We start from the raw sequence: 288,358 nt of genomic DNA on the forward strand, positions 1-288,358 counted from the left end.
AAACAATAGGAGGGAGTTAAATGGACACCCCTGGACTGGAGGGAAATCTATTGTATTAGTGTGATAGGAGTTCTGGGACTGGGTACACAGCAGAGGTGTAAATTCGGCAAGGGATCTGAGATCCCCTGTCTTCCTCCCCCTGCCATGTCAAAATGTGCTCCTGCTGTTTGTGGAGCCAGAAGCAGCTACAATGATCAATGCTATGATCCAGATCATCAGATAAAAACAGGGGGAAGAGACACTGCATTCCCCACTTCCTGCGTGTAGAAAATAGCCTTACCAGAGGCACAGGGAGGATGGAGAATTTGATTAAGCAGAAAAACTGTTCAAAAAATGAACTGTGGGAGACAGGTTTGACTGAGTATTTCTCCTCAGATACAGTGCAAAGAGGTGAAAATTAGACATGCTCAACAGGCATCATCGGCCATAACAAAAACAACTACCAGAAGCAGTGAGGCCCCCCAAAAAATGTATTTCCAGCCTTTGTCCTATCCAAGTCTAAACAAGTATTTCATCTTCTAGCTGGCTTTTTATGATTCCGGTAAAACCATATTCCATAGTTGAAGAATTTTTATTTCAAATTATTTTAATTGATTTGACTAGGATTATAAATTCTCATGTAAAGTCAAACATAGAGGACGGCACCTACATTGTAACTCTAGGGAGGCCAGGGCAGGAGGAACTCCATTGAGATGACAAAGTGAAAAACCCTTTTGGAAAAATGAGACAAAGCCATCATGAAGGAAGACAACTGTACACTATGCTATTTCTGAGAATTACCTTTTAAGTTGAAGAAATTTTTGGGGTTGCGTTTACCAGATATTGGAAAAATATTTTCCTCTGTCTTTTTTTCTTTTTTTTTTTTTTTGCAATGGAGCTATGATTTTTTCGCAGTTCACTTTACTGTTTTTTAGCACATGGTTCTTAGAATTTTGAAAACTGGCCACTACTGTACAACTACAAGCACTTCTTTAACGCTTAGCCCTGCCAGCAGCTCACTTGTTTTCTGTCCCTACAGTTTTATATTTTCAGGAATGTCATATTAACAGAGTATAGAATATGTGCCATTTATGAGTCTCATTTTTTGTTCTTAGAAAATGCATTTGAATGGAGTCCATGCATTTGCAGAAATTTGTCATTTTACTTTGTGCAGCTATGAAGTAGTGTATTACCTACATACATAATCATACACATACCAAATTTCATCTCTCTGCTATTTAAAGGATACTTCATTGTTTTCTGTCTTTGGATATTGTGCATAAACCTAGAACAAGTATTTACACAGGCTACATGTGTCAGTACATGCTTTTACAATATTTTAATTTTCCTTGTAATGATGTGCAGATTGAACTGTGCACTTGTGCACATGAGTGTAGTGCCTGTGCAGTTCAGAAAAGGACATTAGGTTATCTGGCACTGGAGTAACAAGCAGTTGTCAAACAGTTGCTGTACCTGGGTGCTGTGAACTGAACTCAGTTCTCTGTAAGAGTAGTATGTACTGCTGAACCATCTTTCCAGCCTCTCAAGAACAGCTTTTATTTCTTTTGAGTAAATAACCAAGATGGAAATGCTGGGTCGTATGGTAGATGTGTTTAACTTGAGAAGAAACCACCAATTCTTTTTGAAACTGGCTGTACTATTTAGCATTTCCATAAGCAACATGATTCTCAATGTGCTATTTAAAATTGCTATGCTAATTGGTATTTTGTGTCATTTTATGTTGCTTTTAGGTTGCATTTGCTTCATGAATAATCATATAAAATTCATGAGATTTTTACACATTTCTCTGTCATTTGTAGTACTGGGATTGAACCTAGGACCTTAAGCAAGTGCTCTGCCATTATGCCCCCAAGCAGACATTTCTTTTTAAATACTGGGAATTATTTCCCACTGCCACATGCATGCCAAATTTTATCACTGAGCTACATCTTTAGTCTGCTTTTGTTATAGAGTATTATTTTAAGATGTGTTACATTTATTAATGCTGTGGAACATTTGTTTAATGATGCAAAGATATGTTGCTTTCTTTATGTTGCATTTGTTTAACTCTGTGAAGCTGTGTCACTTTGTCTAAAACTCCTGATTGGTCGAATAAGGAGCTGAATGGCCAATAGCAAGGAAAAGGGGAAAGGATAAGTGGGGCTAGCAGGCAGAGAAGAAATGGGAGGAGAAATCTGAGGACAAGAAGATAGAGAGGCAGGATAGGGGGAGGACTCCAGGGAAAAGCCATCCAGCTACCCAGGAAGCCATGAACTAAGAAGAAAAGAAAGGTATACATACAGAAATAGAGAAAGATAAAAGCACATAGGCAAAAGTTAGATGGGGTAATTTAAGTAAAGCTGTCTAGAAACAAGCCAAACTAAGGCTGAGCATTTATAAGAAAGAATAAATCTCTGTGTGTATTTATTTGGGATATGGGTGGCAAGTTCTCCAAAGAAGCAAAGAGTACAAACAGCCAACTACACACTTTTTTAACTTTTTATTTTGAGACAAGATCTTGCTACCTTGCACAGGTCAGCTTTGAACTTGTAATACCCCAGTGTCAACATCTACAGTAGCTAGAATTGTATAACTACACTACAAGACCCAGATATATTTATGTATCACTTTTGGTAAACAGCAATAAATGTTTTACTCATTTTATATTTATGTTATTATTCTGGATATATTTCCTTTGTTACATATGCATTTTGCAAATATTTTACTGTATGTAGCTTGTCTTTTCATTTCTATACTTAATCTTAGCTAAAAGGCTCAGGAGAGGTGTCTTTTCACTTCTCAGTGTAGCTTGTTAATTCTGACGATATCTAGTTTATTCTTCATAGATTGTGGTTTGTGTATCTTCCCTAAAAACATGCATGCTTAGCACAGGGGAGAAAAGTGTCTTTTTTGAGGTTATCTTCAGAAAGTTTTCCATTTTTTTCTTTGTTGAAGTCTGTCTTGCATTTTCCTTTCCCTTTGGTATGTGGCTTGTTGTACTGACCTAACAAATGCAGAGGTTATGCTGAAAGATGGGCAAAGAGAGGAAAGAAAACCCTTTTAAAGGTTAGGGAGAGGAAGACAGACTGAAGTGAAAATATCCTGTGTGTTTCATTTTACTGGCATTTTGATGGAAGCAACACTCTATCTTACTCAAGTAAGCAGTAAAGGAGTATCTGTCAGAGGAAAGAAAATAGCAAGTAGAAATGCAAAATAATGAATATAAAGCAAGATAGGAACACAAAACAAAAGATACTAGACTTCATGTTATATTTGAGTGGATGGATATTTTCCATTAGAATATAGAACAGTCCCCAGAAGATGCAGAAGATGTCCCATCAGAGTTGTTTATTCACTACCACGAGTTGTATTTCTCCTTGAATTCCAATGAACCTTGACTTATTTGTTCTATATCCGAAGACTATATACAAGTGTGGCAGATAGCAGAGACATTTATAATGATGAAGACCCTAAAGGAAGTGTGGATCCAGAAGTAAAAGGATCCTAGTTATGTCTGCACTTGTGATTTTAGATCCCTTTTGATTTCCTCTCAAACTGAAATGGATTTCTCCCTGATTTGAGACACATACTTGGTTTAGTTAGCTATCTCACTACAATAGATGCCACCAATAATGTCATAGCCTACACAGTAGATGTTTTCTAAATTTTAATTGATGATACTTAATTCTATGAAGATACAAACTTTTATTTATATTTTCTGTTGGAAATGTCTAGTGACAAACCCAGGTCTAAGGTAGCTTTTGAAATGAACGGTATTATGTGTGATTACTTTTCTTCTTAAGCTATATCCCTACGTTTTTCAGACTCTCAAGTAAAGGCCAGAGTGAATAAAGAATCCAACCAAGTGAGAGAGGTGTCTGAGCTATGAAGAGGAAATATTGCAAGATATCATTTTCATTCAAGGATTAGATGAGATTCAAGTTACACAGATTCCTACTTAAAGACCCTCTCACTTGACTTTCCAGGATGCACATTGTGAAGCAGCCTCCTCTTGATTTCATCAATTAAGACTACATGTTCCCCTTGATCTCCTTTTGTTATCTTAATTGCTCTATCAAGAACTTCAAGTACAATATTAAACAGATATGGAGAGAGTGGACAGCCTTGTCTTGTTCCTGATTTTAGAGGAGTCACCCTGACTCCTCTAGTATTATGTTGGCTGTTGGCTTGCTGTATATTGCTTTTATTATGTTTAGGTATGTTCCTGTTATCCCTGATCTCTCCAAGATCTTTATCATGTAGGAATTTTGGAAGAGGAGTGGAACAAGATGAATGGATGGGGATGGTGTGAGGGGAGAGACTGGGAGGAAAGGAGGCAAAACTGGGGTCAAGATGTAAAAGCAAGCAAGCAAGTAAATAAATAAATGAAATACACAGATAAAAACCTTGGAGTTTTCATCATACAGGTCTTTTTCTTGCTTGGAGTTACCCCAAGGTATATTATGTGTGGCTATTGTGAAGGGTGTTGTTTCACTGAGTTTTTTCTTAATCTGTTTGTCATTTGTATATAGGAAGACTACTTTTTTTTTTGTATTTATCATGTATCCAGTCACTTTGCTGAAGTCATTTATCAGCTATAGGCGTTCCCTGGTAGAATTTTTGGGGTCACTTATGTAGTATTAATATCATCTGCAAATAGCAATACTTTGACATCTTCCAAATTGTATCACCTTGATCTCCTTTAAGTAGTCTTATTGTTCTTGCTAGAACTTTGAGTACAATATTGAGCAGATATGGAGAGAGTGGACAGCCTTGTCTTGTTCCTGATGTTGGTCGAGTTGCTTTGAGTTTCTCTCCACTTAATTTGATGTTGACTATAGGCTTGCTGTAAATTGCCTTTATTATGTTTAGGTATGTTCCTGATCTCTATAAGACTTTTATCATGAAGGAGTGTTGGATTTTTGTTGAAGGCTTTTTCAACATCTAATGAGATGATCATGTCATGTTTTTTTTTTCAGTTTGTTTATATGGTGGATTATGTTGACAGATTTTTATATGTTGAACCATCCTGGCATCTCTGGAATGAAGCCTACTTGATCTTGGTGGATGATTTTTCTGATGTGCTCTTGGATTTAGTTTGTGAGTATTTTATTGGATGCTTCTGCCTCAATATTCATGACAGAAATTGGTCTGTAATTCTCTTTCTCTGTTGAATCTGTGTGTGGTTTGGGTATCAGAGTAACTGTGGCCTCATAAAATGAATTTGATAATGTTCCTTCTGTTCCTATTTTGTGGAATAATTTGAGGCATATTGGTATTAGCTCTTCTTTGAAAGTCTGGTAGAAGTATGTGCTACAAACCATTTGGCCCCGGGGCCTTTTTGGTTGGGAGAATGTTAATGATTGCTTCTATTTCCTTGGGGGTTATAGGTCTATTGAAATTATTTATATGATCTTGATTTAACTTGCAATAAGTGGTATCTATCAAGAAAATTGTCAAGAAGGGCAAAGGGACAGGATCTCCTCAGCTAATTGGGAGCATGGGGGAGGGGAAAAGGGAGTTAGGAGAAAGAGAAGGGGAGAAGAGGAGGGGACAGGAGGGCATAAGAGAACAGGAAGATAGAGTCAGGGGAAGAATAGAGGAGAGCAAGGAAAGAGATACCATAATAGAGAGAACCATTATAGGTTTAAAGAGAAATCTGGTACTAGGGAAATATCCAGGGGCTACAAGATTGATCCCAACTAACAATTTAAGCAATAGTGGAGAGGCTACCTTAAATGCCCTTCTCTGATAATGAGATTGATAACTACCTTATATGCCATCCTAGAGCCTTCATCCAGTAGCTGATGGAAGCAGAAGCAGACACCCACAGCTAAACACTGAGCAGAACTCCTGGAATCCACAGAGGGAGGAGTGATGAGCAAAGGGGTCAATACCAGGCTAGAGAAACCCACAGAAACAGCTGACCTGAACAAGGGGGGAGGGCTCATGGACCCCAGATGGATAGCTGGGAAACCAGCATAGGACTGTTCCAGATCCTCTGAACAAGGATGTCAGTTTGGAGGTCTGGTTAATCTATGGGGACTCTGGTAGTGGATCAGTATTTTTCCCTAGTATACAAATGGACTTTGGGCGTCTACTCCACATAGAGGGATACTCTCTCAGCCTAGACACACAGGGGAGGGTCTAGGCCTTGTTACAAATGACAGACTTTGACGATCCCCCATGAAAGACCTTACCCTCCCAGGTGAGCAGAAAGGGGATAGGATAGGCCGTGGTTGGGGTCAGAGGAGGAGGGGAGGGAGAGGGAACTGGGATTGACATGTAAAACAAGCTTGATCCTAATTTAAATTTTAAAAAGGGGGAAATAATGAATAAATTATACATTATCAAAATAAAAATGGTTCTAGAAATGATATCTAAAACATAAAGTCAAGTTTCAGATGGGTAGAAAATATTCAGAATATATGTAATTGACAAACTACTTTTCACCTCAATGCAAACAAGTTAATAATATAACTTTGGAATGACAACACAAAGAAGATGTAAGAAAATTGTCCATTTCTTTTATAATTTCCAATTCTGTGGAGTACAGTTTTTTAGGTATGACCTAATGATTGACTAGATTTCCTAAGTGTCTACTGTTATTTCCCTTTTCATTTCTGATTTTGTTAATTTGGATATTGTATGTCTGCCTTTCAGTTAGTTTGGATAAGGGTTTGTTTACCTTATTGATATTCTCAATGAACCAACCCTTTGTTTCAATGATTCTTTGTATTCTTCTCTTTTTTCTGTTTCTTTTTTTAATTATAGCCCTCAGTTTGATTATTTACTACCTACTACTCCTCTTGGATGTGTTTGCTTCTTTTTGTTCTAGAGTATTTCAGGTGTGTTTTAAAGTTGCTAATATGAGATTTCTCCAATTTCTTTATGAAGTCATATAATGCAATAATTTTTCCTCTTAGCACCGCTTTCATTTTGCTCTGTAAGTTTGGGTATATTTTCCATTCATTTTCACCGAATTATAAGAAGTCTTTAATTTTTTTCATTATATCAGTATTGACCCAGCAGTCATTCAGTTTTACTTGCTCAGTTTCCATGAGTTTGTAGGCTTTCTGTTATTTCTGTTGTTGAAATGTAGCTTTAATCCATGGTGTGATAAGTTACAAGGGGTTATTTCAATTTTCTTGTATATGTTGAGACTTGTTTTGTGACTGACTATATAGTCAATTTTGGAGAATGTTTCATAAGGTGCTGAGAAGGTACATTCTTTTGTGTTTGGGTGAAATGTTCTTAGATATCTTTTAGGTCCATTTTAGTCATAATGTGTGTTAGCTCCATTATTTCTCTTCTAAGTTTCTGTCTGGATGACCTGTCCATTGGTGAGAGTGTGGTGTTGAGGTCTCCCATTATTAATATGTGAAGATCAATGTGTTATTTAAGTTTTAGTAATGTTTCTTTTACAAATGTGGGTGCCCATGTGTCTGGAGCATAGATGTTAAGAACTGAAATTTCATCTTGGTGGATTTCTTCCTTTGATGAGTATGAAATGTCCTTCTCCAATTCTTTTGATTAATTTTGGTTGGAAGTCTATTTTGTTAGACATCAGAATAGCTATACTACCTTGCTTCTTGGGTCCATTTGCTTGGAAAATCTTTACTCTGAGGTAATGTCTATCATTGATGTTGATGTGTGCTTTTTGTATGCAACAGAAGGATGGGTCCTGTTTTTGTATCCATTCTGTTAGCATGTCCTTTTATTGGCAAATTGAGTTGGTTGATATGTTGATATTGAGAGGTGTTAATGACCAATAATTGTTACTTCATGTTATTTTGTTATTGTTGGTGGTGGTAATGATAGTGTGTGTGTGTGTGTGTGTGTGTGTGTGTGTGTGTGTGTGTGTGCGCTTCCCTTTTTGTGTTTTGATGGTGTGAGATTATTTATATTGCCTGTATTTTCATGGGGGGGGTATTCAGTCTTCCTGGATTGGAGTTTTTCTTCTAGTACCTTCTGTAGGCCTGGATTTATGGATAGATTTCATTTAAATTTGACTTTATCAAGGAATATCTTGTTTTCTCCATCTATAATGATTGAAAGTTTTGCTTGTTTTGGTAGTCTGGGCTGGCATCCATGGTGTTTTAGTGTTTGTCTCTTAGAGTCTGCAAGATATCTGTCCAGGACCTTCTGGCTTTTAGAGTCTCCATTGAGAAGCCAGGTGTGATTCTAATAGGTCTGCCTTTACATAATCACTCTAAACCCAGATGTCTAAACAACAGTGTAGGAATACAAGAACAGCCAGGGCAACATGGCCTTTCTTGCAGGAGGGAGTCTCTGCCTGAGTTGGGGGGAGTGGGATATGGTGATGAGGATGAGGAGGGGGATGGGGTTTGGGGACAATGAGTGAGTGGATATGGTCCTCTGATAGGCTGCTTATCTGTGGTTCTGGTGGCAGGTGTGGTCTCTGTTCCAGCAGGGAGTCTCTGCCTGAGTTTGCCTATCTATCTTTCTAGCTTGCTTGGAGTGGTGACATTTTGTTTATGATCTAACAAATAAAGCTTGCCAGAAGATCAGAGTGCAAAACTAGCCACACTAGTTAGCCATAGAGGCCAGACAGTGGTGGTACACACCTTTAATCTCAATACTCAGGATACAGAGGCAGATGGATCTCTGTGAGTTCAAGGCTAGCCTGGTCTACATGAGAGTGAATCATTCTAAAAGAGAAACAGCTCATACCTTTGATCTCAACACTAGGGGGGAATATAAGCAGGAGGGGACAGATGTGGTCAGATTCAACTGAGGATTAGTGGAGACAGGATCACCCATTTTGGTCTGTATAGAGGAGGGAGCTAGTGGCTTGGCTGCTGCTTTGCTTTTCTAATCTTCAGTCTTAACCCCAATATTATTCATGGTATATCCTGACCTGTACCTGTTCTTCAAACTGTTATGGCCTGCACTAGTTCTTCTGATTGGCATGACCTTCTCCTATTCAGCAGAGTTGGGGCTTGGGGCCAGCAGCAGGAGGGAACAGTGGTGGGGAAGGATAGGGGACAGTGGAATGGGTCTTTGGGATAATCTGGGGAGTGGGGTAGTTCAGGTGGCAGGCATATCACTTACCTGATCATTGTCTGCATCTGAGCAGTGGAAGTCAACAGGAGTTGGGGACAGGGGCCCAGCAGTGGGGTAGGTGATGAGGTGGGGGTGGATGGGATGGACTTTGGGAACTGAATCTAGGGAATAGGGAACTTCGCTGGCAGGTAGGTAACTCACCTGGTTGCTGTGGCCTGCATCCAAGCAGTGGAAGTCAGCAGGAATTAGGGGCAGGGACCTGGCAATGGGGCAGCTGGTGGGGTGGGAGGTGGAATAGTCTTTTGGGAACCAAATATAGGGAGTGGTGCAGTTCAGCTGGCAGACAGGTCACTCACCTGTTCTTCTTAAGAAGACTTCATTTTTAAATGAATTTTTGAACGTCCTAGAAAAGCTTTCAAATATTGAAATTTGTCTTGGAAAAACTGATAAAGTTAGCATGTTCTGCTATATTACTATCTCATATGATTGTTCTCTGGCATACTCATGCAGTATCTTTTTAATTAGTCAGGATTCCTGGCTTTGAGTGACAGAAATACGTCTCAAATATGCTTTAGCAGACTAGATTATCTATTAGCTCATACAACCTTGGGTGGCCAAGAGTGACCCAAGTCCCAAACTTTAAATTAATCTCATTCAGTTCTGATTTTGCTTTCCACCTCCACTTCTTTAGAGCTGGCTGGGGTCAGGCAAGCCTCTGGCACATGGTTTTCACTAGCTGCCTGGGTGCTTACAGGTTCAGAAGAGATCTTACCTGTCTGCCTATGAATTCCTGAGAAAGACTTGACTCTGGCTTCATTTGTTCAATCCAAATCATTGACCAACTGTAGTGAAGTGTATACTCCTAACAGAGGGGACACAGAACAGTGGCATGGTGGCTTGTCTCATCACTGGGACACTAGAAATTTCCAAAAGAAAATATGCAGACAACTAAACTAACAGAAACTTGGAAGACTTTACCTTTGACTTCACTGTTCTACAGGTCTCAGGGGAGTAACTTATGCGGATCTGTTTTTGTCTAGTATATTGAGCACTTACTGGCCCCTTTTGAGTTGGAAACCTATCCTTCCTTTCTGGCCTTTTGTCCTATATTTCCTTACTGAAGGCAAGGATTCTACATTGTAAATTGCATTGTCAGTGTTTTCTACTATGGGTTTGAAATTCAGCTCTCTTTCTAAGTTTCCACGGAAATGTTTTCTAGCTTCCAAGATTGCATGGCTGTTTTTCCCCTTACAGTTATTTTTTTATGAAGGTTTGCATATTAAAAATTTTTATTGTTGTTTTACTGGAGTTTTAGGAGGAAGTAAAAGCAAATGTGGGCGTTTGATTCATCATCATTAATGAAAAGTCCCACACATTTATATTTTTAAGTAAGTTCATTCTATACCGACTGTTCTATAATCTGCTTTTATCATCAAACTCTGGTGAATATTTATATTTTTTCTTGTCAATAAATAGAAGTCTACACAAGCAGTTCTTAAGCTTGGCTGCATAGTAGAATCAGTAGGTGGTAGGGGTGGGGAGAGCTTTAAAAAGTCCTGATGTCTGAGTCCCACCTCCAGAAGTCCTAATTTAAAAGATTTGAGGTGTAACTGGCACTATAAACTGAAATGTCTTAGGTGACTAAGAAATACAGCTATGATCTACCCTGTTGTTCATCATAATGATCCAATAGCCCTTGGCTAATTTGCACTGCACTTCATTTAAAGCAACCCCTTTCTGAATCCATATTACCTCCTATTATTTGGTATAAGAAAAATTCTCTTATGAACATCTTTGGATATAAAACATTGTCTGCATTTTTTAATTACTTTATTGGCTATATTCCTAGAAGTAGAATCAGTGTGTTTAAGTACATGAATATTTATAAGACTTTTGGGTACAATTGACTATCTTTCTCTCTAAAGTGGTTTGAACAATTTAGATCACCCCTCCTCCAGTGCATGTAAAAATCTGTTTTCTTCATATTCAGAAATACCATGGACCACCATCAACAACATGCATCAAAAGTTTAAATTGTAGCAAGCTTAAATTTCTAAAAATGAATGGAGTGCTCCCCCCAGGTTGAATGTGGTAAAAATATATATAGCAAAAATGAACTGTCTTTGCCATTTTAACTGTACAGTTCAGGGGCATCAGGGACATTCACACTGTTATACAACCATCATCATCCTAAATTTCCAAAAGTCTTTCTTCTTTTCCATCTGAAATTCTGTACCTATTAAACAATGGCTCCCTATTCATCTCTAGCTGTTGTGGAGTATGACTTTAACTAGGCAAAGATATGTTACAGTCGTTTCTGCTGTGAAATATTGCTTTAACTGTGTAAAGGTGTGTTACATTTGCTTATGCTGCATTTGTTTACTGGTGTAAGGATACATGTTTAATTATGTAAAGATGTGTTTCATTTGTTTGTGCTACATTTGTTTAATTATGTAACTATATTTTGCATTTGTTTCACTTTGCCTGCCTAAGGCATCTGTTTGGTCTAATAAAAAGCTGAATGGCCAATAACTAGGCAGAGAGAGGGATAGGTGGGCCTGACAGGCAGAGGGAATGAATGAGAGGAGAAATCTAGGCTCAAGAGAGAAGAAAAGAAGGAGGAAAGACCAAGGGAGAAAGAGAGTGACACACCTGGTGTAAGAAGCCAGGCAGCCACCAGTCATGAGCCTGACATGAGAAGCAGTAAGACATACAGAATGAAAAAAAGTAAAAATCACTGATGCAAAGGTAGATAAAGAGACACAGGTTAAGTTAAAAGAGCTAACCAGAAATTAGCCTAGGCTAGATGGAGCATAGAAAACTAATAATAATTCTCCAAATCATGGTTTGGGAGCTGGTTGGTAGCCTAAAAGAAAAAGTCTGCAAAATCTACCCACCAGTCTCTAGCTACCATTATTCTTTCTCTATAATCTGCAACATGGTAGGGAGACTATGAAAGTGAAATCAAGCATGATTAGATCCTTTTTGCCTGGATTCTTTCACTTTGAATGCTTTTAAGCTTGATATTTTGTTGTCAGTGATATTTTGTTGTCATACATAAGGTTAAAATCAATGAGTAGAGATCTTCATTATTGCATAGGAGGGGATTAGTAGAACATTTGGCTTATGGGACTATAGAGGTTTGTGAGTGTTATGATCTGCCATCTACAAGCTGGAAGCTCAGGAAAAGCCAATGTTGTAATTGAGCCAAGGTCCTACAGCTGGAGAAGCAGATACTTTTTCCTTCTGTTTGGTTTAGAGCCTTCAAAGTTGAATGTCCCCACTTGCATTGGTGAAAGCAATCCTTTTATTTAGTCTGTTGACTTCAGTGCTACTCTTTCCCTGAACAAACCTTTCCAGAAACATCCAGAAGTAACTTTTATCAGGTATTTGGTACAATCAGGTTGCTACAAAGAATTCAGCATCACAGAAATAAAATAATATTTTTTTCTTATTTTTGTGTGTTGATTGCTTAGTCATAGGAGAAGGATTGACATGAAATGGTCGTTGTTGTAAAGTATAAGAAACCCAAAAAATTATATTTTCTTCACAAAAACGAGTATCTTGATGTAAAAGTTGCTGGTATTGGTCTTGTGACTCAAAGCTAATTATCCTAGCTTTAATCACCCTTTCTTTGTCCAAAGCAGGAAGAAGGGAGCAAATAAGAAATGTGCTATCTGTTTAATCAACAAAACAAAGTTTCCTAGAAGTTCTCCTCCCCCATCACACTGTACCACATAAGTATATACTATTGGGATGTGTTTAGAAAAGTTAAAAGAGGAGCTGGAGACATTGTTCAGTGAGGAAAGGCACTTGCCACCAATCTTTATGATATGAATTTGTTCTCAGGATCCCCACATTGTGGAAGGAAGGAGAAGACACTGTCTTCTGAACTCCAAACATGTCCCGTGGCATATATGGGCTTCCTCCACCTCCAAAAGAAATGATTGATCGAATGAATAAATAAATACAAAAGAAAGTTAAAAGTTAAATAAATATAGAATTAAAGAAGATGTCACTGTTCACTGCCTTGATTTCATCATCACCTCTTATATAGGTAAGACATTTTCTTTCAGTGTTTTGCTTAATATAACACTTGTATATAGTGTGATGAGTAAAACTGTTCATAAATCTGTACAATTATAACATAATGGAAACTCTCCATTTTTCAGTGGAAACTTGTTACACTTACCTCTGTATAATTATCTCAGTGACATGTAAAAAAGTTCATACTGCCAATATACAAAAGACTTTAAAGGTCAACACAGAAAGGTGATCTGATAAATACATCGGTAAAGGATCATGCAATTATTGGCTAACCCATCAATTTATTTTACTTTTTTTTTTTGAGACAAGGTTTCTCTGTGTCTTTGGAGGCTGTTCTGGAACTAGCTCTTGTAGACCAGGCTGGTCTCGAACTCACAGAGATCCGCCTGCCTCTGCCTCCCAATTGCTGGGATTAAAGGCGTGCACCACCAACGCCCTGCCATTATTTTACTTATTAACTTTACTTTGTGTATAACATATTTTAAACAAATGTTTCCAGGCTTTCTTGTTTGCAATTTTTTGTTTCAACATGCAAAAGATTTATATTTTGCTATGTTCATAAATTCTTGGTTTCATGTTTTGTTTTCTGCTTGTAAAAACCTAGTCCATTCTTAGAAAATACTAATAATCTTTCATACTTCCTTCTTGACCTTTCATTGCTTTATTTTGTCTTTTTTTTTTTTTTTTTGATTTTTCGAGACAGGGTTTCTCTGTATAGCTTTGGAGCCTATCCTGGCACTCTCTCTGGAGACAAGACTGGGCTCCAACTCACAGAGATCTGCCTGCCTCTGCCTCCCAAGTGCTGGGATTTAGAGGCGTGTGCCAACGCTGGCTGGCTTCATTGTTTTATTTTCATTGAAACTAGCTGGCCTTTCAAGATAGCTCAGAGGGTTAACATACTTGCTGTCAAGCCTGATGATCATAATTATTTCCAGGGCCACATGGTAGAAAGAGATAACAGACTCCTACAGGTTGTCATCTGACTTCTACTCACAGCTGTGGAATGTCCCAACACCCCACCCTGACACACACGTGCACACAGAATGAATAATAAGGTAGCCGGAATGATATCCTGTTTGATTTCTGAGAATGGGAAAATAGTGATTCAAAGGAATAAGGGAAGCACATTTAATCTTCTACTCCTAAACATAAAAAAAGCAAAGAGATCTTTGCCAACTATTGAACAAATCATGTCATGTTAAATTTGTCTTGGTGAATGGTGGTGGCAGCTGGGTGAAGTGGGCTCACAGGGGTCTGTTTAAAAGCAGGAAAGTTTGGTGGTAAGCAAACCTCAAACAGTTCTTGGAGAGACTAGCAAACAGTGCCACTGGTTTGCTTTCAAACATTAGAGGTAAGTATGAACATATACATGCTTACACAACAAAGAACTGAATTTTGAGATCTGTTGTGTCATATAAAACCCTGGAAGCCTCCCATAGAGTCCAGAGGTTGCTAAGAATGGAAAGAGGGTGGTGTGGCTGAACTGCTCTCAGCATATGGGTCAGAAGTAGATTTAAGAAGGGAAGAGAAAAACCCTGCCCGCTTATGAAGCTGTTTGCTATATTGTTTTTCCAGAGGGTTAATGTAGGACTGGATAGTCATTATGTTCCAGATGAAATTGCTTTGAAGTGGCAGCCAAGTTACAGCCTATCCCTGTAAAATAATGGGAAACTATAGAAAAATACAAGATATCCGACACTGGGGAAAAAATCCTTCTCCATATGTTTCTATCTAATTCCATCTGGCAAAGGATGATGACAAACTGAAATTTAGAATGAACTTTCCAAATTGCTTTTTTTTTTTTTACTCCTAATAGAAACTATGGAATTACCTAGAGAATAACCTGTGGGACTCCAACCCTAGCATGAAACACAATGTTGTCATTTCTTCCCAGTGAGCCTGAAACTGCAAGATCCCACGTGCAGAATTAATTGTGTGATGTTGCAGTATTCTCCCCACCTTTTGAAGGTCTTTTCTGGATTGGGTCTATTGTTTGTCACTTGGACTCATGGTTGCTTTGATATAGATTAAAAGTTCACCTTTCAAAGGGACTTATGAGTTTAATCATCCATTTGCATATATATATACATATATATATATATATATATATATATGTATATATATATATATTGTCTGTGTGTCTGCATGAACACAGGCAGGTGCTCCACAGCACAAGTGTGGAGGTCAAAGGACAACTTTCCAGAGTTCTTTCTCTCCTTCTACCATATGGGTTCTAGGGATCCAACATAGGTCATTAGGAACTTTACCCCTGAGCCATCTCACCAGCCTCTATTTGCTCACTGCAAATCAATTAGTCACTGTATGCCATGCCATTGCCCTTTCTTTAAGACTTCAGTTCACTTCAAAGTTACTTGCTCATCAAAGTCGACTAGTAAACTCTGAAACTGTATCCATATTACTAATTTCTCTGCAACTGACCTTTTGGAACATCACTTCCTCAGGAACTAGGTTGAGCTTCTTGCCACATTTTGAACCAAATATGTTTCTTTCTATTGGACTGACTCCATTAACATCAGTTAATTCCAGTAAAGTGTATGCACTGAGAGATTTGTTCATAACTTTGATCTTTGGATTAAAAAATCACACATTTTCACTTTGCTTTTCTTAATAGTCCTTGAGAAGTTGACGTCATACTACGTATGTGCTTTTCTCACAGGATGCTATGAGTGATTGACATTACAGGCTTTAAATACTTTACTTTTTTTCTGCCTTTGTTCTAATAGTTGTTTCAGTCACAGATAGAGCCAAATCAGTGGCTTAACGTGACTTCCACGTACAACACATCATTTTCATCTGTATATGGGGGTGGGGTAGGTTAGTTAAAACACTTAATGAATGAACTTATAACAGAGAAAATTGGGATTTAAGATTTATTAAGGTTTTAGCAGCAAATTTCCTTAAGCCTGGTTTTTATCAAATATGTCAACAAACCCTGTTTTAGTTTTGTCTTGGTAAACTAATTTTGATAAATCTTTCAGTGTCACTTGTGGAGCTTATCTCCACAGAGCATTTTCAATTGTGGAGTCAAGTGGCTCTTCCTTCAATGAGCACATTTGCACAGAAATTGGACATGTCCCAAGTGGCGCTAATAAAACTCTACAAGATCTCTCTCTCTCTCTCTCTCTCTCTCTCTCTCTCTCTCTCTCTCTCTCTCTCTCTCCCTCCCTTACCTCCCTCCTTCACCTCCCTCCATTCATTAGATCCACAAACTTGGAACCCATTTGCCATTTGCTGCCTTGGGACTTTGGAAAAGGTAGTACAATGGCTTAAAGTGACTCCATACTGTTAATTGATAAACTAGGATCACAGTCCATACTGTTAATTGATAAAATTAGGATCACAGCTTTTAAAATACAACCTTTGACTTAGCATCTTCTTATACTATTAGTATCATGCCCTAGCAATATGAAAATAACTTTCCATTTTGTATGGTGTGTTCTACCAGCAGCATTAAAGAGATCATGCATTAACAATGCTGCAACAACATGGCAAATCTCCTGTGAGATGACATGGGGGTAATATTTGATTAGAAGAGAGCTGAGGCTTCTTAAAATTTCTGTTTGTATTCATGACCTTCTTTGCAAAGATGCTATGGTATTGATTCATTCTATATAACCATGGGAGAAACAACAGAAAGCCTCATGGTGATGGATGGGTACTTCAAGATGATAGACACTACAAGCCTGGTTTGATAGCATTCTTCCTAATGGCTTCAATTGTCCTCAGGCTTACTTGGCAATGGTTTTGAGCTCTAGGGAAAACAAGAGGGGAGGGAGGAGGAAGCTTGAGAGACAGATCAGTGGCCAAGTTTCACTAAGGTCGTACTTCAAAGCTATAATGAATGCAGATAGTGGATACATGCTGAAGAACCATATGTGATCACAATCATATGAAAAATACATACTGCAAAACAAGGGAAAAATTTATGAAAATGATAAAAGTAGTTGTATTGTGGGTGGAAATAAAGTGACTGGCTTTTTCTTATCTCTTTTGCATTTTCTCATGTTATGTATGCTGATTATGGTGTTATTTTATAACTGAGAATGTTTTTCTAAATTACAAATTTAAAGAAAAATGTTTTCCACATCCCAAGACAGATTTACTTGTTGTCTTAATATAAATATACTACATTGTGAAAATAATTACTAATATGTCCTGTGGTTTAGAGTAAACAATACCAAATTTTTGCATTAATTAGCACTGTTTAAGACAAACAAGCATTGGTACATCTCTGACTTTAACCCAAACTAGTATTTCATAAGAAATTTGAGAAGCCAGGCAGTGATGGTGCACACCTTTAATCCCAGCACTTGGGAGGCAGAGGCAGGCAGATCTCTGTGAGTTTGAGGCCAGCCTGGTCTAGTTCCAGGACAGGCTTCAAAACAATACAGAGAAACACTGTCTTAAAAAAAACAAAACAACAACAAAAAAAAACCACACACACAATAAAAGAAATTTGAGAAATCCTGTAGTAAAAATACTTAGCACTGAATGCCTCTTCAGATGTGCTAGTTGGAGAAAAAAATCCCATGTTTATTTGTACCAATTTTATTGAAATACGATTTATATCCCACGTGCATCTCTCTGTGGAATTAAATGGCTCTTTATTATATTAACAAAACTGTGAAAAATATCATAACAATCACTTATATAACAGTTTTATTATTATTAAAAGAAATCCAGTGTCCAGTGGCTATCACACCCTATTTCTCTAAATTCCAATTTCCTCATCTACAATAATATACCTAATTAAATAAAAGAAAACAAGTTTTCCCTTGCTTTTCTTATAAAAAGGAATCCCATAATCTGTGATCTCCCATTTATTTCTTCTTCTACTTCTTTTCATGTTTTTTATGTCCATGCACATTTTAGGAAGATTAGTACCATACCTAATCTTTTTTTTTTTTTATGAGACACAGTTTTACCATGTAACCCTGGGTGTCCTGGAACTCACTATGTAGAACATGCTGGCCTCAAACTTACCTATAAATCTTCCTGCCTCTGACTCCAGAGTGTTGGGATTAAGGGCATGTGCCACAGCACCCAGCAAATACTTAATATTTTAATAGTATAGTACCTATATTAATATGCTGTAGGGATATGTTGCATTTTTACAAATCTCTTTCTCAGTTGGTAGATATTGCACTCGCTTCTACCTTGCAGAAATATGATAATAATGCTATGAACATTAGCACATAAGTACTTGTAAGAATGCTTATTTTCATTCTTTTCTAGTATACACCAAGGAGTGGAATTTCCCAGAGTATTGGTATGTTGTGTGTTCATTTTTATACAATGGCCAGGCCCTCTGACAAAGCAGCTCTATCATTTTGTATCCAAACTAGCAGTGTCTAAAAGTTCTAATTTCTCCACATTTTCATTTACAGTTGTTAGTAACTATCGTTTCAATTACAACTTTCTCAGTTCTACGTAGAAGTCCACAGCAGAAGTCCAATTTCATTCTTGGAAAAGAGGTCACAAATGTAATGGAAGGTTTAAGAAATGATGTGCCATCTTGGTTCATTTTGTATGTACTCTTGTGGTGGCTGATAATACCGGATATTTTTTCACATTCCCCTTGGCCATTAATGTGGCATTACTGCAGAGTTTCTTCTTGAGCTTTTGAGTAATAAAAAGGGTTTGGAGCTGTAGAATACTGAATGTGAAGTGAATCTCAACACTGACTGACTTTGAGTAGAAGCACTTATTTTTTTATCATTTTTTATTTGAATTAGAAACAAGATTGATTTACATGACAATCCCAGTTCCCTTCTCTCTCCTGTCCTCCTCCAACTAAAACCCTACCTATCACAAATCCTTTCTTCTAATCTACACCTGACTCAACCTTTCTGCTCCCTCATGACCTCTGCATCCTTCCTCTTCTTCCCTTCTCAGTCTCCTAGCTCCCTCCCCCCTCTTCCCATGCTCTCAATTTTCTCAGGGAATCATGACCCTTTCCCCTTCTCCAGGGGACAATGTTTGTCTCTTTTAGGGTCCTCCTTGTTTACTAGTTTCTCTGGCAGTGTGGATTGTAGGCTGGCAATCCTTTGCTCTATATCTAAAATCCACATATGAATGAGTACATATCATGTTTGTCTTTTTGTGATTGGGTTACCTCGCTCAGAATGGTTTCTTCGAGTTCCATCCATTTTCCTGCAAATTTCAAGATTCCATTGTTTTATTTTATTTTATTTTATTTTATTAGTTCTAGTTAGGGAACAAGCTTATTTCAAGTCCCTTCTCCCTCTCCCTCCCCTCACCCCCAACCCTCCTCCCCCACCCCCAGCCACCCCCCACCCCATCCACCCACCACTCCCCAGGCAGGGTAGGGCCCTCAACAGGGGCTCTGCAAAGTCCACCAAGTCTTCCTATGCTGGTCCTGGGACCTTCCCCATGCAGGGCCAGAGTGTAACCCTTCACGTGGGATGGTCTCTCAAAGTCCCTTCTTGCACCAGGGAAAAATACTAATCCACCACCAGAGGCTCCCTGGAGTGCAGAGGCCTCCTTATTGACATCCATGTTCAGGGGTCTGGATCCATTGTTTTTTCTGCTGAGGAGTACCCCATTGTGTAAATGTACCACATTTTCTCTATCCATTCTTCGGTAGAGGGGCATTTAGGCTGCTTCCAGTTTCTGGCTATTACAAATAGTGCTGCTATGAACATCGTTGAACAGATGTCCTTGTTGTATGAATGTGCTTCTTTTGGGTATATGCCTAGGAGTGGAATTGCTGGATCTTGTGGTAGACTGATTCCCATTTTTTTGAGGAGTCGCCATACTGATTTCCAAAGTGGCTGTACAAGTTGGCACTCCCACCAGCAGTGGAGAAGTGTTCCCCTTTCTCCACATCCTCTCCAGCACAAACTGTCATTGGTCTTTTTGATTTTAGCCATTCTAACAGGAGTAAGATGATATCTCAGAGATGTTTTGATTTGCATTTCCCTGATGGCTAAGGATGTTGAACACTTTCTTATGTGTCTTTCAGCCATTTTAGATTCCTCTATTGAGAATTGTCTATTTAGTTCTGTACCCCACTTTTTAATTGGATTGTTTGGTGTTTTGGAGACTAGCTTCTTGAGTTCTTTGTATATTTTGGAGATCAGCCCTCTGTCAGATGTGGGGTTGGTGAATATCTTTTCCCAGTCTGTGGGCTGCCGTTTTGTCTTGCTGACTGTGTCCTTTGCCTTACAGAAGCTTCTCAGTTTCAGGAGGTCCCATTTATCAATTGTTGATCTCAGTGTTTGTGCTACTGGTGTTATGTTCAGGAAGCGGTCTCCTGTACCAATTAATTTAAGGTTATTTCCCACTTTATCTTCTAGTAAGTTCAGTGTGGTTGGGTTTATGTTGAGGTCTTTGATCCATTTTGACTTAAGTTTTGTGCAGGGCGAAAGGCCTGGGTCTATCTGTAGTCTTCTACATGTCTGCATCCAGTTATGCCAGCACCATTGTTGAAGATGTTCTCTTTGTTCCAGCATATAAATTTGGATTGTTTATCAAAATTCAGATATTTGTAGGGGTGTGTGTTAATATCAGGGTTTGGTATTAGCACAAAAATAGAAGCACTTATTGAGAACTGTTTTTGCTATTCACCTTGAGCTGTAGGGACCTGAATGGTTGGCTGAGGGAGGATCCATGGCTGTTCTCTGGAAAGGAATCCATGTTTGTTCGTGATGATATTTTCCCTAATTTCAATTTATTCTTTTGTCCAAAAGTTAGAATTTTATAAAATGCCTCATGTCTTTTCTATACTTGATTGAACAGTGAATATGGACTTTGATTTATTTCTTAATACATGGCTCTCAGAAGATCACAGCTTGTATTATATTTGTAGTCTTGGGGATTTGAGGTACACCATCTCCTATGGCTTCAGAGTTTTTAGTCTCTGATTTGGGTCCATTTTTTAGCAAACCTACTTCTCGTTCCTTCTTTCCTTCCTTGGTGTTTCTGATCTGTGTGCTACTTTAGAAAGAGAGTAAGGTTATAAGGGGAAACCAGGTAAGAAAACGGCTGACTATCACACACAATTCAAAAGAATAACTCTGAATTCAAAGGCCAGAGGTTAGCTTCCTCACCTATGGCCCACTAAAGTGCACAGCTTTTGTTATGACTGTTTCATTGAAGGCTCAGGGCCATTTTAACTCTCTTTCAAAGTGCAGTCTAAGCCTGTAATGTTTGAAGTTATACTGCCCGCCAAATGGAATGTTATTCATTCTATATTTAATAAGAGTTTCTGCTTTATTTTCAGTTGTCCTTCAAGGTAATGGGTGAACTTCGAAGTTCAACGTAACCTAGGATTACATGTAAAGTAACATTTTGTATAAAAATTAAAAACATCCACACATATCACACATACTCCAAATCTTCCAACCTAAACAGACTCCCTAAACTGTCTCTTAGATGGAAGGAACTATTTAATTTTATTTTTTCATATATTCAAATGCACCTGTCCAAAGGTAAATCATTTTGGCTTCCCAATGAAAACAATTACCTTCCAAGTACTTATTCAGATGGTTGGGTCAGCTCAGAAATCTTTGTGGAAATGAATACTTCTTCCATCCAACACTATTCATCCTTTATCTGAGTAATATGCACTCCAATAGAAAGCATTTTAAGTGACAACAGTTCCAAAGGGTGGACTAGGACCCTGTTCATCATGAAAGGGTTAATTGCACTGAATAGGGCTTCCTAATCAGACTATCGATTTGTGGGAAGCTTATGCTTTCAGGGATGGGCTGGCCTGTGTCAGATCCTACACTGTAAGGGTTAATCTGTTCGGAATAGTTTTCAAGGATTATAGGGTTATGGTTTTGGTCATGAGAAACAAGCTTGAGAATTTTCTGACAGTTGTAGGAGATGTGAGGCTTACTAAGGAAGCCTATGGAATGCAAAGGGAACTTGGCCTGGGATATTTCTGAAACCAGGTGTCACATCCCTTGGGGGAAATTGTGACCTGTAGGGTCAATCGCTGGCACCAGCTTGCCTGGAGTGAGTATAGCTGCAGGCAGGATTTGGCCTGAGTGACCCCACAGCTGAAATCCTGACCTACCAGAGAGGTATCTGGGGCAGGGATGATTTAAGGGAGCAGTGTCTATTAGGAGGGCATTCTCTCTGGGTGGTTACTCGAAGAGTTGGCTACCAAGAAGTTTATGTCCCAATGTAGCAGGCACACTATTCTAGGTCCTTTTACTGTTTTACCCGATCTCATTGGGATTCGCTATTTCAGACCCCACAGCATCAGAGAATATTGCTGTGGTAGGCTAGGTCTCAATTTTATTTAGTTTTGGCCTGTTGCATGTATGTGCTATCTCTTTACTTTTTGGTATTTCTGGGACTCAAACCCATGGCCTCACATACAGTTGGAAAGCACTCTAAAATTGACCTACATCTCCAGCTTTCTATTCTTGTTTCGGATCTCCCATTTGTACTTGCTACAGGAAATCTGGTACTTTTGGATCCCTTAAGCACCTTTTCAGGATCTGATGCAAAAATCAGGTTTTATGTTCTAGTTCACTGTAGCTGCTATTCTGCTCCTGCTGTTGCAGCGTCTGTGGCTGCTCAGATGGCTGCTGCTTTTGCCCTTTGTGTGTGTGATCCTCTCCTAATGCTGTACTATTCATCCAAAAGGCGAGCTTAGGTTCTATATTCTTTTGGAGAAACCATATCCTCAGTTGTGTATCTACAGGGTCCCACTCTCACGGGAACACTGTTTTCTGCCCTGGGTCCTGCTTTGTCCAGGTGCCACTGGCTGAGCCGTGTACCCTCCTGGCTTGTCTTGCTCCCTCACCGGACATCCCAGCCTTGAAAACTGCTGACTTCCATGAAGCTCTGTTTCCCACCACAATCCGCCTCTGTTTGTTGGACTCAGCTTTTCATCTTCCCCATGGTTTTAGCCAGGAAGGAACAGCAGCTTCTGGGCAGCATGCCATGAGCAAGACTATTCCCTCAGGAGCACTGCTTTTTCTGTTTCTCATTTTCCAATGCTCCTGCTTTACATCTTTTTCTTACCCAGCACTGCACACGGGTTACACTCTGGTTTGCCTTCCTGCCTACATCAGTGACTAGTAGTACATATATACCTCAGACACAAATCTTCCTGAGAGATAGCAGTATAAGCATAACTACTGTACTGGGAAAAATAAAGCAAATTAACAAATGAAGAACAAAGGATTTTCTGACCGATTTTAAGAATCTTGATCTGGAATGAGTTATACTGCAACACTCCTGGAAAATAACACCCAGAAATGAATGCAGGACTGTGACTAAAATGCACTAAATCTGTTAAGATGAGAGCCCAAATACTTAATACAAGAAACTCTAGATTTTCCCTGCAGCCTGTTGGATGAACATTCTGTAGATAGTTACTGAAAAGAAACCAGTAGAAAGATTTTGCTTTTTTATTTCATTAGTAAGGTTTTAGTGCATACAACTGTTAAAATCAACACACAATGGCAGCTTAAAATTGCTACTAAATACAGAGGTCTCTCACTTCGCAAATCATGTGCTTTCCTGCAAAGCTTTGTGTAGATACACTTTTGGAAAATCTAGTCACATCTTAAGGGCAGTGAGGGAGCAAGCTATTTAAAGGAACTCTGTATGCAGCAAACATTTTTTTTTTACAATGTGAAAGAGTTCCATCTATATTCTGAATCATCTTTTCTTTAAGGGATTGGCCCCTACTTTTTTGTTTTATGCTAACACCGTAACACAGTACACTGGAAAACCTATTTCATTTTTAATTCTTTGTTGACTGATGCAGAAGCTGATGTGCATAATCATGCCTAAACAAAGCAGTGTGCAGCAGGAAAGAACAGCCGGCCATTTAAGAGAATCCATCAGCAGCAGACATTGGCACGGAGCTTTCTCTTTGGTGAACTGTCTTAAGATCTCCAAGACGTTCGGACTACTCTCAAAAATCGAATTCTTTACTACCTCAACTGGAGTTTTGCTGCAGGAGATGAAACAAAACAAAGCAAAACTTTTAATGGAAAGCTTTTGAATTGGCCATGATAGTGTAACTCAAATGCAAAGAGGAAGGGGATGTTCTTAACATACAACCAAGTACACACAGGTTTATGCACAGACACAATTCACACTTGAAATTTTAACTTCTGAGTCATGAACTCATTTAACAAATATTTATTTGACATGCAATAGACACTTTTTATATCAGTTCCCCTCTTCTCCACATGCATATAGCAATACAATCCTACTGAATGATCGATTTGATGCCACTCTCTATGTACCTGTCTGTACACCTCTCCTTCTCTCCTTCAACTCCAGCCCTACACTTGTGTTTTCTTCTGCCTCTCTGTCTTTCGATATATTATACTTGGACAATATTACATTATTTGAACAGTTTCAATTGTGTTTTCTCAAATGCTGTTATTCCATACAAATTCCAATTCCAATATAATGAAGGTTATGCCAATGTAGTGATGTCAACCTCAGATTTTAGAATATTTTGTGAAGTGTCTAAAATAATGGACAGGAGAGCTCATGTTACCTGTTATATAAGTAAGAGCTGAGGAAGACAAGAAGACATATTTCTAAGCACTTTGTATTTATGAAGCAATACAGAAAGTTGTGAAACAAACCAGTGCACAAAAAAAATCTCGTATGAATGGGGGAAGGTGGTAGAAAATGTGTGGATGGGACAGGATAATTAATAAACTAAAATTTAGATGTAAGAGAATTAAAATATAATGGAGAGGAATTACAGAGAATATTGACAACTCTTTCAGTAGATGTTCCTGAAAAAAGATATAAAGTTTCATTGATCAAGGTTTATAATTCCCATGATCTTCAGCAAATTTAATATTTAAGTCTTACAGTCTACCAGACTCATTAATGTTTAAATACTGTACAGTAGCATTGTCCAAAATAAAAATAAAAATATGACATAAGCCTCATGTACAAAGAAAGCTATTTAGCTACTTGAATAAAGTAAAAATGAAAATGAAATTAAAAGTATGCTTCACTTGAAGAAGTATTTTAAAAAGCATGGGAGGCAGGCCAGTCTCTGCAAGTTTGATAACCTGGTCTACATACGAAGTTTCAGGCCAGCCAGGGCTACACAACAAGACCCTGTCTCATAAAGTTATTCATAATATATTTGACATTCATTTTTATATTAATTTGATGTATAATTTATATTAATTTGATGTATAATTTACTGGTAACACATATCACTTGAGCTACTAACTTGTCATATGAAAAATAGTCATTTAAATCAATAAAAATTAGAGTATATAAATGTAAACCAATTAAATAAAATATAGTAGAATTACTTAAACATAGTTTTCAAGTTCTCAAAAGTGCATGACATTATGTACATTACATTTGACAGTGCTATCCTTCCAGATATGGGGCCTGAGCTGCAAATCAATGCAAATGTTATCTAGAAAACAAGTTTGTGATGCTATTAACATTATCCCTTCAGTGGAGTAACAAAATACTCTTCCCAAAAATATATTCCTCAGTCTAAAGTTCCCAGACCTCTAAATGCTGACTTTTTGAATCTTTTACAATCTCTGCTGGAAAATCTTCAAAAATTTAAGATACAAACTGCAGTAGTAGAAATGTACCACAAGAGGACCTGCAAAGACAAGTTGAGCTCAAATTACAGCTTTGCCCCTCTTAATAAACTGAAGCATAATTAGCAAAACCTCTCATAGTCAGTATTAACATGCTAGTTTGATTACAATCTAAAAAGGTGATTTTTTTCTAATCTAATTTGAAAAATTTTCCCATGGTGTTGGGATATTATCAATAACTTGCAGCCACAAGAAGTACCATTTTAGCAAGAACTAGGAGAGGTTATGAAGTGATGGAGATCATGGAGTGTGAAGCCACATAGTCCCAACCGAAAACCCTGCTTCTGTCCCACATGACCTTCATGACCTCATTGAATTCCTTGATTATACAGTAAAGTCAATCATAGTACTACACCCTAAGATTTGTTGGGTATTAATGGGATGATATATTTAAAGTGCTTTTCACAATGTACATTATGAAGTGCTTAAGAATACCATTGATTCTGATGGTAATTGATTGTTACTAACCCTATCCCCTGCAGAATTCTAACAGTTTTTTGATAGGGAAGGAACACTATTTTTCAGATTGATAGATTTTCCTCCTATATAAATAGTGACCGGAACATACACACAGCATGGTCTATTTATTATGACAAGAAGGGATCATATTATTTATCTGAAGGTCCCAGCACTGCCTAGTTTTAGTTTATAATTACAATTCCTAGAATTCAATCCAAATCATGTTCTTTGAGTCCTTCCAAGTACCTATTTCTGTCCCTGGCTATTCTCTATAGTTTATACTCACACTTCTATTAGAATTGTGTACTTTTGAAGTTTGATGCTGGATACCAGTTTCTCTGCTGTGAATAGTCGGCCTTCGATTCTTTCTGTCTTCCTCATCTAAGCACCTTTCCCAGGTTCACCTGGCATCTAATTACTGAGGCTGATCTCCTTTAGAACTTATCCCATACTCCTCATCTGTGAGCAAGTTCTTGTTCTAAGAGCCATAAAGAGTTCTGTCAATCAAATGCCCATTAGGGTAGTTAGAACAAAATTTTTAAGTGAGTAGTAAGATATCTTCAAAATTGGTTGTAAGTCCATTATGATATGCAAAATATCCAAATATATGAATATATTATATTCTCTTAAATATGATATATTCAGTTTAATGTAATTATGCTCATTCCTACATAAATGACTCCAAACACTTAATAAATATTTTTAATATTAATTTTTCTTTGTTCTCAAGCATCTCATCCATGTATATCACCTGCCCCCTATTTCCCTGTCTAAATTCCTCCAGATTCACCCAAATACAGTCTCCTCCTAACTTTGTGTCCCCTCTTTCTTGTATTGTTTTTATTTAAAAATGTTTTCTGTAATATATTTTATCATATTTACCCTTCTTCAACTCCTTCAAGATCCCACCCACCTCCTTACCCACCCAACTTTATCTTCTTTCCCTCTTCACACACCAAACCCTACCAAAACAAATGAAAAATAGAAAGACAAAACCCACCAAAACAAAATGAAACAGAAGGCCTGTCTGAACCCCACACAAAATCCCCCACAGAGTGGGATTTGCATTGGCTAATTGCTCTTGGGTATGGGGCCTGCCATGGAGTTTGGTTGATATACTCCATCGGAGAAAGCTGATTTTCCATTTACCGGCAGGAATCAGTTTCAAACAGCTTCTTGGTTTGGGATAGGACTTTGTGCTACTTCTTATTGCTGGAATTTTATCTGGTTTGGATTTGTACAGTTCTCTCTGACTTCATGTGTGCATGACCCTATTTGGCCTGTTTCTTTTGAATCATCCACTACCTCTGGCTCTTAAAATCTTTCTGTCTCCTCTTCCATATAGATTCCTGAGCCTTAGGGTGAAAGACTTTGTGTATGATATCAGAATTAGGGCTAAGTGCACCAAAGTCTCTCATTCTCTGCATGTTGTCCAGTTGTAGTTTCTGTGCTAGTTCCCAACTATTGCAAGAAGAAGTTTCTTTGGGGTCGAGCAGTGCACTGATCTATGTGTATAGTAATAAGCCATTAGTAGTCATTTTATTGCTATGTCTTTTAGCAGAGTGATAGTACTAGGTATCATGTTTTCCCCAAGGCCCATGATCTACGTAGTGCCAGATTCTTGACCACTTTTGTCTGTGTCAGGTATGGATTCTATCTCATTGAGTATGCCTTAAATCCAATAAAAAAGTGGTTGATTATTTCTATTGCATGGGTGCCACTATTACACCATCGTATCTTGCAGTCAGGTCACTGCTGTGGGGTAGTAGGCTTTGTAAATGATTGATATTGATGGCAACCTTTCTCCTCTGTAACTGTGCAGAGTACCTTCCAGTGCCATGAACACTGGTCAGTAGATGTGAAGCTAGTTGGGCACCAGCTGGACTTCTCCATGTTTGGTGACATAAGCAAGTGTTGTCCTCAGCAATACGGCCTTGCAATAAGGTTGTAGAGAGTAACTAGTGTCTATGACAATAACCTATAATGTTTGGGATGTCTATAGGGCGCCTGTGGCCAAGAACTCTATAAGATAAAAACCATTCCTGGCACTGGAGGTTTTACTTTGTGGCATAAGATGTCTAGATGAGGCATTCTTTCCCCCATTATATGGTGATTCCATTTAAATTCCTTTCATATATGTAAATATTTTAAGGAACCCTCTGCAGTACTGGCTTTTCATATGGTTTTTCAAAAGTCCTTTATATTGTTAGATTTCCCTTCCCATATTCATTCCTTTACCTTGTCCTCTCTTCCCTCTCTCCACTTAATGCTCCTCTTCTCGTTCCCCTTTGTCTCCTTGTAACACTATATTCTATTTTTCTTTCATTGGAATGTCCCCTCATTCTCTCTGGTCTTGAGAAATTAGTGCAAGTATACAATGAAACATAATCATATCTGCCCCTGTCTAAATATCGCCAAATTCAACCCAACATGGTCCCCTCCATACTTTGTGTCTTTTAACACTTTTTGATAACACAGTAAGTCCAATTATTGCTGCCACATTGAGGGCCAAGACAAGGATCCCAATTATGTAGATTCAAATCTTATATTCATACCTTCAATGACAGCGCTCCCATTATTTCTTCTTCCACCATCCATATACCATCATGGCTAAGCTGGTTGGCTAATAAAGTCTTCTTTACATTTTGAAACTCTAGGACTATAGGTCAGGTAATAGACACTATTTCCTGAGGAGTAGTGGTAGAAATGAAATTTCATCCAGTTTTGATGTTTATATGGAAGGAATCATGTGGTTCACAATTATTATTCTGTTTTCTGATAACATCTTATTTCATCAAATTTTATGTTTTTAGATTCATCCACATTGATGTATGTAGCTATAATTTGTTTCATAACTGTCAAGTATTCTGTGGTTTGAAAATAACATTTTAATCATACATTTAATTGTTAATGAGTGGTACAAAACACACTGCAGATGCACTTTGGACATATCTTTTAGTACCTATGTGCAAAACTTTCCAGCACATATATTAACACAGATGCATCCTGACTAATATCAGGTATAGGTTGACATCTCCTCTAATTTGTTGGTGTCTAGTATTGTTTGGGAATAGTTTTTGTGGGTTCTTTAGATATCTATGTTCTGGATAATTGGTTTCCATGTGTATGTGTTTAGGTTTGGAACCTTTGAATTATACATCATAGAATAATGTGAATAGGTTATGAGGGAACCACCCTCAGAAATCACTAAAACAGGTCTCCTCAGACTGAGTAGTTCTTGTAAGACTTGGTTGTTAATAGAAGAATTTGAAACATTGTTTGAAAATTTCTTTCATGAACTCCTGCCATTGTGATATCATCTACCACTAAGCTCTTACCATGGTTAAGAAGAAGCTGGTGCCATGGCATTGAGCCTCTAGGAAACTTTTCTTCACAATGTGCTAGTGCTTTGAATATTTTGTGGTGAAACCAGAAAAAGTGCTGTGATACTGCCTATAACTGGCTGTTAAATAATTTAATGTTACCTATAACTGTGTCTAAGAATAGAATTAGTGCATATGCACATACTTGAACAGCCAAATTGTTTTAAATTATAATTACAGCAACTTTTACTTCTGCATCTATAAAGATTCTGTTGTTTGTATGTGACCATTATCTCAGAATTGGTAAACAGTGACTGTGGTCATCCCAAAGAGAAAAACATTTGTATTAGTGTAATTTTAATTTGTACTACTCTGGCTACCAATGTAGTTCAGTAACTTCTATTGCTCATCTTCTTTTTTCATCCGTGAAATCTCTGTGTATATATTTTAGTATTTTTTATTTTCCTTTAATTTCTCTTTAGCAATCATTTGTTGGATATGCCTATTGATAACATATTTTGATTTTTCTGGATTATTTCATCAATGTCTTCATTTTAAAATTGTCAAGTATATTTTTTATATTCTGACTATTTCTGCCTTGTTTAACAAATCTTGCTTTATACCACAATTTGAAGTATATGTTTTTTGTATTATTTCTGGAAGTTTTAAAGTTAGGTCTTTCAGATTTAAGTTCTTGGAGCATCTGGAGTTGATTTTTATATGGTGTGAGGTAGAGGTTCAATTTCACTATTTCCCCATATGGATAACACATTATTGTAGCAACTCTTATGGAAGAGCCTTTTTATTCCCTTTGCCATCATGAAATGTCAGTTTTGTTATATGTCAAGTTTCCACATGTGCAATGGGTTATTTCTGTACTCTTTACAGAATTCCATTGGCCTACTTGTCATTCCTTGTGTTAGCACTTCACAATTTCTATGATTTCACAATTGATATTGGTTTCTAAGAGGCAAATTATAATGGTTGTGAACCATATTCTTTGAAAAATAATTTCAATTGCTTGTTGATTACTCCTTAAGATGGATGGACTGGAAGGATAGTATTAAATTTAGTATGATGCTCAAGTCATCTCTTTGAGAAAGCATTCAGTTATGCCCAAAGCAAAAGTATTAACACTTCAATTGTGTTAATACTGATAAGTGATTTTGGCAATTAGTAATTTACAAATATTTTGAGTACTAGTATAGTCTAATAGTTTGGTTTATTTATTAATTTGTGTTTATCTTCCTTTCTTCTGTCATTAATTTATCAAATTTTATCAATTCCATTCTATATACATAGTCTAGTATATAAAGTAGATACTATAATGAAGGATATGTATTAAATATATAATATTGGTAACTGTGTAATGACAGGTAACATCTACATAGTACATAATTTACATGTATATAGTATTTGTTGTTTTAATTTTAGATCTATTATAATAATGCTTAGATTATTGAATAAGATGAATAAAGCACAGATGAATTAAAAAAAAATCCAGAGTAGTTTTTCAACAGCCTGAGCTAAGATAACTTGGTTTTGGTGAGCAGATTACTGTTAGAACAAAATACCTAAACACATGGAGGCAACTGGGGAATGGGGCAGCAATTAGAGATCAGAAGAGTTTTGAATGCATGTTAGAAGATCCTTAGATGGACATTAATAATCTGTCAAGGACAATAGTGAGAAAAAAGGAAAGAGAAAATTTATTTTTAAAAAGAGGAGAAAAAGCAAAAGGCTGAATCTTCTCAGAGAATACCTAAGTAATCCTGAAGAGAATGATGGTGGAATTAAAAGCCAGTCTGATAAAAATCTCCAAAAGAAAATTAGAAACATGTGATTTGTAGCTAGACAGGCCATTTTTGTTATAACACAACAAAGAAATTGACTTGTGCTTGTGTTCTAGTGCTTTGTTTAAGGTAGCATTTTTGAGTGATGAAATTGACTATTGAGCTGACAATATTTCAAGAAGCATATTGAAAGTGCATCTTTGCTATTCTTAACAGTGATAGTAAAGCTTGTGTGAGAAAAAATGACTTGAAGAATAAATTATTATCATGAAAAAGAAGCAATAATATGAAAGATGTGGAAAATTCTCTGCCAATCCACATTAAAACAGTGAGGAAGTGATGTCAAGAAAGAATACTAAGCAGACAGCCCAATGACTTTTTGATGAGAACATTAATGCAAGAGAGAACTATAAATTTCAGTCATCACATCAGGTAAACTTCCATTTTGACACAAAAGGGAGAGACATTAGAAAGAATATAGGAAGGGCTTTGAATTTCCTGTAGGATGGGGCCATACAGCTTTTGGTCAGAAGTCACTTCAAGTGTAATTGTTAATTGCTTTCTACTTATTCTTTGAGACAGGGTCTTACTGACCAGGATCTTACCAAATAGATTAGGCTGGATAGGCAGCAAGATACACCTGTTTCCACCTCCCCAGTGCCTGGGATTACAGACACATGTCACCACATCTGGCTGTTTACAGTTTTTGTTGGTACTAGGGATGGAATTTTCTCATGTTTGTGCAATTTACTCACTGACCTAGTTCCCCAGACCCATGGAGAAATATTTATCATTGTTGTATGTATATTTCTCATCTCTCTTTCTCCCTCCCCGTTCTGTTTTGTGTTGTTGTTGTTGTTGTTGTTGGTGGTGGTGTGTGTGTGTGTGTGTGTGTGTGTGTGTGTGTGTGTGTGTGTGTGCATCTGGGTATTTAATGTGCCAAACCATGCCTGTGTAGGTTAGATTTGGGATATTTTTGTTTTAGTTTCATCTAATAGGTACTCTGTAGTTGTACAAAAGTTTTTTAGGCTTGGTTTCTTAATCATTTTTTAGAGTTCTTGAAAGTTAATGCTTGTGATTTTGTTTTATTTATAGCCATATGATTGTAATACATGTCTTCAAACCCTAATTTATTATTCTGATAGATCTAGCCTGCTGGTGTTGCTTTCCACTGAGTTTTCTTAGTGAATTTTTCATCTATAAAATTTCCAGGTTTGTGAGAATCTGCTTGATGAATTTCTCATCCAAATCTTGAATGACTTCTTCACTCATCTTTTTATTATCTTTGATCTCGTTGACAATTTTAAAATTAGTTTAGAATTTCCTGCTCAACATTTAAAGCAATTTAATGTCTTTGGATTTGGTTGTTGAAAAGTTGTGAAATTTTGGAGGAATCATTTTTCCTTGATTTTCTATTTTTGAGGAGGTTTCCTCCATCTTGTAACTTTTTCATGTGTTGGGCTAGATGCTAGATACCGTTTACATGAGTCTTATCTTAGTGGATGGTTTTCTATTTGTGCATTCATGGGTGCGAAAGTGCATGTGTATGTGCTGGTGCATGGAGGCACACTTGTATGCACATTGATGTGGTGGTTAGAGGACAGCCTTGGGCGTCATCTGCAGTCCTTTTATTGTCCTGATTATCAATAGTTAGGCTTTGCTAACTATTGAGCGAGCACCACAGATTTGTCTGTTTCTACTTCCCCAATGATGAAATTGCAAGACTATCATGTCTGCATTTTAATGTGAATTCTGGGCATTGAACTCAGGTCTTCATACTTGTAAGACAAGAACTTTATCTATTGAGTCATCCTGCCAAACTCTCTTGTAGTGGCAAATCCCTTTACTACTTGGTAGGGAGAAAGTAGACCACAATAGAATGACACAAAAACTCTAAATGCTTACTACTGCAGTACACAATTGGGAATGTGCCAATCCCAATTAAGATAGAATGGAAAGGAGCCAAGATAATATAAACAAAGATGTTAAAGATTAACAAAAGGGAAAGTATTAATAAGTTGGCAATCAAATATGGGATAGGTAGCAGACCATAGAAAAGTGTGAAAAATAATAGCGAAGGAAAGCAAAACAAATAAGATCTCAGTCAACAGTTTCTCCTTGCTGAGGGGCTGAAGCTAGAGATAACCTACTTTCCCCCAAACTTTGATGTTTGCCAAATATGTGTGTAAAGGGTACAATGAGCACTTCTTTCTTTCATATAGGTTAAACTAGGAAGGGCTGTATGGAGACTGAACCCCATTCCAATGTGCCCACTTGAGTAGTAGCTAAACAATATCCTATGCTTATTCTCAATCCATGCCAGTGATATTGGTACATGAATCTTGGAAAAGAACAAATGCAAGGACAACACTGAAGCATTTTTTTTAACAGCAGAGCTTATAGAATCCCTAGCTGGATCCACCCCCCCCACACACACACATGCACACACATTCTACAGGCACTCTGCCAGTGCACTTGTGAGTATCAGAAATGTTCAAGAAATATTTTTGTCTGCATTAAATGTTTCTGAGGCTCTGGGTGTGGAAAGGGTAATCCAACTAATCAGTCTGGGATGTGGCTGGAGCACAGGTTTGGAGCAATACTTCCTGCCTTAGCCGCTCACATCTCTGACTCAGCCCCCACTTGTAGCTGATCTACTTTCTCTCCCCATACACTAGACCGTTCCCAAATTGAAGCACCGTCTGCTGTTTATTGCAGCCCGGCCCACACCTCCCAGCAAGCACACTTGTTTCCATGAATCTGTGTCCAAATTACACCTAATTTCTACTCTCAAGGTGGTCTCTCACACAGCAGGGAGAGGGGAGGAAGGGGGGAAGTAGGAGGGGAAGGGAAAGAGGGAAAGGATAAGGCTGGTAGTTCTTAAATATGTAATGTACAGACCTATACCCCATTATATGACTTCATTCTAAGATCCCCAACTAAAGTGATTTCTCACCATTCAAGCACTCACCACTGGATAAACTGAACATTTTAATGATAGATTCTTTTCTGTCTCTTACTGCTTGAAGGCAAAGTTTTATGAAATCAGGGATTTTTTCTTTACAGTTTTTTAAAATTTAAATTAGAAACAAATGTGTTTTACATGTCAATACCAGTTCTCTTTCCGTTCCCTCCTCCTCTGTCCCCCAGGAACCTCCTATTCCATCCTCTTTCTGCTGCACCAGGAGGGTGAGGCCTTCCATGGGGATCTTTAAAGTCTGTCACATCATTTGGAGCAGGGTATAGGCCCTCCCCCATGTGTCTAGGCTGAGAAAGTATCCCTTTATGTGGAATGTGCTCCCAAAGTTCATTCATGTACTAGGGATAAATAGTGATCCACTGTCAGAGGCCCATAGACTGCCCAGGCCTCCTAACTGACACCCACGATCAGGGCATCTGAGAGCTCAGTCCCATGCTGGTTTCCTACCTATCAGTCGGGGGTCCATGTGCTCCCCCTTGTTCAGGTCAGCTGTTTCTGTGGGTTTCTCCAACCTGGTCCTGATCCCTTTGCTCATCACTCCTTCCTCTCTGCAACTGGATTCCAGGAATTCAGCTCAGTGTTAAGCTATGGGTGTCTATTTCTGTTTTCATCAGGTAGTGAATGAAGGCTGTAGAATGGCATATAAGGTAGTCATCAATCGCATTATTGAGCAAAGCCATTTAAGGTAGCCTCTCTACTATTGCTTGGATTGTTTGTTGGTGTCATCCTTGTAGATCTCTTGACATTTCCCTAGTGCCAGATTTCTCTTTAAACCTATAACGGCTCCCTCTATTATGGTATCTCTTTTCTTGCTCTCCTCTACTCTTCCCCCTACTCAACCTTCCTGCTCCCTCATGTCCTCTTCTCCCCTACTTTTCCCTATCTCCTAACTCCTTCTTCCCTCCCCCCATGTTCCCAATTTGCTCAGGAGATCTTGTCCCTTTCTCTCTTCCAGGGAACCATGTATGTCTCTCTTAGTGTCCTCCTTGTTTCCTTGTTTCCAGCTTTTCTGGTGGTGTGGATTGTAGGCTGGTGATCCTTGTTACAATAAATCTTTCCACCAAAAGCCGCCTGAGCCCTGCTGCCACATGTGAGCTTTACGCAAGCTGCCTGCCCGAGTTAGGGCCCAAATGAATTCACAGAAACTTGTATTAGGTACAATGCTGCTTGGCCAATGACTAGGATTCTCATCTGCTAGCTCAGTCTCAATTATCATACATCTATATATTTTATAAGACTTATCTTATCGGACGCCTTATTGGCGTCCCTCCTAGCTGGTGGATCACATTGTGTCGCTGGGAAAAGAGGACCCTTCCTGTTTCTCCTTCACTTAAATATGAGTCTTCTTGGTATGTCACTCCCTGCCTGGATCAGCACTTCTCTACTACATTTCCCAGAATCCTCTTTGACTCCTAGTCCCGTCTCATTGGCCAAACAGTATTTTATTTAACAATCAAAAAGATAAACATACACAGTACATTCCCCATCAGATCCTTTGCTATATGTCTAAAATCCATATATGATGAGAGAGTACAGACCATATTTGTCCTTTGGGACTTGGTTACCTCATTCAGGATGGCTTCTAGTACATCTCTTTGCCTGTGAATTTCAAGATTTCATTGTTTTTTTTTTCCTGCTGAGTAGTACTCCATTGTGTAAATGTACCACATTTTCTGTATCCGTTCTTCAGTTGAGGGTTATCTAGGTGGCCTCTGGTTTCTGGCTGTTACAAATAATGCTGCTATGAACATCATTATACAGATGTCTTTATTGTATGAATGTGCATCTTTTTGGTATATGCCTAAGAGTAGAATTGCTAGATCTTGTAGTAGACTGATTCCCATTTTCCTGAGGAAACTCCATAATCATTTCCCAAAGTGGCTGTATGAGTTTGCACTCCCACCAGCAGTGGAGAAGTGTTCCCCCTTTCTCCACATCCTCTCCAGCATAAACTGCCATTGGTGTTTTTGAGTTTAGCCATTCTGACAGGAGCAAGATGGTATCTCAGAGTTGTTTTGATTTGCATTTCCCTGATGGCTAAGGATGTTGAACACTTTCTTAAGTGTCTATCAGCCATTTTAGATTCCTCTATTGAGAATTCTATTTACTTCTGTCCCCCATTTTTAATTGGATTATTTGGTGTTTTGGTGACTAGCTTCTTGAGTTCTTTTGGAAATCAGCGCTCAATCAGATATGGGGTTGGTGAGTATATTTTCCCATTCTGTGGGCTGTTGTTTTGTCTTGCTGACTGTGTCCTTTGCATTACAGAAGCTTCTCAGTTTCAGGAGGTCCCATTTATTGTCAATCTCAGTGTCTGTCCTACTGGTGTTATGTTCAGGAAGCAGTCTCCTGTACCATTTCATTCAAGGGTACTTCCCACTTTCTCTTCTAAGAGGTTCAGTGTGGATGGATTTATGTTGAGGTCTTTGATCCATTTGGACTTAAGTTTTTTGCTTGGCGATAGGCATGGTTCTACCTGCAGTCTTCTATATGCCAGCTTCCAGTTATGCCAGCACCATTTGTTGAAGATGCTTTATTTTTCCATTGTATAACTTTAGCTTCTTTGTCAAAAGTTAGGTGTTCTTAGGTGTGCGGGTTAATATCAGGGTTTTCAATTTGATTCCATTGGTCTGCCTGTCTACTTTTGTGCCAATACCAAGCTGTTTTCAGGACTAGAGCTCTATAATAGAACTTGAAGTCAGGGATGGTGATGTCTCCTGAAGTTCCTTTATTGTACAGGGTTGTTTTGGCTATCCTGGGTCTTTTGTTTTCCCATATAAAATTGATTATTTTTCTTTCAAGCTCTGTGAAGAATTGTGCTTGTTTGGTTACTGTTACCCCAAGATATTTTTTGTTGTTTGTGGCTATTGTAAAGGGTGATGTTTCTCTGATTTCTTTCTCAGCCCTTTTATCGTCTGTATATAGGAGGGCTAGTGATTATTTTGAGTTAATCGTGTATCCTGCTACTTTCCTGAAGGTGTTTGTCAGGTGAAGGAGTCCCCTGATAGAGTTTTTCAGGTCAGTTATGTAAACTCTCATATCATCTGCAAATAGTGAAAATTTGAATTCTTCCTTTCCAATTTGTATCCCCTTGATCTCCTTTTGTTGTCTTATTGTTCTAGCTAGAACTTCAAGTACAATACTGAAGAGCTATGGAGAGAATGGACAGCCTTGTCTTGTTCTGATTTTAGAAGAATTGCACTGAGTTTCTCTCCCTTTAGTTTGATGTTGGCTGTTGGTTTGCTGTATATTGCTTTTATCATGTTTAGGTATGTTCCTGTTTTCCCTGATGTCTCCAAGACCTTTATCCTGAAAGGGTGTTGGATTTTGTCAAAGGCATCTAGTGAGATGATCATGAGGTTTTTCTTTTTCCCTGCATCCCTGGAATGAAGCCTACTTGACCATGGATCAGGGATTTTTTTTTCTGTTTTGTTCATAGCTATATCTCTAGTGCCTAGAGTAGTCACTGACAGAAGTTAGCAAATCCACAAATAATTGGTGGATGAATATTATATGCTGATAAAACAGGGTGTATCAGCAGAGGGCTATAAATATCCAGAGTTCTTAGTGATATGAAAGAAAGAAGATTAAATGAACAAGAGTAGAATAAACTAAAAACCTCAAATATATAGCAGAACACTGAGGAAGCAAGAGCCACTCCAAATTTAGAGTCAGTAAATGATGGTAGAAGGTAGATGGGGTTCTGGCACAAACCACCAAGGAAATTAACTAAAATGCTGAATTGTAACTACAGGCATAGCTTTTCTTCTTTCCCCAACTCTTCCTCTTCTTTCTGCGTTGAAGCCTGTCATACACTTAACTATGGAGGTAGGGGTAGGGGCAATAAGGAAATAATACCTTAAAAAAAAAGTAAGCACACACATTGAACTCTTTCTTAACTATCAACCTCAACTACCTAGCTCAAGTTCTATTTTATAGATGGTCTGTGACTTATAATATCTTGGCTTTTGTTCATTTTACAATAGTGTAAAATGCTGTGGTAGTGTAAGTGAAAAGTATCACCCATACGCTCATGTATTTGAACACATGCTCCTAGGTTGGTGGGGCTTCTGAGGGAGATTAGGAACTTTTAGGAGGTGCAATCTTGCTGGACACAGTATGTCATTGAGGGGGGCATTGAGGATTTATAGCCTTGCCCCATTTTTTGTTTGTGTGTTTGAATGGAAATGTGGTCAGAAAGTCTCCTGCTCCTACCAGCATGCCTTCCCCACATTTATGAAGAAATCTCACAACCTGGAGCAATATCCCCAAATAAAGTCTTCTACAAAGTTATTTTTGGTCATGCTATTTTATCACAGCAATGGAAAAGTAACTAATACAAGTGCTAGGAGTGGTATTATCTATTTTTGTTGATGAACACTTGTAGAAAGATGGGATTAATGCCATATCTTTTTTTATACAGCTCATGGAGAACATATACATATAAAACTATAAATAAAAAATGCAACCCATGTCCAAAATCTTGCTCTGGACAAGAATTAAACAACAAGACATGGAAAACAATTAACCCCTCCAACCAGCCTAAGATAAACATTTTAAGATAAAAGAGACATGTTCAATCATGCTTGGAAGTCAAATTTCCATGTAGTAAGAGACAAGATGAGTATTAAGAGGGAATGAACAACTTAAGAGATTTAAAATCATATTTTTTCTCAAACTGAAAAAGACAGGGATTTTGAGCTTAAAAAGAGATATCCAGTGATGAGAAGGATCTATATTAAAGATCCACAAATGGTCATACTTTTATAGATTTCAATTCTCAAGCATAAAAGAAAATCCCAGAAGCTTCCAAGGAGACAGAGAGAAAAAACCACAAAGCTTGTACTCTAATGGCTTATGCCTTTATTCCCTGAACTTCAGTGACTGAGACAGGAAGTGCACAGTGAGTCTAAGGCCAGAGGCTAGCCCTCCAGATTGTGACTCATGAAGCACAGTGACTCTAAGGCTGGAGGGCAGAGGCAAACCTAGGATGTGAGTTTCTGGAGCATAGTGACTGAGGCCAGAGTACGGCCTGGGTTGTGAGTTTCTGTAGCACAATGACTGAGGCCAGGGGCCATCTTGGGCTGTGAGTTTCTGGGACAGCACAAATTATACAATAGCACCCTGTTTTAAAGGTGAATGAAAAATATCAGAAAGTGGTATCTGAATCAGCAAAGATTATTTTTATATATAAAGCGTAGGGGACGAAGTTCTGAAAGACAATTGGTTTTAACAAGATTCTGTGTTTGGTCAAGATAATATTCTTGTGAATGAAAAGTTTATCATATCATTTAAATAAAATCTAGAACTAAAATCCAGATCACTATAAGGTCAACGGAAAGACAAGATTGGATGCTAAAAACATATTTTTCTGAGGAAGTTTTTAAATAATTATTAGTTTTATGTAAAGTAAGAAAAATACTTTTCAATTTTTTGATGAATATAAAAATTGTCATGTGAACAAAATGACACAGAGAAGTTGAAAATAAGGGATTGTGTAAAAATCACAGATAAAAGTATGGATAAAAGTCTAAGTCCAGAGAATTTTTTAGATATTTTCAGGGAGTGAAAGGTAGAAGAAAAGAGAGTTCTTTAGGCTGTAGGAAAGAAAAATAGAGGGAGTTTGGCCAGAGCACAAATTTTGGGGAATCCAGAGAACAGGGCCCTCCAACCATTTTCTCCTTCTCAGGCTCCAGCAGTCATAAAGCAAATGATGGAGACACATTCTCATGTCTGGTGCATTTGCCATCTTCCTGAGTTTCTTGTCTTGGCATAAAGAAGCTCCATTTTTTTCAGCACTCTCATTCATGTTGTACAAGCAATGTGCTACTAAACCTTGGGGCTTTAAAGTAACAAAAGACATCCCAAGGATACGTGTTTTGCCCAGGGACATATTTCATGGTTCCATTGTGCCTGACCACTTTAGAAATTTCTGGAATATAAATATCATTCCAAGGAAAGAAGTGGACCTCATTAACTGAGATTGCATTGATCACATGCCAGTGAAATAGATCTCAAAATAAAAACAAATTTGTATTGTAAAATACCAAGCAAAATATTTCTGGCACATCTGTCTTTGGAATGAAGAGTCATACCTAGTATAAAATTATGAATAATTTCAGCTATTAATTAATATTAGCAATCTACTTGATCAAGTGAGAAAAAATAAAGATATATTTTTACAACAGGAAAACAAACTGAATTCAAGTATCATATGTTGTGTAAATATTTTAAATATCAGTAGAATAGTATTTTTCTCTAGATACTTAAATGATCATATGCAAATTCAATTGCTTTTGCAGTGAAGTTCAGCATCACTCTCTTGAATCAATTGGGTACAGACATGCTTGAATTAATGAAGCATCAGAATTTTAGACAACTTTCCAATACTTGTATCTTGGGCTCATCAATTACAAATTGTGTGACCACGAATGCATTAAAGCCTCTGAGTTTATTTCCTTAGCACTGGCGTTCTTATAACAATCTCTATTTTACATGTTGTTTTGAAGATTAAATGTGAAAATGCTTGTAAGAGAATCTAGCATGAAGCAATCACTCAGTAAACGTTACTTCCTTTTCATGTTTTGCTGAATGTGAACTTAATGAAAATACTTTGGTTTGTCTGAGTCCAATGGAAAACTTAAAGCCCCCAAATGATATAAATGTTAAGAAGAGAGTTCCATACCACAAATGGAAAATTGAAAACTAAGCTCTTGTCTTTGAGTTTTAAAGCCATCATTTAGTCTGATGATACTTTTTATGTATTTTTGATTTTCTGTTTAGTATGTGACTATTAAATTGACTTGGAGAGGGATAGAAATGTTTATTAAGTAAAAAATGCATGATTCATTTTAAACTTAGGTGATGACAGGAAAAAATAGCCAAGTAACTTGTTTAAACTCTCAAAAGGTTTCACCCACAGTGCTAAATAGCATGGTTTCAGCTTGTTGTCCATGACATGCTGTTATCATGGTGAATTGTGTAGAACATTTAAACTCATCTTTTGCTATAAGGTTATAGACACAGGAAAGAATATTTAATACTCTGTGATGAGTGTCACATGTACCCATATTTTAAAAATTTAGTAATAAAATGAGTTTTATTAGGAAAAGAAATTTGATACTAAAATCTGTGAGATTTATGTTCTTAAGCAAATTACATTCAGAAAGTTTTGAAATACTACTAAATTTAAATTTCAAAGCTCTTAATTTATGCAGTGAAGACAATACAATAATAATACCTGGTAATTGCTGAATGTCATATATGTGCAGGGTACTAAAAAGTAGTCCCTTTTCATGTGCATCTGGAAGGATAAATTTTTCTGAGGTGATCTTGATCTTATTTTACTCCTTTCATATTAGAGAAAATAATTTAGAACAAGAAATTGATGATTTCAAAGCTAATTGTGGAGCCATTGCTAGGTAGGTAAGTTTAATTGCTCAACTATCCCTAACTCCCATCCTATGTTTAACACTGTCTTTTCCTATAGCTTTCTCCTTAAATTCTTTCCAATTAGTATTTAGTGGGAAATGACAGAATTTAAGAAGGTTCAGTGATTTAGGAAATAATATATTGAGATCTTTCAAACAATTCAATATGGCCTAATTATACTATGGCGAGAATAAGAAGATGCATGCAAACACTACACATATTATAAAGAAGCACTCATGCAAACATAAATAGCAACTTTAACTCAGTGTGCCTTGAATGTTATATGGTGCTTTAGAAAGTGGGGGGGGGTGATTTGTTAGATTTCCTTTTTAAATAATCTCTGGGTAGCCGAATGATTCCTTATTCATATTTTTCAGTGATAAAGATGTTGGTAGTACTAGTGGTGGGCTTAGGTTTAGAGAACAGAAGGTCACTCCCTAAGTAAAGACTCTAGTATTGCAGAGTTGAGGAAGGGAGGGAAAAAATAAAAAGAAGTGTGGATTCACTTACAATGGTACATTTGATGATGCCTAGCTGCAAGGATGGGTGATTATATTATGTTTTCCAGAGGTGATACGAATAAAAAAGAGTAACAATAAGATGAAGAGGAAGAAGGAGGAGGAGGAGGAGGAGAAGTTGATCGTAGTTGAGCTGAGAACAGCAAGAAAAAGAAGCTAATAGATTGTGTATTCAGGAGTGATTTTACCAGAAAAAGGAGATCCTTGTAAAGGAGAAGGCTGACTATGACACCAGAAATCACACCCCCCCACCCGAACCCTGTGTGATATTCTCTCCATTGTGCATACCAGATAAAAGCAGCAGTAGCAATGCAGTTTTCAAGTTATGCTGCATATAATGATAATAATGATATGTGTTCATATATCTCTGTGATGCATCCATGGTAATCTCCTTGAAAGATAGTATGATATATGATATATGAAATATAGGAGATAGTATGAAAACTTGGTGCATTCAGGAAGTTGTCTCCAGTTTGCAGTGAGAAAACAGACACCCAGGCAGTAAAATAACACGTATTAGATCACGAGGTAATATTGGTTACAGTAGGACTAGAACCCTGGTCTGCAGATTCCAGATGTATGTTAGTTACTTCATATATTTCTCATATCATAGAGGAAAGAGATGATAGGTATCCTGTTCCATTGCTTCTGACATTTCTAGACTTTCTTTACATTCTTAAATTTGTTTTTCTTTCTAAAGGTTATCTTATTCATATTATCATTTAAATTCCATTTCTTCCCACTCCCTGTCATCTTTCTCCTCCTTTTCCCCTTTCTCCTTCTTATTCTTTCAATTCTGTCACTTTGATCTTCATTTTGGAATTATGAGCATAAAAGAAAAGAAACTCCTTTTCTCCACCGCCTCTCTCTTCCAAGATAATCTCTCCTTCAAAGAGAGAGCTCCATTCACTGTAGCCATGCTATTCACATGTTAATTCATTTCAATGAAGCTTTCACTAAACATGCCATAGACTTCCTCATTGCCAAATCCAACAGCCCCTTTTCAGCCTCCATTCTATTGAATCTTTATGTAGATTTGGCACTACACCATTGACTATCTTAATTCTTGAAATTCTTTAGCATGCATGACGTCAGTTTTCCTATGTTTGTTAATTTTCATCTTCAGTCTCATTCAGTGACTTTCTTCTTTCTTGCCCATAGTTTAATATATGGATGTGTTAAAGTATAACTGTCTGTCTGATCCTTCTCTCTTCATATGACTACCTTTTATCCCATGGATCTAACTTTCATACTTGAACCTCAAGGTATCTCTTGAGATTCAGAGATCTATTTGGTACTAACTTTCTATTTTATATCTTTGCTTAAACAGACAGTGTGAAAACATCCCCTGATTCTCCCAACTAGATACACTTTTCTTCTGTTAGCAAACCAGTAGGATTTTGTTTTTAGCTCTTAGTCCTCACTTCGTGATCAACAGTCCTAACTCTCATCAAATGAAACTGTTTCATTGCCTTATTTCTTTTAATAGACGGTGAGACCCTTGTAGGTCAGAACCAATGCATTTTTTAGAATCAAAATTCATTTCTTTGTAATAAGAGGGTAATCTATATTTATTGACATTAACTTCATCTAAGCACTAGTACCTGATCACCTTCTTGGAAGTCATAGCCTAGAAATTCTCAAATCTGCGGCCCTTTATACTTATACACTCTGCTTTACAGCACTAGGAAGGAGCATTGGGATGGATTTCACTATCTAAAGAGGAGATCCTTCACTTGCATCCTCTTTGCTTATTGCCTACATACCTGCCTAACATTGCTCGCATTTCCCTGATGCCTTCCCATGAACCTGGCCATTGGTTTGTTAGCTATGTACTGGCCTATAGAGAACTTATATTCTCCTATTAGAAGAAAAGAAGGATTTATGGTTACTTGTCTTCCTGACAGATTTATATTTCTGGCATTCCTCGATACTATTATTTACTTATCACTTATTATTTGCCTTGTATTAAATATAGCTAATTAATTTCAGTATTCCATTTTCTCATTACTGAAAGTATGTCTTGGAATTCACTATAGTACAAATTGATGAGTGAATGACTAGGAAATGTAAAACAAAAATCAAAACAAAGATATAAATGAAAAACAAAAGTGTTAAAGAGAAATCCCTGATATTTGGCATGACAGCTTGGCACTCACAGCTCAGGCATCTTATTCTACTGTTCATCGTAAACAGCTTCTTAGAGCACTAACATCAGATAGTAACTCTGAGACATTGACAAAATAAAATAAAGGCATGTTAAAAGTTTGTCAAAGAATAAACAAAACAAACTTGTTTCCTGCAAAATACTGAACATCTTCCTGTCTGCTGGATGATAAGTGCTTCTTCACAATTGCAGCTTTAACTTAGCAATCCAAATATGCTGCATTTTGAGCTAAAATCTAATTCCTACTATAGATTATTTTAACACCTTCTTACTGAGATAATCTAGGATAACCGTGGAATGTGTTTAAATTCACAGAAATGAATATAAAGCCCATTTGCTTAACTGCAGGTGTGTTTGTGGTTATAGTTTTCTTGAAAACATTGGCACTGACAATAAATCAGTGGTAATATAGTATGTATATTATATATTATACACACATAAATAAATATATAATATATATTATATACTCTATATACACATAATGGTGAGGGAAAGCAATGAATAGTGATACAAGAGCAAAGCTACAGAAGATTGTAAAGATCCAAAATACATAAAAGTCTTGATTATATTTGGAAGTTGATAGACTATGAAAGTCCAAGGCATAGTATAATTCCATATAATGTGCATATCTAAGTGCTTGTCATCATTAGTCTTTGTTGTCAACTTGACTGGATCTGGAAAGGCAAGCTTCTGGGCATTATTGTAAGAGACTTTCTCATTAAGATTGTTTGAGGTGGGCAGATCAACCCTAAATGTGGATTGTACATTCTAGTAGCATCCCAGATAATAAAATATAAGATGGTAACTTAATTTATTATTATTATTATTTATTATTATTATTATCTGGTTCATCTTTACTCTCATTGGCAAATTAATGTATCCTGCTGCTTCTACTACTTTATTCCTTTGCTGATATTAAAAGCAACTTCTCTGGGTTTCCAATATAGACAGAAGGCCAGTAGTTCTCCTGGAACCCTCTAGGTTTTCAGTGCCGGATGAGGATTTCTGAGACATCCAACTTTGTAGATTCTCAGCCTCTCCAGTATGAGAAAACCATCGTTGGACTACTGGGGTCATATTGTGTAACTTATTTTCCCTTAAATGTGAATTTATTGTTTAATTATCCTTAGTTCTAATTTTAAAAAATAAAAATGTAATTATTTTTCCTTCTCCAATTCTTCCCATGTACTTTCCCTAGAACTCATGACCTCTTTTTCTTTAATTGTTAATAATACATCAATCTCTCCCTCCTCTCTCTCTCTCTCTCTCTCTATATATATATATATATATATATATATGTGTGTGTGTGTGTGTGTGTGTGTGTGTGTGTGTGTGTGTGTGTAAATACTAGTATATAAATACTAGTTTCACAGTCTGTTTGGTGTTCTTTGTATGTATATGATTTCATATGTATATGTAACTTGGTGTTGCATAACCAGTCCCTGAGATGAGTATTTCTCCTACTCTCAGCAGTCATTACTTAACTGTAGTTATTTGTCTACAGGTGGGACCCTGTGATATTTGTCCCATCTATTTTAGCACATCTATTGATATTATCATTATTCAGGTTGGGTTTAGACAGCTATACTGTTGAGGTATCATGGGTGGAACTTCCCTGAAATTCACAGGAGATACAATCTCAAAGCAAATTTTCTAGTCTTCTGGCTCCTATAATCTCCTGTTCCCTGTTCTGTGATGTTTCGTGAGCTTTAGTTGTAGGAGTTGCGTTGTTGAATAAACAAATGACAGAGGAATATTAGTAGAGAATTTTCAAAGAGAAGCAAAAGGAGTTGTTATTGTTAAGCAGAGGAGTTATTTTTTGTCTTGTTAATTCAGCAACATGATCCATTTAATCTTAGGGATTTCCCTAAAACTTCCTGACATTTATTGTTATCCTATTATATATTTTTTAATGTAGTTCAAATCTCTCACTAGTATTCTCATCACTGATTTTTTTTTGGAAAACAGCAAAAATAATCTGGACAACTTGTGAAATGATTTATTTCATATTTTGATAAATGTCTTTAGTGTCCTCCTTGGGCAACAATTCCTATTTATGAAACTGTCACAGTGTTGTCATTTGGCTCAGTAAAGAACTTTATGACAAACTGAATTGGCCATTAAAAGACTGGATTGCTTCAGAATTTATTGATTTCACCAACACTGGAGAGCTGTTCATGCAGAGGCTAGCCAAGCTCTGATAGGAATAACCCTTTTGCATTAGTTAAATTATCAACCATCATTTTAAAGATTCTTAGAGCATCTAGGACTCTAAGAATGCACAGCCAAATAATACAATTTCATATCTGAAAAGCAATTGTGTTTCCAATGCTGTTAGTTTCATATTTTCAACTGGCATAAGATATCTAATATTAATGAAATAAATCTAGACTTTGGCAACAATGTCATATGTAGGGAATTTATATAATAACTAGTCATGTAGTCTTTACTAAGATTAGAAAGGGGAGATAGGAAGGGGGAGGGGAAAGGGAGAGAGAGAACATGAATTGTTTATTTGCTTTCTGCTGACCAGTTGGAATTCCATCTTACCATCCAGAAGCTTTGGAGTTAGAAATTTTCTTTGAAAAAGAGTTACCATCAGGAAGCTGTATATTTTTCCAGTGGAACATAAAATTCTGACTGTTCTCTTGAAGTAGTTGAGAGATTTATTGTTTGGGGAGCCTGTTTTGTCAATTTCACTGGATCATTTTAGCAATATAAAGTGACTGGCTTTCCAGAAAAGCCTATTGTCAGCTAGCTTCTAGGTGGCTGGTGATAAGAGCACTGTGAAATTAATATGCACATGTGACCAAGGGAAAGTTAGCAAGAAGGCCATATTGTGGGCACCTTTTCTAGTTCCAACTGAATAGGCACCATCTAGTCTTAGAACAGTCTTTGCCAAAAGCTATAATCTCGATCCCTGGTTACTATTTGGAGGAAAGATTTGATGGGGGAATTAGGGGTATTATGGTAGGGCTTTACTAATCTAAGTGTTATCCTTAACATGTTCCAGAATCTACAATGACTTAATTCTCGGTATATTGCTGCACCTACATTATAGGCTCTCCTAATACTGATTGGACAAACTTGATATCATTGTTGTAATTCTATGGTAGGAAAAACTGATGTTCATTCTGATAAGTAACTTGCTCAAGGCCCCACAGATATACCTAAGCTCTAATATTTTAATCCTTTTCTATTTGGCTCTAAAGATAAGCTTTTAGTATACTTGTTCATAAATTAATTAGGTATGGTTCTAATGATGCTTTTATTCATTTAAGTCACTGTGTTCATTATTATTAATTGATTAAATTTATTGGATAATTTTGTATGTATATGCATATATGCCCATATATATGTGCATATATATATATATATATATGTGCATAAATGTATACACATGTCCATGTGGGAAAGAGGAGCATCTGATAAGCAAACTAGTTACAGGACCAATGACAGTAGTTGTAATATGTATTGATTTGCAACTGTACTTTCTGAATGCAGAAAGCATTGCACCCAAAAGTCTAATCTTTGAAACTAAATTGACTTTGGAATGAGAAACCAATCAAATGACAAAACAGAGTGAATTATCTTGAGTATTTTGGTCCTGAAAGCAGACATATATATAGTTAAGTCAGCAGCTTCTTCTGGTACTGAATGATATGTTTTGAAATTTTAACTGTGCCAAAGAGATGGAGGATAAGAAAAAGCTGATGAGAGCATTCTTCTCAGTCTAAATTACAAAGCCATTTCAATCATTGCCTCTATAACTGAGAATAGAACCATATCTAAAAAATGGTCAACTGTACACATAACCACTTGCTGTCACTGGAGTTTTTCTGAATAGTAATTGGATGTCCCAAAGGAACAAATATGCTTATCCAAATCAGGGAGGATAATTCCAGGATGAAAACCAAGTAAAGAGAGTGGGATGCAAACTAAATGATATCACTGGAAAGTTGTGTGAATGAGATAGTGTGGAATGGTGCTGTGAATGAAGGTAATTGGGTTACATTTGATGATAAAGTGTTTCTTTCTGCTTGATACATTAGTGTCCATATTCTGAAGTTTTAGATTTAGGAGTTCCATAAAAAAGTACTTCCAGTATTTAACCTATAACAGAGCCCTTACAGATTTCATATAGCTAAAGATACAGTTCAAAATTGAAAGAGAATTGAAGAAAAAGAAATGAATTTAGAAATAAGATTAAAATTACATATGGTTTTTGAAAAGACATATACTCAGCATATGAGGGTGTTCTAGCTTGCTTTTCTGTTGCTGTCATAAAATATTGACCAAAAGCAACTTGGGAGAGGAAAGTGTTTACTTGGCTTACACTTTCATGCCATAGTCTATCAATGAGGGAAGTCAGGGCAAGACCTTAAAGCAGAAACCTGTAGGCAGGACATTGAAGTAGATACTATGGAGGAAAACTGATTGCTGTCATCCTGCCCCTGGCTTGCTCAGCTACCTTGCCCAGATAGCAGTGGGTTTCAACCAGCAAGTATGAAAATATCCTCCCAGCTATGCCCAGTGGCCAATATGATGGTGATAATTCCTCAATTGGTGTTTCTCCTCCCAGAGAACTCTAGTTTGTGTCAATTGACATAACTAACCATCACATTCTTACCCTTTGTAGGGCCCAAGAGAACTTTGTGCAGACCACATATTACTTCCTCTAAATATTTAGAAGTTATAAACCACAGCAATACTGTTAAGTGAAATATGTGCTACCTTGCATACTTGACAAAACACCTTCATAACAATTTTGAATGCCAAGAACCAATTCTTCATGCTTACACTAAGAGCTTTGCATCAAAAAGTGGAAGTAAACTGTCTTCTCTTTCTAGCTTACCCTCCCACCCAGAGGAATCTCATGAAAGATCGTGTCCACAACCTAGGCTATATATTCAAGTCCACTCCAAAAGGCTGTGCCTTGGTGAACTCTCATTCATGGGGATTTAGATGTGTTAAGATGTGTTCTGTTCTAGGAAGAGAGATCTCAAGGAGATGCCTGAATAGGTTGTGGAATTATGCTAAAGAGTTCTTGGAATGCTTGCCAAAACTGGTAGCTAAAAGACTTGATGGTGATCCCTAGAGGATATGTATACTCTTTGCTTCATGGGCTTTCATTTCTGGGAAAGGATGTAAAGAAAGGATTGCCAGGGAAGGGTTTGTTGTGGAAATCAGGATGATGCATGGGCAAGGCACAATGAAAAACAGGCCACGACTCTGGCATACTTAACTATAAGATTTGGATTTTTCTTATCTGGATCTTCTAAAATGATTTAGGCACGATATACGTAAGTGTCATGCACTGTCCAAGCTAGGTAAGGAGCACATCTGCCTCAACATCTGATGAGGAAAGCAAATACAAGTTGAGAACAGATGAGTCCTCCCAGATTCTCCTAGCTGTAAGCCCCACTGAGACAGGTGGGCATCACTCTTAATAGCACCTAGACAACTGAAGGAGGAGCTCGGCTCGTGTCCAGAGTCTCCTATAAAATTGAAGTAGTCCTTGATTTGAACCAGAGAGGCCCACTGGGACTCATCTCAGGTAGTGTTGTGTCATTATCACCTAAGAATGGCTTCTGAATGCAGATAGAGAAATGTGAGTGTTCCACAAAAAAGGTTTTGTCAGGGTGGCTTCAAGGAGATTTTGTTGGAAGAAATAGGCTCTGGCATCTGCAGACATCAGTGATGCTCCTAAGGTATACCTAGGGATTCAGAGTTCATTTCTGAAGCCTAGAGCACGTAGTCCAGCAACTAAGCCAGTCTTTTTGCTATCATTTTCTACTGAAAAACCTTCCTGGCACCTCATTACTAGTGAGGCCACACATGTCAATCAAAAAGGAGAGAGCTGTTTCCTCCACAGAGCAGGAATCCATGGGTTTCTGCTTTATTAATGAGCTTCATTGACCTGAATTGTGTCCTGAGAGGATGACAGATTTTGAGAAATTTGATTTTTCCCCTATAAATACATTTAATAACTAAACAAAGCCACAGTTAAAGAGGTAAAGGGCTGTACTTATTCAGGCAAACAAACTATATTTTTTCAGACCAAGCAATTAACTTTATAGCTTATCATTTAATTGGCAAAATGATATCACATCAAAGACTAATATTATGCCCTATGTCATTTTTAGGATATTTGTTTCATAGTAAACATTACTGTCTAAAATGGCAGGAAAGAAGAGCCAACATATATTTTCTTTTTATTTAATATTTTAAACTCATTCTTTGACTATTTCATAAATAAATATGTGTTTAATCATATCCATCCTAACTTCCCCCTCCTACAATACTTGTTCCTTGCCCCTTCATGTCTCCTTCCTCTTTTTCTTAACTCACTAGGTCCAAGTAACGTTCACTGCATGAGCATGTGCAAACTCAGTGGTTACACCCCTGAAGAAAAATGGCTCCCCCTTCACCAAGAAGGCATCAATTGTCAATGGCACCTTAGATGGCGGAGAGGGGATGTGCTCATGTGTACACCCACTAACCATATTGGAATTGACTGGCTTAATCTTGCAAACATTTTGGTCAGGTAACTACGGCTATTTTGAGATCATGAGTACAATGACCATGTTATTTATGTTCTCCATCCTCCGGCTCTTACAATATTTCTGCCTACCTTTTCTGTGATGTCTTTTGAGCCTTGCGAGGGTCGCTATAGATGTCTCATTCAGAGTTGAGCACTCATCAGTCTCTTTTTCTCAGTACTTTGACCAGTTTATGAGTCTCCATATGGACTGCCAACCAATGCAAAAAAGGTTTTGCTGACTAAGTATGAAAGCAGCACTAATCTATGGATATAAACACAAATATTTAGAAGGCAGTTTGACAGCATGAACAATAAGCAAAGCAACTATGATTGGTTCCCCCCTAGGACATATGACACCAAGAGAGAAATTTTAAAATCAGGGTTACAGTATCTGGATCACTTCACTTAGTATAATTATTTTCTATTAATCTGTTTACCTGAAAAATCTCATAATTTCATCTTTCTTAACACCCAAATAAATTCCATTATGTATTAGATCCATAGTTTCATTTTTCTACTCATCAGTTGATAAACATCTAGAATGATTTCATTTTCTTGCTATTGTGAACAGAGTAGCAATGAAAGTAGATTTGCAAGTGTGTGGATATAGAGCTCTTTGAGCAGATACCTAGGAATGGTATAGCTGGCTTGTATGGTAGTTATATTTTAGCTTTTGTAGAGACCTCCATGCTGACTTCAATAGTAGTCACACCAATTAATACTCCAACCAATGTTGCAGAAGAGTTCTCCTTTCAAAGTGCATGCACTAGGGATAAATGCTGGTGCCACTGTCAGAGGCCCCATAGAGACTGCCCAGGCCTCCCAACTGACACTCACATACAGTGGGCCTGGTTCACTCTTATGCTGGCTCCCCAGCCATCAGACTGGGGTCTCTCTCAACCTAGATAAACAGGGGAGGGCCTAAGTCCTGCCCCAAATGATGTGACAGACTGTGATGGTTCCCCCGTGGGAGGCCTCACCCTCCCTGACAAATTGATGGGGGGTGAGATGGGGAGTTGGTGAGGGGAATGGGAGAACAGGAAAGAGGAAACTGGGATCGGTATGTGAAATAAGATTGTTTTTAATTTGAATAAAAATTAATTTAAAAGAAGAGTTCTCCTTCCCCCTCATCCTCACCTCATTTGTTTTCTTGATGATAGCCTTTTTCACTGGCCTGAGATGTAATGTCAAAGAATGTTTAATTTGCATTTTGCTGATGGCTAATCATGTTGAACACTTAAAATTGTTTATTAGTTTATGGAGATGTGCAAAAGAGGATGCAGAAAATTGTAAGAGCCAGAAGGAATGGATGACACCAAGGAAGCAGTGTCTTCCAGATACAACAGGATTCATAAAGACTGTGGTACCATGCACAAGGCCTGCAGAGAGGTTCAAGCCAAATGGGCTCCTAGTGCTGAGAGGAGAAATTGGATACAGGCTCCCATCTCTAACCAAGAAGATATCTGTAATTGGCTCCTGCTTTCAAAGGAAAAATGAGTTTTCTCCAATGGAGTCTCACTTGGTATATTAACCACACTTAAGGGCAGGACTTCCCAGTAGTAAATGATCAACATAAAATGAACTCAATGATATTTTTGTAGACTTTTTTTGTCTCATATTGTTTTGTTGGGCATTTTCTTCATTTTGTCTTTAGGGTATTTTGCTTGTATATTATGGTGTCTATGTGTTCTCTCTCTCTCTCTCTCTCTCTCTCTCTCTGTGTGTGTGTCTGCATGTATGAGTGTGTGTGTGTGTGTGTGTGTGTGTGTGAGAGAGAGAGAGAGAGAGAGAGAGAGAGAGAGAGAGAGAGAGGGAGAGAGAGAGGGAGCGGGAGGGAGAGAGAGAGAGAAAGGGCATTGAAGTGGGTTGGTGGGGATGTGTGGAGAACCTGAAAAGAGTTAGAGGAAGGAAAACCATGATCAGAATGTATTGTAGAAAAATTTTTTCCAATAAACATGTTTATTAGCCATTTATATTTCTTTTTTTCAGAACTGTCTGTTCAGTCCCATAGCCTATTTCTAATTTGGTTGTTTAACTTCTTGATATTTAATTTCCTGAATGCTTTTTTATATCCAATATAATAATCCCCCGTCAGATGTATAGCTGGCAAAGATTTTCTATTATGTGGGCTGCCTTTTTACTCTGTTGACAGTTTCATTTGCTGTACAGAAGCTTTTAAATTTCACAAGGGCTGGAAGGATGGTTCAGTGGTCAAGTGCATTGGCTGATCTTCCAGAGGGCCTAAGTTCAATTCCAAGTACCTACTTGGCAGCTCACAACTGTCTGTAACTGTAGCCCCATGGGAACTGATGCCTTTTTCTGGTGTGCATACATACAAAAAACACTCATACACATAAAATGATATTTTAAAAATGAATGAGATCTAATTTGTCAGTTATTGTCTTCTTTCCTGAACAATTAAGTTCCTATTCAGAGAGTCCCTACCTACAACTATATCTTGGTGTGTACTCCTTATTTTTTTCTAGTAGGTTTCAGGACTTAGGTTGATGTCCTTGATCTTTATGTAGTATGAGATATAAGGATGTAGTTTCATTCATTTACATGAAGATATTTTCACCAAAACCATTTATTGAAGAGGCTGTCTTTTCCCCCACATGTAATTGTGTCTTTGTTAGTTGAATGTGCTTGTATGTCATCCATTGCATTCCATTGATATACATATCTGGTTTTTGCCAGTATTATGCTATTTTATTACTGTGACTTTGTAATACAATTTGAAGTGAGGCCTGGCTGTACCTACAGCAGGATTCTTCTTACTCAGGGCTACTCTGGCTATCTGGGGTGCTTTGTGCTTCCACATGAGTCTTAAGATTTTTTCAAATTTATGAAGACTATTTCAAGAAACATGAATGAGAATAAATGGAATCTGTAGATTGCTTTTATTTTTGTTTTGTTTTGAAACTGGGTTTCTCTGTGTAACAACCCTAGCTGTCCTAGTACTACCTTTGTAAGCCAGGCTGGCTTCAGACTCACAGAGATCCTCCTGCATCTGCCTTCCAAGTGCTGGGATTAAAGGTGTGTGCTACTACTGCCTGGAAAAATCCATGAGTATGAGATGCCTATCCATCATCTACTGTCTCCATCAATTTCTTTCTTCAGTGTTTTAAAATTTGAATTGTAGAGATCTGATGCATCCTTGCTTAGTTTTATTGGAAGGGCCTTGAGGTACAACATTAACTTATGAAATTGACATTTCTCTGTGTAGCTTCTTAGCCTCAGGAACTTCTCTCTTAGGATTGTTTTCATTGCACCTCATAAATTTTGTTATGCTGTGTTTTATATTTTTATTTACTTCTAGGAATTTTAAGGTATATCTTTTGTGTTCTTCAAGAACTCATTCATCTTTCAATAGTGTATTTAATATACATGAGTTGTGTATGTTCTGGGGTTTCTTTTATTGTTAATTTGTAGTCTTATTCCATTGGGGTCAGACAGAATACAAGGAATTATTTCAATTTTCCTGTAATTCTTAAGACTTTCTTTGTGTTATGTGACTGATTTTAGTGAGACTTTTGTGGACTGCTGAGAAAGAGGTTACCCTGAAGCATTTAGATGGAGTATTCTATAGATGTCTGTAAAGTCTATTTAATATATGATATCATTTACTATATATCTGTCTATATTTTGTGTGGAAGAACTGCCAGTTGGTGAGCTACCAATATACTAAGATTAATCCTTGGCATTACATCTAAGAGTATTTAATTTTTTCACTTTATTTCACCATTCTTCTCACTTGTTTTCCATTTTTTATTTGAATTAGAAACAAGATAGTTTTACATGTCAATCCCTGTTCTCTCTCCCTCCCCTCCTCACCTGCCACCCCCCCAACTAAAACCCTACCTATCACATACCCTTTCTGCTCCCCAGAGTGGTTGAGGCCTTCCATAGGGGGTCTTCAGAGTCTGTCATATCCTTTGGGATAGGGCTTAGGCTCACCCCGTGTGTCTTGCCTCAGGTAGTATCCCTCTATATGGGATGGGCTCCCAAAGTCCATACTTATGCTAGGGATAAATACTGATCTACTCCAGGAGGCCCCCTGGATTTCTGAGGTCTCTTCACTGACACCCACATTCAGGGGGTCTGGAATAGTGCCATGCTGCTTTCCCAGCTATCAGTCTGGGGTCCAAGAGCTCCCCCTTGTTCAGGTCGGCTGTTTCTGTGAGCTCCACCAGCCTGGTCTGGACCCCTTTGCTCATTACTCCTCCTTCTCTGCACCTGGATTCCAGTTCATTTCAGTGTTTAGCTGTGGGTGTCTGCTTCTACTTCTACCAGCTGCTGGATGAAGGCTATAGGATGGCATATAAGTTAGTCATCAATCTCATTATCAGGGGAGGACATTTAAGGTAGCCTCACCTCTGTTGCTTAGTTTGTTAGTTGGTGTCATCTTTGTAGATCTCCAGACATTTCTCTAGTGCCTGATTTGTCTTTAAACCTATAATGTCTTCCTCTATTATGTGTTCAACATCCTTAGGCATCAGGGAAATGAAAATTAAAACAACTATGAGATACAATCTTACTCCTGTCAGAATGGCTAAATTAAAATAAAAACACCAATGGTAACTTATGCTGGAGAGGATGTGGAGAAAGGGGAACACTCCTCCACAGCTGGTGCGAGTGCCAATTCATACAGTCACTTTGGAAATCATTATGGCGATTCCTCCGAAAAATGGGAATCAATCTACCACAAGACTCAACAATTCCTCTCTTAGGCATATACCCAAAATAAGCACATTCATACAACAAGGACATCTGTTCAATGATGTTCATCGACACATTATTTGTAATAGCCAGAAACTGGAAGCAGCCTAGATGCCCCTCAACTGAACAATGAATAAAGAAAATGTGGTACATTTACACAGTGGAGTACTACTCAGTGGAAAAAAAAAACAATGGCATCTTGAAATTCGCAGGCAAATGGATGGAACTAGAAGAAACCATTCTGAGCGAGGTAAATCAGTCGCAAAAAGGCAAATGTGGTATGTACTCACTCATATATGGATTTTACACATAGAGCAAATGATTATAAGCCTAAAATCCACACCGCCAGAGAAGCTAAGAAACAAGGAGTACTCTAAGAGAGTCATACATGGTCCTCCGGAGAAGGGGAAATGGACAAGATCTTCTGAGCAAATTGGGAGCATGGGGGGAGGGGAGAGGGAGCTAGGAGAGTGAGAAGAGGAGAAAAGGAGGGGTGAGGAGGATATGATAGTATTCATTTTATATAATTGGGCACACCTATTTTCAGGGTGTCCATGTTCAGAATCATGATGTCCCATTAATTTGTTATTACCTTAATTTCTTGAAGGCAGCAAATAGATGGTTCCTGAGTTTTGATCCAATCTACTAGTCTCAGTCTTTTGATTGGAGAATTCAGATCTTAAGATTGGAAAATCCAGATATTAAGAGTCATTATTCAAAGATGTGCATTGATTTATGTCATTTGTTGATTTTTGTAGCATTTGGTTATCATTGTTCATCTCTTGCTTTCTTATTATTCTAGTGTGGCTTTGTGGACTGATTTATGTTTTATATGCCTGAAGGATTCCTTCAAATAACTTCTGGTGATAAGAGCCTTCACTCTGTTTTTATCATGGAAAGTTTTCACTTTTCTTTCAATTATTGAAGAAAAGTAGCTTTCCTGGGTATAGTAGTCTGTTTTGGCAGTTGCTATCTTTTGGAACTTAAAATATATTATTCTAAGACATAACTTTTAAAACTTCAGCTGCATAACTGCTGTTATTCTGCTAGGTCTGTCTTTGTATCTGACTTACTGTTGCTCCCTTGCTGCTTTCAATAACACTGTCCTTGCTCTGTGTGTATTTAGTGTTTTATTTATAGTATTATGAGGAGATGTTCTTTTCTGGTCTCATTTCTTTGGAGTCCTAAGTGCCTCATGGTTCTCAATTGGCATCTGTTTCCTAACTGAAAAGTTTTTCTGTTGTGATTCTTTTCAAAATGTTTTCTATGCCTTTAGAACTCCATTCTTCTCCTATTACCTGTAGAATTCATCTTTTAAGAATGTCATGTTTGTCTTCCTACTGCCATCTTCTTATTATTCTATGTTGTCTTTGTAAGACTGTTCTAGTTCCTCACCCTGGTCTTCAAGCTCAGAGATTCTGTACTGTCCTTGATTCATTTTACTAATGAGACTGCATTTCAGAGTGTTGTTTACTTAGCATTTCTATATCTCTGCAGAAATCCTCATTCATGTTTTATATTCCCTTCCTTATTTTATTTAGCTGATTGTGTTCTTAATATGGAGTATTTTCCACATTGATTTCTTTGTACTTAATATCATCATTTTGAGTTTTCTGTCTTTCATCTAATGTACTCTTACTAGATTCCATTATTGTGGAATGAGTAGTTTATGGAGGATTTATGTTGTCTTGTATTTTATGTTTATGTCACTGTGTTGGGATTTACACACCAGGGCTTACTTTGTTTCTTGGGATTTGTTTTCATCTGCTGCATTCTTTTAGTTGAACTATTTTCAGTGTTCAAGAGGGACTTGGATATTTTAGAGTTGAGGTGCTAGTTCAGATAATAGTTCCTCAGTCCAAGAGACTAGGGTGCCTTTTGAGAGCTTCATATTATTCCCTGAGTAGAATGTTAACTGTGAGAACAACCACAGCTGCTGGATATTACCACTATGCAAATGTGTACTAGCCAATTAACAACAATGGCCCCTTTGACTTCAATAACTGTTGGAGGATAAATAACTGAGGATAGTATGAAGTATACTGGGATTGTAGTTAATAAGGTTAGGGGTGGGAGGAAAAGGAAGTGTGTGAGAATAGGAATTAAATTTAGATTGACTTTTTAAATGAAAAAATATCAAAGTGTGTCAGATAGCTGGAAGGGATAACATTAGGGTTTTTTTAAAATTTTAGATATTGCTAAAGCTACAGAAAATTGTAAATAAGAAGTGAAAATAGAAGGGGAAAAGATGAAGAGATTTAAGAGTAACAGGTGACAAATAAAAGACACTGGTGAAAGATATGATCAAAGAAGCATACACAGCAATCCTAAAACCTAACTAAGAAACCTACAGTTGAAAAAGCATCCTGAGACATTTATGCAGGAGTGATAGTAAATAATCAAAACCAAGAAATAAAAAGTTTGTGTAGCAAGTTAACTGCTGGCATAGCTGCCCTGAGTTGAAAGATGAGGGTCTTATATATTCTCATGAATACATGATCACACTCAACATGCAAGGGTCTCTACTTAAATTCCTACACTTCAGAAGGAATTGGATAATAGGTAGGCAGGATCCTGATTTTCAAAGAGTATAGAAAAATTGGGAAATTTAATGGGAACTGAAAAGTAAAAGAACCCCTCACTCTGGAGTTTAATATGTAGTTTTTAGCTGACTGTGTCAAGAATTTCGACACAATTGAAACAATATGCTAAAACAAACTGTTGTGAAGATTGCTGCTGGAAAAAGTACTCTGATAAAACGGGGTTTTTGAGTGAACAAATATGAGTTCCAACCCTGGTTCTTCCCTGTCATCACTTGATTTTGCCATCTCTTTCCCTTTCTCTTTAACCTCATGCTTCTTTCTCCTTCCATTTATTCTTCCTCTCTGCTCTCCTCTCCACTAAATCTCTCTGCTTCCTTTTCTTGTCCCACTTGTGTTTCCATTCATTTCCCTTCAGTTACATTGGTTACTCTCTTCTTCTTCAATACCATTTCCGTCCTTTTGTTTCCTTTTATTTCTCTAGAATTCCTTGCTAAAGTTAATATCCAGAGTGTCTAAATCTTAAAGTGTTTGAATCTGATATATGTTAGTATTTCCAACAGAACCTGGTTTTCTTTTCAATCACAGACTTTCCTATAATGACACAAACACAAAGAAAACAAATATTTCCAAAGAAGCATTAGCTTGAAGCTTGCTGCTCCCATTCCCCACCCTGAGCCCCAGGGACAAACTCTCCTCTGCTAGCTTACACCATACATTTTGCCTTTCAGCTTTAACCCATTTTCTTCCTCTCAGTTCTAGACGAGGCCTCATGGGGGAGCTGCTCTCTCACTGTAGATATGCCAGATCTGTCGTCTCTAACAAGGACTGACCTTTATGGATTGGAATGAAACATGACTTTTGCTTCAGAGACAAAGGTTTCCTATTGCTATTTTCCTGCAAATGTCTTTATTTTGTTTTCCTCAAGGAACCAGAATTTAAGTCTACATTTTACTTTAGCAAAATAAAATTCCCAAATAAAATCCAAGTTGTTTGTTGGTAAAGCTTTTCCTTGTTCAACATTGAAATAAAGGATAATTTCAAGTATTCCTCCCACAGATGGGTTTTCCATGTAATGTCTTTAGAAAGAGTTCATTGTCACTAATTCTGTTATGATAACAGCATCTGATTTATGATCTTAAAATGTTGCCAGGATCAGAAAAATTCAAATGAATCCTGTGGCTAAACTGCAAATTGATTTATAAACACAAATCCCTTCGGTTCATTTTTAAAAATGAAGTACCAGGAGAAAACAAATAGAAGCTAAATTGGTTGGTGTACCTTTCTGCTGCAGATTGATCTGCCATTCAATCGCTTAGAAATTTCTATGAATCACGTTGGTGCAGCTCGAAGACAGTGAAGATTGCTGCTCTTATCGATGACCCAAAGCATCAAAGAGCCTCACAGTACCCACTGGATCCTACAGAAGAAACAACAGGTTAGCCTAAATTGAGCCTTAACTTTAAGCATGTCACTTCTCTGGGCCAATCTATGTTTTCTATATGATTTACCCATTTAAATAGAACCTTTCATAAGATTGCAGACTACCTGGCTTGTGCCCTTCTATTTCTCATTGGCAAAACTGAAATCTAGGAAGGGAAATGAGTTTTTCTAGGGTTAACCAGTTGGATAGCTGTGTTTATGGAGCATGAAGGACATACTTTCTGGGACACCATCAAGATAGCCTTATTGAGTGATCTGACTTAGTTCTGTTTCAAGTAGTACATGTCTGTGAAGACAAACTGTTCATGGAATATTAAGTTAGCATAGTTATATACTAATATTTAGTTTCTTGTCATCCTAAGTTATTTGAATCTCTGAGCCAACACAGATTGTGGAATTACTTCTATCATAAGATGAAAAGATTTATGTGGATCAGTAAGATGACTCAGTGGGTGAGGACACTTGCTGCTAAGGCTGATGCTCTGAGTTTGATTCCCAAGACCAATATGGTATAAAGAACAAACTCTAGCAGGTTCTCCTCTGGTTTCCACATGTGTGCCATGGCATACTCCATTACTAATGGATAAATAAATAAGTAAATAATATAATAAAATTAAAATAAAGAAATGTAGAAATGATCATTCTTTCCTTAAGACTTAGTCCTCCCTCAGCCTTAGTGCTCCAGAGCAAAGATTGAGCTATTATTTGAGAAGTCCTTACCATGAAAAGAAAGAAACACTTTCTAAATGGATTTCTGAAAGAGAAGGGAAACTTGTAACACAAATAATAAAAAACCCTGAGACAGATATTGGGGTTCTAGCTGAAGATCAGAGAAGCAAAGCAGCCGGTAGCTCTTCTACCAAGGCTGAAATGGAGATCTTGTCTGAAACTGAATCTCAAATAAGACCCTTTGCTTCTTCCTTATATTCTCTCTAGCACTGGGACTAAAGGTGTGAGCTCTGTTACTCTTTTGGACTCATTCACTCTCATGTAGGCCAGGTTGGTCTTGGACTCACAGAGATCCATCTGCCTCTATCTCCTGAGTACTGTGATTAATGCTGTGTGACACCACTGCCCAGCCTCTATAGCTAACTAGTGTGTCTAGCTTTGCATTCTGATCTCCAGTTGCTTTATTAGGTCATAAGAAACAGATGCACCAGGATCGGAGTCTATGAGCTTGACTTCCTTCTATAGAAGTTCAAGCGCTAGAGTTGGGAAGCTATTACATAATCAAAACCATAAAGCACAGTACCTTTTTACCTCTTTACTTGTTTTGAGCATTGCAGGTAGTGCAGAGGCCGTAGCCCAGCAGCACCAGAGGAAGGCAGATAATAGATAAACTTGTCTTTCCATTGTCTGCATATGGAATGTGTCAGGTCCAGAAATTTCCAGATATTTCCTGTTCTGGATAGTTTTATGTCAACTTGACACAGGCTAGAGTCATCTGAGAGGAGGAAACCTCAAGAAAATTCATCTATAAGACCTTGCTGTAAGCAAGCCTGTAAGGCATTTTATTAATTAGTGATTGATGGAGATGTCCCAGCCATTGTGGGTGGTGCCATCCCAGGGCTCTTAGTCTTGGGTTTTATAAAAAAGCAGACTGAGCAAGCCATGGGGAACAAGTCAGTGAGCAGCACCCTCCATGGCCTCTGCATCAGGTCCTGCCTCCAGGTTCCTGCCCTGTTTGAGTTCCTATCCTGATTTCCTTCAGTGATGAACTGTGATGTGGAAATGTAAGCTGAATAAACCCTTTCCCCCCAACTTGTTTATTGGTAATGGTGTTTTGTTGCAGCAATAGAAACTCTAAGATTTACCCCATTTAGAAAGGTCTGACTGTAGAGGTGTTTATAGGTAGCGACTTGGAGATGGTATCACAATAAATATAGGGTGTAATTATTTCTTTGGTATGGTGCCTGAATTCATTTCTTATGAGTGTATAGCATGGCTATCTCTCATTGTCATGAAGTATATTTATGATGATCTAGGAGGGAAGGGGGCTCAAAGGTTCTAAACAAAAAGGAATGATAATAAGCATTTGGTGTGTAGCTAAAAGTTACAACAGTTACCTAGTATTTACAAAGTATTAGTTTCATTCCTAGTACATACGCACACACACACACACACACACACACACACACACACACACACACTGATTTGTTCAGTACAAACTGTATGTGTGTATTGAAATTTCACCCTTCAATCCATTAATATATAATTGTCATATGCTAGGAAAAGGAAATTTTATATTTTAAAATTATATTGCACTTATGTTTTGTGTGTGTGTGTGTGTGTGTGTGTGTGTGTGTGTGTGTGTGTGTGTGTGTGTGTGCACTCGCATGTCTATGTGTGTGTACTGAGTTAGTCAGAAGACAAATTTCATTATTTGGTTCTCACCTACCATGTGGATCCTAGGAATTGAACTCAGATTGTCAGGCTTGGCAGCAAGTACCTTCCCATAATGATCCATCTTGCTGGCTTCAGAAATTAAATGAAAAGAAAAGAAATACCAGTCACTTTGATGATTAACAGGTCCCTTGCTCTGTATACAGCATCAATAACCAAATCCTAGAATTTTAGAACTCCAGTGTTCAAGTAGATGGAATAAACTCTTTGGTGTAAATGGACCAGACTACAAATGGCGCTGTTCATTAGATAAAGAAATGCAATAGTACACGAGAACAAAGGGAAATAACAACTAGACTGCAGTAATTAGCAATTAGGTGTGGAACTCAAAATACAAAATTCTTGCTGAAGTGACCTTAACAATTCAGAGTATGATGTGAAGGTATAACTGAGAAATTGAAACTATGTCTTCTGTACTGTGAAACCATACATAGAGAAGTAACACTTTTAGTAGATGGGAACAGAGTGAGCATAGATTCAGAGCAAAGGGAACTCCATAATATTTATGCTGTGTCATAAGCTGTCATGGCTTAATGCTACTTGGACCAAGATAATTATTACTTTTTAGGGCTCCAGGGTCCAGATAAGACTGTAGAGCCATGACCTCCTCCAACCCTGCAGAACTTAGCTTCAGCTCAAGCTGGCCTCACTGGTTCATTGCCACAAAGTTGCTTCAGAGAGTCTAGTCACCCTGCAAATGAGGAAATTGCATCTTCACAGTCTTTAAGTTATAGGTCCTCAGGGATATACTGGGTTTCTGATGGATGATTTCACAATATCCAAGGCTATGAGCAAACTTTTTCTCTTTGTGTCTTATCCAATCTATCTTGAGCTGCTCTGTACTCTAGCTTTAGTGTCAGAGGATTTGCTTTATCCTTCTGTGGACTTATAACTGTACCTGTGACTCCTTTCCTGCTAATATCAATAGATAGCTCCTAGCTTTCCTTTATTCAGGGCACTTTGATACAGGGCCTCTTGTTAGGATGGTAGCATGTATTTGAGTCAGTAATTATTCAGGCAATTCAATTTGTTCTGCTGGAATTACATTCAATATATGACCTTAGTAGAAATGGTACCTCCTAAATAGGTGACACCTTATGTGCTATTATGTACAGATATTTTCCCCCAAATTTACATGTTGAAATTTTAATCTCTACTACTGCTAGGTATAACCATGTAGTCATCCCTCAACATCTCTAGGGCATTGGTTATAGGATCCTGATTTATTGTAAAATCTACAGATGTTCATGTTGCTTATGTATAATCACACCATGCTTGCACAGCATCTCTGAGTATCCTCCTGTGGGAGTCTTGTCATTTCTAGATTAGTTATAGTATGTAACAAAAAGTTAGTGTAATTCATTTTACTGTTTCATAATGGCCAAAAAAGTCTGTATGTATTAAGTATGCAAGTATAAAAACAAACAAAATTTTAATCCTTGAAATTTGTAAGTTCCTAATCCAATTTTTGTTTGTTTGTTTGTTTTTCGAGACAGGGTTTCTCTGTGTAGCTTTGGAGCCTATCCTGGCACTCGCTCTGGAGACCAGACTGTCCTAATCCAATATTAATACTGCCTTTATAAGAAGAAAATTTGAAGACAGGCATAGGTGGCGCACACTTTAATCTCAGCACCCAGGAGGCAGAAGCAGGTGGATCTCTGTGAGTTTGAGACCAGCCTGGTCTACAAGAACTAGTTCCAGGACAGCCTCAAAGCCACAGAGAAACCCCATCTCGACAAACCAAAAATAAAGAAGAAACTTTGAAGTAGCTCTGATAAATTAGTCAGACGTGGCTAGCCAGGCATCACCTTCACCCTTTTCCATGCCATTCTCATCCATCCCATCAAGTGCTTCATCTATAGGTTGGAAGTCATATTTCTAGGTATAATACTATTTATCACTGAAAATTCTATTGGGCTACCTTATTCTTAAATGATTTAATATGTCAACAATCAACAAAAGTTATAGAAAGGGGAAAGTTGAAAGTTGAGGCGAGGGGAGGGAAATGTAGGATAGACAAATTTGACTATTTACAGAGGGTTGGGATGGATAACTGGATACTAAGAGGTATGAATATCATCCATGCACATGGATAACAAAGGTCAGAGAAGCCAGAGGTATATTTTGTTATGAATTAGATCTGTTTTTAGACAATTTCACACATGTACACAATACATATGGGCTATACTATTCCACTTTCCTACCACCTGTCAATCCTCTCTCCTCTTCATAAATTTCTCTCCTTTCCATGATTAAGAAGCCAGAATTTATTTACTGCTTTCATGAGATGCAGGTCACCAAGGGTACACCTATCATAAACTAGAGATGCCCTTGCCCAGTGTGGCCCTGTCTGGCTTTGGAGGAAGACCATTAGCTTTGTGGCACTGGTTCTTATAAAATAGAATAATGTTTTTTTGTTCTAAACTTATATGTCACTGATGCCATGGTGTGGCTTTGGAAAGAGGTGATGAAGGTTATCTTAGCCAGGGAGTGTCACAATAAGCATGGATGTCCTAAATGCCAATGTTCCTTTTTCTGGTATCACTTCAAGAAGTCAGTACCTCCTAGTACATACATTTGTAGCAACCTAGTTTTTTTCTGCCATAAAACATTTGCAATTATAATGCATCATATTTTTGTTCATCCCTCTAACCGTCTAGATTATAAATTCTATTAAGATCAATAAGGTAATTGTCATATAATGCATACTTATTCAGTGATGACTGTGTGAAACCTTTCACTACATATTTCCATAGTTTGTTTAACAAACTACAGCTCCTAAAATATACCTGCAGTATTTGGATCATGGGTTCTCCACCATATCACTTAATTTCATCTTTCATTGTCTGATTCTGACACTGGGGCTTTCCTCTTTCACACCTAAATGTTATTGTTATTTCATTAGCCACACCCATATAATACAGAACATGAAATGCCAATATTAAAATCCTTAGTCACATCTACAGAAAATCTTTTTGTCAAATGACATAATGAAGTCACAAATTTGGGGGTATTATAAAATACAGACATCTTTGGAAAGGGGGAAGTGACATACTTTTAACCACAGATGATTTACAAAAACTATAGATCTGATGTGATCTTCATTTTAAGATGCAAAGTATGGGGCTGAAGATAGATAGCTTCTCAACTAAGTCAAAGGTGCTCCTGCAGTCCTTGAAAAATAGTTATGTAGCAAAGGCAGCTGGACAATGGCCAATAAGAATCAGGAGGCAGAGGTCTAGGGTTAGGACTGAGATGACACATTGCCGTAATATTTTGTTTCAGAAACTGTTTTGAAAGCAAAAAGCAATTTTAGGAATGTTTGTTGAACATCTAGAAATACCCAGATGTTTGGTTAAAAGAAAGACTGTCACAATCTGGCCAACTGAGAGTGTATAAAATCATCTTCCAGAGAAACTAAAGGGCAAAACAAGATGTGTTGGCAGACAAGACCCAGAAGATTGCATACAAAGGTGACATGGAGTTTTCTGGGTATATAATAAAGGTTCTTCCTGACCAAGTTGGTCTTGGTCTGCCTGCCACAGACAAAGAATGTACTTTGCTCTCACATTACTGGTGGGGGTGGTGGTTACCTTAGATGTCTGTTTCAACTGGCTTTAGGCATTCCTACATACCTGCAACATTAAGTCATGAGATGGAGATTCTCTTCCTTTCTCATCTGTGTCCCATATTCTTCTCTGGTCTGTATAACCAAAATAGGAAATTTTCACTTTGTTCCAGAATTCTGTTTCCCTTGTTTTTTTCCTGAACACAATTGGATATAGGACTAAATTGCTTCTCATTTCTCTCAATGGATTTACTTTCATAAATGAGTGTAATGACAACTTTAGTTAAAATTTCATAGCAAACATATAAGAGGGCATTTATAACATAAATCTGCAGCAAAATATGAAATATTAGGATTTCCAGGCTGTCTTGCCCCTGAACGTGGGAAAGAAACCATCTTTCTTGATGCAAAAAAGAAAAAAAGAATAGGATGATTAAATATCTCAGGTACTCTGCAAAGTCCACCACATCATCCTGGGCTGGGTCTAGGCCCTTCTCCATGTGTCCAGGGCAAGAGTGCATCCTTTCACATGGCATGGGATCTCAAAGTCCCTTCTTATACCAGGGAAAAATACTAATCTACTACCAGTGGCCTCCTAAAGTGCAAAGGCCTCCTCATTGACATCCATGTTCAGGGGTCTGTATCAGTCCTCTACTGGTCTCCCAGATAGCATCTGGGGTCATTCTGTTCCCCCTTGTTCAGGCCCCATTGAGGGAGGGCCCTACCCTGCCTGGGGAGTGGAGGGTGGATGGGGTGGAGGGTAGATCTGGGTGGGGTAGGAGGGATGAGGGTGAGGGGAGGGAGAGGGAGAAGGGATTGACATGTGAAACAAGCTTGTTCCTAATTTGAACTAATAAAAAATATCTCAGGTACAAATTTGACATATTAGAAAGTGACCAGTTCTAAATGCAGTCCCATGGAAAAATACAGTCAGAGGTTCAGGAGCCATGCAGAATAATGGCAGCAGACTAAACAGAAAACTCAAGTGTCATCTCATAAAGATAGGCAGGAAGATAGACTAGAAATTCATCTTGCCTTGCTCAGGCAAAATGACTAAGAAATAAAAATCTAGATGAAAGGCAAGCATATAAGTCTTAGATTCTCTCATATATATGTGTGTATATATCTATATCATTTGAAAATTAAGGATAAAATCTTCATGGAACTAATAAATAGAGATGTTAATAATAGCTCTTATGAAAGTGACAGGAAAATGACAGCTGATGGAATAGGCAAAAAGCAATGACATTTTGAACCTGTCTTCTCTCTATGGTCTATCCTGAATTATCCCCAACAAGAACACTATACCAGATTGCACGATATATCATGTTATCTAGCAATTTCTAATAGAAAAAAAGTACCCTTGTTAAGGAGATAGTTGTGTTTACTCCTTTAAAATAGAAAGCACTATGGCAACAGAAAAATATGGTTTGCAATAACCTTGTATCTATGACTATTTGGATAAACACACCAGGGAATAAAAATAGATAAAAGTATGGGGTGTGTTATCAATGCATTTGAAGCCTAATATGAATCCATCTCAACATTTTATAATAGTCTCTCTTCAATTTAATTACAATCTTTTATATTGCTTAAAAATATGAGGCTGAGCTTCCAAAGCCCATTTGTGCACTAGGGATAAATACTAGTTCCATTGCCAGAGGCCCCATAGACTGCACAAGCCTCCTAACTGACACCCACGTTCAGCGGGCCTGATTAGGTCTTAATGTTGGTTCCCCAGCTGTCAGACTGAGGGTCTGTGAGCTCCCACTTGCTCATGCCAGCTGTTTCTGCGGGTTTCCTCAGCATAGTCTTGACCCTTTGTTCATCCCTCCTCCCTCTCTGCAACTGGATTCCACGAGTTCAGTTCAGTGCTAAGCTGTAGGTGTCTGCTTCTTCTTCCATCAGTTGCTGGATGAAGGCTCTAGAATGGCATATAAGGTAGTCATCAATCTCATTATAGGGGAAGGGCATTTAAGGTAGCATCTCCACTATTGCTTAGAGTGTTAGTTGGGGTCATTCTTGTAGATCTCTGGACATTTCCCTAGTGCCATATTTTCTAGTGCACGAATGGGCTTTGGGAGCCCATTCCCTATGGAGGGAAACTCTATCAGCCTAGATACAGGAGAAGGGCCTAAGTCCTGCCCCAAATGATGTGATAGACTTTGCTGATCCCTCATTGGAAGGCCTCACTCTCCCTGGGGAGTGGATGGGGGGTGGGGTGGAGGTTGGTGGGGGGAGTGGGAGGATGGGAGAGGGAACTTGGATTGGTATGTAAATTAAGATTTTTTAATTTAAATAAAAATTAATTTTAAAATGTGAGGCTGAAATAGAAATTCAGCAAGTCGGTCAAGGCCTCAGATGTGGCTGCTGAACAATCATGAACAATTCCTCAATAATCTCAAAGTAACTCTTTGCCTTTAGACACGTGAATACGATAGAAACTTTCTACAGACAAATCTGTCTGATGACTCCAGATTGTGAGCAATAGTAGCAGTTTGGTAACAGTAGTAGCTATTTTGAAAGTCAGTTAAAAGTTATTTAAAAGTAAGACCATCCCAGGACTTATAATAGCTGTGTATAGGGGTTACTGAATCACTGTTGGGGCTATTTTTCCACAAAAATGAGTGCACTCTGGACCTCCTAGGCATTGATTGCTTAGTTGTTGAAGCCAAGGTTGGTGAACTATGTGGAGCATAAGGACACACTTGAGAGTAAAGGCTTCCAGAGTGAGGGTATGCATACTGAGGAAGTCGAGGCCCTATTTTCTACTTACAACAATTCCTGTCTAACTGGAATGGACTTAGGCTCCTAGAAAATGCAGAAGGTAGTCCAGCTAAGCTAAACTGAGTTGTTTTCTTTTCTTGAAACTTTATTTACTTTTCTTCTTTGATGAGCTGAACTGGGAAATCCTGGAAGGAAAGCATGCTTCTCTTCTTTCTTTGTCTCGTTTACCGTTTAATCTCTGGGAGTTAAGAGAGAACAACATGGGCCTTGGAGAAGACAAGGCCCAGAGTTCGGTTTTCAGAACTGGCAATTCAGGCTAAAGACGACAAAGACTGCCAGTCCAGAGAATTCAGCTCTGCAGCATCTTCTCTCTCAGCTTGTGCTACTGTTCTATCTTCACTGCCTTAGATTAAACATGCTTCTGGAAGACAGTCCCTTTCTCACAAAGCTAAGAGAATAAGAGAGAGAGAAGTCACCATTACTTCCTCCCTTTAGCTTCAAGTAATTCTTTGCTGAAGTCTTCCCTGAAAAAGGCCCCATGGAACCACAAAATTCTGGAAGCCCTCTGGTGGCATAAAGGACTTGACAACATGACTGGGTACTCTGTATCTATCAGGAGTGGGACTCAAAACTTTACCTGGTCTCAAATTCTAGCATTCTGCATTTGTAGCCATTTGATAGTTCCCAGAAGAATCTGGAATTGGGTAAATTTCAAATTATTCCAGGTAAATCCAGCCTCATCATATTTTGCTCATAGTTTGGAACAACCTAAGAGAAAGATTACAAATTGAAATTTTAAAGTTGATTTTCATTCCATCTGTTGGAAGTGTACAGTTGTTTCACTTACACATTTCTCCAGGGAAGCAAACTAAGTAATTTGAAAAAAAGCCCTCTTTTTAAAATTAATTTCACTGTAACTTACCATTAAACACATAGGGAGTACTACTTAAACCATTAAATAAAGATAAACACTCCAGAGAAAATGGAAACATCCAATGGAATATCTGGCTTAATTCAGAAAAAAGTCTGTAATACCACAATTGCCTGCCTTAATTAGACTGAAGCAAAACTAATAGTATTAGTTCCATAAATCAGTTTCATTCATTGTAAGCCCAGGCCTGCCCAAGACATATACCAGTGTTTGTTAATGAGAGCATTTCACTATACACAGAATTTCTTAGCCACTGTACTATGCTATAAAGTTAAGTGTTGGTTAGAAAATTAAGGTGGCTACAGGCCAAAAGGACTTCACTGCTAAGAGAGGTATGGTGGGCCATACCTTTGAGTTTTTTAAGACATAGCAGTGAGCTTTGCATCTGCTTTCTACAAAATACTCCAAGAAACTCCATTTCTTTTCATATGTGGATTTTGGATAAGGGCCTCAAAGATATCCTGCCTTAATTTCAAGGCCAGGACATTCTATTATTTCTCTCCAAAGTTTCTACTTGGAATATTAATTGGAAAAACTTAACCAGAAAAAAAAAAAAAACGTTCCAGGTAAGTGTTACTTGTTTGCCAGACTGTTTTGTATTCTCTCTGAAAGTTTGTTCATAGTACATTTGGCTATAATGCGCTGTATCAAAGTTCTTCCTGACTTGTCTTTTTTGTCCTTAGGAACAGAGTCTCACTGATGTATTCCTAGATTTTATATAACACTTTGTACCAATTTAACAGAACAAGATTAGTAAGAAAGTCCACTTTGGTATGTGTCTCTTGTTCTTCTCTTCATTTTTCTTTACTTTTACTTTTTCTTTCTTTGTTCCTTTGTTTCTTTGGATAGGTTATACAATACCAAATCATTGAACATATGCATATATGAGCAACACTAAATGAGCTCAGCTAGTTGAATTTAATATATATATATATATATATAATATATATTATATATATATGTAACAATGATGAAGGAAAGATCATGGATTTAAGGGATAGTAGGGGGACATGGAAGGAGTTGGAGGTGTAAAGGATAGAGAAGAAATGATATAAATGAAGTAGTTATTTATGAAATTCTAAAAAATAAAATAAAGAGCATACATAATGCCCAGTATCTAAACTTTCTTGAGATAAAAAATTGTCACAGAGAAAAATTACAGAAGAGTGAATTGTAGATTGAGAAAACAATATGGAAAAAGACAGAGTTGGACAAGTGTATTCAAATAACTCTGATGCATTTACAACTTGTTTAGAAAATAGGATTAAATTATGAAATAATTTGCTAAAATTGTTGAGGAATTTTAGTCTCATTCTGGAAAATAAATTAATTCTGTCTATATATGGGGGAGTCAAACTATGGTTCCTGAGCCAAGTTGTGTTGGATCCTTATTTTTGCAAATAAAATTGTATAATACAGTGAAGCTCATAAATTTTCATAGTGTCTATGGCCATTTTAATGCTAAGAACAGCAGAAATGAGCAATTATGATACAAGCTTTATGGCCCATAAAGCTCAGAATATTTGCCATGTGGCTATTTACAGAAAATATTCTGTAATAGGAAGTTGAAAATGTTTGAGAAGAGGTGTGACAAGTTCAATATTATAACTGATGATGATTATTATAGAAGTTACAGACAGGAAATTTAAGACTGAATGATTGGAAAACTTTTGAGTAAATCAGGATTTTGGAAATTGAGGCAGAGACAATGGAACATAGGAAACATTTACAAGGCATTGTATACTTAGGATCAATTCAGCTTCACAATATTTGGCATGTGGAAGATTTTAAAAGGAGAGTAAGACCATTGGAATTTTATTTCTGAATCACTAGCTGTTCATTGCTGTGAATCATAATAGGTCATATAGTAAGACCATCAGATTTAAGAAGCAATGACCATGTCACTTAATGTGTTGGCTTTAGTATGTCAATAAAGTGCCAAGGCAAAATGTCTGATGTGCATGAATCTAAAGCTCATAAAAGAGAAGAGGATCAGATACTAGGAATTGAAAGTTATCAATATGTAACAATATCTGTTTGTGCCAACACATATTAATTATATAAATTAATGGGCATCTTTGTGAAAAATTTCACACATACTTATAACCCTTTTAGTTACTTTAGCCCCTATTATATTATTATTCTCCACTGTCTTCCTACTACATTTTTCTTCCTTCCTCTAGATTATAAAAATGAGCACAATCTTTTAATATGTGTATTTTTAAATCTAGCTTACTTTATTTAATGTAATGAATCCAATGTAATTCCATGTATTTCCTACAAATGATGTAACTATGTTCTTTTAAATAAATGAATATTCCTCCTTTGTCATCCTGAAAATTCTTTTGTGATTGGCATCTAAGCTGATCTCATTAATTGACTTCTGTATATAGTGCAACAATAATTATGGGTATGCTAGTTTCTCTATTGCATGGTGACTTTGATGCCTTCAGGTATATTCTCAGCATGATATAACTATATCATATAGCAGTTCTATATTTAGTTTTTAAAGGAACATGAATACTAATTTTCATAGCAGTAAAACTAATTTATTTGCATTCTTATCAATAGTGTATTAGTTTCTATCCCACTTATTCTTAAAAACATGATTTTTTTCCTTGACTTTAGCCATTTTCCTTAGGGCGAAATGTTATATCAATATAATTTTCATTTACATTTGCTTAATAACCCAAGAAGTTGAATATTTTTAAAAATAAATTTATTAGCTATTTGCACTTCTTTGTTGAGACAGTTATGCTTTTAATTCATTTGTCCATTTATTGATTGAACATCTTGTTCTTTTGATGCTAATCATTTTTAGTTCTTTATATATTCTAGATGTTAATTTTCTACTTTCCAAAGTGCAAAGAAGACTATGTTTGACAAATTTATAGTCAACATCATTCTGAATGGGTATGAATTGAAAACATTTCTCCAAAATTCAGGAATTAGATAAGGGTGTCTATTCTCATTTTTATTCAATAAAATACATGAATTTTAAACCAAAATAGATATGCAAGAGAAAGAAATAAAAAAGAATAAAAGCAGGAAAAGGACTTAAAATTATCCCCACTTGCAAATAATATGATCCACTACTAAAAAGACCCCAAAGAGTCCATCAGAAGAGTCTGCGATGTTTGTACTTTTAGTGAGGTATAGAATACAGGTTCAATACAAGGAAAGAGCAACTTTACTGCACACTAATTACAAATGTGCTGAGAAAAAAATCAGGAAAGCAACCTCATTAATTATAGTCTCAAAAACATACAAAAAACTTGGAATAAACTTAACCAAGTCAAAGAACTCTACAGTAAAACCTACAAAATAAGAAAGAAATTGAAGAAGACAGTAAACGTTCAAAAGACCTCCCATGCTCATGCACTGGAAAAATTAATATTGTGGCAGTGGGTGTATTATAAAAAGTTATCTAGATTCTATGCAATTTTTACTGAAGTTCCAATAGTTTTCTTTGTTGAAATAGACAAAACAATCCTAAAATTTCTATAGAGGCACGAAAAACCCTAAAAAGCCCAAGCAATCTATAGCTAAACAATCCTAGACACAGAGAACAATGCTGGAAAAAGTACAGTACCTGACTTCAAATTATACTCCAGAGTTTAAGGAATGAAAATGGTACTGAGATAAATACATACAAAAGACTCCTGAAGCCAAAGGACAAATGTCTGTATTCTGAGAAGGGAATATTAGAGTTTAACCACATTTGAAATATTATAGAAAAGGAAACAATGCAAATAAATCAAAGTGGCCCAAGAGTTTAAAGACAATACAATGATAGAAAATGTTCAGGAAGCTAAAAAAAGCCACAAAAGCATGGTATCTTGTCAACAGAGACAGAAGCTTCAGAAATGTGTGGGAACATGAGGAATGAGATACTAAGTTTGGAGTTTGCTTAAGTCATAGACTTTCAGAGAATGGATTTGGTGAAAACAAACATAAGTCAGGCACTCACAGACATTTGATTATATGGCCAAGAAAAGGAAGTTTCATTGCCTGGAATGCCAATAAGACACATTTAAAGAATGATGGCAGGCTTCTAAAACTCCATATGTGTACTCAAGGTGAAAAAGACTTCCGCTTATCAATCAAGTACCTCGCCCAACTCTGGCATACACAGAGGTGCAGCAGAAGGCAATGAAAACTGAGCTTGTGCATAAGAAGACTGGGCCTGTCAAGCATCCCTCTTCCAAGAAACTCCTACATTGCAGGGTTCTAGAGCTGTATTCATTTTGTAATTTTGTGAAATATCACTTGTTTATTGCATCTACTGGAAAAAGCTGATTTTTCTAATCCGCCTCACTCAAAGGCCAGTTGGGTCAGATTGCATTGTGCTGGTCACTTGAGAACAAGAAAGAATCAGTTGGGCCATACAAAAGCAGACAGCATAAACTGTCATTATGCAGCATAAATTAAAGTTGCAGAAGTTATGAGGAAATGATCACATGGGAGGCATAAGACAGCTGAATTTATATTCCAAACTCAGATATTTTCCTGGCTTTAAAATTGGAATGTCTGAAGACTGTCTGAATATTTCTCCAGAGAGTCAAACCAGGACTGATGGGGCGAGAAGGCGGGGGAGTTACAGGGAAGCAGAATTTCAGCTCACCATATGGAAGAGCTTTTAGGCTTCTAGGACACACTATTCCAGGAATTACTTAAGCATACTAATTGGAAAGCTTGTGGTGACTTAAGCTTTGGTGTGCTTGTGCAGAGCCAGGCACAAGAAGAACATGGTGCTGGGAGTCAGGGTTATTAGCTAGACAGGGTTATCCGCCTTTCTCTGGACCCATTTCCTTGTTTGTAATTTGAAGACATTATATTAAATGACCCTGGAAAGCCCTCGAGCTCTTATAACTCATGATTCAGTTTTGTTGGCAAGACACAGTAGTATAATGCTTGGGGGGATGGGGAGCACACCAGTTGGATTCTGATATATCAATCATTTTTCTTCTTAAGAGTAATTTTATAAGGAAAGATGTTTCTGTACCTCTTCCATTAAAGCTTCAAAATCAAGGAATTTGACATAGTATAGAATAATGGAAACTTCCTTTTCTGTTTCTGTGAAAGATAAAGATAGACAAAAACAATATGAAATAGGTAAGACTCCAGGTTTGAAGTACTTCTGGGTTAGAATACTGTCCCCCACTCCTCACAGCTATATAACCTTGGACAACCTGCTTACTTCTAAAGAGCCTCAGTTTATTTATAGGAGCATTTGAGACAATAACCATCCCTACATGTAAACCTTTTCTGAAAAAGGATAATCATGCCTAAGGGTCCCTGGGCAGTTTCATTCTTTCTGGTGCTTAGAGCTCATTTCTCTATAGAAAAATGCGTGTGAACTACTCAGCTCAGCACCCAGAAACACTAAAAACTAAGCAGATGTTAATTGCTATTATCCTTCTTATTTAAGTAACAGATTTTTGACATGCATATAAATCACCAGGAGATCTTGGTCATGCAGATTAAGGTTCAATAACTCTGGGGGGGTGCATTTTTCTTTTCTAAGAAGCTCTTCAGAGATATAATGCTGTGATTTTACCAGAATGGGAGCTGCCAGGGCAGGCCTAGAGGATCTGTATTCTTTAGCCTGCTTACCATCTTTCCCTTTTAGGAGAAAGTGACTTTCACTGTGACAGAATTTACACTCCTATGCTTCCCTGGTCTATAGCCCTAGGATAGATAAGTGAGATACAAGGACCTATCACTTATTGGTCTATTTACACCCAGGACTTGTTCAGAGAAGCCAGCATTCAGTTTTGTTGGCTCGGTGACAATGTTTTCACGGGGAAACTGACCTGAATTACACAAAGGAGATGGGCTTTGGCTTGTACCTCACTGACTAGGACATTGTAAATGAAGCATTAAATAAGGTTGCAGCACTCACTTTGTGTGAGCTTACTCCTATTTACACACTCCTGTGTATTTGTCTCCAGCTGCTCATGAGAGGGGTGTTATGTCTGGCCTTCCTGCCTCTTTCTGTTAACCATGGTTTATGCACAGTTTCAGATCACACTGGATCTCACACTTTACTCTGAACTTTCTTTAGCCCACTGCAATTTGTTTCTGTGTCTGATCTTCTTGGCAGTTTACTTGCAATTCCCTTTCCCATTCCTTTCATTCCTTTGTTCCTGGACTTGGAGGATGAAAAGCTCCATAAAGCAGTCTATTAAAAGAAGGTGCTGGGTGCCCCGAAGTGTCCCGTTCTTGGCACACTGCCTAGTCCAGTTGTGGGTGTTAACGACCATCTATTACAAGATGAAGCTTCTCTCATGAGGCTCATCTCTGGGTATAGTAAGAAAAAATAGGATCAAAATTTATTGTATGAGTAAAGCACTTTTTTGAAAGAGAAAAAGAGAAGTAGGTGATCTGGAAATGTGTGCTCATTGAGTGACTGTTAAGCAGTGTTGTTGAGAGACAGGGCTAAGCCTGTGGCAGAACTTGCTTAGGTGAGACTTGGCTTCCAAGACATAAATGGGAAGGAAGTGGGAAGGAGGGCAGTAGTGAAACCATCTTCCTGCTAACGACCTTAAGCATAATTGCAAACACTTGTTCTCTCCATTCTTTTGAGTTGGCTGGATAGTAAGCTCCAAATAGTAGGGTTAAAGAGGAAGGACTACAAATGGAGTGTTCTGGGCTCAAGTTCCAAACTACAGCATGCCACTTCCCCTTCTGTGGTCTTATTCCCTCATTTAAATGAAGAGGGATTATTTCTCTACTGCTGTCTTGGTGGTCCGTTTCAATGATAACAGTACAGGACTAAACAGCCATGGAGACACAGTCTGCTGATCTACATTTTAAAGATCACATTTCCTTAGGTGGCTTGACTTCAAGGTGAGTGATGGTGCTTAGGTTTACCCCAAGTCCATTAGCTTTGCTAATCTGCCAGTGTACCTACAAACAAACAGATTGATTGACTTTTTTCCCTAAAAGTTTTGTGAAGAATGTTTTAAGGGCACAAGTATTTTGTATCATCATTTACCAAATACTTCGTGTTGAAACTTATTAAATTCCAAAATGGTTTCAGCAACCACTTAATTTCTTCCGTTAATTCAAATATTGATTTTACTTTATCTAGAGACAAGAAATAGATGGCATGTGGTTTTATCTAAGAGATTTAGAATGCTTTACACTTTCTCAATTAGAGCTCTCTCTATTAATTAAAAAGTAGTTATACTGAGTTAGATGGGGTGAATTTATGGACCCAAACTGCTTTTCTTCTTTCCTTTTTTGATTCCTACTTTGCTTCTGAGTATAGGGAATGAACATATCGAGCAATTACTATGGGTTAAGGTTTGTATTAGATGCTTTATCATGCATTACTTATCACAAAACGTTTTTTCTGTGATTTAAATGGAATTTATTAAAGTATCCTTATCACTGTTTTACAGATAATAAAACTGAGGGTCACTGAAGTTAAGTGACTTATTCAGAGTCATATGCTAATTGTATCCTTCTTTTCTAAGCCCTCTTACCCAGGTGCAACCCTCTACGAGAAGTCCCATTACTGTCTTCTCTACTACACAACAGTCAGATAAGGGATTTCCCCTGAATATATGCTTAGAATGGACTTGAGCTTAGGCTCAGCCTAAGTTTGATAGTAATGGAAACTTGGTTTTGTTAAATAATAAATTTATATTGCAGGAAAAGAGAAAGGGATAGTTCATGTATTGTTTATCTTCAGCAATTCAGCAGATGTCAGTATTTAGTAAACTATAAATCTTATAACACAGTAGTGATTGATTATGTGCTGAGTGCTGTCTTGGAAGGATATTCAAGCTTGACCTCTAAATAGTTGCCCCATTTGTAGTTTCAAATGCACAGAAGGGAATCAGACAAGTTTCCACAGTCTTTGGTCAAGGTGAAGCATATAAGTTATGACCTATTTTGCCACCAACTTCGGAAAGATCTAGTCTCTTGCATAAGCCCACTGGATTTCTGATTTGTAGCTGTAAAGTCCTCTAATTATATGAAAATTTTCATTTGAATACTTAGGCAGGTACATGAAGCTAGCTCATAATTTGGTGGCTTTTGAGAACAGAGACTATGGGAGACAGATGGCTAGTGTGCATGACTCAAGTCTAAACCTGTGCAGGCTTCAGGGAGGGTAAACCTCTCCCTGCCTCAAACATGAGTCTGTTCTCCATCAGCCAAGAACCTGGTTGTTTGGGGAATGTTTCTAAGGGTAAATTATATCTGAATTAAGCGCAAATTGATTTTAAAAGATCATTATGTTTAAAATTATTAAAAATATATGTTCACTTTGAACAAATAAAACTAATACATTGAGATATTAAAAGTCAAAACAAAACAGCTTTTCATTGTACTCTAACTCTCCAAAAATAAACTTGTCTTGATTGTCTGATGGGTACACTTGAAAATTGTTAGCAAAGTGTAGATATAAAATATATGTTCACTTTTTACTGATATATGCCATTCATAAAGTGAAATATATATATTATATATATATATATATATATATATATATATATATATTTGTATACCTACAAAAGCACTACTTGGATCAAGACTAAAACCATTTGTATAGCTGGGCATCGGTGGTGCATGCCTTTAATCCCAGCACTCGGGAGGCAGAGGCAGGCAAATCTCTGTGAGTTCGAGGCCATCCTGGTCTACAGAGCTAGTGCCAGGATAGGCTCCAAAGCTACACAGAGAAATCCTGTCTTGAAACACCAAAAAATCCTCATTTGTATAGTTTCTCATTTTAGTTTTTAAGGATAATGTGATATATTGCTTTCTGTGTTAATCTTATTCATTTAGCATAATGACTAAAGTATTTGCTCTAGTTTTTGCATACATCAGTTTTTAATTTTTACATTGTAGGATATTTTGCTGTATATTTGGTTATACTAAAGTATTATTAGTCAGTGGAGGAATATTTGAGTTTTAGCCTACATTTTTGCTTTCCTGAATAACGCTGCTGTGAGTGTTCATAAGCATACAAGTTATGTTGGTGAATACATATGTAACACTTGCTTTCAATTCTTTTGAGTACATATGACTAGGCATGTATTTACAATCATATCTCTGCATTCCTGAGTTCTGCATCCATGGGTATCTGCAACCACAGATAAACATCATTTCAAATTGTGTTCCAAAGTGTTTGTGCCACTTTAAAATACCACCAACGATGTATCAGGGTACCAATTCTTCCATATTCTGTTATTTTCCACTTAAAAAATCAACCATCTGGTGAGTGTGAACTGGTATCTCGTTTTGATTTGCATTTTTCTATGACTAATGATGTTGAGTCTTTATTAAAATATTCTCAAGTAGACTTTAGTTATTATTTATTCACTTAATACTTACCGCCTTCTACTTTGGATACACGTTTCTAATACTTGTATATAGTCTATAATTTCCCAATTAAATCATGAATTCTTGGAGAGCAAAATGCAAGGCATGTGTTACCCTATCTCAAATGCTTTCCTGTTTGGGCAAAATAGAAGTATGAATCACTGGACATGGGAATTTATTGGAGATATACTAAGCAAGCAGTTCTTAAGCATCTAATTTAAATGTGACCATTGTCTATATGACACCTTAATGATGGGCAGATTCAAGTTTAAAAAGTGATCTCTAATGGGTTTACTGTTTACTTTGCTTGGTGTAACTCTGACAAGGGCTCTGCTTGTGTCTGGATCTAAAGAAATGTGGGACTCATAAACACACTGTAAAAGGAAAACACGCCCTTGCTGCATGGTTCAGTGAGTCAGCCTGCCCCCTACTGGGAAATACTGAGAGACCTGTGCTATTCCTGACAATTGGCAGTGTATGTCTGGATATTGAAACTCTTGGCATTTCTTGTGTTAATGGATCGTAGAGGAGAGTGTTTTGTGTTTTAAGTGCCTTCACTTCTGCCAAGAATAAGCGTACTCATTCTTGGATAAATTACCAAAATGATTCTGGTGATTTTCATCTGTTTTTATTGGGAAAAGATGTGTATATTTAATATACACTCTCACCATTCTGTCAGAATGTGGAGCAAAATAATATTGACTTTTTTTTAAAGCTTTAACTTTATTGAAAAGGTATAAATTATGTTGAAAATTGGAAAGATTTTGTTTATAAATATCATTTATGTCTTGCTTAAGATATTTTATGCCCTTATTCTCTATTCATTATATGCCATAACTGATTAAACATAGTTAGAAAGGTCATGTGAACTTGTGGGAAGAACATGAGCCTTCAAATGACTTGACTCACATCTGTCTCTGTTCCTTTCTAAATAAGTGGTTTTGTGTAATGTGTTAGGCAAAATAATGTTCCCCTCAAAAGTGCACAAGCCCTAATCCCTAGAAACTAAATATTCTCTTCTATGACGGAGTCAACTTCATACATGTAATTTAGGCTGTAGTGCTTGTGTTGGAGAAAGTAGCTGAGATTATACAGGTAGATCCAATTTAATTAAATAAACCCTTCAAAAGAGACTTCTCCAGATGAAGTCAGAACAATGCAAGGGAAGACATGACAGTAGTGGTAGTTAGAGAAATTTAAATCATAAAGGACTACATTGGCTGTTACAGGCTTGGAAAGATGAAGGAGCTGAGAGAAGCTCTGAATGATAACCAGCAAGGAAATGGACTTTTAGACTCATAACTACAAGCAACATAACCCTGTCAACACTGTGAACATGAAAGTTGATTCTCTTCTAGAGTCTCCAATATGAAAAACAGCCTTACCAGCATCTTGGGGGGAGCCAGGTAGCCTATTCTGTACCTGGATTCCGATCTATAGAACTGTACAGTTATGAATAGATGTGGTTTTAAGCCACTAAATTTATTATTTTGTTATATCAGCAGTAGAAAAGTTACAGAGTTGAGGATTACTCTGCCTATAATGAATAAAAGATTAGAAATTATACAGATTCAGATAGGTTGTTTATAAGACTTCATGTGTTAGAAACCTAGCCTTCAGTTTGAAAGGATCTAATAAAATGTGAAGTGGTCATAGGATCTAATAAAATGTGGTTATGTCACTGGTTGTGGGGGATCCCATCAGAAGGTACTAATATCATTTTCTTGGGAAATTGATGATTTAATTTTTGAGAAAGCAGGTTATTTCAAAAAGAATAAAACTGGTTTCTCCACTGAACTGAACTCCTATAATCCAGTTGCAGAGAGAGAGGAGTGATGAGCAAAGGGGTCAAGACCAGGCTGGAGAAACCCACAGAAAGAGCTGACCTGAACAAGGGGAAGCTCATGGACCCCAGACTGATAGCTGGGAAACCACCATAGGACCAACCCAGACCCCCTGAGTGAGGATGACAGTTTAGAAGCAATCTATGGAGCCTCTGGCAGTGGATCAGTATTTATCCCTAATAAACTAATGGACTTTGGGAGCCCATTCCACATAGAGGGATACTCTCTCAGCCTAGACACACAGGGGAGGGCCTAGGCCCTGCTCCAAATGTTATGACAGACTTTGAAGATCCCCCATGGAAGGCCTAACCCTCCCTGGGGAGCAGAAAGGGAACAGGCTAGGGGTTGATGGAGGGGAGGGGAGTAGAGGAAGGAGTAGGAACTGGGATTGACATGTAAAAAAAATGCTTGTTTCTAATTTAAATAAAAAGAAAGCAAAACCCAGAAATTTAGTTCTAAGTACATGTTACTTAGAAAAAGAGATTTTCTTCTTGTTTCCACAGAAAGTGAAAAGTTGTGTATTCCTTCCAGACTAATATGGTTTGATGAAGGAAGACCCCTGAAGCAGTGGCCCAGGTGATTCAACATCCACGACACCTGGGGCAATGCAGCCTTGAAGACTACTACAGCCAGGATTTGGACAGGTTTCTGTGTTTTCTCATGATCCCCATGGTTTTGATAGTGCCCCCAAACAGCAGGAAATAGTTTGGAGGGAACAATTCCCAAATATTGTTTATAAATGTTTGTTTTCATTTAACTGGGGTTGTTTATAATTGGTTAATGATCAGAGGCAATCTCTTTTTAAAGGAAAAAATGGATTATGATATAGAAATGAATACTTTGCATTGAATTTTGATTTATTGATACAAATTTAAGGGAAGTTTTGTTATATGTATATTTCTCCTCTTGTTTAGATATTGTGTTTATATAGCTCATTTAAAAATGGAATGTATAATTAAATACAAATTATATATAGTCACCAATAATAGTCAAAACTTATAGTCAGGTTAATTAGGTTTTCTAGATATATAGATATATATTTCTTTTTTAAAAAAAAGAAAATTATTTTACATGTCAATCCCAGGTCCCTTTCCCTCCTCTCCTCCCCTGCCCCCCCCAACTAACACCCTACCTGTCCCATACCCTTTCTGCTCTCAAGGGAAGGTGAGGCCTTCCACAATGGGTCTTCAAAGTGTGTCTTACTCTTTGGGATAGGGCCTAGGTCAACCCCCTTGTGTCTAGGCTCAGGGAGTATCCCTCCATGTGGGATGGGCTCCCAAAGTCCATTCCTATGCTAGGTATAATTAGATCCGCTACAAGAGGTCCCATAGATTTCCAAGGTCTCCTCACTGACACCCACATTCAGGGAGTCTGGATTAGTCCCATGCTGGTTTCCAGGTAACAGTCTGGGGACCAAGAGCTCTCCCTTGTTCAGTTAATCTGTTTCTGTGGGTTTCACCAGCCTGGTGTGGACCCCTTTGCTCATCAGTCCTCCTTCTCTGCAACTGGATTCCAGTTCAGTTCAAGGTTTACCTGTGGGTGTCTGTTTCTACTTCCACCAGCTGCTGGATGAAGGCTATACGATGTCATATGAATTGGTCATCACTCTGATTATCCGGAGAGGGCATTTAAGGCAGCATCTCCGCTGTTGCTTATATTGTTAGCTGGTGTCATCTTTGTATCTCTCCAGACATTTCCCTAGTGCCTGATTTCTCTTTAAAACTATAATGTCTCCCTTTATTATATTATCTCTTATCTTGCTCTCTTCTGTTCTTCCTCCAACTCAAACTCCCTGCCCAATCATGTCCTCCACACCCTTCTATTCTCCCCTTCTCATTCTCCTAGTTCCCTCTCCCCTCCCTCCATGCTCCCAATTTGATCAGGAGATCTTGTCCCTTTTCCCTTCTCCAGGGGACCATGTGTGTCTCTCTTAGGGTCCTCCTTGTTTACTAGCTTCTCTGGCTGTGTGGATTGTAGGCTGGTAATCCATTACTTGATGTCTAAAATCTGCATATGAGTGAGTACATACCATGTTTGTCTTTTTGTGACTGGGTTACCTCACTCAGAATGGTTTCTTCTAGTTCCATCCATTTGCCTGCAAATTTCAATATTCTACTTTTATCCTGCTGAGTACTGCTCCATTGTGTAAATATACCACTTTTCTCTATTAATTCTTCAGTTGAGGGGCATCTAGGTTGCTTCCAGTTTCTGGCTATTACAAATAATGCTGCTATGAACATCGTTGAACAGATGTCCTTGGTGTATGAATGTGCTTCCTTGGGTATATGCCTAAGAGTGGAATTGCTGGATTTTGTGGTAGACTGATTCCCATTTTCCTGATAAATCGCCATACAGATTTCCAAAGTGGCTGTACAAGTTGGCACTCCCACCAGCAGTGGAGGAATGTTCCCCTTTCTCTGCATCCTCTCCAACATGAACTGTCAATTGTGTTTTTGATTTTAGCCATTCTGACAGGTATGAGGTGTTATCCCAGAGTTGTTTTGATTTGCATTTCCCTGATGGCTATGGATGTTGAGCACTTTCTTATGTGTCTTTCAGCCATTTTAGATTCCTCTATTGAGAATTTTCTATTATTTCTGTACCCCAATTTTTAATTGGAGTATTTGGTGTTTTGGAGAATAGCTTCTTGAGTTCTTTGTAAATTTTGGAGATCAGCCCTCTGTTGGATGTGGGGTTGGTGAATATCTTTTCACATTCATTGGGCTGTTGTTTTGTCTTGTTGACTGTGTCCTTTGACTTACAGAAGCCTCTCAGTTTCAGGAGGTCCCATTTATTAATTGTTGATCTCAGTGTCTGTGCTACTGGTGTTATTTTCAGGAAGTGGTAACTTGTACCAATTCCTTCAAGGTATTTCCTACTTTCTCTTCTAATAAGTTCAGTGTGGCTGGATTTATTTTGAGATCTTTGATCCATTTGGACTTAAGTTTTGTGCATGGCGATAGACATGGATCTATCTGCAGTCTTGTACATGCCAGCATCCAGTTATGCCAACACCATTTGTTGAAGATGCTTTGTTTATTTGAATGTATAGCTTTAGCTTCTTTGTCAAAATTCAGGTGTTCATAGGTGTGCAGGTTAATATCAGGGTTTTCAACTGGATTCCATTGGTCTACCTGTCTATTGTTGCGCCAATACCAAGCTGTTTTCAGGACTATAGCTCTATAATAGAACTTGAAGTCAGGGATGGTGATGCCTCCAGAAGTTCTGTTATTGTACAGGGGTGTTTTGGCTATCCTAGGTCTTTTGTTTTTCCATATAAAGTTGAGAATTGTTTTTTTTTTCGAGGTCTGTGAAGAAGTGTGCTGGGATTTTGATAGGGATTGGGTTGAATCTGTAGAGTGCTTTAGGCAAGATTGCCATTTGATTGTGTTGATTCTACGTATCCAAGAACATGGTAGATCATTCCATTGTCTGGTATCTTCTTTGATTTCTTTCTTTAAAGACTCAAAATTCTTATGATACAGATCTTTCACTGTTTTGGTTAGCATTACCCCAAGGTATTTTATGTTGTCTGTGATGTTTCTCTGATTTCTTTCTCAGGTATTTTTTGTTTTGTTTTGTTTTGTTTTTTTAGTTAGTCTTGTATCCTGCCACTTTGCCGAAGGTGTTTATCAGCTGTAGGAGTTCCCTGTTAGAGTTTTTTGGTTCAGTTATGTAGACTATCATATGATCTGCAAACAGTGAAAGATTGATTTCTTCCTTTCCAATTTGTATCCCCTTGATCTCCTTTTGTTGTCTTATTGCTCTAGCTAGAACTTCAAGGACAACATTGAAGAGATATGGAGAGAGTGGACAGCCTTGTCTTGTTCCTGATTTTAGAGGAATAGCTTTGAGTTTCTCTCCATTCAGTTTGATGTTGGCTGTTGGCTTATTGTATATTGTTTTTATTATTTTCATGTATGGTTCCTATTATTCCTGATCTCTCCAGGACCTTTATCATGAAGGGGTGTTAGATTTTGTCAAACGCTTTTTCATCATCTAGTGAGATGATCATGTGGTTTTTCTTCTTCAGTTGGTTCATATGGTGGATGACATTGATAGATTTTCTAATGTTGAACCAACCCTGCATCCTGGTGATGAAGCCTACTTGATCATGCTGGATGATTTTTTTCTGATGTGTTCTTGGATCCGGTTTGCCAGTATTTTATTGAGTACTTTTGCATCCATGTTCATGAGGGATGTTGGTCTGTGGTTCTCTTTCTTAGTTGTGTCTTTGTGTGGCTTGGGTAACAAGGTAATTGTAGCCTCATAAAAAGTGTTTTGCAATGAACCTTATGCTTCTATTGTGTGCAACAATTTGAGGAGTATTGGTGTTAGCTCTTCTTTGAATTTCTGGTAGAATTCTGCACTGAAGCCATCTGGACCTGGGCTTTTTTGGTTGGGAGAATTTTGGTGCCTGCTTCTATTTCCATAGAGGTTATAGGTCTGGTTAAGTTGCTTATCTGTTTTTGATTCAATTTTTGTAAGTGATATCTGTCCAGAAAATTATCCATTTCCTTTAAATTTTCCAATTTTGTGGAGTACAGGTTTTCAAAGTATGACCTGATGATTCTCTAGATTTCCTCACTGTCCATTGTTATATCCTCCTTTTCACTCCCGATTTTGTTAATTTGCATGTTCTCTCTCTGCCTTTTGGTTAGTTTGGATAAAGGTTGGCTATCTTGTTGATTTTGTAGAAGAACCAACTCTTTGTTACATTGATTTTTTGAATTGTTTTCTTTGTTTCATCTTTATTGATTTCTACCCTCAGTTTGATTTTTTCCTGGCCTCTACTCATCCAGGGTGAATTTGCTTCCATTTGTTCTAGAGCTTTCAGCTGTGCTGTCAACCCTCTGGTGTGACTATTCTCTAGTTTTTTCATGTGACCACTTAAAGCTATGAACTTTCCTCTTAGAACTACTTTATAGTGTGCCATAAGTTTGGGTATGTTTTGTCTATATTTCCATTGAATTCTAGGGAGTCTTTAATTTCTTTCTTTATTGCTTCCTTGATCCAGGAATGGTGCAATTGCATGTTGTTCAATTTCCACGAGTTGGTAAGTTTTCTGTAATTTGTGTTGTTTTTGAATTCTAAGTTTAAGGCATGGTGGTCTGATAAGACACGGGTGGTTATTCCAATTTTTTGTACCTGTTGAGGTTTGCTATATTGCTGAGTATGTGGTCCATTTTCGACAAGGATCCATTTGATACTGAAAAGAAGGTATATTCTTTTGTGTTTGAATGGAAAGTTCTATAGATGTCTATTAAACCCAGGTGTTCTCACACTACTGCTAACAACCAGTAACCAAAGTAATAGACATCAGCTCATCAGAAGTAGCCTTATCTATGAACAGAGTCCCATTTTTCTTTCTGATTCTCATTCTGGTGTCTCACATATGAAGCTATGAGTTATTAACTACATATTCCATGCCATATTTTTACATGTTGCAATAGTATATTTTCTCTTTATGTAATACAACTTTTGAAGATGTGGTTTCATAGACAACACAGATTTATTTCACTTACTTTTCAAGACTAAGAGACCAAGATTTCTCAACATCTTCAAGTTGACCTCTCTTGAGATTCTCATGGTACACGGCATTACAACAAGAGAAAAGAGAGGAAAGAGAACTGAAAGAATATTATTCAGAGAGATAAAGAGAAATTTACAAGGAAAGGAAGATAGAGAAGATGGAGAAACCAGGTTTTTTGTATTTTTCTTTTCAGATTTTTAAATTTTAAATTAGAAACAAGCTTGTTTTACATGTCAATCCCGGTTTCCTCTCCCTCCCCTCCCCCTGTGCCCTCCATCAAACCCCTATCCCATCACCTTTCTGTTCCCCAGGGAGAGCGAGGCCTTCCATGGGGAATCTTAAAAGTCTGCTATATCATTTGGAGCAGGGCCTAGGCCCTCCCATGTGTGTTTAGGCTGAGAGAGTATCCCAGTGTAAAATGGGTTCTCAAGGCCCATTCATATACTAGAAATAAATACTGATCCTGTAACAGAGAGCCTATAGATTGCCCAGGCCTCCTAACTGGCACCCACATTCAGGGGGTCTGGGTCATTCCTATTCTGGTTTCCAAGCTATCATTCTGGGGTCCATGAGCTGCCCCTTGTTCGGCTCAGCTGTTTTTGTGGGATTCTCCAACCTCATCTTGACCCCTTTGCTCATCACTCCTCCCTCTCTGCAACTGGATTCTAGGAGTTCAGTTCAGTGTTTATCTGTGGGTGTCTGCTTCTGCTTCCATCAGCCACTGGATGAAGGCTCTAGGATGGCTTAAAAGATAGTCATCAATCTCATTATTGGAGTAGGGCATTTAAGGCAGCCTATCACGTTTTCTTGGATTGTTAGGTGGGATCATCCTTGTAGATCACTGGACATTTCCCTAGTTCCAGATTTCTTTTTAAACCTATAATGACTCCCTCTATTATGGTATCTCTTTTCTTGCTCTCCTCTATTCTTCCCCTGACTCAATCTTCCTCCTTCCTCATGTCCTCCTCTCTCCTCCTCTGCTCCCCTTCTGTGTCTCTTGGTACATGAGACCGCTTCCTGAACATAACACCAGTAGCACAGGCACTGAGATTGATAATTAAGAAATGGGACCTCCTGAGCCAGGTGTTGGTGTCACACGCCTTTAATCCTAGCACTCGGGAGGCAGAGGCAGTTGCATCTTTGTGAGTTCGAGGCCAGCCTGGTCTCCAGAGTGAGTGCCAGGATAGGCTCCAAAGCTACACAGAGAAACCCTGTCTTGAAAAACCAAAAAGAAAGAAAGAAAACGGACCTCCTGAAACTGAGAAGCTTCTGTAAAGCAAAGGACAGATTCAACAAGACAAAATGACAGCTCACAGAATGGGAAAAGATATTCACCAACCCCACATCTGACAGAGGGCTGATCTTAAAAATATACAAGGAACTCAAGAAACTAGTCATCAAAACACACAAAAAATAATCTAATTAACAAGTAGGGTACAAGCTAGAGAGATGCCTCAGCTGTTAAAGGCTAGGCTCACAACCAAAGATATAAAAATTAGGGTATAGAACTAAATAGAGAATTCTCAATAGAGGAATCTAAAATGGCTGAAAAACACATAGTGCTCAAAATATTTAGCCATCAAGGAAATGCAAATCAAAACAATTCTGAGATACCAACTTAATCCTGTCCAAATGGCAAAAATCAAAAACACCAATGACACTATATGCTGGCGAGGATGTGGAGAAAGTGGAACAACTTGTACAGCCACTTTGGGAATCAGTATGGTGATTCCTCAGGAAAAAAAATGGGAATCAGTCTACCACGAGATCCAGCAATTCCATTCCTGGGCATATACCCAAAAGATGTACATTCATACAACAAGGACATATGTTCAACTATGTTTATAGCAGCATTATTTGTAATAGCCAGAACCTGGATGTAACCTAAATGCCCCTCACTGAAGAATAGATAAAGAAAATGTGGTACATTATACAATGGAGTACTACTCAATGGAAAAAAATGGAATCTTGAAATTCACAGGCAAATGGATGGAACTTAAAGGAACCAGCCTAAGTGAGGTAACCCAGTCATGAAAAGATAAACATGTTATGTACTCACTCATATATGAATTTTAGACATAGAACAAAGATTACCAGCCTACAATCCACACTGCCAGAGAATCTAGGACACAAGGAGGGCCCTAAGAGAGACATACATGGTCCCAAGGAGCAGGGGAAAGGGACAAGATCTCCTAAAAAGATTGGGAGCATGGGAGGAGGGAGGAGGGAGTTAGGAGAAAGAGAGGGGGAGAAGAGGAGGGGAGAGGAGGACATGAGGGAGCAGAAAGATTGATTCAGGGGAAGAATAGAGGACAGCAAGAAGAGAGATACCATAATAGAGGAAGAGGCTACCTTAAATGCCCTTCTGTGATAATTAGATTGATGACTACCTTATATGCTGACCTGTACAAGGGGCAGCTCATGGACCCCAGATTCATAGCTGGGAAACCAGCATGAGTCTGATCCAGACCCCCTGAATGTTGTTGTCAGTTAGGAGGCCTGGAAAGCATATGGCGCCTCTTTTAGTGAATCAGTATTTGTCCCTGGTGTACAAATGGACTTTGGGAGCCCATTCCACATAGAGAGATAGATGTTCATGTTGTTTTTTTGTTTTTCTTCAGTTTGTTTATATGGTGGACTACATTGATGGATTTTTGTATGTTGAACCATCCTTGCATCCCTGGGATGAAGCCTACTTGATCATGGTGGATGATTTCTGTGATGTGTTCTTGGGTTCTATTTGCTAGTATTTTATTGAGAATTTTTTCATCAATGTTAATGAAGGATATTGGTCTGTAGTTACTGATGATTTACCCACCTTTTGTGTTCCCAGCCTTCCCTCAGATTGTGTGTGTGCGTTTTTTTAAATTGTATCTATTTCAGCTTTTTTTTAACTTAAATGTCAACACATTTATTTCCAAGAAAATAATATCAGAAACACATCTTTCAGTGTTTTAGGATTCAGAGATAGTATACTTATTTGTAAATATGAAGAAAGCATCCCTTGACTCCTCCTGTATTAATTAAGAGACAGGTAACCTGTCCAATCATCCAGGTCTCACTGCAGCATATTTGACATTATGTATACATGCTTTTCTGTCAAAATTTCTTTTTCTAAACTTTTTAAAATTTGAATTAGAAACATGATTGTTTTACATGACAATCCCAGTTCCCTTTTCCCTCCTGTCCTCCCTTACCACTCCCCCAACTAAAACCCTATCTATCACATATCCTTTCTGCTCCCCCTCGAGGCCTTCCATAGGGTGTCATCAGAGTCTATCGTATCCTTTGGGATAGGGCTTAGGCCCACCCCCGTGTGTCTTGGCTCAGGGAGTATTCCTCTGTATGGAATGGGCTCCCAAAATCTACAACTATTCTAGGGATAAGTACTGAACTACTATAGAAATCTATAGTCCCATAGATTTCCAAGGATTCTGCACAGAAACCCATGTTCCTGGGGTCTGGATCAGTTCCATGCTGGTATTCCATCTATCAGACTGGGGAGCAAGAATTCCCCGATGTTCAGGTCAACTGTTTCTGTGGGTTTCACCAGCTTTGTTTGGACCCCTTTACTCTTCACTTGTCTTTCTCTACATCTGGGTTCCAGTTCAGTTGTCTGATTAGTTGTCTGCTTCTACTTCCACCAGCTGCTGGATGAAGGCTACAGGATGGCATATAAGTCAGGCATCAATCTCATTATCAGGGGAGGGCATTAAAGGTACACTCTCCTCTGTTGCTTAGATTGTTAGCTGATGTCATCTTTGTAGATTTCCAGACATTTCCCTAGTGCCTGATTTGTCTGTAAACCTAAAATGTCTCCAGCTATTATGGTATCTCCATTCTTGTTATCATCTATTCTTCCCCTGACTCAAACTTTCTGCTCCCTCATTTCCTGTTTATCCCTCCTCTTCTCCCCTTCTCATTCTCCTAGCTCCCTCCTCCCTCTTCCCCTGCTCCCAATTTGCTCCAGGGATGTTAACCCTTTCCTGTTCTCCAGGGGACCATGTATGTCTCTCTTAGGGTCCTCCTTGTTTACTAGCTTCTCTGGCAGTGTGGATTGTAGGCTGGTAATTCTTTATGTCTAAAATCCGCATATGAGTGAGTACATACCATGTTTGTCTTTTTGTGATTGGGTAACCTTGCTCAGAAGGTGTCTTCTAGTTCCATCCATTTGCCTGCAAATTTCAAGATTCCATTGTTTTTTCCCCCACTGAGTAGTAGTCCATTGTGTAAATGTACCACATTTTCTCTATCCATTCTTTAGTTGAGGGGCATCTAGGCTGCTACCAGTTCATGGCTATTACAAATAGTGCTGCTATGAACATCGTTGAACAGATGTCCTTGTTGTATGAATATGCTTTTTTGGGTATATGCCTAAGAGTGGAATTGCTGGATCTTGTGGTAGAATCCTACAGCTGATAAACACCTTCAGCAAAGTGGCAGGATACAAGATTTACTCAAAAAATCTGTAGCCCTACTATATACCAATGACACATTGGTGGAGAAAGAAATCAGAGAAACATCAGCCTTTACAGTTGCCACAAACAACATAACATATCTCAGAGTAACACTAACCAAAATTGAAAGACCTGTACCACAAGAATTTTGAGTCTCTAAAGAAAGAAATTAAAGAAGATACCAGAAAATGGAAAGATCTCCCATGCTCTTGGATAGGTAGAATCAACATAGTAAAAATGGCAATCTTTCCAAAAGCAATCTACAGATTCAAAATCCCAGCACAATTCTTCACAGAACTTGTAAGAATAATACTCAACTTTATATGGAGAAACAAAAGACCCAGGATAGCCAAAACAACCCTGTACAATAAAGGAACTCTGGAGGCATCACCATCCCTGACTTCAAGCTCTACTATAGAGCCATAGTTCTGAAAACAGCCGGGTATTAGCATAAAAATAGACAGGTAAACCAATGGAATAGAGTTGAAAACCCTGATATTAACCCATATACCTATGAACAGCTAATTTTTGACAAACAATCTATTTCAGCTTTCAAACCTTGAACTGTTTGAATTTTTTCTTGCATTTCCATTTCTTGAATTTTTTGCTCGTTTTTTTTCTTCCATTTCTTTATGGAATTTTCTCATTTCCTCATTGAGGGTCTCTATCATCTTCATATAGTTGTTTTTAGAGTTGTTGTCTTCTGCTTCATCTGTGTTGGGGTGTTATATCTTGCTGGTGTGGAGTCCCTAGACTCTGGTGGTGTCACATTGGTCTTTCTGTTGTTGAATGTGTTCTTATACTGTTGTCTTCCCATCCCTTCTTCCAGTGGCTACCAGTGGTTTCTCTCCCTCTCCTAGTGGGTACAGGACCAAGGTTCCCTTCTGGTGGGCACAAGCAGGTCCAATACTCCAATGTCTCTCCTCTTCAACTCCAAGATTTGGAGGTGGGACTAATACTGAGATGTTGGTAGACTCTGGATGTGCTGTTCTGCAGGGACAGGTTCCCCCATGTGCAGGCCCCAAGCATTTGTCTTTCTCTCTCCCTTCCTCCTTCCCCTTTTATAAGGATTCACTGTTAATATTCTGTTTTTAAAGTAAAAATCATTTCTCCTTATTACAAGAACGATGCATAAAAGTGGCCACTCATGGCTAACATTTCCAACTCACCCTTGTTACCATTATACTTTTAGATGAACTATTAACATTAAGTAATATTTATCTTTTTGGTTCTTTGTCTATTATTAAATTCTACCTTCACATTAGTTTCTCCCAAATACATAATAGACAAAGAACATGAGTACAATACCAGAAGTTTCTTAGTTGCTGAGAGCTTCTGAGAAATGTATACCAATAAATAATATTTGAGCTGCTTCTTTCCAGACTGTAATACATTTTCAACCTGTTAAAAGTAGTTATTTTCTTTTTTCCCTGTTTTTCATTCAGATTTTTTATTTGAATTAGAAACAAGATTGTTTTATATGACAATCCCAGTTCCTTTCTCCCTCCCCTCCTCCCCAAAAGCAGTGGTTTTCATATCTGTTAACATCAAAACAATCTTAGTTGATTAACAATATATAATTGATTAACATTTTCTGTTATAAATTTTGAACCTGTTAAAAGCAGTGGTTTTCATATCTGTCAACATCCAAACAACCCTGCTTGATTCAAAAGATATTTTTGGTCACACATTTCATTTCATTTAAACTAAGAAGGAAATAAAATTTTCTATCTGTTCACAGATTGGTACCTTCCTGAAACCAGAACATAAATGTTTAGTTGTCTTTGAGCCATCAGACAATTTTTGTTAGATTTCATATTGCATTTTTATAGTAATAAATAATGATAGAACCAAATTAATCCAAATGTTTGTATGAAAGTTGGTTTCATTCTTTCCTTAAATAATGTTCAAATGCAAAGATTAATATAAAAATTAATATAATCACTTATGTTGCTTTATAGGTTCATTGTAGTAATGAATATTTTAAATTCATCTTGTATGAGTCAGCTCTGAACTGCTAGCTCTATGAGGTAAATTAATCTATTTTTTCTGTCAATGCTTATACACTTTATATTAATGTTAGGAGACCCTTTCATAGAAGTATTATGTTCTTATTTTTAATATGCTAGAAACCCTGCCAAGGAGATAATAGAGCTTGCACCAATGCCAGTGAAAGAATGGAAAAGCTGTAGTTGGAATTTTTTAATTATTTAAAAAGAGCGATAGTGTTGAGACTGTCACCAAGATAAACTCCAAAAGCTATTTTTCTTCCTTTATAAAAGATGAAAATACACAATGTAAGATATACCACAAATTCTTCAGCATCAAGAATTATTTTAACTATCTATACTGCATAGTCTCTTTCTTCTGTCTTCCTTCCTTTCTTTATTTCCTCATTCTCTCCCTCTGTCCCTCCCTCCCTCCATTCCTCCCTCCCTCTCTCCCTTCCTTCCTTCCTTCCTTCCTTCTTTCCTTCCTTCCTTTATTTCCCCTTCCTTCATTTTCTTCCTTTCCCCCTTTCTCTTTCTTTATTTTCTCCTGTTAAACTAGTTTATACCAATTGCACAAAACAAATTTCGTTGTGATACCATGTGAGTGATTTTCTTAGTTTCATTTGCATTGCTGTGGAGAGACACCAGGACCATGGCAACTCTTATGAAGGAAAACATTTAATTGCAGCTGGCTTATATATAACTTCAGAGGTTTAGTTCATTATTATCATGGCAAGAAGCATAGTGACACATAGGCAGACATGGTGCTGGAGAGGCAACAGGGAGTTCTACATATGGATCATCAGGCAGAAGAAAGTGAATGTGAGCCACTAGGCCTGGCTTGAGTATTTGAGACCTCAAAGCCCACTTCTAGTGACATACTTCCCCTACAAGGCCATATATTTTTATAGTGCCAATTCCTATGAGACTCTTTGGGCCATTTTCATCCAAACCACCACAGTGATCAGGTTTGTGAGTGCACGTGTGTGTGTGTGTGTGTGTGTGTGTGTGTGTGTGTGTGTGTGTGTATGTACACACGCATGTGTGTGCACATGGGAGACTTCAGGGATTGTTGAGATGAGGTTTATCTGTGAAACCTGGGGCTTCACAATTAGGCTAGGTTACCTAGCCTATGAGCTCCAGCGATCCACCTGTATTTGCATTCTTAGCACTAGGATTATAATCATGTTCCACCAGGCCTGGGTGGACTCAAGTCCACATGATTTCAAGGCAATGAACTGAGCAACTTAGACACATACTGTGACAACTGCATATATTCATATACCATAATTTGATAATATTCATGTCATCTATTTCCCTCACACTTCTTACTTCCCCCTTCCTATCCTGCATCCCCTTCGTTTTCTTTATCAGTACTCGCTTAACCTTTATGTCTTTTTTGTTGGTTAGATTCTTCCTATGGAAAAAAGTTAATACTTGTATTTCTGTGTCTAACATATTTTGCTTTCCATGATGTCTCAGAGTACCATCCATTTTTCTGCAAAATAGCATGGTATCACTCTCCTTTTTGTTTAATAATCACATGGTGTGTGCATGTGTGTGTGAGAGAGAGATGCGGGGGAGGGAGGAAGGGACGGAGGGAGGGAACGAGGGAACGAGGGAACGAGGGAGATGGGGAGTTTAATCTAGTCTTCTGTTGCTAGGCATGAATACTGGTTCTGTATCTTGGCTATTATGAGAAGTGAAGAAACAGACATGTATGAAAGTTTCTCTGTAGTAAGCTGGGATTATTCAAATGGATGCCCAGAAGCAGTAGAATTCTATCATAAGGTAGCTATAACTCTAATTTTTTGAGGACCCCCCCCTAATGATTTCCATAGTGGCCATATTAATTTACTTTCCTGCCTACAGTCTACATTTCCTGTAGCTTACAAGGTTTCCTTTTTTTTGCCTTTTAATGACCATTTGTTGTCTGTTTTCTTGATGCTAGTCATGCAGACTTGGATGTGGTGGAGTTTCATCACGGTTTTTATTTGTATTACTTTTGTTTCTAGGATGGTGCATACTTTTTGAGATATTTATTGATCATTTTTATTTCTTATTTTGAAAACTTAGTTCATTTGCCTATTTATTATTTGAATGATTTATGAATTTTTGGTGTTTAGTGTTTTGATTTCTCCATATTTTCTAGATAATTTTTTATTAAATATGAACTCAGGAGAGATTTTCTTCTATTATGTAGCCTCTCTTTTCACTCTAGTCATGATTTCATTTGATGGAGAATGACATTTTATTTTCATGCAGGTCTGTTTGTCAATTCTTGCTGTTATTTCCTGAGCTAAAGGAATCGTATTTAGAAAGTTCTGTGGAGATTTGTTCATCACATATGTAGTGAGGGATGATAATGATGACTTGGTATTGTTTGGGATAGAAACTATAGGAGAAAGTAGTTTTACTGAGAGTTATATTCAAGTAGTGTTTTTTTACTTGACCATGAATTGATGAGATACTAGAAACATCTTTCCTTCTACTTATATCTGTGCGAAAGAAACTAGGAAAAAAAGGCAAGTTGGCTCACTGGGTAAAAGCACTTTCTATGGAATCCTGACAACTTGTGTTCAATCCCTGGAGCCCATGTAAAGGTGGAAATGTGATAACTTTCAATAATGTAAGAATTTCTAATAATATAAAAGCAAAAAGTAAAAGGAACATCTAAAAAAGAATGATGTCACTTTATGCTGTGAGTTGCTGAGTTATTGAAGGTACAATAAAACATTTCTTCAGGAACATGATATATTAAACATTAGTAAAAAGAATAATTTACTTTACCATTTCTTGGTGAATCTGTTTCCTTATTTGTAAAACAAGGTTGGCTAAACTCAGAAATCTTTTGACATATCTATTAATAGTAATGAATTGAACTTATTTTGCTATTTCTAAACTTGAAACATAAGTGTAATAAAATAGATAAGATGAAAATCATGTTCAAACGTGTTATACATATCTATTCTATGCAGGCTACTAGGTTATGAACAATAATACATAGAGATTTATATTTGGAATTGAAAACAACTATAAAATGCATATGTAAGATCTTTCAGAGGAATTCTGGCATCAGGGATTAACTCTCTTTAGCACCACCAAATGTTTGGCAAATTGCTAATACTGATCAATTTGGGGAATACTCAAGATTTTTTCCAGTTTTTCATTAAAATAAACTTTTTCTTGGAAACAAGCATTTATGCAAATTGTCAGTGTATAAATCTTTAATGAAATAAACAACTCAAGAACTATTTCTTGTACTTTGGTATTATATAATAGATTTGTTTATTTGGGGAAGGAAGAAAGAGTTGGAATGTATGAAGGACAAAAGTTGGTCTCTATATATGAGTGGTGGTTTGTGATCTTCTGAGAATGAACTGAGAATGGACAGCAAAAATTAGTTGCTACAGTTTGTCCTCACCCTTTCTGAAATACAATTGAGATGTGAGTCACTAAGGGAAGTAAGACTGATCCCCAAATGAGGCAACTGAAGATTGTTGCAGCGGAAAGGAATGTGGCATGGAACAATGAAACAAGATACTCTTAATCTTTTCACAAAATCATCAGAACAATTGTACAGTCCATTAAATGTTGGAATGTTACCAACCCCATCTAGACACCCAGTAAGCCAATTGTCATCTGTCACCAAGGACATTTTGTCCTAGATACCCCAACACAACACCATGCATTTATGGAAGTCTTAATGACAAAGAATGTAGGTAAAATGATACAATATCCATGGAAAACAGGGTTAAACAGATATACTTACTGCTATTCATGAAAGTTTATTTCCAACATATTAGAGTATTTATTAGAAGCCAATTAGAAGTTACTTATAAGTCCTAGTATTGGATTCTTCTCATTTTATAATATAGCTCACCGGGAAACAGACTTGCCCAAAGATGCTGAAGAAATTTGTTTTCTAGTGTGATGACTTTTACTACTATAGAGTATGGTTCACTTGACGCAACATATAACATGTGAACTGCATGTGAGGAAGAAAATCATTATGGCCACCATGGCCATAAAAATACTTTCCTTAGGTTGGTACAGTAACCATAACAACAACAAAAAACCCAGAAAACAAATGTAAAACTAAAATAACAGCCTTATTGACAAAATGAGCTGACCTGGCTCATTATAGGACAATATTAATCAACTAGATGTATTCCTTCTCATTTTTATCATACCATTTAAGAGTTCTCAATGAAAACTGTCTCACAAAAACCAAATATCATCTGTCATACCAATCACTTGTAATTGGAGTCGTATCAAAGGTTACATAATATTAACTGCATTTTCATCCCTTTCCTAAAGGAAAACAGCAGTTAACAGTAAGCATGTTGGTAGATATTTGCTTTCTTAAGTATATTATTTCTATAAGAATAGTTGTTATTTTGTGGGCATCAGGGCCTGCAATAATGTTTCCTTGATACTGAAGCTGCTACTGATTTCCCAGTAATTCTTTTCCAATTCCCAAATAGTCTTTGCTGTCTTTATGGTTATGATAACTATTCTTGGTTTGTCAACTTAACGATATCTGGAATTAACTAGAATAAAAAATGGGGGCCACACTTGTGAGGGATTTTTGCTTAATTTAAAGTAGGAATATCTACTTCTAATCCAGATCTTGAGACACACTTCTAATCTGGGCCACACTTTCTGCTGGAAACCTATGTAAGGACATGGAATAAGGAAGCTTGCACTCTTTGCCTGCTTGCCCTCATCTTTGCTAGCAAGTCCATTCCTTCACTAGGATTAGAACCTACTTCTTCTGGACTGAGCAACTACTGGGTTCTTGGACTTGCTATTCACATTCAGCCATTGTTTGACTCACTAGACCATAGCCTTTAAGTCAGCAGTCCTCAACCTGTGGGTTGTGAGCCCTTTGGCAAAACTCTGTCTCCAAAAATATTTACATTACAATTTATAACAGTAACAAGAGTATAGTTATGAAGTAGCGACAAAAGCAATTTTATGTTTGGATCATCACAACATGAGGAACTATATTAAAGGGTCACAATTTTATGAAGGTTGAGAACTACTGCTATAAGTTTTTCTAATAAATTCTCTCTCTCTCTCTCTCTCTCTCTCTCTCTCTCTATATATATATATATATATACATATATATATGTTTATCTGTAGATTTATTCTATAAGTTCTGTAACTCTAGAGAAATCTGACTAATATAATGGTCTCCAATTAATTTCCTCATCTCTTTCCCTTTCTATTCCCAAAGCCTTGTAAAGTATCTGTTTTATTATGTAAGTCCATAGTAATGCAGCAATTGGGACCTAACCCCCAGATAATTGTTTTGATTTAGGATGAACTTGTCATACACAGACTCAGTTAATAGCTTCATGAGATGAATGATATACAGGAACTGCTTTTCTGTCCACTTTCCAAGGTTATGGTCCATAAGCACAAAATACATTAAATTTTTGTTCCTTATTTCAAATTTCAGTAGTAATTTTATAATTCACAGAAGTCATTCACTTTCCTCATAGTACCTAGTATATCAAATTTTGGTTGAAAAATGAACTATTTCCTATGTGGCTGTCACTTAAATGCCAAAGTGTCACTTGACTATATCTTTCTATACTGAACATAGAAGGCCACACTAGCCCTTTCTTCAACATTTCAGGGTGAAAAAGACCATCAGTGAGTTTGTGTACTTATACAGTGTTCTCCTCAGGAACTATTAAGAGAGTCACTTGCCAACTCATACCCAAGGGGCCTAGACTGTTACTCTGAGCATCTGATACCTGCCTTGGAAATTCTTTCTCTGTCATGTTTTATTAACTTAGAGAAACTATTGTTCTTTTTCATTGTACTAATCTCTTCCTGCTTTCCTTCTTCCCTGCACAATCTCCTTATACTTCCTTTCCCCATACTTTGCAAACCATCTTTTAGATTACTAATTGATGTTTGTACATGTTTGTATATTATTGAGTGGGAAACCATCTAATATTTTTGATGTGTTAGAGATAGATCTAGTATAAAGAGTTTAACTCTCTACCAGAGATAGAAACATACAGCACTATAAAAATAATCACAAGTGTCATTTTGCACATATTATACATTGTTTTATGAGTTTAACTTCAGAGCCTGGGTTGAGGAATGAAAATCACCATGAGCCATGTGAGAAAATTTTGTTTCTAAATTTAAAAAGCAAAAAGACAAAAAGCACTTGTAATACTATTTTAGCCAAATCACTGTAGAAGATTTTCATTTAGCATCCAATTAATATAAAATGACACTTCTAAAAATTAAGATGTTTTAACATGCCTTACAAATCAACTCTTCATTTACACTTAATAGTCTTCTCGTTTCCTAACACAAATGTCTAATGGGTGTTTTTGGAAACTGTGTGACATCAGGATCTATCTGATACAATTAACCTATCTGCAAATATTTCCTGGTAATATCATAAGAACATCTTAAAGAAAAATTCTTAATTCATAATCTACTGGGTATGTATGTATGATAATTTTATCAGAGTTCAGCTGAAGTTTGCAATCTGATCTCTCTGTGCAGAAAGGTTTTGCTTGGCACATTTGCCATATAAATCAGATCACAGGAGGCATGCTTAATCTACTTAAGAGTATTAAGTATTTCTGGAGCTTTAGCACAACATTTATGAATGTAAAAATATTCTGCTATGCCTAGCAGATTGTCCTATATCCATTAAAGGACAACTAACAAAGTGACCTTTCCTGGGACAATTATTATTATTATACTGCTTTTAAAGAGATTTGTATGTTGAATTTCTTCCAGGGGTGTCCAAAACTTGACTTTTAAAATATTTTATATAGGTCTTACTGAAATTAAATAAAACTTAACATTCTGAACATGTTCTATGTTGAATTTAAATGTGAAAATATTGTGAAGTTTTGATTCAAGGTGATTGCATACACAGTAATGAAGTTGAAATAAGTCATCTCATAAACTAAAAAAAAGTCTTATGCATATTATTTAACACAGGAAATATTTTAACACTGTGTAAAGCAGGCCTTGTGCTAGATATTAGGGCCATATAGCTGTGAACCATAGTGAAATGAGCAGTCAATTTAAGGAGCACAAGAAGCAACATGGCAGAGGAATAACACAAGAGAACATAAGATAACCATATAAACCATATAACTCTGATAACTGGAGGGCTGGTCAGTAAAACCTTCTGGAAGAAGTGGCATCTAGGCAGACTTAAAGTTGTACAATTTTCAAGATATGAAATGGAGAGATTGAAGTAGTTTGGCAAATAAAAGTAGTTTTGTGAAACTGAAATGGAAAATTCAAATGAGAGATGGAACCATAATGAAGGCCAGCAGTAGCTCGGTCATGAAGGATATAAGGAATTTGGACTTTGTTTATCTTACCAATATGTGGTGTAGGGGAGTGACATGATCTGCCTCTGTTGCTTTGCCTGTTGTGTAGATTAAGGGCTTTCAGAGAGTGGGAGTGGGAGCCATGAGATCAGTGAGGCTTTGTCTTGGGAGGATTCATAGTCTACACCAAGGCAGTCAACGGAGGGAGGCAAAATTTGCTATCTTGGATGTAGAAACAGTAAGTAATGGTGATTGATAGGACATGGTAGGACAGGGGTGAGGAAGAGCAATTTGGGCAGCAGGATAAATAGTGCTACTTGTCAATTACTAAAAATATAGAAAACTTGAAGTAAAATAGATTAGAGCTTTAGGGAAGGGGGAAATTGAGGTCATCTGTGGTTGTACTGTAGCTGGTTCCCCATAGCATTCTCTAAGAAGTGGTATCTCAGTTAGTTGAATAAATATGTAACCAGCATCAACTGAGATGCATTAAATTTGAAATTTAAATGGAAATGTTCATATTACATCCTACATGCAGTGAGAGTCTTTCATATGTTTCTATGGATTCTTGAGGGATTATTAATGTTTTCTCTCATGCCTTTAGACCTCAGTTCTGTACTTGCAGAATTACTTTTCCTGATGGATCATCTTCCTGTTTTGATTTCGTGTCACAATATTCCAGCTGTTGAACTAAGGCCCCCTTCTATAATTTTCATAAAAATCTCAACCCGAAACCCAACAAAACAAGGCCACTGTGTAGGGAGCATGCTTGACTCATGATTTTGTGGAGATGAAAACGACTTGGGCAGCAGCAATGAACTATAATTTATAAAACAATAGCCAGTATCCTTGTTCCTAAGCCCTTAGCCATTTCTGCCAACCTGAATTCCAGCATCGTTTTGAATGACTCTACCCTCTCCCTTTTCCCTTTCACAGTGCCTCCTAGCAACACCAAGAGACAAACAAAAGCCAATGATAACAAAATAAAAAAATAAAACAAGCCTCCTACAGTGTTAAGCTTTAAATTTTATTACAATTCTGGTCTTCAAAATATGTTCACATATCCAGATTTGATGATGTGCTCTGCTCCCCATGATATGTATCTTCTTGGTATACAGATATATGTTCTGGGAGAATTTTAGACAGCTATTTCACTGATCACATGAGTGATACAACCTAGGAAGCAAGGGGAACGGTTATGATTTTAAATATCCATTGGGTTCCCTTCATGACACATGCATGTGCCCCTTGAGAAGCTTTGGATGGCATTCACTAACAAATCTTTTGATAGTCGTGGTATGAGGAAATGATTACACAGAAAGAAAAGAAGATGGTCTATGATAGAACCTGATGTACATTAGTATTTCGTCTGCAGTATAAAGGGAGTTGGGGAGGAAATAGAAAATGAGAAGGAAATGCAGAGTAATGTATTCTCATGGAAGGAAGATTACATTTTGTATTAGATATCCCCTGGAATGTATGACTTTGTAATTGAGTGTTTGGTTGAGTTCTTGAGTTTCTTATGTGCTTATAAGAAGAGGTCAAATTGAATCAGGTAACCTGGCTATTATGAGTTCACAACAGTTACTCTTCTTGTGTTTCAGACTTACAAAGTTTATCTGCCTTCCTAGCTCTTAACACATTACTTGCTCAAGCTCCCCTGAAAAAGTGTTCTTTCAACTTCCTTTTTCTCATGTATGGAAACCAGTATTTGTTTCTGTAAGTGTCCATTTCATCTTTCTCTTTATTCCCCTGTGCCTTAGAGAAACAGATGTCTTCTCTCTTTTGCCAAGGTTTACTTCAATGTCTACCACCTGTTCTTTTTGAGAGAGCTCTTGTTTGTGATTTCAAGATGTTCTAATGAGCAGTTAACCTTGATTCAGAAAACACCGAGCCCCGTTATTCTTAAAAATCAGTTAGGAAACTACATTTTAAAACATTTTCGGGGGAGTGGTGCTAGTGAATGGAGGGGGAAATGCAACTGGCTTCTGATGATAAAACGTTGAGCACATTTGGTCCATCTCACCTGTTTACTTCATTTCAAAGAGAAACTTATGGAAAGATTATTTGCCACACCTCACTTGTGCTAAATCCCTTATAGTTGCATGCCTGTTGACAAAATTCCTCTGCAAAGAATTTGACTTGTTAAAAAATGATTTCCTTACACTCTCTTCTCTCAGTCTTCAGTGAACCTTTCTTATTTGCTTCATTGACATTCCGTTAAATAGTTTCCCTTTTTTGACTCTCTTATAAAAACTTACCTTCTAATACCACTGTTTTCTAACTACATACTGATTTTTCAGCTACAGGCTTGCATTTTTATCTGTCTCCTGAACATGCAAACTAAACTTATTTTGAAATCTATACCTAAAAGTGAACTCATATTTGATTGCACCTTTGTTAAAAACAGAGCTATAAAGTATATTCTTAGATAAAATTGCATGTGTACTAAATATGCTATCAAAGATTATTATAAATTGTTTTGAACTTTTATATTTGTGTCTATTAAATGAAGATATTTAACTTTTAAAATACTGCCACTGGGTGTTAAAACAGAAATAATAGCCAAGTAGTGAGCATACTATTGTTTTTTGGTTCTTCAACATTTACTATTTCATAAAAAGTGCCCCTGACTGCCCTATTAACAGTTGACACTGAGCACAGCTCTGGGGGTGATGGTCATCATCTCTATATGTCTCTTTTCTAATGGCACCATACTTCCTGATTTGGAACTTCATTTCTTTCTTTTCTTCTACTTCCATTATCCTCTAGAAAGAATTTTTCTAGCAGACAGCAAGTCATTTTTAGGAAAGCTTAACTTAGAGTCAATGATTAGGCATCTTTTTCATATGGTTGACAATAGATTAGTAAACTTTCATTGAACACGAATTTTGTGTCTCTGTGCTTGTCTTTCAGAACTGGATTAGAAGTGAGGCTTATGGTTTCCTTCTCAAGAATAGATACTGGCTTCAGGGAGCCATGGGATCCATAGCTTCAACCAGATATATGTCCCTATATGTGCAAAGGTTTTGTCATCTTCAAGTAAAAGCAGCATGGTTTTTCTGCTCTAACACAATAATATCTCCTACCTTCAGTGTTGGTTCTCAGTCTCCTAAACCATAGAATGTTATCTTCTGGACATCTTTCATGCCTTTGTCAATATGAACTTCTAAAGTCTTGTTTTTCTAGACTAACGTTCTTACATTGCAGCTTTTAGATCTGTCTTTAGGACTGATCTGTTCTCCATGATCCTACGACTCCCTGAACATATATCAAATTTACTGAAGCATTTCAGGTCCTATTTGATGAGTTTTATTTACATGTCAGTACCTCTGTATTTGTAACAACATTCTACTGCTTCTTTCTTATCACTTTCACCTTCACTTTTGTTACAAATGAAATTCTTTTGCTGAGACAGTTTTCTTTTGCACTATTATATAAGTCATCTATGGTTGCTGAGGATCTACACACACCATTTTTACCCTTTATCCCAATTTTCTCTCAGATTCTTTCCTTCTCCAAAGAACATATCAAAGATGTCTATTACCCACTTGAAGTTCCTGTTCCCCTACGATGTCACATAATCTCCCCATCCCTTTGCTTTAGAATCAGATAGCAATCTCTCAGTTTAAGAAATCTGTTTAGATTTTATTCCCTCATTCGAATTGTATAAAAATCACTAAAAATTTTACAAGGTGAAGTTTTGTCAATTCCTTTATTTGAGACTCAGATTAAGATTTTTACCTTTAAAATGTGCACTCCAACTTTGATAACTGATTCATAAAATATTTCAGTTTTATATGACTCCTAGGTGGGTTTTAAAGTAAGTTTTGCAAAATATTAAAATTACATAAAATGTAGTCCAAGATGGCCATCAAGTTTAGAAAACACATATTGGCATTTGAATACTTTTGTATTGAAATTAGCTTATTGACAAAAGTATTTGATATATAATTAGGTATAGATAAAATATTTGTACATTTAAAAGTGTGTGTGATAGAGAGGTGGCTCAGCAGTTAAGAAAACCTACTGTTTTTACAGAAGACCCCAGTTTGGTTCTACACATACACAATGGGTGGTAGGCAACTACCTGTAATTCCAGCTCCTGGGAATGTGAAAACTCTTCTTGCCTCGATGTGCACCACCTTCACTCACATGCTGTATGTACATACACAAGAATAACTTAAAAACCTTTAAAATTTGCAGTATCTCTTTTAGTGGGTAGGCCTCCACTTCTGTTAATTGAATATGCACTACAGATCAAAGTAAGTTTCTGCTCAGCAGGCTTCTTCTTAAGTTTATTAAACTAATGTATTTACAGTGACACTGAGATTTTGCCATTTTCTGTTTGTATTGCTAGTTTGAAAAAACATGCTTAGATATCGATTTTAATGTTAAAATTTAATTAAATGGATATATGCTTTGTTATCAACATCCAAAGTGGTTTTTAAATCTCATGAATTAGATCAAGAAAATCAAATAATTATTGGATATTCTCTTTGAAGCGTCAGATGACCCAGTTATTACAAGCATCTTTTAATTCTCTGATTAGTTCTTCTACTAATGGAACAAACACATTAAGAGCTGTGGCTTTATTTTTCCCCAAAGTACTAGAAAATTTGGAACAAGAAGAGGTAAATTAATTATGACCAGGCATTTTGTCTAAATGAATGACATGCTTCACAGAATCACGTATAGGCATACTTTCTGAAACTAAACATTTTCATTGAGGAGATTCTTCATAAAATAAATGTTCAGTTTCAAGGAGATACTCATGCTTTCTAGAACTAATTACATTAATTTCCATTTACTTTTTATATTTTTTGAGATTGTAATATAATTACATCATTTCTTCCTTCTGTTTCTTTCTTCCAAACCCCTCCATGTACTACTGTACCTCTCTCTTTTTTTTTGCTTTCTTTTATTTCATGGTCTCTTTTTCTTTATTGTTAATACATATATCTAAATATATAAATACAACATGCTCATTCTGCATAATGTTACGTGTGTGTGTGTGTGTGTGTGTGTGTGTGTGTGTGTGTGTGTGTGTGTGTGTGTGTGTATGTGCATGTGTTCAGAGCTGACCATTTGGTATTTGGATAACCAGTTGGTGTGCTCTTTCCTGCGGAAAAATGATTTCTCCCACTCTGAGCATTCCTTAAATGCCTGTTGTTCCATTTGTAGGGTTGAGGCTCTGTGGTCTTTTCTCCATCCACTATGGCATGTTTACTTTTTCTGCCCTTGTTCAGCTCATGTTTAGGCAGTCAGGTTGGTGACGCTTAATAGGTGCCACTGCTGCTGTTCCTAGGAGACACAATTTAACAGCCCACTCCCTGATCCTCTGGTTCTTACAAAGTTTCTGCTTCCTCTTCTGAGTTTTAGGTGTAGGAGTTATTTTGTAGATGTATCCATTAGAACTGTGCTTTGCAGCTTGTCATTTTGATTGGTTGAAGTTTTTTTTTTTTTTTCCCAATGATCTCCATCTATTGCAAGAGAAGTTTTCTTGACAAGGGATGGAAACTATGTCCTTGTGTATGAGGACACATATTTCTGAAGGCATGGGTGTAATGATTTCACTAGACACAAGATAAATGATAAATGGGAGTTTCGTTGGGGAACAACTTACATAGAACAATAAAGAACCACCACAGCAGTTCTCTGCCCTTCCAATCTGATCTGCAACCTGGAGGTGGAGAGAGAGAGAGAGAGAGAGAGAGAGAGAGAGAGAGAGAGAGAGAGAGAGAGAGAGAGAGAGAGAGAGAATGCCTCACGTTTTCCTCCTGCTTCCTTCCACACCCTGAAGCCATGCCCAAAGGTGTGTGGCCACTGCTACAGGTTCACAGGCAAGATGCCACTACATATTTCTAATGTAGTTAGATATTATGCTGAGTAAGTAAATTGGTGGCTGTAGGTTTTCCTCTGAGAACCATGAATTCTCTATCCCTGGGTATTTGGCCAGCTTTAGATGAATGACTCTTACATCCTGTTAGAGAGCTATTGGTTCCTGCCAAGGTATTCATGTCACTACTGTACCCTTAGGATTATCATGCTATGTTGGTCATTATTGTGATTCAAAGTCATTCTTTTTGGTGTAACCATTGTTTTCTTCCCTATTTTGGAAACTTGTATGGTCCCCTCTGGTACCATGAGAGCTAGTACTTAAGGAGGAGGCTTTCAGGTCAGATCCAGCTCTTGGGTTTCTGGTTCCTGTATCCAAAGTATATGGTGTCTTCAGCAATAGGGACTCCTTCCATCTCTGGGAAGTAACCACGGGTAAATCAATAGACGATGCTGTTTTAGAAGTCTCCCACTTGCACCATTGATGACAATGTTGGTTTGTGATTTTCGTTTTTTAGATGCTGGACCAAGCCAAATAAGCTCAGAAGTACGAGCTTCATAAGGATAAATTGTGAACTTTGAGAGGAGGAAAACAGTGGAATAAAGATAAGAGAGACAAAGATGCAACTGATACAGTCATTAAGGGGATGGCCATTTCTACTCTGCTGTGGTGCTAAAACCCACATAATTCTCAAATGCTGTCCCAAACTGACTTCTGATGACACTACTCTGCCACTAATGGAGAGTGGAAAACCTGCCTATCCTCATTTCCATGTATATGATAGGTAATGTTTAAATTTTTTGATTCCTGCTACTGATATAGGTATTAACAGAATAAGGAGAATGTAGCACATTTTCTCTACATTCTGATAATTCCTTATCCCATAATTCCCAGAATACCTGTTGGAACTGTGACCTTTTTGCCCATTTCTTTTGGCATCTACTGAGATGGATACCTAAGAGCTGCCCTCTTTCAGCCTGCTTTTGTGTGAATAGAATCATTGCTAAAGACATTCTTGTGCACGATTTCATAAGTATATGCTGGTATCTTACATAGACAAGTGGAATAACATTGATGAAAGGAATAAGAGATTTGCATTTACAAAACAGCTATGTCACCTGAGAAAATTCATTTCCCTTTTCAGGAACTTGGGATTATCATTTACTAAGGAATTATGTGACCATGTGACCCTGTGACCCCTTACCCAAACTCTTGAGGTTACTCACAAGTAAGAATTCATAATTTCCTAGAATGCTAGAAATGGTATATTTATATGATATAACAACTTCAACAAGGAATGAGATAGATGACTTATATTAGTCAAACACATTAATATTTCACTAGCAAAATATATGAATATAAACACCAAGTAGGATAAAGGCTATAAAATCCTACTTTTGGATCACGTTGGAGTTTTCCTCTCAGAAGAAAGAGCATTTGTTTTGAGACATTAATGACAAGATATCAACTGCCATGTGAAGATCAGCAAAAGAATCAGTCTGGTGGACAGTAAAACTAGGTCATATTTGTGAGATGAGAATGCACTTGACATATGTGGAAGAAAAAAATCAGACAGTATAGCTATAGGGAAGTTGCAAGATGGATAGTCACATGAGGAAATTACCTTTAGATCACAGGTCTTGCTGGCGTATATTAGAATTTGGGATTCCATGCTAAGCACAAAAAATAGTTTTGAAGTCTTCAGGCAGGAGAGTAACAATTTGGACTAACTCTTGTTAAAGTATTTACTGTCTGGTGTGTGAAGACTATTGATGAGAAAAGAGAGACCCAGGGGTGAGCAGAAACCCAGGAGCTAAAGCTAAGGTAGTCTTAAGAACAAAAAATAAATTTTGAGGATGCTGTAGCCAACTGTGCTAAAAACTGATGAAGAAATCAGAAAAGATCACTGGGCTTGGCCTTAAGAAATTAATGATTCCTCAGATATAATCTCAGATATAGGAATGAAGGCCAAAGGTTTCTTAGAAGGAGTTGAAGAAATGAAGGTAAGCTGTACAAGGGAACAGAGAAGTAAGTCTATGGCAGGAGATGTGGGTAAGTGCTGTGGTCTCAATGCAGACCCAGGTTAGGGGTCAGATTTGCTTAGAAAACTAGTTAGAGGCAACAGACTAGCTTTGGAAGGAATTACATATCTTGGGCCTGATATAAAATAATGTGACCAGCCACAGGTGATAGACTCCAGACCCAGTTGATGCTGCTAGGACTGCCAATAATAATTTATGCCAGCTCAAAACTGTGCTGCAGGCTTTCTCTTGTAAATGTAACTGGGGTTGTGCTAATTAAAAGCATTTGGGAAAATGTCAATGTCTGAAGACAAATGCTTCCCAGCTCATCAATCCATGAGGTCATCTCTTCCCTTGGCCAGTTTTTATCTGAGGTAATTTATCTGTTACTTAAATTTCCCCAAACTTATCTTAAACCTGGCTGGTTTTCTGCTTTGCTCATGTTTTCAAAGCTCATCTTTATGAAATTAGAATAACCTGGCACTTCTCAAAGGTTACCAGCAGGCTCCAGGATTCTTTCTCTGGGAGACATTAAGAATTGAAGGCATTCGGTTCTCCCTAGGTATGATAAAAGCCAGAGCAACTGCATTACAACTGCTTTTCTTAGCCAACTCTTTGCCTAGCTGGGTACATCATAGCCATGTCCAAGTATTTCGCCATGCAAAACTGTGGGGTGTTTGCCAGTGAGGAAGTGCTGCTGGGTATGCCCTTCAAAAGATTTTTGTGTTTTTGGAGACATGACTATCACTACCACCATGTGCCAGGAATTCTGCTGAGTGGACTTCCCACACGATGTTACTCAGATTTGTCTGCTAAGTACATTATTTTAGCATTTTGCTTTGCAGATAAGAAAACAGAATCATGGCGCTAAAATAACTTGCCCCCAAATACACAGGAAATGTTAGAGCCCCAATTTGGAGGTAGCATTGTTTGATAGTAGTTTTGGCAGTGAAAGTCTGTACTGGACAGCAAGTCATTAGCTACATGCAACTATTGAATAGGATAAATGTTGCTGTGTGACCGAGGAACTGTGTTTTGAATTTTAATTATTATGAATGCATCCCTAGAGTGTTGAATGTAATCTATAGTCCTTAGCATACCTGGTAAGCAAAGAAAATTATGACAAAAAAGCAAACCTGAAGCTGAGAAATGATTTAATGACTATGGCAGTGGTTCTCACCCTTCCTAACACTGTGACCCTTAAAAAAGTTCCTTATGTGGTGACCCCAGCCATAAAATTATTTTTGTTGCTACTTCATCGTTGTAATGTTGCTACTGTTATGAATCATAATGCAAATATCAGTGTTTTCCAATGGTCTTAGGTGAGCCCTATGAAACGGACATTTGACCTCATAGGGATCATGACCCATAGACTGAGAACCAATTAGCTATGGTGATTAGTGTAGCAGTTGGTCTTCATCGTCAACCAGAATATTAAAGACTATAAGAAGTTGTGCATTGCCTAAGCAGACTTGACCTTCGTAGTAAGTAGTATTGCATAGATCCTTCTTGCTTACTAATGCTCAGGGCTAGCATAATCAGAATTCCTAATTCCTCTTCCAGTTCTTAACAATTCCTAGGCCTCCACTTATATTAGGGTTCTTAAGAGTGTCAAATATCCACCATTGCTGAGCAGAACAAAGACTTCTATTTGCAGGTCAGGATCATAAGCTGTCTTTCTATGACAGCTTTTTGGTACATGCCTGTCATGTACCAAAGAGGAAAGCATACTTGATTTCTACCTCTCTTTTGTTTGAAGACATTTGTCCTTTAGTTTGTGACTAAGATGTTAATGATTTCATGGTATCCTCACTAAAGCAATGAGAATTCTGTGCTTTTGTTGTTTGTTTTTAGATAGGCTCTCTATGTAGCCCAGGTTTACCTGGCATAAGCAATCCTTCTGTGGCCGATTCCCAAGTGTTAGGATTTCAGGCATGTACCTAGCAATAAAGCACTATTTATATTGATACATCTTCTTGGTTTGTCTTTAGGGTGTATTTAGGAGAAAGTATTTCCCTAAGGTCTTTACAATGCTCTTTTTTATTCAGGGTCTTCAAATGGAACTCATTCCCCAGAAGCAGTGCTGTGGCATCTGGGTGGTATTTTCTCTGGGCTCTCCAAGTGCTGTGTAACAGAGCCTACATACCAGATATTTTGCTTGCTTGCTTTTACCACCAAGGGCCAGAATTTTAAACAATGTGGTTCTTGACCTACTTCCTGATCATTTCTGTGATTTAAAGGGGGCTGTGCAGCCTCCTTGTTTTAATCACCTTACTGTGACTCACTTTGTTTCCTTCTGTTTGCACATTCCCACTCAGAATCCACATATTCACATTCTGTTTGCTAACTTGCACCCAGATTCTTCCTGTCTGATTTATCACATATGGGGCCAATTTTCTCCACTAGTTTTGTTTGGGGCAAAATATAGTTTCTGTGGCTGGCATTCCTCCTTTCTGCCCAGTCTTTACTATTTGACCATGGAAAATATCCTTTCAACCACGGAATAGATGTATGTTTTCAAAAGTTGGCCAGCCTGACTCCTAAAATTAACACCCAAAGTTCTCTGCATATAGAAGTCTCTCTATACTCACTCTGACACAGGCGTTTGTCAAGAAATAAAGGGTAAATCTTGTGGTATCATTACTAATAGGGTCATAGTCATGTATCTAATATATGATATTTCTTGTCCTCTCCCAATACCTTGGAATTGTGGCCACAAAATTTACTTTGTAGGCTAAAAATTAAGTAGTCTTGATTTTTTTTACTTAAGCCTAGTGAAGTATTTTCAACAGTGAGTAACTCTCAACATCCTTTCCTTTTACTTAGTGGCTGAATGCTCCATATAGGCATTTAAATTTGATGTCTATGTGAATAATAGAGGACTAAGTATAGCCATTAAATGCTAAAATACGAGCCTGTGCACATGGACTTATCACTATCTTAACATATGATCACTTTTTGAAGAAGTATGGGAAAAACCCGAGGAAGCACTTCTTCCTACCATCCGAATTTTACATTTTTTGTTCTCCTTCTTCTGTTCTCATTCCATGCAGTTGCAGTGTGAATTCTAGTTTTTTTTAACTTAAAAACCCAGAGCAGATACAGGGGTTAATCATTAAAGATCAGAGAATCAAAATAGTCAGCCACTAGTTCTTACCTCTACTGAATCCTCAGACCAAAGAGGTGATCCTGTTCCTAGGAAATCCTCAGAGTGAATGTAATGACCTCCTGTCTCCTCAAGCCTTGTATTTCTCTCTCTGCCAAGCCATATTACTCCTGTCTCCACCTTCCTGTGCTGGGATTAAAATTGTGTGACTCACAAGTATTAGGATTAAAGGTATGTGCCACGACTTGGCTCTGTTTCTCTTCTAAACTGAATTAATCTTGTGTAGTCCAGAGTGGCCTTGAGTTCACAGAAATCTTCCTGCCTCTGCTGGGATTAAAGTGTGTGGGATTAAAGTGCTGGGATTAAAGGTGTGTTCCACCATTGCCTAATCTATATGGCTAACTAGTGTGGCCAACTCTGCACTCTGATCTTCAGGCAAGTTTTATTTGTTAAAGCGCAAACAAAATACCACCACAAAGCAGGGATGGTACACGTCTTATTTATGTATGAGCACTTATCCATTAGCCATTCTACATATTACTTGATTGCTTTTCTGCTGATTACAACATGATAACTTTGAGTCATGTCTAGTGCAGATAACCAATCTATTCTATGTATCCCAACAGCATCACCCCCAAATCCTAAATGATAGAATCATTTCTTCACTGGGAACAGTAACTTTTAAAAGTTAATTTTGATGATTTCATACATTTATACAATAAATTTTGATTACTGTCTATTCTCACCCTCCCCATCTCTCTTCTATTCCTACCAATGCCACCTCTTTACTATGGAAAACTTTCTCATATTTATAACTTTTGGTTTGGTTTTGTGACCCGTTTTTGTTTAACCAGGGTCATCTTGGCGACCATTGGATTGGGACTATTATTGGAGCTTGGTAGGGTAACCAGTAGATATTTAGCTGAAGACAACAACTCCCCTTTTACTTGAATGTATCAGTACCAAATAATTCAGCAGTAAGATGTAGGGTCATTTTGCCTCTTTCTCCATACATGCATCACTGTTTACATATTCATTTTTGACCTAGTGTAGGTTTCTTCAGCTGTTGTGAGTTCATGCTTACAGTTGTTATCTCTTGCCCAAACTATGACATTTCAAAGCCCTTTTCTCTATCATCCAATTTTTATATTCTTTCTTTTCCTTCTCCTGAAATATTGTTTGTGCCATACAGGGATTGCACACATGTCTTATTTAGGGCTGAGAACTTTCTGATTACTTATTTTCAGCATCTTGTGAAACCATGGTTCTGCACTCACTTCCCTTCACTGGAAACAGAGGCTTCTCTGATTAAGGCACTCAGTTGAATTGATCTATGAATATAAACATCAATATTTAGAAAGGAGTTTTAGGCTGTATCAATTTGGCTAAATAATAGCCTTCAGTTCAGTCCTCTCCTAGGACCTATGACCTCCCTTGTAGGTTTACAGAACCAGAGGTTGGTTATCTCCATTAGAGTAGTGCTGTTTTTGCATAAATGGGTACATCTTGTATAGTATGTTAGTCTTGCAGTTTGTAGGATTCACATCTGGGTAACATCATTGGTCGGTGTCCTTTTTCCCTCTCTTAAATAACAGACTTTTCCTGGAGAGACAACATACTCTTCTAATCACCTCAGAGAAGGAGCCCATGAGAGAACAAAGCAATGATTGCACCAGTGTCCAATGTGGTGAGTCAATGAGATTTGAAAATTGGGATTACTAACAGAAAAATGGGTGAAAAACTGCTTACAAGGAGAAGAGATAATTCAAGGCAGCTTCATTACAGACAGCCCACTCCAACCGTAGTAACCACTCAGGAAAACTACAAGCTTGGATTCTCTATGCAGCTTGCAGAAAGCTCCAGAGTCACAACATCTTTCTTTCTGATACTGGCTAGCCATAATCTCCACCCCCAACAACTGACTACTCCCTTTAATATAGTTGGTAGGGACCTGCAAGAATCTTTCAAACTTCTATTATTAGCAGACATGCAACCTTTTGTTTATATTCTGTTTGCAACTGGAGGTTTGAGAATCTGAATATTCTTCCTAGGGCAAATGTTTCACTTTGGAGATAATATTGCAATTCAGAGGAACAAGCCCAACAACATCCTCACATCAGCATGCATATCACCCTTTTGTGACTATGAAAGCAGGACCACACGAAAAGATTCCAATTCACATAAAGGTGACACAATATAATTTATGGTATACTAAATAGCCCAATGTTTTAAGATGCAACAGTAGAATTTAGTTGTCTCTATGATAACTCAGACTTGTGATTTATTTGGTAATCTTGTAGTTATTTGTACTTCAGAATGTGAGAACTTTTTGTGTTAATTCTCAAAGAAGAAATAAATGTTTAATAACTGAGTATCCCGTGGGTGTTGGTGGTGCATGTCTTTAAACCCAGCACTCGGGAGGCAGAGGCAGAGGCAGGCAGATCTCTGTGAGTTCGAGACCAGCCTGGTTTACAGAGTGAGTTCCAGGGCAGGCTCCAAAATGATGCAGAGAAACCTTGCCTCAAACCACCCCCCAAAAAACCTGATTATCCAGTGAACATGGAGAAGTTGAGATGGTGCCTGTACAGGGACTTTGCCCTACATTCTAGTATCTTTGATACAGGAAGGTACTCTGCATACTACCAAAGGAAAAACATAAATGACAACACAGCCACAAAACATTTGATCTACAGTCATGTCCTGCCTGTAAGATAGGGTAGGTCAATGGTGGCACAAAATTTGTGCAAGTAATCAACCTATATCTGATTTAACTTAAGGACTACTCCACAAAGTAGCACCCATACCCAATACTGCTTGGGTAGCAAAGAACCTGAGACTAGATAGCCCAGGAACCTAGGGGAAAACCAAATAATACTGGTCTGAGAAATATACGCAATAAAATGACTTCTAGTGGCATTCTGCTATACTCATATATAAGTGCCTTGCTCAGCCATCATCAGAGAAGCTGCCTCCTGCAACAGATGGGAAAAATACAGAGACCCACAGAAATCATTTTATTTTGTTATCATCCCTTAGAAGTTTGTTTATTTTATAATGTGAGACAGAAAAAAAAAGTAGATCCGGATTTTGGAAGGAATTGGGAGGAGAAACCATTATGGGGGGGTATATTACATAAGAAAAAGTCCATTTTCAAAAAAGGAAAAATTATTAAAAATTAGGGAAAATGTATATATATGTACTCAACAAAAAGAATGAACCAGAATAGGGATATGTGATCATTAACATTATTACAAAGCAGCATGTCCAGCAGTACAGGAGTGTTCGCCTAAATAAGCAGAAGATATGTAACTGTTGGAAGCATCATCCAAACCCTGTCATCAGATGACGGTTCCTAAGCTTGTTATCAAAGCCATTCTTTCATTAGAGATGGATTAGATAACCACAATAATTTGAAAACATTATATATTTCATTCATATAATGCCTTCATCAAATTTGGGGTCTACTCTTGCTTTGTATCTTTCTGATTCTGGTTTTGCCTCCTGGGAATCAGCCTCTAGCACCCCAGGGAATTTATTTTGAGATCAGTAAAAATATAGATGTGTAGGTCTTACTACAAGGATTCTGGCTAAATTGATCTGGGAAAAAGCCTGAGCTTTAGGTTGTCAAAGCAGCTCTTACAACCACAGTTACAAATCACTGGCTTATTAGAAAAGAATATACAGTTCAATAGACTGATGGTGTGCAGTGTCCTGTGGCAGGCAAGGTAACAAGTATGAATCCCATAAACTCAGAAGTACTGTAAATATAAAATTCTCTTTATTTTGCCACAGCTATAATACCATCTTTTTACTTTTTAATTTTTATTATTTTAATTACACATATTTACATATCCATCCCCCCATTCCCTTACCCTCCCCTCCTCCCATGTTTCCCACCCAACCCACCCCAACCCACCCCCAAGTCTTCTCCAGGGATAGCGAGGCCCTCTACCAAGGACCTTCAAAGTCTGTCCTATCGTTTGGGGGAGGGCCTAGACCCTCCGTGCTGTATCTGGGCTGCAATAGTATCTCTCCATAGGGAATGGACTCCCAAAGTCCATTTGTGCTCTAGGGATAAAGACTGGCTCCACTGTTAGAGGCCCCATAGACTGTCTTGGCCTCCTAGCTGGCACCCACATTCAGAGGGCTTGGTTTGGTCCAATGCTGTTTCCCCAGCTTTATGACTAGGATCTCCATTCTATCAGTAGGTCAGGTCCACTGTTTCTGCAGGACTCTCCATCCCTGTCTTGGCTCCTTTGCTCAACCCTCTTCCCTCTCCTCAACTGAATTCCAGTGGTATGGTTCAGTAATTAGCTATGGGTACCTGTTTCTGCTTTGAACAGAAACTGGATGAAGACTCTCCTTCCTCTCGCTGCCCCCAGGCTCCAATTTGGTCAGGGGTTCTTGTCTCCATCCCCTTCTTCAAGGGACTATACAATCTTCTCTTGGGTTCCTCCTTGTTTCCTGGCTCCTCTGGCAGTGTGGAATGTAGGCTAGTGATCCTTTGCTCTATGTCTAAAAATCAAAAATGAGTGAGTACATACCATGTGTATATTTTTGTGATTGGGTTACCTCACTGAGGATGGTTTCTTCTAGTTTAATCCATTTGCCTGCGAATTTCAAGATTCCATTGTTTTTTTCCCACTGAGTAGTACTCCATTGTGTAAATATACTACATTTTCTCTATCCATTCTTCAGTTGAGGGGCATCTAGGTTGTTTCCAGGTTCTGGCTATTACAAATAATGCATATTTGAACATATGTCCTTATTGTATGAGTGTGCATTATTTGGGTATATGCCCAAGAAAGGGATTGCTGAATCTTGAGGTAGACTGATTCCTGTTTTCCAGAGAAACCGCCATACTGCTTTCCAAAATGGCTGTACAAGTTTGCACTCCCACCAGAAATGGAGGAGAGTTCCTCTTTCTCTACTTCCTCTCCAGCATAGATTGTCATTAGTGTTTTTGATTTTAGACATTCTGACAGGTGTAAGATGGTATCTCAGAGTGATTTTGAGTTGCATCTCCCTGATGGCTAAGCATGTTGAGCACTTTCTCAAGTGTCTTTAAGCCATTTTGGATTCCTCTGTTGAGAATTCTCTATTTAGTTCTGCACTCCAGGTTTTAATTTCATTGTTTGGTGTTTTGGTGGCTAGTTTCTTGAGTTCATTATATATTTTGGAAATCAGGCCTTTGTCAGATGTGGGGTTGGTGAAGATCTTTTCCCATTCTGTGGGCTGGCATTTTGTCTTGCTAACTGTATCCTTTGCTTTACAGAAGCTTCTCAGTTTCAGGAGGTCCTATTTATTGATTGTCGATCTCAAAGTCTGTGCTACTGGTGTAATATTCAGGAAACAGTCTCCTGTACCAATTTGTTCAAGGCTACCACCTACCTTCTCTTCTAGGAGGCTCAGTGTGGCTGAATTCATGTTGAGGTCTTTGATCAATTTGGATTTAAGTTTAATGCATGGTGATAGATATGGATCAATTTGCAATATTCTACATGTCAGAATCCAGTTATGCCAGCACCATTTGTTGAAGATGCTTTCTTTCTTCCATTGTGTAAATTTAGATTCTTTGTAAAAAATCAGGTGTTCATAGGTGTGTGACTTAATATCAAGGTTTTCAATTTGATTCCATGGTCAACCTGTCTATTTTTGTGACAATACCAAACTGTTTTTAGGAGTATGGCTCTATAATAGAACTTAAAGTCAGGGATGGTGATGCCTCCAGAAGTTTCTCTATTGTACATGCTGGATATCCTGTGTTTTTTCCCTTTCCATATGCAGTTGAGTAATGTTCTTTCAAGGTCTGTGAAGAATTGTGTTGGGATTTCTATGGGAACTGCATTGAATCTGTAGATTGCTTTTGGCAAGATTGCCATTTTTACTATGTTGATCCTACCTATCCAAGAGCATGGGAGAACTTTCCATTTTCTAGTATATTCTTTAATTTCTTTCTTTAAAGACTCAAAGTTCTTAATATACAGGCCTTTCTCATTTCTGGTTAGTGTTACTCCAAGATATTCTATGTTATTAGTTGCTATTGTAAAGGGTGATGTTTCTCTGATTTCTTTCTCAGCACATTCATCTTCTGTATATAGTAGCGCTACTGATTTTTTTGAGTTAATCTTGTATTCTGCACCTTTGCTGAAGGTGTTTATCAGCTGTAGCAGTTCCCTGGTAGAGTTTTTCGGATCATTTATATAAACTATCATATCATCTGCAAATAGTGAAAGTTTGACTTCTTCCTTTCCAATTTGTATTCCCTTGATATCCTTTTGTAGTCTTATTGCTCTAGCTAGGACTTCAAGTACAATATTGAAGAGTTATGGAGAGAGTGGACAGCCTTGTCTTGTTTCTGATATTAGAGGAATAGCCTCAAATTTCTCTCCCTTTAGTTTGATGTTGGCTGTTGGTTTGCTGTATATTGCTTTTATCATGTTTAGGTATGTTCCTGTTATTCCTGATCTCTCCAAGACCATTATCATGAAGGGATGTTGGATTTTTGTCAAAGGCTTTTAAAGCATCCAGAAAAATGATTATGTGGTTTTTCTTTTTCAGTTTGTTTGTATGGTGGATTACATTGATGGATTTTTGTATGTTGAAGCATCCCTGCATTCCTGGGTTAAAGCCGACTTTGTCATCGTGGATGATTTCTCTGATGGGTTTTCGATTTGATTTGCCAGTATTTTGTTGAATATATTTGTGTCAATGTTCATGAAGGATATTGGTCTGTAATTCTCCTTTTTCGTTTTGTCTTTGAGTGGGTTGCATATCAAGGTAATTGTAGCCTCATACAATGAGATTGGCAATGTCCCTTCTGCTGGTATTGTGTGGAACAATGTGAGCAGTACTGGTATTAGCTCTTGTTTGAATTTCTGGTAAAATTCTGCAGTGAAGCCATCTGGCCCTGGGCTTTTTTTAGTTGGTAGATTTTTTGATGACTGCTTGTATTTCATTAGGGTTTATAGGTCTGTTTAGCTTGCTTATCTGTTCTTGATTTAATTTTGGTAAGTGATATCTATCCAGAAAATTGTTCATTTCCTTTAGATTTTCGAATTTTGTGGAGTACAGGTTTTCAAAATCTGACCTATGATTCTCTGGATTTCTTCAGTGTCCATTGTTATGTCCCCATTTTCATTTCTGATTTTGTTAATTAGTATGCTCTCTCTCTGCCTTTAGGTTAGCTTGGGTAAATGTTTGGCTATTTTGTTGACTTTCTCGAAGAACCTACTCTTTGTTTCATTGAATCTTTGTAGTGTTTTCCTAGTTTCTACTTTATTGATTTCAGCCCCCAGTTAGATTACTTCCTGTCGTCTACTCCTCCGGGGAGTGTTTGCTTCCTTTTGTTCTAGAGCTTTTAGTTGCACTGTTAATTCTCTAGTGTGACTATTCTCCAGTTTCTTCATGTGGTCACTTAGTGCTATGGTCTTTCCTCTTAGCACTGCTTTCAAAGTGTCCCATAGGTTTGGGTATGTTGTGTCTTCATTCTCATTGAATTCTCGGAAGTCTTTAATTTCTTTTTTTATTTCTTCCTCATTATTTAATTTCCATGAGTTTGTAGGAATTCTGCAATTTGTGTTGTTGTTGAATTCTAACTTTAAAGCATAGCGGTCTGATAAGATACAGGGGGTTATTCCATTTTTTTGTATCTTTGTAGGTTTGCTACGTTGCCGAGTATGTGGTCAATTTCAGAGAAGTTCCATGTGGCTTTGAGAAGAAGGTATATTCTTTTGTGTTCAGATGGAATGTTGTATAGATATCTGTTAAACCCAATTGGGTAAGAACATTTGTTAGTTCTTTTGTTTCTGTGTTAAATTTTTATCTGGTGGTCCTATCTATTGGCAAGAGCAGGGTGTTGAAGTTTCCAACTATAAGTGTGGGTGGTTTTATGTGTGATTTGAGCTTTAGTAATGTTTTTTTACAAATGTGGGTGCCTTTCTATTTGGGGCATAGATGTTCAGGATTGAGACTTCATCTTGATGGACTTTTCTGTGATGAGTATGAAATGCCCTTATTCATCTTTTGATTGATTTCAGTTTGAAGTCTAATTTGTTAGATATTAGGATAGCTACCCCAGCTTGTTTCTTGACCCAATTTGATTGGAAAATCTTTTCCCAACCCTTTATTCTGAGGTACCATCTGTCTTTGAAATTAAGATGTGTTTCTTGTATGCAGCAGAAGGATGGATTCTGTCTTCGTATTCATTCTGTTAGCCTGTATCTTTTTATAGGCAGGTAAAGACCGTAGATATTGAGGGATATTATTGTTCATTCTTGTTTGTTTTCTATTTGGTGGTGGTGGTGTTATTGTGTGTAGATTTCCCCACTTTTTTGGTGTTGGTAAAGTGGAATTATGTATTGCCTATGGTTTTTTGGGTGTAGTTATCTTCATTACATTGGAGTTTTCCTTCCATTAATTTCTGTAGTGCTGGATTTGTGTATATGTATTGCTTAAATCTGGTTTTGTCATGGAATATCTTGTTTTCTCCATCTATAGTGATTGAAAGCTTTGCTGGATACAGTAGTCTGGGATGACATCCATGTTCCCTTAGAGTTTGTAGATCTTCTGGCTTTCAAAGTTTCTATTGAGAAGTCAGGTGTAATTCTGATAGGTCTGCCTTTGTATGTTACTTGTACTTTTCCTTTTGCTGCTCTTAATATCTTTTCTTTATTCTGTAAGTTTGATGCTTTGTTTATTATGTGGTGAGAGGACTTCTTTTTGTGAACCAATCTATTTGGTGTTCTGTAAGCTTCTTGTACTTTCATAGGCATATCCTTCTTTAGGTTGGGGAAGTTTTCTTCGATGATTTTGTTGAATAAGTTTTCTGTGCCTTGGAGCTGAATTTCTTCACCTTCTTCTTTACCTATTATTTTTAAGTTTGGTCTTTCCACGGTGTCCCATATTTCCTGGATATTTTGTGTTAGGGATATGTTGGACTTGAGATTTTCTTTGGTCGATGACTGTATATCCTCTAGCGAGTCTTTAACACCTGAGATTCTGTCTTCCATTCCTTGTATTCTATTGTTTATACTCACATCTTTAGTTCCTGATTGTTTATCCAGCCTTTCTATTTCCAGCATCGCTTCATTTTGTGTTTTCTTTATTGTTTCTAATTTTGCTTTCAAACCATGAATTGTTTGCATTGTTTCCTTCACTTATTTGGTTGTTTTTTCTTGGTTTTCTTTAGATTCCTTAAGGGATTTGTTTATTTCTCGAATTTTTTGGTTGGTCTTTTCCTCCATTTCATGTTATTTTTTGCTTGTTTTTTTTTTCTTCTATTTCTTTAAGGGATTTTCTTGTTTCCTCTTTAATGGTCTCTATCATCTTCATAAGATAATTTTTAAGGTCCATCTCTTCTTCGTCCTCTATGTTGGGCTTTTCAGTTCTTGTTGTTGTGGATTCCCTAGATTCTGGTGGTGTCATATGAGTCTTTCTGTTGTTGAATGTGTTCTTACTCTGCTGTCTTCCTATCTCTTTTTCCAATGGGTGCAGGTGGGGTCTCGCCCTCTCTCAGGTGGCAGGCGGAGGGCTTAAGCTCAGTAGGCAGCCAGAGGGCAGAGGGCAGTGGGGGGAGAAGGGTGAGGTGTGTTCAGAGTCAGGGTGGGACTTCTTATAATACCATCTTATTTTGCAGACCTTCTTCCTTTCCCAGAGTGGTTACGTTGGTGAGAATATATTTTTGTGATGTATTCGGATCCATGACACGAGTTTCATGTTACTTTGTAGCAACCTAAAGATCCTCATTCTCATCTAGTCACTTGTCATCAGTGAACATGCAAATCACGACCATATTTTCTGATTATTATTGATCACAAATCATTGTCATTCTCTTGTTTGTCTCTATTGTATCTGTGTAGATGTCAGAAACACAAGAAATAGTCTACTTTGAACTTCAGGATGCTCTGTGAACCTTTCATAAGACTAAATAGAGACCTCACCATTCATAAATTTCTACCTTATAGTTACCACAATATTAGTAGATATTTTATGGGGTATCCTCTATTCTTAAATTCCCTTAATAATATTTAAATTATAATTTCGTTTCTTTGACTCTGTAGCACACCCAAATAAAGCAGGCACAAGGTCAGTTATTCATGGACACCAAAATACAATTTCTCATCTATCCTTGGAGCACCACTCATCAATGTAGTGTTCACCATTACAACTCTGCTCCTCCTTTTTCATATTCCAATTTTTCATGTCAAGGCTTTTAAAAATAATATACTTTTATTTATATTGCATGTTTGTGTACACGCACGCATGTGTGCATGCACCAAAAGATTGTGTCAGATCTCCTGCAACTGTAGTGACAAGTGGGGAGCCACCCATCCAATAAGGGTTCTGAAAATCTAAATCTTGTCCTTTGTATGAGCAGAAAGATCTCTTAACTGTTGTGTCATTTCTTCAGTCTCTAAACATAGTATTTCATAGTCAAAGCCAAGAACTGGCTTCTCCGTTCTAGTCCATCATCTTTTCCATGAAGAAAATGGTGCTATTCTAGCTGCTGGTGTATTGTTGAAAATGCCAGAGAAATAAGTAGAGATTATTTTTTAAAAAATATTGTATTGTGGGGCTGGAGAGATGGCTCACTGGTTAAGAGCACTGACTGCTCTTCCAGAGGTCCTGAGTTGATTCCAACAACCACATGAAGTCTCACAGCTGTCTGTCTGTACCTCCAGTTTCAGAGGATCTGGTGCCATCTTCTGGCCTCCAAGGGTACCCGGCACAGACATGATGCACAGGCATACATGCTGGCAATACATTCATACACATAAAAATATTGCCTTGCTAAAACTCTAACAATTATTTTCAGTTTCGATCTGGAGTCTTGGGGGAAATTCATGGGCAAGGCAGTAACCTGGACTGGCCTAGAATTTAAAATGGAAACTAAGCTGGCCTCAGTCTTATAATCCTACTACTTCAACTTCCTGAAGGCTGTACTGTTTAGATTTTGTGTTTGCATACTTACACCAGTGATTCTTACAGTTATTGGCATCATTAATGGACCTTTTAAGGAATCTACCCAGCTGACTCAGAAAAATGCAAGAGTCACAAGTTGTGCACAGCATTTACAGAAAAGCAGTGGAATCATGTGAGTTCAAAGTCTCTAGATTAAAAATTCCTTCTTCAAAGACTCAAAATTCTTGTCGTATATCCCAACTTGAGACCCATTCCATGAGAGAGAGCCCATGCCTAACACTGCCTGGAGTCAATGCCATGATTGACCAGAGACCATAGGATAGACCCAAAGATGATTGGCAAAAACAAAACAAAACAAAACAAAATAAAACAAAAAACCCACAAAAACAGTCAATGTAATGATGGCTGAGGATATTCTGCTATAGACCTAGATTGATGCCCAATACTCGTCAGAAAGGGTTCATCCAGCAAATGAAGGAAAGAGATACAGAGAGCCATGGCCAAACTTTCATCTGAACTCAGGATATCCTACTGACGAGAGGGGGCAAGGATTGTATTAGCCAGAGGGGTCAAGGGCATCAAAAGAAAACCCAATCAACCTTGGCTCATAGGTGCTCATAGATACTGAAGCAGCAACCGTGGAGCTTGCATGCGCCTGACTTAGGTACTCTGCACTTTTGTTACAGTTGTGTAACTTGGTCTTCTTGTGGGACTCCTAAAAGTGGGAACAGAGGCAGTCTCTGACTCTTTTTCTGGCTTTTGGAACCCTATTCTTCACAAGGTCTTGTCCAGCCTTAATAGGAGGCGAGTTGCCTAGTCTTATTGCAACTTGATATATCATGTTTTGTTGATATCAATGGGAAAAGGCCTGTTCTTTTCTGAATAGAAATGGAAAAGTGAGTGCGAGGTGCCAGAGGGCAGGTGTGGGGAGGGACTTTGAGGAGAGGAGGGAGTGGAAACTGTGATACAGATACAAACAGTAATAATAATAATAATAATAATAATAATAATAATAATAATAATAAAGAATTCCTGAAATTTGAGAAGCCTGACCACCATTTCCAAGCCTGGGGGGCTGGGCACCACTATGATGAACAAGTATGTGATGGAGACAGGAGAGTGCAAGTGAAGCAGAGCTGTTTGTGCATGATAAAAAGAGGCAGAACTGGGACTGCAATGGCATGAGGAAAAGCTTGATGTGAGTGGCCGATGGTACCAACTGAGGTCATGGTGATGTATAGGCCCATGCTGCCACAGAGGGCCATGTAGGAATCTGTGATCCTATTGAAGCCAGGAATCTGTGTTGATGTCTATGGCCCATGTTACCACCAAAGGCCAAGCATATGTCTGTGGTCTGGGCTGCTGTCTGAAGCCATGTTGATATCCAACAGCCAAGCTGAGTTGGTCCAGCCCCTTGCCTGGACATGGCAGTAAAACTGGCCCCTAAGGCATGGGTATAGGAGATCTGGTGGGCTGTAAACCTCAGTTACCACCCAGGTCCAGACTCAGGGCTTGGAATTGGCCCACCCCAACATCTTTCCCATCTATGAGATGCTGGGACATGTGTAAGACCGGTCCTCAGATCCATAGCTGCAGAATCTTCATGACTCTGGGCAACAGCAAAATACTCGAATCTTGGTGGGTGTTCTATATTGATGGTGTGGCAGAAGCCAGAGGCCTTGAACCAGAACAGTGACTCCTTGCAATGAACTTTTGCAAATAAGGCTGTTGGGCAATAGGGTATACTTCGTGACATGCCACAGCTTCCACTTCCACTCTGATAAGCAAATATATGATGGCGAGGTAGGAAAGATGGAAGAACAGAATGGTACATGCACGGTGCTAGTGGAGGAGCAGGCCATGCCTGGAGGAGTCAATGAGATTATGTTTTTCATTTTTATTTTCCTTTGTGGGGAAAGTTACAAAGGTGGAGAGAAGATTTGGAGGATATGGTGGGACTAGTAAATAAGTGGGATTGGGGTGCATGATATGAAATTCCCTCAAAAATCAATAAAAATATGTAAAAAAGATTCCTGACATTTTAGGAAGTACTAGGTCAGTCAGCCAGTGAATATTGTCAACTTCATGGTAATATTTACCATAAGTAAATAATTGTTCACTATGCCTTTTATACAGCAGTGTTATGAACTTGATCACTACAACTCCAGTTCTGAGAATGAAAGTTACTCACTCCTTGTTATCTAACTGAGCAAGTTCCTATGTTTGCAAATTGACAGACTGCTCAGAAGTTAGACTAAATACTATATGGTATCTACAAAGTCTTATATTTTGGCTTATAGCTCCAGGAGGTACAGCAGAGTCAGAGATAGCTTATCATATTACATCCATAGCTAGGAAGATGAAATCAGTGAATTCTTATTTTTAAGCCCATTTCTCTTTGTACTCAGTCCAGGACTGCAGTCCGTAAAATGGTGCCACTCACACTTAGGGTGGGTCCCCTAACATCAATTAACCTAATCTAGAAAATCTCACAGATATATACAGAGCTACATTTCCATAATGTGATGATTCGAATCGGAATTATCTCCATAAGTTCAAACTTTGGAATATCTCATCAGCAATTGCTGGAAGTATTTGGGGAAGATTAGGATTCAGGCAGTTTTGGAGGAGGAGTTTTACTGGAGGTGGGCTATGAGGTTTCACAAGACTTTAGCCATTCCCAGTGTGCCTCTCAGGCTCCTACTTCAAGACCAAGATGCGAGCTCTCAGGCATCTGTGCCTTTGCTCTGCCATCATGGACTCTAATCCTCTGAAATCTTAAGCCCAAGGAAATATTCTATTTTATAAATTGTCTTGGTCATGGGTTTTGTCACAGCAAGAGAAAAGCTAACTAAGATACACAGATGCTCTAAATCCAAGTTTATATACAAGATTAACTATCACAAACTACCAAGGACAGACCCCTGCTGACTATAACTTAACAGAACCAATACTGTCTATTTGTGTGATAAAGGCTTAGTGTAGCCGAGACACATCCATTCATTTATGCATCATTCATAGCCACTTTCCCAATTATGCTAGCAGAAATCAGTAGTTGTTACAGAGTTTATGTGACATTCAAAGCCTTACATATTTATTTGGTCCTTTACAGTAAAGAAGGTTGCTTCTCGAACATTCATATGCCTGTGCATTATCAAGACATCCTGTTGAAATTCAGCTTCTGAATCAGTAAGACTGTGTATTGTTGAGCTATTCACTGGGTGAGTGTTCCCGTGAATCTGAAGAAGGTCCAGTAAGACAGTTTCTTAGCCTCACAACAGGCAGACTATGTATCTGGCAGAGTTGTTGATTGGAAATAACAAGCCCAGGGTGTCTTACATATAGTTGTCATCATAAATACCAAGTGGTACAATAGATAGGATACTTATTTTTCCTTTTATTAAAAATAGATGTTTTTATCACATAATGTATCCTGATTACAGCCACCACTTCACTTCTCCTAGTTCTTCCCTACTTCTCCTCCTATCTGGATCCATCCCTTTATATCTCATTAGAAAACAAAGAGAGCTTTAATAAATCATAAACAATATATCACAATTCTCCTTTTTTGTCTACTACAAAAAGAAAAGGCTACAACTAACATAAGAACAATAATACACAATAATTACAATAAGTATATACAATATAAAAGGCAATAAGTATATTAACAATGTCTACTCCTGCATTTGAAAAATTCAGAGAAAATATCTATTCCATTTGCATTTGACAAATTCAGAGAAAATAGTTCATTATCTATCCCATCTTGGGGAGTCCAAAGTCTTGTACCTAATTTACTTTCTATTCTAATTTGCATCATCAAATTATATTTTAATGTCTCTCAAACTATTTACACTTTATATATTGTTAGTGAGTTTCTTTACTGAGTCTGACTGTACTATCTAGTCTTCAACTCCCTCGGAGACCCGAGAAGGAAATAATATTAACTAAGTAAACAGGAAGTGCAAGCAACTAACTTCCAAACATTGTGAGAAATGACAAAAACAGCTGGCTGCCTGGACAGTCACCCAAGGTTCTTCTGCAATGTTGTGGCATCCATCTTTGGCCTACAGGCCTAGCCTATCTGACATGGTGGCACACATCTTTAATCCCAGAACTTTGATGGCAGTGGCAGGCAGATCTCTGTGAGTTTGATGCCATCCTGGTCTACAAAGTGAGTTCCAGAATTTCAGGACAGACAGCTACACAGAGAAACCCTGTCTCAAAAAAAAAAAAAACCAAGAATTTTCTGAGAGATAATAATAAAATAAAACAAAGCAAAAACTAACATGTTGGAGTTAGACAAAGCAAACAGGGATATCCCAAGAAACAAAGGCCTACATGCCTGCACACTCAGGAAACCCATAAAAACACTAAGCTGGAAGCGTATATGTATATGTATATGTATATGTATATGTATATGTATATGTATATGTATATGTATATGTATATGTATATATCCTGTGAAGACCCTGCGCATGCTGCCCTCAGTCTATGTGAGTTCATGTGAAATTTCATCATGTTAATTTGGAGGGTCTTATTTCCTTAGTGTCCTCCATCTCCTCTGGCTCTTATACTATATTTGCCTCCTCTTCCTTAATATTCCCTGAACCCTGAGTGGAGGGATTTGATGGAAACATCCCGTTTAGGGCTGAAATTTCCATCATCTCTCATTCTCTGCCTTCTGTGGATCTTTGTATTTTTTACCATCTGCTGCTGGAAGAAGCTTCTCTGATGATGGCTGGTCAAGGCACTGATCTATGAGTATAGCCTAAACAAGGTTAGATTATTTTTTACCTTGGTTCTTCAACCACAGCTTTGTTATAGTTCCTTGCTAAATTGTCTATCTTCTGCATTGGCTATATGAACAAATCAAAACCTTTATAGGCATATCCTTAGTTCCTAGCTAATAGTTATACATGGCAAATGGTCAATAGATATTTGTTGAAAGAATGTCTGTTTTATATTTGTCTTCTCTCCTAGACTACAAATTCTTAGAGGACAAGGGCTTGACTATCAGAGAGCCTGATTCAATATTTTTAATATGCTAACTAAAAACTTTTCTCTTTTCGGAGAATAATATTCTGCTCTCAAGATCCTTTTCCTTTGTCTTGAGAATGTCTTTTTTACAAGATCTTGCTCTACTATCACCTCTATTATATGACTTTGTTGGATATCCCCAGGCAGAGCCAAATTAGTTGCTGTCATTTCCTATCTGCACTATTGCAGAGCTCACTCTAGTCAGGACACCTAATCTGTGCCTTTCACAGAGCACTGCCCTTTGAAGGACACCTCACATGCTTTAATGCTCTGATATCATAGTTTAAAAACACATAATTAGTTTGGGATAAGAAGCCCTGGTCTAGCTTTCTTTTGGTTGCTATAATAAACACCACAGTCAACAGGAACTTGGGGAGTAAAGGGTTTATGTCATCTTAAGCTTCTAGGTCACAGTCTGTATTTGAGGCACTTCAGGGCAGGTACTCCTCAGGAGCAGAAGCAAGAGCTGTGAAGAAAAAACTGCTTACATATTTGCTCTTTGGCTTTTTTATGCAGCCCAGGCCCAGTTTCCTAGGATTGTGTCAGTCCCAGACAGCTGGGCCCACCCATATTACTCTTGGCCATATTGGAAATTTCAAAGCACTAAACTAATGTATGTGGATGATGGTGGTGGTAGTGACAACAACGTGGCCTTGATATTAACACACGAACGTTACTGACTGAAAACCCTTGGCCACATTAATTGTGTTCTCTAATTTCTAGGGAAATGAAACTCACTTTCTTTTCACAACTACTCTGTGGAGATATTCTTAGAGAAATTGAAAGGAAAAGTTGAAAAGGTATAAACAAATTGTAAAGTATAAACACTGCAATATGATTAGCTTAGGAGAAAATGGTATAAAATTTCAGAAAAACATGAATTATGAACATGAAGGAAATCAACTTGGTCTTAGACCAGTAGATGTTACCTCTATCCAGGTGAAATGGAAATCCTATCTCCACAAATCCTTAGAGGCAAAAGGCTCTGAATTCCTGTCTCCTCCTCCTTATATTCCTCTCTGCACTCAACTGTATCACTCCTGTCTCCACCTCCCTGGTGCTGGGATTATAGGTGTGGGATCCCAAGTGTTGGGATCACCTTTGTGTGAGTTCTGTTTTTCTTTTAGACTGTATCAATTTTGTGTGGCCTTGAACTAATAGAGATCCATTTACCTCTTAATCCTGAGTCCTTCAAATAAAGGTGTGTGCCTGGCTTCTATTTCTAACTAGTATGACTGCTTTGCTATTTTGATCTCCAGTGGCTTCAATAAATCTTAACCAATATATCACCATAGTGAAAGTTGAAAGTTTTGTTAAGACTTAACTATGGTCTGACATCCCAAATGAAGTGCCTCATTGATTCAGGCACTCTTGAGGGTGATGTCTTTTGCACTGAGAAACATGACCCACATTTTTTAAATGTAATTTTTTATTGATTACATTTGTTTTTTGACTACTTACTCTTTCCTCCCATTCTGTGCCTTCCCCACAGATCTCCTTCCAACATTCAAGCCTTTCTGTTTTGTTTTGTGACATATTGGTTTTAGCCAGGTTACTGGTTTAGAATGATCTTTTGGAGCCTGATGGGCTCACTGTTGAGAAGCTGGAGGCAATGATTGTCCCTCTTTCAGAATCCATCATTTGCCAATAGATCATCCATGAACAGTACAGTCACATGGCCACCTTCACCATCTGAGGTTGGTTATTGACAGGCCCAGTTGTGGACAGGCCCACTGCAGGCAACTAAAGCTGCTGTGACATCATTGTTGGGACAACTGAGTCATGGAGCCTGTATTGTCTTGCTATTGGAAAAAATGTGTAGAGTTAAACCATTAAATTCCTTTCTGTCACCAAAATAAGAGCATACAATTGGATGGGTATTATCACATGGTCTTTTGCATGATCCTCACTTATCACTTTAGAACCTAGCCAAAAATGGGGAAAAATCCTGCCTTCTCTGTCCACCATTTTCTACTGTTGAGAACCACCACAAAAAGCTTAAATCTGTTTGGAAGACTTGCTTCTGCTTATTTTGCTTACCATATGAAGGTGATGCATGGGCACATCCTAGTGTCCAGTGTTCTTACATATAAGAGGTCATAGTCAATATATTTCTCCAATGCCAGCTCTAGGGATGTAGGTATATGAAATACTATATAATAAAACTGAGAAGGTATTTTCTCTCTAGCATCAATTTAGTAGGAAGTAGCTTGCAGCTTCTCTTTCCTAAATGTCTCTCAAATCTATCCCCTCTTCAACCTTCTGTCAGTCTTTGTCATTCACGTGTGGTTACATCAAGAGCCATCCCATTGTACTCCTCATTTCTCCATAGCAACTTTGCAGGATATTCTATATCTACCAGTCAGGGTATCCCTTAATCCCTTTCATGGAGGAATTGTGTTCCTCATCTCAAAACTTTGTGATGGCTCCTGATGAACAGCAATTTGCCATTCTATATTATATATGGTGTGATATGTAGCATCCTCTAGAATATATTTCTTTCATTATCCATCTTAAGTGGAGTAATAAGCTGTTAGTTGGCACTAGTTGTCTTTGGTCCTCTTGATTTGAAAGGTAGTTCCTTTTTAAAATCATTTCTCATTTATTTTCCTTCTTTATAAGAGTTGCTTCTCAACTTCGTCTCCTTTCCTTCATTTACCTACTTTCCCAGTTTTATCTTTTATTTCCCTTGCCTGTTGCATTTGCTCTGTGATTAGCTTATTAGCTAGCGGTCTAAAGTGCCAGTTATAAAATACTATTGGAAAAATGTTAGGTAGGTATGATAGCATATGTCTATAATTTAATTTCAATACTTTCAATACTGAAACAGTAGGATTGCTGTAAATTGAAGGTAATTATGGGTTATATAGTGAACTTAAGATCAGCCTGAGATAGAGAATAAGATCATTCACACATACACAAACACTCAGATATAAACATCACAGACACAGACAGACAGACAGACAGACAGACAGACAGACAGACAGACAGAGAGTCAGACAGAACCAACGAAAAGGGAAAAGAAAAGTAAGGAAGAAAGAAGGGAAAGAAGAGAGGGAAGAAGTGGTGTTCTAGCTTTTTTAAAAAGGCAAATAGAAGGATGTCTTCCTTCTCATCTTAGAAAAGTGCAATTCTATTATCTTTGTCAGGAAAAACTTTAAAGAAATTTCATCTATTTGAAAGCTGTCATAAAGATGGATAGATTTGCATTTTATTTATCTATTGTTGCAGAACAAAACACACCCCAAATGTAGCAGTTTAGCAGTATTGTTACTTGTCTTCATTCTGTGGGATAAGTTACTGTAGGTTATGTATTCTTCTACTGCAAGTTGTTTGTGGGGGTTTGTTGCTCATGCAGCTACAGTCAAGTGGATACAAAATGTCTTTAATTCAGCATTTTGACACCTTAGTGGGAATGGCTTTAGAGACAGACTAACTGGAATCAGGGTAAAATTAGAGCACTCCTACATTCAGATTTTTAAATAAAGTTTTATTATCGTACTAGTTAGATTCCTTGCATGTTATGTCAGCATATTAAAGATCATAGGATCCAAAGATTTTCTTCCAGACCAGTCATGGCATGACTTCTGCTGTATAATATTGATTAAAATCAGAATTAGGGTGAAGCAGACTCAGTGTGATAGGGAGTCATGTTTCATTTGGAGCCATTTTTGAAGATTCGCATAGTTTTCGTACTCTCAAGTATTGCTCCGAGATGGCTCAGTGGTCTATTTCCTAGACTCCCTCATTTCCTCTTCTGATCATTGACTAATTCTTAAAATGGAATAGGAGTAGATATGATGTACACCACAAAGGAGCCAAGACATTTGAAAACTGTGTGTTTTTCATAAGCTGTTTGAGATATAATTGATATATAAAATTTCACACTTAATGTATCTGTTTTTATGAATTTGTATTTTAAGCATGGATCTGAGTCCAGAGGACATCCATTGAAATCTCCGGGTTCTTGTGACTTGTAACAAAGAAGTTTTCAGGATCACATAGATAATTATAGAAATAGAGACTATATATTAAGAAAGAACAAGGCACTCCCAAGAATGTTAGTGGCAAAAGATCAGGGGAAGGTTAGATGCTCTGTGATCTCCAACTATGGTCGAAAATCTCCATGAGTGCTTTTAGATAGCATCCCCCCTCTTTGGCATTTATAAATCCTGCATGCTCAGTTTAGTTACACATAACCAGCAGTGGTAAGTAATGGATGTGTTTGGGAATTCCAATCTTCCTTTTTACTTTCATATTTAAAAATTTTGATGCTTCTTTGTCTACCCTCTATTTTTCTGACATGTTTGAGCACGTGTAAACACTAATGACACCATTACCATAATCAAGGTACTTAAACAAATCCATCTACTGATATCAGCATATCTCAGGGTTTGGTAGGCACCCCAGAAGGTTTCCAATTTCCTGTGTCTTGGAACAAGGGACACATACAGATAGTAGCAGTACCAGAAACCACTTATTAGAAGAAAACACACTAGGGAAATGTCTGGAGATCTACAAAGATGACACCAACTAGCAATCTAAGCAACAGAGGAGAGGCTACCTTAAATGTCCTCACCTAATAATGAGATTGATGACTGACTTATATGCCATCCTAAAGCCTTCATCCAGCAGCTGGTGGAAGTAGAAGCAGACAGCCACAGCTAAACACTGAACTGAACTGGAATCCAGTTGCAGAGAAGGAGGAATGATGAGCAAAGGGGTCCAGACCAGGCTGGTGAAATCCACCGAAAAAGCTGTCCTGAACAAGGGGGAGCTCTTGGTCCCCAGACTGATAGCTGGATACCAGCATGGGACTGATCCAAACCCCAGGAACGTGGATGTCAATGAGGAGATCTTGGAAATCTATGGGACCTCCTGTAGTAGATCAGTAGTTATCCCTAGCATAGGTGTGGACTTTGGGAGCCTATTCCACATAGAGGGATACTCCCTGATCCAAGACACATGGGGGTGGGTCTAGGCCCTATCCCAAAGGATATGATAGACTCTGATGACCCCCTATGGAAGGCCTCACCCTCCCTGGGGAGCAGAAAAGATATGTGATAGGTAGGGCTTTAGTTGGGGGGAGGATGGTAGGGGAGGAGTGGAGGGAGAGGGAAGTGTGATTGACATGTAAAACAATCTAATTTCTAATTCAAATAAAAAAAGAAAACACACATCCCAATGAGAATAAAAGTTGGAGCAGAGAAATAGTTTAGAGTACAAAGAATTTTTGGGTCATTTTCATAGCCTGGGATTTCTGAAATATCCTCACATTTAATTATGTATACAATTTCATGTATCACGTGTCTCATTAGCATTTTAAATTTCCACTTGGTGCTGGAGGACGGTGGTGGAAGCTTATAGGATGGACCTTCTCCCCATAATTAGCCTTGGACTCCACCTCCTGTTTCCCTGTTAACACATTTATTTTTTAATAAATTGAAAAAAATCTTACAATGTGTCCCTCCTTAATATTTGAAATATTAAAAAAACAGGGAGGAGTTTAGAGGTAGTTGGTCTTTCTTCAAGCCTATTTCAAGGCAAAGATATTTACTCCTGGAAAGTATGAAGAATTTTATAGATTTATTTTTATTTAATTTTAAAAATCTACTGTGTTGTTTGATTTTTGCCAGAATATTGGGATTTAAGCTATATTTCTGTCCCTGGATAACAACATAACATTATAAAGTTGCCAAAAGATTAGAATATCACAAAACATCCTATTGTCTATTCCCTTAAGAATTAATCCAAATGGGCCTGTCAATCACCTGGACAAGAAAACACCGCTCAAAGAGCCATAACTGAAAGAAACATGATATACATGAAGACCAGCTAAGGGTATGAAGGAATAAGTATGCCTTTAATGATACATACACAGAGTAACCTATCTGTCCATGACTAAAGCTCCCCACTTTCTAACTCAGGAAATATAACTGCTTCTTTTCCTCTTTCTATTTCCCTTTTTCAGATAATAGCTAAAATGTTAAACTCTCTCTCTGTGTGTACCACCCTGGGCATTCTTATTCCTTTTATGAAGATCCCCTCTCTCTAATAAGTTGCTCCCAGGTTTCCATAGGAAAATCTGCCTAATTCTTTGACTTCTAACTTAGAAAACCCATTTTCCTCATCTCCTCCTCCCTCCTGACAGGTACTAAGATCTCCAGCTTGTCTGCCTTGTTTTTTCTGTTAATCTCTCGCAAAATTGTTGAGTTGCCCCAAGAGTCTGTTTTGAAATTCTTTTGTTTATGAGAATGAACCTACAAGAATGGACCCTGTGTTCCATGGTGCATTTGTAGGAAAATTCAACATAGTTAAAGGCATAGATGTAGAAAAATGGAACATTATTTCCAGGAACTGGAGAAAAGTGAATTACTGCCCAATTGGTATATGCATCAGCTATACAAGAATAACTGAATTCTGAATATCTGCTGCATAACATAGCACATTATCAGACACAATTAAATATACTTATTTCATTTGAGTATTTCAGACGATATTAAAACATGGGCATATAGTACATTACTTGTATTCTTAACAGTGATACTGTTATGTTTTTTTTTATGAAATTGCTATCAAATATTGAAAACTTTGTAAATGAGAATACCTTCATTCTAAGAGAAGTAAAATGTAGATGTCATCATGGATGCATTAGTATTTATTATTAATGTATTCCAGAGTCGAAGCAACTTTACAGAGACTGTGCAGCTTTTAAAATAATAAGGCTAACCACATTGCAGGAACGCATTATACATGTAATAAAAATTGAATTTACTTTAGTGAGCTTTTTTCATGCCTCCCTTTAAAAATTATTCCAGAAGAAAAATTATTTGATTGATTTCTGTCATTAAAAAGGTAATAAATTTGAGGAATTTGGATCATGCTTCCTAATATTGTTTGTAGTGTTTGGCACTTTTTTTTAATCACAAAAGAATAATTGCATCTTAGGTCTGCGAATATGTGACCTAGTCCAATAGATAATTTATGTGTAATGTGTCAAATGTGGTTATATATATGAAAAAGTTTAGTGTGATTTAATAGTCCATGTAAGATTTGATAACAGTTATCTGTAGGGGAAAGCGAGCACTTCTTTACTTTTTGATGTAGTGGTTAAATATTCAGAATTTGGTAGGTACTGAATAAATATTTGTTAAGTAAAAGAAATGTTAAAGGATGTAATGAAAATTGAAAGATACTGTATTTACTGTCACATGGCACAAATGACATGCTTGGTGACCTTGGAGTCATTAATTATCTAAGGTTTAGGTCTCTTTCAAGATAAAAGAGGGAACTAAAAATACTTCCTTCACAGAGTTGTGCTATACACAGAAGCATTGAAATGTATAGCACCATGTATGGAAAAAGTAGTGATTCTATACAAATTAATTGTAACTGTTACTTTTGTTGCTACTATAAGCATTGTATCTGTGATGATTAAGAACTGGTATGTATTTTAGTTTTGTAGGATGGAATCTGTTGAAGTGCTCGGCTATGCTGCAGTAATGAATTAGCTCTTAAATCTAATGCAAGTTGGAGGAATCTGATGTGCACATGTATACTCTGAGATGACTAAGTAATCACACTGTCCATTATCTGATTCTGCCACTTCAGCTGCATATACTTTATAATGAGATGCTATGGGAAGGAAGGCCTAGAGAATCATGTAAGTGCTTTTTAGTGCCTGAGTCTACAGGTGACAAAACCCACTCTTACTCATATTTCATTTATTTTTAACTAGTTTGCATGTTCTACCTTTAATATAAAGGTAATGAAAAGTGCATTCTTCTCCATAATGTAAGCGTAATGAAAAGGAGGAATGACTGCAGGTATGCTTCATCAATCTTCCCCATGGGATTATTATAGAGTATAAATTTACAGATTACTTAATTGACGATTAATGACTATTAAGTAATGCTTTGCTTAATAACAGGGATATGGCCTGAAAAAATATACCATTTGACAAGGTCACTGTTGTGAAAACATTATAAAAAATTTATATACACAAACTAAGGCAGAAACAGTGTCATCAAGTAAAATAATTTTATGAACCACTGTTGTAAATGTGGTCCATCTTGTTTGAAACATCATTATATTTATAAATAAATTATAAATATGGCTGTATTTATTCCTGTGTGTATTAATTTCTGTTGTAGTTGGTCTCTGAACATTTGAGTGATATTCAGGGTTAAAGCTAAGATTGCAGTATTTTCCAATATGATCAGTAAAGTGTATCTTATTTTTCTTTGTGTTTTTTCTACATTTGTGTTTGTTGGACAATAACAATGAATAAAAACTGTTCAAGGATTGACTTTAAATAGACATTCCTTTCTTTTTATTAATTAATTTTTTCATTTATTTTACATCCCTATCACAGTTTCCCTTCCCTCCTCTCCTCCAATTCCCTCCCCTGCCTCCCCGCTGCCACCCCCATCCATTCCTCCACTGTCTCCCTTCAGAAAGGGGCAGGCCTCCTATGAGCATCAACAAAGCATGGCAACATCAAGTTGAAGCAGGACCAAGCTGCCTCCCCCACCTGTATCAAGGCTGGGAAAGGGTTCCCACAAGTCAGCTCAAGTGCCAGAGACAAACAAACCAAGTTACACTATTGTCACACACATGCAGAGAGCATAGGTAGGTCCCATGCTGGCTTCCTAGCTGTTGGTACAGAGTCCCACCCCCAACCTGCCCAACCCAAACTCCCCTACTCCCATTTCCCCATGCCCCTCACCCTGCCCCCAGATTAACCAGGAGATGTCATCTATTTCTCCTTCCCAGGGAAATCTTTTTGGGCCCACTTGCTACCTGGATTCTCTGGGACTGCAGATTATATCATGATTTTCCATGCTTTATACAATTTAATATCCAGTCATGAGTGAGTACATAGATCCATTGCATAATTTTTGGCTTCTTTTATTCTGCATGGTGACATCCAGTTATGCCAGCACCATTTGTTGAAGATGCTTTCTATTTTCCGTTGCATAATATTTGGCTTCTTTTAAAAGATTAGGTGTACGGGGTTGTGGGTTGTTTTGGATATCCTGGGTACTTTGTTTTTCCATATAAAGTTGAGAATTGTTTTCTAATGTCTGGAAGAATTGTACTGGGATTTTGATGGGGATTGCATCGGATCAGTAGATTGCTTTTGGCAAGATTGCCATTTTTACTATGTTGATCCTACCTATCCAACAGCATGGGAGATCCTTCCATTTTCTTGTATCATCTTTAATTTCTTTCTTTAAAGAGTAAGCCTAGCTTCCACTGGATGGCCCTACACCAATGCACATACTGATAGCACTATTTGGACTTTGTGATTACAAAACTGTACATGGAATTGGGAAAGAGAAAGGGATTATTTTGGGAGCAGTTAGATGTGGGGAATGGGTGTGTGGATTACATCAAAACTGTGTACCTATATAAAATTCTCTAATAAAAATTAAAATATCTGATGGCCAAGGATTTTGAGCACTTTCTTAAGTGTCTGTCAGCCATTTTAGATTCCTCTGTTGAGAATTCTCTATTTAGTTCTGGACCCCGATTTAATTTCATTGTTTGGTGTTTTGGTGGCTAGCTTCTTGAGTTCTTAGTATATTTTGGAAATTAGCCCTCTGTCAGATGTGGGGTTGGTGAAGATCTTTTCTCATTCTGTGGGCTGGCATTTTGTCTTATTGAATGTGTCCTTTGCCTTACAGAAGCTTCTCAGTTTCAGGAGGTCCCACTTATTAATTGTAGATATCAATGTCTGTGCTACTGGTGTAATGTTTAGGAAGCAGTCTCCTGTGCCAATTCATTCGAGGGTATCTCCCACTTTCTCTTCTAGAAGACTCACTGTGGCTAGATTTATCTTTGATCCATTTGCACTTAAGTTTTGTGCATGGTGACAGGTATGGATCTATCTGAAATTTTCTGAATATCCAAATCCAATTGTACCAGCACCATTTGTTGAAGATGCTATCTTTTTTCCATTGTATAGATTTAGCATCTTTGTCAAAAATAAGGTGTTCATAGGTGCGTTGGTTAATATCAGGGTTTTCAATTTGATTCCATTGGTCTATCTGTCTATTTTTGTGCCAATACCAGGCTGTTTTCAGAACTATGGCTCTATAATAGAGCTTGAAGTCAGGGATGGTGATGCCTCCAGAAGTTCCTTTATTGTACAGTTGTTTTGGCTATCATGGGTTTTTTGTTTTTCCATATAAAGTTGAGTATTGTTCTTTCCAGGTCTGTGAAGAATTGTGTTGGGATTTTGATAGGGATTGCGTTGAATCTGTAGATTACTTTTGGCAAGATTGCCATTTTTACTATGTTGATTCTCCCTATCCAAGAGCATGGGAGATCTTTCCATTTTCTTTCTTTAAAGACTCAAAGTTCTTACTGTACAGGTCTTGCTTAAATTTTTGGCTACCAGAGAAGTGCAACTCAATACAACTCTGAGATACCATCTTACACTGACCAGAATGGCTAAAGTGAAAAACACCAATGACAGTCTATGCTGGAGAGGATGTGGAGGAAAAGGAACACTCCTCCATTGCTGGTGGGGGTGCAAACTTGTAAGACCACTTTGGAAATCTGTGTGGAGGTTCCTCAGAAAAATGGGAATCAGTCTACCTCAAGATCCAGCAATTCCTCTCTTGGGTATATACCCAAATAATGCACATTCTTACAATAAGGACATATGTTCACCCATGTTCATAGCAGCATTATTTGTAACATCCAGAACCTAGAAGCAACCTAGATGCCCCTCATCTGAAGAATGAATTGAGAAAATGTGGTACATTTATACAATGGAGTACTACTCAGCAGAAAAAAAGCAATGGAATCTTGAAATTCGCAGGCAAATGGATGGAACTAGAAGAAACCATCCTGAGTGAGGTAACCCACTCACAAAAAGACAAACATGGCATGTATTCACTCATATATGAATTTTAGACATGGAGCCTACAATCTTCTTCTCCAAAGAAACTAGGAAACAAGAAGGACTCTAAGAGAAAAATGCATGGACCCCAGAGAATGGAAAGGGGCCAGATCTCATGAGCTAATTGGGAGCATGAGAGGAGGAAAAGAGGAGGGGAGAAGAGGAAATGGAGGACCAGAAATGTTGAGTTTGGGGAAGAATAGAGGACAGCAGGATGAGAGATAACATATTAGAGGGAGCCATTATAGGTCTGAGGAGATATCTGGCACTAGGGAGATTTTCAGAGACCTACAAGGATGACACAAACTGACAATCCAGGCAATGGTGGAGAGGATAACCTAAATTCCCTTCCCCTATAATGAGATTGATGACTACTTTTTATGCCATTCTAGAGCTCTCATCCTGTGGCTGATGGAAGCAAAGGCAGACATCCACAGATATACACTGAACTGAACTCTGGAACCTAGTTGCAGAGAGGGAGGAATGAAGATCAAAGGGGTTGGTACCAGCCTGGCGAAACCCACAGAATCATCTGGCCTGAACAAGGGGGAGCACATGGATCCCAGACTGCAGCCTGGGAGGCTAGCACAGGACTGAATGTGACCCCTGAACATGGATGTCAATGAGGAGGCCTCTGCACTCTAGGGGGCCCCTGGAAGTGGATTACTATTTTTCCGTGGTGTAAGAAGGGACTTTGAGAGCCCATCCCATGTGAAGGGATGCACTCTGGGCCTGGACACCTGGGGGAGGGCCTAGGTCCGGCCCAGGATGATGCTGTGTACTTTGGGGAGCCCAGTTGAGGGCCCTACACTGCCTGGGGAGTGCAGGGTGGATGGGGTGGTGTATAGGTGGGGGTTGAGGGGAGGGTTTGGGTGGGAGGGGAGGGAGAAGGATTTGACATGTGAAACAAGCTTGTTCCTAATTATAACTAATAAAAATTAAAATATCAGAGACACCCTGTCTCGAAAAACCAAAAAATAATATTTTAAAATAATTTATAAAAATGACATACTAGTAAATATAATTTAGATGTGAATCTCAATATAGTTAATTTATACATAAAAATTAAAATATATTTAACGGATTAAGAGTCATGTCTGAAGAAAATATTTAATTTACCTTTGAGTTAAATTAAGTAATTCCTATTTATTTTCAGAGAACACTTTTAAGATTAATTTTTCTTTAAAATTACCTTCTTAAAATAATGAGACCAAAAGATTGTGCAGTATTAGGCAGATGTTTCGGTGAAGACACATAGTATTAGAGGGTGGGCTTGAAATTCAAGGGTTCAATTTCCCTTCAATATTAGATGAAAATATGCTGCATTTTTTAATTTGTATTCTTTAAACCATACTGGGATTTTTATAATTTAGGTACCTCAAAATTATTCCTTTACCAATATAGATAGCTAAGGAAGAATATTTTCTTACAATCTCTGAATCCTCCTTTTTTTTTTTAGAATTGAGGTGACTAGATTTGTATTTTAAATATGACCAAATGGAAGAGAAAAATAACATCTAATAGTTTGTATCAAGCTCTTTTTGATGGCAGTTCTCAGAAGTGATTTTAGGGCATCAGTTTCTGTAACCTGTATCTTACCAATGCATGTAAATATTTGTTCAATGTAAGCATATAATATTTGATATTTAGGTAAATACCCAAGATATTTTACTTATCCACTATTCATATTGATACTCTGAAACTACTTTCAGAGATGGGTTCTGAGTCCTACCAATAATATTTTGAATTATTGTGTAATTGTTGCAATAGCTTCATAAAATTAATTTACTTTCCATTTTACAGATAAATAACAGAGTAAAATGACTCGAAGAGGGTTCAACTAGAATTCTGGTTCCTACAAAATCATAGTTTCTTCAAACTAGTCCATATGAGTAATATGTTTGATTATTATTTGGAGACAATGGGAACCACTTCTATATTAATATTTATTTAGAGAGAGTTTTAATGTGATAATCACCTATTTTACAATATGACCAGACATATGAAAAGAAATGGTCTTGGTATTATGGCACACTAAGTAATGCTTATAATCAGGCATTAGACAAGGCATAGGCTGATGGATGTTATCATTAGAACTTTGACCCTCTTACCACATGAATTTTATTGTTCTGAAAAATCACAATGATTCTCAGTTGTCCTTTCTTTGTATCACTCCAACATGAGCATCCTTCTACCTGTTTGGTGAAGACTTGGCCTAAATGAGACATTTAAAACTTTACTTGTAATGGAGTAATGCATTAAGTGATGACATGCATAATTTTCACTGTGATCCAAATTAAATCACCATGTAATTAGGGAAATTGAGCCCCAAATGTCACCAACTGAATCCTCTAGTACTGTGAATGGGTTACAACTAATTGAGTTATTGGCTAAAGGAATCCCATGGGAATCCCCAAACAACCCAGATTACTTTCAAGACTATAGGCTGCTCTCTACAAACTGACAGCAAGGTCCCATTGCTGAAGCCAACACCTATACAACTCACTGACATGGAATATTGAGCAGGTGTCTACCTAGAAACTTCACCCCTTTAGGCTAGTGTTCTGGTCACCTAAAGTTACTATGCATGCTGCCAAAGGAGAAACTGAAACACAAACCCAGACACAAACACTTTTATCTACAATGGTGTCCTGCCTGTAAGATATACTAGAGCAATAATGGCGTAAAACTTGTGGGACTAACCAACAAATAATTGATCTGATGTACACTCCCGAGATGGAACCCATTTTCTACAATGCTTGAGTGACCAAGAACCTGAGACTAGATAGCCCAGGGACCTAGGGACCTGGGGTAAAACAAATACCTCTGTTGTCTAAAGATATGTAACAACAAAATGACTCTTAAGTCTTTTTGTTATATTTATAGATTAATGCCTTGCTCAGTGAGAGAACTTAGAACCCTTAGCTTTAAACAGGATGTCTCTGAAAAATCCCCTGCCTCATGGCTAAGGGAATCTCGAAGAAGAGGAAACAGAAAGAGTGTAAGAGCCACAGGGGATGAGGGACACCAAGGAAACAAGGCCTTCTAAACACAGCAGGACTGGTGTACAATTGAACTCACAGAGATTGAGACAACATGAACAGACCTGCATGGGTCTACACCAGATAACATTCTCAACTTGAAAGAAGTGGACACATGCTCCTATCCCTAACCCAGAAGCTTTCTCCAATTGATACCCACTTGCAAGTCAATGTTTAGTTTTCTCCAAGGGAGTTTCAATGGGGAAACAAACTACACTTACAGGTAAACTATATGTGCAGCAATAGATAGTCAATAGAAAACAAACTCAAGAGCATCTTTGGAGGGTCCTTGTTTCATCATGTCATGTCAGGACTTTTCCTTTATTTATTTATGTTTCAAACTTTAGCATTTTAACATTTCTTTTTTTAAGACATGGAATATTTTATTTAAAACCCATCAGTGAAATGGACAGCTTGGGTCTATGACAAGTGATTCGTATTTTAAACCATAAGTCAGTAACTGTATGAAAGCACACATTGCTGCACACAAATTAACTTATCAGACCACAACTTTCTTTGTTGGAACAGAATAAACTTCCCTGTAAAAGCATCACCTTTGTGACAATTAATTTACTATTCATTTCCTTCTTCCTCACCCTCTCCTTCAAGAGAATCCACACCCACCTCCCCCTAATCCTTCTCTAGGGCAGACATGTTCTCACGGGCCTCAGAGAACTCCCCCTCCTCCATACCCTCACCCACATACCAGTGCACAAAGGTATGCTTGGCATACAGAATGATCAAACTTCTCATCTAGGTGAGCCCAGGCCTTAGCAATGCCTGTGGTGTTGCTCAGCATGCACAGCACTCTCTGGACCTTGGCCAGGTCTCCACCAGGTACCACAGTGGGAGGCTGGTAATTAATGCCAACCTTGAAGCCAGTGGGACACCAGTCTACAAACTGGATGGTACACTTGGTCTTGATGGTGGCAATAGCAGCATTGACATCTTTGGGAACCACATCCTCACGGTACAGCAGGCAGCAAGCCATGTATTTACCATGGTGAGGGTCACATTTCACCATCTGGTTGGCTGGCTCAAAGCAAGCATTGATGATCTCTGCTACAGAAAGATGCGTACGGTAGGCTTTCTCAGCAGAGATGACAGGGGCATATGTGGCCAGAGGGAAATGGATGTTAGGGTAGAGTACCAGGTTGGTCTGGAATTCTGTCAGGTCAACATTCAGGGCTCCATCAAATCTGAGGGAAGCAGTGATGGAAGACACAATTTGACCTATCAACCTATTTAGGTTAGTGTAGATTGGACGCTCAATGTCAAGGTTTCTACGACAGATGACATAGATGGCCTCGTTGTCTACCATGAAGGCACAATCAGCGTGCTCCAGGATGGTGTGGGTGGTGAGGTTGGGGTTGTAGGGCTCAAGCACAGCAGTGGAAACCTGGGGTGCTGGGTAGATGGAGAACTCCAGCTTGGACTTCTTTCCATAACCAAAGAGAGCCGCTCCATCAGCAGGGAGGTGAACCCAGAGCTAGAAAAGGGTGGATCTGGATAGGAGGGATGTGGGTAGGGACTGGGAGGAATAGAGGGGGGGAAACAATAATCAGGATATAGTCCATGAAAAAATTCTATTTCAATAAAAGAAAAAACAGAAAAGAATCATCCACATATTTCTTGAGATTAACGTTCCACAGCTGAATGCAAGAACCACTAAATCAGCCTCAGTGTTCTGGATTTGTATAGGTATTAAGAAAGCTGCCCCTCTCGAGCTGCAGCATTCAGGAGAGTGAGCCTGCAATTTGCCTAGCCAACCCTGTTGGTGTGTGTGTGTGTGTGTGTGTGTGTGTGTGTGTGTGTGTGTGTGTGTGTGTGTGTGTGTGTGTGTGTGTGTGTGTGTGTGTGGTGTGTGTGTGTGTGGTGTGTGTGTGTGTGTGTGAGTGTGTGTGTGTGTGTGTGTGTGTGTGTGTGAGTGTGTGTGTGTGTGTGTGTGTGTGTGTGTGTGTGTGCGCGCGTGCGCACACGAATGCACATGTACATGCCTGCCCAAGGGGATTGGGATGCATGATGTGAAATCCACAAGTAATCGATAATTTTGTTTTCTTAAAAGCACCCTTGGTGGTTATTACCATCTGGTAAATCAGCACAGATTCCTACACATCATCCACAAACAAGGCTGACCAAGCAAGTTTCTGATATTTCCAGCCCTTCTGATGGAGAAGTGTACCAAGCCTCAAATGGAGGGACTTCCCATATATTGGAAACTTTTTGTTGGGCTCTAAAAAAGAAAGAGCAAAGCCAATTACATTTATGTGTGGCTTTGCTATAGACACCTGTGTGTCAACTCTCTATGTGAAATATTAGCATACAGCCATTCCAAGAAAATTACATTGCTGCTGCTTTGTCTCTGTTATTGTTTACACAGAGGAAAAAAGAAGGAACTTAACATGAAGTGGTGATTCAGGACTGCTAATGAGCTCTGGAGTGCCGCTCTGCTTTTGATCACATTTTGAGAGCAAGGAGCTGAACCTGAATTTAGCCCTCAAGAAAGATGATAACATAAACATGATAAAAACTCAACTGTATCTTGGATAATTAGCATAAAAATATACTTTGGTTGTTTCCCAGTATTGCTATGTCTAGATTATGAATGATATTTAGGAATTAAAATACCTTAGAGGATTGCATTCTTCTAGGATGGCTCCTTTGAGGATCTGTTATCTTCCTTTACTTGGAGTTTAATTTACTTGTTTTATGTTTTCTGAAATAGCTTTTCTGCAGAATTCAGTCTGTATTTCTCCAACTGAGTGTGCTAATTCTTCACTTGCATAAGGTGTAAGTTGTTACAAAGCATTCCGATTTCAGCTGAGTTTGAACATAAATGTGTATTTCTTCATTCAGAAAGAAAACATTCTACATCCTCATATCCAATCAATTAACTTTCGATAGTGGCAGTTTTAGGAGTCCACGCTCTCGTATAATTCCTTGTAAATCAGGTAATGCTAATAGCACATTTCAGGTCCCAATCACAAGACTTATTCAACTAAGTTTGATAATAGTTAGAAACAAATGTGGTTTCTCTTTCCATATCACCAAGGGAGAAATCATCAATGATTCTCATTCCAACTTTGTGCAAAGCTGTATGTTGGAAGTCAGTGAGTTTCTGATAATAACTTTTGTTCAATTTGTCATCAGTAACATTTCTAGTCATTCACACATCATAAGTTGCTCTCTAGGGCCCCCCAGGAGATTGCTAGACAATGCTTTCATAAAAGCACCCAATGTAAAAGGACTAACTTGAGTATATAGATAGTAAGGAAAACTCTTGTCTGATAACAGTTATGTTTTTGTTATGAAAACATTATTATTAGATGACACAGGGTCCTAGTTAGTAGTTGAAACATCTTTACATAGTTAGACCTTTATATAGAACAAACAGATTCATTACAGTGAATGACACACCATTTATTTAATGCTCTTTTCTGGTGACCTGTGATTTGTGGTGTCTGCTGGAGCCTTTGGTTTGCTAGGTCAGGTTAAAGGGAACAAGAAAATTGGAATGAGTATTGTCACTTTTTTTCTAAAGGAAACTAGCAGGGAAAGAAGAGTAGTGATATGATTTACAGTCAAAAGGTGTGTCTGAGACAATTGACTGGTGGTACTGATACCTAATCATCCTGCAGCAAAAGTTTGGGACTCCTTGATAGCATAGCCTCAATGAGCTGTTGTAGGCATACCTCCCTGGTCAATAACATGGCTCTTTGCTAACACTTCTTGATGGATGTCAAAGTTCTATCAAAAGTTCCCCCTTTGCTTTTTGGAATAAGGATGAATTTACACATAATACATTTTCAATTTATAATTAATTTCTATAATGATAAAATGTGTCATAGTGTCATTAAATGAGGTTTGGGCTAGAATAAGTGTATATTTCTGTGAATAGACAGATGGCAAATACTTCAGACTTTCTAGATTATATACTTTTAATTTTGGTTGTTATGGGTATTAATCAGCTTCTCATTGTTATGATAAAACAAATGAGATGTACAACTTAAAAAATAAAAGTTCTGTTTTGGCTCATAGTCTCTGAAATTTTTATCTGTGGTTGCTTGGAAATGTGGCAAAGCAGTACATGAAGATGGAAGCATATGGCACAGGAAACTGCTCATCTTGTAGTAAGCAGGAAGCAAGGAAAGGGAAGAGAAGAGTCTGAGGTATAAAAATTATCTCCAAGGACATTCCCTTGCTGATCACACTTTCCTCCAGTAGTCTAGAAATACAGATTGTATCACCTCTCAATGTTGTTATAAGGCAAGGGATATTGATCTAAATCATAGTATGGTATATAAACCAGCATTTACAAAAGCATTCACCTAACCTAAAATTCAAAACAGAACTGTAACACAATCATACATATAGTGCTTATGGCACAGTCATACACATAGTGATTATAATGTAATTGATTCAAGAGACTTCAGATCTAGGTTCATGTTGAAGCTGTGTGACATTTGGAACTTCAGTTGTTTAAAACTTCTTTTAATTACAAGACTATACCTACTTTATAGGCCTGGTGTGAAAAAAATTATAATGTATACAAATAAAATAGGATTAATAGTAGTTTCCGTCTACTGATAAATGATAAGAAATATGTGGGCTATTTGTATCCATCATCTAATTGTATTCACACATGGAAAGAAAAGTTGTATATGGTATTTACTATTAGTAATAATCAAAATTATAAAATTCCTTATAGAATGCTTATTACCAACTTTGTGCCTTTTGTATAACAACAATGATCACATTTGATGTTCACAACCAATTTGATAGCTGTTATTATTAACTTTAATTTGCACATATTAAGGTTAGCATATGTATCTGCTTAGGAAATGGAAGTAGTATAAACCATGACTCCTGGAAAAATGTACACATCTCATTTTCCCCTAATTTTATAGGAGCATTCCCTTTGAAATTTAATTACACTAGGAATGTGTTGCTATAATCTCCCCCTCCAGCTCTGAGCATACACACCATCCTCCTCACTTTCCTCTCTCTTTTTATTATTGATTATGTTATTGTATATTGGTTGTAATGACTTACCACATTAATTAAATTCATGCAGTGTAGAATGTACTCATGTTTTCCTGAACAGTCTAGCTATTGCAGATTGAAGGACAAGTAGGCTTACTACCTCCAAGCTTTGACTGGATAGTTTCAAAGTCAAGACAATGGTAACAACAGAGCCTATGGGATGAAATCAACTCTCAGTTTTCATATACCTTCAGGACATTATTGTTTATTTTTCTGTATTCATATCCATTTTCCTAGCCACAGGCTCAATAATTTTTCATAGTTCAAATATGGTATCATATTTTTGAACTTGGAGCACAAAATCTCACTTAACATAGCTTTCTTTCCTTATTATCTCCATGATAACATGCAATTACCTTCACTGATTAGTTCAAATATTAAACATTTAGACAGCACCAGGATAGAATTAACTGGATGCTGAACTAGACCTAAAAGAATCTTTCAAGCAAAGGAAAAAATATAAAAGGCTGCTGGAAAAAATAAAGACACAAGACTTTTGAGATATTGCAATAATATTTGTGTTCAGAAACAAGGAGAATGGCCAGATAGGAAACAGCTATAAAAAGTTCTAGGTTTTATTCTTATTCTGATGAGGGATCATTGGATCCCATGCATAAGAGTCATGGCTGACTAATATGACCTAGGTTTGAAAATAATCAGTCTAGACATTATATTCAAGAAACAAATGATAATAAAGGTAAAAATTGGGTGTGTCCATGTCAACAATACACATTCACTCAGGAATCACTCCTTGGGTCTTTCTCCACTCCTTAAATGTTTACCTTAGGAGAAGAAAATCAAATTGGTCTCCAAGTAGTTTTCCTCATTGTGTTATTGACTCCACTTTTCCTTATTATAATAGTTAACATATGATCTGTCAAAAGTATTCCATCCCTAGGAAGATTTATAAATAAATATTTTACCTTAGTAAGATTACAGATTTTATGTCTTTGACTCTTCCTCTTCATCTACAACTAGATATGTATCAGTCTAGGAAGTAATTCAAAAGGGAAATCTAAACTATAAGTATAGGGCCATTCAAAAAGCAATTGTAGCCTTGTAAGTTGTTCAAATGATGAATAACATTTTTCAAAAAGTGACAATTGGAAGCCTATGAATTTTGCTTTAATGCAGGCTATCTAACAAATGATGTTTAATCTCATTCCTCCTTTTCTTCTTTTGTACTGGGGACTGTAACCAGTTTCTTAAAAATACTAGGTAAGAGTCCTACCAGTAAGCAGCACCTTATACCTCCCATTCCATCTACTTTTATTTTTCACCCCATCTTCAAGAATCAATCCACTGTGCATTCACTGATCATCATCCATGCACATTTTGTCATGGCAGTGGATCAGAAGTACAGTCATTAGAAGATACCTAGATCATATATTCAGTGATAGAGAATTTTCCTAAGCATCAAGTGCAGTCAATAGCTTGCCATAGGCACTAAAACTGGTAAATCAAATCAGAGGACACACACTGATTTAAGACACTCACCTTTATAATTAACTTCAAATTTTTGCATATAGTATAATTTGATCATATACTTTCCCATCTCTCAGCCCTCTATAGCATCCTCACCACTCCCCACCTACCCACTTCATATTCTCTTTCCCACGCTCTTAAAAAGGTAAAAACCAACCAAAAAGTACAAAGATGAAGAATAACAAATAAAACCAAGACAAACAAAAGCATATCAGAAACATGGAGTTCAACTGTTCCAGAGCTTGGGGACTTCCCTGGAGTATGGGTTATCTATCCAATATCACTTTATTGGAGAAAACAGAGTATTCCCTCTCAGAGCAGGTATCAGTTGTAAATAGTTTCTTGACTAGGGATGGGACTTCATGCCTACTTCCCCTTCTCCACATGTCCATTGATTGTTGGTTCTTGTTTGTTTTGGATTTATTGTTGGTGGTGTCATTGTGTGAGTATTTCACCCTCCTGTTTATTTTCGTGTTTGGTAAAATTGTATTATCGGTTGTCCATGTTTTTGTGAGTGTAGTTATCTTCGCTGCGTTGGAGTTTTCCTTCTAGAACGTTCTGTAATCTGGATTTGTGGATATGCATTCTTTAAATTTGCTTGTGTCATGGAATATCTTGTTTTCTCCATCTATAGTGATTGAAAGCTTTGCTGGGTACAGTAGTCTGAGTTGGCATCCATGCTCCCTTAGTGTTTGTAGGTTATCCATCAAAGACCTTCTTGCTTTTAAAGTTTCCATTGTGAAGTTGGGTGTGATTCTGAGAGGTCTGCCTTTATATGTTACTTGGCCTTTTCCTTTGCTGCTCTTAATATTTTCTCTTTATTCTGAAGGTTTGGTGTTTTGATTATTAGGTGTCGGGGGGACTTCTTTTTGTGGTCCAGTCTGTTTGGTGTTCTGTAATCTTCTTGGACTTTCAAAGGCATAGCCTTCTTTAGGTTGGGGAAGTTTTATTCTATGATTTTGTTGAATATGTTTTCTGTACCTTTGAGATGTATTTCTTCACCTTCTTTCTATACCTATTATTCTTAGGCTTGGCCATTTCATGCTGTCCCATATTTCCTGGATATTTTGTGTTAGGGACTTGAGGTTTTCTTTGGTCAATGACTGTATATCCTCTAGAGAGTCTTCAACAACTGAGATTCTCTCTTCCATCTCTTGAATTCTATTGGTTATATTCACATCTTTAGTTCCTGGTCATTTATCCAGCCTTTCTATTTCCAGCATTGCCTCATTCTGTGTTTTCTTTATTGTTTCTGTTTCAGCTTTCATGCCTTGAACTGTTTCGAGTGCTTACTTCACTTGCTTGGTTGTTTTTTCTTGGCTTTCTTTAGATTCTTTAAGGGATTTGTTTACTTCTTGAATATTTTGCTTTGTCTTTTCCTCCATCTCATGTAATTTTTGCTTCTTTTTTCTTGTATTTCTTTAAGGGATTTTCTTGTTTCCTCTTTAAAGGACTCTATCATCTTCCTAAGTTAATTTTTGAGGTCCATCTCTTCTTCATCCTCTGTGTTGGGCTTTTCAGGTCTTGCTGGTGTGGAGTCCCTGGATTCCAGTGGTATCATACTGGTTTTTCTATTGTTGAGTGTGTTCTTACTCTGTCTTCTTCCCATCCCTTCTTCCACTGAGTGCAGGTTGGGACCATCTCTCTCTCTCAGGTGGCTGGTGGAGGGCTGTAGGGAAAGCTGTAGCCACGCCTTCTTAGGGGCTGGCTACAGGTGTGCCTGACCAGGCTTGTGAGGGCATGGTCAGAGTGACTTGGTGGGACTGCGTTTTCGGTTTTGGTTTCTCTTTGCTTCTTGCTGTACAGGATACTGCCACGCCATCTGGCTAGGTCGCTCTGTAAGTAAGTCTTTTCCCTATTAAATACCCTTATATTTCTACCTGAAAAAAAAATCTTCACAGGAAAACTCATCTTCAGAAGGCAAAGGACACTGCATGGGTAGATGCTTAAGAAGAAAAGGTAGCTATAACCATCAAACAAAAGGAACGTGCCATACGGTAAACTTTACAGCTGTCTCTCAGAGAACTCTATTTCTCTTTATTTCCTAGTCCCTATTCAACTAAAGCAATGCTGGATTTAGAGGTGGATTTGGCTTTCCTCCTCTAAAATCCAAGCACGTTATTTAACTAAACTTTAGTGTTTCTGTGTTGTACCAAGAAGCCAATTGATGTAATACAGAATAAAAGAAGAATTTGGGGACTGCCTTTGTCTTTTCTTGGATCTTTCTCTCAAGGTGTACACCCTCTCATAATTGTTATGCTCTCATGGTTGCATTCCTCAGCATGTGTACAACACAAGCAAACATTTCTCTGCTAACTGTTTATGTTTGAGTCCCACACAGCCAATGAAGACCTGCCTGACAGCAATCCCTGGACACCCTGGAAAGAAAATGGGCCACACCTCCTCGACTGCACTGGATCCAACTTGCTCCATTTCAATGGACACTCCGGCCAGAGGTTCGGGTACTGACTTCAATCAAGTTGAGGATTTCAAGCGAGATCTTCAATCAAGTGAATCCCATCTAACATGGACTGGATACTAACATTTTCTTCCTACAGGACCCCACATGACTATCATCGTCCCATTTCAGCAGGAAGTAACTTGGAGAATGCTACGCCCCCTTCTCCCATTGTTGTCACTTAGGATAGTGTATATACCTAGTTAGGGATAGCTTCCTATTGTTTTTGGTTGGAATTGGAATGAGGTGTTCAGGCTTGGATACCTCTGTCAGATGACTTTAGGGTTTAGTTAAAATAGATAGTTAGGATGTGACATAAGCAGATTGTTGTATCTTCTTATATTTTACCTTTATGATCGTTAATTTTGGATACTTTATACTGTTAAGTTTTAATGCTCTTTTAGACTAAAAGGGGAATTGTAGGAAAAGCTGTAGCCACGCCTTCTTAGGGGCTGGCTACAGGTGTGCCTGACCAGGCTTGTGAGGGCATGGTCAGAGTGACGTAGTGGGACTGCATTTTCGGTTTCGGTTTCTCTTTGCTTCTTGCTGTACAGGATACTGCCACGCCATCTGGCTAGGTCGATCTGTAAGTAAGGCTTTTCCCTATTAAATACCCTTATATTTCTACCTGACTCCGTATTGGTAATTTCCCACAATAGAGGGCTCAGGTTCTGGTGGCACTGGGGTGGCAGAGGGTGTTGTGTGGACCAGGGTGGGGTGTGTCCAGACTCAGGGTGGGCCTTCCTGGTCTGGGCAGGTCCACTCTTGCCTGGGTGGGCTCAGGCAGAAGCAAGCTGTGCTTGATGTGGGAGGTTGGAGAACAGAACAATGCCCAGATTCACCTGAGGCTCGGGTGCCCTCAGCATGTCAGAGGGCAGAGCGTAGACAGGGGTGAGGTGTGTCTGGACACAGGGTGAGCCTTCCTGTCTGCGCAGGTCCATTCTTGTCGGGGGGGGGGTTTCAGGCAGAAGCGAGCAGGGGTTGAAGGGGGAGGTTGGGGGCAGGCAGAGCAACACCCAGACTCACCTGAGGCTAGGGTGCCCGACGAGGACAGAGGGCAGAGTGTAGACAGAGGTGAGGTCTCCTATAGTCTTTCTACCTGCTCTTCTGCATAGATTCTTGAGGCATGAGGGGATGGATTTTACTGGCTATCTTATGTCAACTTGACACAAGTTATAGTTATCCGAAAGGAGGGAATTTTAATTCAGAAAAATGCCTCCATAACATCCAGCTGTAAGGCATTTTACTAATTATGGATTGATTGGGGAGAGCCAAGCCCATTGTGAGTGGTACCATCCCTGGTCTGGTAGTCCTGGGTTCCATAAAAGATCAGGGTGAGTAAGCCGTGGGAGCAAGCCAGGAAGCAGCACTCCATCCATGGCCTCTGCATCAGCTCCTGTCTCCAGGTTCCTGCCCTGTTTGAGTTCCCGTGCTGACTTCCTTCACTGATGAACTACGATGTGGAAGTATAAGTCCAAGCAACCCTTTCCTCCCCAACTTTCCTTTTGGTCATGATGTTTTGTCTCAGCAATAGAAATCCTAACCAAGTTGGTACCAGGATAATGGGGTATTCCTGTGACAGAGCTGACCATGTGTTTTGGGGGCAAGGATTGTAGAAGGACTTTGGGACTTTGGGCTAGAAATGTCATTGTTTGGAACAGTGCAGATGAGGTAGGCCTGGATTGTGAAATATCAAAGGGAAGCAAAAACTCTACCAGACATTTCGTGTAAAGACTCCTTGGTTCTGGTTAACTGGGGCTGAAGAATCAGCTGCAATTAACAAGATACCAGAACCAAAGCAAGACACCAAACCTTTCCTTTGCTAGTTGGCTGGAGATGAGTATTTAGCAGTGATTAAGAAGATACCAGCACTCTGCCCTCTGCTTCAGGTGAGTGTGGGCTCTGCTCCATCCCCAACTCCCACCATCTCCCCCTCCTTGGCCTGCTCTATACTTAGAGTGGACCCTCCCTGGCAGGAGGGACCATCATGAGTCTGGCTACACCTCAGTCTTGGCCCAAGCCCCACCCTCTGCTCTCTGCTCTAGGTGAGTGTGGGCTCTGTTCAGGGACCAACTCCCACCACCTCCCCCTCCTTGGATCTTCCTGGGCCTGCTCTATGAATAGAGTGGACCCATCTCAGCAAGAGGGACCACCCTGAGTCTGGCCCCACCACACTCTTGGACCCCAATGAGCCCTCTGTCCTACACCCTCCACTTGAGTGAGGAGAACGCCACGAGAGGCCAGACCATCCAGAGTAGCAGACTTTGAAGTCTTGGCCCACCTACACCACCAGGAGACTAGAGGAGAGGTATAGGACCCACCTGAATATTCTCAAAGACGGGATGGGAAGATGATAATATAAGAACACATTCAACATCAGAAAGATCAATATGATACCACCAGAATCCAGGGACTCCACCCCAGCAAGACCTGAAAAACCTAATGCAGATGAAGCAGAGGAGAAGGACCTTAAAAACTATTAATGAAGATGATAGAGACCCTCTTAAAGAGGAAACAAGAAAATTCCTTAAAGAAATAGAAGAAAAAACAAAAAATACATGAAATGGAGGACAGACAAACAAAAAGTTTCAAGAAATAAACAAATCTCTTAAAGAATCTAAAGAAAGCCAAGAAAAAAACCAAACAAGTGAAGGAAACAATACAAACAGTTCAAGTTCAAGACTTGAAAGCTGGAATAGAAACAATAAAGAAAACACAGAATGAGGGGAAGCTGAAAATAGAAAAGCTGGGTAAATAATCAGGAACTACAGATGTAAGTATAACCAATAGAATACAAGAGATAGAAGAGAGAATTTCAGGTGTTGAAGACTCACTAGAGGATATACAGTCATAGACCAAGGGAAATCTCAAGTCCTACAAATCCCTAACACAAAATATCCAGGAAATATGGGACATCATGAAATGGCCAAACCTAAGAATAATAGGTATAGAAGAATGTGAAGAAATACAGCTCAAAGGTACAGAAAAGATATTCAACAAAATCATAGAAGAAAACTTAAGCTATAGAAGGATATGCCTATGAAAGTCCAAGAAGCTTACAGAACACCAAATAGACTGGATCACAGAAAGAAGTCCCCTTGACACATAGTAATCAAAACACCAAACCTTCAGAATAAAGAGAAAATATTAAGAGCAGAAAAGGAAAAAGGCCAAGTAATATACAAAGGCAGACCTGTCAGAATCACACCTGACTTCTCAATGGAAATTTTGAAAGCAAGAAGGTCCTGGATAGATGTACTAGTAACGCTAAGGGAGCATGGATGCCAACCCAGACTACTGTACCCAGCAAAGCTTTCAATCACTATAGATGGAGAAAACAAGATATTCCATGACACAAGCAGATTTAAACAATACATTTCCACATATCCAGTCCTACAGAAATTACTAGAAGGAAAACTCCAGCCCAGTGAAGACAACTATACTCACAAAAACATAGGCAGCAGATAATTCCATTTTACCAACACCAAAAGAAAAAAGAGGGGGAAATCAATACACAATAACACCACCAAAAACAAATCCCAAACAAACAAGGCTAAACAATCAATGGCCATTAATATCCCTAAATGTCAATGGTCTTATCTTAACTATAAAAAGAAACAGGCTAACAGAATGGATACAAAGACAAAATCCACCCTAATGCTGCATACAAGAAACACATCTCAATGTCAAAGACAGATGTTACCTCAGAGTAAAGGGTTGGGAAAAGATTTTCCATTCAAATGGACCCAAGAAACAAGCTGGTGTAGCAATTTTAATATCTAAAAATATAGACTTCAAACTAAAATCAATAAAAACAGATGAAGAAAGGCATTTCATATTCATCACAGGAAAAGTCCATCAAGATGAAGTCTCAATTCTGAACATCTATGCCGCAAATACTAAGGCACCCACATTCGTAAAAGAAACATTAGGAAAGCTCAAATTACACATAAAACCTCACACACTTATAGTGGGAGACTTTAACACCACACTCTCACCACTAGACTAGACCACCAGACTGAAACTTAACAAAGAAACAAAGGAGCTAATTGGAGTTAAGACCCAATCGGGTTTGACAGACATTTAAAGAACATTCCATCCAAAGACATAAGAATATGCCTTCTTCTCAGTGCCACATGGAACCTTCTAAAAAATCGACCATATACTCAGCAGCATAGCAAACCTCCACAGACACAAAACAATTGGAATAACCCCCTGGATCCTATGGGATCACCATGGTTTAAAGTTAGAATACAAAAAAAAAAAAAAAAAAACACAAATTGCAAAAACCCTAAAAACTCATGGAAATTGAACAATGTGAAATTTCACCATTCCTGGGTCAAGTAACAAATAAAAGAAAGAAATTAAAGACTTCCTAGAATTCAACGAGAATGTAGACACAACATATCAAAACTTATGGGACACGTTGAAAGCAGTACTCAGACAAAAGTTCATAGCACTAAGTGCCCACATGAAGAAACTGGAGAATAGTTATACTAGGGAATAAACAGCACAACTGAAAGCTCTAGAACAAAAAGAAGCAAAGTCACCCCGGAGGAGTAGATGACAGGAAATAATCAAATTGAGGGCTGAAATCAATGAAGTAGAAACGAGGAAAACAATACAAAGAATCAATGTAAGAAAGAGCTGGTTCTTTGAGAAAATCAACAAGAAGACAAACTTTTATGTAAACTAACCAAAAGGAAGAGAGAAAATATGCTAATTAACAAAATCAGAAATTAAAAAGGGCACATAACAACTGACACTGGGGACATCCAGATAACTTTCAGGTCATACATTGAAAACCTGTATATAATCATATGTAAACGGTGACTCACCAATATGATTAAGGTATTTTATTAGGGAACATGCCTTACTTACTGAGCACCTAGCCAGCCAGAATGATACATAGTAAGCAGCACACGCCAATAAAGCAGGGACAAAAAAGGGGCTCCCGTGGGTGTTCCCTAACTCTTAAAGTCTCTCCACATCAAGTCAAACTCTCAGTATTTGCAGATGATATGCTAGTTTACATAAGTGACCCAAAAAAACTCTACCATGGAACTCCTACACCTGATAAACACCTTCAGGAAATTTGCAGGACACATAATTAATTTTTAAAAAATCAGTAGCCCTACTATATATAGATGATAAATGGGCTGAGAAAGAAATCAGAAAAACACAAGCCTTTACAATAGCCACAAACAACAAAAAGTATCTTGGAGTAAGGCTAACCAAACAAGTGAAAGACTTGTATAGTAAGAAGTTTGAGTTTTTAAAGAAAGAAATTAAAGAAGATACCAGAAAACAGAAAGACCTCCCATACTCTTGTATAGGTAGGATAAACATAGTAACAATGGAAATCTTGCCAAAAGCAATCTACAGAGTCAATGCAGTCCCCATCAGAACCCCAACACAATTCTTCACAGAACTTGAAAGAATAATACTCAACTTTATATGGAAAAACAAAAGACTCAGGATAGTCAAAACAACCCTGTACAATAAAGGAACTTCCGGAGGCATCACCATCCCTGACTTGAAGCTCTATTATAGAGCTATAGTCCTGAAAACAGCTTGGTATTAGCACAAAAGTAGACACATAGACCAGTGGAATTGAATTGAAAACTCTGATATGGACCCACACACATACAAACACCTGATTTTTGAAAAAGAAGCTAAAGTTATACAATGGAAAAAAGAAAGCAGTTTCAACAAATGGTGCTTGCACAATTGGAATCTGGTATGTAGAAGACTGCAGACAGATACATGCCTATCACCACGGAAAAAAACTTAAGCCCAAATGGATGAAAGACCTCAACAAAAATCCATCCACACTGAACCTCTTAGAAGAGAAAGTGAAAAGTACCCTTGAATGAATTGGTGCAGGAGACTGCTTCCTGAACACAACACCAGTAGCACAGACATTGAGATCGACAATTAATAAATGGGACCTCTTGAAACTGAGAAGCTTCTGCAAGGCATAGGACACAGTCAACAAGACAATATGGCAGCCCACAAAATGCAAAAAGTTCTTCACCAACCCCACATCTGACAGAGTGCTGATTTCCTAAATATATAGTGAACTTAAGAAGCTAGCCACCAAAACACCAAACAATGAAATTAAAAAGTGGGGTGCAGAACTAAATAGAGAATTCTCAGTAGAGGAATCTGAAATGGCTGAAAGACACTTAAGAAAGTGCTCAGCATCCTTAGCCATCAGGGAAATGCAAATCGAAACAACTCAGTGATACCATCTTGCAGATTTATGAATGGCTAAAATGAAATACACCAAGGACAGTGTATGCTAGAGCAGATGTGGAGAAAGAGGAACACTCTTCCATTCCTGTTGGAAGTGCAAGCTTGTAAAGTCACTTTGGAAATCTATATGGTGGTATCTCATGTAAATGGGAATCAGTCTACCTCAAGATCCAGCAATTCCTCTCTTGGGCATATACCCAAAGAATGCACATTCACACAACAAGGACGTATGTTCAACTATGCTCATAACAGCATTATTTGTAATAGCTAGAACCTGGAAGCAACCTAGATGCCCCTCAACCAAGAAGGGCAGCAGCAGTGGAGTGAAGCCAGTGGGAGCCTGGAAGACAAGATGTGTGTGCTACAAAGAGCAGAGTCAGAGAAATGATCCAAGACCTGTGGAGGAATCTAGAATTTATGACTGGATCCCAGACATTGCATGATTAGAATTGGATTTTGCTTTGATTTGATTGTGACTGAGCCATGATTTTTCCCTCTTGAAGTAAGAAATTGTTTGTTTTTGATTTTACTGGAGTCCACAGTTTTTTTAACTTAATTTTTATAAAACTAAAATTTCACATGTCAATCCCTTCTGCTCTCACCCACCTCCAGCCCAACCACCCGTTCCTCTCCCCCCTTTGCTCCCCATGGAGGGTAGGGCCCTCCACAGGGGCTCCCCAAATTCCACAATATCATCCTGGGCCTGCTTAGGACCTCCCCCATGTGTCCAGGCCCAGAGAGCATCCCTTCACGTGGAATGGCTCTCGAAGTCCCTTCCACTACCAGAGGCTGCATACGGTGCCATGCTGAGGCCTTCTCATTGGCTTCCACCTTCAGAGGTCAGGATCAGTCCCATGCTGGCCTCCCAAAAAGCAGTCTGGGGTTCATGTGCTCCCCCTTGTTCAGGTCAGCTGTTTCTGTGGGATTCACAAGCCTGGTCCAGACCCCTTTGACCTTCATTTCTCCCTCTCTGCAATTGGGTTCCAGAGTTCAGTTCAGTGTATAGCTGTGAATGTCTGCCTCTGCTTCCATCAGCCACTGGATGAGGGCTCTAGGATGGCATATAAAGCAGTCATCAATTTCATTATGTGGGAAGGGCATTTAGGGTAGCCTCTCCACCATTGCCTAGACTGTCAGTTGGTGTCATCCTGGTAGATCTCTGGAAATCTCCCTAGTGCCAGATCTCTCCTCGGACCTACAATGGCTCCCTCTCTTATGATATCTCTCATCCTGCTCTCCTCTATTCTTCCCCAACTCAACCTTGCTGCTCCTTCATTTCCTCCTCTCCCCTACTCTTCTCCTCCTCAAAGTTGTTTTGGCTATCCTGGGTCTTTTGTTTCTCATTATAAAGTTGAGTATTGTTCTTTCAATGTCTGTGAAGAACTGTGCAAATATTTTGATGGGGATTGCATTGAATCTGTAGATTGCTTTTGGCAAGATTTCCATTGTTACTATGTTGATCCTACCTATCCAAGAGTATGGGAAGTCTTTCCATTTTCTGGTATCTTCTTAAGATTCATTCTTTAAAGACTCAAAGTTGTTGTCATGCAGGTTTTTCATTTCTTTGGTTATGGTTACCCCAAGATATTTTATGTTGTTTGTGGCTATTGTAAAGGCTTATGTTTTTCTGATTTCTTTCTCAGTCCATTTATTTTCTGAATATAGTAGGGCTACTTCATTCCTACACACAACATGGGCCAAGGAGTATTCAGTCTCCTAAGATAAATCCTGTTTGCCCCATGGTGCAATAGCAGTCCACATCTTACTATAGGGAACTTGGTGCTTCACGTTTCTTGATGCTCTGTTCATGATATCTGGAAATTAGTGACTCCCTAGATGTTCAGCAGCTGAAGAATGAACAATGATAATGTGGTAATTTTACAAAATGGAATTGTATTCACATATTAAGAAAAATGAATTCTGAAATTTGCAGTTAAGTTGTAGGAGCTAGAAAAAATCATCATGAGTTAGTTAAACCTAGACCCAGAGAGACAAATATTGAATGTTTTCTATTACATGTGAATGTTAGCCTTTAAGCTTTAGACAAGTGTGTTTCATTTAGAATATTCAGAATAAAGTAGCTCATGAATCCCCCGGGTGATGAGGGGATCTTCCAAGGAAGTGGGAATAAAATATGGTATTACAGGGAGATAAAGGGGAAACTAGAATAGGATGATTAATTTGGGAGTGGGTGGGATGGCAGGGTATAAAAAGGGAATATGGGGAAGGACAACTAAAAGTAAAGGTCATGTGAAAATCCACATGGAAGACTATTACTGTAGAAGCTTCTAAAATATACACACATATGAAAGGATTTTAAATTGAGTTACCATATAATGGGGGGTATACTGCCACAAGTAGACAACTTATGCTACCAAGTGAAATGACTAGTACTGGCAATGGCTCACATCTTGCTGAGTTGTTGACTAAAGGGGTCTCCTAAATACGATAGAATATTGACAAGATGGCCACTTTAAAATATCATATGCTTTCTCCACGGCTTGTTTTAATTGCTAGCATATGCTGTTGGCAGTGTAGAGTCTTATGCAGCATGTTTCTTTAGCTGGCTACATACAGTTTGGTAGCAAATGCCACTGTTTTACCCTTGACTTAGAGGATAAAAAGAGTTGGATGTTTTAATCAGCAATGTATAGGAATGCATTTTATCTTTCCCAAGTTTAGAATGAAGACAGAGCTAATGCTCTGGCAATTGGCAAGTATTTGATAATACTGTTGATCTATCCATATATTCCCATAGGAAAGAGACTAGTGAAGGTCAACTAAGTACTGAATTAAAAATAATTTCTTAAAGTAAGTACAGAAATAAACTGAGTGGCTGTGTTTTACTAAGCAGGTAGGAATATACATAGAATCAAGGATTAAACCCATGAAAACTTTCATGCTTGTCAACTTCACTCACAACCACTGAAATATATCCCTGGCCTCTTTCTTACTTTTTCATTGTATTTGAGACAGAATCTCACCATATGAATAGGAAGTATTAATCATAGAAAGACATGAGTTTCATATTGGCATGCTTATACATGAATATAATGGTCTTTTATCATATTAACCTCCCTGCTGTCCTTTCTTGTAGCCCCAGAAGTACCTTTCTCCTTCCTTAGAGTTTCATGTCATCTTTTCCTGTTTAGATTTTACATATAAGCAAAAGTCTTTGATAGTTATCTTTCTGATTCTAGAGAAGTTTACTTAATATCATGATCTTCAATTTTGCCCATTGTCTGCAAACATTTTTATTCATTTTATGGTGGAATAAAAATCCATTGTGTATATATGACACATTTTCTTTATTTGCTAACCTGTTCATTAACATCTAGGTTGATTATATATTTTTGAGTATTGTGAATAGTGCTGAAATTATCATGGATTTGCAAGTATCTGTATGGTATGCCAGCTTAGATTCCTTCAAATACCTAGGAAGGGTATAGCTGTGTCATATGTAGCCAATTTTATTTATTATTTTATGCACCCTACACTGATATTTACAGGGGGATACACCAGATTACATTTTAGTACTATACATCAGGGTTCCAAATTCTTTTTTTCATGGTTTGCCAGTTGTTCTAAGATTAGAGAGATAATCCCTATTCATATCAGCCTATGCATATGGTAAGGCCCAATATAACTTTTTACAAGGTTCAGTCATAGGAAAAAATTCATCAGCATAGATTAATTTTCCAGGAACTGGACTGAATAACAGAGTGAACCCAGCAGTGGTACTTTGCTCTAATGTGTCTTTTTTGTTACTATGAAATAAAATATGCTACTTTTCAATTATACCAGTTAGACAAGAAGCAAAACCACTTTTGTAACTCAGAGATATACTCAAGAAATTTTAAAGCCTGTGTATCATCTGAAAATGGTATGATTTTCTTACAGGCATTCATTAGAATGGCATATTGCAACTTTAAAAAATGGAGTTTAGAGAAATCTTTCAGCAGTTAACAGGCACTTATCACTGAGCTTGATAATATAAGTTGGACACAAGAAACCCATATGATGGAGAGAACTGACTCCTGAAATTTCATATCACCTCCCTCCACATACTAGCTGTGGCACTAATGTGTCTGTGCTCATGCACATATATGTACATACACACACACATGTGAGTGCACACACACACACACACACACACAAAATAATAAACAAACAAATGTAAGAAAGTATTTTAAAATATATTTTCAGTTGTTTATTCTTAATTTTGCATTTCATTACGGGTATGTATAGAAATTTAATTATATTCAGTTTTTACTTGAAGAACACATTTTTTGGCATAAAGCACACCAGGGGCTCTTGAGAATACCATAGTTGCTATATAGAACTGGCAGTAGGAATATTTGTTGCTGTGTGACCAGGTATTTGACAGAAACAACTCAAGGGAAGATGGATACACTTTTGAATGTGGTTTTAGAGATTTAGTGCACAGCTGTTGTCTCTGTTCATGCCGATGAAGTAGAAAACATTGTGTTGGTGAGAACATGTGAAGGGAGCGGACAGGTACAGGAATAGGTCAGGTACAAGGACCCCAGAAAACTACATTTCACAGTCAATTCTTTCAGAATAGTTCCCCAAAATAGCTCTATACCAGATGTTCACAGCATGTGTGCATGGGGAACATCATATATTGAAGCCATAGCAGCATATGGTATGAAATTGTAAAGTTACTAGAAAAACCACAGGGGGAAATCTCTAAACCAGGATCCTCAAAGCACAAGCAAGCATAACAAACATGAGATATCAACTAAATTAAACAAAAACAACAACAACAAAACCAGAAACCAAACCAAAACAAAACATACAGCAGTGGAACAGTCAATAAAGTGAAGAGACAACCTATAAAATGTGAGAAAATATAAACTATTAAAAAAGAATTACATTAAATCTTATCGATTTGTTTGATTTACAATCAACACAGACACACATTTCTTGGTGGATCTGAGAGGTTTTCTAGAAAGGTTTGAAAGAAAAGGAATAATTTGCCCTGAATTTGTAGCACCACAACATGAGCTAGATTCCTAGACTAAATAAAAGGAAGAAGTGAGTTGAGCTCCAATATTCAGCTCTGTCAGTATCCGGACAGCTTATATAATGGGACCAGCTGAAACAGTGAGTCAAAATAAATTCTTAATCCCTAATCTGCTTATCTTAGGTGTTTTGATACAGCAATGAGGAAGGAACTAATATAGAAGGACACTTAGAATTATAAAATAGACTTGATTCTCTAGCAATTCAAATAAGCAAAAGACCTGGACAAGACATATATATATATATATATATATATATATATATATATTATATATATATATATATTTTATTTGGGTATATGGGTCCAGAGGGGTAAGGTCAATAATGGAGGAGACAGCTTAATAGCAGACAGATGACATAGCAGCTGGAGCTGGAAGCTAAGAGCTGAGAGATGACATCTTGAAACTTAATTAGAAATCCTAGAAAGCAGACTTGAAATGATATAGGGTTTGGAAATCTAAAAGCCCACCCCAAATTATATACCCCCAGCAAGGCCACACCTCCTAAAAATACTCAAAGAGTGCCATATACTTGGGGACAAGTTTTCAATTAACTGAGCCTATGGGAAGAATTCGCATTCAAATTACCACGGGGAGGTAGCAGGTAAAAATAATAACAATGGAATAGTATTCAGCTCTAAAGAAGAAGATGAATAAGAACATCACGTGTGCTACAGCATAGATGGGAAATAAGCCAAATATTCTGGTTTCATATCTATTGCTGTGATAAAACACTGACCAAAAGCATCCCACAGAGTTTATTTGAGTGACAATTCTAGGTCACAGTCCATTATTGAAGGGAAGTGAAGATGGCAAGAACTTGAATTTGGTAAATCGAGAAGTAGAGAGAAATGAATATATCCATGCTGCTGGGTTTTGTTTTTGTTTTTTTTTTTTTTTTTTTTGCTTTCATCTTGCTTTCTCCTGTATTGTGTGGTTCAGAACCACCTGTTGAAGAAATGGTATTACCTAAAATGCATTAGGTTTCCTTCCTCTTCATTCTCCTACTTTGTTGATGTAAGTTTTCTGGCCTAGCAGGGGTCACACTGTTCTGGAGCCCAAAATAAACACAGGAAATGCCATATTAATTATAATTCTGTTTCCTGATGACTAGGACTTCTTATTGGCTAGCTCTATCTTAATTAACCCATTTCTGTCAATCTATGCATTGCCACGAGGCTGTGGCTTACCTGGTAATTCCCCAGCATGTTGATACTCTTTCTGCAGCATCAGGATTCTGTGTTCTGGGCTCACTCCATCTACCTTTCCTAGAATTCTCCTTATCTCCTAGACCTGCCTATCTTCCTGCCTCATTGGCCAAACAGTGTTTTGTTTTATTCATTAACCAATAAGAGAGGCATATATACAGGAGGATATCCCCATGACTCCTTCTCTTCTTTTCTTCTTTTCCTCTAACTGACATTTCTTTTCTTTGTTTTTGTTTCATACTTTTCCCTTTTTACTGAAAATAGATTTTTTTCTCACACAATATATCCTGATTATGGTTTTCCCTCAGTCTACTCCTCTCAGTTCCTTCCCACTTTCCCTCCCATCCAGATCTACTCCTTTCTCCTTTCTGTCTCTCATTAGAAAACAAACAGGCAGGCTTCGAAAGGATACTAGTATAATTGATATCATATAAATTATATAATATAAAACTATAAAACAACAACTAACACATTGGAATTGGAAAAACATGAGAAAAAGAGCCCAAGAGAAGGCACAAGAATCAGAGACCCACTCAATCACAAACTCAGGAGTCCCATAAAAACACTAAACTGGAAGCCATAAAACATATGCAGAGGATGTGGTACAGACCCTTTCAGGCCATATGCATGCTGATTTAGTCTCTGTGAGTTCATATGAGCTTTGATCATGTCCATTTGGAGGGTCTGGTTTTCTTGGTGTCCTCCATCTCTTCTGGCTCTTATACTCCTTTGACTTCCACTTAAGTAGTCGCCCTTGAGACCTGAGGGGAGGAATTTGAAGGAGACATTCCATTTGGGGATGAATGTTCCAATGTTTGTCACTATTTGTATATTTTTATGACTGTGGATCTCTGTATTTGTTCCCATCTGGGGCATCTGATGATGGCTGAGCAAGGCACTGATCTATGAGTATAGCAGAATGTCATTAGGAGTCATTTTATTGCTACTTTTTGTTGCTGTCTTATATTTTGTTGTTGGTGGTGGTGTTTTTTTTTTCTTTTTGATGTTGTTCTGAGCAGTAATATTTGATTTTGACCATAGGTACTGGAACATGTAGTCTCAGGAATGACGGGTTATCTAGTCTCAAGAATGATCACCCAAGCAGGGTCAGGTATGTGTTCCATCTTGTGCAGTGGCCTAAAGAATATATACAAATGGCTAACATGTATGAAAAGTTTTTCAGCACTACATATCAACAGGGAAAATGTTAAGTAAAAATAAACTCACATGTGTGAATTCACACCTGTGAAGATGGCCATAATCATGGATAAGAGATAAGTTTTATTAAAGAGTTGAGCCCTTGTTTAGGCAGAAATTTCTAGGAAATACTACAGAGAACTAGTGACTGCTAAGAGAAGAAAATTTAGCCTTTCCCAGGGATAAGCTCCCTAATTTGTTATCCAATACAAAATTATCAGCAATAAAATCTTATATACATAAAAACAAAAAAACAGACTCAGAAGGATGTATTTATGTATTATGTATACAGTTTTCTGCCTACATTTATGCCTGAAGGCCAGAGGAGGGCACCAGATCTCATTACAGATGATTCGGAGCTACAATATGGGTGCTGGTAATTGAACTCAGGACTTTGGAACACCAGGCAATGTACTTAACCGCTGAACCATCTCTGCAGCACCTAAAATAATTTAATATGCTATGTTTTAAATATTTGTAATTAGAACGTTTTAAAAGTGTCTGCAAAATAAAAGCCTTTTCTTTTCTTCAGCTCCTACCCAATGGTATAATCATAGACAAATGAGTAATTGCTGCCATCATCAGACCTACCTGGGGCATGTATTCATATGCTGACATTGCCTTTCTTTATTTTACGGCTTTGGACAGGCTAGGCACACAAAAATTGTAGCTCAGTACATTGAACAATGTTCCTGAAACTGGATGTTGATGGTATTGAAAAATTACCTTTTCAACCAAGAATGTTGAAAAAATATACGGAAGAATGAGTGCTTCTGCTCATGTCTGCTTTTAAGGAGATTTTCAAAGTTAATTTATTCCCTGGGTATTTTATACATGCATGTAATCATTGTGGTCTACTTATTCTCCCTCTTGTTATGCTCCTCAACTACATTGCTCCATATTAAGACTGAGAAGATTGATCTCTTTAATATTGAGAAAAGGCAAAGGAAGTTTTACCAAATTTCAGTTTTATAGGGTGGAATGTAGTTGCAACTTTGTTTTAACATTTAAAAATCTGTGTATATATGCAAGCCACATGTGTGCAAGTAATGTTCAGTCCCCAAAAGGGCATTAGATTCCTTGGAGCTGGAATTTCAGGTGGTTGTGAACCACTAGATTTGGGTGCTGGAAACTGAACTTGGCTCTGATCCATTTAACAATAATCTCTCCAGCTACAGATACAACTTCTGATTTAGCAGAAGAAACAATGATTAGGATGCTCAAGGGGAATTTCATGGTAAATGTGGGATCAGAAAATACATGCAGAGTTTCCACGATAGGAATCTAGGTACTGCCACAGCATATGATATACTAATATTGCAACACCCATTCTATTATTTCATAATTTTCACTCAGTTCAGAGTATTTATCATAGAGATGATAATTTATGGATATACACTGTAATAAATTTTTGTCTGTGCTTTGTACTACCAAAGTGTCATATAGTACATACAAAATCATAATTAACATTGAATTCAACAATAGTGACTAACTTCAAATCCAAAATAAAGTACTAACATTGCTTTTAATTCAGAATATAGGAGGACTGTCAATTTATGACTTGAAAGTCATTTTAGGCGAATGTATTTGTAGGGAGTCATTAATCAAATAGGTTCTAATTCATCAAGAGAGCTATTCCTCATGAATTAGAGATAGAATTGGACACTTTGGCTAATTCTTTATAATACGAATAGTTAATAGGAGCAGAGTTGTGGTCAATAAGCAGTCTTGATAACTGAGTCTTAAGCTTCTGAATTTGTCAACAATAATAAAGTGTGCAATTAGAAAGTAGCTAGGGAAATAATAGTTGTGCCTTTGGTAAAGACTGAAAGCTTTTATAAACTCTCTGTAATTAGGTTTTGTGTGCTAGCAAATCTTTCTTGAGCTAGTGAATCTTTTTGGAGCCCTACAAAATTATGGGCCTTATCATATTTGAATGTTATTGATGCCTCTATTTCAGATACTGAAAAATTAAGAATGATAACATAAAAAAGAAATATTGGAGAGGTAAAATTAGAGATAATTGCAAACAGTGCATAATCATTTACATTGTTCAAAAAGTTGATAATGAGATCCAACATGTATCTATTATTTTTCATGTCACTTTGTGACCCAATACCAGCTCAGTCAATGGAAGATATTATCCATCATAATGAGCTTAATGTCCCTCATAATCAGAATCACTGCAGGAAGTTAGATGAAGGCTGATAAGTTCCTGAAAAATTCAAACACTATTATTGAAAATATTAATGATGTGTATATCATATCATGAATTCAGCCAGTTGCTTTGCTTTTATTTAATATGAACAATGACCTCATATCTGCACAGCACTTTATGAAGAAACAAATCATAATTAAAGCAGTTAATTAAGTGTACAACGTTTGATTTTCATAGCAACTTGGGAACATTAGCAGGTTAGAGTTCTCAACACTTATTTGTTAGGTGATGACTCTAGCAAAATAATGAGATGAAGCAGGACATTCCATACCTTTTAATTATCTTCTGTTGCTGATTTTTATCTGCCACCAAATATATATTTTAAGCTACAATTGAGTCATTGATTCTATTATACATCAAATGATTTACTCTTCTATACAGATTCATATTCATCTATTATCTGCCAAATATCTGTATTTTTATGAGTTTAAATATGACTTTATCTACACACACTTTAGCTACTAAGGAAAATTCTGATTTATAAGGTTCATGATTGTTGAATGACATATCTTAGGGATTACTCTTGGCTTCCGGAAGGTTATTTTTTTACATTTATGCTTTAATTTGGATGGATTTTCAAAACCTTTCCTTCAGCTCAATGGAAACAACAGAATTATCTTAGTGGACATCTAAAGTTATTAATTTTTATTTTTGATAATTTCATACATTTACACAAAATAATATTATATGGAGTACCATTTCTTCCTCAAGCTTCCTTCCATATATCTATAAAGCCTAACACCTCCCAACTTCATGTCTTTTAATTTTGATAACATTATAAGTTCAGTTAGTACTGGCTACATGTTCGTGGGTATGAGGCTATCTTCTGGAACACAGAAAATCTAAAGAATGATTCTTTCTCCCCTAGAAACTATTCTCTGCTAATAGCTCCCCAGTAAGGAGTGGATCCTATAAATTATCTCCTCTACTCCAGGATTTGGCTAACTTGATCATGTGTAGGTTATTTAATGGAACTAGATTTCACACTAAACACCATTTCTCCAGGGTTACAACATTAAAACCAATTTGAATATTCACATAAATCAATATTGAGGTCTGAAGTGTTGATAAGACTGTGAATGATCAGAGCCAGGGAATATTATTTAAATAAATTTAACCCCAAAGGAAAAATTATAGAAATGGGCTACATAATAGCATTTACATATATTTTATTTAGCTAAATAATGAAGACTATTTATTGGCAACGTCAGCTCAGCTGAAAAAAGTGCAGTTGAAACAGTATCTTCTTTATACTGAAGGTTTCTTGGCTATCATGAACCAAAATTTCTCAAAACTCAAGTTCTTCCTGAGAAATTTTCATTTCCCTGTAATTTAGATTTACTCAGTCTGGCCTGAAACTCATAAACAGACTGTTCTTGATGGAAATATCACCCATTATAGCTTTATAAGTGAATACCTTGCATTGTGTAGAAACAGTTTCTGCCCTAGATCTCATAGAAAACATAACACCATGAAGTGTGATTTCTGATAAGACTGAGAAAGGCTTAGAATAGTACATTGGGTTCGGTGTAGTTTATTACATCATCCTACTGATTGGTTTTTTATTCAACTGAATGGGCATACTAATTGAATTGAGCCCACCTCTTTGTTTCTCAATTTTCTTATCGGATAGTGGGGACAATATTTCCTGATGTGCCCTATTTCTGAAGTTAAATAAATATTACTACACATTTCTTGAGCAGTCGCTGTGCCCTAGACACTATTTTATATTCCTTTAATTAATTAGCAAAGACGTAGGAACACATCTGGCTTTCTTGAACTTTACATTTTAGACAAAATGAGGATGGTAGGTTAATGAGAATGTAAAGAAGAAGTCATAATTAATGAACACATTGCATACTGGGAGATGATAACAGCTACAGAAAAACTGAACAGATTAAGAGGAATCATAAATTTGTAGAAATGTTTGAATCAGTTACAACAACAGGATGATCAGTAGAGCCCTATGGAGTTGGTGAGAACTGAATATAGAATTCAAGGAGATAATGGAAGGAATCAAGAGATATTTAATGTAAGAGTATTTTAAATTGAGACAGTGATGTTTGTTTTCTTCTGCTGCAGCCAAAAAGTCTAATTTCTGAAATGTTTACAAATATACTTAGGTTTTAACTATATTACATGGGTATCATATACTCTCACAAGTATTTTATCATCTCTTTTCTTTCAATTTAATTGTACACATTGATAATCTATCAGGGCAAAAATATTTTTCTCTTTAGGAAATTATTTCAAGATTCTAGAGGATAAAAGAAAAATAAGCTTATTTGACCTTGCTCCCTCCTTTAAATCCTTCAAGTACCCTTGATTTCCAAATCCTTTGGGACAAATCACTCATAATACTTTTATTACTGATGGACTTTTATTTTGCTGTATATACCTGGAGAAGTGCAACATGCTACCTTGTTATCATGATTACTTTACATAAATTTCATGATTGATAATGTGTACCTGTTTTCATATTTGGGATATTGAATTTCAGATTCCAAAACTAATTTCTAGCAAGATGTATCTATGTGACCAACTACAAATATAAACCTCCATCCCTGGGGTTTACATGGAAGTCCTGGTTTGATTTCTGTTGCTATAATAAACAACATGAGAAGACAACTTGATATTAATTTGGCTTACATTTTTGCATCATTGAGGGAAATCAGGGCAGAAACTCAAGCAAGACTGGAATCTGGAGGCGAGAATGAAAATAGGTATCATGGAGAACTGCTGCCTACTGGCTTGGTTTCCATGGCTTGTTCAGCCTACTCTTTTATACAATCTGTGATCATGTCCCCAGGGACAGTGTCATTCACAGTAGGCTGGGCATTCCCACATCAATCATCAGTCAAGAAAATGCTCCCATAGGCTTGCATACATGCCAATCTGATGGAGGCATTTTTTTCCAAATTGAAGTTCCCTCTTCCCAAGTGACTCTAGTTTGTGCCAACTTGACAAAAGCCAGCCAGTACAATGGGTTTGTGTTTTGGCAGATTCATTCTACAGTTGTGTTTGTAGTAGTTTACAGCTAGAATCAAAAGACCTGTGTTGTCCAGCTTTGGATTAGGAAAGACTTCAGAATCTTAGCTGTACTTCTCTGGACTCTGTCAATATGTATATTTTTTGTTGCTTTTTCTCTGACTTTTGCTTTAATAAATCTTAACACTAAGTATAATATGTTACTAAATTAAGATTATTTTAGCCACACAAGGAATTTAATGAGGTTTGGAGACCAGGTGCAGTCTACTAGATTGAAAGTAAACACATAATTTTGCATGATAAAATAGCAACAAAACCAATGCCCGTGGCATGAAATGCATAAGGGGCACAGGAATAGTAAATATGTTAAGTGGTGATGGGGATCCAGATTATGTAGGGCTTGGTAAATCTTAATGAGATGGGAAACCTTGAGAAGGTTTGGAACAAAAACATGATGAAATCTAACAAGTTTGAAAAGAGTTTAGTTTGGGTAAGTAGAAATGGGAATACCCATTAAAAGAGTAGCAGAATAATCTAGGTAAGTGGTAATGGGGAACTAGCCAAGTAGCAGCAGTGGAGGTGGTAAGATCTTGTCAAAAATTTGGCATATGAAGAAAGATGCCTTTTTAGAATTGAGTGCATGAATGTGTGTGTGTGTGTGTGTGTGTGTGTGTGTGTGTGTGTGTGTGTGTGTGTGTATGAAAGACTCATTTATCTGTTTATGTACCACTGTACAAAGATGAGTGATTATGAATTTTGCATATAACCACAAACTAAAAATCCAAAAGAATAGTGAAATCTCCTTTTGCCCAAGTTAAAGTGGGATTTTTCAGGCCATGTATGAATCAAAGCACAAGCCTTTTTAGAGGAGATCTCCCCAACATACAGATAAATAATGATGTTTTCTCAGTTTCTTTGTAGTCACAGCTAAGCTCCAAAAAAAGAGAGAAATTCCTTTCCTTCTCCACTTTCCAGGGGGCCTGATTTAATTGAAAAACATTTCTCTAAGTCTATCTGCATTTTAGGATACAGGATTTATTTTACTTTTATTCACAGGCAGACAAGTCACCAGAGTGACCTCAAGTGTGAGTGATTTTCTATTTATGATCACTAATCACACATACCAATGTCACTTGTATTCTAGAGCCAGATTCAGGGGTTGGATTACCAGAAATGATTATTGCCTATGTCCCAATCTGGTTTCTTAGTGATTCTCTTATGTTCTCATTCTTTTTCCCTACCCTCCAATTTAAACTCAAACACAAATCTAAACTTCATCAATGTTTATAAAGATGTTATTCCCTTTTGTCATCAGATTAGACCTCTAACTCATATGCAAAAGAGATATTTGAGTTGAATTGTCTCTTTTGTTTGTGTGCTAAAAATATTACTTCCTACTTATCTTATGTGTGTAGGAAATATGTGGCTTTATTTCTACATAACAGATGCAAAAGCAATTCAGGTAAAGCAGTAAACCCCAGGTGTGAATGAATTTTGATGTGCTTATAATTGCCGCAATTAGAAAGATACCTCTCAATATAAGACCCAGAGCTAATTATACAAGGCGAAGTCAGGAAGTTGGTTTAACAAAGAGAATCTGTGATAATATCCCTGTTGACAATTGGATCGGGGGATGTTCCCTGTTCTCTGTGGTTCACCAATTGTTTTTCTACAAATCATTAGCAAAATGTAAAACAGGCTCTTTTGTTCTTTATGTTAAAAAAAAAGACAGATTCTTTAGGAATCTGAGTACACTGCACCAAAACCAGCACATGTATTTAGGAAGCTACATGGCCAGCAAGTTGCTTTGCTACCTTACTCATGAGACTTCTACTTACTATAGCTGGATAAGGCAACGTGTATAATGAAATATACTACTTGGACTGCTTCCAAAGGAAAAAAAATACACTTTTGTGAAAATGGTATTGATCACCATCCTCATTCATTCTGTGCTGTTATCACAGAATATTAGAGACCGAGCAATTAAATTAATCAATGGTACTATAGAATTATTTATTATGCACCACAGTTCTGGAATTAGGGATGTCAAAAGACTAGGGAGCTCTATCTGTTGAGGACTTATATCTTGGGTCTTTTCATAATGGAAGTTGTCACATAGACAAGACAAACAGCAGGATAGGGTGTTGCATGTTTTTCGGGAGGGAGATTTGAAAGAAGTATCTCTTAGTGTCAGAGAGGGCACCAATAACACACCACAGAAACAATCGCACCCAGTCAAGCTTGATAAAGGTATGAATTGATCTGGTTTACTTATAGAATCATGGGTAGAATTATGTACAGCAGTGTGGCTGACTCTGTATCAGTTGAATCACCAGACACTTCCAACCTAGTATGGGTGATGGCCTCTTGAGAGCTGTATAGACGGAGTGCTCCACACACACCTACATATGTCTTTCAGGTAACCTTCTACCTCATAGATTCTAATATTTTCTGAAACCAGGTTGTGGCTATGTGCCCTCCCAACCTACTCTTTCTATGAAATAATATTGATAGGTTTGATGTTGTAAGAGTACTATGCAAGCAATCACAATTGCTCTGATTGCAAGATGGTAACTGCCTTGTCATGAATAGTGTTCCCCAACAGGTGGTTAAATTCTAAGAAACTTGCTTTGAACATAATGAATCTATTCTCACTGTAAGCCCTCATCCATTCATGAGGACAGATATCTAGCTCTTGACCTATCCTTTCTTAACTGTCTTCCTTCTCAACATGATCTCACTGGGGCTTAAGTTCACACTGCATGAACTATTGAGGACACATGGAAAACATTAACAAGGACGTGTAGAAAAGTTTACATTTGAACCATGTGCATGACTGTTTTTTGATTGATAAAGAGTAGCAATGACCTAAAGTCTTTATAATGTATGGGGACCGATTAAGAAAGAAGAAACTTTTGAATTATAACCTCTGTCAAAAGTAAAGTGGGTAGAATGAAAGGAAAGGAAATATGAAATGATTTTTATTCTTTTATTTGGATATGCAGTATTAATATGGACTATATTTGGGTTCTAGTCATAGTTGCTGCTAACAGAATATGTCACTTCCAGGAAGATATTGAACTTTTTAGTTGTTTTTTTTTTCTCTTGGGGTGGCTGCCACCCAGCTCCCAAATAAACAACACAGAGGCTTATTCTTTCTTACGAATGCAGAGTCTTAGCTTGGCTTCTTTCTAGCCAGCTTTTCTAACTTAAATTATCCCATTTCTCTTTTGCCTCTGGGCTTTTACATTTGGGTATTTCTGTACATCTTTTTCTTTTCTTCTTATCCTGTGTATGGCTGCATGGTTGAGTGGCAGGTTACTGACATCATCCTCTCCTTTTCTTGCTCCTGCAAACTCTCCATCCACATTTCTCCTCATGTTTCATTCTCTCTGCCTGACAGCCCCACATATCCTTTCTTTTGCTTTATGATTGGCTATTCAGCACTTTATTAGACCAATCAGGTGTTTAGACTTTGCAGTAACACAGCTTCACAGAATTAAAGAAATGCAACCTAAAAATGCAACACAGCTTTGCATCATTAGGCAATTGTTCCACAGAATAAACAAGTATAATTCATCTTCAAATAAAAGTCTACAACAGAACTCCTTAGTATCCTTGACAAAAAAGTTATTATTATTTGACATTACTATGCAACAAGTGTTTATTGAGTAGCTGATATGTATTGGATACTTGGTTGTATTAGAATAGGCAAAGACCTCTGTCCTCATGCAATTTCCACTCTGAGCATGGGAACAAACCTAATCAATAAGAAGATGCTTAACTTGATTGAGGAGTAATGTCATAAAGAAAAATGAAGTGCCATTTTTATCAATAGGGTCTTACCATCAAGTTCTGGTGGGCAACCTAGAAGAATGGCAAAAACCTATACCATTTGTTGGAGGGTTTTTGGTGCTTCTCTGACCAAAACACCACAAGGAAGTATCTAACACTTGGCACTGGATTTGTTTAATCATCTTTGGATTTTAGGAGCAGCATTATTGGAAAGCACCATCCTTTAAGCAAATACATTGCCATCTTAATCAGATTAGCTGAATCTGATTGTTGTCTGTTGAGTTCCCTAAGAAAAGGAGAGTAATAATAGCTGTGAATGCAGGCTCATTGCTGTTCTAGGTACTGATAGAAAGTGGTGGTTTAGTGCTTAGCCCTGAAGAGGACCTTATACTACTTCATTTGAGGGTCAGGTAAGACTGTGGAAGAGAGGAAATAAAAGATGCAAGATTCAGAAGACAGGGATTAGGGCTGCATTGTAGTGATGACACAGTCACTATGATCATCATAGCGATAGACACAGGAGACATTGTTATCCATATTCCACCTACATAAGAGTGGGTCTTTTATTATTCAGTCATGGACTTTGGAAGAGCTCATGGGTACTTATCATACTCTGGTGAACTATTGGCAAGTGGTTAATTTGTGCGAGGGAGCAGTCAGTCATTATCTCCAATAGAGTGAGCCGTTGTTGAACAGACGAAGCTTCCATGCATAAATAGTTGAACAGATGGTTCTGGTTAAATTCAGTGGGTCACAAAACAACAGCAAAAGGACAGAAATGTGAGAAAGGTATCTGGAAAGAGAATGATGGGTTGAGAAGGGTTAGAGAGTATATGAATTTCATTTTCTATTGCAGTGATAAACACCACGATCAAAAGCAACTTGGTGAGGAAAGGGTTTATTTCATCTTACAACCCACAGCTTTCATCTGCTGGATCTGAAGCAGAGGCCATGCAAGAATGTTATTTACTGGATTTGTGGCTTGCTCATCTTGATTTTTATACCACCCAGGATTATTTACCTAGGGATGGCATTGCCCCTAGTTGCTTGTGTGCTCCAATATCAACCATTAATGAAGAAAATACCCTTAATACTTGCCTACAGGCAATTTAATGGAGACATTTTATCACTTGATGTTCACTCTTTCCAGAGAACTGTAACTTGTATCAAATTGACAAAACAAATAAAAAAACAAAACACTTAATCAGAACACACAGAGAGAGATGGGGTGGGGGAACAGGAGAGGCTATATGTGGAGCAGATAATAACCAGAATTCATTATATATGTTTGTGAAATTGTCAAAGAACCAGTTTAATTCAGTAAAGTAGATTTGTATTAATGTTGTATTAGTGGGGAACAAAAACATATTACCACTTCATTACAAAACTACCATACTATTAGACATGTAAATACTGTATAATATCAGTCTTCCTTGAAAAGTCATTAATCATTTCCTCATTGTATGGGGCATATAAGACTCATTTATTGAATAGTCAAGCAGTGGAATTACTAAATCTAATTTCTGTAAACTGCCTATTGTTTTATAATGTGTTTCTGAAGGTTATTTATATAGCTATCCAAGTGAGGAAATAGAAATGGGCACTAATTTGTTTGGCAAGATCCAAACATAAGCAAAATATGTGTCCATCTGCCTAGGTTCAAAAATGGAATGTTGTTCACAATTGTTGGATGTTTAATTTGAAGCTATTGAGGATGTGGGTTGGCTAATATCAGAGACTGAATTACAAAAAATGTATTAGTTACTTTTCTTGTTGCTGTTATAAAATGTCCTGACAAAAACAGTTTAGTGAAGGAAAGATTATGTTGACTTACAATTTCAGGGTTTGGTTTCTCATGGTGAAGAAATAACAGTGGCAAAATTTGTTATACTTTATTCATGTTCAAGAGCAGAGTTTGCTTGTCATAAACTCACTTTTTCCTTTTTATAGTCCAGGATTTCATTCCAGGTAATAGTACCACCCACAGTAGACAGACCATCAAACCTTGATTAATCTTATAAATATAATTCCTCACAGGCATGCCAAAAGATTCCTCTCTCAAGTGATTCTAGTTCTGATCAAGGTGTTAATTTAAATTAACTGTGACCAAAGGGTTGGAATATAAGCCAAACTTTTTATTTAGTGAAGGTTAAGATAAATAAACCTTAGAACTCTGAATCATTGTAATGTATGTTTACAGATATATAAAAAGAGGGAATACTAGTACTGAACTCCTACAGGAGGTCCCGTAGATTTCCAAGGTTTCCTCATAGAAAGCCATGTTCCTAGGTTCTGGATCAGTCCCAGCTATCAGTCTGGGGAGCACGAGTTCCCCTATGTTCAGGTCAACTGTTTCTGTGGGTTTTAGCAGCCTGGCCTGGACCCCTTTGCTCTTCACTTCCTTCTCTGTATCTGGGTTCCAGGTCAGACACAGGGGGGTTGGCCTAGGCCCTATCCCAAAGGATACAGTAGACTCTGATGACACCCTATGGAAGGCCTCACCATCCAGGGGGAGCAGAAAGGATATGTGATAGATAGGGTTTTAGTTGGGGGGGGTAGGGGAGGACGGGAGGGAGAAGGGAACTGTGATTGTCATGTAAAGCAATCCTGTTTCTAATTCAAATAAAAAAGTTGAAAAATAAATAAATAAATAAATAAATAAATAATCACGGAAACTAAAAATGGACTCGAGATAGGTAAAACAAAGAAATGAATGTCAGCTGTGCATGGTGACAGGTGACTTTAATCTCAGTGTTCAGGAGGCAAAAGCAGGTGGACTTCTGTATTTTCAAGTCCAGCCCGGTCTATATAGTGAGATCCAGGCCATCTAGGGCTATACAGACTCAAAGAAGAAGAGAAGAAGGAAAATGAAAGTCAATTTGATAACTATAATGGCTGTGTGGATGTATTCTAGGTGTTATTTTATAATATGTATGCATAAATAGAAACACAAGTGAGGTGACAGAGGCAGGCAGATCTCTGTGAGTTCGAGACCAGCTAGTTCCAGGACAGGCTCCAAAGCCACAGAGAAACCCTGTCTCAAAAAACCAAAACAAGCAAACACACACACAAAAAAAACAAGTGAGGTGACATGTCCCTTGGTTATTTCTATGAAACAAGAAATACTCAATAGACAAAATAATAGGATCAACCCAATATTAGCAGTAGCTGGGATAGGGTCTAAAAGAAGGCTGACAAGATGTTTGTGTTGTCACAAGTGGGAGAAAGGAATATTGGAATATATTACCTGTGTGTCATTCTGTATATACTTGAGATTATCTCTAATAAAAGCAACTTAATGCTTGCCTCAAAAAAAAAAAAAAAAAAGCCTGAGGGAATACTACGGTGACACTGAAACCAGTGGCTGAATGAACGGTTACCACGGAAAGTATGTAAGTAGTATCTGGAATCATGCCAGAATCTGGGTCATGGTTACAATGACATGTTGTAACTAAGTGTATTCAAATTACAGAGTTGGAGGTTTATGGAGTCAAAGAAATAGATAGGCCATTACATATTTTATATAACATAAATAAGACCAAGTTGATTATATAAATATAAGTTTTGTTTAATGGCATACAATCACATTCATAGTCTGTGGGAAGTTGTTCATGACCCCATCTAGAAGTGAAACATAGAATTTCACTTACATTCCACTATAAGAGTTCACTTACATGGCTATACTTACCTGCAAGAGAGGCCATGAAGAAGAGTTTGCATGTTATAAGAACAGATAAGGCTTAATGGATAGCCATTGTCTTCCAATTTCTAATGAAGTTTGCAAGGAAGATTACATAATAGATGCCTAATAAATGTCACGCAGTAATGAAATCAACAAGCTTTTCTATGAAGTTTTGATAGAGTATTATCTTATTTTTAACATTTATTTATTATTCGTATTTTTGTATGTATGGGCATATGTTATATGGCATGTTGTTGAGATGGACTCAACTGTCTATTCTGGGTATCACTGGCCTATACCATATTTGATCATATTGAGGCTCTTGCTGGAAATAATCAGCCTCCAAACATATTCAGTCTGTGGGAGAACTCAGTTTCTTCTTGCAGTTGGCAACAAACTTCTACAGTTTTGAGGTATCAATGTGAGGTCCATTCCATGTTTTATATCTTTCTCTATTAGCCTGATATAGCTTTCTGTTTTCTGGCCAGTTTTTACAGACTCAATGACATGCATTATTGATGTGCTTATTGATATGTTGGACCCAGCCAGATAATTCAGGGCTATCTTCTAATCTTGAAATCATCTGCAAAATCCTTTTTGCCATGTATTAGCATATTTATAAATGACATCATTGAATGAGTGTTACAGGAACAAGATTTAGTTTACCACATATAGAGTTGTGTAAAACTATGGAATGAACAAGTCAAAGAACAAACAACTATAGCTTGTTTGGAGTAGATTTTCTGTACCATAGAGGCTAGTTTCACCCTTACAATTGAGGTCCTGAAATTGACTTATATTTTGACTATTACATGTACACAATTGAGACTTAATCAAGACAATAGGGGAAGAGGCCATGTGTGAGATATCCCTTTTGATTTTTGAGAATTGGAGCAATATCAGCATTATTCTAGAAACAAAAGTTGAAGTAGAGACTTCTGGATTATTGAGACAGCTATAACAGGGAACAGCAAATAAACCAAGTGCTTCCTAATTGCTTTTCAAATACAGAGATTGATTATCTATAGAATATCTTTTTTTTATTCATTTATTTAGCTCATAAATAAAGTCATGCACAATTATGATACACAATATAGTATGTTCACAATGGCATGGCTAAATTAAACCAAGTAACATGTTATATCACACATATTCATCATTTTTGTTTTGAGAACACTTAAAGTATACTATCTCACAACTTTTAAAAGATAGCATATTGTTATCAACCATATTTCTCATGCTCTCAGTAGACCTCAAAACTTCACAGAGTCCATGCCTCTTGTCCAACTGCAGTTTTATATCCTTAAACCAATCGTTTCCCCATTGTTAAAAGACCCACATTGAAGCCTAATAGCCACAATTCTGCTCTCTGTTCCCATAAGTTCATCATTTCTAGGTTACACATTTCTAAGTTACAATTGAAATTATGTGACATTTGTCTTCCAGTGTGTCACTTATTTTTTTTTTTTTGGCAAGCATGTAATTTTACTACTTACTAAAGATGAAATCAAATTTGCATGCACAGGTGAGCACTCACTGAAACACCTTGGATTCATCATATATTTGAGTTTCAATTAATATATATATGAGCAATAATGGCAATATGTTATTCATCAATAGCAGCAACAGCTTTTCCAGGTTTTGCAGTCATTTGAACAAAATTGTAGAGACATCCAGCACACTCCATTTAAAAACAACAACAACAACAAAACAAAAACAAAAACAAAAAACAAACAACAACAAAGAAGTAAAAAACAAAATCACGGAAAACAGCACAGTTCTGTTACTCTTGTGGTACTTGGAACCATTTTTATAAAATTAGCTTCTACTCATCATCTGGGAGGAAAGCATTCTGAGCAACATCATTAAAAACAGCTCTGATAAAGCATGGTCACTACTATGTATCATAAGCAGGTCCACATATGCGTGAGTACATATCATGTTTGTCTTTTTGTGATTGGGTTACCTTGCTCAGAATGGTTTCTTTGAGTTCCATCCATTTTCCTGCAAATGTCAAGATTCCATTGTCTTTTTCTGCTGAGTAGTACTCCATTGTGTAAATGTACCACATTTTCTGTATCCATTCTTTGGTTGAGGGGCATCTAGGCTGCTTCCAGTTTCTGGCTATTACAAATAATGCTGCTATGAACATGGTTGAACATGTCCTTGTTATATGAATGTGCTTCTTTTGGGTATATGCCTAGGAGTGGAATTACTGGATCTTGTGGTAGACTCATTCCCATTTTCTTGAGGAGTCGCCATACTGATTTCCACAGTGGCTGTACAAGTTGGCACTCCCACCAGCAGTGGAGGAGTGTTCCTCTTTCTTTGAATCCTCTCCAGCATAAACTGTCATTGGTATTTTTGATTTTAGCCATTCTGACATGAGTAAGATGGTATCTCAGAGTTGTTTTGATTTGCATTTCCCTGATGACTAAGGATGTTGAAAACTTTCTCATGTGTCTTTCAGCCATTTTAGAGTCCTCTATTGAGAATTGTCTATTTAGTTCTGTACCCCACTTTTTAATTGGATTGTTTGGTGTTTGGGGGACTAGCTTCTTGAGTTCTTTGTATATTTTGGAGATCAGCCCTCTGTCAGATGTGGGGTTGATGAATATCTTTTCCCAGTCTGTGGGCTGCCGTTTTGTCTTGCTGACTGTCTCCTTTGCCTTACAGAAGCTTCTCAGTTTCAGGAGGTCCCATTTATCAATTGTTGACCTCAGTATCTGTGCTACTGGTGTAATGTTCAGGAAGCGGTCTCCTGTACTGATTAATTCAAGGGTATTTCCCACTTTGTCTTCTAATAGGTTCAGTGTAACTGGATTTATGTTGAGATCTTTGATCCATTTTGACTTAAGTTTTGTGCAAGTCGATAGGCTTGGGTATAACTGCAGTCTTCTACATGTCTGCAACCAGTTATGCCAGCACCATTTGTTGAAGATGTTCTCTTTGTTCCATCGTATAAATAGGATTGTTTGTCAAAAATGAGGTGTTCATAGGTGTATGGGTTAATATCGGGGTTTTCAATTCTCTTCCATTGGTCTACCTGTCTATTTTTGTGCCAATACCAAGCTATTTTCAGGACTATAGCTCTGTAATAGAGTTTGAAGTCAGGGATGGTGATGCCTCCTGAAGTTCCTTTATTGTATAGGGATGTTTTGGCTATCCTGGGTCTTTTGTTTCTCCATATAAATTTGAGAATTGTTCTTTCAAGGTCTGTGAAGAATTGTGTTTGGATTTGATGGGGATTGCATTGAATCGTTAGGTTGCTTTTGGCAAGATTGCCATTTTTACTATGTTGATCCTGCCTATCCAAGAGCATGGCAGATCTTTCCATTTTCTGGTATCTTCTTTAATTTCTTTCTTTAGAGACTTGAAACTCTTATGATACAGGTCTTTCACATTTTTGGTTAGTGTTACCCCAAGGTACTTTATGTTGTTTGTGGCAATTGTAAAGGGTGATGTTACTCTGATTTCTTTCTCCACCAATGTGTCATCAGTGTATAGTAGGGCTATGAATTTTTTGAGTTAATCTTGTATCCAGCCAATTTGCTGAAGGTGTTTATCAGCTGTAGGAGTTCCCTCATAGAGTTTTTTGGGTCACTAATGTAGACGATCATATCGTCTGCAAATAGTGAGAGTTTGACTTCTTCCTTTCCCATTTGTATTCCCTTGATCTCCTTTTGTTGTCTTATTGCTCTAGCTAGGACTTCAATGACAATATTGAAGAGGTATGGAGAGAGTGGACAGCCTTGTCTTGTCCCAGATTTTACAGGAATTGGATCGAGTTTCTCTCCATTTAATTTGATGTTGGCTGTTGGCTTGCTGTATATTGCTTTTATTACATTGAGGTATGTTCCTGTTATCCCTGATTTCTTCAAGACCTTTATCATGAAGGGGTGTTGGAGTTTGTCAAAGGCTTTTTCGGCATCTAGTGAGATGATCATGTGTTTTTTTTTTTTTTCTCAGTCTGTTTATGTGGTGGATTACATTGATAGATTTTTGTATGTTGATCCAACCTTGCATCCCTGGGATGAAGCCTACTTGATAATGGTGGATGATTTCTCTGATATGATCTTGTATTCGATTTGCTATGATTTTATTGAGAATTTTTGCATCAATGTTCATGAGGGATATTGGTCTGTAGTTCTCTTTCTTAGTTGTGTCTTTGTGTGGCTTGGGTATCAAGGTTATTGTAGCCTCGTAAAAAGAGTTTGGCAATGTCCCTTCTGCTTTTATTTTGTGGAACAATTTGAGGAGTATTGGTATTAACACTTCTTTGAATTTCTGGTAGAATTCTGCAGTGAATCCATCTGGCCCCGGGCTTTTTTCGGTTGGGAGACTTTTGATAACTGCTTCTATTTCCTTAGAGGTTATAGGTTTGTTTAAGTTGCTTATCTGTTCTTGATTTAATTTTGGTAAGTAATAACTGTCCAGAAAATTGTCCATTTCCTTTAAATTTTCCAATTTTGTGGAGTACAGGTTTTCAAAGTATGACCTGAAGATTCTCTGGATTTCTTCAGTTTCTGTTGTTATGTCCCCCTTTTCATTTCTGATTTTGTTAATTTGCATGATCTCTCTCTGCCTTTTGGTTAATTTAGATAACGTTTTGTCTATTTTGATGATTTTCTCAAAGAACCAACTCTTTGTTATATTGATTCTTTGAATTGTTTTCTTGGTTTCGACTTTATTGATTTCTGCCCTCAATTTGATTATTTCACGGCATTTGCTCCTCTGTGGTGAATTTGCTTCCATTTTTTTCTAGAGCTTTCAGCTGTGATGTCAAATCTCTGGTGTGGCTATTCTCTAGTTTCTTCATGTGAGCACTTAGAGCTATGAACTTTCCTCTGAGTACTGCTTTCAAAGTGTCCCATAAGTTTGGGTATGTTGTGTCAACATTTTCATTGAATTCTAGGAAGTCTTTAATTTCTTTCTTTATTTCTTCCTTGACCCAGGAATGTTGCAAATGCATGTTGTTCAATTTCCATGAGTTGGTAGGTTTTTTGCACTTTGATTTGTTTTTGATTTCTATCTTTAAAGTATGGTGGTCTGATAAGACACAGGGGATTATTCCAATTTTTTGTAGCTGTTGAGGTTTGCTATGTTGCCGAGAATGTAGTCTATTTTTGAGAAGGTTCCATGTGATGCTGAAAAGAAGGTATATTCCTTTGTGTTTGGATTGAAAGTTCTATAAATGTCTGTTAATCCCAATTGGGTCATAACTTCTGTTAGTTCCTTTGTCTCTTTATTAAGATTCTGTCTGGTGGTCCTGTCCAGTGGTGACAGTGGGGTGTTGAAGTCTCCCACTATAACTGTGTGAGACCTTATTTGTGATTTGAGTTTTAATAATATTTCTTTTATGAATGTTGGTGCCTTTGTATTTGGGGCATAGATGTTTAGAATTGAGACTTCTTCCTGATGGATTTTTCCTGTGATGAATATGAAATGCCCTTCTTCATCTCTTTTGATTGATTTTAGTTTGAAATTTATCTTGTTAAATACAAGGATAGCTACCCCAGCTCGTTTCTTGGGTCCATTTGATTGGAGTATCTTATCCCAACCCTTTACGCTGAGGTAATGTCTGTCTTTGAATTCCAGGTGTGTTTCTTGTATGCAGCAGAAGGATGGATTCTGTCTTGGTATCCAGTCTGGTAGCCTGTGTCTTTTTATAGGTGAGTTAAGACGATTAATATTGAGGGAAATTAAGGTCCATTGAGTGTTTGTACTTGTTTGTTTTTTATTTGATTTTGGTAGTGGTATTGTATGTGGATTTACCCTGCTTTTTCTTTTGGGTTTTTGTAAAGTGGGATTATCTATTGCCTATGTTTATGTGAGTGTAGTAGTTATTTTCCTTAGGTTGGAGTTTTCCTTCCAGTACTTTCTGTAGGGCTGGATTATTGGTTTCATATTGTTTAAATCTGGTTTTGTCGTAGAATATCTTGTTTTCTCCATTTATAGTGATTTAAAGCTTTGCTGGGTATAGTAGTCTGGGCTGGCATCCATGTTCTCTCAGAGTTGGGAGAATATCTACCCAGGTCCTTCTGACTTTCAGAGTTTCCGTGGAGAAGTCTGGTGTAATTCTGATAGGTTTGCCTTTATATGTTACTTGGCCTTTTTCCCTTGCTGCTCTTAATATTTTTTCTTTATTCTGTACGTTTGGTGTTTTAATTATTACGTGATAAGGGGATTTTCTTTTGTGGTCCACTCTATTTGGTGTTCTGTAGGCTTCTTGTACTTTCATTGGCATGTCTTTCTTTAGGTTGGGAAAGTTTTCTTCTATGATTTTGTTGAATATGTTTTCTGCACCTTTGAGTTGGGTTTCTTCACCTTCTTCTATACCTATTATCCTTAGGTTTGTTCTTTTCACGGTTTCCGAAATTTTCTGAATATTTTGTGTTATGGTTTTGTTAGACTTCAGATTTTCTTTGCTTGACAATTTTATTTCCTCTAGTTTGTCTTCAGCATCTGAGATTCTGTCTTCCATCTCTTGTATTCTATTGGTTATGCTTGCATCTGTGGTTCCTGATTGTTTACTAAGCTTTTCCACTTCCAGCATTGCCTCAGTTTGTGTTTTTTTATTGTCTCTAATTCAGTTTTCAGGTCCTGAACTGTTCTCTTCAGCTGTTTAATTGTATTTTCTTGGCTTTTTTGGCTTTCCTTGATTTCTTGCATCTTCTGGTTTGTCTTTTCTTCCATTTCTCTGAGGGATTTTCTGATTTCCTCTCTTAGATTCTCTATCATTCCCATGAAGTTTTTTTAAGGTTGCTCTCTTCTGCTTCTTCTATGTTAGGATGTTCATGTGTTCATGTCTTGCTGGCGTAGAGTCCCTAGGCTCTGGTGGTGTCATATTGTTTTTTACTGTTGTTGGATGTTTTCTTATATTGTCATCTTCCCATCTCTTGTTCCAGTGGGTACAGTTGGTGTCACTTCCTTTCCTGGTGTTCTCTTCGGGTGTGTGCAATTGACTTTGATAATCTGATGGGTTTCAAGTTGGGTGCAGCCACAGGCTCCAGGTGGGTGAGAGAGATGTCACTGGCTCAGAGATGTCAACAGACTCTGGGTTACTTGGTCCTCAGGGTTCCAGTCATCCTGTTGAAGATTCCTGGGGAGGGTTTGCCAAGGTGGGCAGATGGAAGTTGGGCCCAAGTTAGGGGCCAAATCAGCTCACCTCTGCACTCTCTGCTCTCTGTGGGGGGTGGATTGGCCCAACGATCTCAGCAGAGACAGGATCCCAGGGTCCTCAGGGACCAATTCCTCTATAGAATATCTTATATGGAGCTTGAAAGTTTCAAAGACTGCCTGATTCAATAGAAGGAGTGGTATCCCCATTTTGAAGACTGGAGGAAAAGAGAATCAGTAAGATTTTGAAACGAGCTCTGTGATATGAAAATAAGCCAGAGATTCCATTTCAGAGTTGTTCTGATTGTATGTCAACTAGCAATGTGGCAATATTTTCTATTCCTCCTCCTCTTCCCCTTTCTTTTCCCTGTTCACCTTCCTTGAAATATTGTAAAGAGTTTCTTTTAACATATTTAATTCTTCAAGAATTTCAGAGTTCCAGATAAGATTTCATAGTCCCTCGTAGAAGGGAAGGGGGACAAAAACCCATGAGGAAAGTGGGAGCATGGGGGATGGAGAGAAAGGAGGTGAGAAGGGAAGAAGTGGAAGGGGAGGAGAACAAGAGGACTGAGACAGGGGAGGAATAGAAGAGGGCAAGAAAGGAGGTGCTTTGATAGGGTGAGACAGTACAGGTTTGGAGGGAGGTCTGGAACAGGGAAAATGTTAGGGGATCCACAGGAATGACCCCAACTAAGAATCCAGGCAGTGGTGGAGAAGACGCCATTGATGCCCTTCCCCTATAATGAGATTGGTGTCTACCTTGGTTACCATTCCTAGAGCCTTCGTCCAGTAGCGGTTCGAAGCAGAAACAGGCACCCACAGCTAAGCACTGAACCATACTGCTGGAATCAAGTTATGGAGAGGGAGAAGGGATGAGCAAAGGAGCCAAGATCATTTCTTCCTTCCTTCCTTGTCCCACGCTAACCGCCTCGCCAGCAAAAACGACACGGGGACACTCCTCAGGATCCTTCTGCAGTAAAGCTTTAATGCCTCTTGAGAGGAAGAGGATAAGCTTACAAAATGGGGACCCTGAACGCCCCAAAACCCCTCCTTATATAGGCTGGCAACCGTCGCCTCAGGAGCGTTACACTCTAACTGGCTGAAACCCTCGGACCATGTGACGTCAGCTGATCGAACCATATGACGTCACGGGAGGGGCGGAGACTAAGGGCAGGAAAGTTACAAAGTTAGCCATTGTGCATGCGCACAGCTTCCAACGGCTCCTTACATACGCACCGGCTCCTAACACTTCCTTTCCATTTTTCTTTCTTTTTTACCCACTTAAAATGAATTCAAGGCTTGTTTTTTCATTAATTGTTATTGCGTGCATATATATATATATATATATATATATATATCAGACTCAGCTGGCATAATCTTACTAGTTTGTATGTTTTCATGGTTGAAAATATGAGGGCAAATGCTGGTGTGGATATGCTGAAAGAGGAACACCTATTCACTGGAAGTGGAAGTGCAAAGATGGTACAGCCACTAGGAAATTTGGGTTAGGATGCTTCAAAAAGCTGAGAACTACTGAACTCCAGGAGCTCAACCCAGTGCATGAGTGTGGGTCACTGTATTCGCTCCCATCAGTTACTGGATGTAGGTTCTATGATGTCAATTAGGCAGTCACTAACCTGATTAAAGGGAAAGGCCCATTCAGAGTCCATCTCCACCATTCCTAGGAGTCTTAGTTAGAATCATCCTTGTGGATTTCTGAGAATTCTCTAGTACCAGGTTTCCAGGTTTCTCCCTAACCCCTAATGGCTCCCTCTATCAAGATATCTCTTTCTTTGCTCTCCCCCTCCATCCCTCCCACAACTCAGTCTTCTTGATCCTTCAGTTCTCATGCCCTATCCCCTCCCTTTTACCCTTGCTCCCAGTTTACCCAGGAGATCTCAACTATTTTCCCCTCCTGGGACTCTCCATGTGTGTCCCTCTTAGGGCACTCTGTTCTACCTGGCTTCTCTGGGGTTGTGGATTGTGTACTGGTTATCCTTTGCTTTACATCTAATATTTACTTATGAGTGAATACACGACATTTGTCTTTCTGGGTCTGGGGTGGTTTCTTTTAGTTCCATGGAGTTCAGTTTAAAAGGAGGAGGAAAGATCATATGAACAAGGTGTGGGAGGTCAAGACCAATGATTGGGAAAGTCACAGAGAAAATTGACCCTAGCTAGTGGGAGCTCATGGACTATGTATGGATTGACATTTGGGAAACCTGCATGGGACTGAACAAGGCTCTCTGAATGTGGGTGTCAGTTATGTGACTTAATCTGTTGGTGGGGACCCTGGCAGTGGCAACAGGACATATCCCAGGTGCATGAACTGGTATTTTTGGAGTCCACTTCCTATGGTGAGATACCTTGCCCAGCCTTGATCCAGGGGGCATTGGCTTGGTCCTGCCTCAATTTGGTATCTCAGAGTTGAGGACTGGATGGTGGTGGGGAGGGTGAAGCAGGGGTGGGGGCAGGAGAAGGGGAGGTAGGGGAACCAGGGTTGGTATGTAAAATGAAAAGTATTTTTTAATAAAAAATGGTGAGAACAGTTCTGTCACATGATCCAGCCATTCCACTCTTGGGCTTATACCAAAAGGACTGTATATTCTATTATAAGGATTGTTGTTCTTCCATGTTTATTGGTGCCCTATTTATAACTATCATGAAATAGAAACCTTCTGAGTATCAATCAACTGACTAATAGATAATGAATCTATGGTCTATTTATACTGGAATGTTCATCTATTAAGAAAAATGGAACTATAAATTTTAAAAGTAAAACAGATGGAGCTAGAGACAATCATTTTGAGTGAGGTACACATTTTCTTTTATTTGTGGATATTGACTTGGAATATTTATATGAAACTAGTAAGAGACAATGGATGAGTTCCTTTTTAAGGGAGAATAGACAGAAAATGGTAGAATAAAAGTTAACAGGGGATTAGTGAATTAGGGAACTGTTTAATTATGGTGTAGGATGGGAAGGAAGGGAAGAAGAGGGAATACTTGAAGGACTAAATAACTAATGGTCTTATTATATTTGTTTGAATTTCACTACCTCTTAGCTCTCCCTCCTCTTACTTGTGAGTGGTTACCTTGCCTTCTTACCTTTTCAGTTAAAAATTGTCTAAGTGAAGTTTTAAAAACTCTACACTTTCTGAGTTAGGAACATAGGAATGTACTGAATGCAACATGTCAAAATGTGAAGACAACATGAGTGACACCATCTGTCACAATATTTTTTTTTAGTTAACTTTAACTGAGCAAAAGATTTAAATTCTTTATGAGTCCTTGCATCTTCAAGAAGGAACTTATTAAAGCACTAGTTGAATTTTGCCATACCCTTTTATGTCTCCCTAACTCATCAGCATTAAATGAGTCTATGAATCATCTAAGAATTAAAAGATGTTTAGGAAAAGAATACTTGAAAATCAGTAGAATTCTTTGCTGTTTTACTTTCCTGTTATTATTATGCTGAATCATAAAAGCTTAGTGACTGAAACAAATTTGTATGACAGTTCAAATGAGTCTTATTGGATATCTGTAGTGGTGCTTTCTCTTGTAGAGAGGCTAAACTCGACCAGGCATATCAAACCTGTAGCCTGTGGAATGCATGAATCTCAGGATAGCTGTGAATGAGGCTCAAGATATTTGTGATGATATGTGACAACATCATATTTCAATTTTAGGCTTTTGGACAATCCTGTGACTCTATCAACTGTAATGGACTAAGGCAAACACTTTGCTGTCCTTAGCTTCTAAAGACCTTGCCTGTTGTTGGTTTGTAGTCCCTTCTAGCTTCCTACATCTTTAAAGTCAGTAACACTCCATCTCTGAAAGAAAGGGTGTTGTTAAAATACACAATGAATGATCTGTAAAGTCAGAAAATAAGTGTTAGCTAGAAATCTGTTGCAGTGTTAAGTTCTGTTCAATTCAGAACTGTTAGGTTTCACAGGTCTTTCTCAAAGTAACTGCCCAGTTTCCCACTTATTTTTTTATCAATAAACACCCTCTACCATAACATTTGTTTGTTTCAGTAAATCTGACTTATTTTCTGTTGCATCAAACGTGTGGTTAAGAATTGGGAATCTTGCTGGGTGTTGGTGGCGCACGCCTTTAATCCCAGCACTCAGGAGGCAGAGGCAGGTGGATCTCTGTGAGTTCAAGGCCAGCCTGGTCTCCAGAGCAAGTGCCAGGACAGGCTCCAAAGCTACACAGAGAAACTCTGTCTCGAAAAACCAAAAAAAAAAAAAAAAAGAGTTGGGAATCTCCACATCCTCTCCAACATAGACTGTCATTGGTGTTATTGATTTTATCCATTCTCATAGGAGTAAGATGGTATCTCAGAGTGGTTTTGAGATGCATTTCCCTGATGGCTAAGGATGTTGAGCACTTTCTAAAGTGTCTATCAGGGATTTTAGTTTCCTGTGTTGAGAAGTCTCTATTTAGTTCTGTACTCCACTTTTTAATTGCATTGTTTGGTGTTTTGGTGACTACCTTCTTGCTTTCATTGTATATTTTGGTGATCAGCCCTCTATCAGATGTGGGGTTGGTGAATATATTTTCCCATTCTGTGGGCTGGCATTTTGTCTTGCTGACTGTGTCTTTTGCCTTACAGAAGCTCCCCCTCCATTGCTGGTGGGAGTGCAAACTTGTGCAACCACTTTGGAAATCAGTATGGAGGTTTCTCAGGAAAATGGGAATCAGTCTACCTCAAGATCCAGCAATTCCTCTCTGGGGCATATACCCAAAGAATGTACATTCATACAATAAGGACATATGTTCAACTATGTTCATAGCAGCATTATTTGTAATAGTCAGATCATGGAAGCAACCCCTCAACTGAAGAATGGATAGAGAAAATGTGGTACATTTATACAATGGAGTACTACTCAGCAGAAAAAAATGAAATCTTGAAATTCGCAGGCAAATGAATGGATCTAGAAGAAACCATCCTGAGTGAGGTAACCCAGTCACAAAAAAAATAAACATGGTATGTACTCACTCATATATGAATTTTAGACATGGAACAAAGGATTACCAGTATACAGTCTGGTATCAGTGAGCAGGAAGACTCCATGCCCCAAGGTTCCCAGAGAAAGAGGGAAACCTGCCACCACAGTCTGCCCTGTCAGGCCGCTGAGAGGCATCGGAGCAGCTTCCATATATTCTCGCCATCCCGGCACTTCTGGGGTTTAGACTTGGCACTCCCAAGATGATAAAGACAGATCCAGATAAAGAAAAACCTCTAAAGGTTTACGCTACATTTAAATATATATATAGGCTTCTGAGAGAAAAAAATAGCAGGAGGAAACAGAGTAGCCGGTTGTGGAGGCTCACACTGGTAGGATTTGCTGAAGGAAGCAGAGGCAGGCAGATTTCCACAGAGAAACCCTGTCTCTGGAAAAAGAAACAAAAGAAAGTAAAAATAAAGTAATAAAAAAGCCACATAAAGGTGGAAAATACACAGAGAATCTGGATACTATATGCCATATTATTGTCTTTAAATTGTTTGATTGCCAAGGAAAGAATTACTGCTGCTAAAATACATATGAATATAAATGCCACTAAATTAATCCAACTTATACATTTTAAAAATGTTTTGACTTCAAAATTTAAGTCTAAGGACAGGCTACTTGGAAAAAGAATTTCTGCTTGTGTTTCCACAGAAAATAAAAAGCTATGGTTTCTTTCCAGACTAATATTGTTTGATCAAGCAAGACCCCCTGAAGCTGAGACAATACAGCCTTACAGACTACAAAAACAAGGACATGGTCAGGTTTTTATGTTCTATCATGATCCCCATGGTATATGAGCATCGCCCCCAAATAGCAGGAAGCAGTTTAGAAGGAATGATGCCTAAATCCCCAAATATTGTTTATAAATGTTTGTTTTCATTTAAATAGGGTTAGTTATAAATAATAATGAGCATAGTCAATCCCTTTTTGAAGAAAGAAAAGGGAAATAGGATGTAGGGATGAATACTTTGCATTGGTATAGATTTTCATTTATTGATACAACTTTAAGGTCAATTTTGTGAGATGTATATGTCTCCTCTTGTTTAGGTATTGTGTTTATAGAGATTTTTAACTATAATAGTCAGGACTTATAATTAGGTTAGTTAGGTTTTCTAGATATATATAGAGATGTATTTGATATGGATAGGTATTCTTCAAACCTTTCAAAGACCTATAGAAATATGGCATTTAAATGGTTTAGGGTTTTTCTTGACAGTGAGACACAACTGCTCCTGGCACACCAATTACATCAGAAAGGAGGATGGACATCGAAGAAACTCGTTATGGATTTTATTTTCAACATGGCAAGATTAGCCATTTGGACAAGAAACTGCTCTTGCCTGGACTGTTTGTTGCTGTATAAACTGGACATGCAGGACCCACAAGAAAGTGACTGCTGAACTTACAAAACAAGACAGGTACTGAAGGGTTCCTGTTGAAATGGAGAAGTGTGCCAGACACCCTGTGGCCTATGGGCTGAAGATGGATGCCCCAACATTACAGAGGAACTTTGGGTGACTGTCCAGGTAGCATAAGTCTCTGTCAATTCTAGAGTTTATATATTATCTTTCTGTGGTCTTTGATAGAATTGAAGACAGATAGTTAAGGTTATAGTTTTCTTCAATTATTATAAAAGATAAGTTATCCTTCTTTTATTTAGACAGAAAAGAGGAGATGATGGGGAATGTACTGTGTATGTTTATCTTATTGATTGTTAAATAAAATACTGTTTGGCCAATGAGACAGCAAGTTAGACAGGACTAGGAGTCAAAGAGGATTCTGGGAAATGTAGTAGAGAAGTGGTGATCCAGGCAGGAAGTGACATAACAAGGAGACTCATATTAAAGAAGGAGAAACAGGAGGCATCCCTTTTTCTCGTTTGCTTCCTCCAGTGGCAGGATGTGAGCCACCAGCAAGGAGGGACACCAATAAAGTGTCTGATAAGATAAGTCTTATAACATATATGGATTTATGATAATTAAGACTGAGCTAGCCAAACAGCTTTGAACCTAATACAAGTTTTTGTGTATTCATTTGGGCCCAACTCAGGTGGGCAGCTGGCATAAAGCGCACATGTGGTGTTTGGGCTCAGGCACCTTTGGGAGAAAGATTTATCATAACAACAATCCACACTGCCAGAGGAGCTAGGAAACAAGGAGGACCACAAAAGAAGATTGCATAATCCCCTGAAGAAGGGGAGGGGGACAAGAATCCCTGAACAAAGTGAGAGTATTGGGCAGGGGTGGAGAGGAAGGAGGTGGGAAGGGAAGAAGGGGACAGGGGAGGAGAACAAGAGGACTGAGACAGGGGAGGAATAGAGGAGGAAAATAAAGGAGATGCCTTGATAGAGGGAGACAATACAGGTTTGGAGAGATGTCTGGCACAGGGGAAATGTTAGGGGATCCACAGGATGACCCCAACTAAGAATCCAAGCAGTGAGGAAAAATGCCTTTGATGCCTTTCCCCTATAATGAGATTGGTGTCTACCTTGGTTACCATTCCTAGAGCCTTCGTCCAGTAGCTGATCAAAGCAGAAACAGGAACCCACAGCTAAGCACTGAACCATACTCCTGGAATCAAGTTGTGGAGAGGGAGGAGGGATGAGCAAAGGAGCCAAGATGGGGCTGGAGAGACCTGCAGAAACAGTGGATCTGACCTAGTGAGAGCATGGAAACCCTAGTCATAAAGCTGGGGAACCAGCATTGGACCAAACCAAGCCCTCTGAATGTGGGTACCAGCTAGGAGTCCAAGACAGTCTATGGGACCTCTAACAGTGGAGCCAGTCTTTATCCCTAGAGCACAAATGGACTTTGGGAGCCCATTCCCTATGGAGGGATACTATTGCAGCCCAGATACAGCAAGGAGGGCCTGGGTCCTCCCCAAACGATATGCCAGACTTTGAAGGTCCCTGGTGGAGGGCCTCACTGTCCATGGGGAGGAGTTAGGGGATGGGTTTGAGGGTTGGTGTGGAACATGGGATGATGGGAGTTTGAGGTAATGGGGGGATGGATATGTAAATATGAGTGGTAATTAAAGAATTTAAATAAAGAATTGGCAATCTTTATTACAAATGCAACACACATGTAGTACAGAAGTTTTAAGAAAATACACATAAGCAAAGAAAAATTGTTAGCCAGTAGTCAAAGAGAAAGCATTACTGTTAGCATGTTGGTAAATGAATTTGAATGTAAATATGAAGAAAACCACATCATATATGGTCTACATTAAATGGTTCAAATATGTATTAAACATGGAGGCTGTTTCGTGGAATGCTATTAAAATACTACTAGATTCAAATACAGAAGAAATTATGGTTACAAAATTAAACTTTTTACCCATTCATAAACATTTATGTCGCTTAGAGTCTTTATATTTAAAAATAATCTGTGTTATAAAAAGAATCTCCTTCTTTTCCTAAGAATAAACCAAGTCCTAAAATTATAGTCCAATGTTATGTGTGGTCTTGACAGCTGGCATTGACAGGTGCACTTCAAATGTCCCAACTTCACCCTCCCCCATTCTTCACTCTGTCCCTGCAGATAAGTTTCTGAGACAAACAATTTTCTTATTATCTTATCCAAGTGGTATTCCTCTTCTTTTCTCTGAGTAACAGGTTGTGGTTCTCTGTTAGCTTCCATACATTACCTAAACTCTAGATTCTTAAATTATGGATCACAAACCCATAGCATGCCAAGTACTTACATGCACGAGGTACTGACATGTTGTCTATTGTAAAAGGTTTCTAATTTTCATGGACCTAATCAAATTCAAAATGAACCCATTTTATTTCTGGCAGGACTAGCCCATGAAACACTGTGACTTACTGCAACCTTGGTTCTAAACACACATGTGCATTTTGCATTGTGTATATTGTCACAAAATGCAAAAACAACAGATGCTGCCCAGCAATGCCTCAGCTCTGATTAGACTATTGTATGTTATAAATTACAGTGCTTTTATTATACATACGACATTTTTTCCTGTTACAAAACCATAAAATTTTAGTTGTGGGAAAAAGTCTTTTAATATTTTCCACCATCATTCTTCATCATGTGAGTAAAAATTAGTATATTCTTGAATAATGCTATGTTAGAGTATTTTAATTTGAACATCATAGATAAAATTGCTAACTCAAGAATCAAAATTTTGTTTAATGTTTTCTTTTCTTTTGTTAGTAGCAAAGATTGCTGAAGCATTACTCTAATTTTAACCAATGAAATATTGGGAGTCAAATATTAGGATACAGGCTAAAAGATCTGAGCAGTGCGGTAGCCACCAGAAACATACTCTGCTCAATCGGTATATTACTTGTATATGTATTTTCTAGGCTGACCATTTGACTCTGGGTAACCAATTGTCATGCTATTCCCTGGAGAAGACCATCTCTCTTCTTTACAGCTATATTCACATGGCTACAGCTCTTTGTGTATAGTTAAGGCCTCCTGAGCTTTTTTCCATGCAATTGACATATTTGCCAATATTTTCCTTGTCAGGTCACAATTGGACAGTCATGTTGGTGAGGTTCTATAGGTGTTGCTCATGTTACTAGAGGACCATCTCACAGCAAATTCCTTGATGCTCTGGATCTTAAAATATTTTTGGCCTCCTCTTCCTCAATCTTTCCTATAACTCTAGTTGGTGGCATGAACCTGGGAGAATGGATTCTAAAAATGAGAAAGCTTAAATTCTCATACAATAGCCAACTTTATTGAGTGCATCAGAAAATTTATATTCTGAAGGTATTGAGTGTTAAGGAAGGTCATGACTGCAAAGTTCACAAAATTTTAGGCTGTATACTCCCACAAGAACAACTTGTGTATGAAAACACCTTTGAAAAACAAAAGTAAGCAGCAACATATAATCTGAAGTGAATCCATTCCTATTTACTACACCTGGGAGGGGCACAAAGGAACATTTCAGAACAAACCATGTCATGTAGAAACGGAGGTTATAGGACTTTTCACATGTTTTTTGTAGTTATATAACAAGCTCTCAGAAATCTCCTTGCTCAGCTTCATGATTGAACTGTGTTCCAAAACTTGGGTATAGGAGTTGTTTTATAGATGTATCCACTGAGACTCAGCTTCACAGCTCCTGGTTTTGATTGTTTATATTTTTCTGTAGTGGTCTCCATCTCTTGGAAAGAGAAGTTTCCTTGATGAGCATTGAATTGCTATCTATATTCAACTGTGGGTATAAAAACAAATTAAACTCATAAAATTTTACCTCAAGAAATAATTGGTTGAAATATTAATTTACATATTAATCTCAGGTTGCTTTTCCTCCCTTCCTACCCTGCCTGTCCAGCTAATACCCTACCTATCCCATACCATATCTTCTCTGCAGGGAGGGGGAGGCCTTCTGTAAGGGGTCTATAAAGTCTGTCATATACTTTGGGATAGGGTCTAGGCCAACCCCCTTGTATCGAGGCTCAAGTAGTATCCTATGCTAGGGATAAGAACTGATTCACTGCAAGGGGCCCATAGATTTCCAAGGACTCCTCAATAAAACCCACATTCAGGGGGTCTGGATAAGTCCCAAGCTGGTTTCCCAACTATCAGTATAAGGACAAAGAGCTCTCAGTTGTTTAGGTCAGCTGTTTCTGTGGGTTACACCAGCCTGGTCTGGACCACTTTGCTCATCACTCCTCCTTCTCTGTAACTGGATTTCAGTTCAGTTCAGTTCAGTGATTAGTTGTGGGTGTCTGCTTCTACTTCCACCAGCTGCTGGATGAAGACTATACTGTGGCATATGAATTAGTCATCAATCTCATTATCAGAAGGGGGCATTTAAGATAGCCTCTCCTCTATTGCTTTGATTGTCAGTTGGTGTCATCTTTGTAGCTCTCCAGACATTTCCTGAGTGCCTGATTTCTCTTTAAACCTATAATGTCTCCCTCTATTATATTATCTCTTATCTTGCTCTCTTCTGTTCTTCCCCCAACTCAACCTCCCTGTCCCATCATGTCCTCCTCACCCCTCATCTTCTCCCCTTCTCATTCTCCTAGTTCCCTCTCCCCTCCCCCATGCTCCCAATTTGCTCAGGAGATCTTGTCCCTTTCCCCTTCTCCAGGGGACCATGTATGTCTCTCTTAGGGTCCTGATTGTTTACCAGCCTCTCCAGAAGCATGGACTGTAGGCTGGCAATACTTTACTCTATGCCTACAATCCACATATGCATGAGTACATATCATGTTTGTCATTTTGTGACTGTGTTACCTCGCTCAGAATGGTTTCTTCTAGTTCCAGCCATTTGCCTCAGAATTTGAAGATTCCATTGTTTTTTTTTCCCCCACTGAGTAATACTCCATTGTATAAATGTACCACATTTTCTCTATCCGTTCTTCAGTTGAGGGGCATCTAGGTTGTTTCCAGGTTCTGGCTATTACAAACAATGCTGCTATGAACATGGTTGAACATATATCCTTGTTGTATGAATGAGCATTATTTGGGAATATGCCCAAGAGAGGAATTGCTAGATCTTGAGTTAGACTGATTCCCATTTTTCTGAGGAACCACCATACTGATTTCCAAAGTGGTCTTACAATTTGCACTCCTTCCATCAATGGAGGAGTGTTCTTTTTTCTCCACATCCTCTCCAGCATAGATTGTCATTGCTGTTTTTGACTTTAACCATTCTGACAGGTGTGAGGTGGTATCTCAGAGTTGTTTTGAGTTGCATTTCTCTGATGGCCAAGGATTTTGAGCACTTTCTTAAGTGTCTTTCAGTCATTTCAGATTACTCTGTTGGGAATTCTCTATGTTGTTCTGCATCCTACTTTTTAATTTCATTGTTTGGTGTTTTGGCAGCTAGCTTCTTGAGTTCATTGTATATTTTGGAAATCAGCCCTCTGTCAGATGTGGGGTTGGTGAAGATCTTTTCCCATTCTGAGGGGGTGTCATTTTGTTTTACTGGCTGTGTCCTTTGCCTTACAGAGCATCTCAGTTTCAGGAGGTCCCATTTATTAATTGTAGATCTCAATCTCTGTGCTCCTGGTGTAATGTTCAGGAAGCAATCTCCTGTGTCAATTATTTCAATTATCCCACTTTCTCTTCTAGAAGATTCTGTGTGGCTGGATTTATGTTGAGATCTTTGATCAATTTGCACTTAAGTTTTGTGCATGTTGACAGATATGGATCTATCTGCAATCTTCTGCATGTCTGAATCCATTTGTGCCAGCAACAGTTGTTGAAGATGTTATCTTTCTTCCATTGTATAGATTTATCATCTTTGTCAAAATTAAAGTTGTTCATAGGTGTGTGGGTTATTATCAGGGTTTTCAATTCTATTCCATTGGTCTATCTGTCTATACAAACAGTCATCAAAAGCCTCCCAACCAAAAAAAGCCCAGAACCAGATGGATTCATTCCAGAATTCTACCAGAAATTGAAACAAGTGCTAACACCAGTATTCCTCAAACTTTTCCACACAATAGAATCAGAAGGGTCATTGTCAAACACTTTTGACAAGGCTACAATCACTTTGATACCCAAGCCACACAAAGATACAACTAAAAAAGGAAAACTACAGACCAATTTCACTCATGAACATCGATGCAAAAATACTCAACAAAATATTGGCAAATTGAATCCAAGAACACATCAGAAAAATCATCCACTATGATCAAGTAGGCTTCATCCCAGGGATGCAAGGATAGTTCAACATACAAAAATCCATCAGTGTAATCCACCATATAAGCAAACTGAGAAAGAAAAACCACATGATCATCTCACTAGATGCTGAAAAAGCCTTTGACAGAATCCAACATCCCTTCATGATAAAGATCTTGGAGAGAACAGGAATAACAGGAACATATCTATACATGTTAAATCAATATAAACCAAACCAACAGCCAACATCAAACTAAATGGAGAGAAACTCAAAGCCATTCCTCTAAAATCAGGAACAAGACAAGGCTGTCCACTCTCTTCATATCTGTTCAATATTATACCTGAAGTTCTAGCTAGAGCAGTAAGACAAGTAAAGGAGATCAAAGGGATACAAATTGAAAAGTAAGAAGTCATACTTTCACTATTTCAGATGATATGATAGTCTACTTAAGTGACCTGAAAAACTCTACTAGGGAACTCCTTCATCAAAGTAGCAGAATATAAAATTAACTCAAACAAATCAGTAGCCCTACTATCTAAAGATGATAAATGCAATGAGAAAGAAATCAGGGAAACATCACCCTTCACAATATCCACAAGCAACATAAAATATCTTGGGGTAACACTAACCAAAAAAGTGAAAGACATATACAGTAAGAACTTTTAGTCTTTAAAGAAAGAAATTAAAGAAGATACCAGAAAATGGAATGATCCCCCATGCCCTTGGATAGGTAGAATCAACATAGTAAAAATGGCAATCTTGCCAAAAGCAGATTCAACGCAATCCCCATCAAAATCCCAACACAATTCTTCACAGACCTTGAAAGAACAATACTCAACTTCATATGGAAAAACAAAAAACACAGGGTAGCCTAAACAACTCTGTACAATAAAGGATCTTCTGGACGCATCACCATCCCTGACTTCAAGCTCTATTTTAGAGCCGTACTTCTGAAAACAGCTTCGTATTTGCATAGATGCTTTTTACAAAAATGTTATAACACCAGGCTTGAATTGTTTTTGGTGGAGCAGGCCTCAAAAACACCATTACATCAGGTTAGGTTCAATTTTGAATACTAAAAATGGAATGGTTTTGACTGGAAACAGTAAATACAATAGTTTTTCAAACAGAAGCTACTAAACTTAAAATGAAAAATTCTAGCAGGTATGAATAAAAATGTTTCTATTGCACAATGTGAATTATCTCTTGTCTGCATGTAAGCCACATAATTTGTCATTTATGTGCCTATGCAAAAACCCAGTTAGCTCTACTGTATCTTTTTGGCTCTTTGGATGAAATACTCATCTTATTAGATAGAACAATAACTCTAATGTTTGAGTCACAGATGCTTAAGACTCTCTTTGATGCTCATTTGCTTAAAATTAACCTACATTATTTTGTTGTTGTGTATTCATTATATAGTACTCGATTTCATAAAGACACTTTCACACATGTACCAAAATCTAGGATCCATAAATGAGAGAAAATACACATTATTATTTTAAGTCTCCTTAAACTCAATAAGGTCATTTCTAACTGCATTCATTCCCTGAAAATGACATAATTTTATTTTTATGGCCAAATAAAGTTCCATTGTATATGCATAAACATTTTTCTGATTCTGGACATCTATGTTGGTTGCAGAACATGGTTGTTGTTAATGGTGCTGTGATAAACATGCATATGCAATTGTATCTGTGAGTTGTTGACTTAGATCTCTTTGGGTGAATACCCAGGAGTAGTATAACTGAGTTATATGGTATTTCCATTTTTCATTTTCTGCAGAATCTCCAGACTGTTTCATAGGGGCTGGACTAATTTCCATTTCCGTCTGCAGTGTACACAACTTCCATTATCTCCACATTCTCATCAACAATTCATTGTCATTTGTTCTCTTAATGAATGTTATTCTGAATGAGGTGAGACTTTTAGAATCTCAATGTAATCTTAACATAGATTTTCCCAGTGGCTAGTGGTGTTGAACATTTTATCATAATTTATAGAGTTTTGATGAGATTTTAGGATGAGGTTGGGCCTGTCTAGGTAATTTGAAGTAAACTTGGACATTTGCAATTGTAGTACCTCAACTTTTTACAATCAATCACATACCAAGAAATGGCCCACAAGTATTTAGCAATAGAAAGCATGGAAAATAAGCTTGCTATTTATCAATTAGTATAGAAAGATGCTGGTTGTATGTGAGCTGATTATAATGTGCATTTAAAGGTTTATTTTGAACAACAAGGTGAAAAACATTAAAGCTTATGTTTATATATTTCTTCCATCATCTACTTCAGGGCTAGTTTCTTTTGTTCATTATGCTACTCCCCCAAGAGGTAGCAGGGAAAACTACAGTTCACAATATAATCTTAGTTAAAATAGTTTTACTCTGAAACCAGAGCATATGTAATATCCCCAACTAAACTGATTTTAACTTGTGATATAAATGCATTTAAGCTATTACTAAAACAAACATAGGTCTCTGTTAAAGTTTTGTTACTAATTAATAATTCTTCATTAGGTAGCTATTTGTGTTATTTAGATAGACTAAAAAGGTAGAACTTTTTCAAAAAGAAAATTTAACTAAAATGAACACGCAAAATAACAATTTAATCAATAATTCAATAACCCAGAGAAAACTATGTGTTGTTATATCTTCATTTGGATTTTGATCTGTATGTGTATATACATTCTTCAACCATTTCAGATGATAACATGTATGCAGTTTTTAAATCTTTGCTATATACGTATTTTATCATGTCACTGAAACAGCACACTATACTTGTTTCCCTGTTAATGAATGATTGTGTTTTCAGCATATTTCCTGTTATTAATATGTATTTACACTAATAATCTATATCTTATAATTATTGCTTGGACTCTAATCAGTTCTTTAATATAGAATCTTAGAAATGGAATCATTGGGCCAAGGAATATTTTTGTATTTTAAATACTTTACAAGCTCTCTTTTTTACATATTAATCCCCTCTTCTCTCACCCCCATCCTCCTATGCCCCCCAACGACCCCCCAAGCCAGCACCAACTCCTTCCCAGGGATAATGGGGCCTTCCACTGGGGACCATCAAAGTCCATCACATCATTTGGGGGAGGACCCAGGCCCTCCTTCCTGTATCTGGGCTGCAATAGTATCCCTCCATAGGGGATTGGCTCCCAAAGTCCATTTGTGCTCTTGGGATAAAGACTGGCTCCACTGTTAGAGGTCCCATAGACTGTCTTGTCCTCCTAGATGGCACCCACATTAAGAGGGCTTGGTTTGGTCCAATGCTGTTTCCCCAGCTTTACAATTAGGGTCTCTGTGCTCTCACTATGTCAGGTCAAATGTTTTTGCGGATCTCTCCAGCCCTGTCTTGGCTCCTTTGCTCATCCCTCCTCCCTCTCCACAACTGGATTCCAAGAATATTGCTCAATGTTTAGCTGTGGGTGCCTGTTTCTGCTTCAATCAGCTACTGGAGGAAAGTTCTAGGAATGGAAACCAAGGTAGTCATTAATTCCATTATAGGGGAAGGGCATCAAAGGCAGCATCTCCACCATGCCTAGAATCTTAGTTGGGGTCATCCCTGTGGATCCCGTAACTTTTTGCCTGTGCCAGACCTCTCTCCAAACCTATACTGGCTCCCTCTATCAAAGGATCTCTTTTCTTGCTCGCCTCTATTCTTCCCATCTCAGTCCTCCTGTTCTCCTCCCCCCTCCCTTTCTCCCCTCTCCCCTTCCTACTTCCCTCCTCTCTCACCCCATGCACCCAATTTGCTGAGGGGTTCTTGTACCCCTCCCCTTCTTCGGGGGACCATGCGTTCTTCTCTTGGGGGTCCTCCTTGTTCTCTAGTTCCTCTTGTGATGTGAATTGTAGGCTGGTATTCCTTTGTTCTATGTCTAATATTCATGTATGGGTGTTTACCTCACTCAAGATGGTTTCTTCTAGTTCCATCCATTTGCCTTTGAATTTCAAGTTTCCATTGTGCCCCCCCCAAGTAGTACTCCATTGTGTAAATATACCACTTTTCTCTATTCATTCTTCAGTTGAGGGGCCTCTAGATTGCTTCCAGGTTCTGGCTATTACAAACAACACTGCTATGAACACCGTTGAAAAGATGCTCTAGTTGCATGAATGTGCATCCATTGGGTATATGCCCAAGAGAGCAATTGCTGGATCTTGAGGTAGGCTGATTCCCATTTTCCTGAGAAACCGCCATATTGATTTTCAAGTGGCTGTATGAGGTTGTACTCCACTGGCAGTGAAGGAGTGCTTCCCTTTTTCCACATCCTCCCCAGCATAAAATGTCATTCGTGTTTTTTGATTTTAGGCATTGTGACAGGAATAAGATGGTATCTTAGAGTTGTTTTGGTTTGCATTTCCCTGATGGCTAAGGATGTTCAACACTTGCTTAAATGTCTTTCAGCGATTTTAGGTTCCTCTATTGAGAATTGTCTATTTAGTTCTTTACCCCACTTTTTAATTGGATTATTTGGTGTTTTGGAGACTAGCTTGTTGAGTTCTTTATATACTTTGGAAATCAGCTCTCTGTCAGATGTGGAGTTGGTGAATATCTTTTCCCAATCTGTAGGCTGTTGTTTTGTCTTCCTGACTGTGTCCTTTGCCTTACAGAAGCTTCTCAGTTTCAGGAGGTCCCATTTATTAATTGTTGTTCTCAGTGTCCATGCTACTGGTGTTATGTTCAGGAAGCAGTCTCCTGTACTAATCCGTTCAAGGGTATTTCCTACTTTCACTTCTAATAAGTTCATTGTGGCTGGATTTATGTTGAGGTCTTTGATCCATTTGGACTTAGGTTTTGTGCATGGCAATAGAAATGGATCTTTCTGCAGTCTTCTACGTGCCAGCATCCAGTTATGCCAGAACCATTTGTTGAAGATGCCTTTTTTCCCCAGTGTATAGTTTTAGCTTCTTTGTAAAAAATCAGGTGTTCCTAGGTGTGTGGGTCCATATAAGGGTTTTCATTTTGATTACTTTGGCCTACCTCTCTATTTTTGTGCCAATACCATGCTGTTTTCAGGATTATAGCTCTATAATAGAGCTTGAAGTCAGGGATCATGATGCCTCCAGAAGTTCCTTTATTGTACAGGGTTGTTTTGGCTATCCTGGGTCTTTTGTTTTTCCATATGAAATTGAGAATTGTTCTTTCAAGGTCTGTGAAGAATTGTGTTGGGAATTTGATGGGGATTGCATTGAATCTGTAGATTGTTTTTGGCAAGATTGCCATTTTAACTATGTTGAACCTATCAATACAAGAGGATGGGTTTCTGGTAACTTCTTTAATTTCTTTCTTTGAAGACTCAAAATTCTTGTTATAGAGTTCTTTCAGTTCTTTGGTTAGTGATACCTCAAGATATTTTATGTTGTTTTTTGTGGTTCTTACATTCTGGTTTTATGTTTTCAAGATTTTAAAAACTTAATTTATTAATCCACCTGGGTTTTGTTAGGTGGATGGCATGAGGTGATGATAAAAATTTACTTTTTTCATGAATAACTAACTTCACAATCTTCTTTTTGTATTTTTATTGCATACTACTAAGAAATAGGTTTTTAAAAGACATCTGTACATAGACTTAGTGTTGGTTTTCTACTCTCTGTCCTTCTCTTGTTCCCAAGCTCCTTGCCCACCCTTCCATTATTATAACATAATTTCTCTTTGATTTGAGACAATTCCTTAATAATATGTTGTTTATATAAAATCTCCATCCATTCCAAGCCTCCTAATTTTTTTATTATTTCTTGAATGCTATATAATAAACTAAAAATTTTAATTATCATAACTTTTCAATCAGTAGACTTTCACTTTTTAAAATGTAAGTTCTCATTCACAATTTAATTTTGTCTATCATATACCATATTTCCTGTTCCAATTTTCTTCTAGAAAACATTGACAGTAATGTTGGAAATCTTCAAAAATTGTATTATTTTTTCTTCTATTTATTGATAATATGTTCTCTTATACATTATATCCAATTATAGTGATATATTATTTATGATTTATTAAAGCTTGCCTGAACATTAAGAAAGCAAAGTCAGCCACAGGCCATAGAAATCAGGCACACATCTTTAGGTCCTCCAGCCAGAAGCTAGGAGGTGGTGGTACAGACCTTTAATCCTAGGACTCAGGATTAAGAGGTAGCTAGATCTCTGTGAGCACAAGGCCACCCAGATCTACACAAGAGTGAATCTGTCTATAGGAGAATTATTTCTCACACCTTTATTCCCAACATTAGGGAAATATATAAGACAGATGAAATGCCTCAGAGAGGCATTCATGCCTCTACCAGCCATGCTGAGGAAAGGTTCCATTCTGAGGTTTGGTGAGAGCTGGTGGAGACATAACCATCCAATTCAGCCTGAGGTAGATGTAAGAGCTAGTAGCCAGTTGCTTTGCTTTTCCGATATTCAGCTAAAATCCCAGTATCAGTCTCTGGATCGTTTATTTATTCATATTACAACATCCCAACTACAACTTTCCCTCTCTCCATTCCTCCCAGCTCTCATTGCCTTCCTTGTCCCCCCTACCTATTCCCCATTTCATTTCCTCTTCAGAAAAGGACAGTCCTCCAAGAGGCAACAGCTAAATAGAACAAAACAAGATGTAGTAAGACAAGGCAGATGACCTCATAAGGAGGCTAGACAAGACAACCTAATAAGAGAGGAAGAGTCCCAAGATCAGGCAAAAGCATCAGAGATACACCCAATTCCACAGTTAAAATTCCCAGAAAAACATCAAGGTAGCAGCCATAACATACATGCAGAGGACCTGGTGTAGACCCATGCAGGCCATTTACTTGCTGTTTCAGTCACTGTGATCCCATGTGATCCCTGCTTAGTTGATTCAGTGGGCCATGTTATTGTGGTGTCTTCCATCCCCACTGACTACTACAATCTTTCTTCCCTTTCTTCTGTGGGTTTCCCTGATCTCTGAAGGGTAGGCCATGCCCTACACTGCCTGGATGGGCAAGAGCCAAAGAGTGGATAGCCTAGAGATCTATGGTAGGACTAAACATGACTGTCAAAAAATCAATAAAATGACTCCTAATGATATTCTGCCTGGTCCAGTCATCATCAGAGAGGCTTCCTCTAGCAGCATATGGGGATGAGTGTAGAGACCAATACCCAGATATTATTATTATTATTTTTCTGGGCTACATTTTATTTTAGAAAATATTATTCCATTGCTTAAAACCATTCAATCCTTTCCAATCCTTTCAATCCTTTCAAATACTCAAATGCTTTCATCAGTTTATAGTTTTTCCCCTATAATTACCTTATATTTCAATTGTAGTTTGCTGATCTCCTTATTGATTATTTCTAGTCCATATGAAAGTATACTTTTAGTATACACTCATATCTTATATGGAGCTAATGTTAATGTTATTCAGAATGTGTATATGTTCTGGGGGTGGGGTGGGGTACATCCCCACTTTCTCTGAAGGCTGAATTTTAAGTCTCTCAGGAATCATAGTTGTTTTTTACTTTCTGATTACTTACTTTTAATTTATTGCTTGCAAGTTTATAATTTTTAATTCAGCAGTTAGTTCTCATCCACATTGACTGTATTTTTTTTAATGTTTTAGCAAATCATAGGTTACTGAAATGTAGAGCTTGTTTGGTAAATCCTGAACCTCATATCTTTTGGGCAAATACACACAGATACCACATGGGACATTCCTCACTCTGGTGGTCCAAACAGCTTTGTTGTACCTGCTATCAAAGCACACAGCTGGAGTCCCTACCTCTTCCATAGTAAATTTTCAGACTCCTATGAGTGCTCTATGGACATGCTTATGAATGGTAATGGAGTATATTCAAGTCATTATCTCTTGATAGCAGAATAACCCTTCTTTCCCACCTCTTTTTCCTGCACTATTTGCATGGGTAATTCTTCTAGTCCCAAGCTGGAAAAGAAAAAAGACACCTTATTTATTTGAAGGGTTATGTTTCATACTACAGTAGTTATGCAATTGTCCTCTATCTTTTCTTTACCGGATTGAGTTTGCATGTAATTCAAAAGACAGAAGGTAGCAATAGTCTAGCCACCCACACCATAATTTTTGCCTGAGAAATAGGGCTGGATTAAAAGCTACAATTGTTGATGTTTTGTATTTGGCCTACAAAGTTTTAACTATCTCTGATCTTTACCAGTTTTCCTCCCTCATGTCTCCTTTTCCCCCTTGCTACCCTTCTACATGTTTACCTGGGCCCCTATGTTGCACCTGCACTGACAGATATATTTCCTCAAACCCTTAAGCTTAAGCTTTAGTTAAAGTCATCAAGGAGTCTGCTGCTAGTGATAATATTTTTCAGTATATACAAATTATTTTAAAAGAAAAAAGTTTTTGGAATAGATAAACTACAGTTTTTAAGTTGACTTCAGTAAACTCTGTTTTCCCTCATCTTGTAACTTGTATGTAAGAGACGATTATAATTATAGAGTAACATAGTATGTATCTCTCTGTGTGCATTGTGTCTATAGGGGTGTATCTGTGCACACACATGGAAATTTGGTCTCCTGCTTTATCACTTAGCTTATTTTTTGAAGCATGGTCTCTTATTAAACCTGGAGCTAGATTGGCAGCCAGCAAGCACAAGCCATCTTCCTAACTCCACCATCAACTATACTGAGGCCACTGGCATATGTGGCCCCATGTGGCTTTTTAACTTGATTTCTGAGGATTTGACCTCAGGTCCCCAGGAAATCCCACTTAACCACTCAGCTCCCTCCCTATTTCTAGAGTACCTAATGAAAAACATAATTTGGGGACTGTGGGAATGCCATAATTGGTAAAGTTCCTGATGTGTAAGAATGACCAGCTCAGTTCATATCCACAGTTCCCACATAAGAATCAAAGAAAGGCCGGGCGTTGTTGGCACACGCCTTTAATCCCAGCACTCAGGAGGCAGAGGCAGGCGGATCTCTGTGAGTATGAGGCCAGCCTGGTCTCCAGAGTGAGTGGCAGGATAGGCTCCAAAGCTGCACAGAGAATCCCTGTCTCCAAAAACCAAAAAAAAAAAAGAATCAAAGAAAGAAAAAAAGCATACTCTATGTGACTATACATAGATTCCTCAAGAATCTTTCCAATTTTACACTGGCATTGTGTGAGAAAATGGCTTTTAGTAAAAGCATTGCTTTGTTCCATATTTACTACAGATCTATCTATCATCTATCTATCTATCTATCTATCTATCTATCTATCTATCTATCTGATAATTATTGTATAATAGACAATCCCACTAAATATACAAATATTTGTGTCAATGATAAAACATTTAGTATACTTACTCCAAATTTATATAAAAAGAAACATATATACACCTCAACTTCAAAAACAGATATTACATCAGAGTTGGGCTAAAATATTCCAATCAAATGGCCCCAAGAAACAAGCTGGGGTAGCTATCCTAGTATCAAACAAATTAGGCTTCAAACTAAAATCAAGCAAAAAGAATGAAGAAGGTTATTTCATATTCATCACAGGAAAAATCCATCAGGAAGAAATCTCAACTCTAAACATCTGTGTTCCAAATAAAAAGGAACCAACATTCGTAAAAGAAACATTATTAAAATTCAAATCACAAATAAGACCTCACACAATTATAGTGGGAGACTTCAACTCCCCACTCTCACCATTGGACAGGACCACCAGACTTAACAAAGGGACAAAGGAACTAACAGAAGTTATGACCCTATTGGGATTAACAGACATCTATAAAAATTTTCACCCAAACAAAAAAAAAGAATATACCATCTTATACCTGTCATAATGGCTAAAATCAAAAACACCAATGACAGTTTATGCTGGAGAGGATGTGAAGAAAGGGTAACACTCCTCCACTGCTGGTGGGAGTGACAACTTGTACAGCCACTTTGGAAATCAGTATGGTGATTCCTCAGGAAAATGGGAATTAGTCTACCACAAGATCCAACAATTCCACTCTTAGGCATATACCCAAAAGAAGCCTTGTCATACGTATACCTTGTCATACGACAAAGACATCTGTTCAGTGAGGTTCATCACAGCATTATTTGTAATAGCCAGAACCTGGAAACAACCTAGATGCCCCTCAACTGAAGAAAGGATAGAGAAAATGTGGTACATTTATACAATGGAGTGTAACTCAGTGGGTTTAAAAAAAAAAAAAACAATGGAATCTTCAAATTCTGAGGCAAATGGCTGGAACTAGAAGAAACCATTCTGAGCGAGGTAACACAGTCACAAAATGACAAACATGATATGTACTCACTCATATGTGGATTGTAGACATAGAGTAAAGTATTGCCAGCCTACAGTTCATGCTGCTGGAGAGGCTGGTAAACAAGCAGGACCCTAAGAGAGACATACATGGTCCCCTGGAAAAGGGGAAAGGGACAAGATCTCCTGAGCTAATAGGGAGCATGGGGGGAGGGGAGAGGAAACTAGGAGAATGAGAAGGGGAGAAGAGGAGGCGTGAGGAGGACATGAGGGGTCAGAGAGGCCGAGTTGGGGAAGAAAAGAAGAGCACAAGATAAGAGATAATATAATAGAGGGAGACATTATAGGTTTAAAGAGAAATCAGGCACTAGGGAAATGTCTGGAGAGCTATAAAGATGACACCAACTAACAATCAAAGCAACAGAGGAGAGGCTACCTTAAATGCCCTCTACTGATAATGAGATTGACGACTAATTCATATGCCATAGTATAGCCTTTATCCAGCAGCTGGTGGAAGTAGAAGCAGACACCCACAGCTAAACCTTGAACTGAACTGAATTCCAGTTGCAGAGAAGGAGAACTGATGAGAAAATGGGTCCATACCAGTCTGGTGAAATCCACAGAAACAGCTGACCTGAACAAGGGAGAGCTCTTGGTTCCCAGATTGATAGCTGGGAAACCAGCATACGGCTGATTCAGACCCCCTGAATGTGGGTTTCAGTGAGGAGTCCATGAAAATCTTTGGGGTCTCTTGTAGTGGATCCGTACTTACCTCTAGCTTAGGAATGGACTTTGGGAGCCCATCCCACATGGAGGGATACAAGGGGGTTGGCCTAGGCCCTATCCCAAAGAATATGACAGACTTTGAAGACCCCATGTGGAAGGCCTCACATCCTTCCCCTCCCCCCCCCGGGGGGGAGCATAAATGATATGGGATAGGTAGGGTGTTAGTTGGGGGGTCAGGGGAGGAGGGTAGGGAGAGGGACCTGGGATTGACATGTAAAATATTTTTTCTAACAAAATAATAGATAAATTTAAATAAAGCAGCTTGAGAATACAGAAAATAATCTGGAATAAAGAGGGACATTACACTCGCGCATGTGTGAATGCACATGTGATTGCGCGCGCGCGCGCGCACACACACACACACACACACACACACACACACACACACACACACACACACACACACATCTCTGAATTCTTGTCTCCTCCTCCTTATATTTCTTTCTATGCCCAGCCATATCTTCCTGTCTCCACCTCCCTAGTGCTGGGATTAAAGGCATCTGATCCCAAGTGCTGAAATCACCTTTGTGTGAGCTGTTTCTTTTAGGACTGGATCAATTTCCTGTAGTCAGTGTGACGTTAAACTAACAGAGGTCCATCTACCTCTTAATCCTGAGTCCTGGGATTAAAGGTGTGAAACACCACCTCCCAGCTCTATGGCTGCTGGGATGAAAGGTGTGTATCACCACTGCCTGAACTCTATAGCTTGAGACTGGCTTTGCTTTCTAGATCCTCAGGCAAGCTTCGATAAATCATAAATAATATATCACAACACGGGATTACTGTATGTGTGAATTTTTTTTTGGTTTTTCAAGACAGGGTTTTTCTGTGTAGCTTTGGAGACTATCCTGGCACTCACTCTGGAGATCAGGCTGGCCTTGAACTCACAGAGATCCGCCTGTCTCTGCCTCCTGAGTTCTGGGTTTAAAGGCATGTGCCACCAATGCCTGGCATATGTGTGAATTTTAAAAAAGAAAAAATAGAAATGTCACATTTTGATAGCTGATTTGGAGTGAATCAATGTTCAATTGAGGGTTCTTTTATCCATTTTATCCTCAGATTGGCACTTAGATCTGATGTCCAGTGTATATTACATCACTGATATTTATATAATGTCTTCTTATTTTGGCCAACAAGGAAGATATTAATTCAAGGGGAGCTTTGCTTATAAAGCATGGTAACATCTCTCAATCAATTATTGATGTGGTGTCTGAGTGATAACTCCCACTATGCATTCCCTTTGCCTTTCAAGTCACATAATCTTGATGATATTCTTAATAAGTATTTCTGACACCCAGAGATACACTTGCAGAGTGTGGGGTTTGTTATCCCCTTAACTTCAATTTGAAATGTTTAAATAGGTGCTCAATCACCCTGTGCTCTTGAATTCACTGTGGAATCTCTCCAGTGTCCATCTTGCAATTTCTTGGACTATTTGTCAGCCACAATATAAACTTGTCAGTATTCACATGAGAAGGAAGGTACAGTTCATCCTGAGTGATGAATTTCATTCAATTCCAGTTTAAATAGACCTTATCTTCTGTCAAAAGATACAGACTTCAGCAGCTCATATTAACTCATATCAAGTATTTCTTTTTTTCCAACTTTTTTTATTTGAATTAGAAATAGGATTGTTTTACATGACAATCCCAGTTCCCTTCTCCCACCCGTCCTCCCCTACCCACCAATAAAACCTTATCTGTCACATATCTTTTCTGCTCCCCCAGGATGGTGAGGACTTCCATAGGGTGTCATCATAGTCTTTTGTATCATTTGGGATAGGGCATAGGCCCACCCCTGTGTGTCTTGATTCAGGGAGTATTCCTCTATATGGAATGGGCTCCCAAAGTCCACACCTATACTAGGGATAAATACTGGGCTTCTACAGGAGGTCCCATAGATTTCTGAGGTTTCCTCACAGAAACACATGTTCCTGGGGTCTGGATCAGTACCATGCTGGTATTCCAGCTATCAGACTGGGGAGCAAGAGTTCCCAGATATTCAGGTCAGCTGTTTCTGTGGGTTTCACCAGACTGGTCTGGACCTCTGTGCTCTTCACTGGTCCTTCTCTGCATCTGGGTTCCAGTTCAGTTCGGTGATTAGTTGTGGGTGTCTGCTTCTACTTCCACCAGCTGCTGGATGAAGGCTATAGGATGGCATATAAAACAGTCATCAATCTCATTATCAGGGGATGGCATTTAAGGTAGCCTCTCCTCCATTGCAGAGATAGTTAGCTGCTGTCATCTTTGTAGGTCTCCAGACATTTCCCTAGTGCCTGATTTCTCTGTAAACCAAAAATGTCTCCCTCTATTATGATATCTCCATTCTTGTTATCATGTATTCTTTCCCTGACTCATACTTTCTGCTCCCTCATGTCCTCTGCATCCCTCCTCTTCTCCCCTTCTCATTCTCCTAGTTCCCTCCCCCCTCTTCCTGTGCTCCCAATTTACTCAGCAGATCTTGAACCTCTCCCCTTCTCCAGGGGACGATGTATGTCTCTCTTAGGGACCTCCTTGTTTATTAGGCAGTGTGGATTGTAGGCTGGTAATCCATACTCTATGTCTAAAATCTGCATATGAATCAGTACATACCATGTTTGTCTTTTTGCGATTGGGTTACCTCACTCAGAATGGTTTCTTCTAGATTCATCCATTTTCCTGCAAATTTCAAGATTCCATTGTTTTTTTCTGCTGAGTAGTACTCAATAGCCAGAAACTGGAAGCAGCCTAAATGCCCCTCAACTGAAGAATTGATAGAGAAAATGTGGTACATTTACATATCAAGTATTCTTGAGAATCCCTGATGTGAAGCAAATATTATCTACTGAGAAACTGAGAAACTCAGCACTGAAAAATTATTCTTTCTGTATTTCTGTTCTAACAGCCTTCCTTGGAGCCATAAACATGGCATTCTCTTTCTGCTTGAGCAGGGAGAGAACCTTTTGAAACCAATAAATGGCAGGTTAGTTATCAGTAGCCTAGGATTTTAGAACACAGTCTCATGACTATGAAAGGCTGAGTCTGGATAAATTGAGGGCTAATCATAGGCAAATGCATTTTTCACATACCCATTTCTTTTCTTTAAACATAGATTTGCATACACTTCCTCATTAAACTGCTCAGAATTATCCCCAAAGTAAATTTTACAGCATATGTGAAAGCACAATAGATATTTTATAGGAACATTGACGTGAAGTTTTGCTAAACTGGCCTGAGATCTAAACCACCACTTCAATTTTGTTGGGAGTTATACCTTTAGGGGGAGAGAGGGTTAATTAACCAGAACTTGCCACAGGATAGTACCTACTTGTGGCTATATTCAGAAAATTTCAAGCCCCTTTCCAAACTAGTTATTCTCATTTCCAAAATGAGATGTAACTCACATGTAACAAAATTCACACTTTGAAAGTATGAAATCAATTGCCTTCCAGTATATCTAAAGTTGAACAAGAATTACCACTATCTAATTCAGCATGGGTTTCTCCATTACAGAAAGATTCCCCTAGCCATTCATTTCCTCTTTCCTCTGCTGTCAACTGTGGCAAACACTAATCTCTTCTCTGTCTATACAGACTTGCCTATTCTAGGTAATTCTAAGTAGGATTATGCCATATCTTGCCTTTGTGCCAGCTTCTTTAAGTTAATATCAGAATTTCAAGGTCTGTGTATATTCTCATAGTTAATAAATCTGCATAGCTTCTTTTTAAATGTAGACATTTATTTTCATGCATATATGTATATGTTCATTATAGAAAATTATGGTTTTCATATCATATATATGTGCTTTTCTTATATTTATCCCCATTACTCAATCCAGTATTATTCTAGCCTCTTCTTGGACTCCTTCTGCTTTCCAAAGAGTCCTGCTTGTACTTTCATGAAATATATAAATATGTATATATATGCGTATTTTGAATATGAGAGAAAATACTTGTTATTTGTCCTTCTTAGTTTGATATATTTCAGTTGACATGATGGTCTTCAGTTACATCGATATTCCTGAAAATGATATAATTTAATTCTTTATGGTTAAATAAAACTCTATTACACACACACACACACACACACACACACACACACACACATACACACACACACACACACACACACATACATATAATTTAATTTATTCATTCGGTTGCTGAGACATGCCTAGGACACTTCCATATCTTGCCAATTTTAAATAGTGCTCTAACAAACACGATCAAACAGATTTTTACCATGGTATGCTGACTTGGAGGCTTTAAAGTATATAATCAGGTGTGGTGTAGCTGGATTATACCCTTTCCCCTGCCCCATCCCCCCTCATTACACTCCTCTTATGTTTCTGTTCAGAAAGGGTCAGTCCTCTCATGGCTATTAACAAAGCATGGCATATAAAGTTGTTCAAGACTAAGTACCTCCCCTTGTATTGTCTTGGCAAGGCAATCCAGTATGAGGAATAGATTCCAAAGAGCAAATCATTAGGGAGAGACCCTGTTCCCACTGTTAGGAGTCCCACAAGAACACCAAGCTACACAACTGTGACACATATGCAGAGGGCCTATGTCAGTCCCTTGCAGGCTTCTTGGTTGTTGGTCCAGTCTCTGTACAGCCCTATGAACTCAGGTTAGTTGTTTCTGTGGGTTATCTTGTGATCTCATTGACCCCTCTGGCTCATACAATCCTTCCTCCCTGTCTTCAACAGGATTCCTTGAGTTGGGCCTAATGTTTGGGCGTGGGTCTCTGCATCTGTTTCTATCAGTTACTGGATAAAAAGCACTCTGACAATTGAGGTAGTCACCAACCTGATCACAGGATACCTATCCACTATTGCTAGGAGTCTTAGCAGGGGTCATCCTTGTAGATTCATGGGAGTTTCCCTGACATCAGGTTTATAGCTGACCCTGATCCCCTCTTTTAGTTATCTTTTTCAGTACTCTCCCCTTTCATAAACCCTTTCCCTGAAGTTCCCATCCTCACCCACCTCCTCTCCACCTAGGAGATCTGTTTCCCCTTCCCAGGAAGATCCATGATTGGATGATTTTTAAAGTTCTATCACAGCTTCGAAGTTTTCCTTTATAATTTTACTCATGCACATAATGCAAACTGATTACTCTCATTTCTCACCCTGTGAACTCCCTGACACCCCTGCCTACCATTGCCTCTCTCCTGCAAACCTGTTTTCCACATCTATGTTTATTCATTTTGTTTTGTGATCCAGTGATATTAATGAAGTGTAGTGGTCTTGTCTATGAACCTGTAACAGCAGGCACACCCATTTAGGCTTGGCTTCAGGCAGACAGAAGTAAAAGAGGGAAACTTCAGGCATGGCTTCTTTTAGCTGGACTTTTTCTCTTGGGTCTGGTAGGAAGGGCAGAGAAGCAATCCTGCAGTTCTTTATATTTATCTGAGTAAGTTTTCCCCAATCAACACCTATTTATCATTTATCTTAGGTCTAGTAGAATCATTATGGCCATGCTTCCAATGAAGGATCTCTGTGAGACCATGAGTTTGGAGCCTGAGGAGTTCAGCAAAAAACAACTGAAAATAATGCTTCTACTCACCAAGAATCCATAAATAGGCATTAGCTCAGTAGTAAGTGGTAGAACTGCATGAGCCTTTACCCATTCCATGACTGATTTCTGAAGGGACTAGTCTTGTGTAGGCCCTATGCAAATATCCATAGCTGCTGTGAGTTCATGATTGCAGCACTTACCCTATTTTTGGATTTTATATTCTTCCTATACCATTTACTACAATTTTCCTTGAGCCTTAGATGGGGTGCTATATATATTATATACCATAATATATATAATATATATATATATATATGTGTGTGTGTGTGTGTGTGTGTGTGTGTGTGTGTGTGTGTGTGTGTGTGTATGTATGTGTGTGTGTATAACTTTATATACATATAAAATCTTTATATATGTTCATAATTATTTTAAGAAGTTCTTGTCTAACCTTACTGCTTTGGGAATCAAAAGTCCCTGTAGTATTTTTTTTATTTTTCTGGAAACCTAAAACAAACATTATATACTAATCCAGTACATGTTGGACTAGAAAGCTAGCTTAGTTACAGGGAACTGAAATTAAACTATTCAGAGTGCTTTGCATAATAGTAGATTGTCTGGAGCCAGATGTTGGTGGCTCATGCCTTTAATCCCATCACTCAGGAGGCAGAGGCAGGTGGATTTCTGTGAGTTCAAGGCCAGCCTGGTCTCCAGATCGAGTGCCAGGATAGGCACCAAAGCTGCACAGAGAAACCCTGTCTTGAAAAACCAAAAAAAAGTAGATTTTCTGGGACAGAGAAGGCAACAGATGCAATTTGACATTCATACAAATCTGTTTATCTGGTTATGGGAAATTAATAGGGAAAAGCTTTACTCACAGAGCGACCTAGCCAGCCAGCAGGGCAGCAGTAAGTACAGCATCCCTCACTCTTAAACCTTCCCTACTTCACTCTGACCACCCTAAGCAGGTGTGGCTACAGCATCCCCTACAAATTGCAATGGATCAAAACCCTCAGATGTAATTGTAGTACTCACCTTCAAGGAAACTTCTCTTTTCAGTAGATGGAGGCCACTACAGAAAACCCCAACAGATCAAAATGCAGAATGATGGAGCCTGGTCTCAATGCATGGATCTACAAAACATTTCCACGCCTGAAACTCAGGAATTACTGAAGAGATGGGGGTGGTGAATAGAAAGATTTTTAAGAGCCAGAAGATCACGGTGTTTGCTGTGACATTGTATCTTCTGGTAACATCAAAAACTACATTGGAAAGCCTCACCAACATGACTGTCTAAATATAAATTAAACAAGGATGATGTCAATGGACATGTTAAATTTTCTGGGCTAAGTTCACAAGGCCTCAACCATGCCCAAAGATCTTTGAAATTTATGCTTTGATTTAGGTTAGTGGTGGTGGTCCAAGCCATTAATCCCAGCACTCAGGAGGCAGAGGCAGGCAGATGTCTGTGAGTTCGAGGCCAGTCTGTTCCACAGAGTGAGTTCCAGTACAGCCAGAGCTGTTAAACACAGAGAAATTTGTCTCAAAAATCAGAAACAACAGCAAAAATTGAATATTTATATAAAATTGTTTTCCTTCCACTTTATTTTAGTTGTAATAGCTAACAAATTGGTTTCCTTCTTCCTCCTTTTTTGAGACATGGTTTATCTATGGATCATAGTCTGCCCTTGAATTTTGAGGAATCCTTCTTTCTCACCTCTCAAGTGCTAGATTATAGATGTGTAAAAACATGCCTGGTTCCCTATTCTCCTTTTTAAAAGTGTTTAATTAGACATTTTTCTCTGTGTCCTGTTTGTTCTTTTCATCTCATCCCTTGATGGTTCCCTCTCTCTCTCTCTCTCTCTCTCTCTCTCTCTCTCTCTCTCTCTCTCTTTTCTTTTGCATATGGACTTACCTCAGGACTTATCTTTGATCTCTGATTCTAAGTTTGGCTATTTAATTTTGAGCCATTGATCAAATAACCCATGTATTGCCAGATATGAGAGAATATATAATGCACAAAATTTTAAGGTGTGAAAGGAATATGTGATTCAAATCTTAGTTTATTCTAGTCTAATGAATATAATTTATGGAATACTTTCTTTAAACCACACATCTTCCTGCATCCTGAATGCTAATTATTTTCAAACTAACTTCACTAAACAGTGCTTTATATTCCCTGTATTAAAGATGATTGTGTATCTCAGAAAAGTGACAAACTTTGCCAAATAATCCTTCAAATAGTAGCTTTTATGTTGGAGATACAATATACATTGTTCTGCAGCAAAGTCTTAGTGACAATTAAGATGCAATTACAAAACAGCTTTTGAATCTACCTGCTCATTTAGTCAGTGTCAGACCTAGTAAAGCTCTTAGTATGCCATTTCTGTCTTAGTATCAGGCAGCTCAACTTCTTGGCTGTATAAGTTATATCTGAGATCTAGGAACTAAATAGAACAGTATAAAGTTAATGTCGTTAGCGTCATATTTTGGAATGAACTACTGAAGTTTTCTGAGCCTTATTTTTAACCTATATTACACTGATACTATTAGTATTCATTCCTTTCATGTCTTTATATGAAACTTATTTAAATACTGACCCTCCAGAAATTTGTGCTGTGTTTCTTTATTTATGTGCTTATTGATTGTGTTATTTACTCATTCATCATTCAATACGCAGGCTGGAGAGGGGGGTATATAAGTCAGTTTTAGACCATTAGCCCTGCAAACACTGGGCCAAAATTTTATTACTACCTCTGCAAAAACGTTAACAACTTATGTCCAGAAACATGCATCCTTTGAAGAATGTCATTTGTGAATGACAGTGACACAACTGTAGCCTGTACAGGCTTATATGTATGCATTAAGGAGTTAAAATGAGATATATCTGTCATTTTGATATTAGTAGATGATATTGTGGGACTAATCTAGGAAGTCCAGACTGACCATTCCTTACACAAGACATGTATAAATTAGTTGAAACTAAAGATTAATGTAATTTACTAGACAAAAAGGTCTAATAGGATGTTAGCTTGGGCATGATGATATGTATGTATCTAGAATTGCAAGTGGTGAACAAAAACATTTTGAGCTTTCTTAAAAAATCACCACTTTTCCAGATTAAACATTAGCCAAATATAACAGCTCATCTTTTTTCCCTGCCAGAAAGCATTAAATTATCAAATCCCGTCAGCTTTTAGTGTGCATGACCACAGGAAGGTGAATATAAAGTTCAGTGACTCTTCAAGAATAAGGTCCTACCCTAATCAATTGAGAACACCTCACCTTTGGCCATATTTACTCAGAGTTTTGCACAGCTTGCTGTGTTCATGTCTTTCTTCGATCCTGTTCAAATAGTAACATCTTTTTGAATGTTCAAGATTTATTGTAGCACTGTGGACGTGGCTCTAGAGATGTGCTTAGCATGCATGTAGTCCTTGATCTGATTGCAACACTGAACAAAGAAATATTTTACAAAATTTTCTATAGGAGTTGAAGACCGGAAGGAAGAGGCAGGATAATGGTAGAATTTGTTTTTTACTTGGTAAAATAGAAATTAGGATTTGAATATAAAATGTACCATAGGTTCAGGAACTGCACACTTCCTTCTCAACTGGTGGCACTGTTCTGGGAAATGCTGGAAGCTTTGGGAGGTGAGCCCTGCTAGAAGGAGGCAGGTTACTTGAGACTTGCTGTTGAATGCTATGCCTTCTTGTGTCTCCCTTGATTCATGGTTGCCATGAGGTACTGAGATAGCTGCCTCCCACCATCATGATTTGCTTTTAATAGGCCTAAAAGCAATAGAGCCAGTAGACCAAGGAGAAAAACCTTTGAGAGCAGGACCAAAATGAATCTTTTCTTCCTTAAGTTTCCAATATTTTCTCCCAGCCATGACAAACTGAGTGATGTAATAAGTTTTCTTTGCAAAGTTTTCACTCTGTGTGAATGAGGCTAGTGTGGGTGATGTGTGAATAGATTCTCCTTTTCATTTTTCTTCTGTGAAGCTGCATTCATTTGTCCCAACCTTCATACTTCCTCTTTGATTTCATTTCCTTTTCCTTTTCTTTTTTTCAGATTTTATGCACATTCCAAGGTATAAAAGAAAGTAATGAGAATTGCAAGGGTACACTACTCAGCAAATAGACTCCTGTCTTATTAGCAGTTTTATTGTACTTTAGATAGCATTGACTATGTTTGTGTTGGAGGCTGAAAATATTCAAAACTTAGTGGGATATTTTGAAATCTTTAGAGGGTTTTAAAAACATCTTTGTCTTTCAATTAGTTAGCTTTCCTACATAAGCTAAACATTCTTTTTCTCATTTGGTGTTCTTCTGGTTTAATATTTGTTACCTGAAGCTTCATGGACCTATGACAAGTTCATAAGGGCATTTTTTTTAAAACACAAAATGATATTTTAAAAATGCTCTAACTTTTGGCTTTTACTTGGTGTGCATTTTTTTCTAATTAGGTAGTTCATGAGATGTCATTTTTAAAAACTAGGTGATCAAGTGATATACTAGAAGAATGTAAAAGAAAAGACATAACATCTATGCCTGGTGGATTAAAAAGAAAAAGCAAGCCAGCCGGTGGTGGTGCATGCCTTTAATCCTAGCACTCAGAAGGCAGAGGCAGGTGGATCTCTGTGAGTTCAAGACTAGCCTGGTCTCAAGAGCTAGTTCCAGGACAGCCTCCAAAGCCACAGAGAAACATTCCCACCCCCTGAAAAAAGACAAAGCAGGCAGATAATTCAAGAGGCAGTGCTATATATGATGCAACAAGAATATGGACAAATTGCTTCTGTAGCACAGTTGAGGGGTGCCATCTTTCAAATTATTGACGTTTTTTGTATAGCTTGACTCCTATTCCTTATGTCATGTGCCTAAGATTTTCAAATAACATTGTAACTGATGGTTGCAGCTCGTCTAGGGACAATATGACCTTTGAGAACTGAAGTTGTGCTTTGATGGACCCGAAACCTGAAATGCATGATCAGTCACAAGAAATGTTTCAAAACATTATGTTTTTATTTCCAGACACACCAAAAAAAAAAAAAACTCTCTTACCTTGCCTTTGCCTCCTTAGCCCTGTTTTCCCTTGAAATTAAAAGTGCCTATAAATGCAGTTTTGAAGGATACACATGGTGTAATTCAAACAATTTTAGGTTTTGTTTTAACCTGATTTTTGGTTCATTTTGTGGTTGTTTGTATAGTTTTGTAGCTGAAAATTAGTTCATGGGCATTTAATATTTATTTATAATACTGCAACTTTTAAATTTCCAAATGATCCTATATGTAGTTAGTTATATGATTTTACAAGATATGAATGTGCCTCCTTTGTGTGTATGTCCAAAATAGGTATTGTAGGGTCTTGAGGTAGGTTGATTTCTGATTTTCTGAGAAATCACCGTAGTGATTTTCACAGCGGCTGCACAAATTTGTACTCCCACTAGCAATGGAGGAGTGTTCCCCTTTCTCCAAATCCTCTCCCGCATAAGCTGTCATTGGTGTTTTTGATTTAAGTCATTCTGATTGGTGGAAGGTGAAATCTCAGAGTCATTTTGATTTTCATTTCCCTGATGACTAAGGATGTTGAGCAATTTATTAAGTATCTTTCCTCTATTTGAAATTGTTCTGTTTAGAATTCTCTGTTTAGATCTGTACCTCATTTTTAACTGAGTTATTTGGTAGTTTGATTTCTAGTTTCTTGATTTCTTTGTATATTTTGAAGATTAGCCATCTGACAGAAGTGGGGTTAGTTAAGATCTTTTCCTATTCTGTAGGGAGCCATTTTACCTTGTTGACCATGTTCTTTGTTTTACAGAAATGTCTCACTTTCAGGAGGTCCCATTTATTAATTGTTGCTCCCACTGTCTGTGCTACTGGTGTTCTATTTAGCAAGTGGTCTCCGGTGTCTATGCATTCAAGTGTATTTCCCACTTTCTCTTCTATGAGGTTCAGTGTGAATGGATTTATATTGAAGTTTTAGATCCATTTGGACTCGAGTTTTGTGCATGGTGACAGATATGGATTTATTTTCATTCTTTTATATGTTGATAGCTGGTTATACTAGCACCATTTGTTGAATAGGCTTTCTTTTTTCCATTTTATATTTTTAGTTTCCTTGTCAAGGATGTTCATAGCAACATTTTCTATAATATCCAGATTTTGAAAACAAACTAGATGACCCTCAAATGAAGAATAGATAAAGAAAATGTGGCATATTTACACAATGGATTACTGTGGTGATACGTTTCTTATGTGGTGATATCTTTCTTGCACAGAGTACTACTCAGTGGTAAGAAACAATGACATCTTCAGGCAAATGGACAGAACTAGAAAAAAAAAAACATCTTGCGTGAGGTAACCCATAACCAAAAACAAATATAATATGTACTCACTCATTAGTGGATACTAGACATAAAGCAAAATATACCCAGCCTACAATCCACAACCCAGAGAAGCTAGAACCCTCTTTCAGAAACAGACTGAAGCAGATGCAGAAATCTAAAACTAACCAATGAGACAAGCTCCTGGAGTACAATCAAAGTGAGAGAGGAGAGATAATATGAACAAAGGAGTCAAGACTATGATGGGGAAACCCACAGAATCAGCTGACCTGAGCTAGTGAGAGATCACTGACACAGGTGTGACAAATGGGGAACCTTCACAAGACCAAACTAGACTCCCTTAATATAGGTGACAATGGTGCGGCCAGGACAATATATGAGGCCACTGGCAGTGGGTCCAAGATCTAACACTAATTTACAAACTGACTTAGTGGAGCCCATTCTATATGGGGACCTTGCTCAGCCTAGACACAAGGGTGAGGCTGGGGAGAGGTGCCTTGGTCCTGCCTAAATGAGATGATGATTGTAGACTTCTTAGGGGAGGCCTTACCCTCTCAGAGGAGCAGATTTAGAGACTTCCTAGAGGAGTCCTTATCCTCTCAGAGGAACAGATGGGAGGCAGGATGGGGGAAGTGAGGGGAGTGGGAAAAGAGGAAGGAGGGGGAACTGGGATTGGAATGTAAAATATAAATTATTAAAAACTACACATAAAAAAGATTTCACAAGATATTTTTCTTTTTGTTGAGTTCTAGAAATTCTGCATCTTTTCTCTCCTCCAAAAATTTTTGTATTTATTAAAGCAATCATTAATCTCTAAATATTAAAGTTCTGGGATCATCTTTGTTATTTATTTCTATTTTTATTGCATTGCTCACATGATATATGACCCTATCATTTTCAAATATGAGACCCTAATTAATTTTACTATCAGGTACAGGATCAATTTTTACTTATATGTCAGCAGAAGATACTGTCGGTGTGATGGCACAGTGCTAGGTACATCTGCAGTACATATTTGTAAAAGTGAGATTGCAAGGTATATTACTTCACATGCCATAAGGAGTAGCATTTGCATACAGTCTCCTTATAATTCTACTTCTTTCAATGATCGAAATTTTTGATAAATTTCCTCTGTCTTTCTAGAACACTGTATTGAATGCATTTTGTTATACTATTTGTTGTATAAAAAGTTAAATTAGTTTCAATAACCTCATATACTTTGATTTTTGCTTATCTTTACATTGGTATATAAATAGAAGTTGCTACTATTATTTGAGAATTTCATACATGCATTCACACTGTATGATTTTTTATATTCATTTCTTCCCAGGTAACACCTATGAGTCATCTACAATATGTTCTCTTCCTAATTTCATGTTCTTGTTTTCTAAAACCACTGATGTATAGCAGTTTCTTCTAAGATTGAAACATTCCATCTCCCAGGGAAGTTCCTAAAGACAGAAGGTATACAATTCAAAATAGTTATAGGAAGTCCCTGAAACTGAGTAGATCCTCTAGGCCCCTCCCTCCCTAAAACAATATAAACAAAAACAATTGAGAGTCTAATGTCAAATAAACAAAGCTGCAAAGAAGACTCTGAGACAAGCCTAGGTGCTTGGAAGAAGCAGAAACCAGCCGAGCTGTCTGGGAGGGGTTTAGACCAACTAAGTCACTTGGAAAGGACACTCTTACCTTGTTGAACTGACTGCAGGCTGTGCAGTATGCTTCAGTTCCTCGGGTTTTTTAAGCTGTCACCCATGCTAGAGTGAGTTTTGGTGATTCAGATGCATTTAAGTAATTTCTGTTCCTGTAAGTAATCACTCAGCCATATTCTGCTAAGTAATCCCAATAAAACTTATTGGTTCACCAAATTGGGCTTTGGTGGTATCTGTACTTTGATCTGTTGTGGTCTCCTCATCTGGGGTGAACTGAAATGTGTGTTGTGTCTCCCCAGGAGAGGTTTTGTCAAGAAACCCTCACTGAGTCAAACTAATGCTTCCTATATGTGCAGAGGAGTGGGGCAATCTACTGGAACATGGACAACCTAACAGTTTTCACATCACTGAATGACATTTCATCTCCCTTAGATAGATCAGCTGCATTAATTAGGGTTGCAACCTCAGGTACCCCTCTCCCATCCATGCTGTAATGCTGACTGTCTTGAACTTGTGCAGGTTTTAGGTAGGGAACCACACATCCTATGATGTGAGTTTATGAGAGCAATGGTAATGTCAAGTCTAGAAGACACTGATTTCCAGCAGGCCTTATCAATCTCTCACTCTTACAAATTTTCTGCTATCTTTTCTGGCCATGTCACCCAAACTTTGGTGGTGGTAGTGATGGTAAGATCTAGATGTTGCCGGGCACTGGTGGCACATGCCTTTAATCCCAGCACTCAGGAGGCAGAGGCAAGGAGATCTCTGTGAGTTGGAGGCCAGCCTAGTCTCCAAAGAGAGTGCTAGGATAGGCTCCAAAGCTACACAGAGAAACCCTGTCTCGAAAAACTAAAATAAAAAAAAATCTAGATGTCTATTTATGGCTGAGTGCTCCTGTAACATGTGCTCTTTCCCACAAGCACCTTGCCCCAAATGAACACACAAGACTTTAATTATGAAAGTGTTGGCCATTGGCTATGGTTTCTTATTGGCTATCTGTCTAAATTATTAACCCATTTCTAATAATCTAAGTATTTCCATGTGGTCTTATCTTACCGCAGAAAAGGTCCAGGCCTCTCACTCCATTGATGAAGGGGAGAGGGGTTTGGTCATGCCTCACCTTGATGTGCCAGGCTTTGTTGACTCCCCATGGGAGGCCTTACCCTGTCTGAGGAGTGGATGGGGGACGGGATGGGGGAAAGTGGGGGATGGGGTGGGAGGTAGGGAGGGAGAACTGTGGTTGGTATGTAAAATGAATAAAACATTTAAAATAAGAGGTAGCTTGAATTTTAGTTATAAGATCTAAATATTTTGAATTTGAATATGCTTTGTCAATTTGGAGAATCTTCTTAAGACTTTTTTTGAAGTTTTTAAAGTTAGTATACTAAGGAATGGATTATATCGTTGCATTCTCATAGACACTTGCCATTATACAATGTTCAGATTAATTTTCCTTTACAAAAGGCTTTTATTAGTTACTAGAATCATTATCCTCATTCATTTAGATATAATTTTAAGTGCATGACTCATTTCTTAGTACAGCTTCTTATACTTTGTTCAGAAGATAATTTTCTGATTTAATTTTCATTTATCTAACATGCTTTATTGAATGAGTTCACAGAAAGTGACATTTTATCACTTGTAAGTCTTAAATTCATTCATATTTTTCTGTCTTTCCTTTTATCTTAAAGAGACTATGGGCAATACAGGCTTTATTAATCACATTTCTTTCCTGTTGGTAAATAGTTGAGGTTGCTATACTGTATTCTAGCTTCAAATGTTGTGTTTGATATTCATAGTGCTGTATACTTTCTTTACTTGCCAAAAATTCTTTTTTATTTCTTTCCTTATTAAAAATTTAAGGGTATTAGAAGTGTCCAGAAACACTGTTTCCCATTGTCTTACTAAATTGCAGGAGGTTTCACTTAAGTGACACTAGTCTCTTTAACAATCGTGATTTTTCATTTCTTGTGACTTTTTTTCCTGAAAGTATAAACTTTTTCATGTTCCTTTGCTTGCCAAATTTCACAATTTTCTTTTCTTTCTGTTATAATTATTGCTTTTTTTTCTTTCTATAGACCTGGAAAAGAGCAATGAGCAGTGACCATACCAAAGCCTAAATGCTTTGTGGTTGTGAGATTTTTCTCTGTCAATGAAATTAGAGTTCCTTGTTTTTGAATTCAACCCAATGCAAGCTCAAAGAATATGGGCAGCTTATTCTACAATACAAAAGGATGACCCCTAACCAAGTTCCTGTAGTATTCTTCCTCCCTTCTGAAACCACATGAAGATAGTTTTTATTGGCCATATTTTTGTCAGTATTCTATTTTGAAGTTAAACCAGAATGGTCCATTAGGGTATGCTTCCAATATTCTAGGATTTCTGTGCCTCAAAACTCCAAAACGTTAAAAACTCATCTTATGAACCAGTTCAAGACTTTTCCCTAGCGGCAGATTTCTCTTTAAACCTATGATGGCTCCCTCTATTAAGGTATTTCTTTTCTTTCTCTCTTCTATTCTTCCCAACTCAATCTTCCCGTCCAGAGATCCACAAGGATGATCCCAACTAACTATCTAAGCAATAGTGGATAGGCAACCATAAATGCTCTTCCCTTATAATGAAATTGATGATTTTCTTAAACGCCATCCTAGAGCCTTCACCCAGTGGCTGATGGAAGCAGAAACCTCCACATCTAAGCACTGAGTCCAACTCCTGGAATCCAGTTTCAGAGAGGGAGGAGTAATAAGAAAGGGGTCAAGACCATGCTGGGGAAACCCACAGTAACAGCTGACCTGAGCAACTAGGAGCTCATGGACCCTAGTCTGACAGCTGGGGAATCAGCATAAGACCAAACCAAGACCCCTGAATGTGGGTGTCAGTTGGGAGGCCTGGGAAGCCTATGGGGCCTCTGGCAGTGGAACCAGTATTTATCCCTAGTGGGGTAATGAACTTTGGGAGTCCTTTCCCCATGGAGGGATACTCTTTCAGCCTAGACACATGGGAGAGGGCCTAGGTCCTGCCCGAAATGATGTGACAGACTTTGATGATTCCCCATGGGCGGCCTCACCCTCCCTGGGGAGTGGATGAAGGATGGGATGGTGGGATTGGTTGGGGGGATAGGAGGATGGGAGGGAGAGGGAAGGGAATGGGAACTGGAATTCATATGTAAAATTATAGTTTCTAATTTAAATAAAAATATTTTTAAAAACTGAACCAGTTCAGAAGGCCTAAGCACAATAGGTTTTTCACATCTACAACCCTATTCTGTGGTACCAATATTTTGTATGCTAACTTTTGTTGCTGCTCTGATAAAATACCCAACAAAAAACTGGATGAATTTAACAGAGGAAAAGTGTACTTTAGCTAAGGGTTTATTGGTCTGTAATAGTGGAGAAGGTATTATGGCAAGGGTATGAAACAACTGGGGCATTGCATTTGTAATTAGGAAAAAAGAGATGAATGTTGTTTTTTTTTTTTTTTTGGTTCTTTATGTCTGTGTTGCCAGATCATAGGATGATCCTACCCACATTCAGGCTAAAATCTCCCTCCTCAGTCAGAGATACTCATTGATACGCCCAGCAATTTGATCCCAAATCTGATCAAATTGATGTTGAGGATTAGCCATTAAAACAGTTGTTTTAGATTCAGTTCCTGTTGCTATATATTTTCCTTCTAAAGAGGACAAGTCTGTTACTTTATGATCTAGTATGTGACAGGTTGGTTTTATTATATAAGGCTGAATAAACTTCCAATGTATGTTTAAATGATTTTGTTCACTTCCTTACCAATGGGCATTTAGGTGCTGGCCATAGTCACAAAGATTGGAATTCAGTTATCTCTTTGAAATCCTATTTTCAACTATATCAATACTTAGAAATGGCATGGCTTGATCATATGGTAGTTCAATTGCTAATTTTTTGAGTACTGTTCATACTCTTTTGCATAGCCACTTCATCATTTTATGTTTGCAAACTTCACAGGGTTTCAGTTTTCTCTATATCTGTCAGTGAGTCTGACAAGTGTGAGGTGATATCTCAATGTGCTTCGGATTTGCATTTTCCAGACAATTAGTGATGTTGAGAGTTCCTTCATGTTTTCATCAGTCATTTGTCTTCTTCGGGGTAATGTCAAGTATTATGTTAATTTTTGTTTGATTTTTTTGAGACAGTGTTTCTCTGTATTGTTTTGGAGCCTGCACTGGAACTGGTTGATTGTTAAAGCATGTTTGTTTGCTACTAAGTTGTAGAGATCCTTTCTGTGTTTTTGACATTAGATACTTACCAGATATTTGTTTGAAAAATATATTCTCCAAGCACTGCAGTTTCCCTTTCATTTTATTTTTGGTTTAGTTTGCTGTGCAGAAGTTTTGTAGACTGATACAGCCTTTTCTTACTTTTGCTTTCGTATCTTACAGTTTGTGTCATACCCAAGAAAGTCATGATGTCTTCCCCTACTAGTTTAACTACTTCAGGACTCATTTGAAAATATTTTTCCATTTATCAAAACTAGATTTTCTCCCACACAATTTACGCTGATTATGTTTCCATTCCCTCTATCCTTCCTAGTTCCTCTTTGCCTCCTCTTCCTGGATATACCTTCCTGTAACTGATTAGAAAACAAACAGGCCTGAAAGGGATAATAATAAAATCAAATAAAACAAAACAAAAAGTAACACATTGGAATAGTAACAAATAAACAAAAGGGAAAGAGAACAAGAGAAGCCACAAGAAACAGATACAAATGTAGCAAGCCAGTTGCTTGTATACTCAGGAATCTCATAAAAACTCTAAACAGGAAGCTATAAATCAAAGGACCAATAAGGTAGAGACAAATATATAAATAAAATACAATAAAAAGGATAAGATGAAAAAAGGAAAATGAAAACCCTGACATGACATTATGAGACAAGGAACCTCCAAGGATTCCATTGAGTTTGGTTTCTGTTGGCCATTTATGTTTTTAATCATTACTAAATTTTCCTGTAAATTTTTATTTACATGAAACAGATTTTATTTCATTCTTCTACTTGTGGATAACCAATTTTCTCAACAACACTTGTTGAAGAAATTATTCTCAGACTATAATATATTCTTTGTATGCCTGCTCAAGATTATCTGACCTTTTATAGCTGTGTTTATTTTTCTTTCTATTCTGTCACACTGATTTATATGGATTTTTCAGTACCATTCTGCTTTCATTACTGTAGCTTTGAAATGTATTTGGATATTAGGAATTGTGATACTTCAGCTATTTTTTCTCCTTGCTCAAGACTACTTTGGCTATTTGGAGTCTTTTGTGGGTCCACACTCTCTTTAGAATTATATTATTTCTCTAAACAAATTACTACCAGAATTTTGAGATACATCACACTTTGCCTGTCATTGACAGGAATAGCTGGGAACTCCCATGTATGCACACAGAAATCTTCTTCCATGCACTGAGTACTTGCAATATGTGAACTGAATTCTACCTTTATCACCAATCCTCCACACCAACTGTAGGAATAACTTTCTTTCACAGTGCACTAGAGAGACAGACCTGTTTATTAAATTCTAAGTTCCAATTACCCAACTTGTGGGCAATACATTTAGTAAGATTATTCTCCCAAGTGATACTATTCTTTAATGCCATATGGATCTTTCCAGATTCCAGCATGCAGTATGCATTATGTAAAATATATCTGGTCTAACAGAATATCAAGAAGAGATTATCAAGGCTCTGAACTCTGGATACCTTCTGCTCCATTTCTGTATGATGTCTCACTGATATCATGTGTATGTGTTCTGATTTGTACCTTATTAGCTCTCTCTCTCTCTCTCTCTCTCTCTCTCTCTCTCTCTCTCTGTGTGTGTGTGTGTGTGTGTGTGTGTGTGTGAGACAGTTGCCTTTGTTCTTTCCTGAAGAATCAACTATCTGCCTCTAATATATTAAATCATGTCTTCAAGGTGTCTGAAATAATCAGGCAAATACTTCTTGGTTGGAATATCTTTCTGAGCTCATATATATACCCGCAATCAGATGGATGCTCCAAGAGACTAGCTATTTACCACATCTCCTGACCAACATAGTGTGGGCCTGAAATTAAACAGCATTTTAAAAACTGTTTCTGTAAACTATATATAACTGCACAATTTCTATCTTGATGGATGTAATTGTTCTGAATGTGAATGCATATGTGTTCATGTGTGGTTATTCTTTGCAGAATTTGCTTGCTACATTTTCTTTGTTACACAAACAATTATAACAGATTTAAACATTTACTGTGCTATTCTTTTGTTACCACACAGCTTTTTGTCTCTTTCAAACTCCATGAGGTCAATTTTGATGGTAATCCTTCCAGAAAACCTGCCATTCTCACAATGTATACATTCATATATATTATAGTTATTTAAATTAACAGTTGATGTAAGTTTTGAAACTTGTTACTGTATCTTTATTATGGCCTCTGTTTTGTTGCACATTTCATAAGAGTGGAGAACTTCCACTAATGCTTTTGAAACTCCTCACAAGTTGGTATGTGATAAGCAACCAAATTTAACCAGGTGAAATGGTACTACTACACACTGCCAGACTACCAAAAACTGTCACAGATTCTGTTACTGCTGACTTCTTTATTAGGAAAACAGTATGTGAGACATTTCACCTTTCAGTCATTTTCTACATAGGCTAATGTTGCAAGAGAGTAGTGCAGACAATGCAGCATTAAGATTACCACATGAAAAAAAGCAGTTGGCAGAGAAGAACTAGAAACCTCTTCCCAATAAGGTTGACCTATGGCTTATGGGCAGGAAAAGCCTGCAGTATGCAAACATGAGCGAAGCAGTGTGTGCAAATGACCCTTAAGAGCTAAGAAGCCCTGACCCTGGGCTACTGAGCTTCTGAATTCTCTCCCATCTCTGGCACGCTTCTTTCCTTGGAAGTATTCTGTTTCTTAGCAAACTGTCTCTGCTTCTACCAATGTCCTTGGTCCAATTTCTTAGTCAGGACCACATGAACCCCAAAACACAAGTGGTTATCACTCCAGCTCTGACATTTGTCTATAACATTATGTGTGTATGCATATGCTTACATGGAAAATGTAGTATAACTTTAGACATACTTCTAGTGGTTAGAATTTTGGTGAGAAACAGAAGTAATGAAACTAAAGAGAGTACAGATAGACGATAGAAAATTGTTACTTAATTTTCAGAAAATATTTTTACCACCCCGAAGTTTTATTTGTCAAAATGATGTCTGAAAACAAGGCCAGGATACCCAATGAAACACAGGTGGGTGAAAACCCTAGATTGGACATATGATTGGTATGTAAATGTTTAGGCTAATCCTTCCTTGTATTTCTGTTTTACTCACAAAAGGTGGTTATGAGCAGCAGGGACAAGAGAAGAGAGTGTAGGATGAGTGGGGAAGGAGAAGTATTACTTCTATTTTATCATTCTACTTTATTGAATACACCTCAGAGCATTCATAGTCTCTTTTGTATAATGTGTGGTAAGAGAAAATACTTGTGAGTAAGACTAGAAAACTTGAGTGCTGGCATAAAGTGGACCTGGCTAGTTTTTTGAATATGTGGGGCTAATTAAAGCCAGCATTATTGAAATAAATACAGCTCATGAAATAGAAAGTGGTCATTTGTTTTCCCCGAATGTGTCAACAGAGATTACTTTTATATTTATGGTTAAATGGCATTTGAAAGTTCAAAAGAAAACAATATGTTCTCCAAATAGCACAGAAAAAATAATCTACGGTCGATCTTACTGTGATTATTGGCAGTTCAGGCAATGAATATTGAAATGGACTAATTGGAAGCTTGGTTACAATCTCTTATAAAATTGAGTATAAAAGTGGTTTAATTCTGGAAATAAGCCTGTTTTGTTAATCTGGTAGAATGGAGTGCTTAAGGACCATTATTATTTTCATGCTCCAGTGGTGAAGCTCCTCCAGAGGCTATGGGCATTTCTACATACTTTCCTCAAATAATATTGTACTAGTTGCAGTCAAAAGATATTACTTTCTGTCCTATTGTGGAGGAGTGACAATATTTTTATCAGTGCTAATGGGGAAGATTGGTCTCTTACTAGGATTCTACTTCCTAGAAACTGGCTGTTTTGGAACTTCCCCTGTCATATCAATTTGGATCTAAACTCTCATCAGAGTCAGCCTTATCACAGCTAAGAAATGGAATAATTTATTTTAATGAGGAGTCCAAGGAGTATAGCCTTGTCACCATCTGACATCAGCATAGCTTTATTAGAAGATATTAGGTTGCACCCAACCCTGTTATAAGTAATATTGTAAGTTCAAGGATGTTAGTTGCTCTTTCATTCCTCACACGTCATTGTCTTCTAAGTGGTTTGGAGAAATACTCTATAGAAGTTAAAGCCGGAAACCATGAAGTTATTGTGGTGGTTACATCAAACTAATTTTGTTATAGAGATCTGAAATAATAAACAGTTATTTGAAGACATATTGTTTAAGTAAATAATTATATTCTTAAATAGAATTGGGGTGTCTAAAAGGAGATGGTTCTTAATATCTGGATATTTTTGTATTTTATAATGTATAAAGAAGTCATCTATTGAAATATTTGAATTTTCACTACAGAGGTTGAAAGACAAAGTTTAAGTGTACACATCAGATATTTCTAAAAGAGTCCTATCTCAAGTTTGTAACTATTTCAAGAATGCTGGCTTCAAGTTTGTTTATTTGGAGATACACAATTATTCTTACAAATCAGACATTCAAGTCATTCTATGAGTGCTATAGGAGTCACTAGTGGGGAAGTATTTTCTCACAGTGCACCTTATAATTATGACCTTAGTTGTACTTTTGAAAGCATAAAACTATATAATACTATTTCTTGGGAGTAGAATAAAAAGATCAATAAATCATCTTTTTTTTTATTTTTTTTCTTCTGAAACATCTTTTACTCCAAATAATACTGTGTTGGCTATACAGACAAGGTTTTCTGGCCTAGTTTATAGAACTGAAGCTGTGTTTAGAAGTATGTATGGGGAAGGAAATCAGTGTTAATACAAATATGTTTATTTTATTGATGAAAAGGATTTCTGGAACTTATTCCAATCCACATTTTTAGAAATAGGCTTTTGTAAAGCAAGGTCTGTTTTGTCTGACACATGGCAATTTCTGCATTAATATTTGTTGAGTGAAGGTTAAACAAATAACTCTTTGCGGGTCTACTTTGTGTTATGAACGAAATCAAATGTTTCACTTTTATTTGAACCACTCCCATTTAAAAGGTGAATAAACTGAAACAGGATTACATAACTTTGCAGATGCTACAAAACTAGTAGGTAGATGAGAATCATATCAGGGTCTTCCTGACTTCATAACAAGTCATCAGTTATGAAGTTATACTGATTTCTGAGATAGATGAATGAATGCATTCATATTAGACAAAACACTGTGGTTTCAAGGTATCCTAGTTATTTTTTTGAATCATTAAGCACACATTCAAGTCTCTGCATGCAATAATGTCAGACTAAAGCAACTAAATAGTTCAACATGTTTTCCTTTTACAATGTATACGTCAAAAGGTAGCCTTCAATGAGATAGTTTGCATTGACCACAAAGCCCCATCCCTAGCTGAGGAACTATTGGCAGCTGATGGCTGCTAGGAGAGGAACAGTCAGTTTTCATCAGGAAAGTGGTCCCCAAGAAGCTACCAATGCTGTAATAGATGGAGCCATACCCATGCACATATGGGCAACAATTACTGGATTTAGTACATTTCTAAAAAATTAGAGCACATGAAATTAGGAGGGGGAAGTGGCAGAATGAATCAATAGTTGGGGTGATTAGAGGGGGGAAAGGGGTAGGATTTGAGCAAAATACAACATAATACACAATGAGAATCATAGAGTTATAAGAATATTTTTTCATTTAATTGTGGACACACAGGATACTAAAGCAGTTTGAAGACCAAGTCAGTATTCAGATGCTTCTCCTTTTCCTGAGCTGTTTAAGAATCAGTCAGTTTTAGCGGCTTTCCCCTCATTTGCTGTTTTTTTTTATGCACTCCAGCTGCAGTGGAAAGAAATTATTCCACTAGTTGCTCTGGAAGCCTCAATTGCTATGAAAGGATCAACTGATACTTTGCTGGAATGTGGCCACTCATGCACTCTGTTAATTTAATGATCCAAAAACCTAGTTACCAGTTCTTGTTCTTGTAAATGTCAGAGGACATGGACCAGAAGATTATCTGCTTGAGCCAAGGTAATGATTCTAAAACCTCATTCATTGGCCTCTCTGCATGTTTCAAGTAATGTGACCCCTTGTTGACATTATTCCCACCAGATTCACCAGTGGGAGCAGACAGATTATTCAACATCATAGAATGTGAATCTGTAATACATCTTAGTCCATGGAAGCATCACAAGCTGTCTCATCCAAATCTCCTAGATCCTAAATTTGTGTTGGTTTTCTCTGATTTGATGTTTGTCACCATAGTCTGCCATAGATTTAATACTAAGTGAAAAAGTGCTGTTTGATATTTTATGTCCACTCATCTTCTGGAACAAATCTCCAGTCTGATGGATTTTGCTCATACAATGAAACCACCACAACCACATATTCACAATTCAGACCATGGTCTTCTGAGATGCAGTAGAATTTTCACTTGTAAACTGGATCTACTGTAAAGATACACTTATCAAGAATTGATGTTTCCATTTTCCTATAGTGCCTGTTTAATTGCTCTTTGAAGATATAGCTCCTTTTATGCAATAAACTTATATATATATATATATATATATATATATATATATATATATATGAATAATAAGCAAATATTTATAAAAACATGAGAAGTCATATGAGAAGTGCCTGTTGTGAATAGTGTTTATAATGTTATGAATTTAAAAACTAATTTGTATATTTTGAGTGGAAAGGTTAGGGTCATTCATGTTACATTTATTTTCCTCAAAGTGGGACAACATTTCCATGTGTCTGACCCACTTGGCTTTGGGCCTAGGGTGTTTTCACCTATACTGATGAGCAGTAAAAAGGAGCTGGTAGTTAGAAGACACCTAGAAAAATAGGTCAGAGACAGGGAGAGTGTCTGACCTGTCTACTTAGCCGTGCGCAGAGCTCATGCAAACAGGTGTGGTGGATGTTCTGGGACTGGGGATTCATTCATTTCAAAGAGATGACTGAGTCCTAACACATGTTAAAAGTCTCACGTGAAACATATCGATCATGGTCTTTACTTAATGTAGCTAAGTGGAAACAATGAAATATTATATTTGGTCCTTATTTAACTTTTAGCATTTGTTGTGAAACACTTTTCTACAAGATGTAAAGATTCCACCCTGTCAGGAAGATCTTTAAACAGAATTCAAAGAACTCAAAATACCTCCTGCAAGTCCCTGAAACTGACCAGATTCTGCAGGCCAGTCCCTACCAGAATAAGTTGTAAAACTTGAGATTCAGGCAAGCCCAGCTACACAGACTTTGAAATCAAAGCAGCAGCCTGGAAGAAGTAAAAGCTATCTCAGCTGCATGGAAGAAGGTTAGCCCAGCTGAGGTACCTGGAAAGGACACTGTCCAATCTGTTGAGCTGCCCACAGGCTGTGCAGTGTGCTCCAGGTTCACAGCTTTTGTTGGGCCCAAAAGGGGAACCAACTTAGGGAGATGCACCCAACAGAGTCACTCACAGGATGCAAGTTCGATGTAAAAGCAAAAGGATTTTATTCCAAAGTGTTGGGGATCTTTCGCTGAGAAGAGATCGACCCTGAGTTTTTAAAGCAAGCAGTTTTTATATCTTTTTGGTCGATAGGCAGGGGTGTGACACCATATTGATTGGCTATAACATACATGCGTCATTTACTGATTGGTTGGGAACTGAACTTACAATTTTGCTCATCAGGGATTTGGAATGTTATTTTGATTTTTACAACTGCAAGGCCATGGGACAGCTAGTGTTTTTTTTTTTTTTTTTTTTTTTTTTTTTTTTTTTTTTTTTCTGGGAACAGAGTGACTTATACTAATTTCCAAAACTTGGGTACTCTGGCACAGGGTAACCCATAACAATTTTTAGAAACCACACAGTTGTTGAAGATAATAACATTCCTTGGAAACTAGTAATAATAACAATTTCCAGAGACTGGTCATCATGACCGACCATTTCATGTGTTCTTTTGCCCAGAGCTGTGTATGTGGCCAGAGTGATTTTCAAATACATGCTGGTGGTATCAGGCTGGGTTTGAATTGGGATCTTTCACTTTGTGATCTGGGGTGAGCTTTGGTGTTGCAGCTGCCTTCACATCATTTCTGCTCTTCTAACTCCTCACCAATACTCAAGGTTCATTAAATAGGACTTGGGTGGGGTCTGTAAGTGGGTCTGTCATGGGCTCACTGTCTGGTGTGAGTGGACAGGAATGAAGTGGTGAAGAATTGCTGAGAGATAATTTCTTCCATGGATGAGCAGCTGCATATATATATATACATATATATATATATATGTATATATATATATATATGTGTGTGTGTGTGTGTGTGTGTGTGTGTGTATGTGTGTGTGTGTGGTGTCTGCGTGTGTCTGTGTGTGTCTGTGTGTGTGACTCAGTAGTTTTAATATGCATGTTGCATGTGTATTCATGTGTGTCTGTGTATTAATAATAAAGAAAAAGAGGCTATCAATGAAGTGAAGTAGAGAGAGGGGCTGAGAATGCTGAAGATGCAATACTGGTGTACGAAGTTTCCCCCAAAACATACATACATATATATATATATATATATATATATAATATATATATATATATATATATGAAACCACACAGTTGTTGAAGATAATAACATTCCTTGGAAACTAGTAATAATAACAATTTCCAAAGACTGGTGTGTGTGTGTGTGTGTGTGTGTGTGTGTTAACCTCCATATTTTATACTATCTTCACAGAATAATATACCATAAGTAAAACTGAGAAATTCTATAGATATTTTTGAGTTAGTAAATCTTTAATAACCCTGATGGGTAAAGATTGCAACACTAAGAGAGATAAAGAATTCTGGTTGAAAAATTGAGTTCAGATAAGGAACAGTTAATTCAAAAAAGGAAAATATATTACAAACAAACATATAAGGAAAGTCTTAATTAACCAAAGAAATACAAAGTCAATCAAACACCATTTTCCTTTTGAAACAAAAAGAAGTATCAACTCTTCCAATGTTGTGGTTGGGATGGAATTTTGGATGCTCTTCCAGAGGACACAGGTTTATTTCTTAGTGCCCATGTATGGTGGTTCACACCATTTGTACCTCTTGTTTCAGGGAATCCATTGCTCTCTTCTGGACTCCACAAGCAACTGACACACTGTGGTCCACTGACTTACATGGTAGCAAGACATTCATACACATATTGAGTTGGGGGAAGAATAGTGGAGAGACAGCAGGATGAGAGATACCATATCAGAGGGAGCCACTATAGGTCCGAGAAGAGATCTGGAACCAGGGAGATCCCCAGAGACCTACAAGGATGACACGATCTGACAATCCTGGCAATGGAAGAGAGGATAACCTAAAAGCCCTTCCCCTAAAATGAGATTGATGACTTCTCTTTATGCCATCCTAGAGCCCTCATCCAGTGGCTGATGGAAGCAGAGACAGACATCCACAGATATACACTGAGCTGAAATCGGGAATTTAGTTGAAGAGAGGGAGGAATGAAGATTGAAGGGGTCTGTACCAGGTTGGAGAAACCCACAGAAACAGTTGGCCTGAACAAGGGAAAGCATATCGACCCCAGATGCTGTCTGGGTGGCCAGTACAAGACTGATCCAGAGCCCTGAACATGGGAACATGGATGTCAATAAGGAGGCCTCTGCACTCCAGGGAGCCTCTGGTAGTGGATTAGTATTATTCCCTGGTGTAAGAAGGGAGTTTGAGAGCCCATCCCACGTGAAAGGATACTCTCTGGCCCTGGACACATGGAGAAGGGCCCAGTCCCAGCATAAGAAGCTTTGGTGGACTTTGCAGAGCCCCGGTTGAGGGCCCTACCCTGCCTGGGAAGGGTATGGTGGATGGGGTGGGGGGTAGGTTGGGAGTGGGGAGGAGGGATGGGGTGAGGGGAGGGAGAGGGAGAGGGAGAAGGGACTTACATGTGAAACAAGCTTGTTCCCTAACTTCAACTAATAAAAAAAATTTTAAATAGTAAATATAAAAAGAGACACTACAGTTGGTTTTCTAGGCGTCTACAAAAAATGAAAGTTCTAAGCATATGCCAGGATTATGTTACAGTAAAAGACAAAGCAAAGCAAACACCCAATCTTTACAAATATTCTCAATGCCCATACTTAGGAAAATAGCTGAATACATTTTAGGAGATCCTTGTAATTGGGCAAAATGGAGCTATTAACAGCAATGCACTAAGTCTGTATAGAGCCAGTGGGAGAAACTTATTAATTTTCTACTGTACTATTCTGTACTGTTTTCCCTGTTATAATGAGCAATTATATCTAGTAATTAAAATGAGAAAATGAAAAACAGTAATTTTAAAGCTCAGTTGTTGCACAGTAAATTGCATACTGTGCTGGAGGTCACTTGGCTCTATAGGTACACAGACAAATAGGAGCTGTTCCAGTCATGCTGATGTGCAAGAAGTTTTATGGAAAAGATGACATCTATTTTGAACTCCTGTGGGGTTACATGAGGGTCAGCTAGAGAGGTGAGGTATTGGGTATTCACAGACAGACTTGTTTAATAGTGCATAGTTGTTGTTGGTTTTGATTTGGAAGAGTGAAGAGGCAGAGTTGCGTGTCAATGCCTCACATTCTGCTTTAATCAACTGTGTAAGAGGAACATACTGACAGTGATTTCTGAGGAGTTCACTTGTGTTCAGATAAAGCTTGTAGGGCTAAACTGAGATAGTAGTTGGATTCTCAAAGGTTCCTGTGCTTGTCCTGAGAACTTGAGCTTTTGTACTATATACATTGACTTGAGGACTGGCAGTTAACATACTTCTGTGACTGGTCACTGTTGTAATTGATAAAAAGCAGCTGAGAGAGAAAGACACCATGCAACAGAGTTCAAGTGGAGGATTTTTTTAATTAGGGGAAAAGAATTGTAAAAAGGGGAAATGGGTGGGGGAGACTGGTCTCTGGGGACAGGAGCAGCATGAGAGAGGAAAGAGACAGAGAGAGAGAAAGAGAGATAGGAACAGACAGAAAGAGGGAGAGGAAGAGAGGGAAGGAAGGTGGGCAGGAGCCTTTTTTTGCAGATTTTTTTATTTGAAATAGAAACAAGATTGTTTTACATGACAATCCCAGTTCCCTTCTCCCTCTCGTCCTCCCCTACCACCACTACCCCCAACTAAAACCCTACCTATCACATATCCTTTCTGCTCCCCCTGGATGGTGAGGCCTTCCATAGAGTGTCATCAGAGTCTATCATATCCTTTGGGATAAGGCCTAGGTCCACCCCTGTGTGTCTTGGCTCAGGGAGTAGTCCTCTATGTGGAATGGGCTCCCAAAGTCCACACCTATGTTAGGGATAAGTACTGAACTACTACAGGAGGTCACATAGATTTCCGAGGTGTCCTCACTGAAACTCATGTGCCTGGCATCTGGATAAGTCCCATGCTGGTATTCAGCTATCAGTCTGGGGAGCAAGAGTTCCCTGCAGTTCAGGTCAGTTGTTTCTGTGGAGAAGGACCCTTTTAAAAGGGAACATAGTGAATAGGCACTGGTGGTGCTCTTAGTAGTTGCTGCTGAGGGCATATCCTGCCAGAACTCCAAAGGTAGGCCAATATAAATGCCAGGATACTAACCCCCATAAAGTCTCCTCTGTTGGGCTTTTCTTGTTTAGCAGCTATAGGGAAGCTTTGTGGCCCAAGTCTCTATGATTGACCTGGGGCTGTCTTATGGCCAAATAAAACTTTTGTGGAGCTGTAATTACATAATTTGGAGCATCTCTTTAACCACAATTTCATAGTGGTCATATATGTTGATGTCAACAAGAAGTTACTTCAAACTAAATTCTATTTTAAAGGTGCAGAAGCTAGCCCAGAGAATTAAAACATTTTAATACAAATTAGAATAATTATTGAGAAATTAACTTCTATGAAATATTTTCATGCTTACATCTCAATATATTTTCATTTCACAGTGTTTCCATAATGAAGAGCTGTAATCTAAATGATCCTAGGTTTAGCAATGCACTTGTAGGTACAATGCTAAAAATGATAACCAAAAGGAAGAGAAAAATGATGAATGGAACTTAAAAGAGGAAATAATTTACTTTGTAAAAAAATCAAAGATAAGAAAAGTAACCAACTTAAGAATGAATGAGTTGAACATAATCTCACTAAGGAAGATACACAGATGACAAGTGTATGAAAAGATGCTCAATATCATACATCCTTAGGAAACTACAAATAAAAACAGTAATTTCATATCACTGTAAAAATGGATAATACACAGAGTCCTAACAACAACAAATGCTGGGAAGGCTTTGGAACAATGGAAGTCATTTTCCATTGCTTGTAGGAGATCAAAAAGCTACATACCCTTTGGAAGACAACTTGGCAGTTTATTTTAAAACTAAATATAACCTGACCATACTGTCCACCAGTGGGTTTCCCTGGATAATATTGGAGCAGATGGAAGAGAAAGACAAGAGAACATGGGAATTTTTTGTACTCTGTGGTTTTTATATAATTTCTAAATTCATTAAAATGAGATAGTACATTTTTCAACCTTGATTGATGAAAATTTGATATTTTACTATTGGTAATTGTGTTTATACAATACAAAACTTCATGTACACAGAGGTTTGTTTTACTGTTTCAGAATTCAAATAAATGCATTTTACATATTATCATCAAAATGCTAATATGTTTAGAATATTATTTTAAATTGTGTTACAGTTGTTTATGTTGTGGAACATTTGTTTAATGATGCATAGATATGTCACATTCTTTTAGGTTGCATTTGTTTAACTCTACAAACTGTGTCACTTTTCCTGTTTCAAACACCTGAATGGTCTAATGAATAGTTGAATGGCCAATAGCCAGTCAGGAGAAAGGATAGTTGGGGCTGGCAGGCAGAGAGAATAAATAGGAAGATAAATCTGGAAGAAGCAAGAGAACAAGAAGAGGAAGATGCCAGAGGCCAGCCACCCAGCCACCCAGCCAGCAGGGGTAAGAATGAAAGTAAGATATGCAGAAGTAAGAAAATGCAAAAGCCCAGAGGCAAAAGGTAGATGGAATAATTTAATTTAAGAAAAGCCGGCTAACAACAAGCCAAGTTATTAAGGTCAGGCATTCATAAGAAAGAATAAACCTCCATGTGTGTTTATTTGGGAGCTTGGTGGCGGGCCCCCCCCAAAAAAGTAAAAAGCAACCAACAACAATCATATCCATTAGTGAAAAATTAGAATCAGAGTCCAAGCTGGAATAAATGATGACATGAATAAAATAGTATGCCAGTTCATTGACAATAATATACAATTGGCAATACTATTGTCAGTGAACGACCATCATAACTGAAGAACAGAAAACAAAACACTCCAAACTAAACCACATTTGCTGCTTATGAATATGCTAGTTTGCAGATGGAGTCACAGTTATGCACTGCATTATTTACTCGATCGATAGGAGATTCATCCCAGGATAGGCCCTGGGTCTTAAACCTTGATTTCTGAAAGAAAATTCCTTGCATCTAAAACTTGATTCCTCACTGGCACTTCTCTCTTGTGCCATATTTTGCTGCATTTTACTTCCCAGTTCTACCTAGCTTCTGTCTCTTGTTCCAGGTTTATTTTGTTCCTTATTGGTTCTATTATGGACTCTCAGGATTGGGAAGCTTCATCATTCATCAACCTTTCCAGAAGGCTTTGACAGTGTGTGCAAAATATCCATCTTTCCTAGAACATCTCTGCTAACAAGGAGTTGACTGCATCATCAGGCAGTTCTTACCACAAGGAGGCAGTTTAATGGGACATCTTTAAAGTATTCTAAGACGTTTGAAGTACTCATGTGCCCACCATTCCTTTACTTTGACTGCTTATTAAAATGTCCCTTTACAGATATTGCTCAAAAAAGAACTCAGTGGTTCATCTATGCAGAGTAGGCTGGAACTATCCTCTCTTTTATGCTCAGTGATGTGCTTTGAATAATGTACTGTAAGATCAGATTCATCCTGGAATACACACAGCATTTCTCACTTCTACTGAACGTGCAGATGACTAAGATACTTGTCACGTTTGCCTTGCTGTTTTTAAGTTATATCACCCTGTTTCAACCTTAGGCATTCAATATTCTCAACTTAAATATGTTTCTTTGATAATGAGAACATAGAGTCAGCATTCATACTTGATAGGATCTTTGCATACCCCAAGTCTATAATTTGATATAATTTTAACTGCCATCCCTGATTTTGATATGCAGACTACTTATATTTTCCTTTGCTGAATTTATAAAACAAAATGTACAAGGCTACATTCTTTGAGAACTAAAATTTTTATCTAGATCTCTTTCAAGCTGGAGTGCCACCTGATCAAACAGCCACAATCCTGTCTTTGTCCATCTTACTATAAGCAATGAAGCAATATTTATAGAGCTTCAATGCATCTGGCTTCTGCTACGGATGAGCCTCCTAGTGGGTATTTAGTGCCAGAACTTAAAATTTTCATTATCATTTGAACTTTTCAGTTGACAAAACAGAGGATTATAAAGAATGAATGTCTGTTCATAGTCACACAATAGATGGACAATGGCTCGAAGAATTAACCAAGTTGCATTTCACACCAATGTCCACGAAATAACCTAGTATACTACAGCGTAGCTGTAATTTTTTTAAAGCTAGCCTTTTGAAACCCAAATGACCATCACATATAAGATAGAAGTAAACTTTCAACCAGATAGAAGTAAACTTTAACAATTCAAAGCAAGAATATATCTGATGTGTTCTTGTATGGCCTGTGAGAAGAGTTGCTATAATTGAAGGGGAAATGACCGAGAAGGAGTATGTAGTGAGGAAATGGAGGCAATTTGAAGAATGTTGACTAGTACGCTGAGTTAAAATAGGAGCTACAGGGAGGGTTGCAGAGGAATAATAACATGTCTTTCACACACAGACACATAGGCACACACAGACACATAGGCAGACAGACACTCACACAGAGACACACAGAAACAGGCACACAGGCACACACACACACACACACACACACACACACACACACACACACACACACACACACACACACACAAACTTAGTGCTCTTTCTATATTGAGAACACAGTGTAGGAGGCACGGGCAATGTATAGGGAAGCCAGAAGACAATATGATCCTTCAGGACACAGAAGTGTTTCATCAGGTCACAAAAGGCAACTTTCCGCTCACCTAAACTCAGAAGGAAAACATTATAATACACTCCAAATGAGAATGTAATGTAAATCCTACCTATAGGAGTTCAAAAGCCTGTGCTATATAATCACCAGATAAGCTTCCCACATACAAAGGACTTCTGCTGCATTTCCAGGTCTTGGTGCACTTTTTCCTCATTGTCACTAGATGGCACTTGTGAATACCTCTCTTTCACGAGCACCAGCTCCAAGAGCATTTACACTAGATGGCGCTAGAGCCATTTCCCCTTGCGTCAGGCTTGCTTCCTAGTCTTTGTCGACACAGAAGGGAGGGAGAAGGGAACTGGGATTGTCATGTAATTCAATCTTGTTTGTAATTCAAATAAAAAAAAAAGTCAAAAAAAATAGAAGTCTAGTTACTTACCTATGGAGCACAGACCCTCTGAAAGAAATTTCAATAGTCGGTTCTGGTAAAATAGCCAGTTTTGTTGTGACTGCTTTTCTACATGGCATGGTTCATTTATTCCCAGTGTGGCGATTGTCTACTGAGTTTGTGATTCAACTTAGATCAAGAGGCGTGCCACTTGTGCTATACACCTTTGCCTTGAGTTCGTTGATTCATGTCTTATCCATAGTGGATGGCAGTTTTTTTCTGCCTTATACCATCTGTAATATTAGTTAGCAACTTGCTTACATGTAGGTACACATGCCCTCCATGAAATGTCTTTTAAATAGAGTAATTGTTTTTATTTAAAACAAAAGCCCCAGGTATCCAGCATACACTTTCCTTCGTGTTCAGCTTTAATTTTGTTTTCTCTCAGTGAGCTCCAGAACCTCATTTGTTGCTTGAGATAGAAATACATTGTCTTAGTGCCAGATTTCTCTTTAAACCTATAATGGCTTCCTCTGTTATGATGACCTCAACTAACAATATAAGCAATAGTGGAGAGGCTACTTTAAATGCCCTTCTCCTCGGGGCTGGAGAGATGGCTCAGAGGTTAAGAGCCCCATCTGCTCTTCCAGAGGTCACAAGTTCAATTCCCAGCAACCACATGGTGGCTCACAACCATCCCTTATGAGATCTGGTGCCCTCTTCTGATGTGCAGATAGATATACATGGAAGCAGAATGTTGAATACATAATAAATAAATAAAAATCCAAAAAAATGTCCTCCTCCAATAATGAAATTGATGACTACCTTATATGCCATCCTAGAGCCCTCATCCAGTGACTGATGGAAGCAGAAGTAGACACCAACAGTTAAACACTGAGCTGAAATCCTGGAATCCAATTGCACAGAGAGAAAAGTGATGAGCAAAGGGGTCCAGACCAGGCTGGAGAAACACACAGAAAACAGCTGACATGTACAAGGGGAGCTCATGGACCCCAGACTGATTGCTGGGAAACCAGCATAGGTCCAACCCAGACACCCTGAACGTGGATGTCAGTTTTGAGGTCTGGGGAATCTATGGAGCCTCTGGTAATGGATCAGTATTTATCCCAATGGGACCCCACTCCACACAGAGGGATACTCTCTCAGCCTAGACACATGGGGCATGGCTTAGGCCCTGCTCCAAATGATGTGACAGACTTTGAAGATCCCCCATGGAAAGGCTCACCCTCACTGGGGAGCAGAAAGGGAATGGGGTGGGGGGGGTTGATGGGGACAAGGGAGGAGGGGAGGGAGAGGGGACTGGGACTCACATGTAAAACAAATTTGTTTCTAATTTACATAAAAACTAAAAAAATACATTGCCTTTTTTCAGTGGATCATACAAAGCAAGTCTGAAGGGTTAATTCCTCATCCTTTCAGTACTGAAATCTCATTGAAAATTTTTCTAAGTACTTTTATTTTTAATTAAAGCTCAATTAACAAGTTTCAAAGACTGTTTATATTCTAAGTGAACACTGTTATAGTATGTCACATATATCAATTGTGTACAGTTGGACTTGAACAATCATTGTTTGATCTTCACTTTCTATATTTTGCTTTCTTTGGGGCCTTTAAAACCTGAAGTAGATTCATGAGCACGGTACCTTCTCTAGCTAAGAAATCTAGTGGTGTATCCATTTTAGAACTTTCTTTGTGAACAGAGAAAGCCTATGTAAATATAATCTTATTATTTGAAGTTTCTAAGTGTGTTTCTCCTTCCCATTCATTTGTCCATCAAAAATGTAGAGTGGAGTAAGGCACACAGCCACTATTCACCATTGCATTCTCTGTTGAAAGGCCTATCTCAAGGCAACAAATACTTGGTACCAGAGCAGAGATGCAACCTTAGACTTTACTTTGCACATCAATTAAAAAGTTAAGAAAACTGTCTATGCCACCTCATTTCAAGTCTCTACCTCTAGACTCCTTGACCATTAAATGTAGTAATTTCATTTAGATTTTGGTTATATAATAATTGACATATAATTAAATATATAGAATATGTTATCAACTTTTTACTTTATAAGAGGGTAGGAATTTTGTACATGACAAATATAAAACTATTTCTATTGCCCATGGTATAAAGGTACTACCAATACCCATTGCTGTAAATTTTAAAGCTTAAATAATATTTATGAATTAATTTCAAAAGGAGAGATCCTTATTCACAATGAACAAATGGAAATTCTTTGAGTAAACTCAAAATTTCTATTTTAGGTATTGTTATGTGTTTTTCAAAGGAAAATGAAAGTGGAAAATGTTCAGTGTTTTTGAAATACCACCTTCCTCTTTCTCAGTGTGCATGTTTATTAATACACTTTGAATGGATTCTTCCTTTGACATGAAAGTTTATTTTTAAAAGAACTATGGCTAATCTGTTACTATAGCAATAATTCCTCAGTTTGTAGCTACTTAATATTAGAATAACATGCAAATGAAATGTCAAGTTTGTCCATATTTAGAATGTTTGCAGGCTTGGAGACATAGCTCAGTACTAGAGATGTTTGACAGCGTCTCCAATGATGTGAATTTAATCCTCCTGTCTACAAAACAACAAAATAAGGTTAATATGGCACATGAATTTATCAGACAATATGATGTCCACAATAAAAATAACTATATTTTGAGGGAGTTTCTTCCTTCAATCCTAACATGGTAGCATTCTGAGAATGGGGAAGAAGCATTTGTGCAGAGTGCTAGCATAGATGCTCATGCTGCTGGAAACACAGGAAGTGACTACCTTGGCGCCAGCCACAGCTTTATGTATGTATATGTATATGTATACACATATATTAATAATCTAAAGCTCAGAGAGGTACTCATGTGATGGGGAATGTACTACTGTGTATGTTTATCTTATTGATTTTGAAATAAAATACTGTTTGGCCAATGAGACAGCAAGTAGACAGGACTAGGAGTCAAAGAGGATTCTGGGAAATGTAGAAGAGAAGTGCTGATCCAGACAGGAAGTAACATAGCAAGGACACTCATATTTAAGTGAAGGAGAAACAGGAAGGGGCCCTTTTTTCCCTTCCTCCTCCAGTGGCAGGATGTGATCCAACAGCAAGGAGGGACGCCAATAAGGCGTCTGATAAGATAAGTCTTATAAAATATACAGATTTATGATAGTTAAGACTGAGCTAGCAGATGAGGAATCCTAGTCATTGGCCAAACAGCTTTGACCTAATACAAGTTTCTGTGTATTCATTTGGGCCTAACTCGGGCAGGCGGCTGGCGTAAAGCTCACACGGGGCGGTGGGGCTCAGGCGGCATTTGGTGGAAAGATTTATCGTAACACCCATGCTTCACTTTGTAATGCAAATATGATGCTTTTAGGTGGTGCTCAGTTTACGTCTAGGTTTGGGTGCTCTATATGATATAGCCTACACATGTGAAAAGCAGAGAAGACAATAACCCCCATCACTCTCATTTATTTTTAGATAAACCTACTTATTGTTTGAAGCTCAGCTTTTTAATCTTGGGACACAACCCAATATGGGGTCATGTAACTGAATGTGAGATTTGTGAAGAATTTGGTAACAGTGAAGGTTTCTAAACACACAATGACCAGAATTAACTGGAAATCAAACAGGTAATGTATCTGAAGTGAATTCAACACCTTTGGCTAATGTTACATAGTGTGGCTTCAATATAGCCTTGGTGCTGAACACTTTGTACTATGCATGACATCATCACACCTCTCAGTTCTGTCAAACACTGTCTGAAATACTTCAGCTACCATATGTGAATATTGTAGGATGTTAATTTCAGCATTTACTATACACACCGTTTTTCTACTCTTATAGAAACATAATAGTTTATAGAAAACAAAACATTAACTATTCCCCTATTAGTATTCCTCAGCATTTTTCAAATTAGTATATCTTTGGGTTTTACTGTATTAGAATGTTTTCTTTAAAAATTGTTATTTGAGTTGCTGACTCAAGTTTCCTAAGAATTTTGGCTTGAGATTAGCACAGAATTTCCAACAGTTCCTCCAATTGCCTTGTAAACTTATTTCTGCCATTTTGTACTACATATTTATGTGAGTGGAACTTTTAGAAATGCCAATAATAAGGTAACATATTTATCAACTCTGAAAAACATTAAAGTTATTCCATGTTGCAGTATCAAAGTAAAAATATATTTATTTTTAAGTAAAAAATAAATAATCTCATGAATCTCATTAGCAACAAATTCACTTTCATCTTTAACAAATGGTAAAACTATATGAATACCAAATAATTGGATGGAAATAAATGCCTTTATGATTTATTACTTGTATATTAATATATGCCTATGCCACTTAAAAATTCTTGAATGATAATGGTCACTTATGGGAAAAATTTAAGAAGCCATTGTCTATTAACCTCTATGTTCTAGGGTATTTGGTATGGAAACGTACTCTGCAGGCTGCCAAAAAAGAGATGTAAACACCCAGACACAAAACCTTTGATCTAAAATGCTATCGTGTCTTCAAATATGCTAGGGCAAAGGTGGCATGAAACTTCTGAGAGTAATCAGCCAATATATGATTTAACATAAGGCCTACTCTATGAACTGGAATCCATACTTGGTACTTCTTGGGTGACCAAGAACCAGAGACTACCTAGCCCAGTGATGCAGGGTAAAACCAAATACTACTGATGAAAAAGAAAAAAAAAATGTAGTGATCAAATGTCTCCTAAAGTTATTCTGCTATACTGTTAGATCAGTGCCTTGTCTAGCTATCATCAGAAAAGCTTACTCCTGCATTAAATGGGAACAAATAAAGAGATCTCCCCAACACACACACACACACACACACACACACACAGAGAGAGAGAGAGAGAGAGAGAGAGAGAGAGAGAGAGAGAGAGAGAGAGAGAGTTTGGAATTCTCAGCTTTAAATGGGACATCTCATGAATCCCTTCCCTCAGATTTCAGCAAACCCTGAGGAGACCTAAATCCTTCCTCTCAGAGCTAAAGGAACCCATGGAAAAAGAGGCAGGAATAGAGTGTAAGGAGAGGGGATAGAGGCCACTAAGAGAGCAAGGCCCTCTAAATCAACTGAAGAAAGCTCATAGGAACTCACAAAGACTGAAGCCATGAGCACAGGGCCTGCACGGGTCTGCACCAGGTCATTTGTGGACATATTATAGCTTTCAGTTTAGTATTTTATGAGATGCCTGAGTGTGCTGAGTGTGTGAACGAGTGGGGCTGTGACTCTTGGGCCCTTTTTCTTCTGTTTAGTTGCCATTTCAATTTCAATATGGTGGTGTTTGTTTTAATCTTGTTTTATTTTATTTTGTTATATTTTGTTCTTATCTCTTAGAAATCCATTCTTTTCTAATGAGAGACAGAAAGAAGTGGATCCAGATGGAAGGGAAGGTGGGGGGAAACTGGGAGGAGTGGGGGGGTTGTAATCAGGATGTCTTGTATGAAAAAAGAATCAATTTTCAATAAAAGGGGAAGAAAAGAAGCCTTTGTCTAAACTCCCAGGGTCTCTTGAAGTCACAAATTTATAATGTTTTCCATGTTATTCTTTCTTTTCTAGTGACACTGAAATTATTTAAATTCTTTCAATAGTCACGTTCTTTCTTGCTTCAGGGTCTTCACATACACTGCTTTCTTTATTATATTTGATACTGCTCATTCACTGTCATCTCTTAGGCTACATTATGAGTTCAATGATGTCAGAATATGTTTTCTTTACTGTGGCATTTCCATTGCCTAACCCAGAGGGAATGTTTAAATGTTATATGAATGGATGGATAAATTAATGAATGAGTTATATACAGTTTGCTGATAAGAAATAAAAGCTTCTTTGTTTTTTAATCAAAATCCCCCTTTAGGATCAGCTCTCTTACCCATGTTTAGTCGTACATGCCTATAATCCTACCACTCTGAAGGCTGGAAGGTAAGGGATACAACTTCAAGGCCAGCCTAGCATGCATATTGAATTTCAGGCCTATCTGGGCTAGAGTGGGAACCTGTCTCACACCTTTCCCCCAAAGTAAAAACCACAAATCAGATGATCTTTAACTAGTAGAGTCCATTTTTAATGTGCCTCTGAAGGCCCCTTAAGCTAAAGAATGAATATAATATTGAAAACAGAGATAAAATTTGTACCAATATAAATATAGGGCCTCTTTGAGAAGATACCTTTAGATCCAGCAGTATTTCTGTCTTTTAGTGAAAGATTATGTAGTTTGGAAGTTTCAAGAAGTTATTTAGACACATTCTGTTCATTCATTGATTCATTCCTCATATTCCAGCTTTTGTCTTAGAAATAAGGTGTGACTAGCAAACAATGATACTTATTTTTTAAGCCTCATGAAACTAATTCAGAAAGCAATTCTAGTAGTTACAGATTTAATGAAAAGCATGAGAATTTGACTTGACCTACTTTTGAAGTCATTGTGAAACTCAGAAATGGTGACTTCCATAGTGAAAAATCTAAGCAAAACACACACACACACACACACACACACACACACACACACATACACACACACACGATTTTATGTTTTTTCTAATTTAAATAAAATTTTATAGTAAAAAAGAGAGTTTCATATACAAACAAGTACTATATTTGTATTATTATCTCTATTCCTTCCAACTCCTCCACTGTCTTCCATCTTGCCCCCTGCTTCCTCTCAAATTTATGGCCTCCATTTCCTTATTTTTGTGACATATGGAGAGAGATTTGTTGTACAGTTTTTGAATTTAGAAGTCTAAAATTACTTAATAATTTTATAGAATAATCTAGTAAGGATATATTCCTTCAGCATAGTTCATGGAAAACTTCGTGTAATTGCTTTTTTTGTTTCTACAGGCTGCCTACATATGTAAACACATCACTTCTGCCTCCAATGGCCACTTTTGATGCCTTCCTTCCTTCTTATAGGGACTCTGAGACTGTTGAGTCTACCTAGAAGGATTTACTACCTTAAGATACTTAAGGTAATCACATTTGCAAAATATTTATTTTTAATCTTATAAAGAGATACAAAGTTTCTAGGGATTATAGTGTAGACTTTTAGAGCTATTATTCTGCTCACCATAGACAACAAATTAATATGACAAATAAGGACAGATATAGTAGTAGCAACAACAAATGAAACAGTATGCCAATCTATTTTCAGCTCAACAACCATCTGAATCAAGGTCAATGATCAATAACTTCCAAACATTTCTTATTTGTCTTCTTTGTTACTTCCTTGACAGAGATACTCTAAGGTCCATCTACCCAGCCCATCTCATCATGTCATCTGCACATATCTCCTGTCTCTTCTCTTTAACTCTAGCCTGGGATACTTGGGTCTCTGTTTCTTTGGCCTTCCAGCTAGATGCCACTTTTATTCCCATTATCACTTTCCTCAAGACTGAACTAATGACTCTCTTCCTTGTTTACAATTCTGGACCCCAAATTTCCTGAGTACCTGCCTCTAGTAGTATTTTCAAATTTTTTGTTCACTTAATACAATACCGGCACTGATAGTCTATCATTATTGCTTATTTACCACCCAAATTGTGACTATGCTTGTCCTTATCCATAATGTCTTATTGCTTATTTACCACCCAAATTGTGACTATGCTTGTCCTTATCCATAATGTCTTGACAGCCATTGTTATATTCATAATTTCATTTAACATAATTTGAGTTACCACTTCATGTTACTGGGCACTCTATGGAGGAAATAGCTGTTTTCCTCGAGAGACAACTTGAATTACAGTTAAAATATAACCACATACATAATGGCTCTTTTGTTTCCTTTATTTAGTTTTCACATAATGGCTCTTGATGCTCTGAACTTTCCTTGTTTAACTGAGATCTCTAGTCTATCAGTCTTGCCAATTCCTTGCCATCATCACATTACTAATTTGTTATGATGTCTTTCTTTCTTGTATATCTCCCTTTCACAGGATTTTCACTGATGACACTATTTCACACTTCACTTAAAAAGGAAAAGGTTGGTAGCTCTCTCCCTCCTTACTTCAGTCCTTCTTTCATTCCTCCTTGAATTTTTCTTTCCTTCCTTAATTCCATTATTTCTCCCTGTTTCTTTGTGACTAAGAAAAACTGTTTATAGTTCAAGTTTACTTGTATCAGAGACTAAAAGACCTCTTTTTTGGTAAAATCTTGCAAACAGTTTTCATGTGGAGATAGGGTAGAGATCCTGTGTGCCAGAATGTGCAGTGAGAATTTCTAGTAGGCTATTCCAGATAGCTGGCGTTCTTCATGTTACATGATTGAGTAGAGTGAGTAGCTTGAGAGTCTCAGCAGGGAAACTCGTCCAAAGTAACTGCAGTTCCATTAATGCCCGTCCAAACTCAGATGTGATCTTAACGAACCCTGGCTGAGCCCCTTCATTTTTATTGCTTTTTATTTCAAGCATAAAAGCAGATGCCACATAGGTGTGGCAAAGAACTTAGAAAAATGTGTTTGTCAAATTGTCTATGGTATCCCACTGTTTCCTGAATGTGTAGAGTTATTTTTTTTTCAGAATGCAGTCCTCATGGAGAAGTGTACTTACATTGGCAGTTAGAATCTCAGCATATCATATTGTTGTAACTCTGGTCCCAGCAATGGGAAACTTAAATAAATATATCACACACAGACATGTATGTCCTAGGCTTTCTGAGTATTGTTAGATTAAACAGACAAGGAGGGAGATTGAACATCTCAATAGACTGTTCTTCACTGTGTCCTTTTTATGAAGTTCTGGAATATATGTAGTTTCCCCAAACTAGCACTAGAGATCCAGTCAGCAGTGTGTTCTCAGTTCCCCCGCCTCCTCTCATTTTCTACTTCTTCTTTTGCTGCTAAACCAATTCAGATCATGAAATTACCAAAGCAAGCATTCTATTTCCAATGGCATGGTCTTGTTTAGGAGTAATTGATTTCCTCCTTCTCCTGAAGAATGCATCTTATCTCCTCACTGTTTATGTCTAGCTACAATATTGCTGCTCTATATAGACAGGTCTATATATAATATTAATTGTGCACCAGTAGCATGTGAGTATGAATTGTGTTATGAATCTCAAGCCTTAGTGTACAGAACTTATTTGAATACAATCCAAACGTTTGTCTAATTCCTACAATATGCCAGAACCAGCAGCCCATCAGATATGGGTCTTGCTACATCATAGTTTTAGGGTCTCACTCATCTCTGTCTCTTCTTGTTTTCCTCCTTTTTCCAGGCTGTCCAATGTTCTGTAAGTTGGGTTTTTTTTTGAGTTACCTGCATGACACTTGGAGATGTCTATTTCCTCAGTCTGACTGGGGACAACCTCTTCTCCAGTGCTTATAAGCTTAGGCTTTGAACTTGTGCAGTCATAAGTGCGTACTAGAAACTTTGCCCTTGCAAATTTGAATACCTTCCACATTCTGTTTTCTTCTGCTATTGAATACTTTGAATTAAATTTCAGTCTCTAGACAAGGTGACTTGTTCTCATCTCCCCACAGGTCTGGATACTCTGGCATTAGTCTATCATCTTATCAGTAAACTGGAAATTGTTTTGTTTCTTGTTGCTATATTTTCTTAGGTTTGGGTTTTGGAAGAACTGTTATTCTATAAGACAATGTTTTCCTCAGTTATTCTTTCCCTGGATCTATGTAGTTTTAATTTTTAAACAATGGTTTCCTCCATAAAGCCCATAGGTTTTAATGTGTTTTTATGTGCATTTTTACTTTAGCAAAATAAACATTTCCTTTGCCTTATAGATGCTATATAAAGAAAATATTCAGTGTTGTGATGCTTTCATTTTTAGCATCTTCTTGCTACAGCTATTTTTTATTTACAAACTAAGACAAGAGTAAGTAGCTAGGGATAATGGAAAATTGTGCAAGGAAGGAATGTTCTTAAGACCTTTTGAATACCATTTACATTCTTTAAAATAAATATGCAAATAAATTACATATAATGAATACATAGCTGACTAGTGATCAGCAATTTCACATTGGGCTGAGCCATTTGCTACACAGGGATCATAATTTTCTCAGGTCCCTAGATAACACCTCATGAATGGGAGCTATTGATCAGGGTGCTGGCTCTGTTATGGCAACTGCATTCAGTTTATTTCTGTATGATGATAATTTTACATCATTTTCCTCTCTCAGAAATGAAACCAGGATGTGAGACTTTAATTATAATATTATATAATTATGTTAACCCCACAAGACTGTGTTAAAATAATGGTATTCAATATAGATTTCTGTGATTATGCAAATATTCTATATCTGTCTTGTAAAATGTGGTAATTTCTATTTGTATATGACTGCCAATTACTTAAAATATGAGTGCTGATGGAGTACATTTAAAATAATTTTTAAACTTATTTTCTGGGAATTTCATGCAATATATTTTTAACCACATTTTTCTTCCTCCAACTCCTCCCAGTTCTTTCTCCTCCTCATTTGCTTAAATTTATGTTCTTTCTCTCTCTTAAAAGAAAACTCACAAAAGTCCATCAAGTCTTTTTTTTAACGAGACCAGGTTTCTCTGTGTACCTTTGGAGCCTATCCTAGCACTGACTCTGGAGACCAGACTGGCCTCCAACTCACAGAGACCCCCTGCCTTTGCCTCTGAAGTGCTGGGACTAAAGGCGTGCGCCACCAACACCCAGCAACCATGAAGTCTTATTTGTGTAAGTTAACTACTCCTGAGCATGGTACCTGCTCTAGAATATCATTTCATTGAAGAAAACTTTCACCTCCATTAGGAGCTATCAGTTTTGAACAGCTTCTTGGATGGGGTGGGACTTTGTGTCCACCTACCTTCTTCCATCTTGGGATTCTGTCTGGCTTGAACTTGTGTGTATCTTGTATATGATTATACAATCTCTATGTGTTCCTATGTGCATCTTCCCTGCTGGATCTGGAAAATTCTGTTTTCTTGAAGACACCCACCACTTTTCACTCCTCTATTTTTCTACCTCTTCTTTTGCATAGATTCCTGAGCTTTGGACAGTGGGGGGAATGATATCTTACATGCATCCCATTTAGGGCTTAGAACTCCAAACTCTCTCACTCTCTGCATGTTGTTCAGTTTTGTGACTCTGTGTTAATTACATCTACTGCAAGAAGAAGCTTCTTTGATGAGGGTTGAGTAAGTCATTGACCTGTGGGTATAATAGTAAGCCATTAGGGGTCATTTAATTGCTATATTCATTCAGCACAGTAATAGTAGATTTTCTTCCAGCCCTGTGGCCTATCCAGCCTCAGGTCCTTGGCCTCAGTGGAAGTATATTTTAACCCATCTTATTTAACTTAATGGCTGTTACATTGGATAGCTAAGAGCTTGAGTATTTTGTTTTATAAGTAGTGAAAAACTGATTGCAATTGCAAGCTTCTTAGAATCCCGGCACCACATTTATACTGAAAAGGGCTGGGATCTTTGGTATTACTAGTCTTCCACATTGCTTATGCTTTTGGGTTTATTAGAACATTTTCCTTATTCCTTGTTGATGCCTAGTCACTGTATTTTTTCTTCAACAAAATTGTTCTAATGCATGGTTGTGACATGTGCTATTTCTGAATGTACAGAACTTTTATTCAGAGTGACATTTACATAGATTTGATTAAACACATTTAATTTCCTCCTACTAAGGAACTCATTTGGTGTGAACAAATAATTCTCACATCACTGAGAATGCAGACTTGGGGAAGAGATGTAAATAAAAGAGAAGAGTTAGAAATATTATTTTTGATTTATCAAGTACTGATTACTAGTACCACAATTATCACATTTGAAAAAAATTGCTCAGCATGGTGGGTATATAAACCAGTGGTAGAGTACCTGCCTATCATTATGAACCCTGGATTATATCTCTAGCAACAAAATAAATAAACAAGTACACACATTGTAATGGCTAAGAAAATTTAACTCTGTACCAGGCGCCTGCTTATAATCTTTTCCCTAAAATTCCCATGGGTTCCTAGCGTCCTGCATCCTCCCCAGAAAGATGTTACTGCTATGAGATAAAAATGAAAGAATGGTGTGCTTACTGTGAGATAATTAACTGCTTGTTCTGGCTTTTGTAAACCTCTTATCATTGTGGGAAAGGGAATGACACAGTTTTCTCTATCCCTGTGTAACAGTAGTGAGAGATAGTGAAAGGAGTAAAGCAATATTCCCATGCAGCTGCTGATTCTGTAGAAGCAAGATAACTGCAATGCCCACCTTTAGATACCCTTCCCCTAGCCCTCTATGGCACGACATGATCTGTTTGGTTCTAAGGCTGTTGTACTTCTGGTAGCAGTAAGAATAAATTCATTTAATTTTAATCTAAATTTGGATTGAGTCTCTGGGTCTTTCCAAGTGGATTCAAATTCCATAACAACATAAAATAAAGAAACAGAAAATCAAATCATTCACCGTTTGAAATGAATCAACAAAGCTGTTACCTGGCATTTTACTACTTCATTTCTATCTTTATAATTCCCTATCCAACGTCATGCAAGTGTTAAAATGACTCTGCGCCTTAGAGTTGCTCATTCCACTGTATGGCTACATATATACTTCTATTTCCATGTTGCAGCATTCCACAGGTTGAAGATATAGCTCCCTTTTACATATACCTTTCTGTGTTGAGTTTAAGTTATGGTGTCCATGGCAAACATTTAGTTTTCATTACTGCCAGGTCCTGGTCATCTTGAACTAAATGTGTGATAGTTTGCCAATGGCGCATTGAGGTGGGAGCCCAAACTGATACTCCAGGTAAGATGTACTCATTGCAACTTCTCATGTGAATTACAAAAACGTTCAGAGCCAAACATTACCTCTTTCCCTTCCTTTTAAAACAGGGCTATACCAATATTCATCTTGATTGTTGATGAACTAGAAGTATCCTGTCTTATTCTCAGGTATCAAGTCACATTTTGCTTCTACTCACACAGTTATATTTAGGTGGGTTTCATATTAAACACATATTAGACTTTAACTTGATAACTTTGGGGAACACATTGATAGATGCTTCTATACAATTCAGTTATGTCTCCTGTTTCCTAGAATGTGATTGATAAGAAACTTTTAATTTCAGCAAACTTTGGTGATTATTTCAATTGCCTAAAATTATATTGCCAAGGCTATGCTAGCAGTTAGGGCCAAGTTCTATGTACTGAACAATAACACAGAAATGTATGTCATGTACCTGTTTCACTCCTCGACTTTATTTCATAGCCCCTTTAAAAATGGGTCTTAGGTCCTTCATTCCCTATGGAAAATAAAAGGGGATTATGTTGCAATTTCATCATGTCTGTCTCACCTGATTCCTTCTTTTATTTCCTTCATTATGCAATGTTAAAATTAGGTCAAATATGTGTGTTTTCACAAACATTTATCATTTATTTATTGTGAAAACATTCCAAAGAGTTTCTTCTACTATTTAAAAAATGTGCTGCAAATATGTTATCTGTAGTGAATCTACTGTGTAATAGTATACCAGAACTTCTTACTCCTAGGTGTGTCATATTGTTCGGCCCTTCCCTATACCTCTTTCTATTCTCCCCAGCTATGCTTCAAAACCATGCTATACTCAATGTATTCTTCAGTGATCCAATATTTTGATTTGATTATTAAATAGATGTGATCGTTGCACTATCAAAACCATAATGTACAGCTGAAAGAACAAAGGAAAGAACTACCTTTATGCCCACCATATTGTACTCAAATTGAAAATGAGCAGTAACAAATTTGGTTGCCTCTAAAGGAGAATAAGCTAGAACAGGAAAACGATCTTTCAGTAAAGAGAGGCTTGAATAGCATAAATATTAAACTACATTGCCATATGGGTAAATCACGCTAAAACACAGATCATGCAGAAGAGCTAAGCCTTTGATTATATCAATTGGCAATGTCAATGATTAAAAGTGAAGCAGAAAATTTGGGGCAGTTTTACACTTTGTAGTCTGATCTATCTGAAAAGTTCCTCGAGCAGAAAGTCTAAACTACTAAGATCATGAATTGTATGTCATTTGAGACAGGGAAATTCACGTTTTATAGTAAGACATGGGTGAAATATTTGGTGGGAAGTACAAGGGTCATTTAACATCCATTTCAGTTAATGATGATAGAACTAACCTACCATCTGAATGCATCATCGTATACTAAGGTATTGTCCAAGCAAATAGAAGCTTGCAGGCCATATTTATTTTCACCTAGGTGCTTATATTTTCCTTGGGCTGTATGTTTTGTTTAACTTTAGAGTCATGTTTGGAAATATACATTCAAGACAAAGGATGTAGATCATAAATAACACATTATTATTTTCTTTATTCTTACATTTGAATAAAATAGTTCCAAAATCATGGAATGTGGATATGAAGTAATGTGTAAACAGGTAAGACCAGTGCCTGACATATACTAACTATTCAGGAACTCATCATTATGGTAAATATATTTTTAGATGTGGTTGTTATTATTTATTTTCTAAGATTACTATGAATTAAAAATGTTCCTTCCCTATTAAAATAATGCAGACATTTTGCTCTTTGTTCATAGTACAATAAGTCTCCCTTTGTGATTGTATTTTGTAATTATTTGATAAGTTATCTTTGTTAAGTCTATGGGTATTTTTAAATTTTAATTATTTCACCTTTATTTTTAACATTAAAAAATAGCAGAATCTGTGAAGCAACAGATGAAAAATGTTAACACTTTTAGAATAATGCATTATGTTGAAAATTAAATGATTTAAAATATAATTGCTTCTGGAAATGACTTTATGAGTGGGAGGATTTAGTGCAGGAATGAAAATAACATTCGTGAACAAGGCACAATTTGATTTCCTACCATAGCTATGTGTGAGTTAGTTATGCCCTATTTTGCAGAACATGGTCAGTTTATTATTAGTAAGCAGCGAGCTTTTACTTTTCAGTGACATATTTTTGAACATGGTTAGTGCATATTTATGTTAATGGGACGAGAACTCAAATACAAGTTACATCTGCTCCAAAATAGAAACACAATCTAATTTGGAAATGATAATTATTCTGATTTGCTTAAAGCAATCTTGTTGGTAGTAAAATTGTTCTCATCTGTGAAGTTGCAGTGCTTTCCCTAAAGCCTTACAGTGGAACTGTAAAAGGCTTTATAAACTAAGAATAGTCAGATTCATTTTAACACACCTACTTATTTCAGGAGAGTAGGATCTTTTTTATAATGACAAACATTACATAATATATAATAACTTAGCAGTGTTGATTTGAGGAACTCCAATATTCAGGATTGCCCTAAATTTCTCAGGTGTGATGTACAATTTTCCCTTCATCATTTAAGGCACCCTGTGTCTGTAGATTACTTGATCCAAATTCTTCCTCCTGTAAAGAAGACTCAGGCCTTTCCCAAGATCCCAGTGGCAGTGGCAGAACAGTGACTACACATTACATAAGTCCCATTCAGATTCTTCCCTGAAAAATTGTATCCTCAATATTTTGAACATAGTTCATTATCATTTAACTACTTTTTACTTTAGTCAAACAGGGGAATGAGATGCATGTCTGGATCGTAGTCTAAAGAACAAGGGCAGTGACCAATGATTCTCTTTTAAAAGTACAAAATAAGCTGAAATTCCCAGGTTTGTGGTATCTCCTTGGTAAAAAGTTTCTATTCTTGAACATGTTTTATCAGGTGTATTTTGTCTTGTATTTCTAATAAAAGCAATTATTGCATTTAACACATGGAAATTATATCAGCTAGACATATAGGTATATCATCATTTTATACATTGAGATTGACCTATAATAATCGTTTCAAATAGAGAGGGCTATAAATCTAGCTCAACTTGATTTAATAGAGAAAGTAACAGCAAAATCAAGAAAAGTAATGCTTGAACTACAAATACTGTTTGTCTGAAAAAGATATTAGATTTGGCCACATTTGTTTTTAGTTAAGAAAAATGTTCTGATAAAAAAAGAGAGGTTGGGATCTTTATTTCTGCAACACATGTTGCAGAGGACCTTTAAGGTTTGCCCCTCCCCCATGACTTCATGTTTACTTAGGCAAAATGCTTTAAATTTTTTGCGTTGCCAAAGATTGTATTATTTTCATTGGGGTCTGTAGCTCAAACTCAGATGCTGCTGTGTCTTATCTGTAACTTTCTGTTTTTGTCAAGGATGCTGTTATTCTAGAAAGAACACTAAGGATATACCTCAGAAAAACAAAAGAACACTTGGGCCTTCTTGCAGGAATAGAAAGAAACCATCTAACAGGCAAGTGCCAGCTCTATTTGTTTTAGAGAAAGAAACCTAAAGCACCAGACAGGGAAAGCAATCTTTTGGCCTAGAAGCCCCCAGAAATGCACACAGAGGTAAGTGGCCAGGTAGTAGAATACAGCTAGCAGATGGTAGAACTGGGTCTGGAGTACAGGCAGTTTATACTCCAAAGTGAATGGGTCTGTTTGCTCACTGTATATACAGCCAGGATAAAATCATACCCTTTACTTTGTCTCCCTGATGTAGAAGGAATTGCTGTGCTCTGTGTGAGCCCTAGTTTCTTTCAATTGTAGCTAGTACAGGCAGTGTCAAAGGGTAACTGGGTAACAACAAAACATTTGGTATAGAGTGGCAGTTGCTAGAACGGAAATAAACCACTTGTTGGGAGCAAATCCACCGAGAGCTTTCATTACAAAGAAACCACACTTTTCAATGGTTCTTTTTCCTCTTATGCTTTTCAAGCACTACTTAGCCTCATTGTTGGTACTAAAGCTTTTATGATTCCAGACACTTCAGAGACTCCCAGCATGGTTGATACCTATCCTCTGTTTCAATTCCTTTATTGGCTTTGATGCTGCTGATTTCTCTTGTGTGTTCAGTAAAATATACCCTGCATAAGTTGCATGAGATGTGCAGAAGAGGCCTTATACTTTTGATGCACTGAGATCCTGGTACCCAGTTAGACCTTTGACTACAGATAAGAGGTTGATCCATCTGTAGCATCTTGTAGATGGTTTCACACCACCAGTCTTAGATATACCGCCCCCACTACTTCTGATGGTGTCATGAACCTTACCAATTGCAAAGAACATCCAACTTTATATCACATTTCACGGATATCTCTAGACATGTGTCACTGAGCTTTTTGTGATTTATGAAAATGGAATCATGCTGAATGCACTCAAAGTATAGCCAATCAAAGAAGAAAAGAGAGAAAGAAGTGATTTCTTGAGGGTTTTGGTTAAACTACTTAAGAGATACAGAATCTTGTCATGATGTGTTTTTATACAAAAGTGGCATTGTCTAATCATGTAAAGAGTTTATTTCATGTCCAAAGTTGACGTCTGGCTCAAATGAAAAGAAATTCTAACAGAAAGTTTCTCATACAAAATTTCTAAACATTTCTCCAATTTAAAACTTTTAGAGATGGTTGCACATATTTGAATGTCAGTTTCTGATTGTTTCCCGAATTGTTAATGACTCATTGAATGTGAATCATAATCTGTTTTCTTTCTATTTTTAATGTCTTTTTGTGTTTGTTTCTTACTCTCAGTGTTGCTTTTGAAATTGCTGCAATACAGTTTTTATGAAAACTTCCAAAGAAATGAGCTGGGTTTTTTTCTTTCTTTCTTTTGATATTTCATTTTGTTTACACTATTAGATACGTGTACTGTATATTTACAAAATGCTATAAAAACACTCAAGTAGGATGTCTTTTTTGATTATTACTGTGACATTTCATGACAAGTATCACAAAAATTATAATACTAATTTTATAGATGAGAAAATTGAAAATCCAAGAGATCACAATATTCATAAAACTTTTAGCTGCAGATCCAGTGACAATTTCTCACTATGAAGGTCAAGTTGGCTTCAAGCACACAATATTTGGACCACAAGCTCCAAGATGGTAGAATAAAAGTCTTATCAATCCTGGTATGGGATTGATAGAAGTTGCAAGTAAGTGGGGTAAGAGTAAGATATAGTGACTCCAGGAGCTTATGCTTTTATTGGAAACTTAGTGTTGTTTGGCCTTCCACTTTCCCCACAAGTTTCTATCATCACTGTTGTCTCTATGTTTGTATTGAATTTTCATATTCTTTAAATTTTTTGGAGACCTGACCTTTGAGGCATGAGGGACACATCCTGAGATTTGTGCAATCCAGTAGGTGAAGAAAAAAGCTCTACCTCTTGCACAGTACCCACTGTGGAAAGCAGACATGTGGTGGGGTGTCCTGGGGTGTGTTTAGGAGTGCTTCCTGTACCTCTGCATCTGAAGATTTTCTCTCATGTGGTCAAATGGTATATAGCATGCTGTCTTTAGATTAGGATGATGATGCTTACTGATTGAATTGTTTGTCAGGAGAGGATGATGATGCTTATTGATTGAATTGTGTGTCAGGAATGACATTTTTCCAGGTAGATATTCTATGTTGTTTTATTTTCCCCAATGACAATTATCTGATCATACATTTCTTTCTGTCATCTCTGTTGCTAGAATATCTGCTTTATGTAGCAGGAGAAATTTTCCCACTAGTGTTTTGTCAAATCCCAGAATCTTGACCCTCAATATGTTAATGAAAGAAATATATAAACAAACAAATCAGTGTTTTTCAATGAAAAAAATGTAATTTTAGAGTGGACGTCCTACAAGAAAAACAAACTTTTTACCATCTTTTATAGCATCATTATAACTCATTAATTTAATTAGTTTGTATTATGTGCTAATAATCTCTCCATCTCTTCACTACTACAAACTCCCTTTCTGGAACATGGTATACAGAGGCAAAGAAAAGAAGGACATAGGGCACAACAAAATCATTCTGTATGTCATGAGCTATTTTAGAGGATGCCAAATGGAAGTCAAAGGCACTGTGATCAGAAGATATGGGTATAATAATGAAATAATATATTCCCAGACATCTGTGAACAAAATGAATATAAAACTGTGCTGTAGAAATGATTATAAGTAATTAATAAAGAATGGTTTATTAACCAGGGAAAAAGACAAAGGAAACTGATTTGAAGCCACTGTCTGGCAGTACAAATATCAAATCCATGGCTTTCAAGATTTTTGTCCTCAGGGATTACAATCTAAACTTGTAGTGAGTAGGGAAAACAAAATTCATCTCCTTTAACAGAGATTCAGTCCTTCTCATATCTTTACTAGCTATTAATAGTAACCCTAGTAGCAACAATAAATGCAAAAGCTAATGCTGACCAAGTATTTCCCATGTTACAATTACTGGGCAAACTGTATTTTACCTATTTGTAGGTTTATACCCACTAAAACTTTTTATACGGAGGAATATAATTTCTGCTTTAAAATTTAGGTTACAGACGAAAACTGACTTGTTGAAGAAATATATATTATATTACCATTCCAATTGGTTAGATTCAGTGTGCCTAATTTTGATTTGACACATCTTTAAAGAGATGCACTTGTGTATTCAGTGTACACAGTTAAATACTTGAAATCATCACAAGTTTATGTGCTCAGCAAAATGCAGTGGTTCCCAAGGTCCTGCACTACTGATAGTGGGTATATCTGGAGGAACACCAGTATTTTAAGGGCACATAAAAACCTTCTAGACTACAAGAAGTTTTATGTTTGTTCTTTGTTGGATACCTTGGCCTTTGCAACACATGTCCTATGCAATTAATAACAGAACAGACACAGAAAACTTGGTAATGCAAAGGTGATGGAGAGTAATTTTGGTTTCAGATCTCCATTTTTTTCATTCATTAAACAATTTTTGAGCATTAGTAAGTGCCAGGTACTCTCTCACATGTTGGTATAAGCAGTAAACCATACTGATAAAGCTCAATCTTTCACAGAAATTAAATTTTAAAGAGAGAAAAGGAGGGATTCCATTAATAAAGCATAAGAAATTACTTTTCTGGCCAATGCTATTTCATATGAGTCTTGAAGGATGAGAAAGGAAGAAAATTGGTACTTTCTAAAAACAGGGATTGTCTTATATTGCAGTATGAAAGTTACAGTGTTGTGATCCCATCACAAAAAAGTTACCTAAATACTATTTAGTTGATATATCTCCAGAAAGATAGGCAGGTAGATGTTTACATGCCCAGACCCCTGCTGTGTCTGCAACATTGTCTCCGGTCAGCCTTCTCTGATACATGATACTTTTTTGTCCCATTGTCATTGCATATTTTGCATCCAAAGCACTGGTTTCCTTTGTCAAGTTTGCTTCCTACTAAAATACTTATGATACTTTAAGACCTGGTTTAGTATCAATTCTCTTACTTCCACAATCAGAACTGATGAGATCTCTTTGTAATCCCTCAGTATTTGTTAGCTACAGCTATTTTGGTATTTATCATATTTGAAGAAATGTACCCAATGTTATATCAAACTTTTATCTTGTTTATTCACTGAGGTTTTGTAACATTATATTTGCATTAAAACATTAGCTGTTTTATCCCAAGTTTTGGAGACACTGATTTCATCTAACATCATTTTCTAGAACTTTAACTTTTTTAAGGAAATAGTGAATTAGTCAGTATCAGTACTGAAATCAAATTCCTTTTGCTCTTAGTGACATTTTTCATAATGCCTTCATGAAAGAAATAAAAGATTATTGTTCAAATTCCCTATTTCACTGTGCCTCAATTGAGCAGGTCAATGGTGGTATAGTAATCACAGGACTGTATAAATTTTTTTGTTCTTCCAACACCAGTAATGAGTACTTATGAGTATCTCCTTCCTAAGATAATGACTCATTTTCTTGCTATGTTTGTCTCTGTGCATAAACATATTTACACAATGGGGAAGGCAATAGCAGTAGACTTAGATGGTAGTTAACCCTAAGTCACTAACAGGTAAGGGACTTTATGATACAGAGTATGAATAAAGTACCATGCCAAAAGGAAACAAACAAACAAATAATGGTAGTTTTTTTTTTTATTTGGGGAGAAGCTTTCTTTCCTTTGTGTCACTGATTGCGCAGCATGATATTCTGCGTGAGATAGAATTGAATAATTGAATATAAAAACATCACTCTATGTTTCTCACATTTGTAAACTTCTTACCTTTCCTCAATCTATAGATGATTTTTATTACTCAGGATGCTGGAAAGCATGTGTCCCAAGTTTTACACAGCCTAAATTTTAATTTCAGACTTGAATGCTTAACTTCTAGTACCTTTTACATTAAAGTGCCTATATTGCTGTACATATCATGAAGTGATTAATTGCATCATTAAGACAGCTATGATCCAAGAATGCTGACTGGAATTCTACAGCTGAAAGCTAATCACATTTATTTTGCTTTTACAGTATGTATACTTGTGTGTTTTCAAACCAAATAATTCTGCAATGAAAGTTTGCAACCTATATAAGAATATAAGATACTGCTAATGCATCAGAGACAGCTAATGAATGAGTATTCAGAATATTCTGGACAGCTCAGAAACAGTGACAAATTCAAAAAGAATAATAAAGGATAACATCTACCTGCCACCTTGTTCCACAAATAAACTCGGCCATAGAGGAAGACTTTAAAGGAGAATGTTCATTGATATATTCAATGAGATTTAATATTAGCTACCAAAATATGATTATAAAACCCAAAACACATTCAGCCAAAGAGAGAACAAGTGATATTGGAGTGTACAGCTACAAATGGGACATATGTATCACCTTTTACCCCAAGGCTCAGGGAACATCACAAAAGAGGGGGCAGAAAGAATATAAGAGCCAGAGCTTGAGGAGGATGAGATTGAAATAGTGTTTTGTGGACATGACAGGACTATTTGAACTTTGAACTCAAAGCTGTAGTTGTCTGTGCAAGACCTGCACAAGATCGATTCAGCCAATTGTGCTAGCATGGAAGGGGAAATGCTACTATAATCCACATGTGCTCATTTGTAGGAATTAGGTTTGTTTTAGTGCATGAAATCAGAACAAAATATGGAAATAACTTAACATGGGAATTTATCATTTTATAGCTATGATTTTAAAATTATGTTAAAAAGAAGTCTTTTTTTTACATTGTATGAAGAAAATTTTAATTAAAAAAATGGAAGAAACTGAACAGAGGCCATTGAAAAGTTATTGCTACTGACTTGCTCTCTAAGTCTTGCTCAATCTGGTTTTGTAGACAAACCAGGACCACTTGGAATTTTGTGCTGCACCTTTCAAAATACAGCAATAATCAGGAAAATAGCCCACAGACTTGCTTGTAGGACAACCTGATGAGAACATTTCAATCAAAGTTCCTTTTTCTCAGATAACTGCAGTTTGTATATAGCTGATAAAAAAACTAACATATAGTTATTTTTATATTGTATCATGTTACTTTCTTTTTTATTTTATTTTATTAGTTCTAGTTAGGGAAAAAAGCTTATTTCAAGTCCCTTCTCCCTCTCCCTCCCCTCACCCCCAACCTCCTCCCCCACCCCCAGTCCACCCCCCACCCCATCCACCCACCACTCCCCAGGCAGGGTAGGGCCCTCAACGGGGGCTCTGCAAAGTCCACCAAGTCTTCCTATGCTGGTCCTGGGCCCTTCCCCATGTGTCCAGGGCCAGAGTGTAACCCTTCACGTGGGATGGGCTCTCAAAGTCCCTCCTTGCACCAGGGAAAAATACTAATCCACCACCAAAGGCTCCCTGGGGTGCAGAGGCCTCCTTATTGACATCCATGTTCAGGGCTCTGGATCAGTCTTGTACTGGCCTCCCTGACAGCATCTGGGGTCGATGTGCTCTCCCTTGTTCAGGTCAACTGTCCCTGTGGGTTTCTCCAACCTGGTACAGACCCCTTCGTTCTTTATTCCTCGCTCTCTTCAACTAAATTCCCGATTTTGGCTCAGTGTATATCTGTGGATGTCTGTCTCTGCTTCCATCAGCCACTGGGTGAGGGCTCTAGGATGGCATAAAGAGAAGTCATCAATCTCATTTTAGAGGAAAGGCTTTTGGGTTATCCTCTCCACCATTGCCTGGATTGTCAGATCGTGTCATCCTTGTAGGTCTCTGGGTATCTCCCTGGTTCCAGATCTCTTCTTGGACCTATAGTGGCTCCCTCTGATATGGTATCTCTCATCCTGCTCTCTTTCCTCTATTCTTCCCCCAACTCAATGTTTCTTCCCCTCCATTTCTTTTCCTCTTCTCCTCTTCTCTTGCTCTTATTGTAGCTGCTCCTTCCCCCCCTACCCTCATGCCCCCAATTAGTTCGGGAGTTCATGCCACTTCCATTCCTGGGGACCATTTATCCCTTCGAGTCCTTTATGTTTCCTAGTTTCTTTGGTGAAGAGTATTATAGACTGGCAATCCTTTGCTCTATGTCTAAAATTCATATATCGGTGAGTACATACCATGTTTGTCTTTTTGTGACTGGGTTACCTCACTCAGGATGGTTTCCTCTAGTTCCATCCATTTGCCTGCGAATTTCAAGATTCCATTGCTTTTTCTGCTGAGTAGTACTCCATTGTATAGATGTACCACATTTCTCAATCCATTCTTCAGTTGAGGGGCATCTAGGTTGCTTCCAGGTTCTGGCTATTACAAACAATGCTGCTATGAACATGGTTGAACATATGCCCTTGTTGTATGTACATGCCCTATTTGGGTATATACCCAAGAGAGGAATGGCTGGATCTTGAGGTAGACTGATTCCCATTTTTCTGAGCAACCGCCATACTGATTTCCAGAGTGGTCTTACAAGTTCACACTCCCACCAGCAATGGAGGAGTGTTCCTTTTTCTCCACATCCTTTCCAGCATAGATTGTCATTAGTATTTTTTATTTTAGCCATTCTGACAGGCATGAGGTGGTATCTCAGAGTTGTTTTGAGTTGCATTTCTCTGATGGCCAATGATTTTGAGCACTTTCTTAAGTGTCTTTCAGCCATTTCAGATTCCTCTGTTGAGAATTCCCTATTTAGTTCTGCACCCCACTTTTTAATTTCATTGTTTGGTGTTTTGGTGGCTAGCTTCTTGAGCTCCTTATATATTTTGGAAATCAGTCCTCTGTCAGATGTGGGATTGGTGAAGATCTTTTCCCATTCTGTGGGTGGTCGTTTTGTCCTACTGACTGTTTCCTTTGCCTTGCAAAAGCTTCTCAGTTTCAGGAGGTCCCATTTATTAATTGCAGACCTCAGTGTCTGTGCTACTGGCTTAACATTCAGGAAGTGGTCTCCTGTGCCAATTTGTTCAAGGGTAATTCCCACTTTCTCTTCTAGAAGATTCAGTGTGGCTGGATTTATGGTGAGATCTTTGATCCATTTGCACTTAAGTTTTCTGCATGGTGACAGGTATGGATCTATCTGAAATTTTCTGAATGTCCAAATCCAATTGTACCAGCACCATTTGTTGAAGATGCTATCTTTTTTTCCATTGTATAGATTTAGCACCTTTGTCAAAAATAAGGTATCCATAAGTGCATGGGTCAATATCAGGGTTTTCAATTCTATTCCATTGGTTTATCAGTCTATTTTTGTGCCAATACCAAGCTGTTTTCAGAACTATGGCTCTATAGTAGAGCTTGAAGTGAGGGATGGTGATGCCTCCAGAAGATCCTTTATTGTAAAGAGTTGTTTTGGCTATCCTGGGCTTTTTATTTTTCCATATAAAGTTGAGTATTGTTCTTTCAATGTCTGTGAAAAACTGTTGTTGAAACAAATAGTTAATATTTTGCTTCTACAAAATAAATGAGCTTGAATTAATCTTTTATCTGGTTTTATATCAGTGTTCTATGTAATAACAATCTTGAAAAAAATCTCCCTTACATGAGAATGAAAGTTTCAACACCACTGTGACCAAAGCCTTGTTGTGAACACATGCAGAGGTTCCTTTGTCATGACAGGCCCACAAGCAGTGTCATGTCCTGTACCAGAGAAAAACCCTGTCTCCCTCAAACTCCCTAGAATATGATGGCCACCACTTTTATGTAATTGCATGAATTGTAATAGATTGAATTGTCCTGAATATAAATCTCAGTAAGGAACACAAAATATTTTGCTTTTCAACCTCTATCTTTCCCAAAGCAATACTAATCTTCTAAAATATATTAACGAAGAACACCTTTTTCTGTAGAAAGATGTATAAAGCTACAGAAGTAAGGGTAATTATTCATTTTGTTTGCTTGACACAGGTTTCTCTATGTAGCACTTTCTGTCATGTAACTTACTAAATTAACCATTATGGCCTTAAAATCACAAAAATACAGCAGACTCCCAAATTCTGGGATTAAAAATGTGCAGCACCAGCTGAGGCCCAAGCATGGTATTCTTAGAAGTAGAAAGTTGAACTATTGCTATAAAAATGAATACAAGGCAACAGGATTTAGCTAGTTGGTAAAAATGTTTCCAAACTCGTGGGTCCTGTTCTTTATTGCTTACCTGCCCCTTTAAAGTCTAGTTAATTAATCTTCTCCCCTTTTGGCTATAACTTAGTATCTAGATTTTCTGAGTTATATGCCCTTGTTCAGAAATTTCTATTCACTGATGTCCAACGTTTCCCTCCACATGGTCACAGTCTCCTTTTCAGGTCACATCTTCCATGACTTCACTTCATATTTCTTTTTTAAATTTATTTTTTATTTAAATTAGTAACAAGCTTGCTTCATATGTGAATCCCAGCTCCCTCTCCTTCCCTCCTCCCCTGCCCCCACGTACCCGCCCAAGTACCCACCCTATCCCCATCTGTTCCCCAGGGAGGGTGAGTCCCTGTTTGGGGGATCTCCAAAGTCTGTAATATCATTATAGTCAGGGCTTAGGCCCTCCCCCATGTGTCCAGACTGAGAGAGCATCCCTCCACATGGAGTGGGCTCCCAAAGTCCATTCATACGCCAGGGATAAATACTGATCTACTACCGGAAGCCCCATAGATTGCTGAGGCCTCCTCACTGACATCCACGATCAGGAGGTCTGGATCAGTTTACTGCTGGCCTCTCAGCTATCATTCTGGGGTCCCTGATGTTCATGGATTGCTTGGATTTCACCTGAAACCCTATACATTTTACTTGACGGTTCGTCTCCAAGTTCTTTCAACCTGCACTTTGTCCTAGTCCTGTATTATTTACTTTTGCATTATTGTGATCAAAATACCTGAGAAAAACTACTTGAAGTGATGTTCATTTGTGTATATGATGTCACAGGCTACAATTTCATTATGATGGGTATGATCAGACAGTAAGAGTAGCTTCTCCATATCATGGAGAACTAGGAAGTAGAGATAGTGCTAGGACCAGGAGGCTAAGCTATTACCATCAATGACATCCTTAGTGAGTGGCCTATTTCCTCCAGGTAGAATCCACCTCTCAGAGATCTACAGCTTCATAAAATAGTGCCATTGCCTGCAGAACAATCATCCAAAACATGAGCTTGATTCAAAACAGATTCAAAACACCTGGAAAATAAAATGGTGTTGTTCTTTTAGTGTCAACTAAAATCAAAATGTTATGGTAAAGTTACTGAGAAAGAATTTATCACACCCTTTAATATTTTAGTAATTTCCATACTTCAATACTTAATATTTAGAGAGTACTGGTTTTGCAAGAGTTAGTGCAGCATGGCAATTAAACATGAACACAGAATCTAGAACTAGGCTGCCTGGGTTGAGATTTTGACTTCTCATTTTATGCTGTGATCTTGGAGCATGCCACTTAATATATGTGTGTCTCTGTTTCTTCATCTTTAGTTCAGTGGAAAAAATAAAGTTAGTTGTTTCATAGTGGATTCTGCAGATCATATCACCTCTTTGAGTCAGTCTGTCCTACTGTCAAGTGACAACAATGTCTAGAATCAGATGGTTTCAAGCTAGGTAAAACAAGCTCTATATACTACCAAGGATTTGTGCAGTACTGAGTCCTAAATTCACTTTTTTTCATGAAATAGCAGGTTGTTCGTGGTCTTTTCAAATCTAAATATGGTTGGCAAACTACAAATTAGCTCTAGTTGGGAAAAAATCTGAAAATTTAAACACATGTACCACACACAACCTACAAATATTTTTAATAGTTCTTAGATGGAAGAACTAATCTATTTTATTATTATAAACTTCTAAAAACATTGCTAATAAATTCTCCTTAGTATCAATATCAGAGAAATATTGCTTATAATTTCGAAGAACTTATGGTTTGAACAAATTTTATTTGATTTCCATACTGAAAAATATGCAAGTGGACTTATTGCCTAATAGTATTTACTGAAAATCTGTGATTCTAGGAAAATTGAGTTTATTTAGGAACTATGTACAACAGTAGGCAATAAATGGGCAGTTCATCATAATTTGTTGAATTGTAAGGTATGTATCATGACTATACACAACTTAATTCATTTTCTAAACTGATGCTGCCCATATATACACGTTCTAAAATGTTTTTATGTTTACTTGCTTTCATTAAAAATTTGCATAACACTTCTTTTTCAAATGGCCTCATGTAGTTTTTCATTCCCTCATTGCCAGTGATGACCAAAAGCATCTTTTATTGTGCTTATTGCTTATTCATGTTCTAGTTTATACAGTTTCTATTAGCTTCTTTTGCTTTTGATGATTAGTTCCTCTGGTGAGATTGTATATGATCTAATAAAGCCACTGAAGATTATAATGCAAAGCTAGCCACAGCCATAGAAGCTGGGCAGTGGTGGCACGCCCTTTAATCCCAGGACTCTTGAGACAGGGGCAGATGGATCTCTGTGAGTTGAAAGCCACCCAGAGCTACATGAGAATGAATAAACCTAAAAGATAAACTGAGAGAATGTAAGGATCTCAGTGTAGTCTTAGGCAGCCATCTGAGTTTTGGTGAGGAGCATTAGAGTCTGGAGATGCAATCTGAGGACAGGATCACCCCTTCTGTGAGAGGTCTCTGGTACCTTGGCTGCTTTACTTCTCTGATCTTCAGCTTGAATGCCAACATCTGTCTCTTGGTTTTTATTATTTGTGCTACAAGTTCCTCCTTTGAATATGTGTTATTTATATATTGAAATTAAAATAATTGCATCCATTTCCTTTTTTCATTTCCTCCTGCCAACCTCTCCAATGTAACCCTTTCCATTCTCTCAAACTCATGTCCTCTGGACTCTTCAAATATTTTTGCATATGTAACATATTTCATATATGTAAGATATATTGCATATATATATTCCTAAAAGTATATACATAATCTTCTCTGCCTGTATAATGTTGTCTGTGTGTATATAACTTCATGGCTGACCACTTGGCATTGGATAAACAACTGAAGGGCCATTCACTGGGGAAGAGTATTTCACCCACTCTCAGAATTAGTAAGCTACAGTATGTTGTGTAGGATTGGGAACCCCTGAGATTTCCCTTTCCCATGTTAAAATGTCTATTGTTATTGCCCTTGGTTAGGTCTTGTTTATGTAGTTACGTTATTGAGATTTCATATTTTTTATTGAATTGTTTCCCTTTATTAACATTATGAACTTGACTAAATTTATTAATTTATAGAAACCCATATCTGTTCCTAATGGCATGCCTCTTCTGGGTACATGTGTTATAGACAGCCTTCACTAATCTGTGCTTTATTTTATTCCTTTAAAAATACTTTTTATATAGACTTGACTTGTCATATCCAATTTTCATGGTATAATCAGTAAATATTTTATAAAATAAACTATTTTCCTGAGTTGATTGTAAGAGATTGACTTCATTTGAGTTTTATTCTACCTGGTATTTATTTTGCATGTACAATGAAGTTGAGATCTAGTTTAGTTTCTATTTTATTTAACTTCTGAATAGCTAATATATCTATGGAAGAATGTGTTTACATATGTTCATTATTTGTGGTCTTACACTATTCATTATAAAATACCTTTAATACATCAGGAATCATGTTAAATGCATTTCTGTTCTTGTGAAGCCCATATTAATCTACTATAGTGAGGAAATAACTTGGATACTTTTGCAGTACCTAAAAGATAACATTTTTAATGTTATGAATGTTTTGTTAGTGATTTTTCCATTGCCAGTCTCTGTAGCCTTAAAGTTCGAGCCACACTGATCTACCTGAAGAATTTTTTTTTCCTTCCTTGGTTCATAGCATAGTTTCAGATAGTGATTCTCAAGTCCTACTGCATGTAACATTCACCTATGACTTTCAGAAATCCAGAATCCTTAATTTTATCTTCAAAGATGCTCTTGCAGTAGAGATTTCAGGTGAAATTGTCCTGAGGATCACACTTTGAGAATAGCATTTCAGAAGAAGATTCAACCGCTTATCAGAACATTTGATTGGTTATGTATCTCCACATTTAAATTCTAATGTTCTGAACCTTCTAAAGCTTATTTCATACACCAAGAACAAGAGAACATAGAGGCTATGAAGACAATAAATCTAGCAATGAATTATTGGAAAACATCTTTAAATATTATGTATTTACTTATTATATTTATTAATTAATTTATTAATATTAATGTAATGAGTCTAATCAGTGTTGCTCATAGATGCATGGGTATCTCTTCACACCAGCAATTTTGATCTACTGTATCAATTTTAAAGTAAGCATGCTATAATTTATTTAATCTAAAGGGTAGAATTACGTTCCTACAGATCCTTCCCACAATCACATCAATTCTTTGCTGCTTTTTAGCAAACTTTTTAAAAGTTGCTCCAATTTCTTATTTCAGGTTTCTCTCCTTCCCTTCTCCTTTGAACCCATTTCAACCAGGCTTCTATCCTAGTAATTTGCCAAAACTCCTTTTTTTTTCCTCCCTCAGATTAGCCATGATTTTAGCATTTTGGTACCAATATCAAATATCAGCCATCCTCTTCCTTGACATATACATAATCTCTGATGAATCCACATCTTTATCTGGATATTTCCTTTCCTTGGTTTCTAGTATGTTTCTGAATTTCTTCATATCATGTTGACTTTTCCATCTCTGTCTCCATTGCTAATTGCTTGCTGATTACTCTTCTTCATGAACTGAAAAGTGGAATGCCTGAGGAGGAAGCTCTGTTGAATTCCAAGACCTCTTTCTCCATCTATACTCACTAATTTATTTGATATAATAGCTTTTGGTGGTATTGTACTAAAGTGTCACAGTTCTAGGAGGTTGGAAATCTAAGGTTTTTGCAATGTTATTTTTTTTCTTCCCTGAGTTAAAGGACTCCTATTTGAGGCATTATTCCTTGTCTTTCAAGTGGCCATGACATACTTTATATATCTGTGCATTTGTGTAAAGCCACTGCCTGTTTGCTGATTTTATAAGGCTATGATATATATTGGGATAAGAATAACCTTATCACATTTTAATTTGATGACTCCTATAATAAATCTGACTCTGAATGACCTTGTGTTCTATGATATTGAAATTTAGGGCTTTATCTTGTGAAATCTGGGATGGGGCAAACCTATAACTTGATTTTATTAAACAACTTGACTTTGAATATCATTCATATTTTTATCTGTGTCCCTGCCATGAATTCAAGAAATCTGTTCTATGGTTCCATTCAGATATTTAATCTGAATTTTTTATTTGAAATATTCATACCACACAATCATCTCTGTACTGCAGTCATAAGATTCCAACTCCTTCTAGTCTTCTTTACTTTAGTATTGGAAACATCACACTGCTAGTTCCTTAAGCAAAACGTGTTCATTCCCATATGTAAGTATTTTCTTTCACATGTAAAATCTAGTCCATCAACAAACACTGTTCCATATTCAGAATTCAACGAGAAGCTAACCACTTCCAACCTGATTTGAATTCCCTGAATCTTGGACCCAAATTGCTGAAGATAGATCTCCCCAATTCACTTATTGCTCCTCTGACATACTCTGTTAATCAATGCCAGGCTGTTTTAGAAAACCACATGAGCCAGGCAGGGGTAGCACACCCCTTTAATCCCAGCACTGGGGAGGCACAGGCCAGCCTGGTCTACAGAGCGAGTGCCAGGATAGGCCCCAAAGCTACATAGAGAAACCCTGTCTCGAAAAACAAATAAACAAACAAACAAATGAAAAGAAAAGAAAAGAAAAGAAAACCATATGAAACCCTGATTAACACCCTAATAAATATTTTATTATGTTGGATCCTAGGTATCTTTCTTAACCACTACTCTCTCTTCCTAATTCCCGCATACACACCAGTCTTCATGCTGGCTTCCAGACAAGCAGGATTTCTCATGAAATCTTTGTATTAGCCCTTGCTTCTGCCAGGAATGTTTTCCTTCCCATCGATGGCATAATTTAATGGTTTTACGTCCTTCAAATATTTGCTCAAATGTCAATTTCTTAAAGGCCTTTCCTGATATCCCTACTTAAAATGTCAATTCCTTTTGCTCTCTAGCACTGTCTGTACCTCTACCCTGCTTTTGTCCTCAGCATTTCTCACATCAGATAAACTTTATAGTCCATTTTTTATTGTCAGTTTCTAACTGTAGAACCATCACATGTACCTCTGCTCAGAGATTTATATATTCCCAGTCCATGACTATTTTGAAGAAATATTAGTTTGCCCTCAAAGTTTTTCTTCAACAAATAGTCAATCCAGGCTGCCTTATCTGTGATCAAAGCAAGAACATAAAGATAAAGACATCACAGTTTTTGTCCTTGCCCTTGAGGAAATCACAGTGCAATCAGGGAGAAAGTTAGAGCTCCCAGTTTTCCCAGAGGCAATACATGGCCTGGTAAGTATCTCACAGTCTTGATCTGAAAGTAGACAGTCACTAAGTGAAGCCTGCATTCTTTACTCCAAGGGTCCTCTGACTTTGCAGTTTTTCTGTATTTGGAAAGATAACCAGCACACATCTCTGCAACTACTCTGATTTCTATGCTTGTAAAGTCATGACTATGGTTATTTATGTGAATGAAATTAATTCAAAAATTCATCAGAGTCTTTATTTAGTGTTTGGGGAATGAAGACTCCACACTATTACAGCAGCCCTTCATTTGCTGTAAAAATTTGGTCTGATTTCAAATGCAGGAAGACAGCTACTTTTTAAGGAACACTGCTATGCCTTATTTTTTAAAACCAAAACCTTTTTTTTATTTCAAGAATGAATAATCCCCCCTAATTTACCTACCTCCTTTGTATGATTTGAAAACTTGTGATGCATGCATTTTTAACATGAGGACTCAAGATTGTGCACGAAAAGAGTTTAAAGAGTCTCTGTCCAAGAAGTGCTACTGATTGATTCTGTGAGTTGAAACCAGTTTTTCTGATGTATTGATTTTCTTCTTTACTAGTAAAAAGGCTGCACTTCTTGTTTGCTAACGTTACTTGCCATGCACAGAGTCTGTGAGTCGTCCTTCCTTCCTTCCTTCCTTCCTTCCTTCCTTCCTTCCTTCTTTCTTTCCTTCCTTCCTTTCTTTCTTCCTCTCTCCCTCTCCCTCCCTCCCTCCCTCCCCCCCTCCCCCTCTATCTCTCTCTCTTTCTTTTGCTTTTTCAAACTATGTAACAGAATTTTACCTTTACCCTTGGATAATGGCAATAATCACTGATCTTTCTAAGGACCAAGAATAAATTTCTCCTTCATGAAAGCTCAATACCCAAGTAGAACTAGATTTGCTTTTGTTTCTTTTTTTTTTCTATCTTCTATCACTTTATGACATGCCTGTATACATATGTCACTTTTACCATTGCTTTATAAGAATATTTATCACGAATGCAAATAAATGCTTATACATAGTTTGACACAATTAATTGGTTCTTTCCTTCACAAACAGGAAGTAAATAGTATTTTGTGAAAGTGAAACCTGAGATTTAAAGAGGATTTTAATTTTTTTATTTAGCGGATATTTATAAAGCATCTCCTGTGGCGCCTATCTCGACCAGCAAGAAAGACACCACACCGAGGAATCTTCTTCAACACAGTTTAATCGGGAACCTCTTTGCTTTGTACAATGTATAATGGCGGCAGCGGCCCCGGGCCGAGGGAGACGGGGCCTGATATAGTCTACATCTACCAATCACCTAACCCTACGTGGCGCGCCAGGATAGGTTGTCTCCAAGCAGAATTAAGAGGATACATGACCTTTACCAAATTTGGAGTTGTTTACCACAGAGAGCGCTCGCCGTCGGGCTGGCGGAGGGCGGAAACCAGCGCCGTCTTTTGGGTGCGGTATTCTGCAGCTCCCTACAATCTCCTACACTGCAGGCCCTGCTCTAAGGCCTTTTAAGTATTAGCTCATTTAATCTTCATTTAACCCCTTGAGGATACAAAGGCACTGAGGATTTAGAGAAGCTTGCCCAAGGTTACAGAGCTCTTAACTGGCAAATCTGATACTTGTACCCAGGAAATTAGCACAGGATCTATGTTCTCAGCTTACACACACACACACACACACACACACACACACACACACACACACACACACAATTAGAGACCCTGGATATCTGTCTTCACCTAGATTTCTGGTCTGCATAACTATTATTGTCCATGTCCAGGTATAGGCCCTAGGCCTCACAGACACTGAACCTTATTTTTTTTCTACCTCTCCTATTCCCAAGCTTGCAATTGCATTTCATTTACATTGTAAGCCTCCTTGTTTTTTTCCTTTAACTTTTTTGTTGTTGTTACCCATGTCTGCTTGTTCTGTGGAAGAGTCACACTCTTAATGCCTTCTTTCTACCCACTGACCTCCAGTCAGTCTACTTGAGAAACTGATAGGGTTCCCAACTTAAACCACTCTTTACAGATAATCACTTTAAAATTTTAAATTTAGAGTATCCAAGCATAAGCTGTCATCCAGTAATAAGGAAGCAGAGGCAGGAGAATTGCTGCAAATTCAGTACTAGCCTGATCAACACAACAGAATTCATGTTAGCCAGACCAACACAGCCCTATTATAACCAAAGCATTATTTAAGAACTTTTATATGTAAGAATTTGTCTTTTATAGTATTTTAAACATATTTTATTGGATCCCTTAGTCATCGTTAGAGGGACAAAACACAAACACTAAGGAAACCAACAATGCCCCACTTGTAAGTGGTTCTCCTTACCCAAGTCCTAGACTTTTCCTCTAATAAAAAAAGAAACTGTTTTTCTTTTAGAGTCTTCATCACTTCTTTATTCACAATTACCTATAATGGCTAAGTCCCTCTAAGAATATAAAGCCAATATAGATTCTGCTTAGGAATCGAAATGCCTACATTTTCCTTAGGATCTTATATAGAACTTATCATATTCAGAATTAGCAGACCTGTGTCTGCTTGAGGATGTGATAACACTGACATCACATTTTCTGACCTGTGGAATGTGGGTGGCCGACATGATTCAGGCCCTCATCAGCTCTAGTGTTCCTTGGTTAGTTTGATCCAGGAAAATCACAAAAGGAAACCCACCTGAGGCCATGATTTTGCATTTTCTAGGGAGTGATTATATAAAAGAAGCACTTGTTCTGGAAAAATTTATATTAAAGCCACACTTAGAGATAGCACAGTCCTATTAAGAACTCTTAATGAAATTTTTATTCATATAATAAGATATTATTGGATTTTTAGTAGTAATGATATAAATTGCAATTGAATATTAATCGGGCATGGAAATTTGTGCTCAGACTCTGAGTAAGGTTGTTTTTAATGTGAGAAGAAGAGTTTGTTTATGAAGAACATGATGAAATCATGTTTGTGTCGGTTTTTCACAAACACTCAGAAAAACAATTTCACTTTCTGTTTTAATCAAAAACTTGTAATAAGCAATCTCAACTCACCCAATTAACTACAGTGTGGGCTTTTATAATCAGTTGTTTGTTTAAACAAATGTAATGATATAATTGGTTATTTCTACAAATTGTTTACTTGTTGTCTTCTCCACTCAACATTTTACTACTTGTAGCCAAGGTACAGTTTTAAATCTGAATTTCTTTTCTGGATGTTTTGTTTGTTTGTTTTCCCCATGATCCCTGGATTTGGGATTAAATCTGGAAAAGTGCCCTGTCACTGAGTTTCATTGACAGACTTTTTGACTTTTTAAGATTCTGAGACAAGGTTTTGCTAAGTTGCCCATGCAGGCCTTTCACTTGTGATTTTCCTGTAACTGAGATTACTGGCCTGTGCACTAATTTACCACTTTCATCGGTGCAGTCTTGGATGACTGTTATTAAAGTACTGTTTCATGGAAGGTGGTATCAATCAATTGCATGGTATTTGTGGGAATTTGACGAGGGCACACAGATGAAAAGTTATGTGATATGTTAATGACCATATTGTTCCTTCAGCTGTTTGATTATGATGGGAACTTGGATTTATTTTTGTACCTTAATAATTGCTTATTAAGTCTTCTACCCATTCTTTTCAAAATACTCTGTTCCTATAATACCACTTAAATATGAGATGTTTTGTACTTTATGAAAAGGATTCAATATGCTTTAATCTCATTAGTGATTCCTAAGTGTCCTTCAAATAGGAAAAGGATACTACCTACCTATGTAGAAACTAAGGCTCAGAACTTTGATCAGACCACTATAAAGTCAGAGCCTTGATTTTTAAGACCCATCCCTTTCCTATGTCACTTCATTCCCCCTCCATAAGCAGAGGACATTCATGAAATCTGAGCATGTTCATGCATTAATCACTTTCTTATGAAAATCTTAAAGGTTTTCCAATTAGGTTCACTTTGCATTTGTCTTTCTCATTTAAAAAGGTTCACAAGGTTATTTAACTTTTTAATGTTGCATGACATTTTGGCTTTACAAGAATGGCTTCAATCTCATTTAAAGACTCCTGACCCAGTTCATAGACTAATTACCAGCTGTAGACATTCTCTCTGTGCTGAGGGTCTGCTCAGTATGACGAATGTTCATCTCTGCTAGGTTGAATGGCTTGCAAATGAAGTGATTAATTTAAAAAAATCAATTAGTGTGGAGAGCAACTATTTTATGCACAACACCCTCCAGTTTAGGTAGACCCCTTCATAAAACAGTGGTAGCATACCAATAAGACTGAACAGGGAGGAACCTATGCCAAGAGAAAAACCCACAGGGTACACTGACTGTTCTTTGTCCAGAAGTGGGAGGAAAGTTTCTTTGAGCCAAGAGCTTTCCTTCCTCTGTCCTGCTGAGTAATGAATGCCCTTGACTTGTTCCATGATGAGATTCCAAGATGAAAACACTTACTTAACATTGAATGCTTTCTTGCCTTATTCTCTTTTTTCCACTTTAGAGAATCAGAAATTAATTGATTATCAATGGGAGCATAATTTTCTCTGCAGTAAAACATGCACCAAACTGATCATAAGCTCTGTTAGCCTGGGGACATTTTGGAAATGAACAAAATGTTCAAGTCAATGACATGGAGGTAATTAACTTAGCCATAGTTTCTTCTGACCTTAGCTCATGTTTTTCAGGCTAATTGATAGCTATGGTAAAATTAACTAGATTGCTCTAGTAGTGAATCTTTCCTCATTAGAAGATTTGGTTGATAACAACGTGATGGTGTGGGGAGAGACCATATACTTTTGCCCTCCATTGCTTGGTAGGTTGTAGGGCCACATTTACATCACACAGTGCTATCTGGATGCTTGTTGATAACCCACTCTTACTATTAGTGATGTCAGTTTTCATCCCAAGTTACCTTGGATTCTGTGATAAAGTATACAACTAGCTTGTTCATTATTTCTCTTTTATAGGGATAGCTCTATCTTCAAATAAATAGGAATAACTCTGATTTATAAATAGTTTGCACATTCTGTTTTCTGGATCTTGAAGAACTGACCAAAAGTAGATGTACATGTGAAGTCAGCTTTATTGAAACTGAATATTGCATTAGTTTAATGGGACTGCCCAACAAAGTATCACGGACACAGTGGCTTAAATAATAGAAATGTAAGTGTTTTAGACACTGTAAGTTTGAAACAATTTATCCCAGCAGAGCTAATTCATTTCTGAGGACCATACTGGTAGGAGTGATTACAAATTTCTCTGTTATTTTCCACACTCATTCTTTCTGAATGAACCCTTTTTATTCCCAAATCCAGTTTTTTGTTTTGTTTTGTTTTTTGAACCAGAGTTTCTCTGTGTAGCTTTGGAGCCTATCCTGGCACTCACTCCGGAGACCAGGCTGACCTCAGACTCACAGAAATCTGCCTGCCTCTGCTTCCCAAGTGCTGGGATTAAAAGCGTCCGCCTCCAATGCCCGGCTTTAGTTTTTTTTTTGTTTTGTTTTGTTTTGTTTTTTGTTTTTTTGTTGTTTTTTTTTTTAAATAAGGATACCAATAATATAGTACTATGGCCAAAATGCCAAAATGATGATTTTATTTTAACTTGATCACTTACATTAAAGACCAAATAATGTCTATGGTCCTACAGACAGGGCCACATTCCAAGATACAATGCATTAGAAATGAATTTGTGGTAGAAGATTTAATTCAAACCAAGACTTCTATAACATGTACTAGAAAAATATTCTCACAGGACCATCTTATTTAAATCTAGTAACATGCTTATAAATAGTAGTACCACATCACTATTAACCAATTAATGAAACTGCAACTCACTGTGAATGACTCACCCCAAAACACTACCACCAGGTAATTATCTGGATGTAAACCTCTTATCACTACTGGTCCTGCCACTCACAGAGGTAGAAGAGTTATAATTCTGTAGTTTCAAAAGAATTTAAACTCTATATGGGATTTTATTAAATTGCAGTCTTTTAATTGTTCAAATTTAGAGGGGCCAAGATAGAAGTTATACGTGGGCTTAAAATGTGTACTGATGTTTTAAGGGGACAGAAGCAGAGTTTGAAGTCCTTGAAACAGAGGAGGCTAGTTAGAAGTATGGATTTCAGGGTGGGAGAGTTACTTTAGTGGTTAAGAGCACTTGTACAATCATGAGGATCAGAGATCACATTCTAGAGCCCATGATACAAGCTGCCCCTTTCTGCCCTGGGCACATGCCCACCTACTCACACAAACACACAAGTAAACAAAAACAGAAATATCTTTAAAAATTAACAAAGAATCTTGAATCTACTCTAGGTGAGCATGACATGGAAGGGGATTGTACATAATCCTCTAGTCTTTTTATTTGAAAATTGCTGCTGGGCCCACTCTTTACCCTTCATACTATCCAGTTATCCCACTTGGAATCCTCTAATGTAAAATAGATGATTTAGTAACATGAAACTATAGTTTTTGCACTGTGCATTGAAAGTAATGGTGACAGAATCATTCAAACTCATATATCTCTTCAATGCTGTGGCCTCAACATAGTTTCTGCAAAATATGATCACAGGTATAACCTATTGGCTTAATTATTATGAGTATTATAGAATATATTATATATATATATATATATATATAATCATTTTCCTATATGGCTTAGTCTAATCTTATTAGTTTTATAAAGGTAACTAATTATGCTGATTATCAAATGTTTCTTTGCTATATAATACCCTCTTATTTGTCTGCAAGCAAGTAACTCTGTAGCAACTAGAGGCACTGCTCAATTCAGTAGAATGGTGCAGATCCATTACTGAGGTGGGCAGCCTTTACCAGCAGAATCAAAAGATATATGTAAATTTGAAAATCATTAGGCTTCTGTACTGACTTTCACTTAAAGATGACTGTGAGGTCCTGTCACTGGCTGAGAAAGAGACAATTTGACATTTGTTTCCATGTTCTAAGGATGCTCTCTGACTTGGGCAATGCTGCTTTTCCTCTGCTTTTCTCTTTGCTTATCACATTTCATAAGTTAGAACAGTGAGCACCTCTATGATGACCTTTCTGGAATTCTGCTTTTGATTATTTCAGGGATTACTTCTTGCTAGAGAGGAAGAACAGGCTGACACATTTCAATAGTTTCTGAAAGTCATGTTTGCACAGTGTTTAATAAAATCATGTGCCATTCTCAGGAGAGAAAGACAGAGTAATTAAAATCTTTCCCCGAAATACCTAACTGTTCATGGATATGCTTCAACTGTGTAGATTTTCCTTAAAGAGACTATGAAGAAAATGACTTTAGGAACCATTTTTAAATAATGAAAGAAAGAGTTACCATTTGAGTAAATCTTTATAGTTTTCAAAGCATTTTTCCATCCGTTGTTTCATGTAATGCTTTAAATAGCTTTGAAAGGTAGACAAATCCAATGTCATTATTTGATTACCTTGGGACCACAACATGTTTAAACTTCAGCACCACTGGGTGGCAAGAAGTAGAGGAAGGCAGTATAAATTGTCAAAAATAGTCTGGGAACCTGCAACAAATTCAGTTAAAGACTTGCCCAGAGATCATTGCTACCTCAAATCATGTCAATGTCTGAGACTCATAATGATGCTCTGTTTAGATGTACCAGCAGGAAAACAAGCCCTGATGGTTGGTGTGGTAAGCATTCCACTGAACCTTGTATGAGTCATTCAGGTCCTGAATTATCTTGATAGATAAAAGACAGACATTTGCTCATAGAAATTCAGGCATATATATCATTAAATCTCCCCCCAACCACACAGATTGGGGAGGGACACACTCCAGTCCCTTTAGTAGACAGATGCTGTCAGAGCACAGAGTCTTTGCCAAGACTAGGCTAGGGATTGCTGTGGGTTAAAATGTGTACATAGGGTTCAGTAGTAATCCCCCTTGAAAGGGTCTGTAGAAAACAAATGAATGGAAAATGAAGCAAGAGAAACAGATATTGTTCTTTTCCTTTTATAACGATAAACACAGAACAAGATAAGTTGAACCAAGGGCAAAATGTTGGCTATTTCAAAACTGGTAGTTTTCTACATGTTCTGAAATCCTTTCCACAGTAAGAAATATGAAGGATTCAAACATTAGTACACAAGGCTCTGGTGAAGTAGGACAATACATGTGAAGAAACTCAAATGCACAAAAGGCCTGCTGGAGGCTGCTAGAGGACACTAGAAAGCCTCTGGATGGACCTCATGTTTTTCTCAAAGTTTTTAATGTAATGATTTAACTGATTCAGATATAACAGACACCTTCCCTAGCTTAAAATACTGTCCTTATGCTTGGTTCACAGAGCCAATGTCGTTGTTGTCTATATGGACTCCCACATTGTATACATTATATAATTGTTTCACAGTTATCCCACAGACAGAAATCATTTGTACAACATAGAGAAGAAGATTGAAAACAAACTTTTAATCCTCTATTGGATATTCTCTTAGGATGTGCCAGTGTACAGTTGTAGATACCAGTATAATGAATAGATGTGAATTGTGAGTGTTCTATATTAGATTGCTGTGCATCTATTGTTAAAGACAATTGTGTGTGAAGCTAACATCAGTGGTTTTTGAGCTTAAGGCATGATAGAGTCTGGGAAAGTAACAGCATTAGGAGTTAAAATTGTCTGTGTTTTCAAAGCTTACTTCTTATATAACTGTTTCCACCAACAGGGAAAATGCTTATTAAAGTCAGGGCATGCATGTCATTTCTTTCCACACAACTACAACACACAGAAAATAATTTTGAAGATGTTGGAAGCTAAATAAACTTGTATGTTTAGATTTATGGTAAATTAGGGAAACATGAAATAGCTGCTATAGCTCTATTATAATATGAAAAGACACTAGTATTCAATCTTAGGTCTCCAGAAAGAGGGACTATAAATAAATATGTGAAAATAAAAAGATGTCTGAATTGTTTATAGTAGAGTGATAAGTAGCGATTACATGCTTCTGAGTGAGGGCCTATTAATCTATGAGTGATCTTTATCCTTGTTTTCAAATGAATTCATTTAGCTGTTGGTTCCTTTAGATCTTTCCTCCTCAATAATATGGTGGCCCAAAAGAAAGCACTGTGCACTGGCTTTAACACAAAGATTACCAAAACAGAAATTTCTGGGTATACTGTAGTAAACACACACACACACACACACACACACACACACACACACACACACACACACACGTGTATGAAACACACAGAGAAGTAAAGCAGAGAGAGACAGAGAGGGGGGAGGAGAGAGGGAGCAGAAGGAGGAGGAAAGGAAGAGAATTAATGATAGATTTATATTTGTAGAACTGTGTTTCATTAACTCCTTGGTATGTGCATTAATCACATAACATTAAATTTTGAACAATTAATTTCAATAAAATTAAAATTATTAGAAAAATATTTTAGTACCTGAATTACAGTTCCTTGGTTTGCGCCTTAATTTATTGCTGTCATAGTATTATGTACTTTCTTTAATATAGCTCTTTATACATCTTGGCCTATTTTCTTGTGATAAATTGGTAGCACCTTAGCATTTTAAAGACTTTTGACATCTGTTGCCAAACTGTTTTATGGGAAGAAAATGATAGAAGATATGTTGCCATCTGAGGCTGGAGAGATTATTCAGGAAGACCTGATTTTAGGTCTGCAGCACCTACATAATACCTGTAACCTCAGCATATTGAGTAGGGTGCAGATACAGGCAGATCCCAGGGACTTGCTCCTCAGCCAGTCTTGCCAAAATGATAAGCTGCAGGTTCAATGTGAGACCCTATCCCAAAACATAAGGTGGGGAGTGATAGAGGAATACAACAATGAACTTTGGCTTCCACAAGTACACAAATTCGTTTGCACATATATGTACAATGTGGTGAGAACAAACTCGCTGGACTGCTTGCATGGAGGTTATGCATTCTTACTTTTATAAATTTGAAAATTTGTAAATTTGTTTTATTATTTTAGCTTCATTATTATTTTACATTACTACTGAGAAAAATTATAGTATGTTTAGTGGTTAATTGCACTTTTACTTTGGTATGTTACACATTAGATAATTTGATTCATTGTAGAAATTGTTTTTTTTTTCTGGTTGGCTTGAAAACTTTTGTCCATTTTATGATTTGCCTCATGGCTTTTAATGTTCGTGTTTGCTAGTGTGGGAGCTTTATATTTTTAGATAGTCACATGTATTAATCACTTTAAAAGGTTTTACTTTTGTTTCTTCTTAGAAATATCTGATTCACTCAAATAGAATGTAAAATGCAGCTATTGTCTTTCATATTGGTGGGAGTATGTGGGTTGGAGAGATTAGATACCCACACTTGCCTTGTGATTCTGGGAGTCTTTATGTAAAAGCATTTTATCATGTTTGATCAAGTAATCATTTCCTTTATTATTACCCTTTTTGGATAGGCACAATTGCAAGGTAGAAAAATTTTAATAAAATAGGTAAGGCATTTGACTCTAGTTCAGTATAACCCCTCAGACATTTTATTTTTTAACACTTCTGATTTTTTTTACCTTCTTTTCCATCAAAATGATAGTATTGAACCTTTGCTGAATTTCTTTGAATTAGTTTTTCTTAGATACAGATTTATATACAGAGAGTGCTCTTTCTCTCCTGCCTCTACAATCAAGGTACAGATGTGCCTCTTTACATGGACACATTGTCTGGTAGATATATTTCTTAGCATAAAAATATGCAAAATAGACTAATTATCCAGCATGAGAAGAAGAAATTCCATTTTGCTTTCTAAGTTTGCTAAATTTATCATTAGTTTTATCATTGACATAGCAGTACAAGACAATAATATTTGCATCAGAATTAGATGAGTGTGGTCAGAATAGTATTGGGCATCCTTGACTAAAAATTGTAAGATCTGTTTATGGCAAAATGAGAATTGTAAATTCCTACAGACACAGCATAAAGATGTAAATGAATGCATAGGCCTTTTGTTAATATCAGGAAAACTAAAGCCATTATTCCCAGGTCTAAGAAAATTTTGCATGGAAAAACCTAGAGTCAGTGTTGTAACATGAAAAATAAAAGATCCAGAGACAGATATTGTGTTTCAAGCTGAAGATCAGGGAAGGCAAGCACCTAGCCACTGGTTCTCATTTCTAGCTCAAGTTGAAAGGGCTGGTCTATGCATGAGATCTTCAAGTCTGAACTGCTGCCTCTCCTTGGTGTGACTGGAAAATGAATGCCTCTCTGAGACTATGCTTCTATCTTATATATTTCTCTAATGTTGGGATTAAAGGTATGATCTATAATTCTCTTTTAGACTGATTCACTCTTGTGTAGATCTGGGTGGCCTTGGACTTGCAGAGATCTGTCTATCTCTTAATCTTGAGTTCTAGGGTTAAAGGTGTGTAGAACTACCTCCTAGCTTCTGGCTGATGGGATTAAAGGTGTGTGCCTGGCTTCTATGGATTGTGCCTGACTTTGATTTCTGAATCCTCAGGCAAGCTTTAATGAATCATAAACAAAATCTCACTACACACCGTTGACAAATATTCCCTGATTTTTTAAAGTTAAGCTATAAATCTGAATTTTATTTGGTGTACTCAGTTGTTTACATGTTCAAAACTGGTTAATATGTAAAAGTAAACAAAGAGGCAAACAAAAAAGAATATTGTACAGGCACACACACACACACACACACACACACACACACACACACACAAAACAAATTTGGAAGCCATGGCTTGGATAATTGAGCTTAGGCTGTTTCAGCTTGAACAGTTTCATTATGTTTTCCTCAAATTACAGATTTTAGTCAATGAAGTTTCTTATTTCCTTAGAGCAACAAGACCTGAGCATCTTTGAATTTCTTGAGAGTACAACAAAGTCCAGGTGTATTCACCTGTAGGGGAAGAGGAGAGAATAGTGGTAGAAAGGAACAGATAAAGAGCCCAAAAGAAAGAGAGGAAGAAGAGAGATAAGATGAAGATATTGATGGAGATGGATAGAGAGAGGAGAAATAGACATGATAGATGATAGTGATAAATAGATAGACAGACAGACAGACAGACAGACAGACAGACAGACAGATAGATGGATAGAGATAAATAGATGGAAGGATGAGAATAAATTCCTGGGATCTTCAGGGAGAGAGTTTTAAAATTGAGATGGCAGTAAGAATTGTCAACAATTACCAGAATAGATTGCATTAAAGCAAACTCATCCTTTTGTCATTTTAAGTATTAAGACTAAGTCAAGTTAGTGCCAAGCAGATGCTCCCTGGAAGCCCTGCACATTTCAGGGTGGTTTGTGGTTTGTTTTAAGTTGGGTACAGATATGGTGTCTGTGAATATGTTAGTGCAGTTGTAGATTGAAACTGAGATCAGAGTGCTTCTCCTAGAATAGCTGTCCACATATAAAGTAAGAATCCCCCTTTCAGCTTAGATACATGGGGGAGGGCCTGGGCTTTGCCCCAAATGAAATAACAGACTTTGATGATCCCCCATGGAAAGGCTCACCCTCCCTGGGGAGTGGATGGGGGATGGGATGGGGGGTTGGTGGGGGACATGGGAGGATATGAGGGAAAGGTAACTGGGATTGATATGTAAAACAAGATCATTTGTAATTAAAATAAAATGATTCCCATGAAAGAACCACAATTCTATATTTTAATGTGATGTTTATTGGCCTAAGAGTTTGGGACACTAATATATGAGTCTTCATGAAATTAATGTGTTTTATGATCCTTAGATTCCCCCCATTTCAATGGTTGTCTGACCTTAGTCAAACACCAGCCTGTATTTCAGATACCTGCTCAGAAACTATTTTCTTTTCTGAACTTGCTTTAACATTGCTTAACATCCAAATAACCCACTTACTCTCTAAACTTTATAACCCCTGGTTCTTTCATGTTCAAAACTGCAATGCAGGGTTTGGAATAATATTTTTTATAATTATAATAAATTATACTGTAATTATATCATATCCCCATTTCCTTTCCTTCCTCCTAGCCTACTCACATACCTTCCTTGCTCTCTCTCAGATTATAAAAAAATGTCTACCTCTTTTACTGTTTGTGGGAAGACTACTCAGAATAATAGATGACATAGTCTCCATTAATGTAAGCACATATAACTCTCTGAATGGAAGAAGGTTTCAATTTGGGGTCATTCCTTGAGCATTATGACACTGCTGCATCTTTGATGAACTATCACAGATGATAAAGATCTGGTGTCAAGCCTGGCGGTGGTGGCACAAGCCTTTAATCCCAGCACTTGGGAGGCAGAGGCAGGTGGATTTCTGTAAGTTCCAGGCCAGCATGGTCTACAAGAGCTAGTTCCAGGATAGCCTCCAAAGCCACAGAGAAGCCCTGTCTCAAAAAACCAAAAGGAAAAAAGAAGATCTGGGGTCAAAGTGTAGCACAACATTCTAGAGTAGTGAGTCTTTAAATGATATCCAGTATAGCAGCTTAAATTCTGATGGCCAGGTTAGTGAGAGCTGATTTGCTAAGTGTATATCCCAGACACTGGTAGGTTTGACAACTCTATAAGTGATTCCATGTGGGACTAAGTTTGAAATTTAGAGTTCTTCAGACTGTTAAATCGGATCTGATGCCAGCAAAATGTTCCAGAAAACATTCTTCATTTTCTTTTCTGTGCATATACCTGATCAATTTATTTGCTTTTAAGACTCTATGGAGTGCAAAATAACAACAAACCCTATTGCTTTCTTTTAAAAAATGGAGATAAACCTTGCTTTTTCCTATTTTACAGGGCTACAACCAGGATTTAATGAGATGATATAGGAAAAAAGTGCTTTGTGAACTCTCAACAGCAATAAAAATTCTTGCCTTTCTACTTACCAGGCCCATATTTTCATTCTGCACATATTTTATTTGTTTCTTGTAAATGAATTGGCTTCCAAAGACTATGAAAGTTATTTCCAGGATTACTTAAAACTGTTCTGCATTTTAAATTATCTTCATTGTAATCATTTTATTATTGCAAACCTAGAGCTGCTTCTTTTATTTTCTGTCTCTTGACTGCTTTACATTGATCCAAATATAGCCTACTTCAAAACCTTGAATTATGAGCAATGTCTGTTGTAAGTCTTGGAACCATTTATGTAATATCCAAAGAATTTGGAAAGTTTTCAAAAAAAGTGCAGCAAATTTTTGCATATATAGTCTATATTTTATTTTTTAATTTTATTTTTGAGATTAAAATATAATCGTTTATCTCTACCCTTTCCTCCTTCCAAACCTACCCAGTAACTCTCCTTGTTCTTTTTCAAATTCACGACCTCTTCTTTTCATTAATTGTTGTTACATGCATCCAAACCAATCAAAGTTCAGAATGGTGGAGCCCAATCCCAATGGACACATCTACTAAACAGCACTGCCCCAAAGATTTGGGGACAATTACAGAAGTTGGTGGGGCACAAAGATTGTAAGATTCGTGAGTTTTGTTTGGGAGTGTATTTCCTATTAATGTTAGATAGTACATCTATTAAGTTTCCCCAACAAGAATACCTAAACATGAGGTGAACAAGAACGCAATAAAACCTGCCAAAGTAGACTGAGGAAAACCCAGGAACACTCATCCCTACACAAAGAACTAAAGCAACTAGGAATGTTGAGAGAGAGAGAAATAGTCTTCCCTAGGGAAGAATACATTAGTTGGTTATACAGTGTTTTTTTCTTTGAGGAATTTCTATGACATATGATGAGATGAGATATTAAATTCCTCCACTAATTTACATGAGAGATACTTAATAGAATGAATTCTGGTCCAGTGCTGATCACTGAGAAATCTGATGAGGTATCTTTGGAGGGGTTCAGGCATTATGCTGGAATGCCCCTGCCACATGGTAGAATGCACTCAGGCAGTACCCTGGCGAGCCCATGGTTCCATGACTACTAGTCTCCACACAGGGGCAAAGCACTTCTTTAAAAGATAGACCCTCTTTCTGTCTCTCTTTCCTGCTGTTTCCCTGAGGCAGACAGGACTTTTCTTGTCTCCCTCTTCTTTTCGGTCCTCTGTCTCTGTGCCTCTTTTCTCTTTCTTTCCCCCTTCTCTCCCCTTTCTAATAAAACTTCTCACTTAATCTCTGGTATGTTTGTCCTCCACCTTTGTCACTCTCACCTAAAATGTAACCCGCCAAGATTCTCCTCACACTTTTATCATAACAATCTTTCTTTGGCAGAAATGCAGTGATATTTAAAACGCAGTAAATAGTATTCTTGTCAAGGAACCAAACAATAAATTTCCCATGCCTTTGCTACACTGAGCCTTCTCAAGGTAGCATATCTTTAAATCCAAACATATGGGTAATATAATTTTATAATCTCCAACAAAGCATTTTATACTTGTACCATTATTTATTTTTTTGGCTTCCAGAAGAAACATGAGTCTAGTTGAAGGCTCTGTAGTCCTTGGAGTCACATCCATAGTAAATATTTCCACTCACCAGAGTAAGCCATTTTTTAACAAGCTAAAACTGGTTAGTTTTAAATTGCCATCTGAGTGCAATGCTCTTTATTATATCAGCACAGTAGTTCCAGACCATACATTATAAGACTGATGATGCTGGGAACAAGGCTTCCAGTGGCTGGAGACTAAAGATACAACACAAATTCAACCATGCTTGTTTCACAAATTGGGTTAAGTTAAAGTCTCTTCAGCTTGCATAGTTTTTGCCTATAAAAGAATATTATTACCAGATGTCCAAATACCACTGAATGGTTTCATAAGCAAAAAACAAAGCTCTTGAAACGGTAGCATTATCCTGTAGGAATTTATAACAGAAAAGAGCTTTTTGAGACACAGAGTACTGTAGATATGAGGCAAGGCTGATGAATAATGCTATAAACAATTAAAGGAGTATAAAAGGCATGTAAAAATACACCATGTGCACAGGTTGAGAGTTGTCACTATTAGAAAAAGGGCAGGAAGAGTCTAAGAACCAAATAATCAAATGTTTTCTTTAAGGGAAATTGGCCCACAGCCACCAGTATATAAGCAGCACAAATTGGACTTGATCTGTAATTAAAACCAAAAACAAGAGGATGCAAATTTATGGTGTGTAGGAAGGTGGAGATGACTCTGATGGGAATTAGGGGGAGGAGTTTGGAGATGAATGCTATAAAAATACAGTACATGTGTAACATAAAATCCCAGAGTCATTTTGATTTTTCATGTCCCTGATGGCTAAGGATCCTGAAGATCTCCTTAAGTGTTTCCTGGACATTTGAGATACTTCTGTTCAGAATTCTCTGTTTAGACATGTACCCCATTTAAAAACTTAGGTTATTTGGTTTGTTGATACCTAGGTTCTTGAGTTCTTGACATAGTTTGGAAATTAGCCCGCTGTCAGATGTGGGTTTGGTGAAAAACTTTTCACATTATGTAGGCTGTCATTTTGTCCTATTGATGGTGTCCTTTGCCATACAGAAACTTCACTTTCATCAGGTTCCATTTATTGTTGATCTTAATACCTGTACTATTGATGTTCTGTTCAGGAAGTTGTCTCCTGTGCAATACATTTGAGATTATTTCACACATTCTCTTCTATCAGGCTCAGTGTATCTGGACTTATATTGAGGTGTTTGACCCATTTGGACTTAAGTTTTGTGTAGAGTGATAGATATGTATCAAAATACTCCAAGATTCCATCTTTCACCTGTGAGAAAGGTAATATCAAAAATAAAAGTGACAGCTTATACTGGAGGGGATTTGGAGCAATGGGAACACTCCTCCATTGCTGGTGGGAGTGAAAACTTGTACAGCCACTTTGAAGATCAGTGTGGTAGTTTCTCAGAAAACTGGGACTCAACCTACCACAAGAATCAGTTATAGCTCTCTTGGGATTATACCCAAAGGATGATCAATCGTACCACAAAGACACTTGCTCAACTATGTTCATAGC

General features: G+C 37.6%; 1 long non-coding RNA gene and 1 pseudogene across 2 annotated transcripts; one reads left to right on the plus strand and one right to left on the minus strand.

The window, feature by feature from the left end:
* Window positions 1-5,019: 5,019 nt before the first annotated feature.
* LOC103160025 lies at window positions 5,020-137,160 on the plus strand. 2 transcript variants are annotated; one of them, XR_004771485.1, is made up of 18 exons: window positions 5,020-5,079; window positions 12,856-13,063; window positions 50,693-50,885; window positions 58,898-59,019; window positions 59,436-59,579; window positions 79,779-79,955; window positions 80,897-81,037; window positions 85,411-85,449; window positions 92,345-92,413; window positions 106,059-106,325; window positions 106,686-106,769; window positions 112,264-112,355; window positions 112,720-112,854; window positions 132,372-132,469; window positions 134,086-134,291; window positions 135,003-135,259; window positions 135,404-135,500; window positions 137,008-137,160. It is a non-coding gene; the product is annotated as an uncharacterized LOC103160025 (long non-coding RNA). The 2 variants fall into 2 exon arrangements; XR_004771484.1 differs by lacking the exons at window positions 79,779-79,955; window positions 80,897-81,037; window positions 85,411-85,449; window positions 92,345-92,413; window positions 106,686-106,769.
* Window positions 137,161-141,154: 3,994 nt separating this feature from the next.
* On the minus strand, window positions 141,155-142,063 carry LOC100759721 (annotated as a pseudogene).
* Between the last annotated feature and the right edge of the window lie 146,295 nt (window positions 142,064-288,358).

Source organism: Cricetulus griseus, chromosome X, assembly GCF_003668045.3.
Source record: "Cricetulus griseus strain 17A/GY chromosome X, alternate assembly CriGri-PICRH-1.0, whole genome shotgun sequence".
Taxonomy (NCBI): domain Eukaryota; kingdom Metazoa; phylum Chordata; class Mammalia; order Rodentia; family Cricetidae; genus Cricetulus; species Cricetulus griseus.